The 210,351-nt window shown below is 40.9% G+C and overlaps 4 protein-coding genes across 6 annotated transcripts; 3 read left to right on the forward strand and 1 right to left on the reverse strand.

Annotated features, from left to right (window-relative positions):
* The first annotated feature begins 49,991 nt into the window (after positions 1-49,991).
* On the forward strand, positions 49,992-103,399 carry hdac7a (histone deacetylase 7a). 2 transcript variants are annotated; one of them, XM_079557559.1, is made up of 26 exons: positions 49,992-50,278; positions 65,571-65,633; positions 83,765-83,958; positions 84,671-84,761; positions 85,548-85,668; positions 85,745-85,845; positions 85,963-86,085; positions 86,163-86,269; positions 86,686-86,787; positions 86,857-87,031; positions 87,220-87,425; positions 87,584-87,784; positions 88,150-88,360; positions 88,557-88,690; positions 88,797-88,917; positions 89,301-89,350; positions 90,440-90,547; positions 91,282-91,337; positions 91,923-92,010; positions 92,085-92,204; positions 92,391-92,488; positions 98,545-98,663; positions 98,926-99,059; positions 100,911-100,992; positions 101,084-101,222; positions 101,343-103,399. In XM_079557559.1, the coding sequence occupies exons 3-26, from the start codon at positions 83,809-83,811 to the stop codon at positions 101,383-101,385; spliced, it is 2,880 nt and encodes a 959-aa protein (XP_079413685.1). In that variant the 5' UTR covers positions 49,992-50,278; positions 65,571-65,633; positions 83,765-83,808; the 3' UTR covers positions 101,386-103,399. The 2 variants fall into 2 exon arrangements, with proteins under 2 accessions (XP_079413685.1, XP_079413686.1); XM_079557560.1 differs by lacking the exon at positions 49,992-50,278 and adding an exon at positions 64,170-64,476.
* A 6,699-nt stretch (positions 103,400-110,098) lies between these two features.
* Positions 110,099-111,013, reverse strand: LOC306963896 (uncharacterized protein). Its single transcript, XM_079557658.1, has one exon. It carries the CDS (start codon positions 110,774-110,776, stop codon positions 110,141-110,143), a length of 636 nt encoding a protein of 211 aa, XP_079413784.1. The 5' UTR covers positions 110,777-111,013; the 3' UTR covers positions 110,099-110,140.
* A 7,058-nt stretch (positions 111,014-118,071) lies between these two features.
* LOC306964041 (E3 ubiquitin/ISG15 ligase TRIM25) lies at positions 118,072-121,912 on the forward strand. Its single transcript, XM_079557881.1, has 4 exons — positions 118,072-118,734; positions 119,989-120,128; positions 120,385-120,552; positions 120,901-121,912. The coding sequence occupies exons 1-4, from the start codon at positions 118,108-118,110 to the stop codon at positions 121,607-121,609; spliced, it is 1,644 nt and encodes a 547-aa protein (XP_079414007.1). The 5' UTR covers positions 118,072-118,107; the 3' UTR covers positions 121,610-121,912.
* Positions 121,913-122,779: 867 nt separating this feature from the next.
* Positions 122,780-200,523, forward strand: chchd6a (coiled-coil-helix-coiled-coil-helix domain containing 6a). Of its 2 annotated transcripts, XM_079557649.1 has the most exons (9): positions 122,780-122,984; positions 124,145-124,238; positions 124,495-124,582; positions 126,471-126,609; positions 149,943-149,966; positions 154,701-154,784; positions 163,911-163,981; positions 177,321-177,456; positions 200,358-200,523. In XM_079557649.1, exons 1-9 carry the CDS (start codon positions 122,901-122,903, stop codon positions 200,379-200,381), a joined length of 744 nt encoding a protein of 247 aa, XP_079413775.1. In that variant the 5' UTR covers positions 122,780-122,900; the 3' UTR covers positions 200,382-200,523. The 2 variants fall into 2 exon arrangements, with proteins under 2 accessions (XP_079413775.1, XP_079413776.1); XM_079557650.1 differs by lacking the exon at positions 149,943-149,966.
* The last annotated feature ends 9,828 nt before the right edge of the window (positions 200,524-210,351 follow it).

Here is a 210,351-nt window from a genome sequence, read left to right on the forward strand (position 1 = left end):
ATATGCTTGGTAGAGCTTTTAGTCCTCATAACCAGTCACCGACGGCTTTTTCTGATGAAACATTCCCATTGATGATTGTATTAAACATTCCTTGTGCCGGAGTTTTAAACTCAAGTGTTTTCCTGTTTGTGTGCCACACAACCAGAGCATCCCTTCTGTCCATTCTCAGCTTATGGCTTTCTTCTTTTCTCATGTCAATCAATAAGCTCTGGACAATTATTTAGAAAACTCACTTTTTTCTTGTGTTTTTCCCTCAAGATTGTTCTGTTATTAGAGTTTGCTGTCTTACTATGCTTGCGCTGGGACATTGTTTTCTAACGAAGCAGAGATGAGAAAATAGTGGACCTTGGAGACTTTTTCCAAGCACCACTTGACTGTTCGCCTGGAATATTCTGAGATGGTGTGGGACACTTTGGAGGAGAATTTTGGTCCCCAGCTCTGTAACTATGAAGCTATGTCCGAAACAATCAAACTAACACTGCCTATATTGACTGGTATTGCAACAGCATGTGCGTGCCTCTTCGATCATCGGCCATCTAACCACCTCTTTGTTCTGCAATAGCAATGTACAGCAGAATCCATAGCTTTAACTTCAACAGCTCTGCTCTTTTCTGGAATGCCCGTGGCACACCAAGGGCTGGCGGGATCGGAGTAGGGCCTTCAAACACTTTAAACTGTGAAATAGTGAAAACAAGAATGGATCTCAAGAATCGAACGTATCGAAGGCTTCGTATGTTGTTTAAGTCTGTACAAAGTATTGGTTCAAAAAGAGACACGTTGCCACAGGCAAGCGCAGAGACTGACAAAGATCGCCTCCTAAAACCCAAAGTGTACCGTTGTCACGTCACGTCATCATCTTTGTTAAACAGTTTCAAGTGGACTTTGCATTCAGATATCATCTGTATCATCTGTTTTTTAAAGGAAGCAGGACGGAGATGTGGAAATGTGCACGTGGTTCAAAGGGTTTGTGTTTGCGATGTTCTTGTAAAGGAAAAGTACGTTTCAGATATTTTGACAAGATTAAGTCTTTTCTTTGGCCCAAAAAAATCTTGGCAGAGACTCCAATTACAACCCATCCCCATTTAAATGACACTTTGCACTTTCCCAATGACCCCATGTTTCCCAAGTTGTGAAGCTAGTTATAATTTGTATCAAATTAGAAAATTATTCTTATACTTTCTTTAAGAGAGTTGCATTAATGTGATGAAACATGATCTGGAAACATTGACATAACAAAACATGATCTGACAATAGATACTCCTAGTCTTTACCATTTATTTTTTTATTATTTATCACTGCAAGTATACTCCTAATATCCTGTAGCACATAATGAAATATTGGTAGAAATTTTGAACTCTGTTTGATGAACAAATCTATCGACTAAATCTTATTTTGAGTATTCTTATACAAACATTTAAAACCAGGTTCCAAAGAAATCTTAACTTTTTTTCCCTTTACAAGAATCACATGTACAGTATTATCAGAGGTGATGGCGAAACCCTTTGAACTAGCTTTCCGTTTCCTTTGACCCGTCCTGCCCCCGACCCAGGTTCGCAGTTCCACCTCAGTAGCCTTATTCCAAACGTCACTCAGCTGGACTCAAATACCTCATTTACAGGATGTACAATAGCCTTTAAGGGAACCAAACACGAGCTCTTCAGACACACAGACACTTGCATACACGCTGACGCACCTTTGCCGTGTTGATGCAATGCAAACTACATGCCAGTTTCAGTAGTTGCCATCAGAGCAGTCAGTGTAACAAGTGGATCCCAATGTGTTTCAATGTTTCTCTGCTTCACTCACTCGATCCTCGTCTCTGCCTCATCTCTACGACTCTTATCAACTCGGCGCTGCAGTTGCCCCAACATACTACCTCTCCCTCAGCACATACTCAGACAGTATAAACATACTTTTGTTGCAGCTTGATTGTTTATATATTTTTAACTTTTTTTTTTCTCTTACGTTTATGTACAGTTTAACTCTCTTTAATCCTTTCTTCAAATGCTGGATGATTTTACCTCAAACCGGGTAGCCATCTCTAGAATTGTTATACAAAAGTGTGGACATGGTTGTACGAGCCTGAGGCCAAGATATCAGATATTTAACTGACAATGCTATACATAACTCTACTCCCAAAATAGCCAATCTTTTATGCATTCAACAGTATATTCAAATGTTCTTATTGAAATAACGTTTTCTTGCTGCTATTTTTAATACAGAAATACTATTACAAAAATGTTATTGTAGCAATCTTTTGAAGCAATGTAGCGAGCTAACAAATAAGCAACATGTACGCTAGCAAACTAATAACACTAGGCTGTGTTTTCTCAGTTAACCCTCTGCAGTATTTACAAAGAAATTTGCTAATTTATCGTAATTGTAAAGTTGTATATGTATGTGGAAATTCCAAGTGAAGACCTATCATAGGAAACCTGCATACGACACCCGACTGGTTACGAAAGCCATCTACACGACAGTAAAACAGTCATAAAATATAGATGTGTGGTCGTCTATTCGCACCTCTGGGCAAAACCAGACTATGTGTAGTGTGTGTGTGTGTGGCTGACTTGTTTCTTTGAAGTACAACAATGCCTTCACAACAAAACTCTCTCAGCCTGGAGCTACATTTCTACCTGTACCTCTGTACCATTTCACCTTTCGGTCTGACAGGACTCATAGCATTGGGATCCCAGGTTAGATTCTAAACCCCCCAAATCCCACACACACACGCTTCTGCATTCTGCCTTTCTTTAGTTTCACATTCTTTGCTGCAATAACGTCCACAGGTGTTTTTTTTTACAAATATGTGTGCTGTAGAATATGCAACCAGCCTTCTGATGTTTTAAAACGCTTGAAAACATCGGCATACTGTAATGTTTTTTTTGTTTTGTTTTTCTGGCCAAGTAAACGGACGGATGCATTATGCAGATATCAGGTCAGGACACCCCAAAGTGCGGGCAAAAAGAGCAGTAGAGATGCAACGAAACACTAAATTAACCTGGCAACCTCCAACCCAGCAGATTTTTTTTTTGGCATACTGCGTGAGGGAGTGACAGCATTTTGGTCAACTAATAATGTGCTTATTTTTGTGTCAATTCATTTGCTGTAATCTGATGATCTACGAAGAAAACTGTCACATGTTTCAGGTATAGGTCAACCGATATACTTTTTTTAGACTGTCGATGCCGATTTTGTGGGGATTTTTATTGGCCGATACGATATGCTCGGCCGATATTTTTTACCAATATTTTTTTGACCGATTTTTCCAAATGTCGTTTATAATCCTGTATAAACATAAATACTTGGCCACTCCAGCAGTGGGCGGTAATATTTTATTACTTTTGGTGATTCTATCGTAGTTTCTGTGCCAGCTTTGATTAGTTACCGTTAGCATTAGCATTCTCCCATTAGCATTAGCATACTGTTGCTAATCGTGGCCTTTTGCGTGGCGATCAAAAAAAACAATTGCAGAGGTTAAAACTAACTCAGCGATTGAATTATCCAGGTTCAGTGCTTCAAAATGACATGCAGCATATTCACTGAAGTCTAAACAACGATCAAGTTTTAAAGCCCTGACTTCGCTCTTTCCAATAGAGTTCGGGAATGTGATGTCATATCGTTAAGCATTATGGGATTAGCAGCAATTGTAAACTAATGGAGATTTTAAAAGTTAAAATACTGGAGTTATTGTTCACATTAAAACACTTGGACACCACAGTGAGTTAGATGTATCTACCAGCAGTAACTCAGCAGCTGACGGAGTTGTTCCACAGCTTTTTTTCTCCACTTTTTATATTGTTTTTAGCTAATGTTAGTTAATGGAAATGTATGCTAACAGCTGCAAAGATGGCGGATCTCCATGGTAACTGTGGAATTTCCCGAACTCTATGCAAAAAAAACGGGAAGTCACTTTTGATCCCGGAGATATCGGCGCTAGATCGGCCCAAATATTGGCCCAACATATCGGCCGGCTAATATATTGATTGACCTCCAGTTTCAGGAATGGGCTACATTTAAGTGATTTAGTATTGTTGCATCTCTACTACATGGCGTATTTGTCGGTGTAAAGTATTAAAGCTGGTCATCTTTCTGTCATTTCTTTGCTACCTCTTGCCACATGCTCTCGCTCACTCGTACACGCACATACAGAACACACACACACACGACAGTTTAATGAGAAACACTAGTGCACGTCTCATGTGCACTTCTCTCTCACCAGCAGTTGTTTGCCAATGATGCACTTGCGTTACGTCTCTGCTACATCACCCTAACTTTCATCACCCTTTTTACTTTTTATTTTTAGTGTTTGTGAAAGTTGAAATAAGCTGGTATTAGTAAATAGCTCTTGCAATCATCAAGTCACCTTTGTAAAAAAAAAGAAAAAAGAAAATAACGAATAGAAATGCACATATTTGCTCTGCTCAGTTGTACCTTGGTGTGCCTAGAACCCACAGCCTTATTTTGGGACAATATCAGGGGTCACGCAGTAGGGGGCGCTCAGTTGTCGCACTACTGTTGTGAAGAGAGTCACAAGACATTTCAGTCTCTGTTTTCTCCTCTCCACATCCACACATTCATGATTAGACGCTTTGGCTTCTGTATGGGTGCCACAGTAGTTTGTGCATGGCGGGTCATGAGCTGCAGTATTGTTGATTCAAAACGTTCAAAAGAATTTCAATACCTTCAAGTATTCTATATATTGTCTATTTCATTTGACATAGCTATGATTGTTTTAATCGGCTGGTCGATTTTCATTTTAAGGTAAAAACTCAAAAAGTTAGAAATCTCAGTTTATAGACAAAATAGCTAAGTAAGATAAATAATCATGTATTTGGGTTTCTGGTTACTGCAGCCATGTCCTCGCAAAAACACAAACTGCTGCATAAATGTTAAAGAAAAAAAATCAAAGCATAGCTGAGTCCCAAGATAAGCCCCACTCCCACACCACCATGCAGTAAAAAGCTACAACTCATACCGTTGCCATGGCGTTGCTGTTGATATATTTATTATGATTATCAGCAGCTTCATACAAACCAATAGTGTTAAGAAAAAAACGCGTGCTCTGTTAAGTTCTGTTTTTGTTGTGCTCAGAAACGCCGCCTGTCTCTGTCTCTTTCTTTTTGCTATTCTGTTGATTCATTGTTGATTACATTGTATGTATGTAGTAAGATACTAATGTTCTGGGAAATCACAAATAAACAGCTGTACATAATGACGCAAACATATCACATGCCTCTTGTTTCTTTCTGTGACCATGGGGAAGAAGCAAAGCTATTTGAGGAGGTAATACAGTATTTTACTTATATATTACCTATAGCCTGCTAGGATATTATTGACATCAACTGCGTTATATCAATGGCATCTTGAATAAGATTACAAATATATACATCAAGTATATATAATTATATATAAATATATATATATATTAAAAAAAACAAACTCTTCCTCACCCTCCGTGGGCGGTCTCTTTCTCCTCCTGCTCAGGTCCTCTACCAGAGGCCTCGGAGCATGAGGGTTCTGTGCAGTATCTTTGCTGTTCCTAGAACTGCACTTTTCTGGACCGAGATGTCTGATGTATTTCCTGGGATCTGCTGGAGCCACTCCTCCAGTTTGGGGGTTACTGCCCCGAGTGCCCCAACGACCACGGGCACCACTGATGCCTTCACCCTCCAGGTTTTCTCCAGCTCTTCTCTGAGCCCCTGGTATTTCTCTAGTTTCTCATGTTCCTTTTTCCTGATGTTGAAGTCGCTTGGTATTGCTATGTCGACCACAATGGCTTTCCTCTGCTCTTTGTCCACCACCACAATGTCCGGTTGGTTCGCCATTACCATTTTGTCCGTCTGTATCTGGAAGTCCCACAGGATCTTGGCTCGGTCATTCTCGACCACCTTTGGAGGTGTTTCCCACTTTGACCTTGGGGTTTCCAGCCCATGCTCTGCACAGATGTTCCTGTACACTATACCAGCCACTTGGTTTTGGCGTTCCATGTAAGCTTTCCCTGCCAGCATCTTACACCCTGCAGTTATGTGCTGGATTGTCTCATTGGCCTCTTTGCACAGTCTACACCTGGGGTCTTGTCAGGTGTGGTAGATCTGGGCCTCTATTGCTCTGGTGCTCAAGGCCTGCTCCTGTGCAGCCATGATGAGTGCCTCTGTGCTGTCCTTTAGTCCGGCTCTGTCTAGCCATTGGTAGGATTTCTGTATATCCGCCACTTCAGTTATGTTTCGGTGGTACATGCCGTGTAGGGGCTTGTCCTCCCATGACGGGACCTCCAGCACCTCATCTTCTGTTCCCCATTGTCTGAGACATTCACTGAGCACGTCATCTGTTGGAGCCTTGTCCTTGATGTACTTATGGATCTTGGATGTTTCATCTTGGATAGTGGCTCTCACACTCACTAGTCCTCGGCCTCCTTCCTTACGGCTAGCGTACAGTCTCAGGGTGCTGGATTTGGGGTGGAACCCTCCGTGCATGGTTAGGAGCTTTCGCGTCTTAACATCTGTGGTCTGTATCTCATTCTTTGGCCAGCTTATTATTCCTGCAGGGTATCTGATTACTGGTAGGGCGTAGCTGTTTATTGCCCGGGACTTGTTCTTGCCATTGAGCTGGCTTCTTAGGACCTGCCTTACTCGTTAGAGGTATTTGGCCGTAGCCGCTTTCCTTGTCACCTCTTCGAGGTTGCCATTTGCTTGTGGGATTCCGAGGTACTTGTAACTGTCCTCAATGTCTGCTATTGTTCCTTCTGGGAGTGAGACCCCTTCTGTGTGGACTACCTTCCCTCTCTTAGTCACCATCCGACCACACTTCTCTAGTCCGAATGACATCCCAATGTCTGCACTGTATATCCGGGGGGTATGGATCAGTGAGTCGATGTCTCGCTCATTCTTAGCGTACAGCTTGATGTCATCCATGTAGAGGAGGTGACTGATGGTGGCCCCGTTCCTGAGTCGGTATCCATAGCCAGTCTTGTTGATTATTTGGCTGAGGGGGTTCAGACCTATGCAGAACAGCAGTGGGGACAGGGCGTCTCCTTGGAATATATATATATATATTCTTAAGCCAGTAGGCGTGTATCATGTCAGGGCCTGGTGCTGTCCAGTTTTTCATACCTGAGGCTCTTTCTTGGACGTCTGCCACTGTGATGGTAACTGGATTCTGTTCAGGGAGGTTGCTGTGGTGCTCTCTCAGAGCCACCAGCCACTGTGCATTTATATATATATATATATATATATATATATATATATATATATATATATATATATATATATTTTTTTTTTTTTTTTTTCATTTTTTTTTTTTTTTTCATTTAACAGTCAGGTTGAATATGGGTAAAGTGGGATAATGGGTAAAGTGGGACACTTAAAGGGGGGGTATTATGCAAAATCGACTTTTTCAAGCTTTACATCATGTTATTATGTCATTCCCTCAATAAAAACATGCCTGAAGTGTTGCCTGGGCACATTCACGTATTTTTGAGTAATCTGTAAAAACTCTGAAGGCGGCCATTTTAGGGATAGGTTTGCCTGAGTCCTCCTAGGAACGCCCCCACCTCCTGGAGACGCCTCCGAGCTTTCGTCACCAGCCGAGTAACCAACCACTGCTCCTCAGCAGAACCCCCTCCCCACTGATGCCACAGACAGCGTGTGGAGGGGGCGTGTCTGAAAGGGTCAGAGGTTCTTAAAGAGACAGAGGCCTATTTCAAGACCGCCATTTTGAGAGAGCAATTTTATACAAGGCAGTTTTTGTAATTCACTGCATTTACAGACTAACAGAAGGTTTCGTCATCATTGTAGTGTGCTATAGACTGGTGCTATGTGATTGAAAAAAGCATAATACCCCCTTTAAATAATGATTTTTAATGTGTCATATTTTATTACTAAAAACACAAACACACCCAGTAACTAGAATGTGCAGGATAAGAAAATAATGGTTCTGTGGATATTACGTCACTTCATGTGGTGTGGCAGACCACAATCTACTACAATTAGTAAAAAAGCAAAGGTATGTCCAGTGACATAGCATTTGGGGATTTATGATATTAAGGTTATAACTTTTTAAGACATGCAGATTTTTGTTGACAAATTATATAAGGGAAAGCACCTGTAAACAAAACAAAACATCTCAAAATCACATGTTCATTCTTTATACTTTTATTTTTATAAGAGATTTTATCTCTGTCCCACTTTACCAATCGGAAAAAAACTATTGGTAAATTAATCACATGTTCCAATTAAATCAATGTAACTATTTATTTCTTGTTTTAATAAAAAACAATTCTGATCATTACATTTCTGACTGAAGTTTTAGCTGTGGCTCTATGAACTCTTGATCATTTAGCAACTTTTCAACATTAAGCTATTCTTTGAAGTTCTTTGATTAAAGATTTTTAAAATATGGGCTATATATACATTCATTTTCAAATCCTTAAAACATGTTTGTTCCTACTTCTACCAATTAAAGGCGGCCTGAGTTCATACGTTAACATGTGGCTGTTGTTTTTTATGCATGTCCATATTATTCCTCACTCACTTATAAACAGAAATAAAGAACTTTACATAGCCTTATTCATGCATTGTTCTGTCTCACTTGTTTCTCCTGGTTAGATCTTCCACATGGATCATGCCAGACAGCTCCTTCTGCACCGACAGCACAGGCTGCACATCAAACACAGGTTCATCATGGCCCTATCTCACACTACAGTTAGAATAATTATTAGAAAGGTTATTATTATTCATAACCTCTTCACATATTCATAGAAGTACAATAAGATGATTGCTTTTGAATGCTAAAATTACCATTTTAATAATAGTGTCCCACTTTACCAATTACAACTGTCTCACTTTACTCATATCACCTTGAAAAAAATGTCATTGGACCAACCTGTGCTTGAGGCAGAATTACAACTTCTGTGTTAAATATTTCACTTTTTTTGCTCCGCTGGTGTAAAATATACATTCAAAGCTTTTTAAAAATATAGGACATTAAAGACTTTGGAATTTTATTCCAAACAAAAAATGAGGTGGAAACAGAATCACTTTTCAAAAAGTGTCCCACTTTACCCATATTCACCCGACAGAGTGAACAGGCCCAAATAACGTGTCTTTACACGAGATTTGTTTTTGCTCTTACTGCATCTGACCACTAGATGGCAGTGAGGTACCAAAAACCCCACTGTCAAATTCGAATTTCGTAATAAACAGACAAACCAATATACTACAGAGTCATTCAATTAAAATCTCATGGGATATTTGTGCTCTATTATAGTTTTTCATATCTTTGCTAATTCTGTTCTGACTAATTTTGTCTGAGGACCTGATTCATATGTTTACTAGGCTTCCAAGTCATTAACTTTTCTTTTTTCTTCATAGAGCTTAAGCGCATCATTGTGTAACTTGAGTTGCGCTGAAGTATGCCCCCACTTATTAACTATATTTGATTACCCTAAAACTGGAGCATTATGAGATTATTTTATTGCTATAACAATGTAAAAGCGCTGATTAGACAAAATTGTGTAAACATGACCGAATTATGGTAGGCAATTGAATTGTATTTTAATTCCTGTGCATGTGAGTTTGTGGTGCCTAATTTAGCGGTCACAAATCCGAATGACATTTACTACAACACCGTCTCCTGTCCTGAACCCACAGTTAGTCAATTGTTTGTCTGGTTTGTCCCACTCACTTTCCTCTCTCTTGCTCTGTTTCTCTTTCTCCTTCACAGATAAGACCACAGCTGTTGGACCAAGTGGTGTGGCTTAACCTCCACTAACTCCACTCACTACAGAGGGCCTTAGATGTCTAGAGGGGGGGTCATTCAGAAAAGAAATGCCATTATTTATTATTATTACATGGTAAAAGATGCCCAGGGATGAACGTGGCTAAAGAGGAGGAGTGTGTTTTAATTGGAGTCATTCGGACTGCATTTAGGAACAATTTACTTCATGTGACCTTCAAGACAAGAGTGTGCCAAGTTTGTGAGAGCTGAGCCGATAGATGGGAAGATTCTGATGAGGGGACTCACTTTGTCTAGAAAGTAGAAACCTCTATGCAGACAAAATCTTATGAACATCTTATAACATCATGCAGCTGAGGTGCTGTGGGATTTTTTTTTTGTTAAGTGGGCCACGACCGACCGACCAGCTGGCAACCACAAGGCACCTCACACCTGTGTGTCTCGCCTCGCAGATGTAAAACTCTTCCACATTGTACGCACGAGCGAATGATACAACCAGAGTCTAAAGGTCAGAAAGAACCATTGTGACCGAGTTAGCCAGTATTAGTTTGGTTCACAGCTCATGTGGTTGGACAGCTGCCAGCAGGTCAGGCTCGAATAAACAACAGTTAAAGGACACAGAAGAAGAAGAAAAAAAAAAAAAAACACAGAGCACTGCTCTGTTTGGTTGAAAGTGCATTTGCCGTCTTATCAATCAAGAAACATTGTAAACAGTGAACGCATGAATGAAAGAAACCTGGTGTCTGTGAACGCCTGTCCCGAGTCGACTGCGCTCTTCCCCACATACAGACATGGGAAGCTCTCTCAGACATGCACAGACACAAACAGAGCATGTTTTATCTTTAGTCACTTCTTGCTCATCAATTTCCTGGAATATGTTGTAATAATCTGGACTGTTATGCTGAGTCTGACTCCCGCAAAACTCATGATTGGAATTTCGCAGCCGTTATTTCTGACCAAGAATTTTGCTGGCGATCTCGACATGCACTGGACAGAGAGTTCCTTGGAAGTTGATATTTTCATCTTAAATCATCGGGTGGGCGGCACATCACGCCGCAGCAGATGTAATGAATGTGCTATGTGAGTTATTGATTGGTTGTGGGCGGAGGCGCCATTGGCACAGATTGGCAGCCATGTCTTCAGTTCACCCCAGGGCTGTTGTAGCAGCAGCAGCAGTTTTGTTGAATATATTTGATTTTAATTGAATAAAATCATGCACGCTTTTTGATTTGCAGCTCAGAACTCCAGCAGAGGAGATTTTAGTGAAGACATCCCTCATTCCTGCAGCCAAATGCGGACGCACAGCTGCTCCGACAAATGGAGAGAGAGATGAGTGTCTGATATTAAGTGTAATATTTATGTCCCACACTTATTATTCTGACATAAATCACTGCTCCGGAGAGGCCGCATGTGTCGCCGTCTTTCAGCCACTTTAGAGAATGGGGCTTTTATTTTCTTAAAGCTTCGGATGAATCCTGCTCCAACTTGTAATAATGGATCCACAGGATGCTTTAATGATAAAACCAAAAAAGATTTACAAAAGGAGCAGCAGTTTGTAAAAGCCACTTATAGACAAGTGAAAATAACACTTAAACCAATGCATCTGGTTTGTTCGATGCTACTGTGCGTCCATATCAAATAAGCTAAGATAAGATAGCCTTTATTGATCTCACAATGGAGACATTTAATTATTTATTCAGCTCTAAGAAACACTCAGGGTGTGCAAATTGGCAGGAAATGTGAGGAAAAAACTATTTAATAGTAAATAGTGATATCTTATATAAAATGACTACCAAGGACTTTGTGGGGACAAAAAGTATAAACAATAAATAATAAGTAAACAGACTATAACAAAAAATGTTTCAGTCAGTGTTAGCAGTGCAGGCTTACAGTCATAGTGCAAGGGGTTGATAAAGTGACGCAGATAAGTGTAAACAGGGATTATTGTGTGTATTCTGCAGAAGGATTATTGCACATATTACTTTACAGTCTTGTTGTACAGTCTAACAGCAGTGGGGATGAAGGTTGCGGTAGCGCTCCTTCTTGCACTGAGGGTGTCTAAGTCTTCCACTGAAAGAGCTGCTCAGCTCCTCTACAGTCCAGTGTAGAGGGACTGTAGAGAAACGTCCCAAGAAATGGTAGGTCTAAATGTTAATTGTACAATGTTAAATTTTTAGTCCTCCATCAGTAACCTTGCAAGAACCAGATTATAGTACAAATAACATTTGATTGTTCTTTTCTTGCTATAACAAGGTAACACATGTTAGGCAAGTTGCCAGTACTTTAAAATGGTTATATATTCTACAATGTTTTAAAATGTAATATGTTTATATGTACATTTAAAGGGTTACTTGAATTGTAATGACTAATATATTACAATATTTTGTGTAAATAATATGTTATATTCCTTAGTTACTGAAAAAAACTAATATATTTTTGTAACTTGTTACTTTTGTAATACGTTACCCCCGACACTGAAGGTCACCTTCATTATAGAAATACAGGTGGAGGCTTGACAGCTTAACCATACTGCTTTTATATCATCCAAACGTGAAAACAAGAAGTGACCTCCCTCTCTCCTGGTGCAGCTGAATTGTTTGCCTTTTTCAGCGAACCACGTTGTTGGATACTTTTGTACGTCTTTACCGTGTTTTTGTGGAGGTTTGGTGGATTTCACATTGCACCAGCCCCTTATGGCTCCTCCTGCAGGTGGTGTGTCCACAGAAGCCTCACGATTCAAACCGGGCCTGTTGGTCTCTCATAAGGGGCTTCTGAACCGCTCTTTGTCTGGTGCAATGTGATTTGGGCAACTCCAACAGCTGCCCCCACGACCCGGAAACGGAAAAAGTGGAAGAAAATGGATGGATGGATGGATGGATGGGTTTGGTGGATTTGTTTACTTTGAGGGTCCAAAATGGTCCTGAAGAAAGCAGCTTTTTGAAGGTAAACAAACTGCTAGCTTATCAGCTAAACCCATTTGAGATCTACAAACATCTTCTTCTGAGACACTGAACAGTGAAGAGGCACCAAGAGCCCCCACACCTGCAGCACGGAGGAGGCGTCACAAGAGGAGCTACAGGAAACAACAAAAGGGACCAACGAGGAGATGGTGATAGACTGTGGAGGGAGCTGTGCAGGAGGAAGAGGAAGGACGAGGTGGAGCTGACCAGTGCAGGACAGCACGCTCTGAGATGGGGACAAGCCTAGGAGGCGCTGCACCGTTTCAGATGATCAGAGAAGACAGAGGGCAGCCACAGTTTCTCCATCCTCCAAGGTCATGCGGGTGGAGTGGCTGAAGGACAACGAGATCATGGACCCGGCCGAGGACAGGAACTTCTACATCACCGTGGACCACAACCTGATCATCAAGCAGGCGCGTCTGTCCGACACGGCCAACTACACCTGTGTGGCCAAGAACATCGTGGCCAAGCGCAAGAGCTCCACCGCCGTGGTCATCGTCTACGGATTTCCCATCAACCAGTGCTCCTCCTGTGACCAAAACAGTGAAGATGGCGGCCGCGACGCAACGATCTTTCACCAAAGAAAAAAAGAGTGGAAAAAGAGTGGTGCGCACTGAATGGGTGCTGCTGCCGGATGTAATTTCTCCATCTGTGAGATCAATAAAGTACCATCTTATCTTATCTTATCTTAAACTTCTCTCTCCCCAAAACACTTCCCCAATTTCCTCTGCTATAGGCTATTGGCCTGGAAAGCAACAGATTATGTACCCAAACAAATCCACACCTCAGAAATACTGCAGCTACTTTGGAATATCAATGATTTTAATGACAGATGTGAATTCTTTAAACTTTTTATTATATGCATCATCCAGGCTTTTGTGCTTTCATGTTGCTGGGGGGTTTGGGGGTCCCACTCCAGAAACATTTGTAAAAGGATTGACCTTATAATGCAATTGTAGCATGCATAAAACCTATTTGTTAATTCATTAAAAATGATAAATAAACTAATGATAGAATCTTAATTAATGGGGATGTTTGTTCACACCCTTTACAGTAAAAGGGGAGTAGTCGACAATTGAAAAAGAATATCAAAAGTCGTTTCTCATGTGGCTTTCTGGCTGCCTTAGATGGAGCCATTCGTAAAAGGGAGTGTTTGAGCTTTAGAAAAGAAGAAAAAAACTCAATATGGCAGCTCACTGAAACATGCATGAAATAAAACAAAACACCAGGTATGTATTTGATGATGATTTACATTACAGTGTTGATTTTAAACTAATATTGCACTTGAACAGCAATAAACACGTTCACGAAAAGCTGTTCGAGTGCCCAGGACAGTTTGAAGGAGAGAGAAGATATGGTGGGAGAGAGTCGAGGGTGGGGTCCCTCTCAAACTGGAGGAGTGGGTTCACACACACACACACACACACACACACACACACACACACACACACACACACACACACACACACACACACACACACACACACACACACACACACACACACACACACACACACACACACACACACACACACATGCAGAGAGAGGATGAGAGGCTGTGGTTACTCTGCTGACGCACATGAGAGCCATTCGTTCAAGAGGGAAACATCCACAAACAGGACAGAGGAATCCAAAGAGCGAGGGCCAGACCGCGAGACGAGGTCAGAAAGCCACTGGCGACAAGACCGACGCGCACGCTTCCATTCACACGCACTGAGCGGCCGAGGAATCAAACCCCTAATAACAGTGGGCTAATAGGTGATAATTATAGAAGGGGAAACCACTTGGAGAAGGAGACCCCAGAGGACCAGAAATGGTTTAGAAAATGCTGCTGCTGCGGTGGTACATAGGAAAATAGCTAAATGCGATACATATATAGATAGAAGTAGATGCAGGTCAGCTTAGGGAATGTTAATATCGATATTACTATGTTGGCAACAGTGGAATAATTCAGTGATTAGCTGCAGAATTGGTGGTTCAAGCTTCCCTATGGTTCAAATGAGTTTTTTCTTGCTGTTCATTGTGAAATGTGTTTATAAACTCATTCCATGTGACGAATCAGAAAGAAACTTTGGACCACAGCAAAAAGATTGAACTTTACTTGCTCCCTTTCTACTTTACCCTATACCACTGCTAATATAAATCACATTGGCCCGCTCTATTTTGCACTTATCTAATCTGTACTTCCTGCCAGAGTTTAACATTTTGTTCATTCCATTTATGCCCTAATCCTCCAAAGTTCCCTATCAGCTGTTCCCCTCACTCTCATGACTTGTTATTTTTACCTTTTTTCCTTCTTGTACTTGCCCGGTCTCTTCATCATGTGATACTGTTTTCTGAAGACGAGGAGGAGAGAGTGGGTTCGGTCGCGGTCCCTGGCGGTATAATATTTAATAACAAACATTCAAAATACCACAGCGATCCTGCGCCACATTCCCACGCTCTGACCGGCCAGCGCACACCGCACACTAAAGAGAGAGGAGAGCGCCGCATACCAGGAGACTTCCATCTATCAGCGGCTCGGAGTCATACCAGGAAGAGGGAGATATGAAAACATGTGACTGAAGAGGAAAATGTGTTTCGGACTGTATTTACAGCACAGATGCAGTACTGTGGTTTAGACAAATGCCAAAAAAGGTGGAACTGTATATGATGATGATGATGTCGTAAACTCTTACCCCCTCTTTAATCCAGCACGTTGTCTCCCGTTCGACTTTACCCAAATCTAAACGTTTCTCGACTGGAGCGCAGTGGTGTAACGCCTCATTAGCCTACAGTAGTAAGAAAATAGATGATGCGCTTTCGTCTCTTTTTATTGTGTTTTTGTCGTTTTTTTGGCGCTCCGTTGTCGCTTTCTTCATCTCATGTTGTTGTATTTTTCTCGCACGTTTTTGTCGTTTAGTTTTTGTGGCCTTTTTTCATCACTCTAATGTTGTGTTTCATCAGGTTTTTGTCACTCTCGTCCCTTTTTTTGTTGAGCTTTCATCCTCGTTTTTTTTTTGTTGCTATTTTGACACTTCGTTCAAGAAGCTTTTAGATTTGGGTAAAGCCAAACTGGACAAAACGTTCTCGGTTCAGGTGGGGGTGGTTAAAATTATAGGCTACAAGTGTCCGATACTGAAAAAATACAATATCGGGTGTGGGCTACAAATATCTGATACCGAACCGATACCAGTTTTGGCTCCCAACGCCTTAAAAACACAACTTTTACCACTTAAAGGGACTATACAGAGTTTAAAAATGTTTAAATTAAGTATTTTCCCATACATGTCTCAACAATGTCCTAATGTGTAGAATGAGCCCAGACCTGTTTACCACAACTGCCTCTAAAATCCTGCACTGTCACTCAAAAAGTTGTTAATTCGGGTCCGAAGTGCCGTCATGCACGAGCTTAATATAGAAGGTGCAGTTACACGCATGACCTGAGGTGGCAGTAGTGAGTATAAAATGGCTAACTTGCATCTAGCCCCAAGTGAATATGGGCATGCTATATGTCATTGTAAAGCTCAGAAACTGGAGAATCCAATCACTGAGTTAGTTTTAGCCTTCGCACATGTATTTTTGATCGCCCGCGAAATTCTGCGGTTATTTTATTTATATGTTTATTTGATAGGGACAGAACAAGAAGCATTGTTACAATAACCGATGCCATGCTCATAGGCCGTATAGCTAAAAGCTAGTTCGCAGACCTGGTCCCTAAGACCAAGGTTATGCTAATGCTAACGAAAACTAATCAAGGCAGGGTTAGAAACTATGATAGAAATAACTAAAGTAGCATAATAAAATAAAATCGGCCACTGCTGAAGCCAAGTGTTTGTATTTAGTAATAACTAAATATCTGACTTAACTAAATAACTAACTTAGAAATAACTGATCTCACATATTTGTATGATCAGATCACTTCATATGAGTTGTTTATATTAATGCAACCTAAAGCCTGTCCCAAGAATAGTTAGTGTAGAAAAGTCCAGTGATCGTTGTTAAATGTGTATCCAAGAGTTCATCAATATATATATACCTACTTGATAATTGATCTGTACCATGACAATGAAACATGATTTTAATGATCTTACAATGAATGGAGAAGAGACAATTAAACTCTTCACTCAGAGAAAGATACTTTTAAGAAAGTCTCTTGGTGACAGTTAAATATCGGATATCGGCAGATACTCAACACCAGTTTCGGCATCGGTATCAAAAAAGCTGTATCGGTGCATCTCGTTAAAATATACAGAGAGAACATTCAAACTGCAGGAAAAAAAATCCCACAATCTAGGAATGGAACCTGAAACCCTTCTCCTCACACAGTTCTTATTGATATATTGATTGTTGGTGAACTATGCTGGCCAAGTGAGACAAGTGGCAACAACTCCACTGTAAGAATCTTCTTATAGCTGTTCATAAACACTCTGAGTCACCAATTCACAACATTTACAGTCTTCCCCCACCTGTGCATAGCTAAAACATTACACACGGTGACAGAAATTGTAGGCTCTCTTTAAAAATGTCCGCTGCTCTCGTATTTTTTAAAAGGCTCCGCAGCTGCAGCATGAGTTCTGGTTTGGCACGGTTTGACTTTCTGCTTGTTCTCAGAGAAGACAGGGTCAAATTCTGGGTGGAGCACACAGTAAACACACGAACAGAATTATTGTCCTCTAATGTCGAAACACCCATGGACGTTTCTCACAAACACGACTGGACTTCTTTATGCAGATCAAAGCATTGCGACACACACACAAAAAAAAAGGAAGTTTGCCAAGTGTCACATGCATTTCTATAGTTTTTTTTGTTTTTCACATCGAATGAATTCAGTTGTTTAAGTTGTTGCTGCTGGTTTTATTTGGGTTGGTTTATAAGCGTTTGCTGGCGAGCCTGTCTCCCCCACTTCCTCCCAGCCGAGCGTGTTCTGCAGTGGGGTAGATTTCCTGCAGATGTACACAGATCTGAGGTCAGTAAACAGGAAGCGTGGCGCACTCATCTCTGGGTTAATTTTAGTCTAATGTCATGTCTCTTTCATTTATCTGCCGTTCCACAAACTGCCCAGGGAAAACACAGACGGGCGAAGTTCTCTCTTTTATTCGCTCGCGGTATTTTTAGTTGACATCTTCTGACATTCAGGGCACAAGGGTGTTCTGAAAATATAAAAACGCATCCCTAATCTGTGGAATATCCAACGGCACCCTCTTCAGTAACATTTCACACATCCAGAGCTTCTTGTTTCCTCGCAGTTTATGTGTCATGCTTTTAACTGTTATTCGTTTCCTCATCTAAAACATATAGTTGCATTTTGATCCATTCATTCATGAACCTCTTACTGAACCGAGAGCATTTTCTTCTGTTCATCTTTACCCAAATCTAAAAGATTATCAACTGGAGAGCAACAGTGTAACGCCTCAATTGAAAGCTAAGACTGATAAAAGTGAAAAGTGTCGCCGCGTTTTTATCAAATGTTTGACGTGTTCTCGTCTCTTTTTTGGTCACGTTTTTGTCTCTCTTTTGTTGTGTTTTCACCACGGTTTTGTCATTTTTTGTTGCTTTGCCGGCATCTTTTTCGTTTCGATTTCGCAATGTGTGTGTTGCGTTTTTGTCGCTTTTTTATGCTTTTCTTGACATGTTTTTGTCTCTTCTTAGTCACTTTTTTGTTGTGTTTTCGCCATGTATTTGTCACATTGTTGTCATGTTATTGTTGCTTTTCTGGCATGTTAATGTCGCTTTTGTTGTCACATTTTTGTCGTGTTTTCGTCCTTGTCATCTTTGCTATTTTGATGTTTTTTTAAGAAAATGTGCTCGGTTCTGGTGGGGCCTAAGAGTTTAAATTATGCTCCTATTTATATCTGTGTAGTAGTGCAGTGGCTACATTGATAGAAGCCAAATGCTAACAACATCTTTGGTCGTGTTGCGTGACTGAGGGCACGCACAAAGACAGATAGGTACGCATCAACTCGTCTAAGCTCAGGTAAGAACATCTCAGTATGTAAAAACGGTGGCCTGTTCCTTTAAGGCTATAATTTCATTCAGAATGGAAAGTTATTGTTATATTTTATCTATTGTTTTCATTTTTTTCCCCTTTCAGTCACAAAGTCCCAACTTCTCCCATTCCATGTTTGCCTCTCAGCGTTCTTCCTCCCTTGCATCCTTTTTTTTTGTTTTTTTCTTTCTGAAGGAGCAATCACGGAGTCTCCGAGCTTTTCCGCACGAGCAGCCAGATTTATCCGAGTGGTTTTGCGCCTGTTTATTTTGGCTGTTCTTTAGGGAGCGCATATCTGTGGAGCAGCTAACGGCCTGGAGCGGGTGCATTCCCCCCGAGGGAGCGTGGTAAAAATAGGGGATTCTGTTTGGGAAGCTGAGTTACAGATTGGTTGCGTGGGTCCCGGGGGGAGGGTGCTGCTGTTAGATGCGCGCACTCTCGCTTCTTCTCTTGTTTATTTAGAGTAGTTTTATTCCGGGAGAATGTGGAAACTGGTCTTGTTTGGGACACAATGGAAATGTACCACAGTCTTTGTTTGCTGTTTTTACAGCACCATATTTCAATTAACGGTTTCATCTAAGCATGGCAAAATGAGGTGATGATGAGTTTCTTGTTTAGTTCAACAATAAAAGGATTGCTGTAAAAGTTTGCAACCACAGTGAACAAGTTGCATGGGGAATTGGCAAAATATGCTTCGATTTTGTGCCAAATATTCGACCACTTTTGCACCAACCGGTAAATTGACGACCAACATCATAGTACTTACATAGCAGCGTCTCCTAAACTCACTATATTTCATGATTGGCTTGATTCTAAAGTTGCGGGACGCCTCCATAAATCTTCAATCTTTTCATCTAAGGCTATGTTTGCAGATCAACTCAAGCGAGACACCTCACTTATGACATCTCTCACTGCTCCAGCTGAACTTCAGGCCTGTCATTTGGACGTGTGCGTGGGCTTACAAGAATTCAGAATCGGAAAAAGCCTCCTCCGCTCTCGCCATATGGTTTGACCTGCGTTTAACATCAGATCTGCTATAGCCATCGCTTCTACAACTACTGCTATTACCACTGCTGTTACTACGACTGCTGCTACTGCTGCGGGTGGGCGATGGCTCAAATCGCTGTAGAAAGCTGTGGGTGGGTAGATTGCTCAAATCGGTTGGGGTTTTTACATTGTATGTCTTTATGATATCTCCATTTGTGGAGGCTGGCGCGTGTCCCACGGTTGTTAATGATCGGTTGACGGCTTGGACTCATTCAACAGTCACTCAAGTAAAGTAAAGCGGTTTCTTGCCAAGAGAAAGCCGAGCCTCGGAGTTGTCAGTACATTTAATGCAATAAGAGTCCAGTGGAAGTGGGTGTGATGGTTTGGAATGGACACAAATAGAGTGTTTTTTGTCACAACTGCATTCATGGATCCAGAGTGTGAATGATTAGGATCATATGTGTCAGAATGAGTTGCAGTTGGCGCAGAGGTCTGTGTTTGTCTAAAACTTTGGATGCTGTCCTCATGGTGACTTCAAAAGCAGTAGAGTCTTGGAGCTCATTCACTTCAACCATAAAGTTTTAGGATAGCCCAATCATAGCTGTTTGTGTTCCAGATCCCAACTCCTTCTTGTTAGCCTTAAAGCAGTACTAAGTAACTTGTTTACCATAATAAATCCTTTTCGTAGTCCCTCTGGGGGTAATACAAGTGTTAATGGGATGATTGGGGGGTCTTTCCTCTGGCCAGAAAACCACAATTGCTGCAGGCCCCAATACACACTAATGGAATCATGAAGAAGAAGCTAACAGGCTAACAGGCAAAGCGCTATTTAAACAGTATTTACAGCCAAGTTTGAGAGAAAAAAATATCTCCATTTTGTACTTGGATGCTGACTGTCTTTTCTGTCAGCACAGTATTTACTCTTATGGACAATTAATGAGTAAAACAACACTACATGCTACAATAACTGCAGTGGCGCTTATGGCCTCTTGGGGCATGAGTTACTTAGTACTGCTTTAACTGTAAACAAGGAAATGTACTAATATAACATTCAATTTCCTTCGGTTTCACGGAACTTTAGCACCATTGAATCATTGCTTTAAAGGTAAAGCAACTTTTCTTCCGACAAAAAGTCTTCTCAACCCATGAATGTGATGTTACAATATGTGAAAACTCCCTTTTAATAAACAGTGTGGTCTGGATCCTCACAGACAGCTGCATAGACTACATTGAGAGTCCCCTTCCTCTGCCATTGGATGATTCATAATTGAAGATCATATGTTTGAATGGAAAGGATAAAGGGGTTGAGTCTGTGTGGTTAAAGTCTGGTGGCATCAGCACATCACGACATTCACAGTCATATAAAGTGAAACTAACTGTGGTGGCTTCTTTTGGTCCTTCAGTTTACGTCACTACAGACCGCAGTTAGGGAAGAGGGGCTACTGATGTGGTCCAATGACTTCTGTCATTGTGGGTAAACGTAAGGCATGAGAGAACTTAGAATATCCATGGAAATCCATATGGCACTGGCAATCCATAAATAACAGAGGTAGTGTGTGGCCTATGGAAGCGTATTGGTAGCTTTATTCAATTTGTAATGCAATTGTCAAATGGCTTTACATTATGTTATTTTGGCATGCATTTTAGATTTGTATTTGACATTTGGCCATGCAATCTTTAATTTCACTGTGCAATTTGTCTTTGCAATATGTATTATCAACATGCATTTTACATTTTAAAAATGTATTTTACATTACAAAGATGTATTTTGCATTATGGTTATGCATTTTGCCAATACATATGTCATTTATTTTTTAAATGTAAATGTTTTGATTGCATTACATATTTGCCATGGGATTTTGGTCTCTTTATTCATTTTACAATGCAATTGAGAATTATGCATTTGACATTCTACATTGTGTAATGCATTTTACTTTTTGATAATGTATTATGTATTTTTAGGTGACTTTTGAGAATCATGCATTTTGATATGCAATTTGCTTTTTGATAATGTATTATGTATTATGTATTTGTATTTGACTTTTGAGAATTATGCATTTTACTTTTTGATAATGTATTATGTATTTGTATTTGACTTTTGAGAGTTATACATTTTACTTTTTGATAATGTATTATGTCTTTGTATTTGACTTTTGAGAGTTATGCATTTTATTATACATTTTACTTTTTGATAATGTATTATGTATTTGTATTTGACTTTTGAGAGTTATACATTTTACTTTTGGTTAATGTATTATGTATTTGTATTTGACTTTTGAGAGTTATGCATTTTATTATACATTTTACTTTTTGATAATGTATTATGTATTTGTATTTGACTTTTGAGAATCATGCATTTGACAAAAAAGAATACATGGTGAAACAGCACCATCTTGTGGTTACAGCATTGCGGAATACAAAACGTCTCACGCGCCGAAGGTTGCTTAATTCAATGTGAAAATGCAATCCGCTCCTGGCCAATCAGAGAAGAGTTCGCCTCAGCAGCGCAGGCAGCGCAGGCAGCCGTGAACCAGAGCCAGGCACTGGGCAGGCTCTGGCGACGGTGACTTCTTGCTGGTGGAAAAAAATGCAGTCCTGGCATATTTGATGCAACTGATCAGACTTCATGAAGATTCAGAGCTAATCCTACATTTTGGTAAGTATCTGTCTTGTGGGTGACAAAAAACAAAACAAAGCAAAAGGTGCTAATGCTAAGCTATCATGTAGCCTCGATTCAGTGTTTATGACCAACCTGGCGTCTCTCATCGATGTCTGTTGAACCACGGTCGTATAGCGAACTTTGTGTACTTTGTTAGTAACCTTAAATAAAACGTACCGTTGTGGTAAGGCAGGATTAGGCTAGATGCGCACTAGGCTAGCCGGAGGTACAACATTGCAACTACAGTCCGTCCAAAGCTATGCTATTAGAAGTGAGAAAATTGTATGTTCAGGAGTATATTACATTGGCGTTATGTGTGGAAAATAGGCGTTGTAACTAAAACAGTGATTGCTCCTTTGCCAATGGTCAACAGTGTATGCGCGTTGTGCCATCACAAGCACAACAGCCGCCATTGATGCGCACTGCGTCGGCCTGCGCTCACGACCAATGGTCCTTATGCCCTGATTCAGTATGCTAGATATATAACTATGTCCTTTGGTTTTGTTTTGCACAACACCTAGGTGCACAAGTTATCAAAATAGCCAAGGGGCAATGACAACAAGTCTAGAGGTTTTAGAGTTAAGCTATGTTATTAAAAGTAATAAATCCGAAGGGTCAGACATGAGACACTGATTCAATTAATATAGGGAAAACATTACATAAATATCCATAGACACTTTGCCACGTTTTGACGGGTGTTATGTCAGGCAGCAAATTAAAGAGTCCTTAATTTGGTGTAATTGCTGATTATTTGCCAAAAAAGTTACTAAAAATTCATGAATATGGTGGAATGAGATGTTTTGGATTTGACTGTTTATTTTTGCACAGATTGGTCCTTCACCCTACGTGGCAGACGAGTCGCAAAGGGATGATGCCCTCCTTCCAGAACAGATGCCCTCCTTCCAGTGCAGCAGTTTCCAGTGTTAACAAAGACAGTGGATATTGTGTTTTTATATACTGTATTGCACCTACTATACATATTATGTAACTAGTTTCCAGATGCCCATTGTAAGCCATAAATAACAAAAATACATTCTAATTGAAGACTAGTATAGTGAAAAAAGGTGTCTTTCGATTACAATCATGATAGAAAACTACAGAATCTAGTTACAAAATCCATGTAAGAGTACATTTCTTTGAATGTCTTTTTTTTTAACAAATATTTTCCAATTGTTCTGCCTATTAGTTTCTTGGCCATCATTTAGTGTTGTAGATGTTACCTGAAAATTAAAAATATGACTATCATGACTACTATTTAAATATTTTTTTTCATCCAGTATGATTGTCAAAACATTCTACAATGAACTGTTGCGACCTGTTACTGCGTGTTACGATTAATGGCACAAATTATTACGCACGGTCAATGCGTAACACGGGCAAACGCATCAACAAACGCACGCGCTTCATGTCAGATAAGTCAGTGCAACAGCCGCACAGTTTGGGCTGACTTTGCTCCACAGAAGAAGCATAAAAACACTACACTCACTGTGCACTTGATCTTCTGAGGATCCGTCGTCGAACTTGCTGATCTTAAACCTCTTTATCCATGATTCTCACTCGTCTGGTCAGTCCTCAGCTCCAGTTGGAAAAACGTTATAATCCACAAACACAGACGCGTGTCTTCACCTGCCTCGCGCCCACCGCGGGACTGGCTCCTAAACATGAGGAGGAACGACCGCAGGAGGAGGAAAAGCCGGCGGAACAACTTCAGCACCTGAGGAGCGGCGACGGCAGGTGCTGTCCTGGGCCTGGAGCGCGGACTGGCTGAGTTTGTGTGACTTTTCTTTTGCAGCTGCAGGTACGAAAATGTACTTTTCGGCGTAGTGTGTGTTCTATCAATTCTGTGCGTGAAAACAGTGATTCTGCTCTACGAATGCTGTACGAATGCCCTCACGCTGAATTACGAAGCGCCACATCACGAAAGGACACGCTCCGCTGCGAACTCCACGAACAGAGGGTGATTCGTGACATTCGTGGAAGATTTTTTGACAGACAAAAACTTTCTCCACAAATGTCACGAACTGATGCGTTCTGTTAAGAATCCCATTAAGACGCGTTAAGTCATGTTGCGAATGTCACGAATGACGAAAAAATGCCATTCGTAACGCATCGTGCCTATGTGTAAACCCAGCATCGAGACAGTGGAGTCAGTCCACATGATGTTCTTCAGGTGCCATCTTCACCATTCAGCGCAGATGTTATATACTGGAGGCAGTAACAGCTGCAGTTCAGGCTAGTAGCTGTGTGTGCCAGCATAATGCTGGGTTTACACAACTGAGCGTGTCCTTTCGTGATGAGTAGTGGCGCTTCGTAATTCAGCGTGAGGGCATTCGTGCAGCATTCGTTGAGCAGAATCACTGTTTTCACGCACACAATTGATGGTACCTGCAGTAGCAAAAGAAAAGTCACACAAACTCGGCCAGTCCGCGCTCCAGGCCCGGGACAGAACCGCAGCCGCTCCTCAGGTGCTGATATTGCTCCCCCGGCTTTTCTTCCTCCTGTGGTCGTTCCTCCTAATGTTTGGGAGCCAGTCCCTGCCACCCCTTTTGCCCCCCCGCTGGAGAACCCCACTGTTGTATATTTGTCACGATTTTTTCACCCGCGTTTGTGGGGAAAAAGGGACAGTAAGAAGTGCGCCTTTCCCGCTGTCCCTGAATGCATCTCGCACGCTGCCTCGCACCAAAACAACAGCGCGTGGTGCCAGCAGCTACACCACAGATAAGTTAAGGCTTATTTACAACCTTAAACATGTAAAACAAGCGGCGGTGTTCGCGGGGCAGGTGAACACAGGCCTGTTTTGTGGATTATAAAGTTTTTCCAACTGGAGCTGAGACTGACCAGACGAGTGAGAATCATTGGATAAAGAGGTTTAAGAGCAGCAAGTTCTACGAAGGATCCCCAGAAGATCAAGTGCACAGTGAGTGTAGTGTTTTTATCCTTTTTCTGTGAAGTAAAATCAGCCCAAACTGTGCGGCTGTTGCACTGACTTATCTGACATGAAGCGGTGCGTTTGTTGATGCGTTTGCCCGTGTTACGCATTGACAGGAGCGGGGTTGAACTGGTGTGACTGTCCCATAGACTGACAAACTATTGCTATTCTTCAGTATATGGACAGGTCCGACGATGAGCTGGTCTATTTGCTTTTTGTTTAACCCGATTTGGCAAGAGCCCAACGGGTCAGGGGCGCACGGCGGAGCGAGACGTCTCTGCTCCGCCTCCAACCCGGTGTGCGCGGGCGATCTTGTCCACATTCGCCCAATTCTTGACAGATTTTTGACAGAACGCGACAATTCCCAATAACTCGCAACAGCGCGCAGCTGTGCAGGACGCATATTTGTGACCGTGCGTAATAATTTGTGCCATTAATCGTAACACGCAGTAACAGGTCGCAACAGTTCATTGTAGAATGTTTTGACAATCATACTGGATGAAAAAAATATTTAAATAGTAGTCATGATAGTCATATTTTTAATTTTCAGGTAACATCTACAACACTAAATGATGGCCAAGAAACTAATAGGCAGAACAATTGGAAAATATTTGTTAAAAAAAAAGACATTCAAAGAAATGTACTCTTACATGGATTTTGTAACTAGATTCTGTAGTTTTCTATCATGATTGTAATCGAAAGACACCTTTTTTCACTATACTAGTCTTCAATTAGAATGTATTTTTGTTATTTATGGCTTACAATGGGCATCTGGAAACTAGTTACATAATATGTATAGTAGGTGCAATACAGTATATAAAAACACAATATCCACTGTCTTTGTTAACACTGGAAACTGCTGCACTGGAAGGAGGGCATCTGTTCTGGAAGGAGGGCATCATCCCTTTGCGACTCGTCTGCCACGTAGGGTGAAGGACCAACCTGTGCAAAAATAAACAGTCAAATCCAAAACATCTCATTCCACCATATTCATGAATTTTTAGTAACTTTTTTGGCACATAATCAGCAATTACACCAAATTAAGGACTCTTTAATTTGCTGCCTGACATAACACCCGTCAAAACGTGGCAAAGTGTCTATGGATATGTATGTAATGTTTTCCCTATATTAATTGAATCAGTGTCTCATGTCTGACCCTTCGGATTTATTACTTTTAATAACATAGCTTAACTCTAAAACCTCTAGACTTGTTGTCATTGCCCCTTGGCTATTTTGATAACTTGTGCACCTAGGTGTTGTGCAAAACAAAACCAAAGGACATAGTTATATATCTAGCATACTGAATCAGGGCATAAGGACCATTGGTCGTGAGCGCAGGCCGACGCAGTGCGCATCAATGGCGGCTGTTGTGCTTGTGATGGCACAACGCGCATACACTGTTGACCATTGGCAAAGGAGCAATCACTGTTTTAGTTACAACGCCTATTTTCCACACATAACGCCAATGTAATATACTCCTGAACATACAATTTTCTCACTTCTAATAGCATAGCTTTGGACGGACTGTAGTTGCAATGTTGTACCTCCGGCTAGCCTAGTGCGCATCTAGCCTAATCCTGCCTTACCACAACGGTACGTTTTATTTAAGGTTACTAACAAAGTACACAAAGTTCGCTATACGACCGTGGTTCAACAGACATCGATGAGAGACGCCAGGTTGGTCATAAACACTGAATCGAGGCTACATGATAGCTTAGCATTAGCACCTTTTGCTTTGTTTTGTTTTTTGTCACCCACAAGACAGATACTTACCAAAATGTAGGATTAGCTCTGAATCTTCATGAAGTCTGATCAGTTGCATCAAATATGCCAGGACTGCATTTTTTTCCACCAGCAAGAAGTCACCGTCGCCAGAGCCTGCCCAGTGCCTGGCTCTGGTTCACGGCTGCCTGCGCTGCCTGCGCTGCTGAGGCGAACTCTTCTCTGATTGGCCAGGAGCGGATTGCATTTTCACATTGAATTAAGCAACCTTCGGCGCGTGAGACGTTTTGTATTCCGCAATGCTGTAACCACAAGATGGTGCTGTTTCACCATGTATTCTTTTTTGTCAAATGCATGATTCTCAAAAGTCAAATACAAATACATAATACATTATCAAAAAGTAAAATGTATAATAAAATGCATAACTCTCAAAAGTCAAATACAAATACATAATACATTAACCAAAAGTAAAATGTATAACTCTCAAAAGTCAAATACAAATACATAATACATTATCAAAAAGTAAAATGCATAATTCTCAAAAGTCAAATACAAATACATAATACATAATACATTATCAAAAAGCAAATTGCATATCAAAATGCATGATTCTCAAAAGTCACCTAAAAATACATAATACATTATCAAAAAGTAAAATGCATTACACAATGTAGAATGTCAAATGCATAATTCTCAATTGCATTGTAAAATGAATAAAGAGACCAAAATCCCATGGCAAATATGTAATGCAATCAAAACATTTACATTGAAAAAATAAATGACATATGTATTGGCAAAATGCATAACCATAATGCAAAATACATCTTTGTAATGTAAAATACATTTTTAAAATGTAAAATGCATGTTGATAATACATATTGCAAAGACAAATTGCACAGTGAAATTAAAGATTGCATGGCCAAATGTCAAATACAAATCTAAAATGCATGCCAAAATAACATAATGTAAAGCCATTTGACAATTGCATTACAAATTGAATAAAGCTACCAATACGCTTCCATAGTGGCCAGCAGGGTTGCCAAATAGTAGCAGTTCTTGTCCAGTCTTAGGTTCAATATCCCAGTGTGCAATTAGTGTGCTCTTCTTTTGGCTGGGTGGGTTTCATTCCAGGCCCTCTGGGCTTCACCAACCTCCCCAAAAGCCAAGGTGAGGATGATGATGATGCAGTGATTTGAGGAGACTTAAACTGACCCATGCTGGCATTGTGTCTTGGGGACCATACCACCTTTGCACTGCCTGATCCCGTCGGATCTCGGAAGCTAAGCAGGGAAGGGTAAACCATTATTATTGCAAGATAAAAAGATACCATAAAAATTTGTCGAGTTGAAAGACTGGGGTGAAATCTGAACAAACAAGCCCCCGGCTAGTGGCAGGAACACCAATGTGTCAATGTGTAATGATGTTTTGTTATGTACACTTTCCAGGAGCACTTTCCTTGTCTTCTGTGTTTGGCTGTTGTATTTGCAGAGTGTGGAGACGGTGAGCGCATTCCTGAAGTTCCTCTCTGTTTTTTGACTGCGCCCTGTCCCTGTGCTGTCACAACCTCTGACCCGGGCACAGACTCAGGGTGTTCTCAAGAAAAACTATGTCTGCACTAAAAAAAGAAGTGGGTGTACTATTACATTTCACTTGTAAATGATCCCACCAAGTAAAGACACGTGTGTAGCTTAAGTTTTACCTCTTAATCAATATCAAGCGGCTGCTAAACACAAAAAAGATACAAAAAAGATCAACTATACTAACATCTTTGTATTGCTGTATAGTTTAGTCCACATCCTGTTGGCAAAACATTTTTCATTTAAAACCCAAATTAATTATTGGCTATAGGATGAAATGGCCAGTGCGATGCTGCTCCTTTTTTCTTCTCCAAAATACTGGGGGAGAAGGAAAGAATGATCAAGTTGGCCCTGCAGTTTACAAAGAGCATTACAGCGCAAAGACGATGATCAGAGTTTGAAATAGGAATAAATGAGAGCAAGCATGAGTTGTACAGAGGTTGGCCAAGTGCAAAGTGAGACCAAAGAATCATCCTCTGCATGACTTCCAGAGCAAAGTTTGCCCAGTGCAAAGAATGACCAGTGCGGAGGATAATCACCGCGGGTCATAGTGCATGGACCGGTGCAGACAGCAGCCTCTATATAATTCAGACGTGTGTCCCACCGCAGAAGTCAAGGTCCAGAGTCAAAGGAGGAAATGACTTCATGATCCTGAGGGGCCCCGGAGCCTTGGGTGGGTGGGGGGTGGGTGGTAGGGGCACTGGTTATGAACACACAACCATGAAACCACTGAGAGCTGCAGAGCAAGGCAAGTGTGAAGACGTTTTACACACAATGAAAGCCAGACGCACACTGTAAAATGAGGACGGGAGTTCAAGTTGAAAGTTAGTCTATGTGGGTGTAAATACAGATTTGTGTTTTAGGTATTACGAAAACTTTGCTTAAGCTTGTCTTGAATTGAATGTTTAAAATTCCTTTCATTGAAGTAAAAAAAAAAACAGTTGTACACATTGCAACTGGACACTGATGTTGGTAAATAGAGTTTTTTTCAGTGGACCTTTAAAATGTGTGCGCGGCGCCCCAGACTGCCGCCTCCCAGGTCGCTGCTCTGTGTTTTATTTATTTTAGTAAGCCTGTGCGCGAGTTAAAAATGGAATGTTTCATCAACATAAAACACTTCCTGTTTTGGTAACTCCCTCGACGTGGCGTTAAATGGTCCCAGAGCAGAATGCGCTGACAGGCTGACACCAGGAGAGAACCCAGTCGAGAGAGTCAAGAGGGATTGAGATTACATTTGAAATCTAGAAAATTGGTCTGTAAACTGCAATTAGCAATTTTCACTTCAAACTGCACAATTGGTTAAGCAATTGCAACTGGAGACTTAAAGCACTTACAAATAGGCTAGTTCTTCTGACATGATTTTCATTTTCCACTGCTCCCATTACTTTTCACTTTTCATAGATACAGTATTTGCGTGAAGGTGCCCCCAAGAATCTGTTATTTGTTTATAGGTTACAATCTCTGTAAACAGCCAGGGTAACTTGGAATGACATCCTCCTCATTCACCCATGTATTTGTCTGACTGTGTCCTTTGAGTCACATTGTCTGCAGCACGCAGACTGATGACTTTTTCAGGACCAGTCTATAGATAGGACATAGTTATGGATCAGGAGTTCCCGGGCACATACGGGGCATTTGCGAGGATTAGTTTTATAAAATGACAGTCTTATTATTAATGGTTAATTTGGTCGGGGCAGTGCATGTTGATTAAACAAAAATGTTTGCATACAGTGCCTCTCGTATAACCTGGCTAACACCAGGCTGCTGTGTGCGCTCGAATTATTTCGAACTGCACAACAGCCTGGGGACCATGGCCAAATCTCCGGTGGATTTGGGAACCAATCACAGAGCGAGGAGGGACGGCAAGACGATGACGCGCTATTCGATATACGGAAGCTTGTAGTTTATTTACGGATAATTAAAAAAAAAGTTTATTTACGGATCCAACATGACAGCAGCAGACACGATGGTATTTTTTGATCAAGCTTTAGACCTTGTTCTAAATAATTTAGCTCAAAAGTTTACAGCGGGTACGTCATACGTCATCTCATACGATGATATGATTGGCTGGGGCTACGTGCAGACGCATGAGACTTTATTTATTTATTTTTTCGTATCGCCCAATAAACGACTATGGACGATCGTAAACCACACCTCTCCTACGAGAAAATGAATTGGTGGTCCCCAGACTAAATATCACTTGTGATTTTAGTCGGGTGTTAGCCAGGCTACCTCTCGTAAGTATTCATACACCTTGAGCTTTTGCACATTTTGTCATGTTTACAACCCTAAACATAAAGATTTTATTTTGATTTTTTTTTACTGAACGTTCACACACAAGTAACAGACAACTGTGAAGTGAAAGCGAAATGATACATGATTCCGTTATTTTTCCAAAAATAGAAAAGTGAAAAGTGGGGTGTGCATAAGTATTCATACAGCATTTTCTGAGTGCATTAAATTGCCTTTATAACATTCCTCATGACTCCAGAATGTTCACACCTTGGCCTAACCATTAAATAGAGGCCACCTGTGTGTAATCTACTCTCAGTATAATTTCAGCTGTTATTTTAGGCCCTCAGAGCTATGGTCGGAGTGTATTGGTCACTAAACAACATCATGAAGGTCAAGGAGCACCAGAGAGGTCAGGGATAAAGCTGTGGAGAAGTTTAAAGCAGCGTTAAGTTACACAAAGATTTCCCAAGATTTAAACATCTCCCGGAGCACTGTTTAATCCATCATTCAGAAATGGAAAGAGTAAAGCACCACTGCCAACTTACCAAGACACGGCTGTTCACGTAAACTAACAAACTGAACAAGGAGAGCACTGGTGAGAAATGCAACCAAGTGCCCCAAGATAACTCTGGAGGAGCTGTGAAGTCCTGCCGCTGAGCTGGGGGAATCTGTACATGGGACAACTATAAGTCGTATCTACACAAATCTGGCCTTCATGGACGAGTGGAAGAAGAAAGCCATTTTTGAAAGGAGGCCATAAGAAATCCCGTTTGAAGTTTGCTAGAAGTCATATGGAGGACACAGCTCCATGTGGAAGAAGGAGCTTTGGTCAGATGAGACAAAAATTGAACTTTTTGGCCCAAATGCAAAACGTTATGTATGGAGCAAACCTAACACTGCTCATCGTCCTGTGTGCACCATCCCCAGTGTCAAATATACGGGGGGGGGGGGGGGGCATCATGCTGTGGGGCTGCTTTTCCTCAGCGGGGACTGGGGAGACTGTAAGAATAGTTGTGAAGATGGATGGAGCCAAATACAGAGACATTTTGGAGGAAAACCTGCTGGAGTCAGCAAGAGAACTGAGGCTGGGGCGGAGATTCACCTTCCAGCAGGACAATGACCCGGAGCACAAAGCTAAATCTACAATGGAATGGTTCATAAAAACAAATTAATGTGTTCTGTGGAATCTGTGGAATAGTCTGAAAACTGCTGTTCACAAACGCTCTCCTTCTAATGTGACAGAGCTTGAGTTGTTTTGTAAAGAGGAATGGGCTAAAATGTCAGTCTCTACATGTGCAAATCTTGTAGAGTCAGACCCCAAAAGACTTGCTGCTGTTATTACAGCAAAAGGGGGTTCCACAAAGTATTCATGCATGCTGTATGAATACTTATGCAAGCCCCACTTTTCACTTTTCTATTTTTTGAAAAATAACGGAATCATGTATCATTTAGCTTTCACTTCACAGTTGTTGGTTACTTGTGTGTGAACGTTCAGTAAAAAAATCAAAATAAAATCTTGATGTTTAGGGTGTTAAACATGACAAAATGTGCAAAAGTTCAAGGTGTATGAATACTTTCGAGAGGCACTGTATATTAAAGAATTATTTGAAAAGTATATTTTGCCAAAGCCTTTGGAGATTATAAAGCCACACATCCCATTTTGAATTGCCAATGTTTTTCCCCCCTATAATGAATTTCTTGTGGACCTGGTTGAGTGATTGCTTTGTTAATAAGATTTTGAGACTAAGATGTCTGACGAGCCGCTGCTGTTTTGACTCCATTCAAAACATCAGCGCTGCTGTTTGTTCAAACAATATTATCATTTTCTGCAGACACTTGTACTGAGCCTTTGGTTAAGGAGTTAGACTAACAAGACCCTAGGTTACTCTGCCACACACTGTTTTAATAGCTTTAATAATGTTATGGTTATTACCTGGCCTGTTGTGGCTGATGTCACCACAGCTGTACTCATAACTATATTTGCTTTACGTGTTTTACAAGGAGAACACGTTATTGAGGTTAGCATATCTTTGTGTTGGATTTGTAGACGTGCCAAGTAAACTGTGGCTTGATATGACATTTTTTTGGGAAGTTTATTTTTAAGACATACAGGTCTCCTTATTAGGAATTCCTGGGTTCAAAGTGAGGGCGACTAACCAGATTTACAGTAATGAAATTGTTTTGTTGATGCATGAGGTAAAAGAACAACATAAGGGGCTTATTCTCTAAGGGTTCAACAAGTACTCTATCCCTGAGCCCCTCCTCCTTCTCGGCCCTTGATTCCCCTTCACAACAAACCTCATAATGTAATGTCAGGACAAGCCGCAGAGACTGCTGCGTGTTGCTTTGTAAACAGAGAGGTCGATGTTCTTGCCTGTTGTTACTCCACGATGGAGGGATAAGCATTGCAAGAGATCAGAAGGTGGGGAAAGTGCTTCCTGGTTACGCTGGGCCGTGTTAGGAGCTCTTTCAGCTCGAGGTAAAGTGAAAGTAAACATTAATCCAGATTACTCATGGGCAACTGGATCTAAACAACTCTAAGTATGTTTTTGATGAGGGATCAACATTACATGCATTATGTCCCCTTTCAACAAATACAATTTATTTTGCCTAATAGATATTTTGCATCGCTCACAAATCATTTTCATTCCCATTACTTGGACTCCGTTTTTGCGTTATATTTTGCTTTCATCTGCTCGGTGTCTCCAACAAAAACATACCGATGTGCTCACTTGACCAAAGTCACCCGTACATGAAAACAGTGACTCCCCCTCAGCCCAGACCCCCCCCACAAGCCTCTCCCCTCAGCCTTAATCCCTGCAGCTGTTGCTCTTAGTCACACTCCTCCATGCAGAGCAGAGCAAGGATCTGCACAGCCAAGCAGCTTCCAGGAAATAAATGTATTTACTGACACAAGGTGCCTTCCTCAGACACCAGACTATGATGACTGAAATGTCTTCATTATCTATTGTGTAGTGAATGTACAGCTTATGTTGCTGTTAGTCGTGTGTTTGAGTAAGACACTGACCTTGGCTGTGATTGGTTGTGATTGGAGCCCATTTGCACAGTTTTGCAGCCTTGTTTCCATCAGTCAGCCCCTCTTTACAGTAGATATCGAATGCAATGTAATGAATGGATTACTGGATGTAATGACCGACCAGTGGTTCCACGAAGCCTGAAAATGTAAGTGATTTGCAATTAATCAGATACTGCTGTTAAGTGTCTGTAGTCACAAATACAGTGATGGACAAGGTTTGACCCACTGACCCACCACGGTGTCACAAACATTTACATTTGCATAGTTGCTAATTGACGGTTGTGTCCCCAAAGATTATTATTATCATTATTATCATGCCCGTTCATTCTTTAGTACAGTATATTATTTTATTCATGACCCCTTGCCTTAAAGTTCCTGTATTATTTATGTGTTCAAATCAAATGTTGATAACACAAGTATCTCCTATAATTTGCACGGAGGTTTTAAAAAGTATATGGGGCAGACGTGAATGTGAGGAGCAGAAAAATCCCCTCCAGTGTTTCCCCAGAGAGCAGTGCGGTTTTCCGTTTTTCTCCCAGACCATTGTGTTGCGTGTCCAGCTCTTCCTGCGTCCATCCATCTCCACATCCTCGGTAAATACGAGCTCTGCGTTTAGATCACAAATCTATCAGCCACATCTGGCCCGGCGTGACTGGTGGCCCCTCTGCAAATAAGGGCTAAATATATCACAGGCAGCTAGTGTTTCCAAAGGGCCTGTGGTCTGGAGATGTTTATTGTGTTGTAAATGAGCGAGACCAAATGCTTCTTTTAAAATCTAAATTAAGTTATCGAGACAGGAAGTGCAATCTGGCACAGTTTTCCATTGATGTTTGGAATTGAATTATTTGACTTTGACCAAGATGATTTGTCATCTTTTAGCTTTCATGGCAAAGTACACTACGACATTGTTTAGGGAGACTTTAGTCGCCCTCGTTGTGTAATGCTACAGGGAAATCTTGTCTGACACAATAGGTGACTGATTTTGTTAGTACAGTTTCTGCTTCACACCCAGAGGGCAACTCTTCAAAGAGTGGCCCTGCCCACTTAGACTGGGAATAGAATCCGCAATCTTTATTCTGAATGAATGCTTTTTCAAGAAATACATGAATTGTGTGTTTGTTTTTTCAACGATGAGCCTTGACCGGTTTATGCTCTGTCTAATTGCCTGTGGGGCATCAAAAACAGACATGACACTAATATAATCAAACAATGATGCATTTGTCTTATATAGTGCTTTTTAAGATGCCGAGAGATACAACTTTGGGCATTCATTCCATCCTTGGTAGTGATAATCCAAATGGCGTGGGACAAGGCCTCGTGGAAGACCCAGGACACGCTGGTGGGACTACGTCTCCGAGCTGGCCTGGTGTCGCCTCGGGGTCCCCCCAGAACAGCTGGAGGAGGTGTGTGTGGATCGGGAAGTTTGGGCATCTCTGCTGAGACTGCTGCCCCCGCGACCCGGCCCCGGATAAAGCGGAAGAAAATGGATGGATGGATGGCGTGGACTGCCAAAAGCGAGAATGCCAATCTGCACCACCACAACCACTCACCAAAACGCCAGATCCAAGCTTCGGTGTAGCTCCACGATCCTCCATCCTGATACTGCTTGAGCCGAGTTGAGAAGAGATCTGGATTACTCAAAGTGGTATATACTGTATCTATCATATTTACTCCTCTAGTTGTTTGGTGTATAGAATCACATTGGCTGTTGGCTCTCACCTCCATACAAAACCCGCCGCCACTTCAAAGATGGTATTTGGAAAAGCTCAAATACTGTGATGCACATGGGACAATTAGAAATACTGTGCACATGTCATTACCAGATTTTGTGGGGTTTTGAATATGACCCTTGTGATACAATTTAGATTCCACATCCTCCTTTTATTTGGTCACCAGTTATATCTCTGTTTTTATCTTCACCAAAACAGCACTTAGCAGATTCCAGATAGTAACATATATCTCCTCTGGTAGCAAAATTGCTCCCATGTTTCCCTCTGTCCCCGACATAACAAACTTTTAGTGTTGGTATTTAATGGTCTAAATCCATGTCTTTCCCAGATGTGTACAGACAAATGCTGCCTCTTAGCTCAAGTCTAAAAGTTGCATAGTAACAACTATTTATAAGAAAAGTTGGTAAGTTAGTAGGGTAAAAAAAAAAAGTTTATCTTTAAAGGAAGTAAATCATGCAGAACTTATTACTTTTTAGGTTTTAACCATGTCATCATTCTATGCGTCACAAATATACTTACATATTATTTGCGTCATCATTCACTTTTTTGCATTACTTCTTATTTTCTGCTCTGATTTGCATTTCCTGGATTTGTTGCATCAAAGGGGACATTTTGAAGTCCCTTTATCCATCATTAATCGATAATGGGACTAAGTGTTTTCTTCACAGTTCCATGGATTTGCTGATGTAGTGGTGTAGGGTCGCGCTTCTAAAAGGACACTGCTTTCTCTATTCCGCTCCTCCTCCTGAGCTTTCCCACTCATGACGTCAGCCGCTGCTGTTCAGACGAGCCAAACCGTCATGGCCCAAGACAGGAGACAATTCACATGACTTTCAGGCGCACTAAAGCTCCTGTTGTAAAGGCGTCAAGCCCAGAGGATAGCGAGAGTATGCGGGCATTGTGGCGTTGGTTCATTTGACTGCTGTGCGTGTGCAAGCTCTCCGGGTATTGTTTATTGCATCGCCGATGGATCATCACCCGCGCATCTCATTATATGGTTGCTAAAATACCTGTGTTAACATGTCTTTTAAGAGATGTAAAGTTGCCTAAATGTTTACCACTTTCAGGCTCTGTCTGCGGTGAGTGTCCCAAGCTTCCCCTTTTGGACATCCCTCCGTCTTGGGTGTCTTTCAGTTTAGCCTGTTAAAGCAAAGGGTTAATAATGGACTGCAGTATCCCTAAATGTTTTAAATCTGTGTCTATGTAAAGGTGATGTCTGTGCAGTGGAGGTTATTGGAAATAATCTGTCAACCAACTGTACATGAAGTCCGAAAGTTAAGTAATGATTATATTATACCTCAAGTAATTCAGCTCTGTCTCTCAGTCAAACGAACCTGTGCTGCTCATAATGCAGAGTGTTCCAGGCCAATCAAAAGCCCAATCTCCCACTCCTCACGGTGATTTCTTATTATTACATTATTTCAAATTTTAGACTGAAATGTACCCAAGGAACCCAAACATGGTTTTAAGACTTGTCCACCCTATGATCCTGTGTTCCCGCACAGCTCTGGCAGCGTCTCGTACACACAGCTGTTTATATGGAAGTGCTGTATTTACATTCAGACACACAGGGCCTTAGCAACACACTGTTTGAACTCTCATTTCCCTGTTGTTAGGGCTGCTTCATATCCATCAGTGTGACTGGTAATTAACTCGTGCTCGCACCATTGTAACCCCAGGAGATATGACTGAATTGTAACTTAACAATTCAGACAAATGCAGGCTTGTCCCATTCATGTTGGCCAAAGCAGACAAACTGATCATTTCATTGCCCAATGCGGTTCATTGGATTGCTGTTTAGCAAACATGCAAACATAATAGTCGTGTTTATTCATGATTCACGATGGAGTCATTCTGAGGTCAGCTCTTCCGACGGCTTCATAGAACCACATATCTGTTCTTATTTTCTTTATTTTTCGCCTTAATACACCGCATTAAAAATTGTTATGCAAATTGTATTTCAGTGTCATAAAGGTAAAAAAAAAATGTCAATGAAACTCATGGATGGTATTGTGTGTCAGGGCTCTTTGAATCACTGACGTCAGTCTCAGACGCCTGTCATGATTAGTTGTAAGGTAAGCCCAGTTAAGGAAAAACTACTGAAAAAGGGCGTTATTAAGCATACCACCATTTTCAAGCAATATGGGAAAGATGCCTTGGACTAGGTATGAAAACCTTCGATATTTCATGAAAGATTAAGCTTTGTACTGTTAAGAGATTTGTGGCTGATTCAGAGCACACACGGGTTTGTGCAGATAAAGGCACAATGAGGACAGTTTCTGCCAGACTAATACATCAAATTAAGAGAACAGCTGCTACAAAGCAGCAAACAGGTATTAGAAGCTGCAGGTGCCTCTGGAGTCTCCCGCACATCAACGTGTAGGACCCTCCAGAGGCTTGCAGTTGTGCATAAACCTTCTATCTAGCCAGCCCTAAGTTGTTCATTGAATGCTGACGTGCAGAAACGGCTGCAGTGGGCAGTGCTTGATAAAGGTTAACGCCCTTTTTCAGTAGGTTTTCCTTAATTTCCTTACCTGACGACAAATTATCACAGCTGTCTGAGATTGATGTCAGTGATTCAAAGAGCCCTGAAACACAATACCATCCATAAGTTTCATTGATTTTTTTTTTTTAACTTTATGACACTGATATACAATTTGCATAATAATTGTTAACGCAGTGTTTGTACATCTTCACTCACTTTTGCCTTTTTACATGAGTTAATTCACTCTTAAAGCAAATTTTTTTCACAAATTTTCCACCATTTATAGATAGAACCAAGAGTCAAACTCATGTCTATGAGTGCAAGAAAGAGCTGAGCACATGTGCAGCAGTTTATACCCCATAGGCCGTCATCTAGCACAAAAACTCCTGGGTACAGCAGCTCACTGTGTACATAAAGGCCCATGTGTGTCTGTTTGCTCTGCGCTGACACTAGTGAAACTGCTCTGACCCGTGCCGGAGGTCCCACTGCTTGAGAGGCCAGCTCCACACCACTTGACCCCAGCATTTCTCCTGTCTGTCTGCCACCCCGAGCCTCCACACTTCTACTCAGCACAAAGCTCTCCCACATATGTCCACTATAAATCCACACCGCGCCGTAAATTCTCGCTCCATACATCTCATTCTTTCAGCAGGATTCCTCTCGCTATAGTTCGGTGAGTTTTCATAAGAAGTTCGAGCTGTAACTCTCGACACCAACGACAGCTGGCATGTGAAATTAGCCACGAGATGGACGGCCCCGTGCATTTTGGGACGACGTGATGCTGTTGGCTTCACTTATGAAAACAAGAAGCCAAGATTGTACTGCAAGACAAGTAGCAATATTAGTTGAACAGTAGAAGTAGTAGTAGCAGAAGTAGCAATACCAGCAGTGATAGTTACAGTAGAGTTATGGTATGTTGTATGAGCAGCAACTTCACCAGCAACATAGGGAGTGTTTTCATAGTATTGTTTTTTTTGTATTAAGTAGTTGCAGTCGCCATATTTGAATCACTGCACTTGCTATGCTGCTGTGATTTTACCAAAACACCACCATACATGCATATTTCATATGTAGTTTGAATGGAAACATACCATGGGGATTTCGAATACCAGCAGTTGTGATAATGAGCGTCTGGCGTAAAATAGGTTGAAAACCACTGGTTTATACTAGCCATCACATCATCAGCACAGGCAGCCAAAATAGTAGCAATTGCAGCATAGTAGAAAAAACTTTTCATTGATTTAGTGGTTGACTACATTTACAAAAACAATATTTATTTAATACAAATATTCCCCACCTCTGGTTTTAGGACTCCCAAGCCTCTCAAACTATTCATTCTTTCAGCGAGCTCTCATAAACCTGAATGGTGGAGGTGTGTACTGTTGTGGACTAACTTTGGGAGGGAAGTGAGTTAGAGCAGTTTAGGGACGTCTGGGAGTATAACATGTCTCCTAACACTAACATTCTTCTACTGGGTCACAGCAGTGGTTCCCAGCCCCTCCCTCCTGCACCTCCTGATGTAATGGTGACCTACAAAACAGCAGCAGCTGCAGCCTGGCACTCCGGCCCCCACTCACAAAGGCTCCAGAGCTTTGTAACATAACATTGGCCAACGTTTTTACTGTTCGGTCAAGTGTGCGTGGCATGCCATGCATTACATTATCACACCAAACCTGCTTTTCTCATATACAATTTAGGCGACAGATGTCATTTCTGATCAATTTTAATCTAGTGCTGTCTGTGAGTGGGCGAAGAAAACTAGTATCTGATTGAGACCCAGGACATCAGTGTCCAACTTGGTTTCTACCTGCCAACTGCTTGGCCAGAGGCAAAGTAATGAGCAACCTAATGACTTTGAACCGGTCCTTACCTCAGCCAGAGGGTCTATTGGAGGACATGTTGTCATTATGATTTGATACAAAAATACATGTGACTGGTTTGTCACAGAAGTGCATGGTTATAATAATAATAAAAACAATAATAATGCATTGGTTTTATAAAGCGCTTTTCTGGACATTCAAAGACGCTTTACATTGCATCATTCCTTCACTCCATACTTGGTGGTGTACTATTGTAGCCACAGCTGCCCTGGGGTAGACTGACAGAAGTGAGGCTGTCCGTCTGCACCATCGGCCCCTCCAACCACCACCTCACTATATTCACCCCAGGCTTCCTGGTGCCCCCATCCAGTATCAACCGGGCCGCACATTTTTGTTCCCAAGATGGGAAAGATCACATTTGCATATCGACTCCATGATCGCTCAGATTCGCCTGAAAGACACATTTTGTAAACTTCACTATTCTTAGGATTAGGGTTAGTGTCAGGTATATGGTTTTGTTAAAGTGACGTCATGGTTGGAACTCCACTTATCATTGGCTCCCAATGTCGGCGACTGGCCAATCAGGGAGCGTCTGGCCTTTACGATCCTGAGGGTAAAAAAATTCACCACCAGGCCCTACCCTATTCAAATATTCAACTGATATTTTAAATGTTATGCACGGCACTGCCAGCCTAAGATGTAAACAATCTAACTTGAATAAGACTTATAGGCTTTTTAAGACATGTTTGTAGTGGTCTATATATAGTTATTTAAGCAAGTTTTATGAATATTAACCTATAGAGACAGAATATGTACTGATTTGCGCATTGAGATTAGTTAATTCTGACCATTCCACTTTGTACAGAACATCTACCTCTAATTTTACTGTGCATTTGACAAATAGTATAAAGCATAGAAGTGTCTTGAGGAAAAAAAGCGCCTGCTCTGTTACCAGCCTTACCTGTCATTGTTGTTATACAGAAATGTGTCAGAGTAATCATGTGGGTCCACGCGGCACTCTGCCTGCAAGTATGTGGCTCTTTAGCGGCTAAATGAGGCGCTCACTTCCCCATCCAGCCCTAAGTGTTCCCATGTGTGCAGCGGCGCGGGCACAGACGCTTTCTCCACAAATACCTGCGAGCAGCAAGGAGGTCGGCTAAAGGTTACTCTGAATAAATACGAGAGACGCGGTGAGGACTCTTTCTGTGGGCATGGAAAGATTGAGCTTGATTTGGCGAATTGAAATTGATAACATTTTTGACACGGACAAATGAGGAGTGATTTGACATTGGACGGATGCCAAGACCCAGGCTGGAAGACGCAGTGATGTGACAAATGAATTGATCCACGTGAGAAAGCACTTGAGATATGCTATGCTAAGATAAGAGAGATGTGAGGACTACATTTAAACACATGTAAACAAAGCACTTGATGACAGGTTTGGGAATGTGATCTGCGCCACATCCCAATAACCACTGGTGTGACAGAAAACCGAGGAGAGTAAACAACAACAAGGAGGTAACTGCTTTATTTTACTCATTTAATTTTGAGCCAAGGGTTTAAAAGTGTATCCATTTCTATTCTGTATGTGCTTTACATGTGGTGCAATTCATAATATAGCTAACTGAGCTGAGACAGAGAGGCTGATGGTTCTTCTGCTGTGGTGCAAATTGGAAGTTAACTTAGCGTATACCCTACGCAAAGGTTATTGCAGGACAGACACAGTCACAAGTAACCTAGTTTAGAGCAGTTTAGAGTCAACAACTCTCATGAATTTCTGCAGAAGGCCGGAGTATTCAGTGGTAATTCATAGTTTTGCCCCCGCGTGTTTGGGCCTGTCTTTAACTGTTGTGATCTCACACAGCTAAAATGACTCAGTTTCAGTTGAAGAGTCAGTTGTTGCTGTTTTATTTTGTGCGATTGTGCCTGAGTTTCGTGCTCTTGACAGTGGGTTCTGATCAATGAGGCTTCACAGTCGAGACCCGTAACCAAAACAGACCAGGGAGCTTCAAAAACACACATCTACACTCATCACAGAGTTCTGAAGTCACACCCACATGTTCAGACGACTGTCCTCCACTGAGAACCTCCAAGAGAACTGATCTAGTCACATGAACATTGTGTTTGTTTCATATAGTCAGAAGGTGGGATTTACATTTCTTGTGCTTTTGGTTACCGGGGAAAATGGAAAACCTGCAACATGAACTAATTAAAACTTTTCCAAGTTGTCTGGGAATGGAACCCAAGACCCTCTCACTGTGAGATCTGTTGACCACAATGCCACAGCGCTGTCACATGAAGTTTGCATGTGCTGACAGCTTTTATGTTTCTTTATGCCACCAGTAAAGTAGTCATATAGGACCATTTATAAATGCTCTGTGGGAAATGCCAGGTTATATGCTGCAATGTCACAAGTGTAAAGTAATAGTTGCAAAACACATGCAAGTGATACCAAAACATATTCCCAATGCCATTTTTTTTGGTAATGATTTATAAAAAATATCGCATTTGGAAGAGGACCTGATTCATTTAAACCTCATATTTAACAACGTTTTACTTCAAAGCGGCAACATCTCCATCGAGACGAGCAGGTGTACTAAAAATGCACAAGTCAAGTCTGAGGAGAGATGAAACTACTGACTTTAAAGACGCATGTTACATGTGAGGTATTTTTCACCACCACAAAAAAAGTATGGGCTTGATTTACTGAGCAAGCATGCAGTGCTAACTTGCAAAGTTTAAAATTAGCACATGCAAATTTATTGTGTGTTGCACCTGAGTTGTCAAAGAAACCGCTTTTACAATAAACATTATAATTACCTCACCATAACCTGCTTTTTGCACACTTAAGCATGCACTCTGCATTCAGGCACTATGTCTTTAAAGCGATACTCTGTAAGATAGCAAAGTGAGGAGAGACTGCGTGTGACATTTGAAAAAAAGTCATCAAGTTATTCCTCTACTGACTGGACCAGAAAGCCACTCCTAGTTTGCAAAATGTGGAGAGCAAGCACAAACTTTCAAAAGCAAACAATCAAGTCCCCGCCCCTCCCCTTCTGATTGGACCGGACTGGCCAGTTTATAGGAAAGCTCATTGTCTCATTGGTCAAAGTGATAACCCAGGGATTTGCATTGGTTGTTGCATTCAGTAAAGGAATGATATTATACTTACATTACATCAAAATGCAGGCCCATGTGGTCCGTTATCAATCTATTAAATTTGTAAAACCTTTAACCTTACAAACTATCACTTTAATGTACATGGTTTAAGGGTTATAAAAGTAATGGCCCTCGAAGTGATCAAGATTTTCTCAACAACAGTGTTACATTATGCAAACTGCAGATGTTTTTACTCTGAGGTGGATTCCCATTCGTAACATCCCTAAACCCAACAACCTCGAGTGACACTGGCAGAGTGCTGTAGCATATGCAGGCTCCATCCAGAGTGACCTCGCCCCTCAACGCAATCATCATAATGACAAACATATTCTCATGCACTTTTCCTTCATATTTTCCCTTCACTCCACACAGGGACACTCTGCTCCATGCCATGCCCTGGCTGACAGTGACGCACAGACCTGTTGGATTTAGCTTGAATCAGAGGCAGATGTGCAGAAGGGTCGGTAAACAACCTGCAGGAGCCAGTTGCTGCTCAGGACTTTGATGAAAGAAGGTTTCCAATAGACAGTTTGACAAAGCAGTTGCACGGAAGAATCTCAATACATTTAGCCTGTGGTTTACCGGTAAGGAATGTTCTCAGTGCCACAGTGTATAGATTCAATTACTGGTCAAAAAACGACCTACTAATATAATTTCCCCAATGTGGGACAAATTAAGGCAGTTACTTCCCTGCCCTCTCTCTGTCTGTTGCCCCCTGCATTCACACACTGCCCCCCTCGATTTCTACTTTCTGTAAAGCTGACTTTGGACTTTTATCTCTAAACATGCTCATTCAAGAGCAATCAAAAATATCTTTGAAATATTTGAAAGGTGCTAGATTAAAAACAGGCCCTTGTTCTAAAGCCACTGACTTAAAAGCTGACAACATTGTCCCAATGGTCCCTTAAAGGAATAGGCCACTGTTTTTCCAAACTGAGATATGTTCTTACCTGAGCTTAGACAAGTTGATGCGTAGCTGCCTCTCCTCCTCTCCTCTATGGGGCTAAATGGGGGTGAAGCTAGAAGCAACCAAGCTCTTCCACGATACAAGTATAGTTACACAAAATCAAACATATCTTCAATCCTGAAGATATTACTGCGCGGATGTCAAAGTGCTCCTAAGATGTTATTACGCCTTACAATATAGTACCCCTTTTATCCGCTAAGAAAATCGACATGTTTAATTTTGTGTAACTATACTTGGATCGTGTAACTACTCACGTAACCATATTTAAATAGGGGAAATGTGGAAGAGCTTGGTCGCTTCTAACTTCATCCCCGTTTGGCCCCATAGAGGAGAGGAGGAGAGGCTAAATGCAAACAACATCATTGGTCTTTTTTGCGTGACTGAGCGCACGCACAAAGACAATACAGGTGGCCTGTTCCTTTAGGACATGTATAGGCATAGAACTCAGAAAAATGTTAGACCTGGGAACTGACCCTTGAGGCCAGAAAATTGGTCTGCACGTGTGCCTCAAACGTTTGGCTATTGTGAGGTCCACTTTGACCAATCCCCAGTTTTGCAAAGGAGTCCAAATTTTACCGAGCTTCACTGCCCAAATTATAATCAAATAAAAAGTAACAGACCTTCTTCCTTGACCAATCATCCCCCCAATGCGTTCAATGTTGATCATAAGTAAACTTTGGTACGTCAAATGGAGATCAGGTGCTGTGCTTTGTTGGAATGTCAGGGTAGGTATCAAACACATAACAGAGGGGAGAACCAAGATGTTTTGTCCTTTGGGAGGAGCTGCAAAGACCATCCACCATTTTTTTTTCTTTCACAACACAAACATAACAGAAACCATTTTCCGTCACATTAAAGTCCCCTACTCTGCACCACACCCTTATTTAAGCCCTGTAGTCATCGCATTCATTATCTTTGGGGTCTATAGGCGAAAAACCACCAGAAGAGAGTGCAAATGTTCAGCCTTAATCACACTTTTACAACAAGTCGTAATTTATAAGTTCAGCTAATTAAAAAATACTGCTGGTTTACTTTCCCCGCTCTGGTCTCAGTGCTGTACAGTGAGCCAAAAGCTAACGGTTAAGTTTGGCTCACAACAGTCATGAAGCTCTTGAGCTGCAGCTTTGGTCTGAATATGGAAATAGACATCTCTGGCCCGAACAGGCCATTGAGCAACAGCAGTTATTATTAATATCTTTTTACATTGAAAGCAGTTGTAGCAGCAGCTGTGGCCAAACCGCACGCTAGCTTGATTTAGTGCTGACGTTTGAATGCTAATGCTATCAATCTATTGGAAAATACTGTATGAGAGAAGGAGTCAAAGAGAAGGTATAGTGGGTTTTTGGTTGCTCTCATTTACATGTTTCATTATTTTGTACTATACAATTTAACTGTGCTGTTTTTAAAATTGCTTTCGGAAACTAAATAGGATTAAGTTCCAAACATACTGTACAATCTTGTGAATACATACATAATGAACAAGCAAGCTCATATAAACCTGACTCTTGTTGAAAAGGTTTATGGATCACAAATGTAGGCGAGAACTGGTGGTATTGCATGTGTCTTGTTGTAAATTGTTCTCCTACACAATGACAACTCAAAGTGCCAACATCGTTGTTTAGCCTCTTAACCCCCACCTGAACCATGCAGATTTTCTCCCGTTTTGGCTTTACCCAAATTTTAAAGCTTCTTGAAAAAAGTGTCAAAATAGCAACAAAAATGAGAATGAAAACGCAGCAAAAAAAAAGTGACAAAAACGTGCCGGAAAAGCAAAAGTGCGGGGGTTAGAGGTTAGAAAACATCCAAACAACCAAACTTTCTCTAACTGATTCTTTACCTACTGTAGCCATGCGTTCTTGCACTCATATAAGTCAGGGGGGACCAAGCTTTTTTCATTGAGGGCCGCATATTGAATTATTTATGGTGTGGAGGGCCACAGATCAGTGGTCAATGCTGTGAAAATGTCAACTGAGTGAGTTGGTAACGCTTTATATTAAAGTGTGCTCGTTAAAGGGACTATACAGAGTTTTTAAAAATGTTAAAATTAAGTATTTTCCTCCCCCTACATGTTCCAGCAATGTCCTAATGTGTAGAATGAGCTCAGACCTGTTCACCACAACTGCCTCTCAAATCCTGCACTGTCACTCAGAAGGTGTTGCTTATTATAGTTTCATGCATGAGCTTAATATAGAAGCTGCAGTTACGTGTAAGACCTGAGGTGGCAGTAGTGAGTATAAAATTACCAACTTGCGTCTAGTCTTTTAAGTATTAGTAAGGCACTAATAAGCGTTAATAATATGCTTGTAAAGCATAAACACACTGCTTAATATACATATATACATATTATTATACATATCAATAGGCCATTAATAATATGCTTATTCATAGCCAGCGCTTAACCTAACCCTGACCTTAAACCTTACCCCAACCCTAAAATGATTACTAATGCTTATTAATACTTAATGAGCACACCTTAATCTAAAGCGATACCAGTGAGTTTTAAGCTGTTCTGCACATATTTCTTTAGGCTTTTAAAACCAGCTCTTTCCCAAGTGTAGAATTATGAAACTTGTAAAAAGTACCATCTCTGTCAATGAGTGCCAATTCAACATGAATCTGAGGGCCATGAAATACTGGTCTGAGCCACACTTTGGGCAACCCTGGTCTAAGTGCAGACACCCATAATAGTGCTTGACTGGTCTCTGTCAGTAAACCCCCATCAGCCTCATGACCCACCCGCTCACTGAAGGCCCACTGTTGGTCTGTGGGAAAGACATCCTTTGGCAGACGTTTTGAGGAGAGGTTGTGAGATTTTGTTCAAAGTTAAAACCAGATGAATGATTTTACTGTTCAGAGTCCAGAGACAAAGCCTGTCTGCAAATTGCCTCAAATGCATTGATAACTTTGCACAACACTGTTTTGTCCATAACTTGCATTGCATTGTCAAAATCAAACCTTTTTAGCGGTGCCAATTGTGTGTTGTTGACGTCACTTAGCATCCAACATCTGCTGATTGTGAAATGTAAAGTATCCCATCTACTTTGAAAATTATTTCTCGCTACAAGGTGGGCTTTGAGCAACATTTGATTTGGACTAAATTTCTTCTATCGGTGTAGCAAAAGTAAGTGCTCCCTGCAGTGATGCCTGAGCCTGTGCCAGCTCCTGACAGATGATATCAGAGCAGTTCTATTGATGTAGTCATTGGGCCAAAAGGCTTCACTCTGTCCATCAGAATAAACAGCTGCAGGCTGCTGTGGGCCGCGCTGACCTCTGGGAAAACAATTGCATCAACTGTACTGAGCTTCTCCAAATTACGTTATTCGTAGGACAATCTTACATGTGTTATTTTTAAAGCGGGACAATAGTTGGCTAACCAACAAGTGCAGGTTTATGTGCATTCAAAATATGGAATAATCTTCAGGTCCTCATCTCACCACCGGCAAGAAATATGGCAAAATGGACTAGAGTCGACAGAGGAGATATAAACAATGACCTGGACAGGGCCTGTTTGACCAGCTTGCCAGCTGAAGAGTGGACAGGATTACTATGTTAGAATAGGGCACCAGACTCTTCGGTCCTGCCTCAGTCTCTATACGTTACAGGTCCTACTGACTGAAGAACAACTGCCGCTTCTATTTGATTTTACTCTTTAAGGTAACCATTGTCATTTTACACCAAGGGTTGAGAGTGACATAGTTTAAATTTTCTCTATTTGTGTTTCCCTCATGACCTACTGTCATAATATAAAAACAGAAATTCCTACAAATCATGACACATGACTAATTTAGAGCATGTTCGTGGGCTACTCCCATTGTAATTGCTGAAAGGGTCACGCTGGGCCATGAATTTATCCATCAAAGTCTCTAATAAACTTGATCCCGAATGAGTACAACTTGACAGTGAATAGGCATTCTTGTTTAGGCCAATCGTTTCCTTGTTTGCCCTCTCACAGACTCGCACAGGCTGAAGCCTGGGCAGAAGGAGTGGAGGAAATGAAATTAGCCCGTGTGAGTTGGCTTCTTGTGAGCGTAATCAGAGCATGCCCCTGAAGACTGGGCCATTGTGAGGCAGTGACCGTGGGGGAAGAGCCTTTATCAGCAGATATGATTACAGGGGGAATGTGCATGTGTGCATCATCCAGTGGGAGGCACGGATCAACCAGGAAACACGGTTATGTCTGTAAACATGTTTAAAGTAAAGGCGTTGATGATGTTTCTAAGTAGGAGTAGTAATACTTTCCAGGTTTGACTGGTCGTTTGTCTGACCTGTGACTCTGCAAAGCTGAAATCACATGACTCATAGTGTCTGGACTTCCTCGAAACAAAAATACACCTAACGAGAAGACATAAAAATAAAAGTGAAATGGAAAGTTTTAAACATTTGAAACAAATGCAACACACTTTATACCAAAGTGTGCTTGAAGGTGCAGTATTTGGATGGCTCTAACACCCACTTTTATTTAATTAAACTGGTAGGGTGTCATTCATACTTCACAAGATGAATGAACTTTGTTCTTGCATCCTGAGCTGCAAGAACAAAATGAAGTCACTTTTGCGTGGTAGACATGGAAATGTTTTGTAACTGACGACAGTTCATCCCCTTCATGACTGATTTTGTTCTTGCAGCTCAGGGTGCAAGAACAGCCCTGGTTATTGAGCAATACCATGGTGATTTGCATCTTATGATCTGTAGTTGCAAATTTGGCATTCTCGTCTCACATCAAGGACACACATTCAGTTCCTTTATTATTAGAGTTTTCTCTTTTTGCTCCTGCAGTTTATTTAGAGGCTTTGAGGAATGGGGCAAATGCACTGGACAAGGTCAATTTACAGCAACCTACGTTCTAAGCAGTGCTTGGGGTATTACAGAAGTAGCGAGTTACAAAAATATATTATTTTTTACAACTTACAACTCCCCCAAATAAAATGCAGCATAAGAAATCAATGTGGACACATATAAGATCTGCAGTTGTGTGGAGCTAATGTCCTCAAAACAAAACACGAGAGAATGAGAGAAAGCGAAGTAAAAGGAAATCTCTGACTGCACTTTTGCTCGGTGGCATTATTATATATTCAGTTTATTTTTTGCCAAAAGTAACTCAAAAGTAACTCAAAGTAGTGTAACTCAGCTACACTTGTTTAAACAGAAATATGTATTACAAACATATTACAGTTTCTGAGCTGTAATCACTAATATCAAATATATTCCATTTTGTAAGTAACTTGTCCAACACTGGTTCTAAGTAAATATAACATCAGAAACTGATTCAGAAAATGTATTGATCCCTTTAACCATTTCAAATGAACTAATGAACTATTTCTTGCAATGGGTGCACCTGTGCACTCAATGGGCGGTGAACTGATGTTCATTGATGATAATGGTGCTTTAAATAAATGGTAACATTTATATAGTGCCTTTCTACCTGCTTTAGGCACACATTACAATCATCGCGTTATCAAGGAACCAATCACCCATTCACACAGACTCTGGAGGCAAGGTGGGTGAAATGTCTTGCCCAAGGACACAACGACAGTGTGCACCTGCAGGATTCGAACCACCGATCACAAAAAAAACTTGCTCTACTCTCTGCGCCACCGTACGTCACATACATTCAATGCATCCTATATGTACATGTTTTCTTCACCCATTTCTATTTCAAGCCTAAACTAAATATGTCAACAGTTTGATTTTGCCTATAAAACAAAAACACATATCCATTTCATGTGTGCTGCAGATCCGCGCTCTCTGTATCCTGTCCTGAACCAGGGGAAAAAACAGTCTCCTATCATTGTTTAGCAGCGGCTGCAGGCTGCGCTTTCCACTCGCTGTGGCATTGTTTTGCACCGTCTCCTCAATATTTCTGGGTTACTCCTGATATAGCGTTTCCTCCCATTGTCTCTATCCCACCAACAGGCTGGCTGCCTTTGGACCATCGCCAGACCCCCGTCCCACCACACACGCCCCCACTGAACACATGTATACTGTTGGGTGTCCCACCTCAACTCTCTCTTGAGCGAAAACACCAGGAGGCAGTGATACGGCGAGCCAGCTGTGCCTGAGTGGGTAAGGGGAGGGCACATGCAAAGTCCACTAGCGCGGGGTTAATCTTTCCTCGTCTTCTAGTCTCCTCTCCTCTTTCCCTTCCTCCGCTGCCTTTTGTTGCGGACCCCTGACTTTCACAGCGCTCGCACCAGGAGGAAGCACTACCGCGTGCAGAGGTTGTACGTTTTTCTGAACCTTCTCGGACTGGAGTGTACAGAGGATGAGTGACAGGACTTTCTAATGCTGGATGTTAAAGCAACAACTTGGTGAGTTTGGATTCTGAGTAGTGTGTCAGTGTGTGGGGCAATAAGAGTGTCACATGCAATGGTTTTGACTGGTGCTGGTGCTAAAGGAATATGTCAGCGAGACATACTATAATAAGTAAGCAAGAATGATCCGTATCTGTTTGCTGCAAATGTATTTTGACTTTTATTTTCTATGTTTTATGTTCTATGTTGATAATGAACAGGATAGTCTAACTTCAATTACTTTTGAAGATTCGAGATTTATTTTAATAACCTGAATTGAATGTTTTATGTTAAATGCAATATTCAGCAATGCAGTTTTACAATTGTAATCATAATTATACATTTAGTTAACTTTGAAAATATGCAAACATTCTCCTTTTGGAGTAATATAAGCAATGTGTTTTTGTGTGTAATTTATTCAGAAGACACACATGTAATTCTCTTCTTTCTCAGTTATTTACACACATTCTCACTCACAAACATGTGTTTTCACTGCCATTGAATTAAAATGGCCATGGCTTTCCTGGGTTCATAGTATAGCTTTCTGTGACTCTTTTCAGACAGACACTTATCTGTCATTCCAGGTTGTCCTTCACTGGTCAATCTGTGATCAAATCAAAGATTGTCATAGTGCCCATATCTCTACGTCTTACTCAGAACTTTATGCATGGTGAATTCCCAGTTGGCTGCATGAGACTGATCCTCCCAGATAATGTCCTGGGAAATGCTTTCCCCACACCAGCAAAGGCTGCGGTCTCAGTCCTGCCTGGCTTAAGGTACTCAGGTTACTGGCTTCCTCCTGTTGTTGTGATCCCCGTGGTTGGAGCGCGGCGTTCTGAGGGCGCTCCCACGCTCTGCCGGACAGAGAGAGAGGAAGGAAAAGTGCGATATGAGAGGCACTAAAGAAGTGGGCGAAGTGTCCTCGGCACATCTGTCCCTTTAACTCACACACTCCAGGAGACACGGGATTGTGTGCATAGTTTTGTTCACTTTCGGTGTGACTAAAATAGTTGGAAATTGAGTAATAGAATCGTCATCATGATGGGAACATATGAATCAATGTTGCAATAGCTGTGGTTCCATTGCTCTTATTCGATTTTTCAATTGTCCCACAAATGTGCAAATGCTTTCTCCCCATTCATTAACATGCAGTCCAACCGTTGCCACAAATACAGAATATGCTTTTTCCTCTAGCTCACACTGGTAGCTTTGTCTAGCATTGTTGTCTGCGTGTTATTTTCAGATTGCGAATGAGTTTATTCTGTCCTAGTCCGCACTGGGAGAAAATTGGAAGCAGAGCCACCCACAGTGGAAGTGAGTCAGCCTGGTATTCCGAGTGTGTTGACTTTGGGAATGGCAGGGATTTGGGAGGTGTTGGCAGTGACAGGGGGAAGAGGAAGCAGCATACAGCGTCAGTGCGTTCATATATTTGAGGCCTGTAAAGTCAGTTTTTCTCCCCCATAAAGTAGAGCAGAGCAGAGGAGGGCTGGGGCTATGGGCTCAAGGGCTGTTTATAAAGGGAGGGCGCGTCTTGTGTCCATCTGGGACCGTCCCAAGTGCTGAAAGCCTCCCCACCCTCATGCAAACAACTCTTTCCCTCCAATCTTTTCTCTCCAAGTTCAAGATGCATTCCCAACTTTGAAGATTCAATCCTTATTGTTCCTGCATTTGGTGCTATTCTGCTACCTGAGCCTTGGGTGGAGCTACAGCCTTGACATTTTGGCAACCTAAAGTTACTCTGCACACAAGGGACTGTTGACACGAATGCTCACGACGCAAACTGAAAAAGGATTGTTTCCCCTTTTGACTGTCAAGCCCAAGGACATTTTACGGAACTTGGAGCAAATATAGACTACGCAATAGTGACAAAAATGTTCTTAGATTGGTTTCATTACAGTTGTGAAATTATGAGGAACTTATACAAATCATGGCAAGCTTAAAACAGGAATACACAACTTATGAGAAGTGAGAAGCCTTAAATTGAAATCAGACTGTGAGTGTTCAGCACATTTGAAGTAAAAATACCATTTAGCCTGAATGATAGAAATGATGCACTTGTGAATAGTGTGCTTGAGTAATATTATCAGGCTCCAACAACCGGCTTAATGATAGCTTGGATTGTGAGTACACCGTCTTTGTGGCTATACCAAACTAAAAGCTCTCCAGGCAGTTAAAGCATTTTAGGTGGCAGCAAATATTCTGTTGTTAAAATGGCTTTAATTTGGCCACATACTGTATTTAGCTGAGTACAGACAGCAGAGTAAAAACCTGTGTCTGAACCGTCTTCTTCCCGTTATTGCCAATGGTTCTTGCCCAATGGTTGTTTTGCTGCATCGGCTAAATGAGTCGATGAGAAGTTCATCACACGGCACCATTGTATCATCTGCCTGTTAAGTCATATTTTAATCATCTTACACAGAAGATGTGTCTTTGTTTCTTTGTTTGAAAAAAAGCTTTCTGATTGGCTGAGGACCGAGTCAGTGGGAACGTGGCGTTTGTATGAAGAAGAGTTTAGAGAGAATCAGGTCAAGGTCAGGTTTATTTATAAAGCACATTTACAAAACAGTGATCACTGCCCTAAAGTGCTGTACAGGTTCAATGAAGCAAAGATATCTATTTGGCCAAAGATGGACTTAGTATAGTGACTGGTATTTTACCATGCAGTGGGAGAAAAGGGTCTGCCTTAAATAAAATAAATGAAATAAAATATAGTGACTGTGTAACCTGGTTGGCTCATTGGACTGTCATATACTTGTCAGATGGTTGCCTTTGCAATTTTTGCATATCGCAATTCATACTTGGGAAGATCAAGATTTCTACCCTTTATTATTTGTTTTACACCACATATAAATGACAACATCAATCACAGCCTCAGCCCCTCATTCTGGGGTCGTCTATCCCCCCAAGATTTTCTTTGCTATTTCTTTGGAGCAAATAGAACCATAGAATGTAGATACAGTCTCCATGTAAACCCATTCTACCTCTGTTGGGACTGTTTTATACAAGTTCCGAACCCATAAATCCAAATGCACATTCATATCTCTGTCCCTTCCTTGTGTGCCTGTCTTCCTCTCAGCGCAGCGTGTATCCCGTGATAAGGGCCAGCGACAGTAGCACATCCTCCAGTTACAGGAAGTAGGAAACTGTGGACAAACTATGCGGGCATACATTTACAGTCACACTCATGTACCCTTCGATGTGTAGTGGGGCCAAAGAGCATCAGAGGTGTTGGGATTGGCCCATGACGATTTTGACATGAAATGTGAAATCCAAGAATCTGCTTTTGAGTTTGACGGCAGGTGACAAAAATGACAAAAATGAGAGAATGCAAGAAAAGTTAGACTGGTTTGAAATTGTAAGCTGTCATTGGATTCTCGAAGCAAGCAAGTCAATAAAAAAGCAGTGAAAAGAGAAACCTTAAGGATTTGAATGAGTTTGTCAAAGGCTCAAACTGTGACGTTCCAATACTCACCCTTCCTGGACAAAAATGTTATAACGTCAGACAGTGGAGAGCGGGTCATATACATGGGGAATGAAAACAGGGTCCCGTGTTAAAAGAGTTAACAGATGCACCATGTCCAAGAATTAGCTGCATAATGCATTTAAATTGGATTTTAATGACAAACTGGATGGGTGGGTGGCTGCTGTGGGAAACCACCTGGGAAGCCATGCCCTCTGTCCCTCTGACCTTCTGATCTCGGGGTTGACTTTCAGGGCAGTGTATGATTGGCTAATTATCCCCATAATCACAGCCAATGTTGTGTTAGCACCGCCTCTGGCCACACAGGCTGCGGGGGCGCTGTGGAGCTTATCAAAACACAAATAAGCAGTGATCAGCTAATGGCTTCCAGCACAAGACAAGCAGAAGGAGTCTTCTCTTTAGTGTTGCCAGGCCTACATTACAATGACCCCTGTCTGCATTTCGTGAAATAGTAAGTTCACATTGTTAGCAGAAGTGCAGATTTGGGGTTTCTTTTTCTTTCTTGGTAAAAATTAATGGCAAGATTTAAGTATAGTTGCTTTATGCTACCACAAATATGACGTGAAATACATTTTGCTCATTGACAACTTGATTGAGGACAATGACACTGGCCATTTCTGCCATATATTTGATGACAAAAGACTTTTTTACAAACAGAAAAAGTATATAAATTTCCTTGTTTGCCAAAATTAAGGTAGACAATACATCACATTGAAAAGCCTGACCATCATGTTGTCAGTATCTCAAGTGCCTCTGATGGCTAAGCTCCGCCAATGGGACACCTGTGAAAGGGCTGCAGAAGTGGGAGAGAGCTTTGGTAAAAAGATGGTGACTTTGAGGGTGATTAGACTTTGTGATCTTAAAGTACACGCAGTTCAGAGTTCAAGAGGGGTCAGAGGGTCACGGCGGGCCCTGCTTAGAACAGGATATCCTGCCGGCAAAATCCATCTGTCTCTCTCTCCGCTCGGCCAAATTCCCACAAGTCCAGAGTGTCTAAGCTTTCAGTGAAAACACGAGAGAAAACACTGGTTCTTCACCCCAAACTCCTCTCCATCCATCACTATGACACTGACTGATGGGAGATGGGCACACCTGAAGGGCCGCTATCTCCATCACCTGAAGTGTCACTCAGAGTGGAGTATTCCACCCAACAACAGAGTGTGGCCTGAGGCATTGGTCGTAAGATCTCACACGGATAGCATTTGAAGTCAGTTGTGTTAACGTGTGGAGAGATGCACTTATGTAATGTGTGCATTGTTGCATTAGTTCAGCTGCAAGCATGAACTGTTTCAGGGCTGCCCTAATGTGATTGGTGGGTTATAGGGAAGCACTTAAATGGACTCAACTTATATAACGCTTTTCTACCTTTATCAGGCCCAAAACGCTTTACAGCAAACAAACAAACAAAGTTAGTAATATCCTATGTTATATATGACTTTAAATTGATTTTTCAGGATTTTCGACATAGGGCCTCATTTCCTAGTTGTCCAGAGTGTTGTTGATTTCTGGCAATATATATATTTTTAATGCATGCAGTCCTTATATTTGAAAAGTTTTGTGGTGCTAGGCTAGTGCATGTCAATGGTAATTAGTAGCCTGCATTAAAAACAGTCTGACTTAAGCACAGTGCACCTGAGGCAAATCACTTATAACACCAGACTACCGATATTAATGTCTGTGTTGACTGAATCATTTTTGAAATATAACCATTTTGCATTTAAAATAACTTATATTTGAGCAGCATCAGCTTCCTGGTTGCAACCTACACAGCGGCGGAGTGATCTGCTAGGATCTATAGTAGCCGGCATCACTACATGTGGAATTCACAAAGGAGCTTTCTACAAATCAGATATGGCAACATTTGGAGGACTACCCCATGATTTTGAAGAGGTTTTTAATGCAGGCTACTAGTTACCATAGACATGCGCTAGCCTAGCACTAGACTAGCACCACTAAACTCTTCAAATATAAGGACTGCATGAATTAAAAATAAAAAAAAATATCCAGAAATCAACAACACTCTGGATAACTAGGAAATGAGAACCTATGTCAAAAATCCTAAATATATCCCTTTAACAAATTGTTTGTTGTCATGTACTGTTTACTGTTTGTATGTGCATGTATTACATCTGCTTTACTTTACAGTAAGATTAAAGGACACAACATACAGTACCTATAACAATCCTTTCGATACATCACTTTGCGAAGTTGTTGTCTGTGGGCGACACAGTGGCTCAATTGGCTTCAACTTATGTCCATGGATGTACGGAAAGGTCAGCGGTACTCAGCACAGGATAGTGCAAATTGTCTTTGTGTTCTTGGGCAAGACACTTCACCCGTATTGCCTGTGAGTGGAGTGTGGTTGCCAGTGGACGGAAAGGCAGATACCACAGATTGTCAGCTTCGCTTGCGTCAGGAGGACTGCTGTTGCTTTGAAAAGCTATATAAAGGCAAATCGTAATTTTGTCGCAATGAAACCAGTGAAATGAGTTGGCTGTTTGTTTCAAGATTTCTTGTATAGAAACCATGTCTTACCCATGACAATGTTATGAATCAGTTTTATGCTTAAATTTAGCTCTGGTTTACACAAAGGAGACGACTGGTGTAAACCAGCCCACACTCAGCTTATTTTACTCACGCTGCAATTACTCCCTTTTAACCTCCGCAACGACAGGTTTCTAAAAGTGTGCTGTAAACAAGCGACTGCTCCACTCAGGTGACTTTGTTTACGAGTTTTGTCCTTTCAAAAATGTTGACATTTTCAAACTGCTGCAAGTCGTGTCTTTAGTTAAGACGTGTTTCTGTTTCATATACAGTAAATATATGGCAGAAAGTTGATACAGTGCAATATCACTTATGGTGTAGATTAGACAATTTCTTAGTTTCTATTTCAAATCTATATTGTGGGTCAAAAAAGGTTTTTGCCTGCGGAGTCTCGCCCATGTTTTTGCTTCAATTATGAAAAGTGAACATTTACGAAGCATTATGGTACAATCCCATAAGATTAAGATTTAATGGCAACTAAAAGATGAAATTCTAACAAACTCACTTTTTTTCCCCTCACAAAACTTGCCACCCGCAAACAGTTTCAGCCTATTTATAGTTGCGTGAGATTCAACATTTTTCTTCAATCCCTCTAAACTCATGCACTTTCCATTTTGGAACTTAACCATGTTTCCAACTGGTGACCTATAGCGCTATAGCAAAGAAGTGTTTCTGAAACATGAAAGGCCCGAACTGAGAGACGCTTTTCTGCGAGGGGATCTATTTTTGTCTGGCTGCTGGTGTTTCCGACGCTCACGCAGTCCTTGTTGTTGTGTTGAGAATGGTGGGCGTCCTTCAGTGAGTTTTGATTTGATTAGTGACTGAATATACGTAAGCGTGTACATCTGAGGCAGAGGGGGTTTCCTGTGGTAGCTCGGGCTTTGCTTTTGGGTTAAACAACTCAGCCTTAATTTAAACATCCTCCAGGTCTTGGGGATGGCTGTAATAGCTTGTGTTCGCAATGTTCTATAACGTGATATCATAATCTCATATGGTGGGCTGGGCCAGGGACCATTCTAAGGAAGATTCGATCCATACAGGATAATTATTTCTACTGGCTAAATGTTGCTAAGTGTAAATATTTGAGGAGAAACTTACATCACCTCCACTCAACAGTGTTACTATTAAGTGGTGATGATGGAGCATCAGCCAAAGCTTAACTACAACATGGAGGAGCCCCACTCTGAGACTAGACTTCGAAGGCTTGTTTTCAAGGGGAGGTGAAGGGGGAGATTATGCGAGAAATCAAATACACTGTTTGAGAACAATATAGCATTTTCAAACAAAGATAGAGATTAAGAAGCGTTTGAAAGAATGACTAAACAACTGCAAAAACTGTAATACCCCCAGTTCTAGTCCACTCGCTTGAATTCTCCACTTGAGATGTATTTATAATTCTTGGATTGTGTTGAATGCTGAACTTACTGTAGGTCTACAAAAAGAAGATAAAATAGCCTTTATGGATCTCACAATGGACATCCCCATGTCCCCTCATCTTCTACTGCTGCTGTGCAACACCATCATTCAAGTATGCTGTACTGCACCCCCTGATCCCCCTAATCCAAAATCATCCACTCTCCCATGCCCAACATCTCAGGGCTCAAAGACAGAGCTATAGCCCACCTCGCCAAGTCAACGGTTTCAGACACTGAGCACCTTAGAAACTCGTCTCTGGAGGCAGATACCGGACACTTAAATGTGTAAGGGCCCGTTCTATAAGGACTTTTGTTTCATCAGCCATCCCCATTCTCATCATGCTACCTCTCAAATTTATTAGTCACACCTTGTCTAATGTTATTTTTGTTGTCTTTTGTGCACCCAACATTGAGTCTGTTGTGCATGTAACATTGAGTGTTGAAGCATTGGTACGACTGTGGAAACAAATTTCCTTTCAATAAAGACCTATCATCATCTCCGACATGATCACTTTCACAAGCTCTCCGTGTCTCAAAACATAAACTCCATCTCACATTCTCCTAAATATTTCCCTTCCTTCTCTTCTGATTGTCCCATGTTCAGTGTTTCCTCAAGCTCACATTTCCCAGTTCCCAGCATCAGACAACCCCCCCCCCCCCCCACACACACACACACACACGCACACACACACACACACACGCACACACGCACACCCCAAACTGCCTCTCTCCTCACATCCCTCCTTCCTTTTCTTCTCCTCGCTGCATTCCGCACATTCCCAAGTGCTTCTTAAAGGGAAGGACCCCGCTGGCAGACCACGGCCAAACATTATTACAGTGCACTCAGTATTTCTCCTTCACCTTTCTCTCCTCTTCTTTTCTTTTATTCCTGCCATTTTACAATTACATAAAGAGTATTTGGTATTTACTGGTTACAACCTGACTTTTTGCAAAATGCAATCAATGTGTTTTTGAATGAAAATGTACATCATTAACTCCAATAAGTGAAAATGTGGGCATTTTCACTGCCATAGTTGGCAGTGAAAATGCCCAGGAAAAGGAAAGTCTAGTCTTTTTACATTTTATTTTACTTTTATTTTACTTTTTGTTTTATTTTGCTTTTATTTACATGTTACCTTTTTCGGCAACGTGTTTCTATTTTTTTCTTTTATTCTGATGGTCCCTGGCAACTGCCACGTTGTGTTCATTGTCCAGATTCCTTCCATAACTTAAGATGCAGCGATAATAATAGCAGCAGTCACCTTTTGTTTCATCAATCGGGTGTTGCCCTGTCCTTTCACTCCCTTTTAAAGTCACTGACATCATCTGCACCATTATTCACTCTGGGATTGGCCATGAATTACATGTGCAATCAGCTGAAGGAATGAAATGGTTAACACAATGGACTTTAGAGTTATGATATTTCAGTGTCAGAATTTTGCATATGATGAACCCCTTAGAAGTCTGTTTCTGCAGGTGGGAGCCTATAACAGTGCACAGCATTGACCACATCCTGCCCCGTATAGTACTGAGAATTACACCGCACGTCACGCTGCTATTTTAATCATGTCACTTCTACAGAATTGTGTTTGTCAACAATTTTGAATGGGTATATTTATGGCTAGAATTCAATTTCTGCTTTAACCGTAGCCGTAAATGCATAAATTGAGGTCAGTTGCATTGTTGAGCTGCTCCATGTTTTATTATTAGTTTGTTGATGATGATCGAAAGACTGCATGTAGGAACACCCTTGACCTGAATGCATTTTGTTTGTGACAAAGATGCAAATGTACATGATAATTTGTGGGTCACATTAGGTGCTTCACAGCAGCCAAGTTATTGTTCAGAGACAAAAAAATATATAAAACCACTGCTTAAGGAACTTTCTGCTGTACTTATGCTGTATTTAAAGGCTTTGTGCTATAAAATACAGGTGGTTCAGTTATGCATGACCCATACAAGCCACCTTAGATAAGTGTGTTCACTTGTCTTGGGAAGTGGGCTAGATGTGAACATACAGGGCATGTTAGAAAATCTGATAGTGACAGCATAGGGGCTAAGCAAGAGTGTGTGATGATTTATGAATGTGAGATTCTAAATTCTCGTGTGGTGAATGTATTTTGTTGTGATGTACTTACATTCGTACACCTTGCAAAATAATGCAGTAAAGTTTTGTCACAACATGATTATATAAATGCAGTGTATTCTGCTTGACACACCTTTTTGTATCCATTGTATTAGGCACTTTTTAATGATTATTACTATTACTCGTTTGGACATCTTTTCCTGACTATTTTCACCACCTGACTGTACTCAAGAGCCGCCGTAACAAGTGAATTTCTCCATTGTGAGATTAATAAAGTCCTATCTTACATATCTTATTTAGTGGCTAATGTAAATATGCTTCTTGGTGCAGCAAACCTGGCAAATTCATCCCATTGCAAACTTGATGTGGGTAAATTACCTTTTTGTGGCCCAATGGCTGTACAAGTGGTTAGCATGGCGCCTTTACTTTCAATCAAAGTGGCCTCTACAACGCTCCAGGATCTATTGGTTTGTAGGTTTTCTGTCCACATGCAAATATGCAAAAAAAACATTTTTCAAATAAAAAATGGTATTGGACATGGCATAAGCAGCCATAACACTTAGATATCCCTTGCACCAGACACGTTAGTGGAAACTAATAAGTGAGAAGTTTTGGGCCTGATATTATTTGCGAACCAAACCCGTTAACCAGTGCGATCTCATTGGCTATGGGTATATTACCCAAGTGTCCCTGTGGGTATTTGCCTGCTGTGCTGCTTTTCTGTCACCCTGTGGTTAAGATATTTTCAGCTCGAAACCGGATGTGACTCAGGCGGCATGCACACTAGATTGTGTAATTGAATGGACTAACCATATACCTGTATACACACACACAAACACACACACATACACACCATGAACAAATAGGCTACTCTCTAGTTCACAAGCATACATGCAGTACCCGTGTCGACTGTCGACCCACGCACTCGCAGAAGCTTCTGGGAAATGTGCCGGGTTCCCCCTGACGACTGAGGCACCTTCGGGTGACAGGCGGCTCCAGCAGCAGCAGACGAACCGCACAAACGCACACTTGGATGTTTCGGTATTGCTATCAAACATCAGAGACTGACCTACCTTAGCAAGATCGGAAAAGGGCGTAAAGCGCATTCGTGAGTGATAAACTGCAAAAAAAAATAAAAAAAACACTAAGAACTGTGACTTGTAACAGATGTCAACATCTCACATTGTTGAATACAATTTTCCACTTATTGTGTGAGAAAGATGATTAGCTTTGGCAATAAAACCCACCCACATAAAACAACCTTCCAAGCCCTACCGTCAATCACAGTTTGATACAAATATAGACCAGCAGTTTAAAAAAATAACAATAATAAAATTAAAAATCCACCAGATACAGCTACTCTTGTTCCATTGTTGATGCTTGACTTGTGAAAGTCAAAAATGGCCTCCACACATGATGGAACTTATTTTCAGAGCCCCTCATCACCCAACACATTTTTTCCAATTTAAGATGAAACAACACATCTTTAATCCAATGTGAAACTGTGGGTGGAGCAGCATCCTTCCATTTGAGATCGATTAGCCTGGCTAACGCCAGACTAAAATCACAAGTGCAATTCGAAATGATTTGAGCGCACACAGCAGTCTGGCGTTAGCCAGGTTAGAGATCGTTCAGACGGCGTGCTAACAATGTTGAGAAGGCATTAAGTTTCTGACCCCAGAAAGTACTGTAACCCCAACAATAAACAAAAGTGGATTCAAAGTTAAAGTGACTCCTAACACAGGAGAGTGCCTTCCCAGTATTTAGGACAGAGCCAAAACGTATTAAAGTGGCCTCTGACAATTTACATCTGTCACATGTTGGATCGATGTTAGGACACATCCTGGCCAGCTTGGACTTATGGAGATGAGTTCGATGTACCACTTTGAACTCAATTAGAGAGTGTCGACCACACATTGAGGATGAATGAATTATGGAGCCTAAAACAAAGTGCCTAACTTGTAAGAATCTAAAAAGAAATGGTATGGGGCAAGTGATATTTGGCAGAGAGCTGCTCAAAAGAAGCTAATTAAATTAATTAAAAGGTCATTAAAGCGTTTCATCCCCCGTCTGAACCAAATACGAAATGTGGCATCTTCCATTGAAGGAGGGAAAACGTGTTTAGCTGTTGGTCCTTGATGTACTTGTTATTTGCACACATCAGGATGTCTTTGTATATGCCATGTATAGAAAAGCCTCAGTTCAATGCAATATAATTTTGTTTTTGTTTCGTACATTTAGACAAGTTTATAATGAAATTGGTCATAGTAAATAGGTATTGCAGTTTTGCGATTGAAAGCGTTGACGTGCGTCATGCTAGCTGTCATGTGCCGCCTGAAGAATGTCCGTGACCCGTGTGAGAGCTTGTAAACAGTAAACAGTCTGTTGCTCTATAGAAAATATGTGGACCAGCACAAAAAACCTGACAGGACCGTGGCTGTGCGTCACCCGGGCTTGCACTCTATTATCTGCTGTGCAATTGAGCATGATTTACTCACACAGGATGCCAGACTTCCTTCTATACATTGGTTGGAATGCCCTTTGCTTGAAAGGCCTGCAGCCGCTATGGGTTAGCAGCAGAGAAAGCACCAAAACAGTGTGCTAATTCATGAGATGCGGTTGAAAGGATAGAGATGTGTTTTTATTTACCTCAAAACCTTTGCAATGTTTGTTTTTCTTTGTATTTTATCTCATTTTATAAAAAACATTTTACTTAAGTAAACATGTAATACTTTGTCCTTTTATGAGCAGGCTGTCTACAGGCGCAATATGAAAAGAATCTCAGGTATGCTGTGTTTGCTTGGTTTCAATTGGCTCTGATATTGGAATGACTTATTCACACTATAATGGCAATTCCTACTGTTAAAAATAATAAAGATAATAGTTGGTGGATATTTAGTTTGCTTTTGTTTTTGTGTCGTAACTTGCTTCTAATTTGTCAAGTCATATCATCTTGTATGATTAAATCTTTCTGTTATTGGCATGATTACTGCCAGATAGTCTATCTGCTGTGAAAGTTACACAAATTAGGGTTAGGGCAAGGGATATAGTTAACCTTAAGGTTAGGGTTGTGAATATTTTCTAACCATAGCGTGTGCTTAAACGTTGTTTGTAAGTAAAGGAAATGCTATCATGTGAATTGACGAATCGAATTAGGAGCAAGTTATGTGTAAAAATAAGGTTAAAACAACAGTCCCTGGATAGATATCCACTGCCTACTATTAATGCTATTAGGCTACAATCAATCCTCAAAATGAATATAATAATTGAATTATTACATTGAAAGCAAAGAGTGCAGGTAAAATACTGTTGCTGTCACATGAACAGCTAAAAAGCTTAAAGCTTTTGATTGCAGCTCCCAATCAAACCACTATCAACCAACCAATCTTAAAAAACACTCAAAGACGAGGTTGAATCGATCAATGGGATCATACCTGGAGATAAATAAACCTTTATGAATGAATATGCAACTGAGTCACTGCTCTATCCAATAATATTATCCAATTGTTTATAATGAACAGAAGTATAGCCTATACCATTTGTAGATGTGTAGCTAATTGCGTAGCTACTTGACACTCAAGTTGTACATAATTTATAAACTATAATCTAAATTATAATATCAAGTTTTCATTATACAAATGACTTGTAAATAAACATGAAGTCATAAAAAAAATGGTGCTCGTCATATAATTAGAATATTTTGAAAAAGTGCATTTACTTTTGTTATTCATCTTAAACTGTGAAACTAATATGTGATAGACTCATTACATACAAAGTGAGATATGTAGCCTTTATTTGTCATCATTTTGATTATTATGGCTCACATGTTGAAAAAAATCCAAATGAAAAATCTCAGAAAATTTTGAAAATTGACTGTAGCCATAATCATCAAAATTATATATAAAAAAAAAGGCTTGACATAATGTCACGTTGCATGTAATATGAGAAGTAAATGCACCTACTTTTTAAACTGCAAATGAATTTACTCACGCGGACAATAAATTATCTACAAAAATGATAATCAAAGGCAAACATGAATCAGTGTAGTCAATGCCCATAATCCCCAAAGCAGCTGCAGCCAGGACGGCCATTTAAATGCATCATGATGTTACTTTTTAACAGGACTTGAGTTAGTGTAACCTTGTGCCCAGACGTATAGACTTGCATGCACATTTCTCAGACTTTCCCATTTGGTGCCTGGGTTACAACAGCAGATGGAGCCACAACGAACTGCCCCATTCTTTGATCCACGCAGTGATAGTGATACAAGTCGTCAATCTCCTGATTGGCTGCGTCGTGCGCCCAATACGCGTCTGTCAGCGCGGCAAAACAATAGTCGCGAAGGTCTGCGTGAAGTCAAGGCTATTTTTGGTGGGGCCCGCCTCGCTTGCTATTTCTGTCAGCGGGAGGTTGAAGAGAGCAGGGGCAGGACTCGGAGGGGACGGACTTCTCTTTTCTCGCCTTGGAACTTGACTCTGCTCAGTGCCTTTTCTTTTCCTCCTTTTGTGAGCTCCAGTCTTATTGTGACAAACCGGCGCGACCCTCACCCCTCTCCTCCGGTGCCTTTTGGGGGCGCTTCGTGGACTTCTTGAAATAGCTGGATTACGTTGGCAATTCCGCGGAGTGAAAGCTTTTTTTGTTGTTGTAAAAGCTTGAAAGTGTTCGGTAGACTGACTGCTGTCTTTACAAGGTAGGGCTGCACAGCGCTGGCTGCAGCTGGAAGTTTCATGCACTTTAACACGGGGAATGTGTCATGTTTTTTCGCTGGCTTTTTTCTTTGCTTTCTGCGAGGCTAAACGCGCTGCTTTTGCGGGCTCTAACTTCCTGCGCAGGTGTTCGCTTTGTCTTATCTGCGGAGGTAATTGCCTTGTGCGCTCGTGAGGAACCTGACCAATAGCAGCGAGCGAAGTTGCAGCGTTTGCCTTTGTAGTATCCGTGCGATAAGCCGCTTCTTACGATGAACTTATTTAACAACTTCATTAAACAGAAAAAGGTTGGTTACATTTTGAGACTTGAACAATCGTAACTTTATAAGATACTTTTTTCTCCTTTTCTTTTAGTTAAGATGTCATCATGAAGTTTTGACTAAAGTGATCGAAACTGAATGTGAAACGTAATAACACGCTAATATAACAATATTGCTGTAGTCTGGGTTGCTTGATACTGTTGGCTAACTTATGTCAATTCTGTATAAGTCTATATCACCCAGACATTGCAAGCTTGATTATTTTCTTCACCTTGCATAGGTTCAGCCGCTTGAAAGCCTAGAAGTAAATGAAGTTATACAATAGTTAGCCTGTTAACTACCACAGATGACCCAGTGACCAATTTTCACAAAGAACCACATTTTTATCAAAGCCTCCCAATAGGCTACTCTCCTCTCTTGTTTTAATCTATAGTTTGTTACAAAAGCAGTTTTTTTGTGAGTTATCTGTGACCTTTTCCTCTACGCATTTTAATCACTTGTTACGATCTGCACAATTACAAATAAGCCTATTTCTAGCCCAGATAGGAATCAACAAAATTGTATCTGTTAAATGTCAAAAACCAAAGAAACCTTAAAGTGATAATGGCTGCGGTCACAGTAAGTTCACGCAAGTCTGTAGGAAAATATCATTTGCAAATGTAAAACATGGAAACTTGGTGCTTGGTTATATACTTAAAGTTAGTGCACAAATGTTTATAACTTGTATTATTGGATGCAGGAATAGGCTCATCTTTTACATACATATTTACACAAACATGTGGCAAACTTTATTTATCATGTCTTGTTTTTTTCTACAGATGGACCCCATACGGCCAACAACATCCTAAGGAAGAAGACACCATTTTTTGTACATTGAAAAGGTGCGTATGCCTTTAATGCTGCGGTCTAATAAGTTGTTGTTTGGGCTGTAAAAGTCTCACTCTGGCTTGTTAACATGGCTGTCAGAGCAGTTGATGTGGAAAAATGTTGCCAGTCGTCTGAAGTGAGCCCAGGCAGGAAGGCTTCGTCTTGTCCTCTTTTTACGGCTTTTTTTTTTTTTTTTTTTTTTTTACAGCGTACACATATGACACACAGGCTCTGCTCTCTGTTGGGGTTGACAGCATTTTTCCAGCAAGTGATGTAAGTGGTTTGATTCTCCAAAAAGCGCAGTAAAGTGCAGAGCAGGTGTTGGCCTAGTTGGAAAGATGTGCCGGACCGGCTGTGGCTTCTCTGATCTGAGTCTTGCCGCAGGTCCTTGTTAATTAACTGTCAGACGAGGGAGATGTGCGGAGGTAAAGCAGATTTGACGCCAACAGTGCTTTTATGATTTGTCTTCCTGTGAAGTGGGAGATGTTTCTTTTTTTATTACTTTGTCATGAATTGTTTTAATCCCAAACCCTGGGGGAAGGACCTTCTTAAGAAAGTGTTGTTACTTCAATATACACTTAGCCTCAACCTAGAACTCCCTGGCTGCAAGTGGACGGTGATCTTTTTGGGAGATTTTTCAGAATAAAAACGGATATTAGCCAGAAGAACTTTTTCCACTTTATTTTATGGGCTTAATCTCTGACCAGAAATATATGAGAGTTTGTCAAGAACCTGATGACTCTGCAATTGTTTGCCCACATATTATGGTAGGCTCCCTTTATATCACAAACTTCCACACGTGTTTTGCCTTTTTAAACACACTGACACACCTTCACTTCACGCTATCTGCCTTTGCCTTCTGTTGAATCACACTCAGTGCCTCTCATTGCACAACCTGACCTGTATATCACTAGTAAATAGTAAAATAGTAAATTGTTCATTCTTGCATAACCGTCAGACAAATGATGCAAAACATAAACTGTCATGAAATTTCAGGTCCCATTTGAACACACCACTCGTCTTTTAACATATTGGCACCTTTCCTTCCAAAGCCAGTCCCCCGCCCGCGTCCGTCTCTGTGTCTCAGCTTAGACCAGCATTCTCCAGCGCTTGATCACCCTGTGTAGGATTACAATGCATGAGTGTGTGAATGGTACCAACCCGGGCTCACTGCGCTCTCCATGGGCCTACTGTGTACGTGCCCACTTTGTACACTATACCCGCGTATTATGTGAGTGTGCGGCGGTGGAAAAACCCGCTGAGGTCAGGGCCATGAAGGCAGCATCTGGTTACATGTGTCCACACAGGCCAACTGACACCGGCCCGCTCGCCTTTTGTCTCCCTGCTCTTACCCACACACCAACATTCTCATGCGGAGTTTGGCTGGGCCCTGGTGCCACATGGGTCGATAAAGGCAGCCGTGGTAGAAGGTGGCGGAGGGCACAGAGAGACAGATGTGTGCCACTTGTGAAACCACTGTTATGAAAGCTCCATCTCCAGCGGTCATTTGAACTACTTATGACTGCCAAGAAAGACTAATCCCATTCACACTCCGTTCAGGTCAGGCTCCCCACAATAATGAATGATTCTTCGAAACGAAAAGGTAGCAGCAGTGGCTCTTATGTAAGGTCTGTTCGTTCACTGGGGACAAAATAGATTGTTTCTTCTTTTTGTGCAGATTTCTGGTTATGTATTTTGAGAAAAAATCAGGCTAAGGTGGATGGAAGAGTGAAAACACAAAAGTACAACAGGTTACAATAGCAATTTGTCCCACCAAAATAATGGGTAGAGTGAGAGATTTCAGTGACTTTGCAAATGTGCTAATCCCTGAGAACTCCCAAAGTATTTCTTGGCCTCCCCCTCCTGTTTTGCTGTAGAGAGGATTCTGTTTTTGTGAAGGGTTGTAGCTGTTTCAGTCAATACAGTATCCCCAAGGTGCGTTGTATTGGTCATACACCTAAAAGACTGTCCTCTTAAAACCCTTTGTGCTCAGAAAAGGCCCTTTTTCATACCTCCTGTGAATAAAGAGCAACTGCATCGCATTGATCAAAAAATGTAAACATTCAGCTGGAATCTTGATCTTGATTAGTAGCTGATATAGTAACTTATGGCCACATTGAAACAAATCTAAATTGGGCAGTAAACGTACATGCAATAGTTTCTTGTGAAAGTTCTTTTTCCAATTGTTGCTGTTTGACCAGCTCTATATTTACCTGCGCATGACTCACTACTTCAAATCTGAATTGTTTCATGCTTAGTCATGCTACACACTTAAACTCTGAGACCATATCGGTCATAAGAAAACTTGTAAAACTAGTAAATATGGATGTGAAATAAATAAAAAAGTATGTTTGAAAGTCAAGAGTAAAACATGCTGTCCAAACAACGTACAATTGGCATAATTTTGTCTAACTTGGATGTGAAACTTGAAAGTCAACATATGTTAAGTCAAGTGAAATACAGTAAATTAATCCCTTAGTAACTGTTTGGGCACTGTTTGCATTGTAGAAAATGTTCTTTGTGATTTCCCCATAATTTCCCCTCTTCCTTGTATGACTCCTTGCCTACGTGAACTACCTGATCTAATGGAATTTCTCTGTATTGCACCATCCTGTTTTGTTCCTGCTGTTTGGACAGTAGTTGCTGTAATTAGATATGGCTTCGAGATAAAATAGTTGAAATTAAATACCATGCCTCAGGTAATTTTTTTTTCTGGGACATTTCAAGAGTAAGTCCTATGAAGATAGTATAGTTCTCTGTCTCACTGACTGTTTCCACGGCTTCTACTCTGTCAGTTCTAGAGTGCTGGTAATAGTAGACGCCAACGAACCATCGGCTATTTTTGACTGGCTGAACAAATGGCCCAATTGTCCAGCCTCTAGGTGCGTGAAATCACTTGATATGTCAGAGGCTAATGTTACATAATACCCCCCACGGGCCTCAAGGCTCAGTGCTTTTTCTGGGAGCACATTTATACTTGATACATGCTGTGCGTGGACTTTCTCTTTGTGTTGTACTTACAAATTGTACCATATCCTGAGGGAGCAGTGTCCTTAACGTTTTATTGCTGTGTCAAATCAATTGCAGTTGTATTAACCTCTGGGCTGAAGGCTCCCAGCTGTGGTCAGCTGAGTTACCGCTCGGCTGAGGGCTTGTGGCTATGCACTAAGTGGCTTTGAGTCTCTTTTGCCCACTTGCAGAAGTACAATAAATTGTCGTGAAGAAAATTGAAATTTCATTGAGAGAGAAGAAACTACTCATTCTTGAAATCTAAGCGTTTTTTTGTTTTGCAGTTGCTTTTACAGAGCAGTAGTATTTTTGAGTTGACAGACCTCATTCATGTCTCAGGTCAACTTGGCATGCTGGAAGCTCATTTCAGCCTGAGTTTAGGGGTCCCTAATTAAAACTGCTCGAGGTCCACAACTCTTACCTTCCACTTTGTCCAGGGTCCGACTCCAGGCTTGTTGAAATTTGTAGTGCTAAAGGCTTTTTTTTTATTTATTTATTTTTATAGAAGCCTACATTTGTTTTATCCTCCCTTCATATTTTGTAAATTCAGATTTGTACAATAATAAAACATTTGTATCAATCTCACTAATTGGCAGGATAGTTTTTCTTAGGCTTTCTGTGACAGTGACCCTGAAAATTCTGAAACGTGATTACAAATTCTTCCTCGTGAAGAATTGGAAAGTTAAGAATAAGTTTTGATAGAACAATTTCTTTACTTTTTCTTTCTTCCATTGTTTGTAAACCAAAAAACATGTGCCAGGCTTTTAAGTATAAGCAGAATTTGTTTAAAAAGCAGAGCTGATCAATACATCAACCAATTTTGCAATTATAATTAATTTTGGTAATTAGTTTGTCAACTTGATTTGTTTAAGCTATTATATATATTGAAGCATTGAAAATGCTTTGAGGTCCGGACTAAAACCTCTGGAGGTCCGGATCAGGAACCCGGTCCGCCAGTTTGGGATCCCTCTAATGCCATCAGCAGATCTTGTTATACCAATTTTATTCGTCCAGATTGTACAGAATACACAAACAACAATGATGGCAATAGGCAATGCCTTAAACTTATTTTCCGAGAAAAAACTTGCTGAGTAGTGTACACAACAACATAAAATGAGAATATGGACTCATTTCAGTTCTATTTTCATCATGTGATGTGATTGCGCGCCTATTCTCCCAGACTATGCAGACATATTTGATATTGGATCTCCTCTGTCTAGGGCTTATCAGAATAGACTCTGCTTGTATTCCAATACGGTCTGACCTCAGCCACGACGTAATGGGCCGATCACATTGAGTCCTGATGAGTGGGTGAATAACACTGACCTGGGATCAGATCTCCCTCTGATGTAAGCAGATACCCTTCATTCATGTGGACACACTCCTGACTGCACATCTGACTGAGCTGGAGGCCCAGCAAGAACCCCGTGTCAAATGGAGGATGAGACGGGCACAATGGATGTTTATTTAACTTGTGTGCGTGGGTGTGGGAACAAGGCGCAAAGCTTATTTAGGAAGTATTTGAATTAGCTTCTGGAAAAGGGCTTTTGAATGATGGTCCAAAATATTCAGGTTGGGTATTACGTTAAGGGTTACTTGGACATACACTTCAACAAAGTATCATCAATGCATCAACAGCTACGACCTTTGAAGACTGCAATGACTAATACAGGATCTTGAATCATCAGTTTTTAAGTTTCCAATTAAAGACGAATTACATAACGTTCTTTTCTTTTAAATCATCATCCAATAACTTTTGCTATATCCATCCTGAAAATAAGGAATAATTTGGAGACAGCTTCCTTTTGATGTAAGCCATTGTGTTTAATGTACATAATCTTAATCTTATCAGTACTATCAGGGGCTCTTTTAGGTCCTCAGAGTGGCTGCTGATCCCAGAACAGTGCAGAGCAGGAATCTTAATGCTCCTCTTTTGTGCTGCGTGCAGACAGCTGAGTGTGACCGCGCATATTCATGAAGCTTTCCCTGGACCATGTTATAATTTAACAGGTGAAAGGAATGGAAAACACGACAATATTTCTGAGACACACGGGGGACTCACCCAATGTTAATGCTCCATAACATGTTTGAAATGCGCACAGTCTGAATCATTTTTCGACAACAATGTATTTTTACCAAAATTGTGCAACCCATCCCTAAATCACTCTCAAATTGAATGGGGTTTGCTATTTTTTTGCCGGTATCTCTCAGTCTTTTTGGTGTCTTCACGCAGCCAAAAAGTGACATTTTCCAAGTAAAAAGAAACAGTGACTCATAAACGGCATCCGCCTCGATCTCACGGCATCATTGTTGCTCTGGCTTTGATGACTCCACAAAAGAGTTTGCAATAATAAGCGACACATTTCTTAACGTTCGCATAGTGCGCCATTTGTAGCTATCATTTTCAATCCACTAAGGATCTCTTCAAGCCCGGTGTATCCGGTCTATTTGATGATCCACATAATAGACCTTATCAGCAACGATCACCTGTCCACGAGAGTTTCAGAAAATGATGTCAATGTACATTTAGATTTGCAAAAAAGTGCATATTTTAAGCATCTCCATGAACTGTATTGAAATAACCAGCCCTACAGTCCACAACTTTCACATTGTTTGGTCGACCAGCACAATCTCAACTTCGATTGTGACCTTCAAGTTACAGGGCTGTTTGTCATTTTAGATTTCGAATTCAGATGAGTTTTGCATCGATAAACTTGAAGTCTTTCGGATGATAGCGGGAGATCCCTTGAGTGCACTGCTTTGTGGAGAGGCTTTATCTGCCTGGGGAAATGTGGAGAATGTGTTTGAAGTTGATGGAGGCCAGCGGTGATGAAAGAGCTCGGTTTGGATAAAGGACAGGGAGCCCATTTGCCGGGTTTCCTGTCTGGGGCGAGATTTGTGTTCGGTTATCACGGAATCTGCTAACAGTGAGAAATCTGGCTCAGGGTCGGCGCAGTTTTTGTTTTCCAAATGATGGCTGACCTCATTGTAAATACGTAGAGCGGAAAAAGAACTAAGACAACACTGATTATTCGTTATGTTTGGGTTTGGCCTTATCTTGAATTGATAGAGCATCATGGTGCGCTGCCACATGAGCATGATTCTCGAGGAAATCCCAGACTGAAGATGACATAATAAACCACCATGAATAGCTAATTGTTTTGTTGTCAAATAGTTTTTGATCTGCACTTGGTCCATGGCTTGCTCCATCTAGACGTCTGGTAACTAATCATGACCTTTGACCTGCTCGCTTCCAATGTATGAATTTGCCCAAAGGGAACAATAAAGTGTCTAATGTTTCCAACCTGTCACGTGCACGCAGCTCTGCAGACCAGTCAGGCCACTTCTCTTAGCGCTATTTATACTTTTGAGGACCAACACAATTACCGTCTTGTAGCTGGTATGTCACTTATCAGCTGCCAGCTGTTTCGATGATTAAATTACACTTGTAATTATAGGTTGGGTAGAGAGATGATGATTGGTCTTAAGTTTGAGGGCTGTTAAGGTTTTTAGTGGTAGATTTCTATGGAACACATTGACTTCTGTCGATGCACAGTCAAAAATTGTTCCAATGACAAATGCATTTTATATATACAGTCTAAGAGATTGGAGATTCAACTAAGCAGATCCAAATAATGTTGCAAACTTGGAACAGAATAATTTAGGAATAGGTGTGATTTGAGTTTTAAACTGCAGCAAGTTGCCTTTCTTCTCGATGGCCAGCAATAAACCGTCAGTTCTTACACTTTTTTTTTTTTTTTTACAGGTATGATAAAAATCCAGTATAATTTATTTGCACCAATGCTACTTCTGTTGGCAAATGGAACAAACAAACAAACAAACAAACAAGCAAACAATATATTGTTCATGTTTGTGCTTTAGTGTCACTTCAAGATCATCAATGTAAAATAGGCTAATCCTCCAAACTATAGCTGAACATCTGCAAATAAGTCGCTGGACCAATTTAGAATCACCAAATCAAGTATCATCACGTTCCGGTAATCCATATTTTGTCACTCCTCAACCACAGGTTTGAAATAAAAGCCCCTTTTGTCTTATCAATTCTGATCGAGTTTCCAGAGGTGATGTAAAGTTGTCACACAGTGATAGTCTGTGCCCTGTCGTGTCCTGTCAGTGGGACAGCACACCTGTGTCCCCACAGTCACACCTCATTTGGCAGTAAGTGTGCCTTTAATGAATGAGTGTGAAGTTTCTTGCTCCGGGCGAGTTGCAACATAGAGTTGAAAACATGACAGGCCTAGGAATGCTTGTGAATGTTGCTCTGGAAAGTGTGGCTCTATCTGCTGTGCGTTATGCAAATGGGTGTGATAGTGGTATGTGCTGAGGAGGCCAACGCACCTGTGCAAAAGAAGGGGCCGGAACAAAGAGCACGCGAGTCTGCACGACAGCCATAAATCTGAAATAAAAGGTTAAATATAGAGGCCTGTAATTGAAACCCTATTGCTCTATAATTCATTCATTTTATACCGCTGACACGGTAATAAGCCTGGGTTTGTAATAATATTTACACAAGTGAAAGCTAGTTTTGATCATGACAGGTGGCTATCGTCAGTAGCAGATGGCGTATCTAGTTTTACGGCTTTACTCAATTGGAAATCACCCTTTGTAAGATATTTTTAAACTTGAAACTGGAGATTTGGATCAGTATTAAAACGCTACCACAGTAGAAGTGAAAGACGTTGCGCAATTACAATAAAGTTTCAAATGTAAACAAATATTTTAATGAAGCAATGAATTAGTGTGCAGTGATGGAACATTTAGCACCTTTAGCCCATTTTTGAATAAAGATCATGTCTCTGGAGGTCGGACCACCATTATCCAAACAACTTTCACCTGTTTGCATCCTCGTGTGACTTTATGAGTGGTTTGAAAGTGTGTTGGCCAAGTGTCCGTCAACCTGCCCCAGATGTGCCAATAGATTATCTCCTCCATATTATGAATGAGTCATTTATTTCGAAGCAGATTTTAAAGCCAAAACGGATGTAAAACGTTTTTGTTGTGTTTGTAATTAGCTGCAAAGAGCCAGTCATGAGAGGCCAGGACCATCCCTTTATTTAGGCCTTGTATGACCACACATTTCTTTCATAAGAGGGACTGTAACCATTTTATTTGGAGGGAAGGGAACAGAAGGTATATGTACTGTTTTTCAAGGTCTGGACTAGAGGCAAGTGACAGTGAGCAGAAGGTAAACGCGCTGACAGCCAAACACGCCAGCATTTACACTTGAACACAAGTATGCACCAACAGAGCAGCAGCGCCATAAATATAGAAATAGTTTGGCGACAGTTGTAGCCTGGCAGCCCTCCGTGCACTCACAAACCACAGTCTGGACAGCTGCTGCAGGAAGAAGAGGAGCTCTGAATGGGAGCGACAGCTGTGGATTCCTCAGGGTGAAGGAGGGACAGCACAGAGGAGATACAGGCAGAGCAGAGATACCACGCTACAACAAGTACTCCAGCAGCTGGACCGACAGGCCATCAATGTTTTTTTTTATCAACTGCATTTGATTTCTGAGTACCTGTATAGCCCATAAGGAGATGGTCCTTGTTGTCTGTTAGAATGTCCATAGTGTGTTTTGGCTCAAAGTTAAAGGGTCTTGTTGGGGTCGACGTCAGTTTGAGCAGACGTAAGTTAGATTAACGTGTATTTTTCTTCTTCTACCTCTCCGTCAAATCATATCCTCTTAACTGTCAGTAATAGACTCTATTAATAGAAACCCCGTGTTGCACAATGTTGATTTAGCAACGTGTAACTTTTTTCAGCACCGAAAAATGTCAGCACACTATTCTTAAAAAGAGAGTGGAGTCTTCTGCGGCTAGTGAGCAAAATATTGGACAATGATTGTTGATTGTAAGTTAGTAGGAGCGAGTGTTCCTTCTGCACATGTAGAAAAGTGAGGTTGAGTAATTGTTTGTCCAAACTTCCAAATAGGTGCGCTGTCCTTTGATTGCACATTAGCATGCTGCCTTCAGGTCTACTGTTAGTCATTAAACTCAGCCGTTAATGGATGTCAGAGAACTGCACAGAAGTGAGTCTGAATGTCTGGATGTGGACACTTCACAAACATGTGTAAAGAATGTCATCTCCAGTGCTGCGTAAATGATTTGCTCAAGGGCACCTCGGCAGCAAGGCAAGTGTGGACGCAAAAAAAAAAAAAAAGCACTGCAGGCAGGATATGGAAGCCTAAAGTCAGCTCTGAAACAGGAAGCCGCACTGGTTCTCATTGTTGTGTTTTTAGAGCGGGCTTCCTGTTAGCCTGACTGCCCCCGTCGCTACGGTTACCGTTCCTGTTGATCATGGCAGGGTAAGTTTAGACACAACAGCCTGAGATTGCAGATTTTTTATGAATGTATTTCTTGCTGTTTTAGATGATGGGGCTTTGTGGCAAGTGCAGGTCTGTGCAGCGCAGGAGAAGTGGCATTGGTAAGAAGGGACGAAAGAAGGAGAGGAGAGAGAAAAGAGGATGTGGAAGCCAGTAAAAGATGACAGAGGAGCGTCTAATTATAGATCCTGCTGTGAGCCGATGGGCTTTAAACAGCCGGATGTCCACAAGGCAAACTCAGCTGTTCGGCCTTTAACAATGACTATACATTTTCCTGAAGAAGTTGCATTTAAAGTGGTTGTGTGTAAATTCCTAGGCGCAAATCAGAAAATGTGTTTTATATTATGTTGTAATTCCAAGCAAAATACAGATTGATCTCTGTGGGTCATAGGTGTTTGCCTGAAATCATTGTTGTAAAAAAGTTTTGTCTTATGCACAATGCTTGTGAGTGAATATCATATCGAGTTATGAAATGTGCAAGAGCCAAATTGCAAATAGTTTTTATTATAGGTCGAAAATCATATTTTTATTTTGGATGTGGCTTGTCACGACTGCTGGTCTGCTCTTGAGACATCTTATATGAAAGTGTGGTGGCTGCATTCTGGGTGTTTGAGGAGGAAAATGCACAGCCACACTTAAATCAACCTATTGCGAGGCAGCCATCAAAAGAAACTTACTGCCACAGAGTTTATTTTATCCGTGAAATTGTAACGTGACTTTGAAAGTATAATGAATGGGTAATTACATTTGTCAGATTTCTGTTAACATTTTATTGAAAAGAGAGATTTTGCTGTAGATGATAAACTGACAACACAACACCTTAACATCTCTGACTCAAAGTGTGGTGTTAAGCCGAATGTTTGGATTACACTTTTTACAATAGAATCATAGCTTTATTACATTTACAAACATCCAGTTATTCGCACATTATATCAGGATAATGAAAATATGTGACTGAAATGTTTCGATGTGAGAATCACTGTGAAAACTCGGGCTCGCTGTCTTTCGGTGTACATTAGCCTCGTGATTAATTGCAAATTGTCCAGGGTGTAACTGCCTCACGCCCATAATGGCTGGGATTGGCTCCAATGAATGAATATAACAATATTAGTTTCGACCAGATGTTTGAGCACACAGTAAAGTGCCACTTATCATTCAGAGGAGAGAATAGAAGTACGCATTAAGTTTATAGACTCTCTATTCAAAGTCATTTTTTGTATGTTAATTTATACTTCTAATCCCATAAGAGAATTAGTAATGTGACGTTTCTGTTGGGCGGGGCAAGCAATTACATTTTTATTAAAGCACGATTAAATCTATGTTCAATCTCAATTATTGCCATGATGATATTTACCCTCTTTGTTTGGAGAGGAGTCTGGGGTGTGGGGTTTTAATCGGCGAGTCCTGTGATCATGACAGAAAGTGTATTTTGGTGTGGCTTTTTTACTTGAACTTTGACCAGATCCCGCATAAATTTAGCTCGTGTAAAAGGTCACTAGTCATACCTATACGCTGCAGCTGAGACAGCTCTGCAGGTGGCCCCTCACCTGGTTATGTCAGCATCCGGAGCTGTTCACACTTGTACTGATGTTTGAACCGCAGTAACTGGATACCGCACGTATACTCCGATGTGTTTGCGGTCTGTACGTGTCTGGTCGAAGAGGGTCTGACGGACAGACACACGGACGGACAGAGGCTGTAGATGTTTATGGAAACTCAGAGAAACCGGAGCCATCGCTGCATTATACATCAGCCGGCCTCTTGTCGTCTTACACACAAGCTTTGGTTTCTTCTTTTTTTGGGTCTCTTCACACTAAAGAGAGATTCATGCCACAATTACATTACATTTGTGCTCATATTACATAGTTAGTAATATGAAGTCAATTCTGGTTGGATCGCCATTATTTCAGGCATACTTGAAATCACAATTATTACAACAAAAGGGACAATGTATATTAAAGGGGCTAGATGCAAGTTAGCCATTTTATACTCTCTACTGCCACCTCAGGTCATACGTGTAACTGCAGCTTCTATATGAAGCTCAAGCATGACGGCACTTCGGACCCAAATTAACAACTTTTTGAGTGACAGTGCAGGATTTTAGAGGCAGTTGTGGTGAATGGGTCTGGGCTCATTCTACACATTATGACATTGCAGGAACATGTAGGGGGAGGAAAATACATAATTTTAACATTTTTTAAACTCTGTATAGTCCCTTTAATGTAAATATGCCATATTTAGTGTGGTTTTGCAAATCAGTATAAAATGCTTAATTTATATATGGAATAAAACATTGTTTTTAAACAAATAGTACTGTGCAAATGACTGTAGAAAATACCCCCGGTAGTTCCACTGTGTAAACAAATGGGCTGACCATTCACTATGGTACTCACATTTTGATTATTGTTTTTCTTCATTGTACAATTTTATAATTAATTATAATGACTAATTGAAAAAAGTTGATTTGTTAGTCTAACAACTAAAATACATTTTCAGGAATTTGAAATATAGGTCATTGATGAGCAGAAGTTGTTCAAGAACACTGTTATAAACATTTAAAAAAAAACATCATTGTTTTTGTGTTTGGCCGTAAGCAAATTGTTCACGCTTTAAATTAATTGTAACAAGATGATGAGATATACCTTCAGAGTAAATGCAATATGAAAGACACAGACCTTTTACTAGTTTGGTAGGTTTATTTTATTGTCACCTGTAACTTTTGGACTTTTTTTTGTATGATTTATTTCCCCTTGTATTTTTTTTTAGATGTACATTCATCTGGGGGAGTTGCAATTTAAGTTTGCACTGCTCTGCTCTGTTCTGTTGGAGTTGCAAAACACCAATAATAGAAAAGCGGAAATTGCCTCTGTCAGCTGTTTATTTGTTACTTTGTCAACACGAGTTTAATAAAGGAATGACCCATGTTCTGTTTGTCGAGTCAACATCATCATGACAGAACTATATTACTGCTCCCTCCAAAAATTCCCAGTGTATTTTTAGTGTACACGTCTGTTTTCTCTACTTACGTAACATTGATCACACCTGAGCCTATTGTTTATTTCTTGGCACAAAGCTCAAAGACGTGCTGCAAGGTTATTCCCGCCACCACCACCGTAACTTGTTATTTAACTAGTGCTGTCGATCAATATTTGTTTATTTAAATTGGGAATAATCACACATTTGAAATTCGATTAATGAGCCATGATATACAGGAGTGAGTTGGCTCAATTAATGCACTATTTACTCTTGGATTAATTGCAAGTTAAAGCTTTAACTTTGACAAGAGGAAACCATTATCATTAAAAGGAATGTTGTAGTTAGACAGCAACGTATAAAGTACAGTGCAATGTATTGTATTGTATTTTTTTCACTGCAACTGGCTTTGGGTTTTGTTCATTTTATAATAGGATCTAGGCAAGGGCTATACAAACTATAAATCTTTTTGATTGTGCCACGTTGACATTGAATTGCCTCAAAAAAAAGAAAGAAAAAAAACTTAAGCAACAACTCACCCAGCACACATCTGTCGTCAGCTTTAGTGGGTATTGTTTATTGTTGACAAATTCCCTCTGTCAGTCGAGAGTGTTTTCTCAAAGTAAAATAGACATCATAGTAATGAGGCTGTAGTTCACTTTACCTGTGCATAACACAACTGGAAGTATTTTATCTGCTCTCTTTACTTTTGCTGTAATTAAATAATTGCCTTGCCCTCTTGTAATTTCATGTTACAGTGAAGCACTTTGAATTACCTTGAATTGTGCTCTACAAATAAACTTGCCTCTGTTGAATCTGCAATTAGGTGACATATGCCCTGTTTCCACTTTCAGTGCCTGGTCCACTCTGAACTGTGTGTCTGATGCTTATCATATCGACGGCAGTATTAGCTTAGCTCCACAGTGTTAAACATACCATAGTCTCTGATGACTGAATTATGTTTTTGTTCTATTGTTATGCACTATAACCAGGGCACGCAGCCTGACAAAGAAGCTCTTTACATGCCCCAGTCTTGCCTGTAAAACCAGTCCTGACTAACACAGGATGAGAATAATTTCAGTGGGAGGCACTGAGTGATCACTCAAATAAAGAAGGTGTAACCCAAGGTTTTCTATCATTTTACTGCCTGTACTGGATATAGGTCTATGACAGCTGTGCAGTGCAGTTAATACTCAGGACGGCTGTGCAATTCAGTCTGTAGAGGAATCAAACGTTTTGTGTTAAAGGCGTGGGCTTGGAAAGCTTTCATTTGCACTGAAGTCTAGCTCTATCTTGTCCATGTTTATGAACCATAATGAATGTCATATTTGTGTCTGTAGTCAGTGTTTCTGGCTTCAGCAACATGATATCAAGCTAGAAGGTCCCGGGTTCGATTCCCACCTGGACGGGGCCTTTCTGTGGGGAGTTTGCATGTTCTCCCTGTGTCCCCTACCACTAAAAACATGTACAATAGACCAGGATGAGTGACAGTGTGTTTGAGAGTGTGAGCGTAGGACAACGGATGGAATTGGGTGTGGCGCGTTTACATGCATGAGTCCCATGTATGTCCATTAACATGCACTGTCCCGACCAAATGAACCAATAAAATACAATGTTCAGCTACATGTGTGAAGGACTTGAAACTGAGGTTCCACGGCTCAGACCTGGTTTGTTAATTTGACAAAAGCCAGATTGATACTGCATTGAACTAGCATTTGCACAGTAAAACCAATCTGGAAAGTGGAACGACTCTGCAAACGTATGAGTTTGAGCCCTTTCAGATACAGTAGATTTAAAATCTGTGAAAGTAACATCTAAAACTTTAATTCTAAATATTAAAAAGTCCCTTTACACATGGGGATTGCCCACAAATATAGATTACTTGATCACACCTAGAATCACGTGTGTCTTTTGGCTGAGCTTTACGGTCCAGTTTGGAGTTGTGTTGTTAGGAGGAGCTGATGGATAGTTTCGGCTTGTGTCGATTGCTCTGGTTGTTAGGTAAGTCAATGCTTACATAATAACTTAAGTATAAGTATGCATTGTTCCTAGAAGACACTGGGTTCTATAATAAGCTTAACTAGCATGAGACAAAGCAGACAGAAACTATTACCAGGTCTGATGTTTCTTTTCAGAATTAATGTCGTGTAATGACATGTAATTTCAGTTTCCACCCTGGCAGCGTCTGAAGATAGACTTATTGCTAATATGCACAAATGCCGCTGTGCTGTAGTAACCTTTACTTCTTAGCCGTTTGAATCAAAATCAAAATCCCACCCCTGGGTCAAGGATTTACGTTTCTCGTTCTCCCTGCCCTGAAACATAATAGCATTCTTGAGGAGATCTAAAAACATTTAAGCCTGTAAATATCCAAAATGGAAAAAAAGGAGTGCGGATTAGCTGTGGTCACAGAGGTCTTAAGACTAAACCACTACATTGTTTTCAGACAAGTTCTGTTGGCGACTCGATACGTCTGCTATTATCATTTTCAGTGGAACAAGTATTTCGTCAATAGAGACTGAGAGGACGAGGCACCACCGTTCACACAAAGCTACTTATATGTGTTCCAGTACAATCTTTTTATAGTCCTCAACATATCAGTGATTAAACAACGCTGCATTCAGGAAGTGTTCAGCTTCCTTGGAAAGACATGCATTGATTTTGTGAACCTGGAAGAGCCCACCACTTTTGCCATCAGCTTGCATCGATTTCACATGGAAGAAATGATGATGTAATCTTTGCGATATTTCCTCGACTCACACAGGCTCTCACTAAAATGTGTTATGTTAGATTCGTTAAAAGTCCAGGTTTGGTAAACATGCTTAAGATCATTTTTTTCCTTCCAGAATCTTTTGGAGTCTTTCTCATGAGTGTATTCATTACAGCCCATCCTTAGTGTCCATTGTCCGGCATTGTCCAAATCATTATGATCCAGAATTGGGCTGCACATTATTGCAGTGTTACAAAGTGTGATTAACACTCCTCCTTATTAGTTTGCCAATTCTTATAATTTAACAAATACCTCATGTATTGCAAAAACACAAATTTATGAGAAACAATATCCATATGGCAAGAGAAGACTCGTAGGAGGTTTACATATTTTCTTGCTAGCATAGCTCAGAACGAAACATGCAGTTCAGTTTTAGCCTTTTTTTTGTCCCGATTTAGTCTTAACTCTTTGTTTGACGAGACAAACTGCTCACAACTTTTGTTTAGATTGCGCTGTGTTGAAATTGATTAGTAAAATGTCGAAATAATATTGTATTGTAATATTCAATGCTTTTTTTTTCTCTCATGTCATATCAAAAAACAGGTGTTGTTATGATTTAAAAACACTGTTCATGGGAAGCAAGTTTTAATAGCGTATTTGCTTCACCTGAGCTAATTTTCCCCAGGCTTCTTGACCTACAAAGCTGATCTGAGCTCTTTCCCCGCTTTTGTTGTCATGTTTTTGTTGCTTTTTGTTACATGTTTTGTTTTTACATGCGGCCAAAGGCAACGAAAACGCAAAAAACCCACAAAAACAAGACAAAGACGACTAAAACTTGCGAACAAGAACTAGGAAGAAGCTTAGATGAGTTTTGTGGGTCTTGAGGCATTCACTCTCCAGTCAAGAAGCTTTTAGATTTGGGTGGAGAATATGTGCATGGTTATTTCGGATTTATTGTAGTCTATAACAAACTTCATTACAGTTAGTGCACGTTGTCTTCCATTTACAGTGCGGCCTGACTGAGACTAGCTGAAGCCTCCATAACCAAATGCGTCCAGGTGCATGCTGCCGCTATCAATCTTAAAGTGGAAGTGACCGTGGTCCGTTCCATACAAATGTGTGTGTGTGTTCCCCGTAGAAACAAAAGACTCTGTGTAGGTTAACTCCACAGCGCTGTGTGTTTTTCTATTTATAACTCCAGGGAGGCCGGCCGCGAGAGAGCGAGACACTGCGCTGGCGTGGATGTTTGCAAACTGTAGCGCTCTTTGTCTCTTTCCATAAGCACATTCCCCTCTCCGACTCCAGTAAAAAAAAAAAAAAAAGAAGAAGCCTTGTTATTTCTTGCCATCATTACAGAAGATGCGTGTTTTAGTAAGCGCGCATGGAAGTCGCTATTCACGCAGCCCGTTGAGCGGCTCCAGCTACGAAACACGCACTGTTGTGGTCTGAACCCAAACATGTTAATGAGAACATGCAAAGCCGGCCCATTGTAGAGGACAGTCAATCTCTGTGCGTGTCTTCTCTGGTGGAAGCAAAGCCACTTTGCATGACTGCTGTATGTGGCACCGTCTTTCACCCGTTTCTCGGTATCTGTTGGAGCGGGGCCAGTGTTTTGGACGTCACGCTGCGCCACATTTCTCACAACAAACCATGTGAAACCTGTGTGTTGATGTGTCTGTGTGTGCAACGAGCGGTGTGAAGTTTGGGTTTGCAGCCACACGCAAGAAGGTTCGAGGGAGTCCGGCTTCTGCGTATTGACTGTATGGTGGTGTAGCGGTTAGTGCTCTTGTCACTCAGCAAGAAGGTCCTGGGTTCAATCCCGGACCAGGTTTCCTCTGGGTGTTCAACCACAAAAAAAAGCGTATAGCCCAGTATGAATGAGAGTGGGAGTGGGATCACGAGTGGAAATTAGACCATGGCTACAATACCGCGCGGCATATCTCATGTGTGTTCATTAACATACACTCTCTCGACCACGTAAACAAATATATCAAAATATGTTTCCGTTTTACAGTCAGTATTGTTTGTATTCAGGATCCAGGATCTCATGGTACCTAGTTTGACATTTTACAAAAGTGACAAAATGGTTTAGTTTGAGTGAAAGTAACAGAGAGAGCTATGCCGTTGTGGTTGCACGTTTTGGGGGGAAATTGAAAATAGAAGTTGCTTACTATAAATGTGTCTTTTATTGGTTTGTGCGTGTCTACTATAAACACATCCACCTGCAGTTGATTGTCGGTCTCGCTCAGATATGCATGATGCCATTGGCTCAGTATGTATGTGTGTGTGTGTGTGTGTGTGTGTGTGTGTGTGTGTGTGTGTGTGTGTGTTTATGTCACTTAGACAGAAACCACCGCCAGCCTTTTCCCAAGCTGTTCCTTTCCTGGATCCTGTTTTTAGCGCCGGATGAGGCAATCTTTCCCATTGAGTCAGCCATGCAATGCAAATAGTGGATCCAACTGAATGCAAAAAGCATGGAAATCTTCGTTTTGTATGTGTGTGTGTGTGTGTGTACTAAGTGGCGATTAGGAATAAGTAGTGTTAGTGTCTTGTTATTGTAAAAGCAGCAGAAGTACACAGCAGCAGGTGAATGAAATACGGTTTTAAGTCCTTTTTGTGACAGATATACTCACAGGAGGTCAGTTAAGAAGCACAACAAACAGTAAGCAGCAGCTCATCGGTTTGATTCAACAATGTCATGTTTATGTGGAGCATTCTGTGGTGGAGGTCTGTTGAACCGTTGACCTTTTTGTACGCAAAATGAAGCAATGACACAAGTTTCCTTGCACGGGGTGTTGGAATTTCAAACCACAGAGCATATCTCAGATTGTTTTGGACGATTTGACCACAAAAGTATTTTTTTATTTTTAGCTGAGTGTCTTCGCCTACACGTACAAATGCAGACGCTTGCTTTTCCCACAGGCTTGGAAACTGCGTCTATTTCTGCACCCCTGGCCTGCGGTTTTTCCTCTCCCATGTGTTGTGAAAGTGTCTATTATTCCGCCTCTCTCCAAACAGCGATTTACCTGGCTTTCCTTTTTTGAAGTGTACTGTTGTGTGTAAACAGAGGCGATGAAAGTTTGTGACCGGGCTCTCCTTCCTCTTCCCAGATTCCACGGTGGCGGTACCGGTGTCGTGCGCCGCCTCGTTTCCCATGGACCTCCGGGTGGTGGGGGAGCGGGGGATGCGCCCGGGCTCGGACACAGCGCTCCTCACCCCTCTGCACCCGCCTCTGCTCCTGAGCCCATTCTCCGCCCCGCCCCGCACCTCCTTCTCCCAGCAACAACTGCACCAGCACATCCGGGTATGGAAGGCTGTTCATGAAGCCCTTGCACTGCACAACTCTGGGGTTATACTACATTACTACAAAACAAGTTGTGTGGATGAAATAAAAAAAAAACACTTGATTTTAATATTTATCTAGAGAACAGTAATGATAACATATTAGATGTAATTTAACAAGATTGCAGCTAAATAGCGAGTACAGGCAGGAAAATAGCATATGGCGATTTGTGGGCTTGTCGCAGGTAATTTACCATTTGGGCTTCAAGTCTGATATGAAAATGCTGCTAATTTTGCACATGGTTGGTAAAAGAGCCCCTATGGTGTTTTTTACTACAACTCTTTACTGGACAAACTAGAATCTGTTGTGTTTTTTGTATTGTGTGCATTGCTACATAATCTTTAGCAAAAATGGAGCTCATCAGGTTGGATAGCTTACACTTGTAGAACTCTGTCTACCATTACACATGCTCCTGAATACAACTGTTTATTCAAATACTAGTTTTACATTTTAATTTCCTGTGTGGAAGTCAAATCATACATGGATATTGGTATGATCATTTATCATACTTTTTGCCATCATGGTGACATAAACACCATCTGGGTATAATACTATGGTAATAACAGTGTAATGAAGTTCTGTCCTTACAAACAATACCATGTCTAAATCATTACACAGCTGAATAGTGTAATACAGTAAAGGATTTTGAATACTCTTCTTTCTTGATGGCCAGTTTAACATGGAGCAGAGGAGACGAGAGCAGGAGCAGCACGAAAAGCAGCAGGAGCTACAGCAGCTCAAGCACAAGGACAAGAGTCAACAAAGTGAGTCTGAACATGTTTGTAGAGACTACGACAGTGTTTGCATTTTTGAACTTTTAAACTGGACACAATTTGTTGGTTGCTTGCGAAGTTCCTTCCGCTTAGATAATACCTGCAATCATTTGATATTTTGATTTGAGAGTGATTAATGATGTGGCAATATTGGACAGATTACTATACGTATATAAGTTTGACTTCAGGGAATTACACTTTTGCCGTTTGGTGATGTGTATCAAGGCCAAGGTGGAAAGCCCCATGCCTGAAGTCTTTGTAATTTTCTGCTGAACGCAATGTACAAAAATGACCAGAGCCTTATCTCAAAGTCTTTTATGTGTGAGCTAAATATACCTGAGTCAGTGTAGCATAGTGGAGTTAAATATAGCTCCGGCCATGGGCACATTAAAGCCAGTGGGTCAATATTGACTCAGTCACTCCTGTCACCTCCTGTCACCGCTGTGTGCAGGTTTCACACACACTGTATTATACACAGAGGAGTCACACAGCCTAGGTAATCCCATTCATTTTTTAGAGGTATTCATGTAGATTGATATTGATAGTTGTCATATCGAATAGGAAACACTCATAGATTGTCTAATCATTTCATTGCATTTTTACTTAAATATGAAATGGACTGTATGTACTGTAACGTGTGGTTTAATTTGTTTACAGCAAATATTTGGATTTACCATTCATAAACAAAACAAAAGACTAGTAAACATGACTCAAAAAATCGTAATGGAATGGTCTTATATACTTACACTTGTAACTTGTTCTGGGGGTTCATTGTAGGTGCAGTTGCGAGCTCCCTGGTTAAGCAGAAACTTCAGGAGGTGATTCTGAAGAAGCAGAAACAGGCCGCTCTAGAGAGGTCTAATGCCAGCACTCTTTCCACGCCTGCTGTTCCTTACAGGTCAGTCTGTTTTCACACGTGCGGGTCATATAAATGTTCCTATTTACTTAAAAGGTTTTGTTCTTGTGCGTCACAGAAAGCTTGCCCCAGACCCCAGTGTCTCCTCCTCACCTTTGGCCCTGTCTCCATCTCAGTCAGTACCTGAGGGTTCAGAGGGGACACCGCTGCGCAGAGCAGGTGCAAACTCACACACTTTTGCTTTTACTCTCTGATGTCATCAATTTACTGCTGTAAACCTATTCAAAACTTACAGTTCAAATACAGCCGAATGACTAAATGACATTCTAATTCTAGCTTCTGAGCCCAATCTGAAGGTGAAACACAAGCTGAAGAAACACCTCAACACCCGCAAGAGCCCCCTGACCCGCAAAGAGAGCGCCCCGCCAGCCGTCAAACACAGAGTGCCTGACACACTGGGTACACTACTCATTACTTATCACATACTGGTGTGCCTAATATAAAATGCTAACATGTTATTTTCAATTTCTCTTTAGACTCTTCTCCCAGCAGCAGTAGCACTCCCGTGTCTGGCTGCAGTTCTCCCAATGACAGTCTGCCCAATGAGAATGGACTGCTGCCCTCTGCTGGCCTCTCACATGAGGTGTGTATCTGTTTCAACAGTTCAAAAACTAAACACCCATTTACACTTTTATTCGAACAAACATCAAGAACATACAATAAGGACTTTTTACTGTTGGTTTTCCTTTTACAAACATTTTCCAGAGGTACATCACAGGTTTATGGCCTGTTCCATGGACATGAGCGGAGCAGGGCCAGACATAATGACATGTTTAAATCAACAGCTGCACACAGTCTATCAGATGAATATAACAGCATGTCAGACCAGAGTCAACACCTGCTGTGCCTACGCACGCAGTGACCACATAAAATATATACTAAGCAAATGCAGTATTAAAAAAACAATAACCATGACATTTTTTGTGTGTGTTTTCATGTGTTATTAAATAGGTACTGGATACATGTTTTTGACTCAGTATTTTCAAATGCTGTTTTCAGGCTCAAAAGCTTCTGCTCCGAGATGGCACTTTGGCCAACTTCACAGTTCACAGCCACTCCTCTCAGCCCACCATCACACTGGGGCTGCCAGCTAATGCACGGGTAACATACTGTTCTATCCAAATTATAACTGCAGATTCAGCATAATTAATGCTGTTTGTATGTGAGCAGGCTGATGGGGATCTCTCCTCTCTCAAGGTGGGCCGGGTTCCTCTGATGACTTCAGGGGGTTCCCCAGTGTTCGTCCCCCTGAGCAGAGAAGACCAGAGCGGGCAGCTCAACGCTCACCCTCTGCCTGTCATCATCCTGGAGCCGTCTGGGATGGTGCACGCCCCTCTGCTCAGCGGTAAGACGTTTTTTAAAAGATATGTTTGGTTTGCATGACTGATACATTTTAAGTGTTAGAGCTCCACCTTGTGGTGTTGCTTTGAATGGCATTGCTTCTTCATAATCACTGAAATTGCAATGTAGTGCTACATAAAATGTAATGTCTTAGCAGAGCGTTCATATCTCAAAACCAACTGTTTTCACCAGTTCCAGGGCTAGACACTGTCCCGCTGCAGTTCTCCTCTCAGTTAGACCATCTGACTCCAGGGGGCGCTGCTCCTCACAAACCCCTGAGCAGAACACGCTCTGAACCACTGCCTCAGAGTCCTCGAGCTTTTCACTCACATCTGCTTCAACAGCAGCACAGCGCACAGCTGCTGGAGAGGCTCAAGCAGCAGACCCACCTGGGCAAGGTAAACAGCAAGTAGTAAACAGATGAGTTGATGTGGAGACATCAACTCATCTGTTTACTAAATAATGCATTACTTATACAGTATACTGTATATGTAGCATAGACTGCAGTATGTGACAGGTTCTTTCCACTAAACGGAATATTAATGTTAACATGCAGCTGATGTCCAAGTCCAGTGAGAAGCCTCGCCTGCACCAGATCCCCTCAGAGGAGATGGACTCAGAGGATGGGGGCGGGTCTTCACCAACAGACTCTACATATCAGAGCAGAGCAAGGGCGGAGTCACTGAGGGAAACAGAGCCTGGTTCTAAGAACCACGAAGACCAGATCAACCTGCAGCATGCCCTCATTCTCAACCAGGTTCAAAGCTTTACTGTATATGAGACAAATTTACTATTTTAGTGTTATGTGTTTGCCTTTCCTGAAGATGGCAGTATTTGACCACAGACCTTCTGCATCTTTTAGTGTGACCAGTAGTACTGTTTTATGAATTGTATTTTATTTGTTAGTTAATAACAGTTCTGTGTTAGTCAACGCCATTCATTTTCTACAGATCAATGATTTGTAATATTGCCACACAAATAGTAAAGTATTATACTTTTACAATTAATCCCCTCCATTGTAATTGTCTCCACACTTAACAGTACTGCATCCTGCTCAACAGAATGACAGCTTTCTTAGTACTTGTAACCGTTTTTTCTAAAATCTCTTTAAATATTCTGTAGTCGTTGCTGTGGGAGCAGCAGAAGCAATTGCAGCAACTACATCGTCAGATGGAGACTCTGGCTGTGCCCATGATAAGAGCAGGAGGGGGGGTGGTCCATCGTCCTTTGTCCCGTACACAGTCCTCTCCAGCCTCCACATCACTGACCCTGCCTGAGAAAACCCTGAGTCTGCCAGGACAGGAGGTCAACAGCAAGCCACGCTTCACGACAGGTGAGCCCATCTGTGTTCACTGGTCATTTTACCCATGGGTCATAGAAGATATTGCCAAGTTGATAAAGAAGCCATATAATAATATATAGCAGCATGGATTAATTGCTGAACTGATTGGAATTCCATAAATGTGTAAATCAATTGACTGCATTGGCCTTACCAAAGCATCAGATTTATGAATTGACTCTGTGTCTAGGTCTGGTGTATGACTCGCAGATGCTGAAGCACCAGTGCACCTGTGGCGACAACAGTTGTCACCCAGAGCATGCTGGGAGAATTCAGAGCATCTGGTCCCGTCTGCAGGAGAGGGGGCTCAGGGGGCAGTGTGAGGTATATATGAAATAATAAACATATTCATACATTCACAAATGCAGGAACATTTACACACTGCAATGGAATGCTTATTATAATTTTGTTTGTTTGTTTGTCTCAACAGACAATTCGTGGACGTAAGGCCACGCTGGAGGAGTTACAGTCCGTCCACTCAGAAAAGCATGTGCTGCTTTACGGCACCAACCCTCTCAACAGACTCAAACTGGACAACCGCAAACTTGCTGGTGCGTTAACATAGGGGAGAGTCAGGAATGTGGCTCCATTTTGTATTCATTGTATTTCATGTTTCTAAGTAAGCCTAAGCGAAGTAACGCTATTAACCTGTTTCTCAATATATTTACACATTTCAATATTGTTTTAATTTTTTACATTGTCGTTTTATTCTGGAGACAACACTGAGAATGCATTAAACTGCATTTGTACATTTTTCATGAGATGTTTGAGACAATTTTGAATTTGCATCATCTGCAATTGCAAAAGTATCTCCTGCCAACAGCAATGTAATTTGATTCGACATGACAGGGACAATGGCAGATGAAATGCTCCTCAACTTAAGACAGTTACTTGTTATTGTTAACTGTTCTAATTTTATGTTCATATTCTGCAGGAATCCTCTCCCAACGAATGTTCGTGATGTTACCATGCGGCGGCGTAGGGGTAAGAAAAACCTACTATGTCCCAAAACTCTGTATGAAAGCTCTTCACTACAATTGCCAATGATACAATGATGAAAGACAATATAGTTTCAAAAGAACAGCGATCAAGGACAAAAATTAAGAGAGAGACTGAAAGAAGGCAGGATATTAAAGAGGAAAGGAGAGTTTGCCATACGCTTTGCTAACTTTTGCCTGACAGTCCGTGTCTGACCATGACAAGTCAAACTAATGGGAACCACATGTGCACGAGCAAGGATAAAAGAAATGCCTTGGATTTCATTGTCAGTCAGCCAGATGGACAGTAATGCCGCTTTATGAACAAACAGAGAAGAAGAGAAAGGAAAGAATGATGCGGATCTCAAGCCGCAGCTGGAAGTCGGGACGTCCATTTCAAATTGAAGAGCTAAATATTCTTTTATGGCCTCAGGGGGGTTAAAATATAAACAGCTAAAACACAATACATACAACAGAGCCAAGACACTTATCTGTGTCCAAGGAGCCTTTTACTATAAATGAATACGACTGAAGAAATGCTGAGCTGATGAGAAAAGTTCATGTTGGAAATTGACCTTTGCTGTCACTTTGTGGTATTGGACCCAAAATGTAAGTACATCCTGTATAAAAGCATAAGAAGAAACAAAATATAATACAGCATTGTAGATGAGGCATTGTTCTTTGAATAGGACCCGGTGGAGGGCAGGAGCCAGTTTTTCCTATTAACAGCATTACACTTCCACAAGTGTAATCGTAGCTAAAAAGAAAATGTATGGATTAGAAAAATGATCATTAATATCATAATAATCAGTCACTGGGTCCATGATCTCTCTGTACAAGACCAAAAATTTCCTCAAAGACAAAATATTTTTTCTTTTACATAATAGTATAGGCCTTCAGAATGCTGTGATGTCACCTGCAACCCAGCATTCATAGTGTACTAAGATTTATTGCTACAAAAAGAAAAGTTTCTCTGATTTGACATAAAAACTCATTCCACATCCCTTGAAAAAAAAAAAAAATAGCAATGATCAGCGCACAGTTTCAACAAACTTAACAAAGATGAGGTTTCATAGGAATTGTTTTTGTGTTGTAGGTTGACAACGACACAATCTGGAATGAGGCCCACACATCCACTGCGTCTCGGATGGCAGCGGGCAGCGTCGTGGAGCTGGCTTTCAGAGTGGCTAAACGGGAACTCAAGGTGCTAAAATCAAACTAAATATAGTTCTTTATTACTCTGGCACATTTACCAGTTTGTATGTATTGTCAGTATATATATCAAAGTAGAACTTCAAGCTTAATTGCACTGAAATTGCAATTTGAAAGTTCACAATTGGCAAATGGCTGCAATTACTGAAAGCTACACTACCTGAATTACTCTGTAATCAAACCGTGAAAGTCGTAGGTCGTTGAGTGAACTCTCTCAGCTGTTGCTTAAACTTGTTTCTATCCTGTCTCGATTGTTCACTTGAGTTATTTCGAAGCTTTCACAGCCGGAGTTCATAGCGAGACAGAGTTGAGACGTGAACCATTTCCCATTGTGCTGAAGGAAAATATGCTATATCTGGACACACAATATTCTTTTCACATATGACGCATTTACAATGTATGTCTATGGTGCCAAATGTTTACTCTATTAAAAGAAAATAATTTGATTACCACAGCTTTCTGCCAACAACAAAATATTTATTTTCCCTTCGGTGTTCTTTTGGATCAAACCTGTAGTTTAGGCTTCCACAAACACTTGTGATTCCTTCATAAATTTCATGGCATAAAATCAACCTAGTGCCTTGACAATTTTCAAAGCTTTAATTTGCTACATTTTACAGAATTTCGTGTTCACTTTTTAGGGGATTAATTGCAGATTTCTCAAAGTAAACAATCTCCTGTCTTGTGGAACAGTCATTAATTACATTTTCTTCTTCTTCCGCACAGAATGGCTTTGCTGTGGTCAGGCCACCAGGGCACCATGCAGACCCCTCCAATCCCATGTAAGTATGTGCCTATGTGGCTGCATTTATTAGGCCTGAGGCGGCTAAATCAGTTTCCACAGGGCTTTAATGGGACAACATGCAGCTTGTAAATTTGGTTTTAAGGTTGGCATTATGATGAGAGGCTGGCATGTAGTGGTTAGAGGATGTGTGTCGGAAACGAATGGAAGTAAATGTAATGTTTCCTAAAACACATGAAACAAATGCTTTGCTTTATGACACTGTAGGTTTCCTGTAGTACATTAGAAACTATAGTGCGGTTTATTCCAAATGAGCCTTTGAAAGGATTGAGCTCTGCAGACAGTTCATTATTGTGTTAAATATGAGGAATTAACTGAATTTGAAACGGACTTTAGAAATCAGAAGCAGAATATGGTCTATTGGAAAGTGAGAGGCTGCAATGATGCTTTAATTACTACAGTAAACAGTATATTTTTCACGTCTTCACAAACATAAACTTTAGTGTAAATGGGAAGAAACACTGCCAACTTCTTTTGTGTAATAGAGCTTTAAAAGTATGTTTATTCTATACTGTAGACTATTTCTACTAACTTGTACTAACTTTTTTCCCTGTTTCTCTCTCAGGGGTTTCTGTTACTTCAATTCCGTGGCAATTGCAGCCAAGCAGCTTCAGCACAAACTTAGCGTCAGCAAGATTCTCATCGTTGACTGGGTATGGGACTATAAACATACTGAATCATACGTGTGTTGACGTTTCTCTCTTGTTAAGCCTGTTTTATTTTCTAGGATGTCCACCATGGTAATGGTACCCAGGAAGTGTTCTACAGTGACCCCAATGTCCTGTACATCTCGCTTCACCGATATGACGATGGGAACTTCTTCCCTGGCAGTGGTTCACCTGCAGAAGTGAGTCTCACTGTTATGTAGATACTCAAATATTGCTTTGCAGTTTACATGCAGTGACATTTGAGGTTAAATATTCCAAAGTGATCCTCAAAATACTGCAGGCATATTTCTACAGAGGCAAGATTAGTTACTTAGATTTTTTTTAATAATAGCATTATGCTCACATGACTGTGTGTGTATCCTCAGGTTGGATCTGGAGCTGGGGAAGGCTTCAATGTCAACGTGGCCTGGACCGGAGGACTGGACCCACCCATGGGAGATGCAGAGTATCTCGCAGCATTCAGGTAAAAGTGATTCCAACCCCAATAATCAAAATCTTAAAAGCGATTTCTATGTTATTGGCTACAAATGTGTCTCAAACACATGATACGATTAGACTAATAAAACTCGAACATGATGTATAAAACTGCACTCATCTGCAGCATGCGCCAAATGGAGCTCAGTGTGGGCTTTGATGTTTCTTTAGTGTCTTTCTATTGATCCCTATTATGATTTTTCTTGGATTGTAATCTGTCAATTCCTCCAGTTTCCTCTTTGAGCCACAACAAACACTTGAGTTCGCCATTGACGTGTCTTTTGCGTAATTAATAATCCCTGTCATTTGGGGAGCATGTGTCTGGCGCTGGCCCCCGTTCCAATAACTCGTGATGCCTTACAGTAAATTGTGTGCAGGTTGTGCATTTGACAGAGCGCAGACTGCTACTTCCTGCTGGTGGCTTAGATAATTGTCATTGGTGGGTGGTTGGCAGCAGTAAAGCTTCAGTAGAGTGTGGGCTGCTTGGTTGTCTGGTGTGCTGAAAGCTCAAGGAAACCGTGGCCACCACATCGTTATGGAAAAGGGGGCACGGTGGCAAAGGCAGGCTCAATAATGACAAACATGTGAATACAGTTGTTGTATTTACAAACACAGGCCACTGCGGACGGGAGGTAATTCATTAGAGGTGTGTTTGAGGAAGACAGTGGTTTATTCTTTGATAACAAATCATTTTTGAAGAAAGAATGAGCACTATCTATTATATACATCAACCTTGGTGATTAATAAAATGTAAGCACTTTAGTTATTTATTTATTTATTTTAAGTTGTATAAGTAAAGCTTGATTTGAATTTACTGGGGGGGGGGACTCCTTTGCATTTAAATCTGTCACTGAACTTTTACAGATCATTTTGTCATTGTTTTTCTTTCAGGAAATTTCAAATGAAAAGGCTTTATACAGCTTTTTAAACAAAACAAAAATTACACAAAGCAAGTATAGTAATACACAGGAAATAGTTAGCTGCCTCTCGAATACTTAACATGCTTTATTATATTCACAACTGCAGCATAACGAACTCACAAATGCAAGGACATTACTTCTTGTGAAAAATGTTGTGTGTTTTGATGGAGCCTTCGTTCTAAAAGCTGAGCAGTCTGGCTGACAGTGACCCCCGCCCCCACACACTACATGGAGGGAAGGGTAAGCCTTTAGTGAAACACAAATTGGCCATGTTCGGTAATCATTTCCTAATTACTCATTTTAAAAAACGGAACAGTGGAGTTTGTATTAGATGATTCAGTTCAATCTCGGAATACCGCACATATGTTTCTGATCTATGGCTCATAATTGCGATTATGATTAGACCCTCCTTGTTTATTTTCCCAATCAGAGCAGGAAGGGTATTGGCCCGACAGTGCCTTTTACCGGTAGAAGATGAATTGTTTGTTGATTGCATTTCAGATTGATAATTAAAAGACAATTGAATGTGTTATTCAAACGACCATGAATAATTGGAAAGGTTTTGTCCTCTCATATTGTATTGTTTTGTATTATTCCAAATCGCCACACTTGCAGATTTGGACCGAAACTTCTAAGAAAGCGTTTGTTTACAACGCCAGATGGACTAAGTTTACCACATGTAAACAGTACAAGAGAATGTGCCAATAGAGGAAGGAATACTAATTAGAGTGAAATTATAGATGGAAAGAGGAAATAGAAGTATAGTTTACTTTATGAGTCTTACTTTGGCCGGAATGACAAAATACACCAGCAATAAACCAGCAGTAACTGATGAGACTATAGATGCAAACACGAAAAAGTTGTTGCAACGTTTTTTCTCCAGTGTCCCGATTTTTCTTAGCTTTACTGACAAAGCTTTCAACATTTTGCCAAAATAATGAGTATGCACACTCTCCAGAACAATGAGTAGATACGTCTGAATCACAAAAAAATTCTATACAAAAAGAATAATACTAATTTTAATTATTGCAATAATTTTAGGTGGGGAGGGAATTGGCTCGACAGTAGGTCAGGGAGGGTTGGGTCACTTGTGAATTGGTGGATAATAATGTTTATCAATAACAGGATGATATCTTAATAAAAATGAGAAAATAGAAACATGAAGCAGGTCCTTCACATAGAAAATGATGTAGTAAACCTTAGTGTCTCTCATTATTGAACTTGAATGACTGAACTTGACCTGTCAGCACCTCCTACAGATAAAGGGGGACCAAACATGAGAACAATAATATTAATAATAAGTTCTAATAAGGTCTTCCTTGTCCGGGTTTGCAAACAAAACAGAAGGTCCACAATAACAGGCCGTCCACCACTTCATTCACCAAAGCATGTGGGACATCAATGTCTATATGACCCAGTCAGACATTTTTTATTTATTTATTTATTTATTTATTCACATGGCATTTAGTCAATGATTAAGATCGCTACTTAGAATAGATGATTACTATTTTTTTTGTGAAAACTGACTCTTCAAGCAGCTGCCATCTAGCATTCAAAAACAGTCAGTGACGTCACACTTTATGGCCATGACCTCTCAGTTTAGCCCGGCCTCTCTTATTAGCTCTAAAATCCTGCGAGACCCAACCCTGCCCCTGACCCAACCCACCCCACTCTAACATTAATGAAATAATGTGATATCGGTAAACTGATAATTATCTGGACCTGAAATTGATCCTGAACTCGCAGAAGAGGTTAAATCTGAGTTAAATTCATAACTTTTCTCTCGAAACATCTTAACAATTATATAACGAGTTGGATGAGTTCAAATTATGAAATAAAACTTTATTGACCTGACATGACTTTAATGATCCAACTTGTTAGCTAGACAAACCCGTCTGCAAATGTATTTCTATTAGATTGTTTATGATTTTTTTTTAATGTATGTCTTTCTGGGTTATTCTCAACATTCTAAATGGTGATACTGTGTATTTGGCCAGTCACCCTAAGTGTGTTTTTTTTCTTCTTCTCATTAAATCTCCTCATACCACACACACCCTTCACCTGCAACCAAATCATTAAAGACTTTAATAGCTCCATTTTTATGGTTTCAAACTTTGTGAGTTTTTGTATTTTTTTTGGTTCGTTATTCATGACTCACACCCCCTCGTTCTTTTCCATCACCCCCAGCCCCCAATGAGTTCTCCCTTTTCCGCTGCTCCTCTGATTGATCTTTAATAAGGCTCCCCTCAGCGTCGCCCGCCGCCCGCCATCTTTTCCATTAGTTTGCCTGTAGTCTCTCAGTCCGGGGGGAGCGGGGCGACTTTAATGGCTCTATGCAGGAGGTGAGCACTGTTTTTTTTTTTTTTTTCTTTTTCGCGGTTGAATGTGAGCGTCTACGGGTACGAGACGTTATTGTGTGCATTCCTTGCCTCTTCACTGCATTGTGGCAGATTGTATGAAAACATGACATACCTACACTAGAGAACATCCAACTTGATGAAGGGCTATCTCAGAGTTCCCATGCTGGATTGAATTTGAACGCGATCAGTGAAAAAGGAATTGTCCTATAAATGAACAATACCATGAGTTGCCTATGATAACTCAAACAACAAAGGAGCGTCATCAGCCTGAGTGCAACAGTCAGTTGATTTGTAGCTTTGAGCAGACCTTTTTGTGATTAAACGGGCGGTGTCAGTGTTGGATAATCAATGCATTCTGTCATTGTGTCCTTATTTTATTGATATATTTGTTTATCCAGTTGGAACAGTGCATGTTAATGAACACACATGGGACTAATGCATGTGAACACGCCTCGACGGATTGTAGCAATGGGCTCATTTCTATCCGGTGTTGTCCCGTCACCCGCACTCACAAACACACTCTTAATCATCCCCCAACACAGGACCTTGATGCTGTGACTTGGCTTCCGTGTTTAAAGGTTTTAAGAAAGCTACCAACTACAGAATGAAGTTACCAATATAAAATGAAATGTACTGGTGATCTTGCATTTGTGCAATATCGCCATAGTAGAATTGTATGGCAATATTTGGGGTCAACATAACATAGCAGTCAGTTGAGTTATCTTTATTGTCAATTATACCACATGTAAAGCAGCCAAGTGGCAATGGGGTTTAAGTGTCTTACGTGGCATAATAACCTATACTGTACTCAGACTGGGCTAGAACCAGTGACCTTTTGATTCCCATACAGATGAGTGCACGGTTGCCCTTCAATACAGCACCAAAATAAATGCAAAGCCTTCCGTATAGCCGCTATATGACATTGGTTTGTTGTTTGTTTGTTTTTTCCAGAAATGAAGACTGAAAATAAGACTTACTGCCAATTCTGAAAAAGAACAACAGGGCATTGTCTGGAATCTTTTTATGGTTCATTAGCCAATTTGACTTTCTCATTCGACAAAAAGTCGCATTGGACATTCCTAGTTTACAGCTGGAATGGCCTCTTTTAAGTTAGTTTGGAATGCCTAGAAACTTCTGGAAGCTATGAAGATTTGGATCCGCGTACGTCCTTGTTTTTGTGTGTATGTTTACAAAATCAGTGTTTGGCATTTCCCTTTTGCGATGTATCCACTCACAGAAAGGTGTTTATGTGTTTATATCTCGTGTTCTATCAATGAGCTCACATTGTGCATCTGCACGCAGCCATGACAGCATTACACATCCCGATGTGTGCGCTTGTGTTATGTATGTGTGCACAGGGAGGTGGGTGGGGGGCGGGGGGGGTATCCAAAGTCCCCAGGCCGAATAATGAAGGTAAATGGATCCCAGATGGGCTGTTTTTCCTCTTCTCTCTGTGTTGTCAATGACGTGAGGAGAGTGACAAGCCTCTAATGGGAAACAGACTGGTGCACTCAGGCTTTGAACTGGGCCGCCGCAGAACCCACCCTCCCACCACCACCACCACCACACACACCCTGCCCCGGGACAGCAATGTTCTTTCTCTTGCCTTCACAACAATAGCATTAAGGAAATATCGGTTCTGTTTACAGTCCGACAAACAACAAAAAGCTGACCAAACAATATGACTTTGTGTTACTCACGCTCCGCAGTTTCATCAATGGTGCTTTGTCGGCACTGAGCGCATTGGAGACAGAGCTTTGCTTCTACTTCATGTCAAGCTAATGGTTTGATGTAAGGCGATTTATTAAAACAAAAATCTCAACTTTTCATCATGAAGCAATTTGAACCACGTCTTGCTATGTTTTTTTTCTCTACCGTAGCACTCAGAATGATCAAATTGTGCAACAAAAGAGGCTCAAGCAGTCATTCTGTTGGTTTATGACCACAACGCTCGAGGTTCAATCCCAGCTCATTCCGTTGTTGTGTCCTTGGGCAAGACTTTTTTTTTAAATAACCAGAAGAGCATGACTGTACACAAGGCAACTGCATAGTTCATAAACATGCGTCTACAAATGAGTAATGCACGCTCAACTCGGCTTCTCCCTGTCTTTCAGGGGTTACCACAGTAAAACTCCCAGTGAATCATCTGCCATTGTGGAAGTCATTTTGGTGATTCACCTAATCAGTTTGGCTTGTGTTTCGAGGCATTCTCTTGCAACCTTACCTTATCTGAGGTAGATTGGTTGAAAAGCTGTATACGTTACCTGTGTATTTCACAATAATACTCTATATTTTTCTGAACTGAACCAGTGTTCATCTGTAAAGAGCAAAATGGAAACCTCAGAAATGTTTCTTGTCCATCTCACACCACATCTGGATTTTACTTATTGTGGTGGTTCAGGCATTAATGGGCCTGTGTGAGAAGTTTTTCTGTTTCTCAACAGCATGGGGTAGCTCAGCTGTGACTGGATAAAATGGTGTGTTAGTTTGTAATTACTTTCAGTGTAACCTTTATTAAACTTCATTGAGATCAGTGAAAACAAATACGTAAATAGTGGTGACCTTATAACCAGATTGCAGTTGATTCAAAGCCTTTTTTGCCCACAATTCCTTGTTCTATCCCTCTCTTATCTTATTTTATCTTAGCAAGACCCTTGACCTGGGATGTGATTGTGTGACGTTCTTTATTGAAATATAACTCACACTACCAAACTATGTTTCCCTTTGAAGTAAAAATATTTTTTTCCCCCTTTCTTTTCTTCCAGAACGGTTGTCATGCCCATCGCACAGGAGTTCTCTCCAGACGTAGTGCTGGTATCGGCAGGGTTCGACGCTGCAGAGGGTAACCCCGCTCCACTGGGAGGCTACAAAGTCACCGCCAAATGTAAGCTCCTCACCGCACGCTCCCTCTTCTCTAGTCTTCCTTGTGGTTCTCTCTAGATATTAATAGATTATTACAGCTCAAAGCCCAGTTGTCGCTGCATCACGGGCCATAATTACTGTAATGAGTAGTTGGTAGTTTGCTGTGGGAGGATCCCCGAGTTAAAAATATAGATTAGTTTTGGAAGAATATTGGAAGCTACTACGATGTCATTTACGGTAAGCAGTCTCCTCTTTTGTGGCTGACACTTGTATCTGTGCGGCAGGCTTCGGATTCCTGACCCGACAGCTCATGACGCTGGCTGGAGGTCGACTGGTGCTGGCCCTGGAAGGAGGTCATGACCTTACCGCCATCTGCGACGCTTCAGAAGCCTGTGTCGGAGCTCTGCTGGGACTACAGGTGAAAACTCTCAAAGAATATTTCATTGTTTATTTGATTTATTTGGGAGTCATGCATGTAATTGCGCCACAGCAGATTGTTGCCATGGGCTCATAATGATTGTGTAATTTCAATAGGGGTGTTTGGGGATGATTGATGGCAAGGAATCGTATCAATGTAATAATAATGCATTGGTTTTATATAGCGCTTTTCTGGACACTCAAAGACGCTTTACATTGCACTATTCATTCACTCCATACTTGGTGGTGGAAAGCTACTATTGTAGCCACAGCTGCCCTGGGGTAGACTGACGGAAGCGAGGCAACCAGTCTGCGCCATCGGCCCCTCCGACCACCACCACTCACTCACTCACTCACTACATTCGCTAGGCTTCCTGGTGTTCCCAAACGGTCTCCCATCCAAGTACCGACCAGGCCCTTCCCTGCTTAGCTTCCAAGGTCTGACGGGATTGGGCAGAGCAAAGGCGGTATGACCACAAATGTATAGAAAATATATAAGAGACATTTAACATTTTAATGTGAAACTCTTGCCTGAATGAACTCCACAGACATGTCATTTGATTTTATAGTTTTGTTTTGTTTTTTGTCTGTGAATATTATGATATTCACAGATAAAATAGCAGTACTATCAGAGAATATTCACATATGACTTTTTCATTAAGGAAGTCTCAAAGTAATTACGAGTCCATGATGAGTGTGGGATTGTCCACAATAATAATGAATTTGGAAATATATGGAGAAAGTAAATGTACTATGCCGCGTTAACTTAAAGTAACTTGTTTGCCTTCATAAATCCTTTCCGTAGTCCCTCTGGGTTTAATACAAGTGTTGATTGGATGACTGGGGGGTCTTTCATCTCCCCCTGGTGTCTCGGGACAATAGAATCACGAAGAAGAAGCTAACAGGCTAACGGACAAAGCCAACTGCAGGCTAGCACCACTTAAACAGTATTTACAGCCAAGTTTGAGCAAAAAAAAAATATCTCCATGGTGTAATTGGATATACAATATCCTTCTCTCCCTTTGTCTTTTATGTCAGCGTAGTATTTACTCTCACGGACAATTAATGACTAAAAAAACGTAACATGCTACGACACCTGCAGTGGCGCTCATGGCCTCTAGGGGCATGAGTTACTTAGCACTGCTTTAAAGGATCTGTATCATGCTATTTTAGCCATTCCAAAGTAATGATTAGGCATTTACTATAATTAATTTAACTAATTTCAGTGATGAATATTAAATAATATTAAGTGTTTTAAGGTATTTTTCAAACCCGGAAGACAAAGCGCTTCGATCCAGTTAATTCTGCCCCCTCTCTCCGCTCATACACCTTTACAGAAGTAGAAAAATAAATACCACAGCAAAAAGTGAAGTTACTTCACAATGCAGTTATAAGGAGTTGACATTTTCAACACAGCTTCATAAATGGCTAACACACAAGTTAACACATGTTTTGATCGACTCACCGCTCTGTCCTGGCCGCTCCATTGTTTTTATTGTGAGACTCGCGTTGGTTATAAAAGTTAATCCACTTTCATTCTGGCGAAGGTTCACCAAGCATCCATCAAGAGACAGTCACAGACAAACACTATTTTGGCTGATAGTCGCCGAATCCTGGAAAGAAATTCCAACTTCTGGCGAGTGGCTTCTTCTTTAGGAAGGTTGAATAAAGTCCTGTCCTCATAGCCAAATGTGTTTTTTTTTTCTGTGACATTATCGTTCGGTAAGAAAAAAGAACAGGTGTATCCAGGTTAGAAAGAGCTCCTTCTTCACAACTTTCATCTGTTCAGACGGTCAGGGGGTGCGTTCGTTTTCTCTACTTCTTGAGTTAAATAAAATGTCTGATCTTGCAGGAGCCTCTATCAGATGAAGTGCTGATGCAGAAACCAAGTGCTAACGCTGTGCGCTCCCTGCAGACTGTCATACAGATACAAAGTGAGTAACGCTTGTCCAAATAGTTTCTCTGTGAATGAACTGTTAACACTGGCATCACCATATCTGGGTTACTACTTTGTTTTATGCTCAGGTCAATACTGGCAGAGTTTAAAGGCTTCCAGTGGGTCAGTGGCTCTGTCATACCTGTCCGCTCAGAGAAGAGACTGTGAGGAGACCGACGCTGTCAATGCTTTGGCCTCCCTGTCTGTGGGGGTACTGTCCGATAAAGCGTAAGTATCTCAAGACCCTAAATCACACGCTCCTCGGTTTTTACCCAGTCAAGAATTAGTAAAAAAAAAATCACAAAAAGTATTGACGAAATGAACAATGTCACCTTCTGTTTCTTTTAGCCTCTCTGATGAGCCAATGGAAGATGACAGCGAGTCCATGTAGGAAAACCCACTTCTATAGACCTTCTGTGCTGTCATGGATACTAAGGGTCCAGAGAAAGTCCCACCACATGCCTTAATCTAAGCGCACGCCCTGTGCTAAATGTGAGCATCCAGGCGCACCTGTAGAAGTAGCATGTCAATGCTAACAGCCCTTTATCTGAAACCAGTGGTGAAATTTGCTGCTGGGAAACCTCAAGAAACCTCACCAAAGAGCAATACATTAGACATTTTGGAATATTCCGTGTTTCTCTAATGACATTGGATGAGTGTAGCACAATCCCTTTTAGCTTTTTGGGAACAGACTGTTATCATATCAACCGTATCTACGCCTTAACGAAAGGACCAACACCCGGTTCCAGAAGGATATTTTGAGTGATCAATGATTCCATGTTCTTTGTGCCACTTTGCTTTGATGAAGAACAGACTTGTGAAGAAAAATATCAACAAGAAGTGGCCAGAGCAGACAGACTATTAAACTGATGTCCATCCGAACAGCATAACCACTATTAGGAGAAGAGAAATGAAGACACAGCAATGGTTTTGTAGAAACAGAGAAAGGGCTGAGGTCCTTGTTGTTTGCACTGTTCAGTCCATAATGTGAACCAGCGGCAGACCCAAAGCTCCAGGGGAACCTCCTCTTTGTATAGCATATTTAATGGTTTCTTGAAGATTTGTAAGGCTGCGTTTTCTCCCTTTGATCATGTCTTATATCTGGTTCTTAGGACACATGCTGACTGAAATACTTGACTTGTATTTCTTATAAAGCTTCTCTGAAAAGTAGGCAAGATTTGCGAGCAGTTAAGCTTTACTGCTGCCAGTGACTTAAAAGCACATACTGTACCTACTCATTGACCCTCGTTACCACTAGTATTGAATACTGTGTACAGTATATTACTGTGTGATCTGAGAATAAAGGAGAGTTCATTCCACGGAGGCATTGCAGAGGACCATAGAATTGTAGCTGCAATAATTTCATGCACTTAATGGATGTCACCCAAAGATAATTGCCTTAAAAACAGTCTGCAAAAGGGCCAAACGACTGTGTAAGCAGATGGAGCAGCATGTACCCTGCCCTCTGCATCTGAACCTGTGGATTTAGTGGTGGCATTTAATGATAGCAATCTTTTTATACTTCTGCTGTCCAACCTAATAACAGTGTGTTTTAATTTCAAATATTCTGGATATATTTTTGCTTCATTTCTTATGACCTCAGTCTCCACAAGCCATGGCTAACTTTAATTTACGGTGACTAGGCATAGTCTTGTGTTGACCACGCAAAATAGTTGTTAAAGACGTGATAAATGTAGCAGAATAATTTCTAAACCAAGTCATATCATTACCAGAACATAATTTAGAACGAAACAAAAAACATACTTCAATCATTTTTTTTAACAGATAGTATAAATTTGAATCCTTAATTAGTCCTGGGCAGTAATTTATGCAGAAATGTTAACCTCACTAAATGCCTTAATGATTAACTATCAGTTTATTTTTTCTTCATAAATGTACTATTTTATGACTCGACTGTGCAAGTCTTAATCGACACGAGCAAAGTCTTACAGGAACTGCTCAATACAAAGCCAAGGAAATAATATTGTTTTGAATCAGCCAGCAGTTGTTTTCGCCATGCTGTGTCTCTTGCCCACAGGCCCATAATGAAGTAAAATGTACTTGTGTGACTGCACTGTGTGACGGCCTTTGCAGGTGTTAGCCTTTATGTTTGTAAATGACCTCCTGTATTATATTAGTTGTGCCTGTTTTTGTCTTAAACTTACATGCAGGGGCCAGTATCGCCTCAACTCTTAATTCCTTTTTATTACTGATGTCATTTCCTTGTTAGTAATACACTGTAAATAGAAACTCAAAGACCAAAATACACAATGCGTGCCTTGATGCATTCAGTGCTGTGTATTGGCAACTAACTGGACTTAACTCTGTATGTGTAAAAGTCACATTGAAATCTTTGTTTCATACTGTTCTTTACATGTAATCTTGACTTTCCTACTATGTATAGAGATTGTCTATTTTTTACTGTTTGTCTCCTCTTATTAAAAATGATTTTCACTATAAAGTGTTTTATACTTTCATACTAATATGCTTTGAGTTCAAATGTTCCCTGTTAGTTGGATGGATTTGGGAATGGGAAATCCCATTTTCCTAAACAAACAAGCACTGTGGAACTCCCTGCCCCAGTGACATAAAAAAAAATGGGTAAATAATTTCTCCAATTAAAGCCCATTCACTTGATAGAATCATATTAATTAAAGTGGCCAAAAAAATCTATGTTTGTTTGTTAAAACATTTGAAAGATTTGAAAGATGAGCAACTTAGTCCATTAAGATGCTTCACTTGGCCTTTTGATTACATTTGCATGAATGCATTTCTTTATTACATGGAAAACAAGTACAAGCTAATCAAGTGTATAAAATGTTTCAGGCAGTGGTCTCAGAGGAGAATGAAGCAGCCAAAGAGAAACATAGTATTAAAAACAAACAAACAATTTCATCTCTTTGCAAGACATATTTTTAATGGATACAACATGATCAGAAACAGCCCAGTGAAGCAGAGGAGCATTATCTCATGGCATCAGCTGGTGAGGGAAAGGCGTTTTGACTTCATGTGAGGGAGATATTTTGCACAATTAGTGAAACATTTCTCATAGGGGACATTATAACATCTGAAAATATCAATTAAGCATTAATTGGGGTCGTCAAAGGCAAATAACAGAAGACTGTTGCATCACTAATGCTGTAATAATGTTTAATCTGTAATCAAATGATTGAGAAAAGTCCAGATAATATTTCTGGGGCCCAACCGATATGGACTTTTAGGATCCGATACCGATGCTGATATGAAGGGGGATGGCCAATAACTGATATAGAGGCCGACATTTTAAGATTGATTTTTTTTATCTCTCAAATAGCCTTTAGTTAAACATTTACAGGTGCTCGTCATATAATTAGAATATCATGAAAAAGTGCATTTACTTCTGTTATTCAACTTAAAATGTGAAACTAATATATAATATAGGCTCATGACTGTGATGGCAGCCTCGTCTCCCTTTGTTTCCCCTCCCCCTTGTGTGTCTGTCTGTTCCCTCCTACCTGGGCGTGGCATCTTCAGAGCTCACCTGGCAGCACTCTCTAATCAGCCTCCCTACCTGCATAAGAAGAGCAGCTCTCCAGCCACTCCTCGCCAGTTTGTTAAACTACTCTCAGTTAGTGACAGCATTTGGCTCTTGCTATGGTTTTTGAAATTTTGCTTGTCAGCCCACGTGCCTACACCTGCCGCAATACTCACTATTACCTCCAAGTCAATTACTTATCTGAAAACAATTTTTTAACACTTCTGTGTTGTGTTCTGCTCTTGGGTTCAATAGAAATGTGACCATGACATGCAAAGTGACATATGTTAAGCCTTTGTTTGTTATAATTTTGGTGATGATTATGGCTTACAGTCCATGTTCAAAATATTCACATTTTCTGAGATTTTTAATATGGGGTTTTTACAAGCTGTGAGCCATAATGATCAAAATGAAAACAAATAAAGGCTACATATGTCACTTTCATGTAATGAGTTTATCATATAATATAATTCACATAGTGGGACAAGGCCTAGTGGAAGACCCAGGACATGGTGGTGGGACTATGTCTCTGAGCTGGCCTGGTGTCGCCTCGGGGTCCCCCCAGAACAGCTGGAGGAGGATGGATGGATGTGGATCGGGATCTCTGCTGAGACTGCTGCCCCCGCGACCCGGCCCCGGATAAAGCGGAAGAAAATGGATGGATGGATGGATAATTCACAAGTAATATCTGAATCTGAATAACAGAAGTAAATGCAATTTTTCATGATATTCTAAATATATGACGAGCACCTGTATTAATATAGTAAAAGTTTCAATCATTGAAGTATTTCTAAAAGAGATTGACGGATAGTTTTTTTTTTTTATGCACTGCTGATATTTTTCAAAATGTCTGGTCTATATCCTGTGTCAGCTGTCAACTCGCGCAGCAGGGGGCGCTATATATTCATGTTTAGTAGGTACTGCAGAAGGACCTTGTTTAAAAGACAAAAAATAGTAGATTCTAAAACAAAAAACGGTAAGTCTCTATCTCTTACGGATACGAAATTATACGCAAAAGTCTACAACATAAAATACATAGAATTATTGTGACCGGTTTTCACTGCAATGTTTTTCGTCCCCCTGAGGCCTGGGAAGTTGTGGGCTCATTTTAAAGGTCTGACTGAGCTCAGGTTCCGGAGATATTCTTATTTATCAGTATTTTTGTCGCCGGTATCGGCCGATAGCCGATATTGTAAAATACCTTATATCGGCCGGCCAATATATCGGTCGGGCCCTAAAATGTTCTACTTATTTTCCAAGATTTGGAATATCATTTCAAATATTGTTTCTGTTATTTCTCTTCAATGCATTTCTACAGGGATGATATAATAGTGTTTCTCAAACAGTGGCACATGTAACACTGGTGGTATGGGCCTCTTGAAGTGGTACTTAGGGTCATCTGAAATTGTAGACTTAGTTAGTTTAAATTAAACGTAATTTCATTTCGGCTTCAGTAATGCATTTGCCCCTGTGCCTGATTTTTGTTGTTGTTAACAAACAATGAAAGAGTGAGCAGATAAATTAATTGTGTTAAATAGTCAGTTGTGTTCCCACTCAAAAAATTCCTACCTGCCGAGTTCTCAAAGGACATGAGAAATGTGTCACTGTCCCAGAAATGCAAACAAACTAGCTTGCAAGTTGCACAGTATTTAATTAAAAAAAATATGGCGATAGAAATATACTGGAGGACAAAACCAATTTGAGTAGCATTTTTTGGCGGCACGGTGGCTGAGCGGTTAGTTCCTTGCACTGCTCCTGACGGGTTGCCCCAGCGCCATAAGGATGGGTCAAATGCAGAGGACAAATTTCCCATACGGGGACAATCCAGTACACCTTATCCTTAACCTTAAGTCAGATGTTTATCTAATTCAAACATGCTTCACGGCAGAGTTTATATCCTTTTACATCCAGTTTAGTGCTGATTTGAGCTTGAGCTAGGCCCAGTGATACTTTATACAATAACATTTTACTTGTTGGTGTGAAAAGATTTAGAATCACTAGTTTTCAATACAGCAAAGAATCAATTCCAACTCCTGATTTAAAGGAAGAGGGAGGGAATGCAGTGGGCAGCTTAAGAAGAGACTGATGACAAACAAGGAGAAGTGACGCTTTGAATCTTCACCTAATCGACAATCAAAATTCCAGAACAATTTGATAATTGGATGCAAAAGCTCTGTGTCAAAGCCTATTCTTCTCGAGGTAATTCAGTGGATGTGTTTTAGTAAATGTTTAATGTTACTTAAATATCAGACTATAGAAACACACCTTGTATCTTGTATCAGTCAGGGCTAATATGTAGATATCAGTGAATAGCAAATTATTAAATTCTTTGAAGCCCAGACATTTTCATTATATTCCAAAGCTTATGGAAGTAGGCAGGCCTACATGTAGCTCAAAAGGCCTGTACTACTGGAAAGTTTTACTCAGCTTAAATACAGTAAAGTTGTTTTCTCCACAAAGAAAAACAAAAAACCTAGTTTGATCATTTCAGTGCACAAAAAACCTCCGGTACAAATAACTGTCTTTAAAATACTTGCTGCTCTTGTTTATACTGAAATTCAAACTCACTCCTGACCCCTGTGTGCAGCTGCCGACTGAGGCTGAGTCTGGCAAGCCAGCTGTTAGAGGATGTGCACATTTCATCGGCCTGAACCTGCAGAAACCCTAACCGCCCAGCTTTTCTGCATTTATTAATTATAATAAAATCATTCATTATTTATATCTAGAATATTACATTTTAGCAAATGCTAGCCTGTTTCTCTCATATAAGAAAGAGAATTTAAAAAACACACAATTTTGTTTTTTCATGTTGTTTCAACATGTGCATAGACTAAAGTAAATGTAAGTGTTTGAGTTTATATCTTTATTTGAATTAATGCAAAGCCATTAAAATGGCTATTCCAGGCCATATGATCTTGACAGCATTGATGATAGCGGAACATTGTAACAAAGTCTTCCAAATAACTTTAGTATCTTCTCCCAGGATGTCGGTTTGGCCGTATTTTGGGGCCAAACATGTCGTCTTTCCACATGTGGGCAGCTATTTGTCAGCGGCCTTTGAAGTCCGTAAATAGTTCCATTTGAAGCGGTCCATTACAGCAGAAGAATCGAAGCACATTTGTTTGTGAAGAGTCAGTGACTTTAGCATCTGGAAAGACAAAAGGAAGAAGAACAAAATGTGAGAAAGTGCTAAATTTGTGCACTCAGTTAACTGCCCTGACATGGACGTGCGTAATCCTTTGACTGCGCTCGATGTCGGAAGCGCTGCGTGTTCAGTATCTCTGGAACATGTAAGAGAGGTCAAGCGTGGGACACCTGACAAGGAACATTTTCACATTTTCCAGCATTACCATTATGGAAAGTAAAACATGCATAATTGCAAACAGGCACCAAAAGTACAAAGGCCTCAAACTATTTGCCAATTTTTGAATTAGCCTAATTAGGCTTCCGTACTTTGAGGACAGAGTCAGGTAATCACACTGTAATCCTAGCACTGGGCATACTTTGCGGCACACCATTTTGTTGGAAAAGATTAGCAAAATGATCAAGCAAGTTGAAGTGTAGCAAATTTGAATATGTATACGACTGAGGAGAGAGAGAAAATAAATGTGATTGAATTTTTTTTACAAGAACATTCAGAATTAAATTAGGCTACAAAAAAACAAAAAAAATGTTGTTTGTACTAATGTAGCCTAAATGTTTGCTGTTTATGTTGTCATTGGATTTCGGTGCTTTGGCTGCTGCTGAAATCACGCCTGACGCCAGTCGAACCAATCTAGCATTGAACTTGAAGGGCAACTGGGTTATCCACAGTGCTAAAGCAGTCAATAATGCTGAAAACAAACAAACAACCAATAAACACTTTATCATAATGCTAGAATGTCTTTTTATACTGGCTTAAAATTGCTCATTTATTTCTAATCTTTGAGCCAACAATCAAAACTCCCCAAATGTCATGTGGCGAGTTGTCAGTGGTGTGCTTTCCGATATAGAACAGTGTGTTTACTGTAGCAGTGTAGAGGTTGGTTTTCATACAGACTGGAAACATGCTGAACCTCCTCAGGACTAATGATAGGTTGTAGTGTTTCCTGCTCAGTTCCAGTGCAGGGAAAGTGGTGGCTATGGATTTGAACCAGATCCTGTGCCAGCTGCCATCGCTTTGGGCCTCACCAGTCAAAGCTAAACCTGGCAGGTGCTCCACTGTTTTCCTCTGGTTCCTATGTGACCAGCCTGAAGATTTTTCTACAATGTTAAAAACTGTAATATCAGTTTTACTCAATACAAAATGTGACTTTCAACTGTTAATTTCATTAATTATATTAAACTGTGTGACTTTGTAATTTTTGACTGAATTATACAAATTTCCAAGACATGTAGAAAAGAAGGAGATATTTGTCTTGGCGGCTGATTTGTGTCTGCAAATTGGGATATGGAATTATGGAATTATTACTGAGTTTCATTCAAACGTTTAAAAGCACCATTATGTTTGTCCCCCAATATTTTAACATATATTTCACCAAGTATAATTTTGGACTGTTTATCTCTGTTTATATTCAAAATAGATGTATATATTGCCACAGAATAGAATAGATGCATAGATAAAGCTAAATATTTTTTCAACTCAGATTATAGAAACACAACGATAGAGATTATGCTTGACAGCCAAACGTCTGCTGTGGGTATCTTTCAGGCATGTGCCTAAAGGTCATTGGGTGAGGGGCTCCTTCTATCATTTCTATCATTGTAACAAGGTATAGTCGGAATTTTGCCATGAGTATCAATTGTATTTCTTGAATTTCAGCAAGTTTTGTAAAAGTTGTGCCTCTCCGTTTCTTAGGTTAAAACAAGCATGCCACAAACATGAAGAATAAAAGAATCCCAGGTTGTGTAGCAGCAAGAATTATTCTGAACTCAGATTCTGAAAGTGCCAGCCCACACCTATGTTCACATGCACTTTGGTGTGTATAAATCGCCTCTCACCTCCTCCATCACTCCCAGTGGTTTATGGGAGCCCAGCAGGGAGCCGCATCAGCCTCTCCTTTGATGGTGACACTGGTGATTCATGGCTTTTCGTAACCGTTTGTTTTCATTACGCCTCCTCGTCAGCACGCCGGAGTACAGAGCTGTATCGCCGTTTCGTGCAATGCAAGCAGATTCGGGCCAAAACGAGGGGAAAGAATTCAACAGAGGAGGGTTTTTTGGCACTACAAGAAACAAAGGGGCTTGGTTCGGGTTCGAGAAAGAGAGAGACGAGAGAGGAGATTGCAGCCCACGGAGGATTTTTTTTCCACAGCCTTTGGAGTTCAGAGGTGGTCAGGGATCCATAAAGTGTCTTGGCAAAAAAACAAAACAAAAAACAAGACGGAAGTCTCAGGGAATTGCTGCAGAACTGGTCTTGCTTGGTTAAATCAAGTTTTCAGTTCAAATTGTGCATCTTTTGAGTTAATACATGGTGACTAACCAAAGTCTGTGTGGCAAAAAGAACCACCAACATAATTTCTACATGATCATAAGATTCATAACATTTATGTCAATTAGGATACAAAATGATCATTTTTGCAATATCTTCTGTGACAGCACATCATCCAGTCAGCGAGGGGACAAAACAATCATATTGTGTCAGGACTTCTTCTCAGTGACCAGCTGACATGGACGACCAGGCCCCTTCCATCCTCCACACTGAAAAAGCATAGCTAAGTCTTTCATGCGCCAGGTAGTTGCACCCTGTCAGCTTGCTGTCCATCTCGTCATTTTGAAGAACTTGATATAAAAAGTCAATATACCGTGATGCCAGTTTGAGAGTTTGTATCTTGCTCAGTTTGTCAGAAGGCAGCGTGGGAATGATCTTGCGCAAGGAGGCGAAGGCTTCGTTCAGCGATTGTGTCCGTTGACGTTCGCGAATGTTGGCGATAACCCGTTGGGTGTGGGAGTCTTCCAGGCCTCCCAAACCTCCAGGACTGGGACCGGGGACAGGAGAAAGAGATGATCCTGAGGAGGGCGAGCGATGCTGGGGGCTTCTCTTGAGTCTCTTAGGGCCGTTGGGAGTGTAAATCTGAACCGTGTCTACTGGTTTACTCTCGTCCGTTAGTACCATGGCGCCAACCGCTGTCACATGATCGTGGCTTCCTGTGTGGCGCTTTCGTCCATTGAGTCCCGGTGTTGCCACAACAACCGGACAGGTGTTAGAGGGATGTCTCGGCTTGATCTCTACCCTGGAGATCACTTGACCTTCAGAGTGGTCATCCATGGACTTGCCCTCTTCTCGCATGCCTGATTTTTCAAGCCAGTACCTGTCACTTTTGCCCAATGTCTTTAGTTCTTTTGGATTGCCTCAGATCCCTCGCAGTCTTGTCCCGTTTGTCTTCTTCTTGCTGATGTGAGTGTCAATCATAAATCAAATCGAAAGCCCAGGGAATTCTGGAACGCCGTGGCAGCTTTCTTCACCCACACGTGGAATTGAGTGTGTTTTTTTCCTCCAGCATCTGCACGCCAGACGTCTCTCCAGCCTCACTCGCCCAGCTGCATGTGAGACAACAAACTAGAATCGGACTTTTTAAAAGGGAGGGGAACCACGGAACTTCCTCGCTACCCGCCCATGTGCTGCCATGATTGGTTTGGGGGACTTCTGTGCACAGCTGAGTTTGAGTCAACAGGAAGAGCCTAGTGGAAGCCATTGGTCCCATCAAAGAAGAAAGGCGGAGACAAAAGCGCCAAGAAGGGCCAACCAGATCCAAGCTCCTGTGACGTTCTTCAACAGAAACGTTGCCCAGGTTTATGGGTTCCAGATTTCTCCCCAAAACGAGTGTCTACCATCCCCCACTCTACCTTGTTGCCTGCCGGTCCCCTGGCTCTCCCCACTCACCGTTATCAGTTGGTTTTAAGAAGTTTGGAGGAAAACAAATGGCAAGTAACGATGGAACTGAAAACGATTTCCTTGATTTCCAAAAGATAGGATCAAACATATTGTATACGAATTTGATAACAATAGATTTTATTTGGCAACAAAAGGTGTGTGCCCTGGTTTATTGGCATCGTTCAGCTGCTGCTGGGAGCAGACCTGGGGTGCAAAAAGCTGGCATTCCAGAAAGGTGCATTAAGTTACAGAAATTATACTGTTGGACAGGTCATGACTGATTTGAACACACCATTCAAAACTATATATATAACACACCCCACAAAATATTCAACCATTTGAATTTTGTTCAAAGGTGAAGAAGTTTCATTGTGATATTTAAAAATTGTTAGTTGAATAGTACTTTTTTACTCCAGTAAAACAATTAAGCATTTAAATGTATATTCAAATGAACAAGACGCAAACAGATCAAAGACTTTTACTTTGGCACAGTTGGTAGAGCAGGTCGTCTCATGATTGAAAGGTCGGGGGTTTGAATCCCGCCTCCTGAAAGTGCGCTGTTGTTGTGTCCTTGGGCAAGACAATTTACCCACCATGCCTCCAGAGTCTGTGTACACTGGTGTGTGAATGGGTGACTGGTTCCTTTTAGAGCGTCGAGTGCCTCATGTAGGTGGAAAACGCTATATAAGTTGAAACTGTTTACCATTTACACTAATGCATTAGTCTCATATAGCTTTCCAGGCTATTTACATAATTGTTATCATGCATTAATCATTCACTACCGAGTCACAGCTGCACTGGGGCAGACTGACAGAAGAGAGACAGCCAATCTCTGCAATTGGCCCCTTTGACCACCCCCACTCACACACAGCACATTTATAAATACAGTATGTCGGTTAAATGTCTTGGACTCGGCACTATTCACCAGTTGGTGCCGGGATTCGAACTCTGACCATTGTGTCTGTCGACAAATGCTCTAATCTTAAACTCAATTGCTTGCAAATGTGAATGCATTAAAGTTAGTTAGCAAAATGAAATGGGTGAATTGAAAATGATTATTAAGCACATGTTAAGCATTATATTTTCTGCATTTTAATCTTCCTTGAATACTGCAAGGGCAATCTGTCTCCTCTCCAGACTAGAGCCAGGATCTTCATCTTCATCATTAGTTGGAAGATAGTTTAAATATCTACATTTTAGTCACTGAGCCATAGCCACGCATCTCCATAGACCTACACTGTACATTTTTAGTTTGACAATGGCATGTTGTATAGCCGTCTGTTTTACATTAACTTGAGATCTCGCTCTCTCTTTTCTTCTGGAGTTGGCTGCTCTAAACTGACCTTAAAACGTGTCCAAATCCTTTTCATGTTTTTAAACACCATCAGAGCGGAGCTGTGTGGGCCCCAGACACCTGCACCTGATCACAACTATTTACATCTCGTCAAACTCCTCAAACCCTTTTATTCCTGGCTAAAAATAAATACCTGGGAGGTTTAAGGGAATGCTGGAAAATGGACATCAGTGGTTGTTATAAACACACATACAATGGGTCAGTGTGGTGGGTGGGGAGAAGTCCACATACAATGCTTTATTTGATAGGTGAAGGACCCGGGAGGCTCAGTGCATCTGGAAATACGGCACCCTGTCTGTTTGAACTGCACGCTCAAATGAGGATGTAACATAAATATTTCCAACAAGAGAAATTGGAGAATGTTATCACATGTGGCGCTGGTGTACACACGCACACGTGGCTTTCACTCTTTATGCTGGATTGGTAGTATTAGTTTGGACATTGTTGTTAACAGACAATATCAGTGTGTGTAAATAATGGCTGGTGGAGATGAAGGACAGAGTGCGAAGTCATTTATAAATGGCGGACTTCGAAACAATTAGCCAACAATTTATACCTCCCATTATGCTTTATTCACTTTTGTTAAGCTTTTATTTGTACAACAGTCTCCCATACAAGATCAGTTCAGTTTTCTATCATAGCAACGTCAACACACAAAAAAAAGGTTCTCTGTGTTGCTATGTTTAATTTCTCATCTAGAGACTTCTTCAGCTCATGTTGTGGCACTGGTGTACACTTTAGGTTAAGGGGAGGAGTTAAATCTGTCAAAGTCATACTCTCAGTTTTTTACCCCAGATCAAGACAAAAGCGAGTCAACACAAGACTAAGAGCAGTCGGGACACTTATGTGAGCATGACTGTGGGGCTATTATTATGATCTGGATCTGAGGAGACTGGCCTTGGTCTGTCCAGGGTTTTGCAATGAGATGTGAAGATGGCCATTCTCAATTCACTATTATCATCACTCTTAACTTATACGGCTAGTCACTAGAGACACATTTGGAAGATAGACATAGTTTGTTGCCTTTAGTGTTGCATGCACTGTGTCAGAGAAAGTCAAGATGTTGCTTTGGTTTATCTCTAGAGAAGGGAATGTGGATGTTCAGGTTTTGCTTTAATTAAAGAATGTTCACGGATAACCTTAAAAGTCATTGGATAAGAGACTGTGATGGTCTGTGGATATTGTTTTTCGGACATGAGAGGTGAGCCCTGAAGCAATTTGTTTGTTATTTTCCCCTTCGATTACTCTCATATATACATTTAAACATTTACATTTAAATTGATTTTCAGATTTTGTACGTCATTAATGTAGACTGTGTGCACCCCAAGATCGATCCAGTATCTTGTTTTTGGCTTGGAGCATTTCGTATCTACAATGTTTATATCACTAATACGTGTTTAAGTAATAACTTTTGTAGACAGTAGCCCAATTAGAAGAAATGTTCACCTATACCCACCCACATATTCTTTTGTTTTTTGCAGTTTGCAGGGGGTAACTGTGAGCTTATTGACATCATCTGCTGAACCTTGTCCTCGCCCTTGCATTTCAGAAAAAGGCCTGAATCAAGTTTTTGTTGTTTGTTTTGTTTTTGTTCTTGATACTATCTTTTAATAATTTAAAACAGTTGCTGTATCAATATAGTCGTAGTTCATCAGAGAGTGTTTTGATCACAGCACATGGGTGAGGAGCAGAGTTGGTGGTATAGGGGCCACTTCAGGGGCCCTTCTTGCTTCCGGGGGCACTCCATTATTTAGAATTCATGCAGTTATTTGTGTGTGTGTGTTTGTTTTTTTACAATAACATGTATATTTTTGATTATTGAAAGGTTCGCAACATCCGGTTTTCAACTTTCTGATTTGTAGTAAAATAGCATCATAAATAAGGAAGAGAGCTTTTCCTTTAAGTTCAAAAAGGCACAACAAAACTGCAGTATGCTCTCCTTTTTACTCTTTTGCCATGCTTTTATTGTGAACCTGTACCTGTAACTACAGTGATTTTTGTTTCAAGCAATTTTCTCAAAGAACAAATATATTTGTAAAGAATGGTTGTATCAATCACATGATCATGTCAGTGAATTGCTATTCAAGGCATAACATATCAGGCCGAATTGCTGGGTTGCAGGTGACATCACAGCATTCTAAAGGCTTATACTATTATATAGAGGAATTTTTTTTTTTTTTTAGAGGACATTTTTGGTCTTGTACAGAGAAATCATGGACCCAGTGACTGATATTAATGATAATATTTTAAATTCATATATTTTCTTTTTAGCTACAACTTGTGAAAGTGTAATGCCGTTAATTGGAAAAACTGGCTCCTGCCCCCGTACATCATCATATTTTAGAACCTGCAACCCACCAATAAAGAGATATTATAAAAGTTGCTTTCTTATTACAATTTTGTTCTTCTGTCCAATCCCATTTATTTATATTTTCTGACATTGAAATATGTTATAAATAAATGATAATTTTAAAAATATATACGTGTAACTATCAATATTACCCTTTTGCATTTTTTCCTGCTTATCGTTGACTTGCAATATTTCAACTACTCAAATCGCTGTCTGCTGCACGTCTAAATTTAACATGTCCTACTAATACTGTACTCCATCGCCATCTTGTGACTCAGGAGAGACAATGCACACTGCACGGCTCACAACCATCTTTAGTACAGTATTTACAATGAGCAGAGTTGCATTAACTCTCTCTGCACTAGCACTGAGCTAGATCAGACCTAATCTCTAACATTTCTGTCATAAGATATAATTTTCTAATCATGAAGACTAGGTCTGATACTTAGTGTTTGTGTTTTAACAAAAAGATATAATAATCCATTTGTAGGCCTTGTTTATGTAATTAACACAAAATCCTGAACAAACCAGTCATAACATATCAAAAAACTAATTCTGAGGATGACTGCGTAGAATTAATCAAAATTTATTTTAGTACCATTTTTGAATTTTCTAATACTTTTGAATAAGAGCAAATAGTTGCACTCGTGGTGCTTTGGGGTCATTGATGATCCCATTTTGTTTCAAGCTTCTTGGGTTCTAGCTTCAGTTGGACTTCATAAAAATGCACTGATATGAACCACTTTTTATTCATTTTTGGGTCGGTGGGCCATGGTTATGTAAAAAAAAGTCAAATTTTGAGCTAAAAATGACCGTATAACACTGAACACTGATTATTCGAAATATTTGGTGAATTGGTGGAAGTTAGAGGTGCTGGATTGGCTCATGTCCATTGAAATTAATTGGATTTTGCCGAGGACCGCGGGTGTAACTTTTGCTCTCACTCAATAAGAATACATTTTTTAAAAACAGCTGTTTTAGTTTGCTTGAGCTCCCTCTCTAACTTTGAGCCTCTACCAGTGCCCAATTCACCAAACACTTCGAATAATATCCACTTCAGGAATTTCAGTGTTACAGGGTCATTTTTGGCCTACTAATACTACATTTTGACTAATTCTACTTGGAAACTGACAAGTTGTCAGATAGTCCGAGTCATCCTCAGAATATATATATATATATTTTTTACATAAACAAGGCCTACAAACTGAAAAAATAAATAAATACATAAAAAACACGAACATTTTGTATCAGACCATGGCCTGAACTTAGATTACAACCCAAATTCATTAAAAAATATATTTTAGGACTGAAATATTAGAGGAAAAATTTGTCATAAATGAAAGGAGCACAAGTGTAACTCCAATATATAGATAAAGATATAGAGTTATTTTTCCCCTGATAAAAGTCATGGATGTTAACACATATCCGAAAATTCAGACCCATTGATAAAACTATTTCAGAGATACACAGCGACAAAGCAGTGTTTCATAAATGACCCCAATACGACACAAGACTATGTTTGTGGTCCAGAGTATTGAGCATTTTAAATATCCCAGGACACTTATTCCCAAGAGTTGAGTGTAGTTTGTGGTATAGTGTGCGATTTGTCTGACGGTAGTGGAAACAGTAGCCTACTTTTACAATGAAAAACAATTGTGGTCCAGCTCCAGCCAGAATCCTCTTTCCAGACACTGTTTACTGTCAGCAGATCTCTCCATGTGACTTAAGTGTTCTAAACCATGCAGCCCTCATCACCACTGTATACAAACAAGCAAACCAACCAACGGAGCCACAACACCAGCAGGAAGTAGGAACTGTGAGTGTAAGTTTAAGTGCTTACACCAATTAGCTTCAAATCAAAGTTGAACATGAGTTGAGTAATTTACTCCTTTTGCTTCTGATAAAAAGGGTGTTTTTAAGCCTAAGAAATCTATAAATATAAAAAAAAAAAAAAAACTCTTCCTCACCCTCCGCGGGCGGTCTCTTTTTTCCTCCAAGCTCGGGTCCTCTACCAGAGGCCTGGGAGCTTGAGGGTTCTGCGCAGAATCTTTGCTGTTCCTAGAACTGCACTTTTCTGGACCGAGATGTCTGATGTGTTTCCTGGAATCTGCTGGAGCCACTCCTCCAGTTTGGGGGTCACTGCCCCGAGTGCCCCAACGACCACGGGCACCACTGATGCCTTCACCCTCCAGGTTTTCTCCAGCTCTTCTCTGAGCCCCTGGTATTTCTCTAGTTTCTCGTGTTCCTTTTTCCTGATGTTGAAGTCGCTTGGTATTGCTATGTCGATCACAACGGCTTTCCTCTGCTCTTTGTCCACCACCACAATGTCCGGTTGGTTCGCCATTACCATTTTGTCCGTCTGTATCTGGAAGTCCCACAGGATCTATATATATATATATATATATATATATATATATATATATATATATATATATATATATATATATATATATATATATATATATATATATATATATATATATATGTATATATGTGTGTGTAGTGTGAGCGAATCACAGTGATTTGTACCAAAGACTTCTACAAGAAAGCCCATGTTCCATCCTAGGTTGTAAGTGTAATGGCCTTCAGGAGTCTGTCCCACGTCCTGTTAAAGTCCTGAGCCTATATTAAGTTTTGTGCACAGCGTAAAGCTTAGAATCAGCTTTTCAACATTGAACAGATGAGCATGAAAAAGCCTACAGGAAGAATAGTGAAACATCCTAAACATCAACAACCTAGTCCAGTTGGGAAATACCAAACCCTCTGCCGTATTGTTTAACCTTTTTGGACCATAAACACCCGCCCCATAGAGGCTGGCTTCTCGGCAGAACAGACCAAACTGGGTGTCCTGGAATGGAATGCTACCCTGCATGTACTTTTGGACACACCTCCTCTGTTTCACATAAAAAGGTAGCATGATGACTGTCTTCCTTGTTCATTCTCACCACTTGTCAGACACACTGCATACTACCAAGACAGAGAAGATACACGTATGTATTATTCTGATGCAATAAAACAGTGAGGACGGGAAAAGGACTTTTGATGATGTCGCTGTCCAAGCCTGAAGAACAGCTCACTTTCGAGTTGAGCTGCCCCATTTGCCTCCATCTCTACTCGGATCCTGTAAGCTTGCCGTGTGGACACAACTACTGCCGAACCTGCATCTGCCAATATGTAGACTCCGAAAACTCCCTCAAGCCTCTCCCACAATGTCCTGAATGCAGAGAGGTCTACCAAGGCTGTGAGTCTCTTCAGAGGAACTTCAAACTCAGCAGCATCATTGACAGTTTCCAGGCGACCAGCTTAAAACAGGACCCCAAGACCCCAAATATGTCCCTGACAGTTACCATGCCGTGTGACCAGTGTATAGACGAACCTGCAGCAGCTGTGAAAACCTGTCTGAAGTGTGAGGTGTCCCTGTGCTTGAGACATCTGCAGAGGCACAATGAGAAGGAACCGTTCAGAGCGCACACACTGGTAGATACAGTTCACAAATCTGTATCTAAAGCCTGCTCCATCCACCACCGCCCGCTTGAGTACTTCTGCTCCACCGATATGACACCACTCTGCTCCATCTGCCTCAGGCAGGGCCACCACCAAAACCACGAGATGCTCACCGTCAATGTGGCTGAGGAGGAAATGAGGCGGGCGCTGGAGAATCGCAGCAAGGTACAAATGGGTCAAATTTCAGGTTTTTCCAGTCACTGATGATGAACCTGTTACTTGCCTTACACACATCGTTTTAGAAACTAGAAGGTCTTGGCTTTCAAATGAGGTGTTCACACTGGCATATAGGCTGTAAGCTCTCCAGGCAATACGCTAAGAGATTTGATTAGTATATTATGCATAATCGCTAACCCAAACTCTAACCCTGGGGCACACAGTTGTTCTGTTAAATTTAATATTCTTATGCATTCCCTTATGGTGCTATACTAAGTTTTAATATAAGTTTTTATTGTTTATTATTGATCTAAGTTATGTGTTGTATGTTTTCTGTTTTCAAGTTTTCTGTTTTCAAGCTGCACAATTGAACTGCAAAAAGGAAATCCTAGTTGTGAACCTGTTCACCAACAATGGCCAATAAACCAATGCTGATTCTGAATCTCTTATTCTGAAATTGTTCTTTTTTTTTAGAATCATATTTTGTTTTAATCTACTTTATGCCAGTATAGTTTTATAGTTTGTTACAAGTTTTATTGTTGTTTATTGTTTGCACGAACAAAAAAATCAGTATGGCCAAGATCAGTTGTTTTACTTTTCCTGAGCTATTTTCTATGCATTGCATAGTCACACCATTGGCCACACACATGACAAAGCAATAATTTTAAAGAGGGGGTATTATGCTTTTTTCAATCACATAGCACCAGTCTATAGCACACTACAATGATGACGAAACCTTCTGTTGGTCTGTAAATGCAGTAAATTAAAATAACTGCCTTGTATAACATTGCTCTCTCAAAATGGCTGTAGCGAATGTCTTGAAAGAGGCCTCTGTCTCTTTAAGAACCTCTGACCCTTTCCGACACGCCCCCTCCACACGCTGTCTGTGGCATCAGTGGGGAGGGGGTTCTGCTGAAGAGCAGTGGTTGGTTACTCGGCTGGTGACGAAAGCTCGGAGGCGTCTGTGGGGGCGTTCCTAGGAGGACTCAGGCAAACCTATCCCTAAAATGGCTGCCATCAGAGTTTTTACAGATTACTCAAAAATACATGAACACTTCAGGCATGTTTTTAATGATGGAATGACATAATAACATGATGTAAAGCTTGAAAAAGTCGATTTTGCATAATACCCCCCCTTTAATGAACCATAGACATAATGCTTTTAGACACCATAATTCCCTTGTACATACTTGAAATATTACAGATGTGCTCTGCAGGATCTACCATGTCATTTGTGCTCACAACAAATACTGTGCATTTCAGGTTGTTGCCTGCAGGCTGCAATTGACTGAGGGCCTCCTACTCAAGACAACAAAGGACCAGGGGGTGTCTGAGACCATTTGGGACAAACTTATAAACAATGCTGTGACCACAATGGACACTATGGCTGCACTGGTGGACAGGTAACATTGGAAATATTAAACTATGAGTAATACTGCTTTGTTATGCAGCTGTAATATTCCAACATTGTCATGCTGATAAGGAAGTTTGACGGCATCTCGACATCTCACAATTCACTTGTACGTCTATGCCTCTGTCCACATTCTCACGATCATAATCATCATCACTAGTGTGTGCTGTCGAATTAACTTTAATGTGAGCGGAACAACGGACTTTGTAAATATGTATGTTGTATGTGTGTGCCTTTTACGCATCCAGGTACCGGGACCGCCTTTGTGTCCTACTGGAGGAAGAGAGGGGCCAGCGCAGGAGGAGTTGGCAGGTTGGCCAAAGTGCCCTGGAGGAGCACCAGCAGCAGCTTGTGGAAGTCCAGAAGAGAGCCACAGAAGCCCTTAATGAAAAGGACACCGGCGTTTTCATTCAGAGGTATACCACGGCGATCAGTGCTTCTGTGTATTCTGACGTGTCAACAAAGGCAAGCACATTCCACTCCGCTAACAAGTTTACGTCAAAGCCCTCATACCCCTGTCCTAGATCAAGCAACTTGCTCTGACAGCTCGACAAGTTTTGTTGCCTGTGTCAACAACAATGTGTGCACACAATGAATTTGAGCTTGTATAAGACAGACAGCACCCCTGGAAAGTGTCTGATATCAGATTCAGTGGAGCAATGTTGTCATGATTTTGAATTTGGTTTGTATCCTACATGCCCCATCTTAGAAATATTAACTTGACCACTTTTAACTTGCCATCTCTGTACTGGTGCTTCCTCTAGGTTCATGCAGCTGGAAGAAAAGCTAAGAGGCGTCATCAGCAGCTCCCTTCCCTCCAAGCTCCCATCCAAGGCCCCCCTCAACACCACGCGACTGCAGGCTGGCCTCAAAACCCAGGACTTCCGCTCTGAGATGACCCGACTCCTGGACTCCCTGCACATCCTTCTCAACCCTCTGGACCTTACCTTCAACCAGGTCACTGCACACCCCAGCCTCATTGTCTCCAACGATCTCCGCACTGTCAAATACAGCTCTACCAAGCAACAGTACGCTGACCACCCAGAACGCTTCACCACAGCACCCCAGATCCTCTGCGGTCAAAGCATCTCCAGTGGGGAGCATGTCTGGGTGGTTGAAGTGGGGGCCAATAGCATGTGGTCCCTGGGGGTGTGCTACAAGAGTATTCCCCGCCGTGGTGACCATAGTCGACTGGGACACAACACAGTGTCTTGGAGACTGCAGTGGAAAAATGGAAAGCTAACAGTGTGCCAGTCTTCTTGTAATGTTTCACTGGGAGAAATGACCAATCACCCGCTCAAGATCGAAATGGCGCTGAATTATGAGTGCGGGACTTTGACATTCTACAGCACCAAAGGGCGACGGGAACACCTGCACACATTCAGGGCAGTGTTCAGAGAGCCTCTGTACCCCGCGTTCAGCCTTCACTCAAACACACCAGAGTCCTGGATAACACTCTACAGTGGGATGTGAAGGACACGGCTGGGGGTCAGTTGTGGTGAAAAGCATTTGCTGTTTTTTTCTAACTATCTATCAGCTATAGATTAATTTTAAATCATGTAACAGACTCCCTGTGGTAAAAGTCAGACCCCCACCTTGTCCTCCTTTACAAAGAAAAACAATTTTTCCAGTACCCGACCTCCAAGAGGTATTTGAGAAACATCGAGGAGTAAGTAATCATCTCACTTTCAGATTTCACAATTAAAAGACAAAAGTCATACATTGTTGATTTATGCATGTTGACTGTAATAAAATAATATAAAAGCACTTTATTGTAAGCATTTATTTAGATTACTAACAAAAATAATGATTCAATTTCTACCAATTTGCCTTTTGTCATATGAGCATCATGTACACAATGAATGTGTGGGATCATAATGAAGAATTCTAAGGCTTTTAACTATTCAGGTGGTCTATACACATTTAGAAGACTGAGATAATACAATAATGTGACTTCACCCTTTTCACTGTTTTTGATTTTGTATACAAAATTAAACATGAATTGTAAATTACTATTCTAGTCTTTGTGTATGTCTGTGAAGCTCTAATTCGTACTGGAGTTGTCCATCCTATAGACAAAGGTTCCTGAGTCATCATCTGTACTGCAGAGTACAGGTGATAACTCAAGAAGCTTGGTTTTTGTGTGTGATTATTTTTTAATACCTATTCTGCGCAGTAATACACTGGTGATGTAACCCAGAGATCCTCAAACTTTTCAGTATGTAATCTCAAAGTTACCAAACAACAAGTCGGGACCTTCCACACTAAACGTAATTAGCCCTGTAATCATTTCAGGTGCAAAACATATAAATATGTGTTTATACGTTGATTTGGATACGTTATTTCTAACATAAACTGTTTTCCAACTTACATTAAAGAAACAAAAACAAATCAAACGACCCTGACTCAGACAGTGGGGTCACTGACCAACTCCCATATTAAACTGTCGATGTCGCCAAACTTGAAGGTCAGAATGGTTGCCAGGTATCTTTGACACAACACACTGTAGCCTTTTTTATTCACGCCTTTTATTTATATTATATGCCACACAAATGTATACAAATGCACACAACAGCATGGTAAATACATTCTCGCATATTTGGCAATGACAGAATTTTCATAAAGGGAGGATCTTTTTCACAGGATCTGGCAACCCTTCCTCATCCCCTCTATTGCTATCCATGTCATTGGACAGGGCACCGGCTGGATTCTGTCCTTTTGACGTTTTTATTTAACTTGCTTCAATAAAACCTACAAGTTAAACATGGGTTCTGGAGAAAGTAGGACCCGAAAGGTGTCTTTTGGTGTTGACGACGAGGACAGAGTGAGAATTCTGCGTGGAGTCAAGGTAATGCTAATTTAGCTTTCGTTTTGATTAGCCTCCATGCTTTTATCCTACACACGCCTTCAGTACAAAACATTTAGCCTTGAGCGGGTAAGGTTCGTACCAAAAGTATTCCCTATTCAAGCTGTGGTTACACCCAGCAGCACTAGCATCTATAGACTGCACTGACATATGAGGAGGAGCCAAAGGGATGCAGGGGCTGTGACAGCTTGACATACAACCCCATGTATCCTATGGATTTTCCAGCTCACCAAACTCCATTCATGGAAATAGCAATATAAGTTCATGGACTGGCATAATGAGCTAAACTACTTTTGTCGACGGACATCCCACTGTCATAAGTCTGGTGTTATTCTTAAAACATCGGCCAAACATGTAGACTCGACACTTTTTATTTCCCCCTAAAAGCACATACACCGGTGTTAGCCGTGTTTTGTAGCAGCTAGCATGTAGCATTGCTACTTTGAAGGTTATATTTCGCCTTATCGCTTAAATACTGAAGTAGTGAATTATCTGTTTCGTTTTGTGGTCACCAACCTGATTTCTAATATATTATCTTTCTGGTTTTAGTTGATTTATCTCCGCATCAGTGAGAAATAATTCAGCGCGTGGCAATGTATAGTATTTTTACACTGAGTTTGGTGCGTCCTTGCAAATTGACGGAATGGTTTTATTCATTAGTATTACTCTTATTGGTCCATGGCGATGGCATTGCAATTTTGAAACGTACCTGCAGATAGACATTGGAAGCCACCCTGACCCTGCATACACTTGATATAGAGTTGATATACCTTGCTTGACCATGCCTATGATAACCCATAGGGCTGACAATGCGCTGAGCCGCTCACGGCAGCTTAGCCATAGTAAGGCTATTCTATTATCAACAACATAAACGTTTTCCGAAAAGTGTACCTATGGAATAATTTCATTGTAGTAATATATTAGCTGCCTTTTTGTCAACATCTCCACACATTCTTAAACCATGATTCATGTAGAAAGAATGAGTCACTGCTCGTGTTTATTATAGTTTTGGGTTTGGGAAAGGTTTAACCATTTGTGCGTCAAAAGAACAAACTCTTTCACCCTCTCGTTATCTGTAATCACAAGAGCGTCCAGGATTAAATGCCTTCATGATAATTATAGACCGTTATTTTCTTTTGCAGCTGTCAGAAGATGTGCTTCAGAGGATGAAAGGAGTAGCCAACATCGCTCCAGAGAAAACGTCACTGACAACAACTAGCACAAAGGAAGATTCAAGTACTGTACCCTACATAGTCCATTATTTAACACATGGCTTCATCACTTCACTACATGTGACATTCAGTTTATGGTTTAACCAAGTAAATTAGCTGAAATCCATAGCTTCGCTAGGGGGCAGTAAAAACACATAAAACAAATTAAAAGCAAAAATGTAAATCTTATCAAATACTTTAACAACTATTGTTTACTCAAGACAAACTTTCCATGAAAACCAGAATAGAAACATTAAATTAACGTGCATGCTTTTTTATAGATGCACCTAGAACACCAATTCCAGATTCTCAACCAATGCAAACGCCACCGTCTAGTCCCCAGTCAAACAAACAGGATGAGCAGAGAAGGTAGGTGTCCACTTTGAATTATTGTAGTAAGCTATGAATAAATCCATGTTTAGATTAAAATCTTTATTCTCAGGCTATTCTTTACATTAGTTATGTTTAAAGAGGGGGTATTATGCTTTTTTCAGCCACATAGCACCAGTCTATAGGACACTACAATGATGACGAAACCTTCTGTTGGTCTGTCAATGCAGTAAATTAGAATAACTGCCTTGTATAAAATTGCTCTTTCAAAATGGCGTTAGCAAATGACTTGAAATAGGCCTCTGTCTCTTTAAGAACCTCTGACCCTTTCCGACACGCCCCCTCCACACGCTGTCTGTGGCATCACAACAACACTCCGCTCGTTGTCTCAAGTATTGAAACTACGATCGGTGCATTTTAATTTTTATTGTTGGAAAGGACCTACTGTTTATCACTTTGTGAACAATGGCCACACAGGATATTATTTGGAAACAAACCTTCCACACCGGACGCTTGGAAGGGGCTCTTGCCTGAAAAATAACTGCTGTTTGGAGGCTATCTCTTTGCATCTGCCATGCCCTATGGATCTCTAACTATACCCCCATGGACGACACCAGGATCTGCAGGAGCCCATACGATTCAAAGACGGACATTATCTGTGCAAGTGGACAATGGTTTTTCGAGGTTACCCGTTAGCTTGTTATAATCGACTACAGCTCATTGTTGATGAAAAGTCTGTAATAAACCACAAATGTGTAAAGCCAGGCTCATTGTGTGATCATCGTAAAGGCTGCTTCGAGTAGTTGCCGGCTTTATTGACGTTATTTGTGCATAATATGCTGCCTGTTTTCAATGAATGTTGTGAAGGTGAAGGTTGTTAGCTTGTCGCGGCTAATAGTGCCTTAGCTCCGGGAGAAACCACTCGGCTACGACTCACTGTAGATGAAATGAGAGCAATAAACTACACAATCAACAAGCCAGGCTCCGTGTGTGATCATCATAAAGGCTGCTTCAAGCAGTTGCCTGTTTTAGTGACGTTTTCAATGCATAATATGCTTGTATTCAGTGAATTTTCCCGTTAGCTTGTCGCGGCTAGCTTGTTAGCTCCGGGAGAAAACCACTCGGCTATGACCCATTGTAGATGAAATGTGAGCAATAAACTTCCAAATCAACAAGCCTGGCTCCGTGTGTGATCATTGTTAAACGGTTCTTTATGTGTGTGGTGGTTTTATTGACTTTATTTGTGCATATTTCTCGTTTTCACGTGATGACTCGAGGTTTAGCTTAGCATTAGCTTTCTCCGGAGGCTCTATGCATCATCAAGGCCCAGCGCAGAACCAGACACTGAAATAAGTGTTCTTGTCACCGGTTTTAATCCTGGGTGTTTCGGTAACAGAAACACTGATGTGTGTCTTTGTAAAAGTCTGCTGTGGCTCCGGTTCACAACACATGAAGCTAATCCTCCATGATGACTCTGTTTACATCTTAGGGCTAGACACTGCGGGGAGGGGGTTCTGCTGAGGGGCAGTGGTTGGTTACTCGGCTGGTGACGAAAGGTCGGAGGCGTATCCTGGAGGTCGAGGGCGTTTCCTGAAGGAATCAGGCGTTTTATCCCTAAAATGGCCGCCATCAGAGTTTCTACAGATTACTCGAAAATACGTGAATGTGCCAAGGCAACACTTCAGGCATGGTTTTAATGAGGGAATGACTTAATAACATGATGTAAAGCTTGAAAAAGTCGATTTTGCATAATAGGCCCCCTTTAATGTAAAGAATAGACTGAGGCGCTGAAGGCGGGTGCAGGCTCATCTTGAACACACCTATTTACTGCTCAGCTATTCGTTTAAAATGTATGATATTGCACCGTCTTGTGGAAAAAAGTAACATACAATGCACAGTTTAATTTTAGTGCCTGAATGCGTTTCAGATTTGAAGAGCAGCAACAATTTCTGAAAGAGGAACTGTCCAAAGTTGCCCAGAAAGAGGCAGTAATGGATGAGCTCGCCAAAGCAAGGAGCAAAGAGAAGCTGCAGACGAGGAGGGAAGCTGAGAAGGCCAAACTACTGGTACAAACACATATCTCACACTTAACTGGCATCAACAACACACGGAACGTCATTGGTTTAATAATACACCGCATTGGAAAATTCAGTGGAATTTTTAAATATTTTATGGTAGTAAGCATATGCATACATTTTATTTGTTTTGTGGTATTTTGGATCGAAAGTTAATGAGGAAGTTGATAATTTTCTTTTATTTATTTCAAAAACACAGACATTTACTGTATGTATCAACAATCCTTTTGCTCCTGCAGTTCACCCTCCCAATGGAACAGTTACGGTCTTTGAATGCCACCTAGTGGCTACATTGTAAAACAAAGCTTCTATTAAAAGTTGTTGCATATTATTGTAGGGCTCTAGACTAATTTACTGATGTAAGACTTTTATTTTAAATGGATATGATCATAACTGATGCCTTAATATCTTATATCATGGATGCTTTGACCAGAATATTTCTGATTTATAGTCACTGTCTACATAAAAAAAAAGTTATTTGTTCAAGCTTCTTTCAGTCTGAATTGTCATTGTTGTAGGTTGTCAAAGTTGTCATCTGGGCTGGGTAGAGTTGATGGCATTTTGCCCTCCTATGACTTTTAGCTGTTTTACCTACTGTCAGAGTCATTGTATGTTGTTTTGTATGTTGTTGTTGGTGTGTTTTGTCCTCTGTAATTTGAAAAAGAATAGAGTGATTATCCTCACAGAAAGTCCTGAATTTGACCCTGGGCCAGTTGGAGCCTTTCCCCGTGACATGATTTGCATGTTCTCTCTGTGACTGTGTAGGTTTCTTACAAGTGCTCTGGTTTCCACTATCAACAAAAACAATTAGAATAGGGGCTGTTTTGGGCCCAGGTGTGTGTTTGTAAGTGTAAGTACGGGACAACGGTTGGATAAAAATACTATCTGACGTGACATGTTAACTGCAACCAGTGGCGTAGCAAGGGTGTCTTGGGGCCCCAAGGAAAAATACACTGGACCCCCTGTGTATATTATTGTATGATGTAAGCTACTATGGGTGGGACGGTGGTCCAGCGGTTGACGTTTGTGCGGGACGGGGCTTTTCTGTGTTGAGTTTGCATGTTCTCAAATATAATGATGTAACTATATTACAATCAATACTAATTCCCTCATGAATCAGTGATTTATTATTATTCATACTTTATTATTCTACTGTGGGATCGTATCAATGATTAAACTACCCTCAAAAAATCTCTCTAATTCACTCAAGTACATGCAGTTCAGAAACTTTTTGTAGTCATTCAAAGTTAAGTAGTTTTACTATGGTACTTTTTATTCGTACTTGAGTAGTTATTTTGGTCACTGCTTTTTACTTCTTGAGTAAAGTTACTCTCACTTGAGTAAATATTTTAGCTACTCTAACTACCTCTGGCACTCAATCTATTATAGAAAACGCTATCTCAATGGCCGCCGCCTGGGCGCCGCCATGTTTATTTCCCATACCGACTTTGAAGCTAAGCAGGGAAGTGCCTGGTTAGGACTGGGAGACCGTTTGGGAACACCAGGAAGCCTGGCGACAGTACTGAGTGTGTGCGTGGTTGGTGGTGCTGCTGTCCGAGGACAACCCGCTGTCACAAAAACGCGAGTGCACGGGATCTGACTGCCGTGCGTGTGCGCGCATCCTAACAGGGCGATGTGCGCGCGCGTGTGTGTGTGTTCGTGCGTGTGTGTTAGGCTGGTCCTTATCTCAATGAAAAAAATAAAAATGTTTTTTTTGTTGCTCCCACCATCCTATCAGGTACTACCCCATTAGAAACCAATTCCTACCAATTATTTTGCAGATCAGAGTTTATTTAGGGTATGCTCAAGCCGGTTGAAGTTAGTAGAAACAGAGAAATGCAAGAAGACTGTGTCGTGGCGTCGTACGCGCTCAGTATAAACAGCTGTCAAGGAATGCATTGAGGCTTTCTATCCGGAAAGACGAAGATGCGCCACGCGACGTGCTCTGTATGAACAGGCCTTAAAATGAATGTCAAGTCTATGTGTGATAATTTAAATTTTACTTAATTATTATCCCTGCATATGTTGGTCATGGGATGCACCGATAACACTTTTTCTAAAACTGATGTGAGTATGAGTACTTTGATATAAGTACTTGCCAATACCCATATGAGTACAAGGCATTTTCTTTTCTTCATACTTTAAGAAGTAAAAAGACGGTTTATAGTGCTTCTGGGAGGAGTACCATCACGTGGTATAACGTTCGTGAAGCCAAGTGCCATACACCGTGCTCTTTCATGGCACGGCTGAGTTACACACTAAAAATGTTTATCTTCAGATATGCTGGCTTCAAACTGACCAACAGAGAAAGACAAGAACTTGGCAACTTCTGTGTGTTGGGAGTATCAGCATACGTCAAGTCATGGTTCCTATCCCATGGTTCCCCGCAGGTGACTTGCGTCTGTTGAAGCTCCTCATCGAAATCGGCTCATCATTGTCATTGGGTGCCTTCAAGAAACTTTGTGGGCACCTCTGGTACCTAAGCGAAGAGTTGGTGGCCCTTGCCTTTTATGATCCGGAATTTTATGCAGCTGAGAAAAGGGCTATGATTAAGCAACTAAGTCACAGTGCACAAAAGGACCCTGCAAAACAAATTGCAATCAACCAGTCCACAATAGGCCATAAAAGGCTTGAGGGATTTTGGTACCAGCAACACATGCAATTTCTTTGAGACTTTGCTGGCAACAAGTCCAGATTTGGGAATCAAACGCAGACTATCTGAAGAAGTGGTCCGCGAACTTCGCGTTGTCAACGATACTGCCGAAAGAGGAGTCGCACTGAAGCAGGAGTACAATGCCTTGATTAACAAGGATGAGAAACAGACACACTTTGTCCTACAGGTCGTCACAAAACACTGCACACTGTATCTCGATTCAATGAAGGCAACAGTGATCAAGGGTCTTGCTTCCACGTCATCAAACGACACATAGAGCGGTGGAGCTATGAACATCTCGCAAGTAAACTATCACTGACATGACATTGCCAATCCTTGAGAACACTGCCTATAGCTCTTTAACTCATCGACTGCCAGTCATTTTCAAATCAGAGAGCTCCCCACTGCCAGAGGTTTTTTCAAGACCCACAGAAAATGTAGGTCTGGGTCTATTTATTTATGGTTTATTTGGTAGGGACAGTGCAAGTTAATGAACAAGCCACACCGGATTGTAGCCTTAGGCTAATTTTCATCCGTCGTCCCCCATGCGCACTCTCAAACACACTCTCATACATCCTGGCCTATTGTACATGTTTTTAGTGGTAGGGGAAACCGGAGTACCCGGAGGAAACCTACGCAGACACGGGGAGAACATGCAAACTCCACACAGAATGATTTTGTTTGTACCTCTTTCCATTCTTTAGTAATCGTCCGTAGAAAATAGGTGAAATCACCCAAAATGCTGTTTTCTGACCAAAAAGCTGAGAAAACGAAAGAGCAATGCTGCCACCTAGTGACTCAATAAAAGAACTTGTAGTTCTTTTATTGAGTCACTAGGTGGCAGAATTAGGCAGCACAACTAAGATTTTAACTCCAGACATGCTCAAGGCTTTCCTGCAGCTGTTCCCATTGAAAAACCTAATTGACGTCTATAGACGTCACTGGCAGTCAGCGATCGGATTTCAAATGACGTCTATAGACGGCATTGGTTAATTACTGATGACTTTAACAAGCACTTTAATTGTCATTCTTGTGTTTAACAGCAATATATATTTTAACATGAAAACATGAAAATGTTTGTAATTTCGCCTATTATTGAAACTTGAGTCGCTTTGAGCATACCCTAAATATTGACCAATCATGGAGATATTTGGTACCAACTAGTTTCTACTAAGGGAGAATCTATTGGGAGGGTGGGAGGATGAAATTTTGAAAGTCAGAATTTAAGGACCACCCTAGTGTGTGTATGTATGTGTGCGCGTGCATCCAAACAGGGCGATGTGTGCGTGTGTGTGCGCGTGTGTGTATGTCTGTGCGTGTGCGTGCGTGTCCAAAACCTGCTCAAACACGAGCCTCTAATCACACGCGCTGCTCCGACTGATTTCTCCTCCGTGTGAGTAAAAGCGAAAATGACACTACAACTTAACGAGTGCATGGCCTGCAATGCGTAGTTTTTTTTCTTTTCTTTTACTTTGCTGCTGGACCATTTGTTTTCTATTTTGCTCTCACGTATTGTGAGCCCAGAGGTACATTTTATTCTAAAGCAGCTTTGAAAGCATTGCCAATTTTATTGTAAGGTTATAAATACTGTCTAATAACGATCATTAGGCTATTTCAGTTCCAAACCTACTCATTCTTTTTTTTATTGTACACTACCGTGATGGACCAAACCACGGGTCCTGCACCGTGACCCGAACCGTTAGAGCTGAACTCCTAATATTTATCAATAATTATTCCACTGTCTCTTGAATCCTGTTCCCCGAGTTTAGCAAAAATATTGTCGTAGTTTATAAGACAGGAGCACGGGTGCATCAAACACTCCAATTGCAGTTTGTTTGAAATTGTTTTTTGCCTTCATTCTTTTGCTCATTTGTAGTGGCCATAGTTTTTGGAATGGGTTGGGAACCACTGGTCTACAGCTGAACTGTGTGCCGGGTTGGACATTTCTTTGTAATCCCTCACAATCTCAGAATATCAAATGTGGAGACTAGCGAGGCCCGGCCGAAGGCCGGGTCTCAGCTAGTACTTTAATATTGTAGTTTATAACTTGTTGGAACGATTCTAAAATTAATGACTCTTAAAATGCATGTTCTGCTTATAAGGCTCCACTCGCAACTGCAGCACAAAAGCACCCCACAAAAAGCACTCCACTAAAGGAAAAAAAAAGATTTGTACAATGGCAAAGCTCACCACGTAGTTCTAGAGTCAAATAAAAGTTCGAACGCCAAATCCTTTCAGTGGAAAAGACTGTAGAAGGTTTAGAAGCCATCAGCTACTGTACATCCACAACAGCACAAAGTGGGTAGAGGAGGAGAGACACGGTCGGTCACCTGACAACTCCCAAGATGCATCTGTGCATTAGTAATCATCAATAAACAAATGGCAAATAATAAATGATAATGTGATAGAGTCATCGTTTAGAATGGTTTGCCCAAGTCTTTGCTCAACATAAGAAAATGTCTCGAAACAATAACTGAGGTGAGAGTGATGTAACTGCACCAGTTTCTCAAATTAAAGCTCCGGGGTTCTGACTTTAGCTCCTATTCCTTTGTCACGTGATAAGGTCAACCGCTAGGTCGCTATTCATTTAGGAACTAGAGCTTCAGCTGCATTTGGACAATCTGATGGCAACAAATGGGGAATGATGCCACTGTTTCATAAAAGACTACATCACTCATAGTATTGGACTACAATAAAGGGCCCTATTCTGCAAAGCCGCATGCCACTGACTTTAATGATATTTCAAACATAATAATCCTAATCTGAGTGACTTCAATTAAGTCAAATTGCTGCTGTGTTCAATAAACTGCACTTAACAAACTCCTCAGACTGTAGGAAACATCTGCACTGGCTGAAAGTTTCAAGCTTGGCCCACCTTTAAGTTCTGAAGCTCAGCCCTATTGCGCACTGTCCCAAACAAAAAAGCAAAAAACAAACAAACAAACAAACAAAAAAGATGCAGCACCTATTATTAACCTCTTGGCGGAGCTGTTGTGTGTGCATTCTCCTATACAGCCTTCAACTTTTGTTCCCTGCACTCTGGCCTGCTTTGATTCTGGTCGATAAACCGGCACCAAAGCGCATTAATTTGCCCGTCTCCCAGTCGTATCAGGTCAAGAGGTGATTTAGTTTCCTCAGCCTAAATCACATGTCGGCGCGTTTGACACAGGCGTAAATTGGCTCTCGGGGATTGCATTTGTAATTTCTATGGTAATACTTTTGCTTTTTCTTCGTCTATCTCCCCCTTCTTTTTTACAATTTTCTTCACCTAGCTCTTCTCCCATTCTGTCTCCTCTCCCTTTCATTCCCAGCCCATCACTCTTTCCTTCCGTACCCTGGAGACAGCATTATCAGCGCAGTGCAAGCGGTAAATTGCAGCCCGAGAGTTTGCTGGAGTTGGAGATAGGAGCGGTGCAGGGGCTTGAGGTAATTGTTGGAAAGGGAGAGCTTGTTTTACACACCGACCATTGCGTTTCTTTCTTTCTTTTTTCTTTTTCTTTTTTCAACGTGTGATTCTCTCTTCCATTTTTAAAATTTCTTCATCTACCTGCCGCTTCCCATGCATGGAGATGCTGGCTTATCTCAGCCGCAGCACATTCCCAGCACTAATAGCCAGTCGCTGGAGGGACGTCGTGAGTGGAATGACCAGTGGAGTAAGACTGGACTTCCTGAAGCCGAGGGGGCCTTGTAATTACTGCTGTATAGCAAAGGCCATGTGTGTGCACTCACTGGAAGCACTAAGCTTCGTGGCCACAAACCCCGAGACCAAATGAAATGTTGTCTTGGGTAGAGATAAGAAAAATATACAACTTTTGTATAGTTGTGTATAGTGTGAGTTGGAGTCACATTGTTGACATCCTTGAAACATTTTTAAACCGTGATGATTTTTGAGGATTTAAAAAAAAGTTGTCAAATGGGTTTGTTGGTATCCTAAGTTGTTCTATTCTACAAATTATTGTCACTTTTTATTAGAGGTCGACGGTCCGATATTTGGGGATTTTACAATATGGGCTACCGGCCATTCTAGCACCGATAGAAGCCGTTATCTCCGGGACCGAACGTGATATTGAGCGAAGTTAGGGCTTTAAAACGAGTCCCCCCACATTTTCCTAGGTTTCAGGAAAACAGAGAAACATTGCGATTAAAATTGGTTTGCTCCAAGTTTGTTAAGTTTCACTAAACCTCAGTGAATATGTACATGCTGCATTTTTGATCGCCGCGGAGAATGCCTCGACTAGTAACAGTATGCTAATGCTAACGGCAGCATGCTAATGCTAATGGCAACTACTCAAAGCTGGGACAGAAACTATGATTGAAACGCCTAAAGCAGTGGTTCTCAACCTTTTGGAGCCGCGACTCCCAATATAACAGGTAAAGGGGTTCGTGACCCCCCGCCCGGGTCACACTGTGAGAAATAGGAACATTAGCCTACATGATTCTTAAAAAACAAAGAAAAAAACAACCCAAATGGCTGAAATAAAATTAATCAAACTACAAACAAATAATGGCACTAATCTAGCAAACACATGCTGCAATAAAACAGTAGATTATGTAAATGAAAATATGTATATTTTATCTAAATGATCTGGCGACCCCCCAAATTTGTCTCGTGACCCGCAGGTTGAGAACCACTGGTCTAAAGTAATACAATAAAGCTGACCTGGAGTGGCCAAGTATTATCTTCAATGAGGGTTCTTGAATCGTCTCCTGTACTCTGTAGTTGAATGTCGAATGTTTCACCTCTCATCCATAAGGCTTCGTCAGCGCACTAAAGTTCAGTTCAGCCCGCAGTCTAGATAAAGACCATGGGGAGGAGTAAAGATGTTTACTCCTCCTCTTTACTACTCTCTCCTGTAGGTAAACATCTTAAACTACATCTTAAACTACAACAACAACAACAAGCTCTAAAACTACAAAGATGTTTACCTGAACTCCTCTGAACTCCTCCCCATGATCATTATCTAGACTGCGGGCTGAACTTAACTTTGGTGCGCTGACAAAGCCTTTTGGATGAGAGGCGAAACGTTCGACACTTCAACTACAGAGTACAGAAGACAATTGAAGAACCTTCATTGAAGATGGACAACTCCTGTACAACTGAGAGCCTACACAGACGGCCAAGTGTTATGTTTTTACAGGGTTACAGACCATACATTTGGAAAATATCGGTCAAAAATATCGGCCGAGCATATGGCCATCTGCCAATAAAAATCCATATCGGTCGACCTCTACTTTTTATGGAAATACAGAATGGAGAGTAATTTGAATTGATACATTAAACTTGTAATTTTTTTTATTGGTTTTGCAAATATAGCAATGTAAAGAAATGGCAGCAAATTATAAGATGGGGCTGAAAAAAGTGTGAGAAGTAGGGAACATTCAGGGAGTTGAGAAATAAGAGGTGACAGCTGATTAGGCTTGTGCCAGTAATTGGAAGCAGGAAGATTTGAGGATGAAGAAGAAGTGACTGAGTTCTTTGAAGGGTAAAGAGGATGAATAAAGCTGAGGCGCGGATGAATGGGACTCAAAGCGCTTCCTGTAATTCCAACAAGATGAAGAGGGAAGTGACATTTCCTGAAATATCACAAGAGACTAAGGATGCAGCGCTGGAAGAGCCAGAAATGCGGGGCCATGATGTTGTCTGAAGAACTTCTATAATGAGGGTGTGTTGTAATTTGATCAATTAGAACGTGAATTGATTGAGTAGCAGTTGAGCTGATTTTATGTTGGATTTATTTTCTCGGCTGCCAATAGGCAAAAAGCCTAAATGTTCTTTCCACAGTCTACATTGTTTACATTTGAGCAACAACTTCTACATAAAGAAGTTAAGTGTCCCCAAAATGTAAGTGGAAGGATGTCCGTGTACCCATTGCGAACCCACTCTCTATAAGGACATTTGTTGTTTGTTGATTCTTAGGCAGCAAAATTGCAGGCAATCCTAATTTCACTCTGAGCAGTATTTCAAACCAACAAAACTATTACACCATCGGTTGTCATGAATGTGAAACATGAAGAAAACATATGGTGAATAAAGCACGCACTGCCCTGTTTCTGACAAAATGTAGACATGAGAATAGGTTATAGCAGCAGCCTCTTATAACCGTCGGTAAAATGCTGTGCACAAATGAGAGCATTTTGATCCACAGGATGTTCCCAACATAATAAAACTCCAACACATCTCGAACTTATCGCTCAGAAAACGACACAATACTGCAATATCAATCTTTCTCTTGCTGGAGACACTGGACTTTCCTCTGTGCAGTGGAGAGCAGCACATGAGCATTATGCACCTGGTCTTGCACCCATCTTTCAAGACTCCCTATGTTAATTGTACATATTGATTAATTTGTTTAGCTGCATAATAGACTTGATCTCTTATCATGTTCATTTTCTTTTATGAAAAAACAAAACAAACAAAACAAACAAAAAACCGGCATAACTGACGGCTCAGAAAGGCAGAGGAGACTAAGTGCTTCCTGTCCTGCGGCGTGGGCACTGCACCGGCTCACAATAATCCAGCACTTCTTTTCTTCTGGCTTTCCTTCGCTTTGTCCTTTTCCTGCTGAACTCTCTGATCCTGCCTTTTTTCTCCCAACTCCAGCCATCAGACACCGTGAATAGTCTTTGTTAATGGCAAATCTTCCACAGATTAATTTCAAAATGAGGGGGGAGTGGAAAGAATGGAAAGAAAGGAACGGAGAAGGCTAAAAGGGATTTTCTTTTTTCCCCCCGAACGTGTTAATGGCCTTTTGGCGCCGACTGAAAGCAGAAAAAAGGTTATAAGTCACATTAGCATCCGCTAAATTTCTCGCTTTGGCTTTGTTCTGTGCAACAATTAGGACGTCCGTTTTATTAGATGGCCTTCAACTTCTTGATGGAGCTCAGTTTAAACAGAACACCTGCCATGCTTTTCCTATTCACTGAGCGGGAGAATCTGCAGCAGAATCATGTAATGTGTTAAGCAGAAACTTTGTTAAAATTAAAATTGATGATATGACATGAAGGAAACCAGTCTTTATTTTGTGAAAGACCACAAAAAAACAAAAACAAAACAATCAATTCTGATGCCTCATTCTTATTTTAATTACGTGTTTATTAACTTACAAACACACTCTCACATATTGAAACTATTGTTATGGCCGTGTTCCACTTGCCTTTTTAGTTTGGTTAACTGACGCCGTGTAGTCTTACTGAATTATATCTATCAATTTTATACAAAAAAAGATTAGGGCGGCAACTGAATTTGAAAAGATAGCAATACATTCTCATTCATTTCTTCTATTAGTAGTTCTGTTTTTTAAGACATAGAAGAATATTCTAAATATTGGGTACAAAGGGGAGTGACTTTGAATTTAGTAATGGTCCACAACTCCGTGTAAGTGTTGTTCCCTAATATGCCACTAGATGGCAATAGAAGCATATCATCTGAGCGTGATTGTGAAGTGTGAAATCGTCTATTGGTGAATCTGGTCACATTTGTTAACTCGCAGGTTCACCATGTTCATCAACTCTCTCTCCGAACAATGACCTTTCATTATTGTGGTTTAGTTTGATGTCTGAACAAGCAGCTTTTAGAGATTCAACAAAACGAAAAAAAAGTGATTTTCGAATTCTTAGAGTGAGGTGTGAAGCTGGAAGCCAATTACCATATTTTCACCTGACTTAAACAGCCCCCAGAAAGGGTAATTAGGTTTTTTTGGTTGTTGTTATTTCAGGGATCCAAGTTTAGAACAAGGCAAGCACGGAAAAATCACCAGAAAAGAAGAGTAAACTATTAAAGCTAGTTCACTTTATTGTGTCTTACAATATAGCACCTTTCAATACCTAAAAAGCTTTGCATTGCCATATTGCCACTCGCACAAAACGGCATGCACTTGTTAGGGCTGCGATCATCACGCCCATAATTTTAACCTTTACAATTGGACAGCAGTATTTTGAGGCTCACATTTTAAAGGTCCTAAATATTAGGCTTTATCTGTGTTTTATAATTACTTTATAAGCCCTGGTGTTTCTTTGCATTGTAACGTAGAAAATTCCCCTTTTGTTTTTTTTATGCTGCAAAATCAGTTCCACGTCAGCAGAGTGCACACTTGTTCTTCTAGTGTGCTTCAGGGAACGGGACATCAAAATCAAACCTGAGTAAAGATTTGTAAAAGATGGCCAACATACAAATCTGCAAAAGGAAATGACCGAATGTGCGTACACTAGAAAAAGAAACAGAAACCGAAACATGTGCAAATGTAACATGAAAAGCTCAAAAATAGTCTTGAAGATCGTCCAGTGAAAAAGTTCATCCGATGGGTGTCGCAGGTATACTGAAGTTTGCTACACTGACTGGCGTGAAACCCATTCTGGGAGTTCTCCACACTCACCAATCCTGACCCGTCCCATCTAACTCCTTCCATAGCCCTAAGATTGAAGGGGTCAAATGCCAACTGAGATTCCAGCGAGTTGTGTGTTCCCAGTTGCAGCCGACCTCCACAGGCTGATCGCAGTGGGATCCCTCTTGTCGTTTTGGAGGGCTTTTCAATAGGCCCCGCTGGAGACCAAGCAGATGTTGGCTCTGATTGGACAAACCTCTTGTTTATACCTAAATCCATGTAATCAGCAGGAGCATCAGTGCCAGCCGAGCAACAGAGACGTTTCTCATTGCGAGTAGAGTGGAACAGCTGCAGTTAGGCGCACACCTGCCTTCCACGCACCAATAGAAGCAGGGCGATCCGAGCCAGATGGGGACACGCTTCATTATAAGGATACATACAGGACCCTGAATGGCTTGATGTTTTCGCATGTACTCTTTTGACTGCTTATTTACGCAGACATATGGCAGACGCACACAGCTTCGAGCGATTGGTAATTCTAAAAAAAAAAGATGAATGGCTTCCATTGTCGTCAAGTATTTTTAATGAGCTCTAGTGTTTGCTAAAAGAATTGTAATAAAATGGAATAATATGACAGAATTAGAGGCCGATAAAAGCCTATATCTCTGGGAAAGAAAAAAATAGACTTCTCGGTTTTTTTGGCATTGGAAAGAGCAAAGTGGGCTTTGAAATAAATTCTCCCACAACTCCCCAGGCCTCAGGGGAACAGAGGAACATTGCAATAAAAAATGGTTAACTACAAGTTGTATTCAAGTTTCACTAAACCTGAGTGAATATGGACATGCTGCATGTAATAAAATATAATCAAAATCAACAAATGTAACAAATCGTGACTTCCATCGCATTAAAGATCTTCATAGTCATCGACTGGACTGGGTTGTCTGAGTTGGTCAGAATTTCAGAGAAGACAATTGTTAAAGGGAGACAGATTGATTGTCATTCTCTCAAACCTGTTTAATAATCGCATGTATGTTTCACAAATATAGCCTTGTTTACTCGATGGGCGATGGTGGCGCAGTTGGTAGAGCGGGTCGCCTTGTTATCGGAAGGTCGTGGGTTTGAATCCCAGCTCCCGAAAATGTGCACTGTCGTTGTGTCCTTGGGCAAGACACTTCACCCTACTTGCCCCCAGTGTCTGCGTACATTGGTGTATGAATGAGAATGTGAATGGGTGACTGGTTCCTTGCTGTAAAGCGCTTTGGGCCTGATAAAGGTAGAAAGCGCTATATAAGTTGAGTCCATTTACCATTTACCATTTCACTCCTGTTCACTATCTGTTCTTCCCTAAATTTTTTACCTCATTGTCATCAAAGGTGTGGTTAGCAGCTTTAAGATGGATATAGTCAACTATGCAAACCTTTATGATGATGGAGAGCCTGGATGACTGAACCCACACAAACATGCAGAGACTTATAAGATAATAACACTAGCATGGACACTCAAAGATGCTTTACATTATTCACTTATTCTTTTTTTTATTGTTTTAAAACAACTATAATAGAAAAGCAAAAAACAAAAGAATGAACAGACTGAAAGGATTTTTTTTTTCTATTAACAGATATTCTCAAACCAACTCATGCCAAATCCAGTCTCATCAGACCTTCATGACCTTTACCTCCTGCTCTACAGTCTTTGTGCTCCGGAGCAAACTCAAAGCTCTCCGTTAGCCTCATAAGTGGATTCCCTCAAGGCTTTCCCATCTGTTCTTAAGAGTTAACTTTTTAATGTATGGGCGCGATGTTTGTTTTAGTGCTGCATTTTTACTTTGTATATACACCCCTAATTTTTAGATTTTATTAGTTGCCCGAGATATGACACCAGACCTATTCCCTCGTGAACACGTTCCTGGAGCAGTACATTTCCCTTCATTCAGGGTAGTCAAAGTATGTTCAGAGGTATCTAAAAGAATGTAAGCCTTTTATGCACAATATCCCCCACTCTTAACACAATTTTATTTCACTTTTTTTTACATTTTATTTTACTTTTTTTAATCATAGCAATAATTTGAAATTCATGTACGGACCTTTTCTGAATCCAGTAAATACAGGTACTTCAGTAAACACACACAAAAAACATCGACAATTGATAGTTCTTGACACAAATGGCCTGAGATACATCCATCAACGTCGACATGCACTCTCCTGTATAAGGTGACATATTTACCATAAAAACAGCCACAGAAAATATGGAGGAAAAAAAATTAAATCCGTTGGGCCTCGGAGGGTTAAACGCAGAGTAGATGCACACAGGAGCGCGTGTAGGAGGAGGAGGGGATGCTGGGAAATGACAGGCTGTGGAGATGTGGAGATGGCTGGAGAGTGGCATTGAAGGAAATAGTAGGAATGAGGTGAGAGAAGGAGGTGGGTGGGGGGGCTGAGGTACCGATAAGGCGGCAGTTGTATCAGTAATTGTAATCTGCAGGAAGTGACATGGCTGTGCATGTAAAGCTATTAGGCTGCCAGTGTGCGTCGTTCTAAAGGTGGCTTTCCCCTCGCCGCGCCGGCAGATAGCGGAGCTGAGGAGAGAAAATGAATAGACAAAGCCTTTCCTCCAAACAGAACCAGTCCGCATGGAGGAGAAGCTAATAGTAAAAAGTATGACAGTCGAAGCACCCGAAGACCTCCACGTTCAGTTCACTGTTGCAACATGATGCCGTGACATTTTTAGCCATTACAATCGTAGCTGAATGAATCGTAGCAGTAATGTTGCACTCTCAGGTATGGGGTTTATTACTGCATTACATTTTATATAAACAACATGTGGGTTTTTTAATGAAGATCATGAACAATCAACAAGAGTTTGATTAACTGTAAACAAAAGATGGACCTGCACACCAGACTGTGCTGTATTTTTACATAAAATACAGCTTACCAGTGAATTAATATAGCGTTGTTTGTTAATTGATCATCCCCATGATGTTGATTAATCACATAACTGATAAATCATGAACACCCCTAAAATGCCCTCATCACAACGACAAAATAATGTTCCCCACGACAAGTTGAAAACAAAGTTTGAATAGTAATAGATTTCGGAAGCAAGACAGAAGAACATTGTCCCACTCCTTCCTCTCCAGATCTGCCCGCCTGTAATTATCAGATTATTACAGAGGGCTAATTTATTGGCTCGCTGGGAGCTATGTGTTAAATAAACGCGCCAGAGTAAATAAAGTGAGGGGGAAGAGAGGGCAATGGGAAAACAGACTGGGGCTGTCCCTATCAGATGGTTACACACGGTCTGCCCACAGGGAACTCTCACATGCATGTTGCGTATTCATCCATCCAGGACACCGCCATGAGCTAAAACTATTGTTACAGAGCACAGCTGTTCGTATTAGTGTATATATTAGCATGTAAGAAATCAAGTAACATAAAACTCAAGAAGTAAACCTACAGTGTGCAACAAAAAACACTGATGGTCGTTTCAAACAGACTAAATGTGTATGAGAAGGAGAAGATTCTTTCCACCAACATCCCAGCTTTTGCTTCATCTATTTCCCTTTGGAATAACTTTGAATAACTTTGCGATGGTTATGGTGTAAATCTATATTTATAAGAAGTGTATAATGTTTCAATGTAAAAATATTCTCTGCATTGTCAAAGTCGTTCAGTTTTATAAATAAGATGAGCTGGCTTTTGAGTGAAGTAAATGAATATCCTTTCCTTCAATATACGTTTTATTAGCTGAACAACAACAGAATGCTTCATGAAATATTATTACAATTTTTATTAATGAAAGTTTTAACACATCGTTGAATTACTTGCAAATTGGAAGCCAAACAAAATAATAGCGCAGTATAGTTGTATGCAGTGGTTAATAAACGTAATAAGTGCCAGCTATAGTTATTTCCATGTGAATGTAAAATTGAATAGCTGATTTTGTGTGTATATTTACATTGTAGTAAACATGTCACTGAACATTGAGCTCCTGCTTTCTCATTCAGCACTCGCTGCAGTTGCACCTACTAAACAGACAGTTCATACCCCGAGCTTTGAACTACCTTCATTTATATTCACTGGAGCCCGAAGCTGAAAGAAATGATAACACATTTGTAAGCTAATCTTCTGCTAGCTTGTAGCTAGCAGCTGTTGTATTCAATTATGAGCCTTCTTAATAACTGCAGCTTTTCTGCACAGCTTACATTGGGGATTTGTATTGACTCTTCCTGCATGTGATCCGGCTGCACCTTACTCTTGTTTTCACTTGGTTTTTGTAATTTGTTGTTTCTTTTGTAATTACTGTGATAAGTTGACAATTTCTATTTTATTTTCTAAAAGTCTGTAAATAAGCCACGTTTTAGTTCTCAGATTTTATAATGATTTTATAATTTTCGGTATTATCGCGGTATTTTTTTCAAATGTGTGTTAATATGTTCAGAAAGCATTGATAGTCCTACACAAACTGAAATAGTTTCAAAAAAGTTTAACAGTGCTTGTTACATAAAAAAAAATACAGACAAAGCCTTTTCACATCAAAGTAAAGGAACTATAACGATGTGTTGTTGATCGTTTCGAGGGTATTACATGTACTATTTATAGCGTCAGAAACGAAGATAAACTGTCTATATCAGGAAAATTGTTCTATGTGAATCTATTGCAATCTGCCACCGGGAGGCCCGTAACGCATTGTGCCATTGTACGGAGGTATCCGCGACATGGCTTATGTACTGGCGGTGGCGCTGCAGCCGCACTATGGGGCGACTCGTTACATTCTCCCGCAACCCAAAGTCCCACATCAGCATTTCAGCTAAAACGCCAACGTTGACTTACTTGCTATAGAGTTGTGGGAGACGGTCACGCAGGTGAGTGAAGAGGTTCGAAGTATTTCTGCATTTGGAGACATTTTTTCCTGCACGTTCCGCAAACAGGAAAACTGTCTTCTATCAACTGTCCTTCGGCTTTCTTAAAATACCAAAAATATGTCCATACTTCAGGCTTGGTCCTCTCTGAATGGGAAGTGGTCTCAACTTATATAGCGCTTTTCCACCTACATTAGGCACTCAAAGCACTTTACAGCATGGATCCACTCACCCATTCATACTCTCATTCATACACCAATGTACGCAGACACTGGAGGCTGATAGATCCTGTGCGCTGTCGTGTCGGACATGCTTCGAGAAAGTTTTGTTTTGGTTGTAGCTACAGAGGCGCCTGCGCGGCAACTTCAGCAGATGAGACGGCGGCTCATAAGGCTCATTTTGCCTAAACCGCGGGCGCGGTAATCCACCGGGGTAAAATATTTTTTAAAAAAAAAGACGGTAATTATTATTGTCAACATTTTTACCGGGGTTTACCGCTACACCGGTAACCGTGACATCCCTAGTGTCTTCTGATCTTTTAGATTTGCCAAAGATTTGGAAAATGTTACTGTATTCAAATTGTGGTCAGGTCTATGCCCGGTTGCAATGATCTACATGGGCCTTTAAAGTTTAAACTGACAGGTCTACAGCCAATTCTGTTCTAGTAACGGCTCATTGTTTAGAGTAGAGTTTGGATGTTGAAGGAATACAAAGGAAACCATTTTGTGTTAAAACATGCTGAAGTGGAAAACATTATTTGTTGTTGAGGTTTATTTTGAAACATCCCATGGACTACAAAATCATATTTATTTGTTTTAAATATTAAAATAAAATGGAATAAAATGGAGAAATAATAGCACAACGAGATTTCACATACTTTGAAGAGACAATGGTAAACGGCAACACTTTTACACTCACCATAGGCTTGTGTAGAGCAGGCTTTAGTGGTCAACTTTTACAATATTCTGCAATGTTCAATCATACATCATCTCTTCCCGCTTCAGTCTGCCCTGAGACTTGTTGTCATCCCAGCCAAGGTATGTTAATCCTCCAATCACGGTGGAACATTTCGAGTGTGGGTAGCGTCACGCCTGGCTGCCTCTTATCTAATGTGGCCCCAGACCGGTCCCCAGAGGAACACCGGAGGAGCCATCTGATTCACTCGCCGCAAATTAAATCTGGACCAACATAAAGGGGCTTGCACCAAACAGAGAGCCTTTTTAATTAAATCCACTCTTTCTGCCTAATCCCCACCAAAAAGATAGCAGTGTAACATAAAGGCAAAACATGAACACTTTCCTCTTGTTCGTTAGTATGCTGCAGTGGTAGCCCTCACCTCTCCCATTAAAACCCCCTTCTCTTTGTCTCCCTTCGGTTTAAGGTCTGTTCATGAAGCTCCCGCGATGTGCGCTGATTTGATTTGCCGTTCAGCAGCTCTGATAATTATGATGAATCGTTACTCAGTTCATGTACTTTGGCTGGACAAAGATTTTAGACGGTCTTTGTTGTTTATAATATGAACACGACGGATGGAATTTAGCCCATGGCTACAATCCGGTGTGGCATGAATTCCATGTGTTCATTAACATGCACTGTCCTGACCAAATACACAAATACATAAATAAGATTAAAATAACGCAATTGTTAACACAGCAGCTCGTCTTCTCTCGTCTTTGGCAATCCAGAATTTTTCTATAAACAATTCTCAGTCTGCAGACTTCTCTGCCGCTGGTTTTGTTGTTATCGTTCGGTGTTGTTGGTCCCACAAACCCCAGCCATCATTTGTTTTATAGAAAGCTCCGAACTCAACGGAGAAGAGCGGGGTAAATGTGAGAGAGGAGTAGAGTAGAAGAAGAGTTAGTTTTAGCGGCATATGACTGGTTTGCTGTGGCAACTACCAGAAATAGTCCAAGCCAAAAATCAATATCCTTATCATTATTGAAATTAATGAAAAAGTTAAGTATGTAATTACAGTACAAAGTTTTCATCGTCTCAGTGCTGTCTCTCAGTGTCGCAGTACCATCAAACCCATGGCAGCTTTGCTTGCAGTAATATTGACTGGCATTAATTAGCAGTGTAGCAGATGTGTAAGATGTGACACCTGACTAGTTCAGGGGAGTGTGTGACAGGCTGCCACTCTCTGCTCTATGTGCTGAACTTTGTCACATGAAACACAAGCTATTAAAATATGTCAACACTAATTTAAGAGAGGATTGTGATTTGGTGAAACCTGTTGAAGATGGAATGGCAGATGTTAATGTACGACTAACCTGGCAGAAGCCAGACTGATATCCCAGTGCAAATACTATCAATCTGGAAAGGAAGAGGACAGACTTTCATTGGGACATCCTAATTGGATCAAGTGCACCTTGCTGTAGCCAATCACAGCTGAGTCTGAAGACGTAGCTAAACAACAAAGCACTAAAGCTAGTAAATATTTACTTTTGAAAAATGTTATTTGCTTGTGTTTATAGCATAGCTGGTGGTTTTCAGACATCGCCAGTCGCCATCGCACAGTGTATTAATTGTACTGTACATTTTCTTAACTCACTTAGAACCCTTTACATTATAAAATAACATGATCTGGTGATGAGTGTTTGTGCCCCTTTTTGTAGAAATTTATTTATTTATAGTATTTAAAGGGACTATAAGGAGTTTAAAAATGTTAAAATTAAGTATTTTCCTCCCCCTACATGTTCCGGCCATGTCCTAATGTGTAGAATGAGCTCAGACCTGTTCACCACAACTGCCTCTAAAATCCTGTACGGTCACTCAAAAATGTGTCACTTCGGCCCGAATTGCCGTCATGCACAAGCTTAATATAGAAGGTGCAGTTACACATATGGCCTGAGGTGGCAGTAGTGAGTATAAAATGGCGAACTTGCTTCCAGCCCCTTTAAGTTTAAATTTATTTCTGAAAAGTAATAGGCAGAAACCTTTAGTAACCATGCAGATTCTTCCGTCAATCTGTTTTGAAGGCCTGAACTCCAAACATGTTAAGTGCTTTAAAAACAAAACCCTGTCGAAACAAGCTGTGTGGCGAGCTGCAGTGTTACTGTGCATGCGCAGTTCTATCAGGGCCATTTTCCAATATTGTCACCTGTCGAGTTGAGCTCCATTTTCCACGTAACACAGTTTATCAAAGAAAGTTCCCTTGCTCGGAGAAAGATTCCAATTTTTGGTATCTTTGTCAGTATTTAATGAAAACACAAAATGCTGCCCATAATTTATAAGATATTAAGCTACAACGTGCCATTCTTCTGCTTAAGCCAAAATGAAATTTGGGGTTTATTTGCCTGTTGAATTGGCTGTCTAATGTGAGTAGAAGATAACAAAAAAAACACTTCTTGCGTTCGCCGGTTGAAAATGGAAGTTTCATGTGGTTTGTGAAATTAGAATTGATCGATGATCGAAGACGGGCAATATTCTTGTTCCAATTCCAGAGCACTTTTAGACATGTTTTGATTTTGCAAGAAAACAAAAAAAGAAGTTATGTATGAATGTCTTTTATATTATACGTCTGAGGTTATTTGAAAGGTTGAACAATTAATGCATCACTGTTTGTTCATGAGGAGTAGTTCACCTTGTCTCACTTAGAGTATAAGCAAAAGTTTCAAATTCTTTTCCCACTAAATGTCTGGAGCTCATCTCTTCTTTTCATCTTTAAAGTGTACCCCCCCTCAAAGCTCACAAAGATGCTTTCAGGTGTGGGTGGTTATCGCGGCTTTTTTATCTGCTGCTTCTTCACAACACTCCACTGACCTTTGTGACGATTGTTGCGCTGATATACACACAAAACTCCAAAAGTGCGCTAGGGTTCGGGCGCTTATAATAAAGGTTAATAGAAAAGTCCTTTCAATGTTTTTTTTTTTTCTATTGCATTCAAACAGGCGTTTCAACATTGACAAGTTCAAAGTGAGTTGGAATGATTTCAGATCGCAGCCTTGAGAGTAATTAGTTGCTTTCGCTCAGTGCGCTCTTTAGCAGTCTGACACATTCCCTAATATACTGGAGGCCAGGGCTGGTTGTCTCATTTCTTTTTCCCTGAATCGGTTGCTCATCAACAGAACAAGTCCTACATTCATTTAAAGCTTCAGCCTTGACTTTAGCTTACTCCTTGTTTCTATCTTATCTTTATTGCAACAATGTTCTATTAACCATCAAAAGCAGGAGAATCGATTTGCCCCCAGGTGCAAATCAAGTTGTCACAGTGTGGGTGTGGTTGTTCCTATTGTTGTGATCGGGGGTTTTCAGTGAATTGATTTCGAATGTAATGTAAAAATGTTTGTCTTGTTTTGTTTCTTGAGATAAAAAGAGTTTTATGATTCTTCTCATTTCACGGCTCTTTGTCCCACTAATTTTGAACTTACTGTTACTTTTTTGCAAAATACTGTAAGCTATTGTTAAAACTAATATCATCAGCACAGCCACAAATGCACAGGTTCACGGCTGCCAGGTGGGGGAACACAAACGCGGGGGAGAGCTGCGCTTTCACCAAGTGCTCCACCATGACTATTTCAATTCAACCTTGATAGACTAAGTGACAAAAGCAGCCATTAGAAAGATGTATTGACATAAATATTTTGACAATCAAACCCCGGCAGTAGACATCAATATGCGGATTATACTTGTATGGATGGGTCGGTTAGAGTTAGGGATGTCTTCCCCCGGAGCCTGGACACTAGTGGTGGTATAAGAGACCGGTGAAAGATGTAGCAGGACATGCGGTGAAGGAGTGGAGGTGGGTCAGCATAGCAGGGAAGCTGACAAGCCATGAACACTCGAGCTTAAACGCAGGACTGAGAGGGATGATTGGCTGTGACAAAAGTGTAGCTCTGCACTGATAGGCTGAGGTTGAGGTGTGACCCTTACAGACTCGATCATTAGCTGGAGGTACGTGATGCCAGAAACCGATACCACTTGATGTGTGGCCGGCGCTCCTACAGGACCTAGCTCTCCACTGAGGAGAAAAATAGCAACAAACTGGATAATTCTTTAGTGGAAATGTTCCACATAGAGATGACTTTATTACAGACTACACTCCCTAAATCAGAGTCTGCAGTGTTTACAAGATACAGGCTAATGTTGCTAACTCGCGGCTAACAGTTTTGGCGATTCTTACGCCGTTTTTTGCCCAGGGGGTTATGCATCTGAAGAACTAACCCAGTGACTAAAAAGTACTCAGAAAATCCAAATTAAAGACATACAGTACAGCATGTCCATATTGAGCGAAAAAATGAGCTGCAGCAAAAGTATCAAAATGCTGTAGCTTCTCGCTAAGTTTCTATAAACACTCAAGAAAAGCTGAAGTAAAGGCGAAAAGAGACCATTTAGCTGCAGTAATAAGTAGGGCTGGGTACCGTTAAACGGTACCTACTTGGTACCGACCGAAAAGCTTCGGTAGGAGGCGGTATCGAAAAACCTTTTTTTTTTTTCCTGTGCTAATTTTCGGTACTTTTTCTCTCCAAACGTCAATAAATGATCCGCAGTGAGTCTAAAAAAGCCTGAACTCATGAGCAGCTTCAGCACAAATGCAGAAGCGAAGCAAAGCTCTAACTTACTAACACTTCAGTCATTATCAGAGATGGCAGAGCCGCGGTCTTAGCCAGGACTAAACCAGGACTTACAGTAAACTGGTTAAAAAACAGGACTAAACCTGGACTGAATAAGAAACTAGAGCTCTTAGACAAAGAGAAAAGCAACACGGCAGTGACAACAAGAAACACAACGGCTTTACCTTTAGCCCCGCAGAGCCTGAAGTTACGCGCTGTTTACAACTCCAGCTGCACAAAATGGCAGCACGGAGCATTTGGGATCAAAGATTGTTTCTGGAAAAGGTGAGCGCTCACTCTGCATTAGCCATTTTTGGAACAGTTATGGTACATTTTTAGTGACAGAGTGAGCACTCGCACCATGTAACAGATCTTTGACATGTGATGCGCTTTCACTTCGTTGAACAGCGCAGTGTGTTTAGAACAGTTTATCTGAAAGAAAACGGTGCCTGATGTGGATCTGGTCTGTCTCTGCAGCTCAAGAGGTAATAATGTCCTTTCTCTCTTTTTATCACTGCTTTAGTGGGAATTCTGCTCAAAAAATGAAATTACAGGTGACGCTGCTGCGGCCTGTTTTCTGTTGTGTTGTGTTTGGACTTTCTCCGAACAATACTTTTTATACACATTATTTTAAGTGTAACACCTTAACCCCCGGTCGAACCGATTCCCTTTTTCGGGTTGACCGGGGGTTAAGGGGTTAAACGTGAATCGGTTCGACCGGGGGTTAGGGTTAAACTGGAATCTGTTCGACCGGGGGTTAAGGGATTAAAGGGGAATCGGTTCGACCGGGGGTTAAGGGGGGTATTGAAAAAAGTACTGTTAAGGCACCGGTACTGAAAAGGAGGTATCGTTAAAGTGGTGGTCTCGAGAAAAACGAACGGCACCCAGCCCTAGTAATAAGTAACCATCTCAATACTATTGTTATATAAAAATACATACATGAATAAACCTCAGGCATTGAAGAGCTTTTGGACATGGGGTGTTCTTTCTAGGAGTGCAATAAAAATGTAAAAAAAATGATATTGAATGAAAAAAAATGGCATCTGTACAATTTTGATAGAACTTCTCTTAAAAGTGTTGCCTACTTTACTTAAGGAAATGTAAATGAGTAAATTAACTAATTACTAACCAATCTGCTGTGAAAAAGTAAGTATGTTGAAGAAAATGCCTTGTACTCATATCGGTATTTGGTATCGGCAAGTACTTAAATCCAAGTACTCGTACTCATATCGGTTGTAGAAAAAGTGGTATCGGTGCGTCCCTAATTTGCACCTAGGCTTGCAGAGTGCTTCATGGATCCTCAAGTTAAAATATATATTTGTAACAAGTAGAGTATTGGTGCGTGTTTAGAAAATTGTCATGTATGAATGAAGGCTTTTTAAAGGAACAGGCCACCGTTTTTACAGTTTTTACTGTCTGGTCTTTGTGCGTGCGCTCAGTCACGCAAATGTTGTTAGCATTTAGCCTCTCCCAGCAAAGGTGTAGCCCCAGACTGGGGTGCAGATAGAAAGATAGCACCAGACAGACACGGATTAACTTGTCTAAGCTAAGGCAAGAACATATCTCAGTATGTAAAAACAGTGGCCTATTCCTTTAAACTTAATCGTCAAGAGTTCCGCAGAGATTGTTGGTCAACTTTTGCCATCTGACTGGCTATCTTTCACATATAAAAACTTCATACACTAAAAAGATTGGTCAGACCCCAAAAGACGACAAATGATCTCCTTGTTTCAGTGTTTTCTGAATGAATGAAAACATGAAAACAGCAGAAGGAGGTTGTTTCACCTGAACAATTTCAAGTCACGGTGCCTCTTAGTGTGGATGTAAGCAATGAGAGAACCAACCCGTGACAAAAGTATCTTCCTCATCATATGTGCTTTTTGCTACTTATACTAAACTTTGTCACTAATCACTCTTTTGCTGTTTCCTGTCCCCTGTAGACTGCAGATGATTTAGAAGTAATGGTAAGCTACTTCAGCTGTTTTTGTTGTGGCTTCTATGGTGGCCTTTTTGGTTCAAAATGCAAAAGTCGCACCATGTATCAAAAAGGTTAGATTGTTAAGAAGGTGACAGTTTTATGACTGCCCATGTGTTTGAAAGTATTTGGACTTTTGTATTTTGGATTGTCAGGAGGTTTTTCTTTATAAAGTTTTGATTTGATAACGATTTATTGACATAATTTCTGAGAATGCATGCTATTTGTGATTCTTTTTTCTTTTTTTTCATTCTTTGATCAGTGCATTTCACTTTTTTGATTTTTTGATTCTTTTAACCAAACTGCAATAATGTGAAACTTTTGTGCAAGTTTAACATTAGCAATTTTCACTTTACAGAACTGACTTGTCAATTGCAGAAAAAAGCACATTTATTCAGTTTCTAATCATTACCAAAATCATATCCTTGAAAAACAAACCTAATAAATAATTTGCGTTGTCGTTGAATAGTTTAAAAACCGGCTAAAAGCCAATGTTTTTCTCTTCATAACTCCAGTCTTTTCACCTTTTCATAACGTGATGTTTTCATTTTTCACCTTGACTATTTTATTGATAGAAAGCACTAAATAGTTCAGGAGTTCCAGAGTGCACAAGGTTGAAGCAGCTATGCCTCCTCCACACAGCCGCGGCCTTCAGCCTCAGATGAAAAATGTACCACGACTATTTTTCTTTAAGCCGGCACAAAAAAATCCCCCGCGTGCATTTGTACAAACACACAAAAAAAAAATCATCTGCAATCATCCCTTTGTCACGCTTTCACACCCAAAAGCAATTCTCTCGAGGCTTGTCATTTCTCCAATTTATGGCTTTTTATTTAATCACCCCTTTGTGTCCCTGCCAAATTTTCATCATTTTTGAAGATTATATTTAATGAAGATAATTAATTCATTAGACTGATTTAAGAGTAAACTGACAAACCACACAAAGATGTTTCTGTTATTTTTCATTCGCAGCTTTGTCTGGTATTTGTAAATGTGTCTTTTTGTTTTGTTTTTTTCCTTTTTTCGATTTACACCCACAATAAGTCTTTGTTTTTCCCTTCTGTCGTTCAGTTTTATGTGGGCATGCTCTTCCCAGTTTGCTCAGTACTCTGTTGCTCTGTTGTTTTGCAAGATGGATATAACATGTGTCCTTTTTGGGAGAAAAGTCTTTAACATATTAGGGTTAGATTTGAACTTTAAGAACAAGGGGGACGCACAAAGCCACGATACTTAACGCAAGTAATGAATCTCTGTACCACAGACATATTACAGCATGAACCCTTTTATCACCCGAGCTGCACTTTTCATTTTTTTTTTTTTTCATTCTGAGTTCTGATATGTGTCAGTCCTTTTGTTTGTGTGTGGGCATGCCTTTTTCTGAACATATACTGTGGTGGGATGGCATGTGATGCATGTGTAATTTTCTTTGACGACACTGGTGAAATAGACGGATGGACGGAGGCATGCTCGTATGAAATGGAACAGGAGCACATTCTCAGAAGTATAATTTGAGTCATGTCACATGCTGTTTGGAGCATTTTCGATGTCTTCTGGACCTGGCAGTGTGCTTTAACAACAACATCATTTCAGATCTGAATCTACCAGTGTTCAGAGTATTATTTGGCAGCGGTTTTATTTACATTTGTCTGAAAATCATCAGTTTAGTTCAGTTTATTAGCCATTTGCAGTGTAAAAGCCACATGTGAACATTTAAAGGAAGAAAGAAGAAGAAAATTAAAGGAATAGACCACTGTTTTTACATACTGAGATATGTTCTTACCTGAGCTTAGACGAGTTGATTCGTACCTGTCTGGTCTTTGGTCTTTTTGCATGACTGAACGCACGCACAAAGATGTTGTTGGAATTTAGCCTCTCCCAGCATATTCCTATGGACACAAACGGGGGTGAAGTTAGAACCAATCAAGCTCTTCTGTGTTTTCCCTATTTAAATACGGTTATGTGAGTAGTTATACGATCCAAGTAGTTACATAACATGTTGATTTTCTAAGCAGATAAAAAGGGGTACTACGTTGTAAGGCTGTAATAACACCTTCGACTTCCGCACAGTACCGTATTTTCGGGACTATAAGTCGCACTTTTTTTCATAGTTTGGCTGGGGGTGAGTCTTATACTCCGGAGAGACAAAAATGTGATTTTCTTTTTTTCAATTCAAATATATAATTTTGCATGCCGATAGAGGGCATCGCTGGCTAATCGAGCAGCAGAAAGAAAGTTAGGAGTGAGCGAGAAACTTGCGAGGGACTGGTGAAAAGCAGAGGTTACTCTTACCGCAATGAAGAAAACAAAAGAAGCTAATTACAGGCTAAAAGCTAGATGGCCACAGCTAGGGGGACGAGTTTTCAAATGAGAGCTTGAAAAACGTGCTGCCGGGAGAGGTTTGTCAACAGTGCAGTTACGCCTCCGTGCCCAGGTAGTTGCCAAGGCGATTGTTTAGAAGTGACACCGAGGATGAAGATTTCAATGGGTTTAGTGATTTTGGAGTGAGATCGAGAGTTCTTTATGCTATAATTACCTGAACTGTTTATATGATGTTAACATACTAGACACCTGTTTAGTTTTGTTTGTATTGTGTAACTACTCACGTAACCGTATCTAATAGGGAAAACGTGGATGAGCTTCGCCTCAAACTCACTGAATGGGGGACAATAACTCTTGGCTTTTGCTAAAGCAGTATTATAAAGCAGATTTAAAACCTGGTCCTGGCGGGGTAGTCTGGGGCGTCGTTAAGAATTTGTAAAACCCAATTTAAGAGTCATGACAAAGAGGTAGTGCCCCTACCCCACTAATTGTGTGAAACATTATGCTTTCGTTTGCGTAAACCTTCAGTTGCACAGGAGATTTTTTAGGATTGGCCTTTTGTCCTGCCTGCAGTGAGTAGCTCAACACCTGATATTGGGCTCACATAACCCAGGACTACTTTTTTTTTTTAATTATTTAGTTAAAAAAAACAGTTACAAACAAGATTAACACTAGAGCAAATTAAATCAGTCTATCAGTATACTGGTTGTAGTATGACTACTGAAGAAATGTGTGGAGTCTTGGAGCCTCCAAACACAATGTCCCCTAATTCATTACTATTCCAATTGAGGATGCACATTATGTTCAAACCGGTAATGACAGTCTTTAATTTATTTCGTGTTTCGTGACATCTAGCTACTTTAACCATACTTTACAGTAGCCAATAACTACCTGACTCAAGCTCAAATCAACACTTACACAACTGTATGTTTTACTGCGTACCTCATTGTGGTGTGCGAGGGAACGATTGCATGCTGTTGCAGGGAGAGGGATTTTAAGGCTATTGCCTCAGCTGAGCATTACTGTCTTTGTCCCTAGCTTACTGCTCCCAGCGCTGCCAAAACAAGATGAAACCCTGCTGATTTCCTGGAGAGGTGTTGCAAAAATACTAATTCTTCATGTGTCTTTCATCCCTGCCTGTATGCTTTATTGTTGCTAATATACAGTTTGCTAAACATAGATTCCATTATTGGATGGTTTGACGTGGCAACACGATATTTACATTTTTCTATCAATCTCTTATGCCCTAGGCGCAAATATGAATACATATTTTTAAATGTGAAATTTCGTATTGTTGATTAGTATCAATATTAATGCTCGTTTTTGTCTGCAAATCCACACATTACGTGAACGGTTCGAAACACAAAGTGGATTTGAGCACAGACATAATTAGCTCGAGACATTCAAGATAGATTTTTGTGAGACTGATAATTCTGAAATTCAGATCTTGTGACAATCCAACTAACAGGAAGCGGAGGAAACCAATCAGTGAAGGGCAGAAGTGTGTTGTTACTGGGTTATTTGTGGTTCTGGGTTGATATTTAAGTGGGGTGGTATTACATCAATGTCAGCTCCCCGCCATGAGGACCAAAGAAAAGCGATTTCCTTGCCCAAAGTCACCTACTACTACTGTTTTTGGTCATCACCGCTGATTGGAAATCATCTGTAGATTGTTATTGAGGGGACTTCACCTCTCAAGAGTGCTCATGAACACGGGGCCGCAAATAGAGGAATCAGATCATAATGTTGCAGTGATGGGTTAGTTTGCTCTGCGTACTAATGTGAAATGTGAAACTTCAAGTTCTTTTTAACTGAAATAAGGAAGAGTTTATAACTGTACAGTATGTACTGTCATGCTTTATCAGTTCACAAGAACAAATACAATAAGAATACAATGCTGGCGTGTTGCATGCAGCAGCATTTACATAAGCATTTGAGTTTATCTTGTAAATCCATTCATCCAATCCAAACTAGTTGAGCAAAGTTGCATTCCCACATTTGTTCTTTGTGCTTCATGACATACCAACTCTGTTTCCAAGAGACTGTGCCTCTCAAGGTCTATATCAGTGCAGCTCTACTTTTATCTCTGCTTTGAGCACACACAGTTCCACATTCAGTAAAGACAATCCTTCAATAACTCCACCGTGATGTATATAGTGTACCTTTGCTTTGATATTTGAATTGGCTTGCTAAATTATTGCTAAAGCAAAAAGATCAATTTTGCCCGGCTCCATATCTGGAGCATGTGACTGCCCACTGCTTCAATAAAGCACACCTTACACATGATCTTACCCCATGTAGATAGTAGCTAAATAAACTAAATGCCTAATTGCAGGTGTTGGGGTGCTTATACTCTGTGGTTTGAATACACATTAATGCTGTTTTATTTATGCATGTTTTACAGGCTCAGAAACTTCAAAAGAAAGACTCGCAGCTGAAAGCATTGGAGGCCTTTTACAAAGCCCAGATCGCACAGCTGGAAAAGAGGGTAAGCCACACGTACACCACCACAGAACTGGTAATTAGGGGCACTTTCAGACCTACACTCTTTGGACTTTCCGTTTGGATTGATCTAAAGTCCCAGATGTGAGTGCTACCGTGAACCATGGTCCGAAAGAGGCAGCTACTTGGTCCAGGACAAAGAGGTGGTCTTGGTAGAGACCACGGTGGTACAGCGGTTAGGGCTAGTGCTTCAGAGCTAGAATGTGCCGGGTTTGATTCCCACTTGGACGAGGCCTTTCTGTGTGGAGTTGCATGCTCTCTCCGTGTTTGTGTAGGTTTTCTCCGGGTACTCTGGTTTCCCCTACCACTAAAAACATGTAGAATAGGCCATGATGAATGAGAGTGTGTTTGAGAGTACGATTGTGGGACAACGGATGCAGATTAGCCCATGGTTACTATCCAGTGTGGTGTGTTCTTATGCACTGTCCCTACCAAATAAAACAAATAAACAAATGCTCAGACAAATAAAGCAAGAAGTGGAGAGAGCCTACAGAGGTGTCAAACATACATTACAGTTATCGCTTTCCCCTTGGAGGCATTCCTCGGATGTCACAGCAATTTAAGACTGAAAATCTGTAAATCTTTAGTCAATCATACTATTTTTTTTGTAGAAATATTTTTTTTCCCTAACAAATCATGACAAAAGATTTTCATTCAAAGGTCACACAGCATACTATCCATTCCTAACACTATGCTGTTAAAATACCATACAGTAGTGTAGAGGTAAATGTATAGAGCAGATGTAAGTGTTTCTAAGGGGACATGGATTAAAGGAGACTCCGGCTTCTCCAGAGAGCCTTTAGGAGCCTTTCATTTCCTTTCATGTGTCCGTCTGACATTTAGTGAGGAGGAAAGGTGCAGAAAGGTGTGGAGCGAGCAGTTAAGTCTCTGCCTCAGCGGGCTCCAGCAGGATGGACCTTTTTTCCCAGGCTCTCCTGAGAAAGCACTCCCTTCCTTTTTCAAATGGAGCAGACCTTTGCAAGCAGCCCATGTGTGTTATGCCTACTTTAACATGGCTAATGCATGAAGGCTCTCTAATGGGAGCTTGAAGCAGGTGGAATTAGGGGACATTCTGCAATGTCATGGTTTCCCCCATCGAACTAGTTTGAAATGGACTTACAGGTAAATGTTTCATTCAAACAGTTGTAGACGTCTGCTTAGGGGCTGAATGACAGAAACATGTGTGCCAATGTGTGTTTGAGGTAGATGAGGTAAAAGTGTACTTACCGCTCTACCATCTGTGCCACTGGGGCGACAGTGGCTCAGATGGTAGAGCGGGTCGTCTCATGATTGGAAGGTCGGGGGTTCGAATCCCACCTCCTGAAAGTGCACATTGTCGTTGTGTCCTTGGGCAAGACACTTCACCCACATTGCCCCCAGTGTCTGCGTACATTGGTGTATGAATGAGAGTATGAATGAGTGAGTGGATCCTTGCTGTAAAGCGCTTTGAGTGCCTAATGTAGGTGGAAAAGTGCTATATAAGTTGAGACCATTTACCATTTACCCAAAATACTGTTTCTGTTTGATAATGACCACTGTGCCACAGCCACTTTCACCCCGGGTTTACTTTGCAGCTGTGTCCAGTGTCATGTTACTTGATGCCGTTTTATGTTCCTGAATACACAAGACCCTGCTTGAAGTGCTACGTAATCAAGGTCCACCAAATGATTTGAATACAAAGAAACTTTCTGCTTGTCAGTCCATGGTCATTCTCTTCAAACGACAGAAGGCCCCAGCCACACTTCTGTAAACCTCCAGAGTATTTTGGCTCTGATTGAGTCAGCGTGGATAAACATTTGTTACCTCCATGAGCAGTTTGGGGCCACATTGCTCACACATGAAGGCCCTGGTGTCAGATGCCGTGCTGTTGATCTTAGTCTCATTAGTAACAGGCCGGGTTTGCAGAGTGAGCGGAGACTGGCAGCTCGGCATACGGCCGCCACAAGCTGTGTTTGCAGAGGAGCTTAGGATGTTTGCCGGCAGAGCTCGCTTTGTGGGCATGTGATGGAGCGGCAGACAGACGGGCTGAGACTGTATATTCAGAGGCAGCAGAACTGTAAATGTATGCATGAATGTGTGTATTTTCACAGAGCACCGCACAATCCACATAAAGCCGCAGTTTGGGGCTGTTTGATTGCCTAAAATGAGATCATTACGTGTGTGTGCCGCTCAAATTGCTCAGCTGAAACTTGGATCTTATGACCTGAATATAAAGTCATGACAAACAAAAGTAGATTTTGTTAAACCATTACAATTCTCGCAACAGTTTATTGCCCCACTCCAAGACACACTGAAAGTCCAAACACCCAGTAAATATAGGCTGATACACTACAAAGGGTAATGCAAAATAAGCCTATTTTTTAGTTAATGATAAATACACAACAGACTTTGACTTAAATTTCTTAAATACATTTACCTATTCTTTCAAAGGCTAAAAACAGAAATATGCACTCCTGATAATGTCTCCAATGTACTCCCAAAACCATTTGTGCCGTTAACTTATTATGAAACTCCTATCTTCATCTCCAGATGGGCATGGCCTCGGTGGAGATATTGTTAACAAGCTAAACTAATAAGCAGATCCGGGCCCACTCCGCAGCATATTGAGCAGACAGCTTTTTAACCGCATGAAAGTGTTCAACTTTGACTCTGCACACGGCCCAGAGTGCAGGCATCTCCATACAAAAGTGCAAGCCAGCAAAAAAGTTCCAATTCAGCACAGATGAGAAAGCTAATGCTGCTCCATCTATTCCGCAACAGTAGATGGTGGGAACACATGTTTACCATAGGTTAAATTTGAATATATCGGAAGTGGTGCAATCGTGAACAAGTGCCTTTGTGTATGGTGGGTAACAAAGGTGGTGGTGGGGGGGGGGCATTATTTGGGCAAAGCTGGCTGTTTTGTGCAGATATTTGAGGTGTGCTGCACGAGGCTGCTGCTGACAGCATGTCAAACAGGCTGTCAGAGCTGGAAAAGGATTATTATCTCCTTCAGTGGGAGCTGTTTCTACTGGCTTCACACTGTACTTCATGACAGCGGTACATGGGGATCTGTGGTGAGACAACAGAACCTTTGTTTGAACCAGCTAAGAATTGATATAGCCATAGACCTTCAAAAAATGCAACTTTGTGATGGTTGTAGTTTGTGATTTCTTTAGTCTTTTCCAGCTTCTTGATCATTCATTGCAAGTAGTCTTGAGGCTGTTCAGGGTTTGTGCTGCAGTTCCACCTTACAAGGAGCTTAGCAAGGTTTATAATAATAAATAATTAAAATTGCATCTTGTGAATGAATTTTGGAGCGCCAACTAGGACTGGGACAGTATATTGTGATAAACGATATCAGATGAGTATTAGTGTTTAAAAAATCCTATATTGCCGTACAGGCATGGTGCATTTCAATGATGCCGCATTGTTGAATATTTTTGCAGTCAAAAGTGGTGGCAGGGCAGCCCTGTAGGCCTACACCCATTTAATATTTTACCTTAAAGTCAGACTAACACTTTGGGTTATAGCAATTTGGAAACTTGAGTTTTGTCTACTAGTTTAGGGTAACGTAATGCAAAAATTACATGATAAGTAAGTAAGTAAGTAAGTGTTTTATTTGTCATTGAACAACGAAATAGGGTTCAGGTGTTAGTCCTGAACCACTGCGACTGAGCCACACTGCCATTGCGCGGCCGACCTGACCCGGAGGTGGAGGAAACTGTAGCACCCAGAGGAAACCTGGCTGGCTGTCTTCAGTGCTCCTCTGATCCTCTGAAAAGGGTGCAGCGCCTCCTGGGTTTGTCCCTGTTTCGAAGTGCACCCCTGCACTGATCAGCTCCACCTCCTCCTTCTTCTTCTTCCTTCTGCGCAGCTCCCTCCGCTCCCTCTGCTCCACAACAGTTCTTCACCATCTTCTGGGAAGAGCTTGGCAGATAATCTGTTTTATTCTCCTGTGAACGTCCATTAGCCAGAACACTAGTAGGAACAAGAAGGCATGTGTGGCTTTGCTAGGAGTCTTGCCTGGATACCTCCTCGTTTGTCCCTTTTTTGTTTCTTGTAGCTCCTCTTGTGACCCCTCCACAGCTAGTTTCGTCCCATCCCTAGTGCTAACCTTAATGTACAGGCCATTAGCTGACATGAAATGAAATTAAACAAAGTAGGATGAAGAAGAATCGAGTGTATGGTGGACCCACAATATCCTTATCCTAAGAAGTATCTGGCATGCCTCAACTCAGGCCTATAGTTGCTAATGATGACACAACTTTTACCACGACAGTAAATTGGTAAATTACATTTTCTTTTACTGCAATTCATGTTACGGCTTTACCTTCCCCACCAATTCCTCCCAGTCGTATCTAAGCTCTTCCACACACAGCCCACACAGCCAATAGAAGTCACCACAGGAGAGACTTTTGTGCGGCTCACTGAATGTCATTGCCTCTGTCAGCTCTGAGTGAAAGGTTAGGTGAAGTGTGTGGGTTTAAAGATGGCTCTTTTACACAAGCATCAAAGGTAGCCCTGTGTGTTCGTACGTGCGCTCATGTCGCTCAGAAGTCTATTCCCCCCATTTGCCTTCAACAAAACAGCAATGGGCTTAATTAGTCAATGGTTGTAGAGGATCGCAGAGAAAGTCAATCTAGCAAAGAGCTTTAAAGGGGGCAATCAAGCCAAATGTTCCAGCTACCGTGGTATAGTGGTGACGTGAACGTGTTGACAGCTGAGTATATAGACGGATTTGAATATATGCAATCATGCAGAGGAGCAGACATCACACTCACAGTGACTAGTGGTAAAAGCGTTTACAGCTTGCAGGCTTGTACACACTGTACGTGGCTTGGTCCCAAATTTAATCAGCGAGGATGTAACACGTACATGGTAAATATTAGGCAGCAGGGCACAAAATTCATGATTCTGATGTTCACCATACTTAACAATTAGCTTCCTACTTGCTAACGAAAGCTCTTTTAAAAGTTCACACCACACTGTGATTGGTGTGGTAATGACTGACACTGACCAATGGGAGAAGTGTGTAGGGAAAGTGAACGGCATGCCTTTCACCATATAGAGAGAACCGGTATTGAACTGAGGAGCAAACCACTGTAAAAAGTCTCTCCAAACTGATTGCCATATCTCATATATGCCTCATCTGTTTGACAAAGTGTGTAAAAATAATAAAAAATAATGCAACCTTCATATGGCTTTGAAATATAAGTGTCTTTGTTTTTAGTTTAGTAACACCCTTTCTGCAAATTACCCTGTTTTTGTCCTTTTTACTGGTCTATTGAGATAAAAGCAAAGCATCAAACAAAGAGATTCCTGGGGAATCACTAGCGCGTATTGATAAAAGTGAGAGTGCACATGATGAGCAGGTATAAAGCAGGTTTGAATAGAGCTGCTAGCAATTAGGAGGCAGCAGGTGGCCTAATATGTCCAGTAAAAGCCCCACAAACGGGCTGAAACGCTCGTTTGGCTATTGTGAGCTGGCAGCGGAGTGGCAACCGCAGTCTGCAGGGCAAAATGAGTTTCCCAAAAAGAAAGCATAGAATACAGTAGCTCACAAGATTCATCATTATAACAATTAGACTACAAAAGGAAAATATAAAGTAAAAAATAATTAGACTATTATGTCCGTAAAACTTGTTTTTATTCCATGACAATCAACTTGCAAAGACACCTGCATGAAAGTATATTAAAAGCCATATAGATTAATAAATCCATTTCTTCTGTCTCTCCCTCTTTGGAGTGCGTTTGACAAAGCAGAGCCGCTTCCCGTGTACAGATCGGAGCAGTTGAGATTTTAACGTTTCTCTGAGTTTTCCAGGATAAGGCTGTTTAAATGTACATGCAATCGATCTGCGGCGACACGCGGTGTTTCAAAACATGTTGTCGTTGAAAATTGACTTGAAACGGAGATATTTAGGTATTTGCCTCTTCCCATAACGTTAGTGTTATGGGAAGTGGATAGAGGAGGATGGAGTTGGAGAGGGGAGTTAATCAGAAAGGAGAGAGTTGCATAAAACACCAGTTATCTCCGAATCTAGAACAAAGTTACTTTTGATCCAAACTTGCCTCTGTTTGGATTTCTCAGGAACTGAATCACGTAGAATCAAACCATTTTCACCTACGGAGAGCTTAGATTCAAACGAGCCATAGCATGTGTCCATAGCTATAACACAGAATACGCTGTGGTGCTAGAAATATCATGAAAAATGGTCTGGATTGTTGGCACACAACAGCTAAATCCCCAAAACATCGCAGCACTCAATGTGTATTTATGCTATATAAAATTAGTGGTGGACCGTTGGGTTGTGAGCTGGGTCTATACTATGCAAGCTATGATGACTTTCACCTTGATATTTTCAAGGTCAGAACACACTACACGACTTTTATGCCCACTTTTGAACGCATGGGAGAAACGTGAGTGAATATTCACCTTATTCCGGAAGTTCGCGTGGGTGCTGCCATGAATTGTGCCCGCCCCTTTTCTCCTATCAGTTAAAATGGGACTGGAGAAGTCCAGATAAAATCAGTTACTACATGAAAACAAAGCCATTTTCAGGCCGCACAGAGAAACGTTGCAGTATTGACGTCTGTCCCTCTGTCCGTCCGTCCATCCATCCATCCATCCGTCCATCCATCCGTCTCTCATAAGGGGCTTCTGAACCGCTCTTTGTCTGACCCGTCACCTAGGACCTGTTTGCCATGGGAGACCCTACCAGGGGCACGAAGCCCCCGACAACAGAGCTCCAGGATCATGCGGGTGCTCAAACTCCTCCACCACGTTCAGGTGGCGGTTCCTGGAGGGGACATGTTGGTGCAAATTAACATTGGACATTTTACACAAATCAATCTACTAAACGTCAGATTTGAGTGGCAAACATTTTCCCTCAGGACAGCAGAAGTGCCGAGACAAAGCAAAAAGAGTCAAAAGTGGGCGGGGCGGAATAAGGTGAATAGCGTCCCCAAAGCGAACACACAGAAAGCAGCGACAAATGACAGAGTGAAAAAAAAATGAAAAAAACAGAAAAACACCGCAGCGCCTCCCTTTTCATTTCTCTTTCAAAACAGCGGCATAAACTATACTAAAGAATGACATAAGCTTCAGTGATTGCCGGTATATACTGTACCTATTCCCTCCAGGGGCAATTTTAAACCTTTAAACCTCTCCCTGGCATAATGTGCTTTTCCCTCTGTCTGGTCAATGAAACCTGTAGCATGTATATTCTCCTGTTTCAAGTACAATGTAGGGACTAGGCCGTAACAATGCTGTGATGACTAACGTTATAGTAGTAATTGGGCTAGACCAAAAGAAACATATTTGGCTCTAAGAGTGGAGACACTAAACAAAAACTGAAATTGGAGGATAAATGGAGCTCAACAGAATCATGAACATGAATTTTGCAACAGCAGTGTGTTCAAGCTCATGCTTAAAAGTCCCAAAGGCGGACCACTTATTCAGATTATCAGCTGCTTGTTGTTAATGTAGCTTGTTATTTGCATTTTCTAAGTTTTAACGTTATGTTTAAGAAATAATGTGTGCACCATTTGCTGTGAATTGGGCAATATTTAGCAGTTCATTGTGCGACTTCGAACCCCTTCTGGCGTCTTCAAAGCACTTCTGGTGCCGTGTCTTTGTGATGATCCACGCCTTGTTCTCACTTCTCGCTCTGACCTTTGTGTATTTATACAAGCGTGCGCTTTCAGTTCGAATGTGAGCGTGCATCATGTTGGAACTGTTTATTTGCCGTGCAAAATGCAAAGAGAAACCATGCGATGTTGGTGATGCAGCTGCTTTAGGCCAAAACCTGGCCAAATTTCGTAGTATCGCAGTATCTACCAAAGACTGATTGAACAAGCATCGCCGTGTGACGTGATAACGCAATTACGTCATAGGTAAGGGTAATTTTACGTATAATAATAGAAGAGGAAAAGTAATTCGGTAACATGGGGTTTACACCTGGGTTACAAACCACTTTTTCTTTTGGCTTATCTACTTTTGTTCAAACTGTGTGGTATTAGTTTTAGTTCACTCTATTATATTCTATAGGGATACTCTTGCCATCCACGAAACTCCGCTCTCCTACCACATTTTACTCACGGCTTCTCTCCTCCTGGCTGCTCGCGCTCACGTTCTCGTCTTCCCAGCTGGTGCGGTTTGCTGGTTAAATATGTGAATTCTGGGAGGCCTAAGCTCCGAGGATCATCCGAGGAGAGGCTGCAGTTGTTGAGGATTAGTTGCTTGTTTTATCATAATACCACTGCCTGCTTGCTTTTTTGTTTTGTTCTGGGGGTTTTTTCCCAGGCAGGCTGCAAAGTCAGAAAATTAGTTAAAAATGTATGAGTAATGCAGCTCATTACCAGCAGTAAGTAGAATTCCTTTTTTGGCTTATAGGAATGCTTCTTCAGATAAAATAACACGATGTTATGCTTGAATAGTACAAGTTCTTGGTGTGAGTGGGAGTAAATGATCAGTTGTGGACTCCAGGGAGAACTGTGTTGTTTTGCAGAAGTCTGTTCATTAGATGATACACCAGGGTTGATATAAGAAAAGATTGCGTTATTTCTACTCCTAGTCTGTCAAGTTAGGCTCATAATTTTATAATAATTCATTTTGTGTGGAACTCTTAAAAATAGATGGTAGTTCAGCACCTTGCCTTGGAATGTCTTTCCAAAGTGCTACTAAAATCCACATTTGCTGTTAAGGACATACTTTAGTACTTTTTGTACTTGACAGAGCAGTCACAAAAAAGTTAACCTCAACGCTGTCCCACGTGTTTGATTCCTGAAATGTGCGGAAATGGTTGAGAAGTGAATACGCAGAGTAGAGTGGTATATCATTCCTGGCAATGCTTTATAATGCTCTGCAATTCTTGGAACTATCAAATATGTCTCCTTTGGCAACCACCATACTTTCTGTTGTGAAATGCCTCTTGCAAACTAGCTTGTCTGTACATTGCATTAGCCTCTAAATTTCCAAAGGCAATGCAACGAAGGAGCAAGAAGAAAGAAATACTGTTTACAATCACCCAAAGGTTGATAATAACCCCATTATTTTTCTCAACAGCTATCAAATCTGGTATGTCCATGCCATAAAGTAAATATAATCCTAATGTTTTGTGCTTTTCAGAATCGAGAAGAGTACGAACAGAGCAAAGACCAGTTCCACCAAGCTGCCTCTAAGACCGAAGAAAATGTGAGGTGAGAATTGCTGCGGCTAATTTCCAGTTTTAAAAGGAGACACATGTTATTCCCTGTAGGCCTCCGGGTGCAGCCCCTGGCCACACATCCACAAACTAATAAGGCGCCACAGATAGTCATCTTTCCTCATTTTTAACCGGTTTAACATGCAAATATCCTCCAGAGCAAACCGCACTAATGTGATAAGTGTTTTAATTGGCTCCTTTAATTAAGCAGACTTTAACAATACCCATTTTCCCAATCTCGGCCGCTCACTGTTGACTCGTAATGAGCCACAGTCGGGGAAAAGGTAGCTAATTATTGGTGCTGCAGTCTGTAAAACACCCGGTCTACAATTCACAGCAGATACCCGAGCGAGACCGAGCTAAATTTGGTGTTGAAGCGGTAATGAGGCCGGTGCGGTGACATGGTGAGTGAAGTAATCTCAAAAACAAACACTGTTTTCACTGTTGCATGTGGAGAATGGATGGTCATTAGAGAAATGGTCAAGTCGGTCAGCACCGTGAGCCAGTCCCAATAAAAATAGTTGAAGATTGTAGTAGTTAATATACATTTTTTATACAATGTTATTCTGTTAGAGGTCTTAATGATTACATTTTAGTTCATAGAATGCTATGCTCTTTTAAAATGATTATGCTTGAAAAAAATATAATTTTATATACACAGAGCGGTTGCTGCTGTTGTCTTTTTTAATAGGTTGTTACTTCCCACCTAAGTATAACTTATGCACTATAGATAGACAGCATCTCTGGAATCGCCCATATATGGTCATGTTTGAAAATAGTTAAGGGGGAAACAATTAAAAATCTAAACTTTCTCAAATTATTCCAAAACTACTTTAAATCTTATTTACCTTAATAAATCCTTTTCATAGTCCCTCTGGGGGTAATACAAGTGTTAATGTGATGACTGGGGGGTCTTTCTTCTCCCCCTTGTGTCTCTGGCCAGAAAACCACCCTTGCAACTTCGCTGCCACAGGGTAGGTGTCACCAATACACACAAATGGAATCACGAAGAAGAAGCTAACGGGCAAAGCTAGCTGCAGGCTAGAGCCACTTAAGCAGTATTTACAGTCAAGTTTGTGTGGAAAAAAAATGATCTCCATTGTGTAATATACCTCTCTCCTTTTGTCTTTTCTGTCAGCATAGTATTTACTCTCACAGACAATTAATGAGTAAAAAAACTGAACATGCTGTGACACCTGCAGTGGCGCTTATGGCCTCTAGGGGCACGAGTTACTTAGTACTGTTTTAACAAATGCTGAATTATGTATATAGTTTCCTACTAAATAAAGATACAAAGACATGGAGAGGAGCAAAGTGGTTCAACTGCCCATAAATACATAAATAATGGAGAATGCTAACATGATGCATCGTGCTAATACTAATGCTAGCTAGGACTGCCGTTTTTTTCGCTTTTACTGAACAATCTGCTGTGAATAAACATCCATATGGACCCGATTTAGACTTGATTTAATTGTTATGTGATAAACAAGTTTATGTTTTGCCAGAAAATGGCTAAAAATTGTGTTTTCCAAAAGATTCAAAAGTTTTCCCCCTCTGCAAGGCCACGCCCCCTTCTATGACGCAATGTGGTCTGTATCTATTTCACTATCTATTTTACTATTATATTTTGTCATAGTTTTTGTCAATATCATATTTCTGTCGACTAAAATAAAATAACAGTAACAATATTCAAAAATCACCACACGTCTTTAATTTAACTTCTTCCTTTACATTCCTGTGAAAACTTTATCAATTTAACAAGTCTTGTCCTTTGTACATTTGTATTTCTTTTGATTAACTAATTGCAATATTGAGTTTCAGCTGAGTATATAAAATCACAAAATTACATATACAAAACTGAGCATTGTGTGTTTCTGACAAAAAAAGTTTTTGCAAGTACATGGAAATGGAAGGAATTTTAAAACTCATAAGACATTCGGAAAAAGTGTGCTGTATTACAAGAGTGCTAGTGCCAGTCTAACTTTGTCTTGTGAACTTTGTTGAAGTTTCTGCTGGTGCACGGCGGCAGAACAAAGCTACTGTACAATAAGGTGTGTGTGGGATGTGTTAATCCACAGTTTAATCCTCGGAGCAAAAAGGGCTTTGACGCTGGCGCCTTGAGGTTGGAGCGAGCAGAGTACAGGGCACTCAGCCGTTCTGCCACAGCTAAGTGTTCCGGTGGAGAATGGAAACACAAAGATTACATCCTACAGCGGCCCGAAATGTCACGTTCAATGGGACATGATTCAGCACTGTTGTTTTATTTCATTGCTGTATTTAAGAGACGAGCAGAAATGGATGAAAGAGATCAACGATTTGCTGTCGCCAGTCAGAAATCACGCGTAAACTTTGTCAGAATTGCTAAAAGTATCTACAAAAAGTAATTTAACTTTCTCTGCGCTCCTGGTTCAGGCTTTATCCATGACATCTACTGGCATTAAATCTGAAGCTGGTCATATTGTAGAGAATCACACTGCCTGTGGTTGCAGCTGACCACTAAATAACTAAAGATCAACATTCAATCATGACTTCCCCCAAAAATGAATTGAATTGAGACCTGGGACATTTGTGACTTGGTATTAGCGACTGAATCTCGTGTTATTGTCCCCGTTCAGTCCTGATCCACTTTCCTGTCACAGAGAGACCTAAAAGTAATAAACCAGCAGCAGTGCAGAGACACTGAAGGCAGCACCACGTCAAACTGCTCACATCAGTTTTTGAGGCATTTTAACAAGGCCAGCTGTCTGCTACACTGGTGCTGGAAGTAGCTCTAATAGCCCGGCTTTGTCAGATCTTTTCTGCCTGTGTCAAAGGATCCCAGATCACTGGCTGATAACGCTCGGAGCACTGACAAACCAAAGTTTTCCTGGAGACAGCTGGCCACTGTAGCTTTGATTTAAGAAAAAGACTAAGTTGCTGCATGGCCCATTAAATTCAAAGTAACATTTTCCAATGGCAAGTGTCAAAATAACAGCCACATGTTATAAATGCAGAAGAGAAAGACCACAGTAGCACAATAAGTCACGGCTTTGCTAACTATCATTGTGTTAGTAAAAAATGCCACACTTTTGTTTGTGTAGTTTTTCATGGGGTTAAAGTCAAAGATAAAACTTATTCTATTCACCATAGACCGATTTCTCTGAAAAACACGGATCTGTCAAAATCTGTGTTATTGAGGACTTCTCCTTTGTCAAAAGAACCCATCCCCCCTTACAGGTGTGGCATATCGAGATGCTGATTAGACTGCATGAATATTCCACAAGTGTGCTTTAGGCTGTCTACAATAAAAGGACACTCCTAAATGTTCATTTTTACACCCTCACAATGCCACAAATGTCACACGTTTCAAGGGAGCGTCCAATTTGCTTGCTGACTACAGGAATGACCACCAAAGATATTGCCTGTGTATCGAATGTTAATTTTTCTACCATAAACCGTCTCCAAAGGTGTTTCAGAGAATTTGGCAGTTCATCCAACCGGCCACACCAGCGCAGTCCACATGTAACTGTCACAGGGACTAGGTTCTTTTTGATCACCAGTAAACAACTCCACTGCCAAAAAAGAGACCAGAGCCCGATAAGGTTTGTTGGATGTTTATTACAGCGGCCAGATAACGCAGGTTTTAAAATGTTCCAAGCTAAAAATGTTTTTTGACTAAAAGATGCATTTAAAATGCAATGATAAAATGAGCAAATACTAAAACGGGGGGTCGAACAGTCGGTGGGGAGCCGCTTCCCTGGATGGTTTCGCCCCATTTAAAACACGTCCACCGCCAAGTGATCCGGGTTAAAGCACGTTGAGTCCACTTCCCGCCCGCAGCACAGCTAAGGCGTCCCACGTCTCCAGCTCGCCCTGGCTCTGACAAACAAGTAGGAAAAGGAACACTTACTCCACTGCTGCCCTAAGTCAACCCACACAAACACACTCTTTAGATATGTTGTACATAACACCGGGCGCCGGATCTCTTCTCTCCAGACACGTCCACACGGCTGTCCTCATGCGCCGGTTCCCCACAGATTCCCACTTCCGCGTCCCAACTCTCGACCGCTCGTCACCAATAGTGAATAGCCCCCCTAGGCAGGAGACCAATAGAGAAGGTGAGTAGGGAAGTGGTCTTATTAACCCAGTTATGTCCGGCCTTCCATTTACATCAGTCAATATAAGACACTCCATGCAGTTCTTATGTCTTATCACACAATGCACAAGCCATAAATATGCAAATAGGGGCCGATAAAGAACATAACCAGACTGGCATGGCGGGGGCCAAGAGACCACACCAGACCAGGACCTCCACATTCTGCATGTTTGCCTTAAAGATCGTTTGAGACCAGCCAACCAGACTGGTAATGCAAACCGATTGTTGCAGCAGCTAAGAATTTCTGCACAAACTGTCAGGAACGTCTCGGGGAAGCTCATCTGCTGCTCGTTGTTCTCACCGGGGTCTCAGCTTGACTGCAGCTCAGTGTCGTAACCAACTTGAGTGGGCAAATGCTCACGTTCAATGGTGTACGGCACAAGAGAGGGGTGTTTGCTCTCTTCACAGATGAATACCGTTTGCACAGTTCAGGACAGATGGCAGACGGCATGTGTGGCGTCGTGTGGGTGAGCAGTTTGCTGACGTCAATGTTGTGAATTGACTGTCCCGTGTTGGTGGTGGGGTTATGGTATGGGCAGACGTCTGTGAGACGTACGTTATGAACAACAAGCACTGTTGCATTTCATTGATGGTATTTTAAATGCACAGAGAAACCGTGATGAGATCCCGAGGCCCCTTGTTGTGCCATTAATCCACAACCACCACCTCATGTTGCAGCATGATAATGCACAGCCCCATGTTGCAAGGATCTCTGCATAATTCCTGGAAGCAGAAAACATCCCAGTTCTTGCATGGTCAGCAAACGCACCAGAAATGTCACCCATTGAGCATGTTTGGGATACTCTGGATCGGCATATGACCGTGTGTTCCAGTTCCTTCCAATATCCTGCAGCTTTGCACAAAGAGGGGTGGATCAACATTCAACAGGCCACAATCAGCAACCTGATCAACTCTATGCGAAGGACTGGTGGTCACACCAGACACTGAGTCTTTTTATTGTGGCCAACCTGAAGCACACCTGTGCAATATTCATGCGGTCTAATCAGCATCTTGACATGGCACCTGTAAGGTGTAATGGATTCTTGCTGCGAAGAAGTGCTCATAAATACAGATTTTTACCGATTTTTGAACAATATTTTAGAGAAATGGGTCTATTGTATAATGTGTTTATAGAAAATCTTGTCTTTTCGCACCATGAAAAATTAGAGCCAAAACAAAAGTGTTGCATTTAATGTGTGTTGAGTGTAGAACAACTCTTTTCGCCCCCCATCATGGTGGCTATAGTGTGAAACATACCTAAATGTCAAATAACTATGTTTTTGGCAATTATCATGTTAACAGGATGTTGTAGGGACCAATTCTGTTACATCATTACATGCCTTATAAAAAAAAAAGGGGAAAAAAATGACACAACTTGCAAAAGGACCCACAAGACTGCTAAAGCCTTTACAAAGTTGTGTGGAGAGCTCGCGTCGCCGTGGGGATTGTGGTACAACGCACCACTTTGGCGGTTTTGATCGACAAAGTGGAGCAGGAGTAGCAGCACTCGTGGGCTCCTGGCTGGCTCCCCGCTGCAGCTGCGATAGGGCCAGGGAGATGGGAGAAGATGAGTGTGCAGATACAAGATAAGGGCGAAAGGGGAAGCGCGCCCTCAGTCAATTGAAAAGCTGTCAGGGCGCAGGTGCATACAAGCTACAAGCAGCAGATAAGAGCTTACCCTGGCTCTCCAGTGTTCTCCGCACGCTCGCACCCCTTCCCCCCTTGTTATCCTTTTCTTTCTACTCGGCCGCCGCACCGGTATTAATCAAAGCGGTAAAATAGTCCGGGAATGTGCGCCCTCTAACATGTCAAAAGCCATTTCCTGCCTGGGTAGATAAGGATGGACCTGTTTACTTCACTCTCTGGGTCTCTGGGGAGTAGGTTTTTCCTTGGGTGCACTGGAGTCTTGCCTAACTTCGTCTACGTTTGAAAATCTTTTTCATTGTCCATAGAAAATTTCTTCTAAAGTTTGCGTTTGCATTTTAATCAATATATTTCAATATATAAGTGGTTTGCATATTAAAAAACATTCCCTACAGCACACTACAGTTTTTTTTTTTTTTAGCTAGTTCAAGTTATTGGCCAAAAAGGCATGGTTGTTCTGAGGGATTATCCGTCTTGAATAGTTGTTTCCATCAAAAATTCGAAATGTTTTGCTTTTTTTTGTGGACTCCCTACGCACAGTGAGGTGCGAAAGTTTAGGCACTCGGGATCCAAATTTCTAATAATTTGAATAATGACGAAAGGGGAAGATGAACTGCTCTCCAGAAGGCATGAGGTTGTGGATGAGACATTCCCATAACATTTCCAATTGATCAGGCTCTGGGGTTGTAGAACGTAGAATGGATTAAATTAATTTCCAACAAATCCTGAAGGAAAACCTAACACCATCTATGAAAAAAGTTTGTAAACACAGTTCGAAATCAACGATGGATTACATTTAGAGTTGCCGTCTGAAAGTTTTGCTGTGGCCTTCACAGTTACCTTAACATCATTGAAGATCTGTAGATACACCTCTAAAGATCATTGTGTGACAGACAGCCCAGAAATCTCTTAGTTATGAAAAACTTTTATAAGGAAGGAATGGGCTAAATTCCTTCAAACTAAAATTGAAAGACTCTTGGCTGGCGAGAATAGTGTTTAAAGCCGTGATACTTGCCATATTTTGGGACTACGAGGCATTCATTCTACATCTTCCCCGCTTTATTATTCACACGATTAGAAATTTGTACGGCTCTGGGAAAGGTTTTAGCCAAATCACCTTTGCTTCTAAGCCTGGGGAAATGTGAGGAAATTACTGGCGATTGCAAGCATACGTTTTGTAAAGTCCAGCATAATAACATGGAGCTATAGTTGGGCCGTGGAGTGCACTGTAGTTGTATAAAAAGTTTCTTACCCATTAAGAAAAGGGCTTTTGAATGGTCTAATTGAGTTCTGTGCGTGCAGCTTGATTACATTTTGCATGTAAATACACAGTGGATTAATAAGCTTTACTATCAGGCAGGGTGGCTGTGTTCCATTATAGACCAAGAGTCAATTAATTTATGACTATACAATGGTCAGTATAAAAACTTTTTAAACACAAAAAGTCAAAATTCTGCCTCCAATGTGCTGCCATTCTAATCGCACACAAAACCGCTCTTTGTAATCAGCCGCAGACACATTTTTAAGACACAAAGCCTTAATAGAACGTATGCACAATGTGGAGGCTTACAAGTGCTCAATTAATTTTAACTCTATACAATATTGGATTTCTGCGGCCGCCTCCCACTTTGTCTTAGATGTTAACAGGATTTTCTAATTAGTCGGCCAAAGATACCAGGACTTTGTAGTGGAATAAAATAGACAAACAATGCTTCATATATAGCCAAAGCCGTTAAGGAAAACACAAGCCCATCATTGGAAGTTGGAGGGAAGCGTGGTTAAGCTGTGATAAAAGCATCTTCCTTATCGCCATAGCGGTTTTGCCAGAGTCTTTTGTAGTCTATGGCATGTTTTGTGTTTTTTTTTCTTTCTTTCTTTTTTTCTCGCATTTGCTAATTCCTCCTTTTTCATTTCTGCGCATTGTTTTTTAAGCCTGAATCTGAGGCCTGTGTGTTGTCTGAGATTTGAAGTGATGGGCACCGCTATTAATTAACCACTGTCCATGTTATTTGTAGTTCCTAGATGTTTCTCCAAAATTCAGAAAAGAAAAGAAAAAAAGAATGCTTGTTAGGCTTCCCTGTATGAGCTGTTGCTTTTGCCATGGTTAAATCCTCCCTCTGGATAAAACTACTTGGGTGTTAGTTTAGTGTATGTTCAGTTAAAAGTACTGAACTGAGAGTCGGAGCCTGTTTTCTCCTGTCTTCAAAATAAATACATTATTATTGTTCTTATTATTATTTTATTTTAAATGTAGTCAAATTAAATTCCAAGTTGTGGTCAAAGCTCAGATAGGTTTCTAGGCACGTTTTTCATCTTCCACAGCAAAGCGGCACAAACGGCACAAAGGGGTGAGATGGATTTCACTCAGTTTAACAGCATAAGAAATCGGTTTACAGCGCATTTAACATGTAGAGTATTAAGACTTAAAACAGGTTCACTTAAAACAGCAGATTTGTGAACAATCATAATGGCTCCATTGTAGCTTAACTTTGTTTACTGGCATTGTTTCAGTTGTTTTTAGTTTTAGTCTCCGCCCTCTACTGTCATGTCTACTTTGTGGGTTGCCACGTGGGCGGCACGGTGACGCAGCGGTTGCGCTCATGCTTAACAGCTAGAAGGTCCCGGGTTTGATCCCCAGAGTAGGTTTCCACTAAAAACATGTACAATAGGTTATCCTCTTGCCAGGTAAACGTCGAGCTGCACTAAAAGTTCCTCTGCGCATGCTCCCAGTGCTCCAAGTTTGTGTGTTAAATGCATTTAAACTTTGTATTACATAATTTTACAGGATTTAAGCCTAATCCTAACCTTAAAGGGACTATATGGAGTTTAAAAATGTTAAAATTATGTATTTTTCTCCATACATATTCCAGCAATGTCCTAATGTGTAGAATGAGCCCAGACCTATTCACCACAACTGCCTCTAAAATCCTGCACTGTCACCCAAAAAGTTGTTACTTCGGGTCCGAATTGCACAAGCTTAATATAGAAGGTCCAGTTATACAGTTTTAAATGAAAAATGTAAGTTGGAAAATGTGCCGAGCTGCCCACTGCTCCTACAGGTTGCCCCAGCGGCTTTGACAATGGGTCAAATGCAGAGAATGAATTTCCTTAAAGGAACAGGTCACTGTTTTTCCATACTGAGATATGTTCTTACCTGAGCTTAGACGAGTTGATACATACCTGTCATGGTCTTTGTGTGTGCTCGTGAAAGAGTGCGCCAGCTTCCAACTACAACCCCGTTTGGAGCTATAGAAATATGCTGGGAGAGGCCAAATGCTAACAACAGGTACGTACGACAGGTACGTATCAACTCGTCTAAGCTCAGGTAAGAACATATCTCAGTATTGAAGAAACGGTGGCCTTTTCCTTTACGAGGATTAATAAATTATACCTTTACCTTACCTTAACTTAATCATAACCAGTGGCATCCCTACAGTATAAGCTCAGGCTCCGCATCTCCTCTTTCCCTTTTGCAAAGCTAATGTTGGGAGGGCTGTGTTTTGTTTTGCTAGATGTCGCTTATAAATGGAGTGAGTGTGTTGCCATTTTAAGCCGAGTCCGGTATGTCCATCTGCACTTCACTCAGACGTAACACAAGGCAGAGCCGATGCAACAAGGTCACGATCCTAGTGATACATGTTTTCAGTTCAGTTTTTTACGATTTTCATTCGTATAATTATTTCTCAGTATTCGTTTATTATACTCACTACTTAGCAAACTTCTGTAAAGCTCTCCATCTGAAACTAAAAGTCTAAAGCCTAAAGCAGCTTTTAAGTGTGTCGCTGAATACAGAAGAAGATTGAAACACTTTTATTCTCTTCAATCAGACATTTGAGAGATGTAGTCAAATACAAAATTAAACGCAGTCTTTGGAACCTAAGTTCTGCAACAAAACTCGAAAAGTTGTTTGTGCCTTTCTTTATGAATACCAACACAAACTTCATGTGCGCTTCAGCCAAAACACGAGTTTCTCCAAATCGTGCATTGCTCACTCCCTGGGCTTTTCCTATTTTATTTATTTCTCCTAAGCGGCTCAGTTAATATTGTTGATTTAAGACCTCACCTTCAATTTACTGTAGCATGTGGCTGGAGCTTTAGACTTCGCCGTCGCTCAACCAATTTTCTGCTTGAAGCGCCTTTAATAAACCTATGTGGCGCTATCGGGATGCCACCGCTTCCTTGATGAAGGCCATTTATTCCAAATTAAAGCAGAGTTCCTTATCTCCCGCGGCCTCAAACACGGCACAGATAAAGACAGCCAGCTTTGGTGTCGTCCTCTTTATGTGGTGTTGAGAAAGAGGGATTAGCCGGGCAAGCTGGACCATTTGGATCTGATAGGCAGCCATTAGTTGAAAGAACATCACTGAATACATCCCTTTATTGTCTCTTCTTTTATCTCACTGCCTGCTTTATTCTGTGTTCATTTTCTCTTTAAACCAACATCACTCTGCGCTGATAAACTGCCCCATGACACTGATGTGTGTGGGTAATTGAAATGATGGAGTTAGCGCTCCTTTGAATCAGAGTGAGAGGCCAAATCCAGCCTCAAATGGCTCTGACACCTGCCTGTAGCAAGTCCTTCTTATTTATAAGAAGAGAATGTGTTACTAATGAGTATTTTGAAAAATGAATAATGATTAATCAGTAGAGTTGAGAACTTTACACCTGGTACTATTTTTTAAGCTATTTGTAGACTTTGTAGATTACTGATAAGAAAAGCTATTGTTTTGTAAAGATGGCAAATTGCCTTTGTGCAATTGCACTCTGAGAAAGACAATTATCTAAATAATGTTTTTATGTGTCAAAAATCTTTTTTTTCCAACATCAGTAATATGTAAACATTTTGATTGTGATGATACCGGAACATTACAGCGTTTTAATTTATTTTAGTTTTTGTTATTTCATTTATTCATAATGTCATCCGTCGAACTGGAAAGTTTGTTTTTTCACTTTCTTCATCACTTGTGTTTGTGTACTGCCGCTGTTTTCTAAAAGGTTCTTGACTGGCATCTTCAGACTGACACAGTAATGGTCTGACCGTGTTTGTATAAAAGGATTGCTTTCTCATTTTACTGAAATATGTTCTTTTTAAAAGAAAATCAAAGACGCAAAGCTATTACCAGAGACATATTTCATTTATTGTCACTTGAACGTTAAAATGCAGCTGTAGTTTGAGTGCAACAGACTGTCGTGGCAGCTCAGATTGAGTTGCTTCCTTCGCGATCACGGTTCCTCACCTGCGTGGGTGCACTTACCTCCACCTCCATCAATCAGCGTCTATTACAGTAATGGCTCTGCGTGTGTCATAGTTAACAATAACACAGATAGACAGCACTAACCAATTAGAGATCTACCCACATTTAGAATTAAGTCCTGCTAATTCCATCCTTTTCTGTGGGTCTGATCACCGTGAGCCCACCCACTCTATTAAAAGGCATTTAGCGTTAATTGCGATGAAGTGTTCTGCTCGATGCGGGATGTTAAACAGGTTTCAGTGGGCGTAATGTTAATTGTTTTTTCATCTTCATCTTGCCTCGTTTAATCAAGTCTTTTCTTAAAAACTGATTTTCTCTTTATTTTCTACATTTGCTTAGTTCGACTGTGAACAAAAGTTGCAGTCTGAAATCTCCCACTGTGATAAGAATACTTAATTTGTGTTAAATGTCACCAGCTGCTTATTACACTTCGATGATATATATGCATGCAATATGTTGAGTAAATTAAAAAAGTTTTCTCTTGTAAAAACTCGCAAAAAGTTATACTTGTGGTTTCTTTAGGTGAAGGTATACAATACTTAACTATCTCTGTAGGGAAATTTGGTCCATCCGTCAGTGCTGCTGAGGAAACCCAACCAATACTAATATTTCAAACAACATTTAGATACAAAGGAAAAAACTCAATACTTGATACAGATGTTGATACCACATTGAAAAACGTTTAAAGTCTTCATTTGGTAATTCGATGAGGTCAGTTTTGTCCCATACCTTCTCCACTCCCCTTTATCCTAATTAGATTGTAATGCAATTTTAAACACAAAGCAATTGGATTTTTGTGCTGTTATACTCCAGATCAATATTATCTGAAAACAGTATCTACTTTAGGTACAAGATCAAGTCCAGATATCGTCCAGATGTGAGGCAAGAGCACCAGTCGTGCAGCCATGCCAACTTTTTGGTAGTCTCGCTCTTTTACGGCTGATGAAGCTGAGGCACAATTTTAAGACATGAAGACAATTCCCCAACTCTTTCCACCTGCCACAGTTTGAACACTTGGGTGGTGACGTCAAAATAATATAGTGTTTAATTTTAATCCATCCAAGAGTTCCACGAGTGGCTGAATTGACGCCTTTGTCATCTAAATTGTGAGCTTGTGTTTCAGCCTGTGAGCCCAGCAATTAAAGACGACCTCTTAAACAAGCCCCATTCATGCACCGCACCAGCTGCTGCATTCAGGAAATATTTGACAGTACTAAAAGGATTTTCATTTTGCCTTAAGCTATTGTTTGTTTGGTGCCCTGTATCTTCCAGTGTAGTTTTTAATTACTGTTTAATTAAAGGCTGCTTCATTGCAACATAAGTTTTTTTGTTGCTGTTGTTCTCGGTCTCAGCAACATTAATTTCTTTTACGTTTTACCACAAACCTCCCTTCAAAATGGAAGTAGTTTGTGCAATACCTATAACATCATCTTAGTCTTGATCAAAACAATTATTTACAATTAACCAGATAGTTTCATACTGTAAAGTTTATCAGTTGACCCGGAATAGACTGACTAAAAGAAGAGCTAAGTAGCTTGTTTACCTTAATAAATTCTTTCCGTAGTCCCTCTGTGGGTAATACAAGTGCTAATGGGATGATTGGGGGGCCTTTCATCTCCCCAGGTGTCTCTGGCCAGAACACCACAATTGCAACTTCTTTGCCACCGAGGCAGAGGCACAATACACACTCATAAAATCATGAAGAAGAAGCTAACAGGCTAATGGGCAAAGCTACGCTACGCTATAAGCAGTATTTACAGCCAAGTTTGAGTGAAAAAAAAAAATCTCCATTATGTATTATGTAATTGGATGTACAATATCTCTCCCTTTGTCTTTTCTGTCAGCGTAGTATTTACTCTCAGGGACTATTAATGAGTAAAAAAATGTAGCATGCTACGACACCTGCAGTGGCGCTTATAAGGCATGAGTTACTTAGTTCTGCTTTAATAGGTTGCAGAATAAATTGATGAGTATATTTTTTTGGTTTCTTAAATGATCATAAACTCTAATATGTTGGTTAAAAGGGGATCTAGTCAAACATTAAATAGAGAATGTTAACACGGGGATGCCACAGTTCGTAGTAAGGCTGTGCGCAATCACATAAATGCCATAATGAAGACAACAAAAGGGTAATAACACTAACCGTATCACTACTAGAGTTTGACTGAGGAATCAAGGAATAAGGCAATCCAGTGTCTTTTTTTGCTTACTATTGCTGCTAGCTAGTAAAAGTTTTGTTTTCTGACATTTGCTATCTTGCTTCCTTTTAACTATATAACTCTATTTTCTAATGTTTTCAGGGCTTGCAACACAGAACCAGTTTGTACCGGCCTTCAAGCTCAGATCTTTACCTGCTACAGGGACAACAAGGACCAGACGCTGCGGTGCTCAGACCTGGCTAAAGAGTACATGAAGTGTATCCAAGCAGCCAAAAAGGTACAAAATAAAAGCCTATTAAATGTATTCAACAAACACAATGGGTTATTTTTTTTATTTTTTTTGTATTGCAAATGCTTTTAAGTCAAAATGCCCTGAATGCTAATTATAAGAGTGACATTCAAAAGCAATGTCATATGAAAGCTCAGAGAGTCAATGATTTATGGACGTTTGCGGCTAACAATGCATTCCGAGTGCAGGCGTTTGAAGCTTCCTGCCGAGAGAGATAGATGTTTTTATTTCCAGCACTGCTCCATGTCTGATGTAAAAGAAAGAAATAGATTTTTTTTTCCTTTTTTTTTTTTCCCCACTCCGTGCTGTCAGAATTGTTCTCGGGGAGTTACGAACAAAGCCACAAATCAGATTGATAGGATTCGGAGCGCTGTCACTTTAAGTTTTACATAAAACAACATCTTGTCATTAGAAGTAATTTTCAGAGTCTGATGTAAAAGCTTGAAATCCAAGTTCCCTCTCCAAGACTGGTGCGAGCAGACTTGTTTTGCTTCACCAGTGGAAATGACACTTTTGTTTTTGCAGGCTGCTGTAGAATGCCTGTCACATCTGGTATTGTCTTGTCATTTAGAGGTTGCGAAGTTCACGAGGCGAAATTGTTTAAAACGGGTTAAAAGAAACAAGTTGTTATGGAAAATGGTGTGGATGAATAATTTATACTCCTCGACTGTGCACTGCAGTCATTTAGTTTGTATCCAGCTTATATGAACTTGACAGAGGTAGGAAAAACAAAACAAAAACAAAAGAACATGCACTACGGCTGGGGTGCCCAAACTTTTACCCTTCTAAGGCCAAAGAAAATATGCCAGTGGCCAAACACAGGCATGAAGCACAATAAATAATCAAATTCCTATAATTATTGTAGCACAGAATGCTAAAAGCGAAAAGAAAGAAATTGCCTTGAATCGGCTATCAGTTTAAACTCTTGACAGGACCTGCGGGTCAAGGCGAGACTATGGTACAAACAGGCAGAGAAGTTTAGGGAGTGCACCTGAGTTCAGTGCAGACAGCCCAAGCGCCTCTCTCCCTCTCTCCCTCTCTCCCGCTCTCTCTCTCTCCCTCTCTCCCTCTCTCCCTCTCTCCCTCTCTCCCTCTCTCCCTCTCTCCCTCTCTCCCTCTCTCCCTCTCTCCCTCTCTCTGCTCATGCTGCTGTGAGTGAGGACCCGTGAAGAGGAGCGCTTAGAGACGCACTCTCAGGGCAACAACCATGTGACAACGCATCTTTCTGTAGGTTACCTGCACAGATGCGGACACATACAAATTCACACACTCATATAAAAGTATCCATCTTGGATACAGTAATGCTTGCTCCTTAAAGAGCACCAAATCCACTTTTTTTGCTGATAAACGATGTAAATGGGTGTTGAATAGAGTAGACTACATTTCCATGTTGTGCAAACTTGTTCCAAATCCCAAAACGCCTCCCTCAGGTTCCATGTATCTACTGCATTTACATTTTTGACTGGCCGTTGACTGAGCCATGAAACGTCACAGATCCAGAACGTCATCAGTTCTGCCCATGGTTCTGCCTTTATGTTCCCGCATCCCGCACACACGCCTCGCCCTCTGTCGCGTAGCTTCCAAGAAATAAGCAGGGCACCCGACTGCCTCGTGGCGAAATTTGTGTTGGTTCATCAACCAATCACAAGTCTTGAGAGTGTACCAACTATCGCATGGAGAAAAAAAAAGTTGTGTACTGCCATGACACCGGTGATGGCAGTCTGTCAGTTCTGTCAGATCAGGGGGCCTGGTCTGAGGCTGTCAACAGAGCAGACACCACCCACACACTCACCCCCCCACGTCTCCCCCAAAGCCTCTGTGACCACCCCTTTTGCAGCAATTTTTCACTTGTGTTTGTGGGTGGGAAAATGTTCTGGCACACCTGTTTAGGCTCTCTTTAACTTGATTTTATTTATTTATTTCACCAAATGTACACAACAAGTCATTGTTGGCATTATGGTGAATACTTGTATAGATGTGCTCTGTTCTTTATGGACCTTTCCAATGTTATCAGAAACCACTGTTTCTAAAGGAATCGCCTATTTTTATGCACACATTTTCATTGCAGATTATCTTGGAAACTGTTGGACTGCAAAATCCTCTTTGCAGATATCTCTATATGTCCCTTATAGTGTGCTTATAGTGTGAAGAAAATGTGTTTGCAGCTTTAAGCATAAATATGCCGTGTAGGCACAAATCACTTTCTGTTTATTTGTATTTATTCTGTAATGTCGACCCTTCATTCCTAAATCCTTTCTGCTTTATTATTCAAAAGTTCCTTGAGCTTTTATCCAGCAAGTTAAAAATACCACTGAAACTCAGAACGACAGGGTTGTACTGCTGGAGGACACTGCATTGGAGGTTAGTACAGTGGAGGTATTTGCACTCGCGCTGCGTTTCCTCCACCTCATAACAATCCGCTCACATCTTCATGTTGCTCAGGGGCACTGCGGCATCCCCCGGCATACAGTAACGCAACCATGTGATCATCAGCTCACGGCGACTTGATTCCCCACTTCTAATGTGGCTGACTCTACGTGTGTGCACTTTTAATGACATGTGCATCTTTGTTACCGCGTGTATCTTGTTTTCCTATAAGCGTCGAATGCCCCGCGTCCGTGTCTGGCACTTTCCTAGCATTAGCCGGTGTGAGATAATGAGCAGTGAAAGCAAGACTCTTTGAACCCTGCCTTTAAAACAGCCAGGCACATCACACGCAATTTATGTTTGGCCGCGGCAGAGCGTGCGTAGTCCGCCGTAACCTCCACATCAAGGTCTTCTGCTCATGATTAGCCCTGAGGCAGCTCTCCGACTTTCACCCCTATCAATTTGAAAGTTTACAAAGTTTTTTTAGCCCCCATTTTGAGTCTTTAAAAGCTGTCATGGTTAGTTTGGTTACTGCTGACAACTTGTTTTTTTCTCTTCCCACCGGAGCATCTGTGTTGAATAGGAAGACTTGAAAGATGTTATATACTGTGCATCAGCGCGAAATATGTTCATTTACACAGTCGTATTGAGGCCTGCGCTCTTTTGTTTTTGCTTTTTGAACTATTGTGTATCAGAACTTCTTTATTTAACCACAAAGTTTTCAAAATACAAGCTATAAAGTGTTATTACGAATCAAGACTATTAATCCTTATATTGTGTGATGAACCCCTCATCACCAGTTATAATTTCAAACCATCATGCCTGAAGAGAAAGGTAGGGACAGTTTGTTCAGTGCTGCTTCGTTGAATCCTCCATAATGGTGCTTGCTTAGCTTTGAAAGATTATAACTAATGATAGATGATTTGTTTGGGGATGTTTTTTTTTTCATTGCTATGTTGGTGCAAACTCCTGAATCATTTTGTTGTCATTTTTTGTGTCTTTGAGCGTAAACACAGTGCTATTTTGTAGTTGTAGCTGTAGTTTCACTTCCCTTGGCTCTCTTTGGCTGTATGTGCCACCGCAACTTTAGCTCAGTAAACAAACTTTTCTCTATAATCTCCAGGAACCACAAACTCTGCTTCCTCCTCTTCTTTTCTTCTTTACCTTGTGTAAATTTCATCCGACCACTGTGGGTGAAGGTGCGTCTTGTGTTAAGTTAATCAAAGCCGAGACCAGAGCGGATCAGGGAAGGGCCTCCGAGGACATAAAAGGACTAGTGTTGTTTGCTTGATCCTTTTGGAATGAGTGAAAGACGAGATAATTGGAAGAGAATTGGGCTGCACTTTCTGTTTGGTCCGAGACAGAAGCCAGTGTGGAAACGTTTTTTGATCAGTAACTCAGCGGGTCAGTGGACAAACCGCCGTATCTTCCCACCGCGCCAGTTCTTTACATGTCGCTGTATCTTTGACGGCAAATGAGGAAGCTCCCCACAGTCTCCCATCATTATTTTGTGGATGCTTTTGTATGACCGCTGTCTGACTCCTGGGATCCGGAGTCATTTAGCAGTCCATCGTACACACACATGAGCGGCGCTAGCCCACGGGGGATTCTCAAGTGATTTAGCGCCAATCTCCCAGAGCCTGTCTGCGATGGGTATCAATGTCAGAAGCTCTGAGAGGACTGAGGAAGATGGACAGATAGAGAATGAGAGGGATCGAAAAACACAAGCCCAAAAGAATGTAGTGGTGTGAAAAAGCTTTTAAAACTATAATTTAGTTACAGTAGACAATAAACAACATGTCAAAAACAGAGAAAAGCCATTTGGCCATTTCAACAAAAGAATAGCTCAGTGTTTATCTTGTGACAGCACTCACAGACATGATGGGAAGATGCAACAATGAATGAAAGACTTTTTTTTTCCTTTTTTTTATGGAAGGGGGGATAATTATGCAATTTAATCGTTTTACAGCCCCTATCAAAAGTTCAGAAAGATGGCAACATTTTGCTTGGTTGGATCAAGGTTCCAAGTAGAACTTCAATATGCAACAAGAAGAAAAGGGAGGGAGACAAACAAAAAATACTAAACCTTTTATTGAAAACAACAATTAAACTGGCTGTTTTGTTGAGGACAAGCAAGTGTTTCCCGAAGGTGAGTGGGAACAAACAGCCTCACGAAGGGCATCTACTGTCCGGAACAGTTGTCCATTGCCATCTATCCTCCAAGGTTCTCAATTGGATTTAGATCAGGGGAACAGGCAAGGTCCCATGTTTGGTGCTCTTTTGCAAAGTCCAAATTTGGGTCGAGGATTGTCCAGTGTCTTGACGGACAGCCAAACAGATCCTCCAGCTCAGTGCTGGCGATATTTTTTTGGGTTTTCCGCTTGATTTTTTTTGTTCCATAACCCTCAGGATCTTCTAAGAAATTGAAAATGAGTGTCTTATTGCGTCCCACCTCTGCAACAATGGAGCGCTGCGAGAGGCTCTGCTTATGCAGCTTGACAACCACATTCAAAGTTTTTTTGCCTTTGTCATCAGGACGTCTTTAAGGGCATGTGATCCTAAACAAAACGGCCTGTTTAGTTCAGTTTAATTGTTTTCAATAAAAGGTTTACTATTTTTTTATTGTTGTCTCACTTCCATTTCTTCTTGTTGCACATTGAAATTGTACTTCCTTAATAAGATCCAACCGTGCAAAATGGGAATTTTTGCCATTTAAACTTTTGATCTGGACTGTATCTTTCTGAGATGTACTTCACAAAATATAGCACATTTGGATGGGTTGTGAGATCCTTTTGTAAATAGATATCAAAAGATGTTGTATAAGAACTCAAGGATTTATTTTTCTTTTCAGCTCCACCTGAATTAAATCAAGTAGTTATTATTCATCAAATGACATGAAAAATTTTCATGCCGTGACCACAAGAAATATGAGAAAGGAAGAGAATTGACATTATGGTCCTCCTTGAAGTTAACGCAGTTAGATTGTTTTATTGTATTGGAAATGTACCTTTAAGCTGACTGTGTGTAGTTTACAAGGATATGAAGACTATGGCAGCCTGTACAGCCATAAATGTCTTTGGGGCATCAGTGAGGTCAGATTCTGTTCATGCTGCAGAAACCGTCAGAAAGTCTAAGGGCAGCATTCTGTCCTCCACCAGCTCTCTGTCGACACACACTCTTCTGTGCATCCAGTCCTGCTGAGTGCTGAGACTTTGGGGAGTTCACCTGAAGTGAAGCTGCCTGTCAGTCTTGTTGGAGAAGAACAGAAAGAGGGAAGGGTACAATCACCGCCCCCCCGAAAAAAAAAACCTAAACTGCAGAGGAATGCTCCAGGAAGACTTTCTTAGACATTAGTATTTCAAGGTAAATTGCAATCCTATACAGGAAAATGCATTTGAAGAAAGAAGCTGTAACGAATAACGCTGTTTTGTTGGATCTTTTGTACAGGTATCATAGAGATACAGATTAAAGTAGCAAAGCCACTTTGGGCCGTTGCTTTTTATTTCTGCTTGTGTATTATTATTTTAAAGTAAGATTATGTTTGCTTGAGTAAAAAGTTTGGCTTTTTACTGTGGACTCCACCCACATCTGAGTACAGAAAGGTAGTGACCGTTATAAAATTGGATCTTATTTGTTTCTGTCATATCATAGAAGAGTGTTTTAACAAACAGTCCATACCATGAAATTGTTGTGGCTGTGGCTAGCAGAACTTTGGTTGCTGAGATTGTGGTAATGAAATCCAACTTTTTCTGCATCCTTGTCAATGTGTAGAATTTTTCTTTTCCTCACAGAAGACATACAGCATCCGAGCTATGAGGGCCTGTGAATAGATTTGTGTTGGTTTTTGCAGCTCGACCTCTGCAGCTCTCTGGGTGTACTGTCCACACCGCTCAGCCCTGCTCCTGACAGCCATCACCACTTACAGTCCATGTAGGAGGACTCGCTGATGAGACGTCAGCCACCAGACATTCTATTCCAAAATTATCCAACCGTCAAGCATGGAATGTCCCTCTCCAGCCCAACACCTCAGCACAACCCCGCTTTCAACTGTCTTTAGCTCGTAATTGAAGTCCGACTGGGTCATTCTGTGTGGGCCCGAAGGTGGGTTGAATGTGTTAAAAAGTGTCACTTGTGGCAGGAGGCCTGTCAGGTCTGCTGTTTTAAACACCACTTAATACATTTCTACCGCGCGCTTAAGATGGATCATGCTGAGTGGCAGAATTAGCATTTGAATGATTACATATCACATTTTAATATCTTAACCTTAGTGCTGTGCTGCTCGAGAATGAAAAAAGAAAGTGGACCATTTATATTTAAAAATGGTCCACTTTCTTTTTCCATCTACAAAGCTTGCTGTCTTTAATGTGTACTTGTATAAATAGTGTTTTGGGGGATAGATTTTAGAGGTTTAAAAAGAATTGACTCTTTTTAAAGAAGAACTAAGTAACTTGTTTTCTTTAATAAATCCTTTCCGTAGACCCTCTAGAGGTAATACAAGTGTTAATGGGATGATTTGGGGGTCTTTTCATCTTTCATCTTTCATCACTTTACCTGCCACCGAGACGGAGGCGCCAATACACGCAAATGGAATCACGAAGACGAAACTAACAGGCTAACGGGCAAAGCTAACTGTGGGCTAGCACCACTTTAGCAGTGTTTACAGCCAGTCTGAGTGAAAAAAAATGATCTCCATTGTGTAATTGGATGTACAATATCCCTCTCTCCCTTTGTCTTTTCTGTCAACGTAGTATTTTTTCTCACGGACAATTAATGAGTAAAAAAACAACATGCTACGACACCTGCAGTGGCGCTTATGGCCTCTAGGGACATGAGTTACTTAGTTCTGCTTTACAGAAAACTGGTTTTGATGCATACAATATTTGAAGACCTACTTGGTGTGCTAGTCTGAATTTCTACTGATGGCTTACCAAAAAGTATTTTGCTGATAAGTTCCTATCTGTGATCATCTGAATACACAAACATTGACAAAGGCTGCGAGTCCCAACCTTATATTGATTTCTTTTTTTCTTTTAGCTCACTTTTAGTACTGATTGAACAGGACTCATGCCGATGCAGAGATCTGCTTTCCTGCCGCCGGATAACGACATAGACACAGAGACTTGTGAATAATACAAATGGAATGTCAGGATAAACAAAGTGCCTTCTTAAATAACATACTGCAGATGTAAACACTCCCAGGTAAAAGGAAGAATTGTAAGAAGCTACAGATTTGTAGTTTTGTACCGCATGGGGATTTGTGTTTTTGATAAGTGTTGGATTATTAGAGAACAATTGTGGAAATGCCAAATGATGCCACAGTGGATAAGTCATATGATATACGTCTTGGCGGTTGATTGTTTTCAGTCGCAAATTTCACGGATGAGATCTAGGGGGCCATCTAATTTTTAAATATTTAGAAAAAGCAGTTGGATGTCGAGGAACACTTTTATTATTACTCAGCTGTTAAACACCAAGTCGAATATAAGGTTTAGGAAAAGGCAGATGAAGGTGCCGTCAAATGAGAGCAGACAGCAGGTGTGCATGGACAGGATCTGGGTTAAACAGTCATTCGGGAGGAAGAGTCTGCACTGGGCAAAGTCCGAGGAGATGCAGTGAGGAGGAGGAAACATGGCAGCCCCATGGCAGTGGGAGCTAATGAAGAAGAATGAGGGGCCTTAGCTGCTTGCTGGACCTCTACTGACCACACATGGCATGCTCTCACGTCTCTGCAACTTTTGACTCAAAAGCATTAAGCATATAGTTTTACTTTAAACTATTGGCCTAATTAAGGGAGTGACTATTTTTATGTAAGCCTTAAACTTTGAGCTGGATTTCTGCACCATATTAGCTGCTCTAATTGGGGGTAAAGTCATGCCGTGTTGCCGTGGTCTCTTTCAGTTATTTATCTTTTTATTCCTGCTCAGTGTTGATGCTGGCAAAAATCACATCCACATCGGAGAAACATTTTTAACATTTTTAAAGTAGGTTCCTCATTTCTTTGATATGCCAGATTAAAAAAAATTATGGTCATTTGAGCTGTGTTGTTTTTCCTCTGTAGCATTGTTTTTCTCAGGCTCACAGCTACATTATGTAGAATAACAGTGATATGTACCAGAGAAGGCAAGGCAAGTTTATTTGTAGAGCACAATTCATACACAAAGCAATTCAAAATGCTTCACAGTTGCATAAAATTACAAGAAATCAAATAAAATCAATTCCTAAAACATAGTTAAAAAATAATTAATTACATTAAAACAGAAGAGTGCAGATAAAATACATTCAGTTGTCATATGCACGGTTAAAAAATAATGTTTTCAGCCTGAATTTGAGTGAGTTGAGTCTCACATTCCCATGAAGACTGTTCCAGGTTTTAGCTGCATGAAACTGAAACGCAGCCTCACCATGTTTATTATTGACTCTAGGAACCACCAGGAGACCCCTCCCTGAAGTTCTCAGGGCCCGAGATGGTTCATGTCAGAGATTGTCATTTACTTTGGTGCTAAACCATGAAAAGACTTGTACACAAGCAGAGCTGTTTTAAATTCTATTCTCTGAGCGGCAGGAAGCCAGTGCAGAGATCGGAGCACTGGACTAATATGGTTGTATTTCCTGGTTCTTGTCGGGACTCGAGCACCAGCGTTGTGGATGTACTGCAGCTGTCTAGAGTGTATCTACAGGCCCATGTTCACCTGGTAGGTCAATTAGAATTTGCTTTAAAAGAAAAAAGGAAAGAATGAGTGATTTTTTAGAAATGTTTTTGTTTCTTTATACTTTATGTACATTTCATTAATTTTTGGTAGCATTGCCTTTAAATTGTATAACTTGAGTCAAATGTTTTGGATTTCCTTCCTCAAGCTTCTCACAATAGTTGGCAGGAATTTTGGTCCATTCCTCCAAACAGAACTTGTGTAACTGAGCCACATTTGTATGCCATCTTGCGAGCTCTGCTCATACATTTTCAACTGGATTGAGATCAGGACTTTGTGATGACCAGCAAACATTGACTTTGTTTTCCTTAAGCCACTTTGTAATCAGTTTGGCAGTTTGTGTCATTGTCCATTTGGAAGACCCATCTGCGCCCAAGCTTTAACTTCCTTTTTTCCACATAGTGTTCTTTCTTCTATCTATTTTGTGAAGTGCACCAGTCCCTCCCACAGCAAAACAACCCCACAGAATGATGCTGCCACCCCCATATTTCACAGTTGGCATGGTGTTCTCAGGCTTGCAAGATTCCCCCTTTTTCCTCCAAAAGTAACGATGGTCATTATGGCCATTTCTTGTCTGACCATAGCCTGGCTAACGGCAGACTAAAATCACAAGTGATATTTAGTTTGGGGACCACCAATTTATTGTCTCGTAGGAGAGGTGTGGTTTACGATTGTCCATAGCCGTTTATTGGGCGCTACGAATGTCTATCATGTCTGCACCTAGCCATAGCCAATCGTATCAATTGTGTCCGATGACCAGTGTTGGGTAACGTTAATTTTAAAAGTAACTCGTTAGTTCCCTCGTTACTCCTCTGGAAAAGTTGCTTGTTGCGTTACTGCACTATTTTATTATGAAGGTAACGTGTTAGAGACTCATGCGTTACCCACAATAAACATCTATATGTAACTTTCATTTATCGATCATTGTTTTCTGGTGAGGAACTCTCTGTTTCACATACTGAGTTGCCAAAAAAGCTAGCTCACGTAAACAGCCATATACCAGTACTTCAATCAGCACAATACATTCACTTCTGAGCTTTATTTTATATATGTGACAAATGACAGCTAAAGGCGACAATAATGAGCATGTCGACTTATAAAAGCTTAGCTTCGTTCGTGAACAGTTTGGCTCTGTTGGAAACTGCTCCGTTTTTCGAAAAGAACGTCTGCAAAGGAGCTCTTACGCTTTACAAAGTGAATTGAACACACAACATACTCACTCAACTTGCTTTAGATTGTACAGCTTTCCTCAACCACATAACCAGCTGCGATTTTGTTGTTTACATTGAAGGGCCGATGCTGCCAAAACCTACATGTTGTTGTTTGGGAGGCGAGGGCGAGCATCATCATGGTTTTCCTCTTTAGCTTCGTCTCCAGCGCTGCCTTTTCTCCAGTAAATTAAAAATAATGTAAGTGCATCCACAACTAGAATGTGCTTGGTGAAAACTCTGCCATGTTGCTGGGTTGATAAAGTGTTGGAGTACACAGTGTGTGCGTGCGTGAGCAGCACTGCAGCCGACAGATGATAGACTGTCACGGGCACATCTGCCCATGGTAAATAAAAAGTAACATTGCGTCGGAAAATGTACGGCAGTTTCGTTAGTGTAACTCATTACACCCAACACTGCCGATGACATGCCCGCTGTTAACTTTCGAGCAACTTTCGAACACGGTCTAATCCTTGATGGAAAAATGGTATCGCGTCTTCTGCTGCATGTTGTATCTGTAAATGACTTTTTTTACTTTATTTTTTATCCGTAAACAAACATGCTTCCGTATGTAGAATAGCTCGTCTTGCCGTCCCTCCTCATTGTGTGATTGGTCCCCAAATCCATGCGAAAGCTTTGGCCATGGTCCCCAGGCTGCTGTGCAGTTCGAAATGATTAGAGCGCACACAGAAGTCTCGTCAGACCACAAGATATGTCTCCAACAATTTAAGCATTTCTCTTTTTTTATTTGCAATTTTCTTTTTTATGCTTCTTTTTGAGTACGAGCTTCTTCCTGGCAGAGTACCTTCTCAGTCCATGTTGGTACAAGACTTGTTTGACTCTGGATAATGACAGACTCTTACCAGGTTCAGCATCTTCACCAGGTCTTTTGCATTTGTTCTAGGGTTGATATTCACATTTCAGACCACAACACGTTCATCTCTGGGACACAGAACTTTCTGTATGATAACTGGTCATGTCCATCATTGTTTGAACCACTGAACCTGGCACCTTCAAGTGTTTTGAATGCTGGATGACTTGTGCTTCCAAAGACATGACATCATCATCATCAAATTGTTTAAAGGTATTGTAATGTTAGTGTTTGTAAATGTCTGACTTTGTAAAAAGTAACAAAAAACATTACTAAAAAATTATATCTCATTCATCTAGCATTTAGGAAATATATATATATGTATATATATATATATATATATATATATTTTTTTTTTTTTTTTTTTTTTTTTTTTTTTAGAATTGACCTGAAAAAGTAACAGTAAATTCTGGTTTCATGTCAGACGGTCAGAAAAATCTGTATATGTGTCTTTTTATAAAGTGTGTGTAAACATCTGGTTCCCACTGTAATTAGCTGACCCAATAGAAGCATGTATAGATTGAATAAGAGGGTTGACCCTTGGGGGACTTCACAGGTCATGGTAGTTTTGTCTGAGACACTGTTGCCAATGACCAATCACTGAAGTTGAAAAGAATCCATTCAAGCTATAAAATATAGATTTTATTTGTCATATAAAAATGTAGCAAGCACCAACTTCTTGGTAGCTTGCAGTGAAAATAAAAAGTGTATGCTAATGTCAGATGTAGAATATGCATTATTCACTCGTGGAACTAGGCCAGAAAAGCTATGCTTCCATTAAGGCTGCACGTTTTCATATTTTTCATCAACTGTATGTTGGAAAGATATGAAAATATGTTAAAATAATATTCAATTGGCATTTAATCAAAACAACGGATGAAAATGTGCAAATACCACAATATTTTAAAATTAATGAAATACAAATTATTGCTTTATCCTTGAGTTCTGCGCATTTTAAAACAAAACAAGCAGTTTTGTGAATGGCGAAATGCGTTGACGCACATTCAGATGCTGATTCTGAATCGCATCGTGACCCACTGTAGTATATCTCTTTTATAAATATATAATTTGGACAACTCATGTCGGCATTATTATGTTTGTGTTTTAAGCATTCTGTGTCAATGCTGATGAAATTATTTTCTCATTATATATTGTTGGTTGATTGTTTTTCATTTGAATGGTTCCCTGTAACCATTTGATCTGAGTTTGATTGGATTATAACGGATGCATTTATACAAGCACTGACGCGAAACGGTTAACACACAGTGGAAAAGCTGAACTGTAAGCTCTTTTTGATTGTTGCAGTAATGGGAGCATTCGTTTTCATTATTTTTGGGAGGTTAGGCTGCCAATGTTTAACAAATTCAACACATCTGATGCACAAGACAATGCCGAGATACAAATAAAACATGTCAGCTCCGCCGTTTAGGCCTTGATGAAGTGAATGAATTAAAATGAAATGGAGGAACATTTTGGAACTCCACACAAAAGAGATTTGAATAAGGAGTGTGTGAAAAGGAGTTTATTCTTTTGTTTTAGTTATGAAGAAACAGCAGCCAGGAGCCAAATGGCAGTAATTTGATCGCAATAGGATGCAAGCTTGATTTTCACAGTGTCTGGGGTTGTTGTATCATATAAAATCAAAGTCATTTAATTTTGATTATACCGTACACATTGCAAGTTCACACTGGAAAAGTAAGTCAATGAAATATTGTCAAATTGATCCAAACAGTTTTCAGTGTATTATCATTTTTGTTGTTTTCAATAACAATCAAATCAAAAACGTTCATCATGGACTCAATTCCATCAATTCCAATTGGGTCATTTTAAGTCAAATAATTCACTTTAATATGACCCAATTCCTCTATGCATGAATGTCTTCTTAAATAAAGTAGGTACCACTTAAAGCAATTATGAGAGAGGGGTACTTTTTTATGCCAAATCTGTTATATCTCCTGTCCATCCACATGTGCCATAATAAAAGAATTCTTAAATGTGAATACAACTTTACACCAGTGCGTCGTGTCTCCATCACGTCTTTGTGACTGGGGTGGGAATACGCACTGGAGTATGGGTTTGGTGGGTTTGGAGTACATGCAGGGGTAGTCTGTTCTTGAAATGTTCCTAGGAAGGAAATTGTGTTCTTTAAAGAGCGTAGGGGTTCTTTACATTTCACCTTTACGTTACTTAGCCTGGACACAGAGGGCAAAGCCACACAAATGATCTTAAAGGAATAGGCATACTGAGTTATGTTCTTACCTTAGTTTAGACGAGTTCTTTTGTACCTGTCTGGTCTTCATCCGTGCCTTCAATCACGTAAACACAGCACAGACGGCGTTAGCATTTAGCCCCTCCCCCTCTCCACTATAGCTCCAAACTCGGTCAAGATAGAAGCTACCAAGCTCTTCCACGTTTTCCCTATTTAAATATGGTTACGTGAAGTGTTGCACTACAAAGTATAATTACACAAAATTAAACAATGTGGATTTTCTAAGCGGATAAAAGGGGGAACTATATTGCAAGGCGTAATGATACCAGGAGTAGTTCAAAATCCGCGCAGTAATATCTTCACTGTACGGATTGCTAGCGCCATCTTTGCTGTGTTTACGTGATTGAAGGCACGGGTGAAGACCAGACAGGTACAAAAAACTCATATAAGCTAAGGTAAGAACAACATCTCAGTATGTAAAAACGGTGGCCTATTCCTTTCCTGCCATGAGTTTATATCTGTGCCTAAGGTCATACCACAAAGGAGGCCTAATGTTCTAATTATGAAGTGGTGTAGTAGACATATGCACAATAGGCCAGTGTTAATTTTGACAACATATATAAGTTTGTTTTCAGTCTTAGTCTTTTGACGAAAATGTCATTTAATTCTAGTTGAGATTTTAACAAAAAAAATCTCTTAAATTTTAGCCAACAAAAATTGCATTTAAATGTAGTCGCATTTATAATATTTATTGCAGTCATGTTTAATCAAGTTGCTTCACGGAGCTTCTCCCATATGAACAAAGATCAGAGCTGTTTTTTTTTGGCAATGAGTTTAAATGATATGGGACTCTTTCAGGCTCTATCAGTGGAAGTTTGGATGATTTTTCCGTTTGTTTAGTCATATTTTTAGTTGATGAAAATATCTGTACATTTTAGTCATAGTTTAAGTCTCATGAACAACTTTTAATTTAGTTTTAGTCCAATTTTGGTCAGCAAGAATATTACTCTAAAATGATGACTAAATATTTTAGTCGACGAAATTAGCACTGCGATAAACTAATCTGGAGAAGGATCCTTGGGCAGTGCTCTGTGGTCCCTCAAGCGACATAAATTTCCCTTTGGAGGAAACATTTCTCAGTGACTATGAGATGTACAGTACATTTCAATAGAGTTTCATAGACTATTTCTGATATGTTTTCTTTATTTCCTTTTATAATTCTGTGCATAGTTAAAGTAGGAGCAGTCACTTCTGATGACGGCCTGCAGATGGCGGCTGAAACATGTAACATCTCTAACCTTAGTGTCTGACAAAACGAACCTAAAAAGTGATATCAGTCACCGTTGTTGACTTCATATTAACCTGTAACCAAGCTACTCTTCTTGAAGAATACATCTCATCTTTTTGACCTTGTGGTATTTTTTCCCCCACTGTTGCTATAGCAAACCAACAGGCAGCGCGCATGAACCGAATGAGCGCTCGCCATTTTGTTTAGTCTCTTTTCATCTATCTTTAATAAACCATTTTCGTATCTTAGACGCGGTTCTCCTTTAAACCAACACCTTTCATCTCCTGCTGTTTACTGCCTCCCAGTCTCTTTGTCTTGCTACACTTTTTCTTCTCTTTTCTCTCTCTCTCTCCACAGTTGACATATTGATTCCATTTTCATTCACGCGGCAGTTGTTCTCTCCGTCATAAACCGTCAAAGCTACCTCTTTTCAAGCCGCTATTGATCAACACGCAGCCAATCACAACCAATCACCAGCGGAGTCGTCCTGCTCCTTTGCTGCTTTGTGAGTTTGACAGACTTTATATTTTTTAATCTGTCGTCTCTGCTAAAATTGCAGGCCTGGTACTTCTTGGATTCTAGCGTTTGAATTAGACTTGTCTCGTTCTTTTTTTCCCCCCCTCCTCCGACTCTTAAGTGTTTTGATAAATAGCACAGGCAGAAGTTGATTGAAAACTCTGGCCGCAAGCTTTAGAAATGTGAGCCACTTGCATTTGCACTCATTATGTGTCCGTGTGAGTGCGGGCGCAAGTGCAGTTATGAGTTGACGCGTAAAGGAGATGCATGTGGGTTTCACTCACTTTACCGTACAGTTCTCATATTTCATATATATATATACACAAAACTTTATGATCTGGACTCAAGCACTTAAGGTTATGACTTTTGGGTTTCAACAAAATGGCGACAACATTATGAGCAGTCCTATGAATTTACTTAGAAACTTGCAATATTTACCATGGATGAAAAAAATATATGGATATATGGAACCTTATTTTTAAAGTAACTCATGCCCCTAGAGGCCATGAGTGCCACTGAAGGTGTAGTAGCATGTTATGTTTTTTTCTCATTAATTGTCCGTGAGAGTAAATACTACGCTGACAGAAAAGACAAAGGGAGAGAGGGATATTGTACATCCAATTACACGATGGAGATTTTTTTTTTTTTTTCACTCAAACTTGGCTATAAATACTGCTTAAGTGGCTCTAGCCCACAGTTAGCTTTGCCCGTTAGCCTGTTAGCTTCTTCTTCATCATTCTATTACTTTGCATTGGGGCCTCCAACCCGGTGCAGGGAAAGTTGCAATTATGGTTTTCTGGCAAGAGAGATGAAAGACCCCCCAATCATCCAACAACACTTGTATTACCCCCAGAGGGACTACGTAAAGGATTTATTAAGGTAAACAAGTTGCTTAGTACTGCTTTAATGCCACAGTTCAATAGCCATAGGACTGCTTTTATTGTGTATCCTCCAGTTTGCGTACTTAAAGTCAAACTGTTACTGTTGCGCCATCAGTTTAGACAAGCACCTCTATAGTTTTCTGTTTTTTCTGTAGAAAAGTGGTTTTATCATTTGTATCAATTGGCTTAAAACTAGAATTTGTCTCTTTAGAGTTAATTAAATACGTGTTTTAAACTTGACTGAAATATACTTGCAGTTGTTCCGCACTCTGGTCACTGGGCAGAGCAACAGCCTTTTCACTGTAAACTACAGTGCTGCTTGCACGTGCACCACTTTGAGCCACTTTGGATTCTTGAGAAAAAAAAAAAAGGAAAAAAAAACTTTTCGACAGCTCACTGGTGATTGCTGAGACATAACCTTTGCATCGTCTCTGCCCCTCTCTTTCTGTCCCCATCATTCTCTTCCTTTTGTTGCTCTCTATTGCACAATCGAAAGCCTGGGCACTCTTTTCATGTGCCTAGCGGTCTCCAACGGCCCAGGCTGGGAGCTTTCAAACGTCGGCGCTTCGGGCTGTGGGGTGCTGGAGGCAAGAACGCTCCAGATTGGCTCCAGCGGGAGTCTTTTTTTTGAGCAGCTTTTGTGGCCCTCACTTGCTGTACCCTGACCTTTCAGAGCACCCAGAGATCTGCCCCCCAAGACCCCGTCCTTTCCCCCTTTCTGCGCTCCTCGCGGGAGTCTTGGTAATTATTCAACACAAACCTCGCATTGTACCGTCTCGAAAGCCATCTAGTCTGCAATAAGCACACTTAGTTGTTTTTTTTTTCCCTGGGGGCATTTCAATTTAACGCCAATATTCTGGTCAGCATTTGTATCGGCTGTGACACGCGCTCGGGGAGAGGTTTTGTGCGAGCTGGACTCCCTGTCGGGATAAGAGGGGCCAACAGCGGGGTGTTGAGGTAGGTCTTTCACCAGCTTTTGTTGTGCCCAAGCAGCCGCAACATTATCGGAACGCTCCACTTTGTCCCGCCGCTTCTTTTGTGTCCCGTTGTCAATCCATCTCCCTCTCCTCCTCCTCCTCTTTCTCTTTTTACGCGGAGGGCTGCCACTGCTTTGTGATTGCTCGCCAATTCACACCCTGCACTCCCGAACAGATCGATCTCTTTCTTCTTCTCTAGCCTTTTGTAAATAAATAAATAGCATTGTGTTATTGCGTGTTCCCAGGGAGCCGTGTTGACAAGTTCACTTTCATGTGAAACTTTGGAATAGCTTTTTTTTTTCCCTCAAAGAGTTGTACCACTGTTATTTGTAGTTCTTAGCTAAAACCCCACAAAAGGCAACTTACAGATTTTGTTGTGAAAAAAATACTCTCTTGGTGCAGAGTAAAGACGAGCTTTGGGAATAGCATGATCTTTGTTTCATTCACAACAAGCTGCTAGACCTGTTAATTCCTTACCTAAAAGTAAGTCCAACATCACTCTTGCAGTTGGTCATTTTTGAAACTTTTTGTTTCTAAATGTTAGAACTATTCATATGTGTTCCCGTGATAGAATGCAAATAATTTGTCATTTGTAATGGGCTATTAACAGTTTAGTGTAACATTGTTAGTTTGCCAATTGACTGATTGCTGCTAAGACTAATTGTGTAATGTTTGTTTTTGTGCTACATATAATCTAAATTCGGTCTTGAAAATGTTTAGTTTATTCTTCGCTGGAGGCTGTTTAATGGCATGCTTACACAACCCTGTTTCGCTTGACATAATGCTGTAGCCCATTAGGCTCAATTCCACACCTCATTTGAAATGGAAAACTCTGTCTAGACTGACACATATCTGACACATCCCCAGCAGCGGAGGAATTTCAACTAAGTCTCACATACATATAATTTAAAGTTTTCTTGTTTTCTTCATAAATGTAGCAGTAGTTATGGATGGTCGAGATGGGCACAATATACAGTATGCAATAACTCTACTTTTAATGTGTCATTAATGCGTCGTCTTATGAGCAGAAGTTTGGCTGTTCAAATCACAGCTACTGCAGGTGCACACTGCTGCTGTGTCCATGGGGAAGACACTTCAACCACCTTACCTGCACTGCCTGGTTCAATTCGCTTTGAGTGTGTAATGAAGGTGGAAAAGCACTATAATTGAGATTTACCATAAAAAAAAAATCATTCCAGTAATTATGTTTTAGTTTCATTCAAATCTGTTTTTTGCAGTAAATCAACAGGAAGACAGAAAGGATAGAATGGTCTGACGAGAAGGGCATTAGGTCACAATTTGCAAAATCACAACAAGACTGGCATACTGTAGTAAAGCACTTGACGAAGAATACAAATTTAGATTGATTTCTCCTCCATCTCCTTGACGACCGCTATTAATTTCCCTCTTGTTCATTAACATTGTCGCATAAGATTTAGCATTTTGAATCAACGCTTTCAACTTTTCCTCCACCAGCAATATTACACATCTGCAACATTTGCGTATTAATTCATAGCGCTGTCACGACTGTGTATCCGACGTAGTTAGTGGATCCATACCCAAAGTGATCCAGACAGCTGATTTGGAAGGCCAACCTAAAATGGAGCTTGTTAGACGAGCCAATCTCATCTGTACGTGTTCCCCTGCACTTTCTCCCCATCTCCATCCCTTCATCCCTGAGCGCTGGAGTGGTCAGGCCTATCAACCACAGCGGCTCAGTCTATCACCTGGGAGCCCCAATTGCCTGTCAGTCATCAGATAAAATGGATTTCCAATTGAGTCAAGGCTCCCAAGCTGCGGCAGGCCGAATGGAGCGCAGGCGGAGCGGCGCTGCTCCTCTCCGCTCTCTGTACTTGGTGTTTGTTATTTGTTTTTCTCCTACTGTGTTGCCCTGCTCCCCCTCCCCTCCGCCGGGCCGATGTGATCCGTATGAGGTGAAAATGGGCTGTTTGTAAAAAGCTCGCATACCAATGTGCCATCGCGGAGTCGGTGTCGGCTCAGCCAGTGACTGCTTTAATTCAGGGTGGATTTCCAATTAGAACAACAGGCGGTGCAGCCATTAGTTTGGGTGCTGCTGAGTCGAAAACACTCATTTTAATGATGAGTAAATACAGTTTGTGGTCCTTTTTTGCAAAACATTCATGATTTTCAGGAAGGAAAATATGGGGGAAATATTTTGGAACTAAAAGTCACCAACTCTTTTTGACAGCTACTCAGTTTGTGTTATTTTTCGACTAAATGAGTTTGGTCCAATCTGTTTAAGAGTTATTTTATGTTTTGGTCTTGAGCTGACAACTATTCAGTATAATCCTTTCATATCTAATTAAAGATAATGTCTGCCTCTTCAAACATTATGTCACAATGGAATCAAACGCCCTGACCTAGTGGTTACACCGGAAACAATACTAAATTTGAGTTTCAAGTTTTATGTCAACATATTTCTCCCTCTTGAAATACCTAGACCAGGGGTCTCCAGGTAAATTTCCCTGGGGGCTGAAATATATGGAAAGTGTATCGCCGGGGTCCATAAACAAAAGCTCCAGTAAATTATGTTTTCATTTGGAATATACTATTGAGGAAACTGTTTTCAATAAATTAATAATAATGAGCAGTAAAACCAATTGGTTTTACTGCTACGTGTTTACATATGGTTAGCGCGTCTTATACTCTGGAGCGACTTATCTATGTTTTTTTCTTCTTATAGTCCGGAAAATACAGTAGCTTATTTTATTTCTTTAAAACTTCATAACTCCACACAGGAATGGGCTAGAGACTTTTATTTTTGACATACTCAAGAAACTCTGCTAGTCAAGGGCCAGGTTGAATGAACTTCCGGCCAGCGGGCCACCTATTGCTGGGTTGCAGGTTCTAGAATATGATGATGTCATTGGACCCAGCGGGGGGCAGGAGCCAGTTTTTCCTATTAACAACATTACACTTTCACAAGTTGTAGCTAAAAAGAAAATATATGAATTTTAAAAAATGATCATTAATATCAGTCACTGGGTCCATGATCTCTCTGTACAAGACCAAACATTTCCTCAAAAACCAAATAATTTTTCCTCTATATAATAGTATGCTGCAACCCAGCAATTGGAGACCCCTGACCTAGACTATCAACGCACTATTTTCTCGTAGTGCCATGGCTGTAGAAGGTTTGCGTGGCTTGCTCTGAGACTATGAGTGTGTTGCTTTAACAATAGGGCAGATAATCTTGTGCAAAACAAATGGAATTCTCACTATATGTGTTGAGGTAACGGGGGGCTCTGAACAGGCACGTTAAAAGGGGGTAGATGGAAGAAATCAGAGGTGGAGATGTGAGGACCAGGGTGAAATAGATGGGGGTTATATTGATTCGCTGCTCTCTCAGTCTGTGTTTCTAACAGTTGGGATTTCACAGCCAGGGCATCCTCCTCAGCGCTCACAGCTCATTATGTGTCCCTCACACTGCAGAAACTGCCCACCCACTGTTAAGTCAATCCAACCCTTTCTGCCTTCTACAGTCCTCCACAAACAGGACCAGGGAGTGGATTTAATGCTAATGACTCCCAAAGAGATTGAGGTTTTAGGAAGCAGAAACCAGCATCAAGACCCGTTTTGAAGCATGATTAAAAAAAAAAATCTTGAGTTCTGTGGCTCCAATGGGATACAGTTCAATTTGAACATGCATGTAAATATCATGATGCATATGGCTTTCAGAAATGACAAATGAGTATTGGAAAGACAATAGTGGCAGTGACTTTTTTTTGGGACTGGCATCGGAATCGTTATTACCAGTGTAGCGTTTAAGAATAGAGTGCAACCAAACTTCGCTGGAAAAAAACAAATAGAAGATTAAACACCACCGGCTGTTGCTGGGACGCTTCTGGCCTTGTTTGTGTGAATTTATAAGCAAATAACAGACTCTTACTACTTAAGCATAAATCACGGGGAAACCCAAAGCTTTGAAGGATTCATACACACAGTGTTTAACGCAGTACTAAGTAACTTGTTTACCTTAATAAATCCTTCTCGTAATCCCTCTGGGGGAAATACAAGTGATGACAGGATGATTGGGGGGGTCTTTCATCTCCCCTGGTGTCTCTGGCCAGAAAACCATGCATGCAACATTCCCTGCACCGACCCGAAGGCACAATACACACTTGGAATCACGAAGAAGATGCTAACGGGCAAAGCTAACTGCGGGCTAGCGCCACTTAAACAGTATTTACAGCCAAGTTTGAGTGAGTCTCTTTGTTTACACAATAGGCTACTCTATAGAAAAGGAAGGGTTTATCAAGTGGATAAAAGTCATGAGTTGATTTGGGTTTAGGAGAGTTATAGAGTCGGAATCACCAAGAATTGGGTGCTCCAGGCATTGGAGAAGGACTTGTTGGTGTTGTTGCGGTAGGGGTTTTCTGAGCTGTGTTGCTTCATAGATTTGTAAGAAAGTTCACAGAGATGCCTTGATAAGACAGAGGGATCAAGATAACTAGGAGTCAGTTTTTAAGAGCAGACAGGACAAATTCTGCTGAAATAAAAGGATGCCTTATGAGATCTGGCAGGGGGACTACCGGTGAAAACTAGCCTTTTGGCTAATTCGGGTACATTTACATTGTCCTAATGTTCATTAATGTACATTGTCCCACTTAAAACTAAATAAATAAATAAAAAATAAAATATTGCACAGGGATGTTGAAGTTGGTCCAAATAGGATAATGATCCAGCCTTGGAATTAATTTTATAAACAAATTATTATTTTTAAGCAAGACACCCGTAGCTAGTACTCAGAGCCAACACAAAGGTCTAAATTTTCAAATGCATTTCGGAAACCCGGGCTTTGCTAATACAACCAGCACTGCAGTTTCTTGTCTAAGTGAAACACAAATTGTTTGCAATCAAAACGGTCTCATTAGATAATGCTAATGCTACCTCTGACCTATCCTCAAATGTCCATAACTGTAGCTCACAGTCGTTTGGTTCAATACCATTTCAAATAAAAAGGATCAGAACAGTCGTTGATGTGGAAGGTCAATCTCTCTCCATTGATTTCTGTGGCGTTCCCTTTCATTACTGTATACTTCAATATGCTCCTGGATCAATGTCAAGCAACCTACTGTCGTGCATTGATTGGCGTCTGAGATTGGAGCGAGAAACCACGTCATTACGAACTGGTTATCTTACGATTGCAGTTCCAAGGTGTTGACGATCATAGTTATCTCGGTGTGTTTATGAGGCCATTTAATGTGATGATTTCACTTATTCAGCGGGAAGTGTTTGGTTTGAAACAATGGTTTACACGAGTGTATTGAGTTGCAGTTTCATGTTCAGATACACATTTACGCTGGAGCATGGGGGTGGCTATTTTGCCATTATTGGGGGAATATAGAAAAAATGTATGAGTTGCTGAAGGGTCCTTTGGTGCGGTATGAACATTTTTATACAAATCGTATGCTTGGACCAGATTTAATTTTTTATTATAATTTTTTTTTTTTTTTTTGCTGATAATAATCCTCGTGATGACCCTTTCTCTTTTGACATGGCCTGACACATTTATCCACCTTTTACACGTGTCACTAATTCCTTTCTTTTTCAGCAGCAGCCCATTTAAAGCACATATAGGCCCATGATTACTGTGAGAGAATTCCTTTTTAATTTTTCCTTAAATGTCCCCACTCTCCCGATTGCCCAGCATGCCATTGTCTACAGTTGACCTAAGTAACGTAATTACAGAAATAATGTCCTCTTTTCTCATCCCTGACCTTTCAGCTGGCCATTTACAGCTATGTAGGAACATAGACAGCGGCCGCTTCTAACAGCACCTTAAAGGTCAGAGGGCGGCACCACTACCTTTGCCCACCATTTCTCTGTTTTTCTCTTTTTCAGAACTTGATGGTTAACCGTGGATGAAGACAGGAGAGACGATGACGTGCGGCTGCGTTGAGGTTTTCGTTGATGCACTAAAGAACATTGTGGTGTCATGAGTTGATTTGCTGCCGTTTTGCTTCATTTAAAGAAAAAGGACTGTTTATCCATTTAAAAAAAAAAGAAACATATCTAACTTTCTTTTACTTTGCACTGCCACTATGATTTAAGATTGTCTTGCATTCGTAGATTTTGCTTTGACACCCTGACAATGAAGTGTTTCATAAGTTATTCAATTAAACTAATTTCAGGGTCAATAATACTCATTTTGCGTCCAATATTTTGCTGCTTTTTTTATTAATCGTGTAGGCTGAATGGAGTGTAGTTTCAAAAGAAGTGAATGAGTTGGTTTTCATTATTATTATTATTTTGCTTTATCAAACATCAGTTTTGTATTTTCAAAGCTCAGGTATGTCCTGGCCATGACACATCCAACATGACAAGATACAAAAAAATAAATGATTTTATTTGTATTTTCTGCACTTTGAGTTTTGTATCATCCGTTTCTCGCATGAGATTGCACTCTTCTGCATGTAAACCATACACTGGAAATGCAGAAATGTTTAACCTGCAACATTAAAATCACTGAAGTACACTTTCATTTTACAAATGCCGGACTCACCAACTTACACACACCACGGGTGAGCAAATTTCAGATCTGTTTTCTGCAATGGAAAAACAGAAAAAATATGCAAAAATTGTGTACTCTCACCAACTTTGTTTTATTATTTGCTCGCCACTGGGCTGTTTCTTCAGACAAAGTAGCTCAAACACACTGAAAGTGTCACATGACATCAATTCGGAAGATTGTCCCTGCTTTTGTGTGCAGCATGCAATTAAACTGTTTGCAAACTGCAATTAAAGTTTCTTATGTGGACAGATAAAGAAAAAAATAATAATTTCATGGCGTTCCGTGTTTTAAGAATTAGTATTACACTCACATTCAGCCAAACATTTTTTTTATTTTTTTTGCATTGGCAATTATTAAAGGGACTAGACAGAATTTTAAAATGTTAAAATGATGTAATTTCCACTCCCTACATGTTCCTGCAATGTCCTATTGTATAGCATGAGCCTAGACCTATTCACCACAACTGCCTCTAAATTCCTGCACTGTCACTCAGAAAGTTTTTAATTCGGGCTGAAATACCATCTTTCCCCATCATCATGCACAAGCTTAACGTAGAGACTGCAGTTACGCCTGAGGTGGCAGTGGCAAGTAATAAAAATGACAACCCCCATCTTGTCCCTTTAAAGAAAACAAAATATTATAATATGAATACTACTTTTTGAAAGTTCAAGAAACTCGCCCAGCAAAAGAGGACATTGTCATGTGACTGCTTCAGCTCTCTCTTAGAGCCCCACTCAGGTGTACCCAGGTGTGCCATAATGTACGTGATTGACTAAACGTAACACGTCTGAGTGGCTACATTTACTCAGAATCATTCTTCCCCACTTGTACCTCTAAATCCTCCACTGGCACTCCGGTAATTGGCTCGCCACGCTGTGTTAGCCATGCACAAAAAATGGTGGGGGAAAAAAAAGTTGCACACACGTGTAACATCCAATCTTAATAAATGGAAAGAAAAAAAAAAATGAAGGGGGGGCGGAGGTCCAAGCTGGAGGAAGTGGTCGCACAGATGTTGCTACGGTAACAGCAGCAAACCAAGGCCGTGTGCTGAAGGCGGAGAAGAAGAAGAAGAAGAAGAGACGAGGAAGACGGTGCATACGGTGAATTCAAATGCCTCGCGCTGTTGATCCCATGTCATACCCAATTACCAGTGTGGCGAGGGGAGAGGTGGGGGCTCGTCCGGGGAAAGGGGTGGAGCGGGGTTGGAGGGCTGCTCTGAATACACAAAGAGGAAGAAGCGGCTTGAACCTGTGCTGCGGTAAACACCCACGGCTGTCATTACACCGCGGCGGGGGAAGGTTGTGCCAAATCTCTTCTCATCTGGCGCGCCGGAGGAACGTGAGCGAGCGCAGAGAGACCTTGTGCCGTGAGTATCAATCGGAGCGAGAGGAACAGACGCATTGTCCCTGTGTAAAGAAGACGCTGTGAGGGGCACTGGCGAATTTACAGAAACAAAGCAAGACAGATATAAGCTACTGTTAGAGAATTAACTCTAACAGATGTAGCCTATTACTTAAATGTATGTAGGAAAACAATGATCATGTTTACAAGAGGGCTTCCAATGAAACTAAATACACACATTTGTGATACAATTGTGAACTGTGGTACAAAATATGCTGGCACGATGAGGATGATCATTAAATGGCTTTCTTGGGTCTGGGGGTTTTATGTTATTAGACAAATCTCGAGATCATCTATAGCATCTACCGCTCCGTGTTTGTGGCACACAAAGCTAAAGTGATATGTCCAGAATGCCATGCTTTATCTTCCAACTCCTTACACGTGTCAAATCTGATCCTATTTGTGTACCTGCCTCGTCACGCCTCACTTTTAAACAGACGCACACGACTCTGGGGAAATCAGTGAGCCCGCGCTATCTCCTCCCCATCACATCTCACCAACGCTGACTTCCTCTAAACCCCGTTCTGTGTCTCTTCCACTCCGCTCCGTCTGCGCCCGCCTCGATTAAACACTTCCACCTCTCTAATGCCATCACAAGTCGGCTCTGCTTAACCCCGGCCGTGTGATGGACCATAGCGTCGCGTGGCTAATCCCTCTGTAGTAGCCCGGATTAGTTCTCCCATTTATCTTTTCTCACAGCATTACTGTCGCTTCCTCTCTCTTCTCCTCCATCCGCTCTTTCTTTTCGGCGGCTAATGCGTCGACTTCTGAGTGGCTTAATGCCGTATAATGTGGTGACTCGCCTTTATCTGTCTATTGTGGCGATTGTTTCAGAGGAACAAAAGCAGTGTGTCTGCTTAAAGTCTTGCCAAGCAGAATTGGCATTGCTGCGGCATACAGGTGTGTGCAGGTAAGGATGCGGGTATAAATACGTCTTATTCATTTTGAAGATTGCAAAATGCCACGCAGATTTAGGATTAACAATGTGCTACTTCTCTGTTCATTTTCTGCTTTACATCTACGGAAGCTTGAGGAGTCAAATCTGATCACTTTCATATTTCATATTTATAGGTACAAATGGTAAAGTTACAGTGTGTAGACATTTAGGTAAATATAGTCAAGAAGAAACTCAGATTAATTGTGTTTCTTTTGTGACAATACTCTTTTGGTTGCCAATTCGGAGTTCTCAAAGCTTTTGACAAAGAATCTGTAAAAGAGTGTTATGCTCAGTTTTAATGTTTTGGCTCAAGGTTGTGTAGCTTCTCGGTAGCTCTGAGGTTTGAGCCGTAGAACATGCATATGCAACTCCGAGTTCTTGCTCAGATGGTTTGCCGAGTGTCTTATTCAACATAAAAAACAAGTCTGAAAGAGCATTGATGCCTTCCTTTTTCCAAGAGACACACTTCAGATCGCTCCCCAGTTTGCGTACATTTGTATTGCTTATTTCCTAGAGCAAGCCAATGAAAGCAGTAATGGTCATGTTTGATGAATCAATGTGGAAGTGGTCAGTCACGCTTTCCAGTGACCTTTAGCAAGTGACCTTTAGCTTTTGTTTCGCTAATTGTTTGTTTCAGGCATTTTTCGCTCCTTGCATATGTAGTGAGGTGAGGTAGGTGTCCCTGCATTAAGCCAATGGCACGTAGGGGGCGCGCTATAAAAGGGGCTCTTCCCCATCACCTGCCCTCTCACCTCTCTGACGTCACACCTGCTGCGGGGCTTCGCTAGCGGCTAGTCTGGGGTTGCTTGGTTGTGCGTCGTGTCGGGAGCGTCAAGCCGGCGACGTAGGCTTAAGGCCGTCAACTTTGTATGCAACTTCCATGCCTCGATGCGCTGCTGATGCCGGTCCGAGTGGGGCCGTATAGCTGGACGTGGTCCGGGGTCTGCGGGCTCGTAGGGTGTCGCTTCGCTTTCGCTACCTGGGTCCTGGCAGCACCATCATGCCTCCCTTGCCTGTATGTCTGTCCACTTGCTCTCCTCTGAACGTCCTGGATTCAGCTTTTAAAGAACGAAACAACAACATGAACTTTTTAAGAAACCAAACTTAACTGGTGTAATAAAACAAACAGTCTTTTGTAAATCATTTGCCTCTGCCCGGTCCTTTTTAACGAACTTGTGTGCCTTAGACTTGTTTTAAGGTATTTCCCAGTTATACTGGGTGGCGTTGTGGCAACATATTTATTTTATTTATTTTATCGTAACCTCCACTCTGCTACATTTGGCGCTCGTTGGCAGGATAAAATGACTATGGGCATTGGCATATTGATTTTTTTTAATGACGTGAGGTATTGTAGTGTGTGTGTGCACATAAAAATGTGATTGCCTGCTTCCTACAGCATTCGTTCTGCTAAAGTTATCAGAGGAAAGACTGACATTCTTAGCCTGGTCCTGTGTGTGGTGTATAATTAGTGTGCATTTATTTGCTGTGTTTATTTTTTTGCACACTTGTGTTTTCATTTATCGGACCAAGGCGAAAAGAAATGTTTAAATTGATCTGTGGCGCTAAAGTTAAATGATGCTGTAACGAAATGTTTTGTTTGCAATACCTCATGTCAGAATGGGAAGAACTTTGGAAAAGTGTGAACAATCTTGATCCATGATCAGCGTTCATCGCTGCATGTTTTGTTTTTTGTAACTTACTTTTCTTAAAGGGAAACGCATTAAGTGGGAACATCGGCACACCTGTTGGGAGCTGGGTGTAGCTAATCAAGTAGGCTGATATTGAGTGTAGCTGATTTGTGAACGTTAAAGGGGAGGTATGGTGGGGCGTGGTGCGGTGTTCGAGAGGGGACGGCAGTGATTCACTTTGGCTGGACGCTTTGGTCGGTAGTGTTGGTCATCGTTGCCAGTTTTTAACTTGTGGTCCAGGTCGGGGTGCTGCAGCGGCCATTGCATCAGTGGTGTCGAGCTTGGTCAGTTTTTACCTCATAGGGAGTGGAGAGTTTAAAGACGCCCTTCCGCCTGCGTAACGTGGTTGTATGTCGTTCGTGTGTTAATCGTCGGGACGACGATTCAAATGGGAGGGAAGAATGTAGTGAGGTGAGGTAGGTGTCCCTGCATTAAGCCAATGGCACGTAGGGGGCGCGCTATAAAAGGGGCTCTTCCCCATCACCTGCCCTCTCACCTCTCTGACGTCACACCTGCTGCGGGGCTTCGCTAGCGGCTAGTCTGGGGTTGCTTGGTTGTGCGTCGTGTCGGGAGCGTCAAGCCGGCGACGTAGGCTTAAGGCCGTCAACTTTGTATGCAACTTCCATGCCTCGATGCGCTGCTGATGCCGGTCCGAGTGGGGCCGTATAGCTGGACGTGGTCCGGGGTCTGCGGGCTCGTAGGGTGTCGCTTCGCTTTCGCTACCTGGGTCCTGGCAGCACCATCATGCCTCCCTTGCCTGTATGTCTGTCCACTTGCTCTCCTCTGAACGTCCTGGATTCAGCTTTTAAAGAACGAAACAACAACATGAACTTTTTAAGAAACCAAACTTAACTGGTGTAATAAAACAAACAGTCTTTTGTAAATCATTTGCCTCTGCCCGGTCCTTTTTAACGAACTTGTGTGCCTTAGACTTGTTTTAAGGTATTTCCCAGTTATACTGGGTGGCGTTGTGGCAACATATTTATTTTATTTATTTTATCGTAACCTCCACTCTGCTACACATACATGGATACATTACAAAACACAAGCTGTCATCTTTTTACGCTAATCTGTTTGCTGAAAGTGCAGCGCGCCCAGCGTAAATGAAGATGCTTTAATGTACGGCCTATAATAAAAACACGGTCTCTGTGTTTGCATTTTTTTTTTCTTCAAATCTAACAAATGTGTTTATTTACACTTGTGCCGAGTTTGGAGCACCAGGATTGGTGTTAAGCTTCCATCTGGACACAGAGCTAAAGTCGGAACATTGGCATCATGCATGATGACAAAAGAAGATAATGCTCATGTGTCATTTGGTGCGTCTTCACACCAAATCTGTCATTTGGTGTGAAGAGAAATTGTTACCTGTTTAGTCTGAAGTGTCTGTGCATTCAATTTACACTGCTGCACCACCATACTGTCGCATTAATGCAATTATTTATAATACCCCATATGGAAGCAATTTGCACGGGTACAGTTGGATTGTACCCAAGTTTGTGGCCACTGTGTTAAATTAAGAATATTATTCCACACAATAGTTTATGGCTATTCAATGGTGCAGAGCAAAAGAGTGTTATTTTTATGTACATATAGATTTTTGAGATGTCTGCCTAGTTTAACTGAGAACTTATTACTGAGAGGCACACAGTCTTACCATACCCTCGTACTTCGTATAAGGGTCTGGACTTTCTCAATTGAGCTCCGTTATCAGGTGGGAGGGGTGAGCTCCTTTGACGCGATTGGATCTGATTTTCGCTAGCGTTTGGTTTTGACGCCCCAGTGAGTTAAGCGAGCCATCATAGCTCTTGGGAGCATTCCTGGCACATTCCAAGGCTTCAACTTTCATTTCTGGATATTTGGGAGCCGAGCCAGGACGGATTGAAGAGCTTCCATTACTTTCACATCTGCCGCCATTGCCAAACTACAACCCGCAAATCGGCGCAAATGCTTGACGTCACCTATAACACCCGCCTCCCCCGCTCGCTGAATAGTTGGTAGAAAGTCAACCGTTCTAACAAAGCCACTGAGATCAAACCCAGACGTACATGCAGGGCCATTATAATTCACCGGAGTTTACGGATGGCTAAAGGCCAAGCTAACACAGTCTTATAAACTCTTCCAAACTGACAGTGCAACAGGTTTTTGCCCATTGTAAAGCATGTATGTAAACAAAACCCATATTCGGCCTTGACTCCATAATAGAGGCGGATTTACAATTTATCAGCTATTGGCCGATCTAGCGCTGAAAAAGAAAAAGAAATTTCCGGGACCAAAAATGAGACTTACCGTTTTTGATTGGATAGAGCAAAATCAGGGTTTTAAAGCGAGTCCTCCCACAACTCCCTAGGCCTCATGGGAGGTGAGAAACATCCCAATGAAAATTGGTTAGCTTCAAGTTTGTTAAACACAAGTTTCACTAAACCTTTGTCAATATGGGCATGCTGCATGTCATTTTGAAGTGCAGAATCTGGAGAATTCAATCACTGAGTTAGTTTTAACCCCCATTTTTGTATTTTTGATCGGCGCGCAAAACGCAGCGGCGAGTAACAACAATGCTGATGCTAACGACAACTATTCAAAGCTGGGACAGAAACTATGATTGGATCACCTACAGTATTAAAATTAAATCGTCCAGTGCTGGAGCGGCCAAGTATTTGTTTTTACAAGATTATAGACCAAACATTTGGAAAAATCGGGCCAAAATATCGGTCAAAAAGCATATCGGTATTGGCTAATTAACATCCCAAAATACCGCCATTGGCCTTAGAATAGCCCATATCAGTAAGTCTCAACTCTATAATAAAGCTGAATTCAATTGAATACAACTGCTCTGACAACACATTTATTCATTCATTTTGTTTTGTTTATCATTACTATTGGTCAATTCACTAATATGCAACACATTCATAATCAGATTTGAAGAGGGCCATTTTAAAATGATTTGTCAGGCTGCTGCAGTTGAGCAACATCCCATTCCGAGCCTGGTTCCCTGCCCGGGACAATGTGAGTGACAGCTCCTATGTTGACATGTATGACAGAGAGTGGACCCTGCACTGCTACCATTCCACCAACCTGTCATCACCATGCTCTTCACTGGCACACATCATGTCAGGTCACAACTCCCTGCTTCCCTGCTCTACCTCTATTACTTATATCATAAAAGTGCCTGGATATTTCTATGATATTTTGGGCGCAGATTTGCATAATACATATCATTTTAGCCCATGCCAATTACCGGTACCTGCAATAACAAAGCTTCCCCTTTTACTTTCATATCCGTTTGTGCAGTGACCAGTGGTTCCACACCACTTGGCATGTCATTACAAGGGTGGAGCTGGGGGTGGAGAAGCCAGGGGTGGAGGGGGTTAGAGGTAATTCGCAGTAAATTGCAGTTAGCACCTTGTTACGGAGGAAGAGGTGATCTGGTCCCTGCTCATTAACTGTTCAGAGACATGCCTCATTATAAGCTGACCCCTCTGATCTGTGCGAAAAAATGTAGCAAGATGTGTTCTTTCTCTTTTTTTCTTTTTCCTTTTAACATGAAAAATATTTCACAGAATACGTCTTTGGACCTACTATTATATGAAACATAATGATGTGGAACGAACAATGACTTGATATAGGCCATTATAGAAACTGTGCCGCAGATTAGTGTCAATCCCATCAATTATGATTTATCCGTCTTTCTGGGATATTTTAGCCTTGGTGTTTCATGTTTTACTAGGCTGCGTTCACGTTTTAGAATTCGATGATGTCATAGTCGCATGGATGGAGGGATGGGGTCAATGCGACTCTATGGGGGAGATGCAGTTTTTGTAGAACACATATACAAACATATTCTTTTGGGACCTTAAAGGTTTACAACTCAACAATTCAAACCACGGCGTCTTTGATAAATGCTATGAAGCTAGCTATTGGCGCACCACCTCATCATTTCTCCAACAATAATTCAAAAGTGCATCCTGTCTTTCCTGCTGATCGGTGACCCTTGGACTTGAGGGGATCAATACAAGATGGAAGCCACATTAATGAAGGTAAAAAAAAACAGTGGCGCCCTGCAGATTGGAGCCAAGACGTAGCACCATTGTCCACCTGCTGTTTAAATTTAGTGTTTTCTCCTGGAAATATTGGCCAAATAAAGTATAGCCACCCTGGTACATCAGCTTTCTGGACAACTGCGGTTTTCCTGTTGAAGAGCCTTTTGACAGGACCTGGGTTCATAAGTGAAATACGAGTCTGCACTGGTCTTTGAACAGTGTTTTTCAACCCGAGGTGCAAAAGGAATAAACCTTAGCGCTTGACAGGTTGTAAGTGAGTGATATGATTTTATGTACTGCTTGTTTTATATCTTGGGACAAAAAGAGGTTGTGAAAAGGAAAATTGTCCAAGGCAGGCTATAGGTTTGCTGCTGTCAAAGTTATATAACTTTTTTTTTCTGTAGGCTACATCTGTGCTGAATGTCAGATGTGGCTATATTTTTACTTTGTCAGCCTATTTCAATAGACCTATTTTGTCAGTATGTCCATGGCTGAATAGATTTGCTTGTGTTTGGTGCAGTAGCGTGAGAGGAGGTAGTGATGGAAACAGCCCATGTCGAACCTGTTGCTAACGGCAACAGCACACATATTCAGGACGTATGGCCTTGACATGTCTCTGAGAGCAGTGAATGGAACGGCAGCAACTGGAATGTTCCAATTAAGTCCACTATCCACAGCTCATCTCCTTAAAGACTTTATTCACCTTTGAAGGCAAGCTTTTTATCTGTTTCAAGGCATTTACTTATTTTTTTTTTTTTTCTTCTTACTCTTTTGTTTGTTTCTACAAGCAGGGAACACAGCAATGTTCAATAGTTGTGGTCCAAAATCATTCCTGCTTTCTTAACGCATTTCTAATTTCCACACTTTTCACAACTTTCAGAGAGCCATACTACCGAAAACTGACACGAATGTAAACAATAAGTTCACCATTGATTAAATCAATCATGGGGCTGAAAGGCCCCTAAATCCTTCCACTGGGGCTCCCGTAGATGGTATCCCATCTCCAGATGTTGAGCTGGGCTAATGGTTAGTCAGCTGGATGGATTATTAACCTATTGTGCATTTTTATACCAAAAACATGCACAATAGCTTTCCCACACTAGGGGAAACTGAAGTACCTAAAGGAAACCTACGCAGACATGGAGAAAACATGCAAACTGTAAACAGATGACCTTCCTGTTGAGCAAGAGCGACAATCGCCGTGCCACTGTGTAATCAATTAGCCTCTTATAATCAATGTCAGCTTTTGACCATTGTTTTG

The sequence above is a fragment of the Gobius niger genome, assembly GCF_951799975.1.
Source record: "Gobius niger genome assembly, chromosome: 6".
Lineage (NCBI taxonomy): Eukaryota > Metazoa > Chordata > Actinopteri > Gobiiformes > Gobiidae > Gobius > Gobius niger.

Excerpts from the sequence above, each read along its gene's own strand:
- hdac7a (XM_079557559.1), top strand. The coding sequence starts at position 83,809 with ATGGACCTCCGGGTGGTGGGGGAGCGGGGGATGCGCCCGGGCTCGGAC. Across the intron at positions 85,669-85,744 it reads ACGCCTGCTGTTCCTTACAG|AAAGCTTGCCCCAGACCCCA; the intron begins GTCAGTCTGTTT and ends TGTGCGTCACAG. Across the intron at positions 101,223-101,342 it reads GGGGTACTGTCCGATAAAGC|CCTCTCTGATGAGCCAATGG; the intron begins GTAAGTATCTCA and ends TGTTTCTTTTAG.
- LOC306963896 (XM_079557658.1), bottom strand. The coding sequence starts at position 110,776 with ATGCGAGAAGAGGGCAAGTCCATGGATGACCACTCTGAAGGTCAAGTG.
- LOC306964041 (XM_079557881.1), top strand. The coding sequence starts at position 118,108 with ATGATGTCGCTGTCCAAGCCTGAAGAACAGCTCACTTTCGAGTTGAGC. Across the intron at positions 120,129-120,384 it reads ATGGCTGCACTGGTGGACAG|GTACCGGGACCGCCTTTGTG; the intron begins GTAACATTGGAA and ends TTACGCATCCAG. Across the intron at positions 120,553-120,900 it reads ACCGGCGTTTTCATTCAGAG|GTTCATGCAGCTGGAAGAAA; the intron begins GTATACCACGGC and ends TGCTTCCTCTAG.
- chchd6a (XM_079557649.1), top strand. The coding sequence starts at position 122,901 with ATGGGTTCTGGAGAAAGTAGGACCCGAAAGGTGTCTTTTGGTGTTGAC. Across the intron at positions 124,239-124,494 it reads TAGCACAAAGGAAGATTCAA|ATGCACCTAGAACACCAATT; the intron begins GTACTGTACCCT and ends GCTTTTTTATAG. Across the intron at positions 149,967-154,700 it reads CAGATGATTTAGAAGTAATG|GCTCAGAAACTTCAAAAGAA; the intron begins GTAAGCTACTTC and ends CATGTTTTACAG.